The 288,358-nt window shown below is 45.6% G+C and overlaps 7 protein-coding genes and 1 non-coding gene across 24 annotated transcripts; 2 read left to right on the top strand and 6 right to left on the bottom strand.

The window, feature by feature from the left end:
• Positions 1–29,386: 29,386 nt before the first annotated feature.
• Positions 29,387–29,459, bottom strand: Trnar-ccu (transfer RNA arginine (anticodon CCU)). The gene has a single exon. It is a non-coding gene; the product is annotated as a tRNA-Arg (tRNA).
• Positions 29,460–81,643: 52,184 nt separating this feature from the next.
• On the bottom strand, positions 81,644–85,090 carry LOC119464408 (SET and MYND domain-containing protein 4-like). The gene has a single exon (XM_037725360.2). It carries the CDS (start codon positions 84,695–84,697, stop codon positions 82,379–82,381), a length of 2,319 nt encoding a protein of 772 aa, XP_037581288.1. The 5' UTR covers positions 84,698–85,090; the 3' UTR covers positions 81,644–82,378.
• Positions 85,091–108,346: 23,256 nt separating this feature from the next.
• LOC119464404 (zinc finger protein 318-like) lies at positions 108,347–182,961 on the bottom strand. 15 transcript variants are annotated; one of them, XM_049656239.1, is made up of 15 exons: positions 182,389–182,961; positions 175,889–176,136; positions 175,689–175,742; positions 175,427–175,480; positions 162,974–165,061; positions 154,213–154,384; positions 148,739–148,882; positions 143,940–144,033; positions 137,226–137,344; positions 129,195–129,864; positions 121,029–121,430; positions 116,586–119,665; positions 114,428–114,503; positions 114,193–114,252; positions 108,347–108,716 (listed from the first exon to the last, which is right to left on the bottom strand). In XM_049656239.1, exons 1-14 carry the CDS (start codon positions 182,752–182,754, stop codon positions 114,224–114,226), a joined length of 7,596 nt encoding a protein of 2,531 aa, XP_049512196.1. In that variant the 5' UTR covers positions 182,755–182,961; the 3' UTR covers positions 108,347–108,716; positions 114,193–114,223. The 15 variants fall into 15 exon arrangements, with proteins under 15 accessions (XP_049512196.1, XP_049512194.1, XP_049512199.1 ...); XM_049656237.1 differs by lacking the exon at positions 114,193–114,252 and having other exon boundaries at positions 116,586–118,400; positions 118,455–119,665; XM_049656242.1 differs by lacking the exon at positions 114,193–114,252 and having other exon boundaries at positions 116,586–118,508; positions 118,617–119,665.
• A 234-nt stretch (positions 182,962–183,195) lies between these two features.
• On the top strand, positions 183,196–191,883 carry LOC119464406 (acidic fibroblast growth factor intracellular-binding protein). Its single transcript, XM_037725359.2, has 9 exons — positions 183,196–183,372; positions 183,621–183,819; positions 184,394–184,520; positions 186,000–186,100; positions 187,634–187,767; positions 189,501–189,676; positions 190,871–190,957; positions 191,531–191,628; positions 191,707–191,883. Exons 1-9 carry the CDS (start codon positions 183,288–183,290, stop codon positions 191,783–191,785), a joined length of 1,086 nt encoding a protein of 361 aa, XP_037581287.1. The 5' UTR covers positions 183,196–183,287; the 3' UTR covers positions 191,786–191,883.
• A 3,045-nt stretch (positions 191,884–194,928) lies between these two features.
• Positions 194,929–195,563, bottom strand: LOC119464403 (gamma-secretase subunit PEN-2). Its single transcript, XM_037725351.2, has one exon. The coding sequence runs from the start codon at positions 195,409–195,411 to the stop codon at positions 195,106–195,108; it is 306 nt and encodes a 101-aa protein (XP_037581279.1). The 5' UTR covers positions 195,412–195,563; the 3' UTR covers positions 194,929–195,105.
• A 6,591-nt stretch (positions 195,564–202,154) lies between these two features.
• Positions 202,155–217,144, bottom strand: LOC119464402 (protein YIPF4-like). Its single transcript, XM_037725350.2, has 6 exons — positions 216,579–217,144; positions 212,640–212,808; positions 211,690–211,861; positions 209,741–209,818; positions 208,675–208,788; positions 202,155–203,305 (listed from the first exon to the last, which is right to left on the bottom strand). Exons 1-6 carry the CDS (start codon positions 216,829–216,831, stop codon positions 203,168–203,170), a joined length of 924 nt encoding a protein of 307 aa, XP_037581278.1. The 5' UTR covers positions 216,832–217,144; the 3' UTR covers positions 202,155–203,167.
• A 23-nt stretch (positions 217,145–217,167) lies between these two features.
• LOC119464401 (exonuclease 1) lies at positions 217,168–230,409 on the top strand. 2 transcript variants are annotated; one of them, XM_037725349.2, is made up of 11 exons: positions 217,168–217,742; positions 217,995–218,114; positions 218,229–218,352; positions 218,470–218,607; positions 219,289–219,504; positions 222,119–222,309; positions 223,377–223,473; positions 223,560–223,764; positions 225,207–225,354; positions 228,366–229,366; positions 230,208–230,409. In XM_037725349.2, the coding sequence occupies exons 1-11, from the start codon at positions 217,582–217,584 to the stop codon at positions 230,321–230,323; spliced, it is 2,517 nt and encodes an 838-aa protein (XP_037581277.1). In that variant the 5' UTR covers positions 217,168–217,581; the 3' UTR covers positions 230,324–230,409. The 2 variants fall into 2 exon arrangements, with proteins under 2 accessions (XP_037581277.1, XP_049512209.1); XM_049656252.1 differs by having other exon boundaries at positions 228,366–229,378.
• A 6,546-nt stretch (positions 230,410–236,955) lies between these two features.
• On the bottom strand, positions 236,956–266,410 carry LOC119464397 (uncharacterized). Of its 2 annotated transcripts, none has more exons than XM_037725344.2 (17): positions 265,505–266,410; positions 265,395–265,457; positions 262,688–263,167; positions 261,258–261,614; positions 260,156–260,304; positions 259,172–259,396; positions 258,455–258,602; positions 257,846–257,956; positions 255,167–255,330; positions 254,271–254,415; positions 252,932–253,201; positions 249,821–250,096; positions 247,730–247,918; positions 244,125–244,378; positions 240,396–240,555; positions 239,646–239,792; positions 236,956–237,246 (listed from the first exon to the last, which is right to left on the bottom strand). In XM_037725344.2, exons 1-17 carry the CDS (start codon positions 266,268–266,270, stop codon positions 237,209–237,211), a joined length of 3,942 nt encoding a protein of 1,313 aa, XP_037581272.1. In that variant the 5' UTR covers positions 266,271–266,410; the 3' UTR covers positions 236,956–237,208. The 2 variants fall into 2 exon arrangements, with proteins under 2 accessions (XP_037581272.1, XP_037581273.1); XM_037725345.2 differs by having other exon boundaries at positions 265,395–265,445.
• Between the last annotated feature and the right edge of the window lie 21,948 nt (positions 266,411–288,358).

Below are 288,358 nucleotides of genomic sequence, written 5' to 3'. Positions count from 1 at the left end.
CGTCGTACAGCAACCGCACCTCCATCGGTTGCTGCCTTTAGTTTCCCGGATAGGGGCTCACGGACCGGCCCCGGGCTGGGCCAGTGTATGGTCGGCGCTGCGGCGACAGGTAACGTCCTGGTGACGGCGAGCGTGAGGGTCGTCGTGGTTGCCACTGGGCTCCGGCGAGGTAGTCGGCGATGTCACGTGGCCGCTCGCCAAGCTGTGGACGCGGCGCGTTGACGGCGAACCCTCGTAGGCCCATCTCGCGGTATGGGCATCGGCGGTAGACATGACCAGCTTCCCCGCAGTGATAGCAGAGCGGGCGGTGGTCGGGGGCGCGCCAAATGTCCGTCTTTCTCGGGTAGCTGCGCTGGGTGACGGGCGGGCGTGCTGGCTGCGGCGGCGGCGGTGGGCGACGGAACTGCGGCGTTACTTGGCCCTGGTGCGAGCGTGAAGGAGGGCCTTGACGACGGGCAACGGCGGCGTAAGTCAGCGCTTCCGGCTGGGGTTGCGGCGATTGCGGCTGCACATCAGGAACTCCAAGTGAGCGCTGAACTTCTTCTTTGACGACGGCGGCGATAGATGCCACTTGAGGCTGCGACCTGGGTAAGAGCTTCTGCAGCTCCTCGCGAACGACTGCTCTGATGGTCTCGCGCAGGTCGTCGGCGCCTAGAGCTTGAGCACCGGCGTAGTTGGTCAGGGCACGGCGGTTGTATTGCCTGGCGCGCATTTCAAGCGTCTTCTCGATCGTTGTGGCCTCGGAAAGAAATTCGGCGACAGTCTTGGGCGGGTTGCGCATCAATCCGGTGAATAGTTGCTCTTTGACACCCCGCATCAAGAACCGAACTTTCTTTTCTTCAGACATGTCGGGGTCGGCGTGGCGGAAGAGGCGAGACATCTCCTCCGTGAAGATCGCGATGTTCTCGTTCGGCAATTGCACCCTGGTTTCTAAGAGAACCTCTGCCCTCTCCTTTCGTACGACACTCGTGAAGGTCCTCACGAAGTTTTCACGAAAAAGGTCCCACGTAACCAGGGTGGTCTCTCTGTTCTCAAACCAGGTCCGAGCAGCGTCATCCAACGAAAAATAGACATGGCGTAGCTTGTCGTCGTCGCTCCATTTGTTGAACGTCGCGATCCGCTCGTATGTCTCCAGCCAGGTTTCAGGGTCTTCAGCCGATGATCCACGGAAGGTCGGGGGCTCCCGAGGTTGTTGCAGCAGGATGGGGGACGCTGGGGCTGCCATTGGGGTCGTTGACTTGGCCTTGATCGCTGTGGTCTTCTCGGGAAGAAGTCCGTACTCCGGCAGAAGTCCTTGCTGCCTACGGCTAGCTCGCTGGTCCTTGGTGACGTTGGCGTTGTCCTCCGGTTTCGGGCTTGGATCGCGGCTTTGCGGGGGCGTTCGCTGCATGAACGCACTAGCACCTCCACCAGATGTCACGTAGTAGTGACGCTGAAGAAAACAGTCGTAAAACTGTGTACGACGAAACTGGTTGTTTATTGGGCGAACCTGTGCCCACAAAAGCAAGGTACACTCAAAGCACAACGATAGCGGCGAACACAGTCGGCGATCGTCGAAAATCTGATCAGCGGCGAAACGCGTCGGCTTTTATACCTGAGTCATCGAAGGTTCCAGATTAATCCCTGATTCCCGCGTGTCTTCCAGAAAGTTCTAGACAATTCGCGTCGCTCATACAATCAGATTACATGGGCGTCGGTGACCACAGACGACGGATAGAAGCATCGATAACGTCCGAGAAGCTTCCAATGCAGGCGCGTCCTGCGCCGAGCGATAACGTTTAACATTTGTCAGCCAATGTTGAAAGCGGCCACCAGTGAAAGATAAACATGTGTACGTGTCAATATCTTCATACAAATTTTGATGTGAAACAACAAATAAATATTAACTTGTAAACCTAACGTCACACACACAGAAATACGGGACTCCGATGTACACTTTATGCAGGAATCCCTGCAAATAATGGCGCGAAACAATACTTTACAAACTATAGTTTGGATAGAACCTTAACCAGATTGACATGCAAGGAAGCGCCCACGCTAACGGATAAGAATTGTTATGGAAACGAAAAAGAAACGAGACACCATTTGTCTACCATAACGGTGCACCAATCCTAGTCTGCCTGTACTAACTGGCCCGAAAAAATTATAACGCCTGATCGTCTCATAACTTCATGACCATATTCAATTTAGCCACTAAGATATCTCATACTTTCTAAAAGCGATGATGTGCCTTTTGAAATGCTGCTACGTTTAGGGGTGCACAGTTTAAAGAGAACTCACATGTTAGACTGGAATGCAGAACCCATAGCTTCTTCGGAATCACACATTATTAAATGATATTTCAATTGAAAGACTTACGATCATGTCAAATATTTTCATAGCATACCAAATATTTCTTACCAAATATTCTTGCACTCAATGTTTTATCTTTTTTTTAAATGATAAATACTGTCTGTGTTTCGTATGATTGAAATAAATCGACGTGCTCTGAATTTAGGCGTACATGTGTTTCTGTTTTTTAAATGATACTGTAGCTTTGTTTTGTTTATGTGCAACTGTTCCGTTACATGTGACTACTCTGCCACCATTGTTGTAATGCACGCTTGCCCTGTTGTCAGTGTATATGTGAGTTAGTCAAGCTCTGATTGCTTTTTTTCCTTGGCCCCTCTCAGCCTTGTGGTGAAATAAATCAAATCAATCAATCAATAAACGTAACCTCCCACCGGACTGCTATCATCTGTTGATCAATCGTTATTGCTTGCCTCGCTTTTAGAGAACTGTTCGCATTATTAATTGTCATGCGTAGTACTTGTTTTTGTGCTAGTAGGTTATGGCTGTTCTCACCAGTGTGTATACACTCCTCGCATGTTTGTTCTTTTCTATTCTTAATGCATAAAAAAGGAAAAAAAGCTAAAAAAACTAAAGCGGTTGTGGAGTAGTAGTAGACCACGCGTTTGAGAGCCTAGAGGTTCTCGGCTCATACCCACGTAAATTTGCGAACATTATTCTGACTTTCTTTTCGTTTGCGAAGCTTCGAACCTGAATGTTACAAAGAACTTATGTTAAAGTGATACCGCGACATCTAGGAAATAAATAAATAAATAAATAAATAAATAAATAAATAAATAAATAAATAAATAAATAAATAAATAAATAAATAAATAAATAAATAAATAAATAAATAGTAAGAGATTGCAGGAGCGATTTTATAATTCATTGTTGGAGGGACATGATCCAGTACAAAGTTTTCTGGAAACTTGGTGATTGTGGGCCACGCAAGAACATAGTTGACGCAACATAGTCGGATTGGTTGACGTCACACACAACTGGCTTCCAGCGGCTTGATTAAAGATGCACTAGGAGCGGTTACATAGTGACTCATCAGTACCTGTAAAGAATCGTCATGCGAAGTGATGGTGATCAAAAAATGCCACAGTTTCGCCCTAGGGGCTAAGCAATGAATGCGATAGCAACACAGCAATGTGACACGAAGTAAGGTGAGCGGCTTTGGTAGCAATATGAATTGTAGTAAACATGAGCTGATTAAGTAAGCAGGTGTGCTGCGGCGTAAGTAGACCGACATGAAGAGAGACTCGATGACCACGAGAAGGCGCGTGTGAAACGGTGGTGTAGATGAGAAGCGCTTCCCGTGGGCAGCGCGTGCGAAGGGACACACCTGTAGCGCTGCACTGCCGATCCGGGCAGCATTGCATGTGTAGCGTGCGTTGGAAAATGTGGCACGACTATTTACTAACTGAATGAACAAGCGTGGTGTGAGCGCGCACAAGCAAACATAAATAGATCACACTGAATAGACAGCTTTAGTTACACGCACGTAGATGCTTTGCGTACGTAGAGCTTCTATGTGTAAGCAGTGCGCATGCGCAGAACGTAGCGGCCGCGCGCTGGTCTCACGGACGTACGTGAGATTCGATTTTTTGCGTGCGTTTTTTGCGCACGTAGACAGATTCGTGCGGGGGTTTCGCGAGATCACGAACAAGCGATAGCGTGCTGAGCGCGCGCAGATGGCTTGCATGGAAACACGGCGACAGGATGACTGGTCATCTATTTCATTCCATGTCAACGATGACTTCAGATAACGCTTGCACAACACACTTTCGGGCATTGCGGATACGATGACCGGCACGCATCAATGCATATCACTGGCTTCGCTGAAATGCTCATCTTGAATTGAATTGTTCATATCTCCCGATATATGTAGCTACCTGGTGCGTCGCGTACGTGTAGCTAAAAGCGTTTCAGATGGCGTGCACGTAAGGTACGTAGACTGTTCACGTTTGCGTACGTGAAGTCTCCACGTACGTGTAACTAAATCTGTCTAATGACCGCAGACGACTGTCAAAACGCTGGCAGCAAGCGCATATACGTCGTAGCGGGCGAAGGTACGTGCGGTCTATCGCTTCAACGGAAACTGAGCGGCGAATGCACAGCGCATAGAAAAGGTCAGAGCCGTATGGAGATAAGAGACAGTGCGGCCGGCGAGCGACGAGCGCGGTTGTTGGCAGAGTAGAAGTGCGCCCCTCCCCCCCCCCCCCCCCCCCCCGCTCCCTCCGGCGCTGCCGTCCCGCTTCCTTGCTTGCGCGTGGGAGCTTGAGTGGGAAGTTCCCCTTGCGCCCGGTTGCAAGATAGGCCTTTGGTGCCGGAGCGCAGCGTCGTCCCGCCTCCCTCCCTCCCTCCCATACCCCCACGCGCGACGGTCGCGTTTGCTTTCCGCCGTGCGTTCGCTCTCCGTGATAGCGCGCGTCCCCCGCACGCTACCGCTCGGGCATACGGCGCGCGGCGATGATGTTATTTATACGGAACCTCACGGCGACGGCGACGCCGACGGCAGAAATCCAGTTTAAGTGTCCATATAATTGCTATCGCAATAAAAAAAAGCGCGCTGGCCATTAACGCACATGCTGAAGATCCGTCAACCTTTTATCCCTAATAACTTTTTGTTATTATTGATACTTTTATACCATCCATCCAGGACTGTAACCATCATGCGTCTTCTAATGCCGTCATCGCTTTCAGAAACGCCACGTAGGAAATGTCCTGATAAAGAAGCCCCCCCCCCCCCATCCCCCCACAACAGAAAGTCATCCGACCTTTAGAGAGACAGAAAAAGACGTTTATTAATGATATATATATATATATATATATATATATATATATATATATATATATGTGTGCTCTTATACCTTCAAAGTACTGTTATGAATTAATGAATAAATAAATCATACCTATAACGAATTTCGTATTTCGTGAAGATGTTTATGGAAGAAAAGAACGAGTACTTCCACATAAAGAGCCAGCACAAAACACGTTCCACAGCTGAGCACTTGTGAAGTAGATGGATGGGGTAAACATTAAGCCACTCAAAACAGGGCCCCGCCGTATGCATAAATTGGCCGAACCTGACAGAATCAAAGTCAACAGTTCACTGCTTTGCACATGCGCTTCCATCATTTTGTTTCCTTCTGTTTAAAGAGCAATACATGCGCGTGCTTTTTGTGACGCTTTCAGAGAAACAGGAGACGTTTCTTGATTTATCTCGGCCTAAAAATATACGCTTTTCTTGTTTTTATTTTGGTCGGGTTGTTCTGCCAGCGCATGTGCGTAAGCGTGTGCGCAAGCGTGTGTTTATACCAGGATGAATTCTCAGGACTAAACCGGTTTCGAGATGTTAATTTTCAAAGTATCCGACGAAATGCATGGGCGTTCCAGTTACCTTTGTGCTTCAATGCATAAAATAGTGTTTTCCTACAAAAGTTAACTGGAACGCCCGTGCATTTCGTCGGATACTTTGAAAATTAATATCTCGAAACCGGTTTAATCCTGAGAATTCATTCCAAGTGGATACGCCTTGCGAACTCAGCGGCTACTCGTATAATTCGTTGATTTAAATACGTGCCGTAAAATAATTAAATAAAAATTTAATTATCGTAATTATGTTAATTAATCAATTAGGCGTTTTGATTTCTCGTGGAAGTAATGACCGCCTCATCCAGTAGTTTATATCAAGGATTATAATTGTGTTATCTGCCACAGGCAATCTTTAAAAAATTCTGTGCAGCTAAATTGAAACACCCTTAATATACCCAAATAAGTTACACTACATATACTAATAAATCAGTAAGGTCAATGCAAAAAATTTTTCGCCAGAAATCAAGAACTCGCAGAAAGTTTATAAAAACATATTCACTGAAAAAAAATTTCGGGTGGAAATAAACATTGAACGTACGCCCTTGGAATTCCAGAAAAATAAAAACCGAAAATTGAATCGTATCAACATGATTCACAACGCGTAAATGTCTACTTCCCTTTATGCATAGAAGCTGTCTGATGGCGACAGCAATATTTTATTTCCTTTGGTGACAAGGCGTACGCACGTAAATTGTTTGTAACCTTTTCCTTATTCGTTGTCATAAGTGTAGGCGATCAGATTTTCACAGCATTTTAAGTATTCACAACTGTGCTGTGACGGAGTTGCTCAACTTGTCTGCCGAGCGCTTTATACGTCGGCATGAGTCACGGATGTCAAGTTCTGCGACATCATCATTTTGTATCAAAGTGTGTTTCGTGCTCACATTTCTTTTCTCGGAGCAAGCTTGAATGGTTTTTTAGCGAAACAGTGTGCTAAACGAAACACTGGTGGGTTGGCGCACGAATGAGCTAAAGGTCGACCTACTGCAGCGAAATTTCGGACCGCGTAAAAAGCGCAATTTCAGCTAGTGTAGATTTAGGTCAACCTCAATGCAGAATTTTACGTTTGAAATACGAATGGATGCACCAGGAAAAGCGTGCGAATATATGCGCCCTTGATACCAAAACTGGCAAACAACTCCGCAATTACCACTGGCACGAAGCGATACAGAACGCAGAACATTGCGAACGTGCTGCGTGGCTCCTCGACATGGCCTCAGAGGTTCAGTGACACCCGCGGGGCATGGGAATCTCGGAGGACATAGTCTGGGGTTTGCGCACGTCATACTCGCTAACCACCATGCAGAGGCACGCGTCGTCATCTTAGGTGCTATTTAAAGGATGTTAGTATGAAAATTAGACAATAAGTATCCCTGTAGCTTTGCAAAGACCACTTCAATGGTGTATACCTCTCTATGTTCTCATTCATAAGTATGCGACTACGGTGAAGCGCGGTAGACGGGGCAAAGGAAGGCTTATCTCGTCGGTCTCGCCTTCTATTGTCCCGTCTATCACGCTTCACTGTAGTCAAATATGCATCACCAATTGGCCAAACATTCTACTCTTGTAAAGTTAACTCATAACTTATATGAGTAAGTTGAACATTCGTCGCAGTTAGCCTTTAGAAGGAGAAAAAAAAATGAGAGCAATACATGTTTGTTTTATGGCCAGCGACAACATTTCTGAACGTTTATTCAACCGGGCCAGCGTATGAGGGCTTTCCATCAGACGTTGACATCGATTCTTCAAGTCGGGAAATGTATTTATTCGATATCATGCAGTTAATGTCAGGGGCACTTATAAAAATGCTAATAATGAAATAATGCATTGTTCCTTTGAATTCATCGATTGACTGTTTTAAGTTTTCCTATTTTCACGTACAATTGCGCTTTGGAATGGCCTTGAGGTGTCTTGCGCGAGTTATCGAGTGATAAATTTGCCAACCTGTTGCCTAATTATGTTCATTAATCAACTAGCTCTTCCTGATATTGCTTTTTCTATATTGTTTGGTTTCTTTTTTGCAACTAAAACGTATTCTTCAATTGATGGAAATATGTATGTACTCACTCCTGCAATATCTTGCTATGCAAGATGGCAGTATATGTTAAAAAGAAGGCATGTATTGGCTTTGCGTAATCTTCCAACGAGGCCTTTGCACGGTCCATACCTTTACGGACGACAACTTGGAAAGTGAGAGCTAAGCTCCATCTGGTGAAATTACGGCCGCTAAATGAGGTACGAGAAAGTACGACTATGAGTAGACTATTGGAGGGCTCCGGATTAAATTTTAACACCTGGAGTTTTTAACGTGCATACCTAAATCTAAGTACACAAACATTTTTGCATTCTGTTCTCACAAAGATGCGGCGGCCGTCACCCCGAGTCGAACCCGCGACCTCGAGAGAAAGAGAAAAATAAGAAAGTGGAAAGGCAGGAAGGTTAACCAGATGGGAAGATCCGGTTTGCTACCCTGAGCTGGGGAGGGAGGGGAAGGGGAGGTAAAGTGACAGGACCACGACCTCGAGCTCACTGCCATAGTCAATCAGCCATGCAGCGCGATGGGTGGGCGAGTTAGAACCGGTTAATTTTAGGAAGGACATGTACGACGAAAGACAAAATGTAATGAGTAAAGACAGGACACAAGCGCCGAGCAGGACACGGTGCACACGTCACGCCTTTCCATCCTTACGTTTGTACCGCGTTGTGCGCGCATTTTTCCAAAATTGAAAATACGGACGTGTGTGCAGATCTCAGCAACTGGTAGATGCAATCAAATGAAGAGCGGTTGTGATCACAGAGACGCCGCCGAGGTTTAGAATGGCCTAACAATGTTGACCATGTGCTGCGCGTACGGAGCGGGGGTCCACTCGCCTATGCGTCCGGGCGGCAACCACGTGTACCTTGTTTTGAGCGCTGAGAAAAGCCCGCGTGGTGTCGAGTGACAACTTGCAGTGCGCGTCGTAAAGGCACGGTGCGCATGCGAAGATCGCGTTCGGAGAACGTCGTCTTGAGAACACCGAGTCCGGGTGCCGCAGACGATCATTATTTTTCCGCGTGGAAAGACCTTGAGGGGGGACTGCGGTACGCGGTGTTGTGACACCAGCGCCCGATCCCCCTGCTATAGCTAGAAACGCCGCTGAGGTTCGAGATGGCCTCAATAAACCGTGCGTGCCTGGCCTGTTTACTGAAGCCGTCACTGACCACGTGGAAGTAGGAGAGGGAAACGAAGTTGTAGGAAGAAGGAAAACAAGGTTGTTTTCCAATACATTTATATACTTTTAAGAGTAAGCCCATCCCTTTGAGTTGTGGCTCAACAAACTTTCAACTCTCATTGGCAACTGCTTCTGTGGGATGGGCCAACAGTCCGACCGCCCTTTTTCTTTGTCTCTTTCACATATAACAATCCAGACGAGGTGCTGCTCCTCAGTCTAGGTTGTTCTCACTAAACCTGATAGACCAGTAAGACTCCGTAGGATGCAACGCTTGTCTGGGCCGTAACCACTCGGTGGTAGAACAGTGAGACTCGGTTGGTCGTATGTAGTGACAGTTGTCCTAGGCTTAAACTTAAGAAAAAGTAGAAGAGTAAGGCGCTGTTTATTTGTGTGTTTTGCATGAGTGTTCTTTTGCCAACTCTACATTTGACTGTGTAAATATTTTCGTTGCAATATATCTTCAAGTTTTGTTACCTCCAACCTGCCTCCTGCTTCATCAACGCCGATAATCTCCTTGAAGAGATTTTCATCGATTTCAAGGACAAAGAACAAACCTAATTCGATATATCAATAATTTGAAATATAAAATAAAAATTTTATGCGAACATTTTCATAGGAATTTTGCAGCTGTTCGTTATACACGATAATTCGTTATATCCGGATTCGACTGTATATGCCCTCGACCGAACTTTACGCTCAAAATGTTTTTCTTTCTTTTTTTTTCCCTGACCAGACTGCTCATCCTAATGCTACATTGGCTTGGCGCTGCATATTACACGCCAACACCTCACAGAGCGCCGACTCCGACAGCGTTCCATCGCTTCCGCCTTGGCAACGTGCTTATTGCGCGAACTTTCCGGGAATCGAAACAGCGAAAGACGTTCCACCCTCAGCATTGACGCTTCCTCTGCTTCGCGCGTACAAGCGCTCGTTCAAGTTCACGGCGGCACAGGCGAAAAATAAGCGCCGCGCCGATGCGCAATCCATAGGAAGCTTGCGTACTTAACATCTATTATTCCGTGCATCGTTATGGAGGCTACGGCGCAAAGCGGCGTCGTCAGCGTACACAGAAAGCAGCACTGAATGCGTGTTCTCGCTGTAGTCCTATTCAAGCATGTTGTTCAACTGGGGTTCTAGTAGCGAGGATAGTGAGGGGGATAGTAGGTGTTCTGTAACCCCACGAACATTCGTGGCTCGATAAATCGAACCTTCTGCGTTCGATAAAACAGGTTTAGACAGCTGGTTTTAGCGTCACATAATACTTCTTGCAACACCATATGCTCAGTGTCTGCTAATAACAGACGACAACGCCGGCGGGCGTGCGCGCGCAGTGACCGGTGATTGATTGATTGATGGATTGATTGATTTAACACCTTGATATCAAACACCGGAACGTTAAGATACTTCGCAGTAACGGACTCAGGATCAATTTCGGGGTGGTTCAACGCCAGAATCGCAAGCGCGCGGATATCTTTGCGTACCGGACGCGGCTTCCGCAGCAGAACGCCACAGCTCCGGCTTGCACAATACTGTACGGAATTCCAACGGGACGCCGTGTAGCCAAAGCGCGGTGGAGACAGCGCGGCTCGGCGCCGTCTACGACGTCAGGGGCGGTCCGCGTAAAACAGCAGCGTTCGCGGTAAAAGTAACGCGCGGCCGAAGCTGCCGCAGGGCGTTGTACTACGTCAACGTGCCGTCGTACTCGCGTTGCCGCCGGGCGCGTCGGCGTGCGCGTTCGCTTCCCGAAATAGACGGTGGCTCTTCCTTTCGCCTTCCGCAACACGGGGCGAAACAAGTCGTGCCAGGAACTGAGTGCATGCATCGGTGTCGCGTAGGCGGCCCAGATGCCATTGCGGCCCGGTTGGCAGCAGCGGTGCGCCGAAGCAGAAATACGGCTGCGGAATTCTCGCGCGCCGTACGCACTGTGTTGCGGGGGCTGTTGCGCCGTATTTCTCCTAGAAAACTGTTTCAGGTCTCTTATCTGGCGCTTGTATTCGGCAACATCAGTGTGGACCATGTTTCAGAGCAACGTGTCGCCAGCTTGCCAAACTTTCTTTGCGAACCCCCCAGGAGTTTGCTGACTTGTGGCTGCTGCTGTCTTTCCAAATAGCCGCGTGCGTCAGGACGCGTCTCACGTGTTCGAGAAAGCACGTGCTCCCGTGCTAGTTTTCATTACGCCACAGACGCAGAAATGAAACGCGCGAATAAGAGTCGACCTTACCACTGTCATTCGCGTCGTACTTCTCTCTGCTAGCGTCTCTGCGTATATACGCCTCTCCTCACAAGTCCTCTCTCTACAAACAACAAAAATCACCGCCCGAGCACTCCGTATAGATGGTTAACCAGCGAAGCTGAAACTTGCGGCCCCGGTGTTTATCACTGGGTTAATACCGACGGTTCATTGAAGCATTTCTCAATTATTGGTTACGTCCTTGTGTTCCTTAATGAGGTTACACACACATTCGACTGCGACGGAGAAAACGACGTCACTGACGGTATGTGCCAGCATTCCGCCGTTGTCGCACTGCCGCTTGTGATTCTTCCAAATTAAATTGGTTCAAAATTACATCTGCGCGTCACGTAAGACAATGAATGGCTCGTACCCCCTTAAGCAATGACTCATACCACCGTTAACGCGGCCTCCCCATAAGGACGTTGGAATGATGAGCGGCAACGGAGCCAGCTGCGGAAGAAGACGACGACGCTCGAGCCCTTGATGCACGATGATGATAGTTTTCGACAGGCGACAGACGGACGCTAGCCACATGCAGACAGCTTCGCTGTAAAAGGAAAAATCTTTGTCTTCTACATCACAGTGTGTGCACTCGCATGAACTGCTACTGTTGAGCTGTCTCCTCATCTGAAATGCAGTCTCCCCATTTCACAGTTTCACTCAAATTGCCTAACATATTAACGCGATAGCGTTAAGGGCCCCGTGTCGCAGAAAATCCGGTGTCGGCGTCCTGTAGGCGAAAATTCCCGTATATTTAGGTATATGTATATACCGGTCACGCCCAGCTATATGACGTGCGGTATATGCGGGTTCAACTACCACACAATTCTATCACTAAAGTTGCTCACACTTTGTCTTACCTGCTTTACAAAGTTATTTCTCGGAATTTTGGGAATGACAGCCCACAAACAAATGTCATGAAACAATACCCCGACAGCGCATGTCTTTTATATTAAATATTCTCAGACTGAAATATTAAAAGTGCGAAACAATAACAGAAACCTGAAAATGATGCAATTTTATTGGCGCGACTGCGCACACCTCCGGGATCGCGCCACGCAAGAGACCGCGTTTCTACCAGAAAGCTCGCCTTCGTGCATAGCGTTCCCCGCCAGCGTTTCCCGGTAAACATTAAGGTTACATAAGCTAGCTGCAGTTGCCGGGAAGCATGAATCTTTCAATGATATCACATTCCACTCTCCTCGAAATTTTTTAAACAATTACTTACATCATGTGGTTTAACGAATTCCCGAAGGTGCACAACGACGGACGCCGCAGTGCATGGGCTGCGGATGAATTTTGACCAGCAGGGGCTCTTTGACGTGCATGCATCCACAGCACGGAACACGAGCATATATTTTCTTTTTATTGTAGCCTCCGTCAGGATGCAGCTGCAGAAACCGGGAATCGAACCCGCTATACCTTGCGCTCAGCAGCGCAACGTCATAGCAACGGAGCCAGCGCACCGATTTACCCCACATATACAGCATTCAAAAGTAATTAAAGAAGCCGATATGTCATTGAAGCCGAGACAACATAAGAAAAAAATATTAAATTGTGGGGGACTCCGGATTAATTTTGACCACCTGGGGCTCTTTAAAACGCACCCAATGCACGGGCGTCGCTGCATTTCGTGGCCGTCGGAATGCGGCCGGCATTCGATCCCGCGACCTCGGGCTTATAGCAGCGCAACGCCAAAGACACCAGGGCGGGTGAAGTGAAGCGTCGTGCGAGGACACTGTTCTCTGTGCTTTTGTCTCGTATGGAGATGAAAGCCAAACAAAAGGCGACGCGACACTAGTGTCCACAGCAGTTTAGACTGCCGTGCCCATATGGTAGGAGACCACACACGCAACATGCGAATGTTACGGGTTCCCAAAGGTAACGTGTTCTTTCGCTCTATATCTCATTTGCAATCACTCTAACAAAGCACAAAATTACTCTTTCGACGCTTACACGTAAGTTCCAAAAACAACACGTTCGTCGCCCGTAATATGATCACGCATAGCAACGCAGAAGATTTGGAAACACCATATAAGGTACATTGATTTGGTACAAGAGTTGGCCTCGATATACCGGCCTGGCGTAATTCATATTATCGCCACGTCATGACACAGGACAAAATTGGCTGACGTAGTGTCGCAGTAATGTGGCTGGCTGCGATGAATTTGTTCATAAACATAGACACGAGTCCTGTGGCCATGCTGTTCACGCCACGCTCGCGTGTTTCAACATCCGCGGGGATCGCAGGGATGGAGCGAACCCATGTATCATGACTAATACACCTCTTGAATATCGAAACCGAAACCGGTTTGTAAAAGCAAGTATAAACGGCGCCTAAAACATGGCGACCGTGACGTGCTCCCGGCTCTAGCAATCGCTCCTGCCCCTGCTGTAGGCAAAAGCGTGGCCTTCGAGATTGGCTTTCGTTACTCAGAGGGAGCCGCCGCAGGATTTGGACTACTTTTATGACTTCCTGGCTTCAGTGACCTAGGGCATTTCCGGTAACTTATTCTGCTTTAAAAAAAACATAGCGGGAACTGAAACAATTAAAAAGAGACAGAAAGCACAAAAGGCATAACAACACAAACGGGGAAATAAGGGACAGACGGCACGAGCATTCGTGTCGCCTGTACCTTGTGTTGCCGTCTGTTTTTGCGCTACATGTAACCTTGCATCCGCGCCAAATAGCGTGATCACAGTGCATATATGTTGCCGGACTCGCAACTCAGAACAGTTCATTGGGAAACAAGGTATTTTATGCACACACATACAATTCACGTGAGTGTTCAGTGACATGGGTGCAGCAACCGAAAATGAAGCGTTGACCAAGTGCACGCGGAACTATCGGCGCAAAACGCAAAATAAACCACATTCCACCGCTGAAGGCGAGCGCAAACAATGCTAGAGCAGGCGTCATCGCCAGAATTGGAAAAACAGTCACAATTCTCGAATCAAAGTGTGTTGCTCTGAAGCTATGTTCAGGAATGTTAATTCTTTCTCAGACAATGACACCGACAAAGTTTCCCAAGTTGCGAGCTCACCGCTTGTGCCATCGCCTTTGTGTTTTCGTCTTTGCATCCGTTCGAGCTGTAGCTCCTTTCTTTCTTTCTTTCTTTCTTTCTTTCTTTCTTTCTTTCTTTCTTTCTTTCTTTCTTTCTTTCTTTCTTTCTTTCTTTCTTTCTTTCTTTCCTTCTTTCTTTCTCTTTCTTTCTTTCTTTCTTAGTTTTTTGAGTTTGGTGATAAAAGAAGATGTTGGCGCGCAGATATGCAGCTGGCTGCTCCTTGTCTCATGCACAGGTTGTTTAGCTACACACATGTTTTCGCATAGCTAATGTCCATAGAGAGAGACAGAAGAAAGGGGAAAGGCAGGGAGGTTAACCAGATGGGAAGATCCGATTTGCTAATAGCTAATATCCATTGTCTGTGTAGGAGAAAAGGAGGAGGAAAAAAAGAAGAACGGCAAGGCAGGGAGGTTAACCAGACGCACGTCCGGTTTGCTACCCTATACGGAGGAAGAGGTTTAAAGGCATGAAAAGAAAGAAAGGAGAGAGAGAGAGGAAAGTACTCTCAGTATGAACACGTGCGGTTGTCCAACACTTGACAATCGGTCACTGAGGCCAGTCGACTTCATGAACTGTAGCAACGACCGCGTCGCTTTGTAAGCCTGCGACGCGTGGGGCCATGACCCAAGAATCTTTGTCTCTGAAAACGATCTACTGTCTAAACGGTTCAACACACTCCGAAGAACGTCGCGCTCGATGTCATAAAGATTACAAAAACACAACACGTGCTCGATCGTCTCATCATAGTTGCACGAGTCACAGACTGGTGTGTCGGACATGCCCATAGGGAATGAGTAGGCTTTCGTAAAAGCCACGCCTAACCAGAGGCGGCAAACGAGTAGAAGAAGAGTTAAGTTGCGCACACAATGGCATCACAACTCATCAGTCTAAAACAGCACAGCGACATTACGAAGAAACTACCAAAGCAACATTGCGAACAATAACGGCAATATAACACAATATAGCTTTAGCAGGGTGCTAAGTTGTGCGAGTTGGTGCATAGTGAATAAAGGTATTGTTGTGCAATGTAAAATAACACACGGAAGAAAAAAATGGAAGAAAGAGCGCTCTTTATTTTTTATTTCACATTGCGCCACAATACCTTTATTCAGATAATGTAAAACGCGGCAATAGAACTAAATGTACTTGAAAATAACTTCTTCTTGGGCGAGTTGGTGTTTACTTAACATGATACTTCGTAGCGCAAGAACTCGAAATAAAAGATACCAGAGAGAGGAAAGAAAAGACAACTGTTTATTCCGAAGCAGGGCATCCTATGTAAGCAGTGCAGCTAGTTCACGTACGGTTTTGTTCTTGCTTCTGCCTAGGATTCTGACATTGTTTTTTAATGTCATGACCCTAGGCAGAAGCAAGAGCAAAACCGCACGTGAACTGTTAGAGGCCTACCACATCCAAATCAATGGTCTAGCTTGCGTGATTCAAACGACTGTTACGCTTTATGATTCGGAAATGAGATGGCTAAGCATTGAAAGGTGACAACACTGCCTTCGGCTGACTGGCACCTTTTGTGTGTTTTATGCGTTTGCGCATGTGTATGTATGTGTACATGCATATAGGATGCCCTGCTTCGGAATAAACAGTTGTGAGTGTAGTGCTTGTCTTTCCTTTCCTCTTGCCTCTTACTGTTATCTTTTATTTCGAGTTTTTGCGCTACTAAGTATCATGTTAAACAGAAATAAAGAACGCTCACATCAACATTTTTTTTTCATTTTCTAGCGTGAAACTAGTACTCCAACTAACCAAACTAACATATCTGTTAAATATATTTAACTGGATTCCCACGGTGCATCGATTTCAGCTAGAAGCAGCTATAACCAAACCCATGCGATCACAAGGACGAGTACACTGTTGTGTAACCCTTGTAAATGCGCTCTCCCGTACACATTTTCAAGTCAGTAAGTAGACCTCGCTTCATTGAAATGTAGAGGCTCGCCCCTGTAATGTGACCCATCTGTTAATTTTGGTCCGCAACGACAGCCCGTATGTGAAATTTATGCACAGTATAGGCCATTTTGCGCCCTAATTACGACTGTCCAATGGCTGTATACAGTGGGAACGTACACACACCTCGGTGATTCAGTGGATATATATGTTGTTCGTTCCGCTGCTGAGCGCGAAGTCACAGGTGCGATTCCCGCCCGCATTCCAATGGTATTGAAATCCAATATTACATGTATATATACATGTAATATTGTAATACACATATATATATATATATATATATATATATATATATAAAGATGCACTTTAAGTAACCTCAAAATTAATCAAGAGTACAAAGCTACCGCGTCCCTCATAACACACTATACAATTTTGTCACATTAAAACAATGTAATATTTGCGGTACGTTACAACGTGGAACCAGAGAAGGTGACAATAATGCGCGTCCGCTACGGTGCACATAAGTATACCAAAAAAAAAAAAGCAGGTACGTATATGGTTTGGTATGCATTGCTGTTTTCGATAAACAGTCAACCGTCAACGTGCCCAAATATGCAAAAGTCACTGTCGGCAAAAGATTAGCATCGCTCTGCGTCTTACGGATCAGTTCTGCAGAGATGCTTTGACGTACAAGCGTGACTCAGAGTTGGCCCGTTCGTTTGTCTCTCTTCCATCTCGGTTCGACTACATTCTAGAATGACTCAGAAATCATTCCCGTCATAACATGCGTGTGCTAACGCGTATGTCATGCACAGGTGTTGTCAGAAGCATTGAGTAAGCATACAGCAGTCAGCAATTTACGTATGCTTTGCGCATATGTAATCACGCTCGGTGTAACCACTCGCTGTAATCACATTCTTGATCCTCGATTGGAATAAAGTGTGGGGTTTAGCGTTCCGAAATCGCGCAGTGGATTATGATAAAAGTCGTAGTAGAGGGCGGCCGGGAATCGAAACCGCGTCCTGAGCAGCACAACTCCATAACTATTTATATTGCTGAGATGTTATGGTGGGGTAGCCGGTAGATTATTAACCATGACCTCCGCTTGCGCGCCACCTCAACTTAGAACGACGAGCTATCAGCGGCAATCTACAGGGTCCGAATTCACAGTCTGCTAAGATTATTGGTTCAAGCCTCACACATTTTATTACCACTCTTGTATTAGAGGAGGACGGGGAAGGTTACGAATGACGGCCAACGCTCCCTAATAACAAGCTACAACCATTCTCGTGTTGCCACGGTCTCTCTCTTCGAATGAGAATATAAAGAAATTCATTCGTGATGATTAGGTTGCTGCTAACACGTATGCGCTAGCATATAAGTTCTCTGTTCAGAGATAAGTGGTACACAATGGCTCATTAAAGCAGCCATATTATAGCAACTGTAATAAAACTATCGGATTTTGCAGGCGGCGCTGCAGCAGAAGCAATTGCGTGCAGCAAGCGACACTCCTCCCCCTCGTCTTACAGCAAAATTCTGCGCGCATTGGTCAAACGCCGCGTCGCAAGATATAGGTATACCAGGACTGCTGTACATGTCTTTATACTTCTACACGGGTACGTTTCTGCTATGCTAAATCTCCATTTGACATAAATGGTGACGTATTCTCACACCATCGCTCTAGGGCAACCAGCGAAGAAATCAGACGAGTACGAAAGGTGAAGCGCGAACAAGACCCACATGGCGCTTGTTTTCAACCCAATTTCCCGGTTCCGGCAAATTCCGGCCCTAGTCCCCCTTGCGTTGAAGAACAAACAAGCTAAACTTCCAACCTTGCCCGAGATCTATTGACGCCTTATTCGACCAAAGCGCTATTAGTTTTCGTTGTAGTGACTCAAGTCATTTGTTACATTCATCATAAATGACCACTGTCACTGGCTGCACTGACATATTCCAGTGGATTCCTATATACTGCGCCTGAAGGGCGAAGCGCTGACGGCGATAAGAAGTATCAGGACTTGTTGCTGGGCTAGTTGCTTCATCTTATTCCGTAGTGTTTAGACGCAACCAAGGACGCTCTTTCCTGTCCTGGTCGTTTTTTTTTTTTTTTTTTTCGTCCTTGGTTGCGTCTAAACACTACGGAATACCAGTGACAGTGGTCATTTATGATGAATGTAACAAATGACTTGAGTCACTACAACGAAAACTAATTGCGCTTTGGTCGAATAGGGCGTCAATAGATAGGCGATAGGAAGGTTTAGCGTTGCACTTGAAAATATCTGACGATGTTCTATATACGCGTGTGCGCCAACATTTCTGGCACACTTAAAAGCTTTAACACATCGTGTAAGGCACGTAACTCTGATGACATCACCCAGGCGTTTCGCTGTCCCCTCAGCACACAGGCACCACTAATGCCATCACATAGGCGCCACTATACGCTGCCCGTAAAGGGCTGCGCCAGTAAAATTACATCACTTTCAGGTTTGAGCACTGATACTGCTTATCACTTTGAATATTTAAGCCTGAGGAGATTTAAGATAAAAGGCACGCGCTGTCAATGTTATGTTTTATGAAATTTGTTTGTAGGCTGGCATTCTTAAAATTCTGAGAAATATTTTGTTAAGAACGTAAGACCTGGTATGAGCAACTTCAGTGATTGAATAGTGTAGCAATAGAAGCTGCATATATACGGCATGGATAAACATATAGCACACACATTCCTAAATATATACGGAGAGCCATGGCAACGCCGACGGCGAAAATTCGCTCGGAGTGTCCATATAACTGCTATCGCAATAAACAAGCGGAACTAGCTGCCCCGCAGAGGTATACATTTAAGAAACTCCAGGAGAATGTAATTCACAATAAATAAATACGGCCACGCGTAAAGGGCATCGCCTGTGGAGTCTGTCGCATCAGCAATATATACTGTTAGACACTCAAACGACTTCTACCGGTGCTGCCTTGGACTGACCACCAATTCCTAATGTTATAACTGCGGTGCGTTAGAAACCATGGAGCATGTTTCGCTGGAATGTCCAGCTTACAGAGAGTAAATGACTAGTAATATTTCAGTAAGATGGAGCCTTTCAAAAACTACACGAGCTGGGGGCATACTATAGGTCCTATGGTTTCTCCTTCGAAGCAATGTCAAGATTTACGTTTTATATTGTCACTCCTTTGGCTTAATTGACACACCATAACAATTTATTTTCTTGCCTATATTTACCGTTTTCGACCCTCCTCTTCCTCCTAAGGCGTTTCTCTATCCGATCCCTTTCCCTGTGGAGATAATTATGATGAAACACGAGGAACTTACCGGAAAGCCTATAGTAACGTTTATATTTATAAACACTCATTATACGCTGCAGTAGCTAGTTTTCAGCTGTGTATAGTTCAGCAAACTAGTTATTAATTAATTACCTATATTGTACTAATTAGATTATACCACAAATAACATTTCGTTGTTCTTACTACAATTGTACTCTTCATGACCAGAAATAAAGGTGGTTGTAATATTCTCGATGTGAAACCATGTTTGGGCATTACAGGATATCTTATCCAAATAAGTATAAGTTGAAGTTAGTGCTCGTGGCTGTTTAATCCTGTGTCCGTGTCAAGTTTGTGCTGTCTGCAATCATGGAATCGTGCGAAGAAGCTCGATCGCCTTGTTCGTTGCCTAAAATCATCGCTCTGCGCACTTTCAAGACTCCATAGTCGTGTGCAAGCCTCCCGTTCCTCCTTTCCCTCGCACGCGCACGCCACGCGCCGAAAACATTCGCGAATGTCAGCGTGCCGCTTTCGGTTCGTATACACCGGTCGAGACCAGCATATGCGTGCCTATAACATCGGACGATATCCGAGAGGCAGGTGTCTCACTACGAGAATGCATAGAGAGACGCTGACGTCAACTGTAATGTCACGAACCCTGAACGCAGCTCCCGGCGATGCTTTTAATTGCGCGCTTACGTCAGAACAAGATCGACGGTATACAGACGGCAGGTGGCATTAAACGGAGCGCACACACTTCGAGACGCGACCGCGCAGCTAGGTCGGGAGCGATGCAGGAAAGAAATATACAGCAAAGCCGAAGTGCGTCAGTAAAAATAAAGAAGTTGGCGGGGGGGTCTTCGATCGCTTTGGCCTCGGAGCCGGATTCACCGCGCGTTTCAGCGAACACGACCCGAGATTTGTAGTTTGACTACTCTTGTAAACTCGCGATTTCGTTTTAAAGCAAAGCTTTCTTCGCTTATCCATTAATACCTTGCATTTTTTGTATTGCCTTTATAAACATGTAGGCAAGATGTTCTTTAAAATTTGTAATCGTGTTCTTCATTGAGACATTTTGCCGCAGCACTTGCTCTACAATGCAAATTCTATTCGCTCCGCCACCCACCATAACTTGACATTGCCTATTATTCGTACTGATCATGGTGGATCCACGTTGCTTTTTTCCGCTCAATTTGATTTCGGAATAGTTTAAACGAGCATATGAAATCTGTAACTTCCGTGGAAGTGTTTAAGAGAAAATTGAAACGTTTTATCTTTTTTAACCATGTCTAATGCCGTCTACCTTAGAACATTTCCTTGTCTTATCTTATAGTAAACTATTTTGTTTTCATGCTGTTATACCATGCATTTTTTTTTTTTTTTTGTAATGCAACCTCTCTTTCGCTTGCTTTGTTTTATGCTCTGCGGCCGTCAACTGCGCTGCAATTCCTCTTTCGAGAGCCGACGCAGCGAAATGACATTGCGGGCTTGCGCGTAACCTAACACTGGATCAATGAAATTAATTCGACTTTACAAGCACGCACATTCGTACCCTGGACCCTAATTTACAGCTCCGTACTCCGTCCGACTTCCCACGACGTGACTGCGCACTTCTAGGTCGCCTGTATGGCTGAGTAGCATTTTCAAATGCGTACTCCTTAACCGGCCGTGGTAAAGCCACCTTTGTCTTTCTTGAGGGCGACTGATCTATGCGAACACCTTTGACTTGCTCAGGCGTGCGCGAGGCCTTGCTACGTTATTTGAGAGATATAACGGACAGTATGGCAAGTTGTGACTGCACTGTGTAACGTTGAATGTATTAGCGGGACGTTGACACCGTGTATGACCGTGCGGCGCCTTCGCAGACTGTGTGACAGCGCCCACAGAAACAGTTCTGTATTTTTTTTCCCTGCTATTCATCTCGTCTTTCTCACTCTTTTCCCCCGTCGCCTAAACAGGATCGCCAGCCAGAGATATGCTCTGGTTGACCTCCCTGTATTTGCTTTTAATTTAACTTTTTCTCTCCCTCTCTGCCCTGCATTCCACTTAATTTACTTGCATATGAGGTCCTGCCCGCGATGATTAAACCGCGGGACAACCTTCTGTATGTGCACACATTTATGTCGTTACTATTCATCATCATCATCAGCAGCCTATATTTATGTCCACTGCAGGACGAAGGCAGTGATCTCCAATTACCCCTATCTTGCGCTATAGCTGATTCCAACTTGCGCCTGCAAATTTCCTAACTTCATCACCCCGCCTAGTTTTCTACCGTTCTCGACTACGCTTCCCTTCTCTTGGAATCCATTCTGTAACTCTAATGGTCCACCGGTTATCCATCCTACACATTACATGGCGTGCCCAGCTCCATGCTTCTCTCATAATGTTAACTAGAACATCGGCTATCGCCGTTTGCTCTTATCCACACCGTTCTCTTCCTGTCCCTTAACGTTAGGCCTAACATTGTTCGTTCCATCGCTCTTTGTGCGGTTCTTAACTTGTTCTCGAGATTCTTTGTTAACCTCCAAGTTTCTGCGCCATATGTTAGCACCGGTAGAATGCAATGATTGTACACTATTCTTTTCAACGACAGTGGTAAGCTCCCAGTCAGGATTTGGTAATGCCTGCCGTATGTACTGCGACCCAATTTTATTCTTCTGTAAATTATCTTTCCATCGTTTATAGTATCTGCAGTTAATTTTAATTTGAATCCCCCAGGCCTTTCTCGTGGCTGCTAGCTGTGTCCATGTCTCGCGGAATGCTGCTCATAGAGCGCGAAGGCTTAACCGACCAAATCAATGAGCGCATCTATTCTCTGCGTATTAAAACATTCATTCATGGCATGAAACCTGCACTTATAGCCACATGTTATTTCTAAAGAATACGCACATCTGAATTGCATAAGACACGCTATTCGACGGCTTCGTTGGTGTTTCTTAAATTTATTATATTCGGACTACCCAAGTCTTGGGTCACCCAGCCACCGGCCATCTGACCATTATTGGCCAGTCCCACAGCATGAACATGTACCATTGAGACGTAAGAGGCATGACTGTCGTTAATTGTATTTAAATATGCGCCGCACTTCTCTGCGCATCCACCTTTCATTAACATTCTTCCCTCGACAAACGTCAAGCATCGCCTTCGTCCCCACGTCATCGCTGCGTTGACGTCCGCCAGAAATGGTACTTCGGCGCAGCTTAGTTGTGAACGTGCATAAAGGAAACGTTGGCATTAAACTACTGACGCATGACTTAGAGAACTGTACACGCTTCACATTTCATTTCATAGCTTTTGAATAACCGCTCCATGTTGGCTTCGCTTTACGGATTGTAACACGTCCGTGCGTTGAATCTGTATATTTTGTACCTGCGCAGGTCACTGTTGATTCTTCTTTGATTTTACGTCAGCTCTGCGCTTGTGCTTAGCATTTTATTGTGCGCATTTCTTGCATTGTTGTCTGTTCTGGTACGCACATATACTGTCATGCCCTTGGGAAAACGTTGGTACGTGCATAAAAATATCTGAACAATTTTTAAGGCGAAAGCCTTAGATGGCTCATGGGACGAAAATTTGACCATCCGGCATGATGGCACCAAAATTCAATGGCACCAAAATTGATGGTACCATGCCATGACTCGAACCCAGGACCATTAGTGAGAGTTGAACCCACAACCTTGGTGTTAATTAAAGCAAAGTTAATTAAGGCACTCGAACCCATGACCTTTGGCGGGAGTCCAACCCACGACCGCTAGTGTTAATTAGGCGAAGTTAATTAAGGGACAGTTAATTAAGATATAGTTAATTAAGGCACTCGCACCCACGACCCTTGGTGGGAGTCGAACCCACGACCTGTGGTGTTCAATAAGGCAATGACAATTAAGGCGCAGTTAATTAATATAGAGTTCATTGATCCACTCGTACCCACGAACAAGAATTCAGGATCGCCAATCAGCCTCTACAGTCCGTAAAGGAGTACGTTTGTCTTGGTCAATTACTCGTAGGGGACCCTGATCATGAGAAGGAAATTTGCAGAAGAATAAAATTGGGTTGGAGGGCATACGGCAGGCATTAACGAATCCTGACAGGGAGCTTACCACTGTCGTTGAAAAGAAAAGTGTACAATCATTGCATTCCACCGGTGCTAATATATGGGGCAGAAACTTGGAGGATAACAAAGAAGCTCGAGAACAAGTAGGGACTGCACAAAGAGCGATGGAACTAAAAATGTTAGGCCTAACGTTAAGAGACTGGAAGAGAGCGGTGTAGATCAGAGAACAAACGGGGATAGCCGATATTCTAGTTGACATTAAGAGGAAAAAATGGAGCTGGGCAGTACATGTAATGCGTAGAATGGATAACCGGTGGACCATTAGAGTTACAGAATAGATACCAAGAGAAGGGACGCGCAGTCGAGGACGGCAGAAAACTAGGTGCATGGCGCGATAACTTAGGAAATTTGCAGGCGCAAGTTGGAATCAGCTAGCGCAAAACAGGGGTAAATTAGAAATCGCAGGGAGAAGCCTTCGTCCTGCAGTGGACATAAATGCAGTCTGATGATTATGATGATGATGATGTATATTGCCAGTTATATTCTTTATTCTTGTATTTCTCGATATGTGTTTGTTCCTTTTTTGTCAACATTCACAAAGTTCCTCTGAGTCAAGGTTTTATCTTCAAGCTTTCTATAGGCTGAGGTAATGCATATGTGGGCAATATGTGGGCAAATTGCAATATACGCAAGAGAGCAATTTGTCGGAGATATAAAATGCTCCAGACTGATATCAGGGCCCCCTGAACCTTTTCGTTGTTTTGATGTACTTATAATGTATTTTCCAGCCAATGAGACACTAGCTGAAACGTCTGAGTCAAGGGCGCGCGTCGTCATTTGACTTGTGTCTGGAGCCTGCAAATCATTGCTTCTGCCACTTTTGCATCCTAAACTGCACCATCAGGCTGCTACGTTAACACAAAAGTTAATTTAATTATGACGCTGATCGAAAATGCATATTTGAAAAGGCAAGGCGTTGCTCCATGAGCGTCGGTACTCGTTAACTGTTAAAGTAAACAAAGGCATAAAATTATTGTGGTGCCCTTTAGTGAAAATTCAGAGCTATATAGAGTATCGATCAAAATATTGTGTTTTTCGAAATATAATAATGATGGGAAAAATAAATAATAGTAATTTGATACGTCACTAGCGTAAAGAAATTATGTTTATGATAACAGAAAAACAAAACTTCCAACTTTGGGTTCAGACAGCCCGACGGAGGCTACAAATTATTATGTAACATCTGAACGGAACAAGATATCAACATAATTCCTTTTGCAATAGATAGAAGAGTGCATGGGTCTATCTCCAGAACATAAAAATGACAAATGTTATTAAATAAAATCGTATTTCAAGAGTCCTCATGCCTCAAATTTACCTTTTTTCAAGTGCAAATAAAGTATCAAGAAATTGATCAATCAGTTAGTCTGTGTCTCAGTTTACGCCATTCTGGCTCCGCCACAAGTTATTGATCATGAATCCTGACAGTCTATTTTTTTTTCTGTTCTGCCGAAGATCGCGCGAACTCTTATAACCCCACGCAGTCAAAATGAATTCAGAGGCATTTACTTTATGTACGCTGTCTCTCATAATTCCATCGTTAAAACATATGCACCGCACACGGCGTAAAAAACACTGAACTATTTCGAGCTGTTTTCAGTACGCAGCCTAGTTAACTAGCCCACGTCAACGTCTTAGTAACCTCCCGTGTCGCGTCGGGACATATAAGCCTCAATAAACAATCAATCAAAACTTATGTTAATGTTCTTCGCTGTGTTGCGCTGTCGCAGAGGCTAAAGCGCACGTCCCCTTCAAAGCATATGCATCCGCGCTGTGCTAGTGAAGTCTCGGAATTCTTGCTATAAGCGAGCATGCATGGAGCACTGACCGTCCTTAAACCCCGCACTCGCAAGGACGCGTTCTAAATCGACTTCAACTGAAAAGTTAATAAGTCAGAATTACTTTTTATCTTTATTAGCGATTATCGCCCAAGATATGACGTCCGCTGCTTCCTTGTATTTTGATCAGCCGTGTCTTGAATCTCTTAACGTTAATAATTGCAGACCATCGTCGCCAAAACCCCTTAGGTACGTATACGCATTTATTGCAAACTTCTGGACGGAGCTTGCGCAAGTGCGGGGGGACCGAAGCCAGCTAGTGTTCGAGGCACGTAACGAATCTGTGGCAGATCTGAATACATCACGCAATCCGGCACTTGAAGATCCGTTACGTGAGAGCTTTGTAAGTATGTTCCTTCATGTCTTGAGTGAACGTTGTCATCCGCCGACCGCCAGTTCGCTAAAAAAACATGAATCAGCTTGTCTAATGATTTTACTAATCACGCAGTTTAAAGACTAATTTTATCCGTAAGTCAGATATTTGTACCCCTTTGATGTGTTAACCACATATGGAAATAAATGTCCAGTTTAAAAGCATATTTCAAGAATTTGCTTATGAAGCATAGTGTCGGTATGATAAGAACGCAATACGCGCGAAAACGGTATTGAAGAAAGCAAAACTGTAGTTACGTAACCAATCAAAAACCTGAGCAACTAGCTTAATGAAGCAGTTAATATGAACTGAAAAAAAAGGAAGCAATAAACGGTCGCATCCGCTCGCACAAAGAGAAAGGGCCAATGTCTTCTTTCGTGAACCTTACTCCATCTTGCGGCCTTCTATAGAACCAATTTGATTTGCTTCTGCAAAATTATTGGTTACATTTATTTGATATAAAACATCCTGACTATCGTTCACGTGTTTCGTTCGTGTCAGGCGCTCTGTGCTGACGCAACGTTTTCAAGGGCTCCCGTTATATTCGTCCTTTTGAAGTAGATTAGGCCCGATTTCAAGGTCGTTAGTCTGACGACCACCTACGCCGGTCGTGTCTCTCAGAGAAATTTAGAAGGGCAGATCGTCGGCATACTCAATGAGCCTTTGACATTCCAAAGTGCGTTTGTCCTTTTTATCCATTTTTGTCTCACTTTCTTAATTCTGGTCAGATTAGCATATTCACCTAATGCCGGAAACACGTAACGCTTTTTTTTTTGTTCCTAAACTATCCACTTAGCAAGCGAAGAAAAATTATTGAGGAATAGATTATTAAGGAATGCGGTTTAAAAAAAACTACAGGGAAGAAAATAAACCCCGATTCAATAATGCGGCTGATCCCGTCATAGAACGCTTCAATGGCTCACTAATGTATTCTATTAATGCGCCCTCACGAAAACATAGGCAGCAGCAAAAGGGCGCAATTCACGATTCACAATATCTGGTCGCCCCATGCTTACGAGCTAAAGTACGAAACTCCGATATCACGTTAATGGAGGCCGGCTTTTGAATACTAAAGAGGTCGTTCGTATACGTATATAGAGTTGACCTTCATAAAACTCTTTTCTTTTCTTCCGACAAGCGCATAAATGTTTTATGGCTAGGTTTCCCACTGACTTCCTGTCAAAGGTCCCTAGTTGCGCTCACGTCATCACTATGCATTTTGATCAGTCGCGATTATAGTTAAAGTGACACTAAAGAGCAACACTAAATCAGTTCGGACTTGTTATGTTATGTTGGAGTTATGTTGTTCCAAGCAAGCATTGAAGTTACCCACTGCCGATGATAGGCTTTTCACGATGCGATGTAAGAAGTCAAGAGACTTATTTGACAAGGATTCTCTTTATGATAAGGATCTTTATTTCTTATCGTCCATCCAGCCGATCGACCAATCCCGATAGAACCGGGGGCACGGCTTCGTGCACGCTAACTAATGACCAAGGGCAAAGAGAATGAAAAAGGAATAGAACCGTTACAAAATACCGCCCCGCGTTACCTAAATATCTATCTATCTATCTATCTATCTATCTATCTATCTATCTATCTATCTATCTATCTATCTATCTATCTATCTATCTATCTATCTATCTATCTATCTATCTATCTATTTATTGCTGGCACGTTAATCTGTGAAATAAGTTACCGTATTATTCTTGCCTGAGTAGTGTATTTGGGATTTTGGTAAAGGCCGCACTAAAGAAGCCTACCTCTCTTTCTTTTTTTATAACAAATAAAATAAAGATAAACGCGCGCGCAGCGTTCAGTGAAATTCCGTTGGAAGACAGCGCTTATCCTTGGCAGGGCATCCCTTTCGACCCTGTTAGTACACGTTAGCTTCGCGCTGGAATACACCATCACGAATTATACCACGTCGACCGAAACAACGCCTTGGCGAACCACATGGGCAAGAAACAACTTTTCGGGCGTCCGAAACAAATGCTGATTCAGGAAGGCGCAACGTAAGACTGGCTGCGTACGACGCGCGCATCGCGCTCACCGCAGAGGCGCGGTCTTCTCTGAAGAGCCCGTAATCCTCTCTCGGAAGCCGGCAGAGCCGCTGCCGGTGCGTTGTCGGCCGTCTGCGAAAGACCGCACTTGACGTCATCGGCGAAGCCCCTGCGCTTGCCTGTACCGCGGCTGAGCCGCCGGAGTTCAAGTAGGGATTCCGAGGAACCACACAATATCGACGTGTGCGTTGCGTGCACGGGTGCGCCGCCAGTGAGAATATATGGCAGCACCAGACGTTGAACCGATGTGACCTGTATGGCTCAGTCGCAGCAGGCTTGTGGGAAAATCTGTCAATATAGCTGCAGTTCATCACCATCAACGTTATTATTATTAATATTTCTTTTTTCTAAATGGTGCACCTTGAATGCTGCTAAGACCAAAGTCATGACTTTCACCCGCAAAACAGCAAGCATTTCTTTTTCTTATTCAGTAGTTCCTGTACCATTGTGTAGGGTCCGTGAGATCAATGATTTCGGTGTCCTTCTTGACACAACCTTACACTTTTCAGCTAAACACGATGCAATGCGGGGTATGCGCACTCTTGGCTCTGTTTGCAGACTATCGAGGAAATTCGAGTCTCCTACACCGTTCCGCAAGTTGTGCACAACAATCTGTCTTCCTCAACTGGAATACGCGTCGGTCGTCTGGAACGGCATTTCTAGATCCAACTGTGACATTATATAGATCGGGTCCAGAAAAAGGTTCTAAGCATATATCATCACCGCTTTGCTAACACGGGCGCTGGGCCTTGCTCTAGCACTGTTGGATTATTGTAATTGCCCTGATTTCGCTGCCGACGTAATCGCGCTGACCTCCTGTTTCTTTTGAAACTTCTTCACGGTATCCTCATGTACCCCGAACTCCTCAGTTGTATCATGTTTCATATTCCGCTTAAAATCACCAGAGAACGCAGACCTTTCCATGTTGCTGCCTCTCATCACCAACACTCAACCGTCCACAGAATACAGAGACTTTATAACACTTGCTTTCATGACCTTGATATTTTTCACAACTCTCTGTCCTTTCTTCTTTTCCGAGCTTTGCGTTGTTCTGTCATAGTTCATAGTTTGACATATTGTTCAACCACCCTTCTCCTCCTTCTTTCTTTATGTATTCATTTTGCGCCTTGTTGCATGTATACACTCTTCTTTTCAAGATTGTTACTTTTATTTATTGTTTTGTTTTACTAATATTCCCCTGCTGTTTTTTTATGTATACGTGCGCCAGCACTTATACCTCATGGTTGTTCCTGAGCACGGTAAATAAATGACTGATTGATTGATTGATTGATTGATTGATTGTTACATAACGCAAGAACAAATCTGTACGAAAAGTCACAATAAAAAAGTTATGTAAGAACATATTCTCGTTGCTATGCACGAATGCGCTTAGCATGCTTTGGGAGATGGTTTTTGTGGCAATATGTTGCACAATGGGTTATGGGTGGCGCTCCCTTTACCACTGTGTCTTACACGTATACACATATCAAAATAAGCCAAGAAACAACGACAGCAAGGCCAACATATGGGAAATTGTACTTACTTACTCAGTGATTTAACGAAATAATAAATTAAAGGAAATGAAAACGGATGAAAAAACAACTTGCCGCAGGTGGGGAACGATCCCACGTCTTCGCTTTAGGCGTGCGATGCTCTTACCGATTGAGCTACCGCGGCGCTGTTTCCCCATCCACTTTCTGGGGCATTTATGTTTCTAGACTACTTGAACAATGACATCGGTGCGTGGACGTGTCATAGCGTATTCTTTGCACCCCGGTGAGCATTAACTTCTATTACTTATGGTGCGGCTGCATATTGTTACGTGTGGAAGGACACAGACGAAAGAGGCCATTTACAGGCTATTTACACTGGAGCCCGACAGCCAGGCCCACACTCGCTCGCACCAAGAGCACAGACACACTTCATCGTCTTTCTCGCGGCGGCTCGTCTCTTGAACATCTGTCGATGATATCGTAATACTACCCCCCCCCCCCCCCCCCCCCCGGCGGCAAAAGCGCCGTCACGGTGCTGTTAAATATCCAAGGAGCTTGGAGAGCTGTAGGGTTTGAGTCGGGCGACGTGGACAACATCACTGGTGTCATAGCGGAGGACGTAGTGGGCGTGGCTAGAACGATTTCATAGGTGACATCGGTCACTTGGCGGAGCACGCGATATGGGCCTGTGTAACAGGAGAGCACTTTTTCACAAAGGCCAACTTTACGCGATGGTGACCAAAGCAACACCAGGGTGCCGGGCGCGAAATGCACATCACGGTGACGGAGGTCGTAGCGTTGTTTCTGTTTTTCTTGAGACACTTGCAGACGAGAAAGCGCAAGTTGGCGAGCATGGTCAGCACGGGCGATTGCATCACGGGCATAATCGCTAGTTGAAGCTGTTGTGGACGAACGCACAGTGTCTAGTGGTAGCGTCGGTTCTCTGCCATACAAGAGGTAAAACGGGGGAAAGCCAGCAGTTTCAAGACGGGTACGCAAAGGTAATGCAAGGTAGAGCCAGGTCCCAGTCACGGTGGTCTGCTGAAACGTATTTCGATAGCATGTCTGTAAGCGTGCGGCTCAAACGCTCAGTGAGGCCGTTCGTTTGTGGGTGGTAGGAGGTGGTAATTTTATGCTGTATTGAGCAGGCACACATGATGTCGTCAATGACTTTGGACAAGAACGTACGGCCACGGTCGGTGAGCATTTGACGCGGAGCACCATGCATGAAAATGATATCGTTTAGAAGGAAGTCCGCGACATCAATATGAAACGCACCCCCATATTGTATTATTTGCATTTCCATGCTCTTTTCCTTTTTTCTGATGTAATGGCATGGGAAGGTAGGCTAAGTTAAAGCCGGCTATGCCTAAATTGAAAATTCGTTACTAGAGCAACAATTAAAAAGGTAAAGCAAGAAAAAAAATCTACAAACACTATTGTAGATTGAGCATCTTGTTGGGTCTGTGGTATATGTCCGTGTGTGTTATACAGGGAAATAAATAGCCTTAACTGTGCCTTGGGTAACCTTCTCCTGATGTAGCCTACCTTCCCACCTGTCTGCTTTTAAACAACAACAACAACAAGCTGCAGTTCTGGAAAGCGACTTGGCCTGTGCGTGTAAACCTAGGTGTTAACACTGTAGCCTTGTGCGGCAACATAGTTGCCCATAGGTGGCTACATAGTTTTCTGCTTGCAACGTGTGACTGTGCAGGTCGAGATCAGTTTACTGGTTTCTTACTCAAAAGGAGAATTTACCTAATAAATCCAAAGCCGAGTACGCTATGACATTGTATTTGTGGCGTTTGCTTTATAATTTCCTGCGTCAATTCTTCTATCATCATAAGTTTTCTATTCTCGCGAGTTCACGGTTTCTTCGCAGTGAGTTTTTCTTTTACCTAGCTTCTACTGTAATTTATTCCTTTGTTTTGCAGTATTGGGACCTATTTCGAAGTAACTAGCAAAATATCCAGCAGGCTACATTGAGGGGCTTAATTTTTTTTATTGCGATAGCAATTATATGGACACTTCAACCGGATTTCTGCCGTCGGCGTCGTCGTCACCGTCGCCGTCGCCGTCAGGTTCCCTATAGATAAACTTAGGGTGCCTCGATGTCCTCCTCGCCCGCCGCTCCGTACAGGGTGGAGACATTCTTTGACGGCGTTGGTGCCGCCAGAACCGGTTCGTTCCAGCCGCCGCCGCCATGTTCATGCCCGCCGCGCACGCTGCCCGGTGCAGGTGGTAGGACATCGCTGCGACGAGTTCGCTGGGTGTCGTCGGTACAAAATGCCTGGTCTAAGATCTACGAAAGACCTGTGGCAATTGACACCTCCTGACAGCTGACATAATAAAAACCTGCATGGCGACTGAAACGTCATGACAGAAATCACGTGTCTACTCGTCACTTATTGACCTCTTTTCTTTAGCACCGGCATTTTTTATGTAATAGGAATTTCCAGGGCTGCATAAGAACATGCTGACAAGCAACACAGAAGAAGAAGTAGTTTAATGGTTTGAAAATGTAGAGAGGTCGGCCGGAAAATGGAACATCTGGCCTGCTACTCTACGTAAAGGAAGGGGAAGAGGGAAAGAAAGAGGGTCACATTGGGGGATGACAATGGGAGGAACGAGGTGAAAGGATACATTGCATAAATTTTATCACAATCGTGAGTCCAGGCCCGTGTCGCCTAAGAAACGTGAAATAGCACGCATTGTCTCTATCGTCTGCCAAGTCTGTGGCCGACAGTGGTCCATTGTATAAATGCCTCAAGGTAGCTGCCAGTGTCAGTCTTGCGCGCGCATACTCAGGGCACACCACGAGCACATGGTGTATAGTCTCTATAACACCACACACTGAACAGTCCGGGGAGTCTGTCCGTCCAATCCAATCCAATCCAGCCTTTTAAGGCGGACGTGACGATCGTCTAGCTGTGTCGTCGCACTCATTAATTTTGACAGGAGGCATGTGATGTCCGGTCTAGAGAACGGCACTACAGTTCGTAGGCCATTGCTGAGGGCGCGCTTTGCTTCAGCATCGGCCATCTCATTATCATTGAGCCCACAGTGTCCCGGGATCCATTGGAACACTATGCGGTGGTGTTTTTCTTGAGCGCATGAAAGTAGCTCGGTAATCTGTAGTGCCAGAACTTGATATGCGGTGTGGCGCAGGTAGCATCCCAAAATTTGCAGCGCGGGTTTTGAGTCCGTGAAATGCACCATTCTTGAGGTCTTTCTCCGCAGATGTGGCGAATCGCTTCCCGAATAGCCACAAGCTCTGCAGCGGTTGATGTTCAGTTGTGATCTATAATGAAGCCTCGAGTCATCTGCTGGGCTGGTATCACCACAGGTGCTGTCGATGCATTTGGTGACGCGGACCCGTCTGTGTAAACATGAACATAGGTCTGGTATTCTGACCAGGTGTATGCCAGAGCAAGTTGTTGTAGTCCGCTAACGGGAACTAATGATTTCTTTAGTATGCCGGGGACATGCACGCATACCGAAGGTTGAACCATCACCCACGGTGGTTGGACGGGGTGATATGGAAGGGCATAGCCTGTTGTTATGTGGGGTAGATGCCAGCGGAGTGCACTTGTGAAATTGCTGTCCGGCCGCAACACAACAACAACACAGCAACACAGGTTCACCGCGTAACTGCCCGAATAACAGCAATGCTGGCAACGTAGCAATTTTTGCATTCCTCTACGAACGCTTGTGTTAAAAGCATTATTTCCCACTCTGAAACAAAGTCAGTGATTGCCGCGCAACCTAATTTCTGTATTTACAGCTCGTAAACAAAACACGCCACGCTGATGAGCGGTTGCAACGCGTTTTACGAGGGTATTTCCAGACGACAGCATTAAAGCGCCACTAAACAGAAACTGGAAGTTCAGCTGGAATAAAAGAGGGGTCTTACGGAATGCGCACAGTTTTTGTTCGGTGCAAAACGATGTCTTATTAGTGGAGAAATTCGTAATCGAAGTCCAAATATCTCTTCCTCAATTTCTGTCGTCCCTGAATCGGTATTGTAGGATCCTTCAGTTTTTTGCTGTTTACTCGCTTATTAAAGCTCTGTTCGCAGTAAGAATGACACGACTGTAATCGTAACAGGACTGCAATCCACCAGTATACAGCTCAACTTCCAGTTTCTCGTAAGTGTCCCTTCAAATAACGTGATGAAGATTATTTAGCTGTTCCGTTAAATCGGATGCCATAAAATATATTGCTACTTTACTGTCATGACGCGTTAGTGCCTGTTTGAAGTGCTGTCGTCGACAGAAACAGCGCATTGCTTCCGTCAAACCGCTCATCACACGCGCGCCTACAACGCGCCGCTCGCAGCGGGCAAGAACATGGCGGACGCCGTAGCAGACGACGCAGTTGTCTCCACCCTGTACGGAGCGGCGGGCGAGGAGGACATCGAGGCACCCTAGATAAACTCTTCGCCGCGCGCCGTATGCCCGAGCGGAAGCGTGCGGGGACGCGCGCTATCACGGAGAGCGAACGCACTCAATCTCCCACGCGCAAGCAAGGAAGCGGGAAGCCAGCGCCGGAGGGAGCTGGGGGGCACTTCTACTTTGCCAGCAACCGCGCTCGTCGCTGGCTCGCACCGTCGCTTATCTCCACACGGCTCTGACCTTTATGCGCCGTGCATTCGCCGCTCAGTTTCCGTTGAAGCGATAGACCGCACGTACCTTCGCCCGCTGCTTGCTGCCAGCGTTTTGACAGTCGTTTTCTGCAGTCATTCAGTGTGATCTATCCATGTTTGTTTGTGCGCGCTCACACCACGCTTGTTCATTCAGTTAGTAATAGTCGGGCCACATTTTCCAACGCATGCTACACATGCAATGCTGCCCGGATCGGCAGTGTAGCGCTACAGGTGTGTCCCTTTGCACGCGCTGCCCACGGGAAGCGCTTCTCATGAACACCACCGTTTCGCAGGCGCCTTCTCGTGGTCATCGAGTCTCTCTTCATGTCGGTCTACTTACGGCGCAGCACACCTGCTTACTTAATCAGCTCATGTTTACTACAATTCATATTGCTACCAAAGCCGCTCACCTTGCTTCGTATGGCATTGCTGTGTTGCTATCGCATTCATTGCTTCGCCCTTAGGGCGAAACTGTGACATTTTTTAAATCATAAATGTTTGAAAATATAACTAAAATTTTCCGTGTCCATGTAGAAGCTTGCATCGTGTGGCGATTACTGGTTTGAAGCCCCCCATAGTGGTTTTCATTGTCAACCCTCTTGCCCTCCCCCCTGCCCTCTTTTTTTTCTCGGAATGGCAACAAAAATGCAATAAACGAATGCATTTGATAATTTTAAAGGAGTACTGGCATGGCCCCTTGTTATCTTTTGTGTGTGTTAAAAGAAGGCCGATACCCTTTCAACCTTAGAAAATAAATAACAGCCAGCGCCTGAGAGCCCTACATTACTCCAAGACTTGCTTCGACAAATCACTTTCAGTTCGGTATACCTAAAACATGGATGCATCAGGCGGTCACGATACATTAGAGAGTACTAGAATAGGGGCCGCAAACGTTTGGTGCAAAAAGATCTTTGCGGGTGGTAGCGTTGGGGTATGAAGGAGTGAAGAGTTCTAGAATAGGGCTTTGCGTTCGCGAATAGCGTGTTGCGCTTGCAGCGCCACTATCGGTGTCAAATAAAAACTATTATAAATATTAAAATAAACTATACCATTTTATGAAAAGAGTAATTTTGACTTTCGTGTTCTTGCGCTTAATTACAATTTAGAGGTTATTCTATTAGCAGCAAGCGATTTGTTGCGCCTGATATTGAGTAACCGACTTCACGTGCCTTCACCAGCCAAGCTAATCCACGTTAGGCCTAAGAGCCATGAAATCGACAATTGAATTCGGAATCAGCGGCGTCTAATGAATCAATCTTCATTACACACATTAGTAGAGAGAAAGCGATAACCTATGTCACTTCTCCTAGCTAACGAACTTCACGCGTTACCACCAATCAAGCCCAGTTTGGTGCTCGGTTAGAGCCGTCGCTTCGATGGGTGCCGCCATGTTTGTTGACGCAAAGCTTTTGGGGCAGCTTTTGGGGTTCCCGCTAAATCAGTGAAACAGTGCCCGACGCGAGACCCAAACTCAGTTTGCATCTCGCGCACACGCAGTGGCTTCGACGTTATTTCTTTGGGGCCCCAAAACGTTTGGGGCCCCTCTCTATTGGATCCCTCCTTTCTTGCGGTCGCTGCCACGCGCGGGCGAAGTCAGAAGAGACGCCACTCTTGCTTATCATTCATTCATTCTATTTTATTTTATTTTGCTCTGTGTCCTGACGTCACGACAATCTCAATGAGGCCAGTTCCGGCGTCTCGAGCCCAGCTTTGTTGCTGTATATTAAAATATACTAAAGTATACTAAAATGCTGTATAAGAAGTGTTTCCCAACCTTAATAGTTTCCATGTGTAATCATTTTAATTTCGGGAAGCGTGCGGCAGAGCTCCTACAGCTTTGTAAATAAGTGGCGGTGCTACGTTAACCCCCTAAAATGTGTACTTGCGCCTTACTTCCGTCAGAGCACGTTCACATCTTCACGCGAAGCCTTCGAAAGTGTTCCTCACGTAATGCTGGTGGGGCGCCACCATCATCAGCGCCAGCCACGTCTACGAACGGTGGCGGTAATTTCAGCGCCGGTCGTTCCGGAAACCCCACCGTAAAGCGGCAGCGGTGACCCGGCGCATTTGCTTTGCTCCGTGCACGTCTCCATTTTGCTGGTCAAAAAGTCACACGGCCGACCTCCCGTTCACAGCGCAGCGCGTCCAGCTTCACCAGTTGCGTGCAGTGGGCTGCAAGCACACGAGCGGCACGTGTCGTTGTTTTTTACAAAAGAACTTCTTCTTGGGCAAGTTGGTGCTGAGTTTTCTACCTTTTGCCGGTGTTCACTTTCACCAGATTATCTCTGTTATCAAGTTGTCAGCTCAGCGCAAGATGCGCCTACAGCATCCGTAATATCTTGAACGCCATAAGCAAAGGAGGCGTGTTTGGGGGTGGATCCGATTGTGCGCGCGTCGCGTATAGTGTTGCATACATTCTCGAATGTACACGGGCACCAACGGTTGTTCAGGAATGCACGATGAGTCATGCATGAAAAGCCGACGCACTCGGCTTCCGAGTCCAGATTTGTTCAGTTTAGTTTGTTCAGTTTGCGCGCCCGTCTTCAGAGACTTCACGGCAGAAGGCTGCAAAGTTTTGAGATAGATCCGTGTCTTCGTCTTTTCCGTTGTCCTGCGTTCGCGCTATACATCACGTGATGCAATACCAACTATAGCCTATCAGTCGGTTCTTTCGAACTTCGGTCATCGGGCTTTCTTAACTGTCTATGTCAATTCAAGTATCCTCATCTCACTTGCCATCGTCGCTATCTGCCGCTCCCGTTCGTTATCCTTCTCTGTCCGAAACGGCCTCGTGACGTGTAACTGCTGTTTTGTGGGTTTGTATCTTCGTTTGGTCACGGAAGACGGGCGTGCAAAGTCTTGAAGTGGTGCCTAATTGTCTTCGTCTTCGATGCCGTCCCGCGTGCCCCGTTCGGAACAATACTTCACCTTCTGTTTCTCGCTTTTCCTGGAGTTTTACTAACATTTTAATGTGATTAGCATTCTCGAGCTACTTCACGAAGATGTTGTTCCGCGACTATCTGTTTATTCAACCGTTTTCCCCGATGTTTCCAATAAAAAAGAATATTTTTGAAATTTCTAAGCACTCTTTATACGTGACGCGTTTCTCGGCATTCGCACGCACCGGCGCGCGCCGTGCATTTCGGAGGCCACGCGCGGACTTCGTGGCGGCGCCGCTAGATGGCGCAGCATGTCCAGAGAGAAGCGTGACGGAGAAGCCCCGGCTGCAGTACACGCCTCATACATGACGCGTTTCGGTGGTGACAGCACGTTGCGTGGCTGCATTGCTTCAATGCTAATCGCGTTACCGTGGGCAGTCATCGTTTTTGCATGACTTTTCGTACGACAGTCTTTCCCGTCATCTTACAGGAAAATATCGGGTAGGCAAAATATCAGGGACGCAGCTGGCAGTGGGGTATGCGAAACGTCTTGTGTGTGCTGCAGATGGTGCAAGGGCACTAGGGCGCAGAAATGACGTAACCAACAATACAACTTACATTTATTCACACATTAGAAAGCTTACATGCTTAACCTATGTTACAGCTTGGGGGGGGGGGGGGAGGGATCTTACGGCCTAATTTTATTGCGATAGCAATTATATGGAAACTCCAAGCGGATTTCTGCAGTCATCGTCGTCGTCGTCGCCGTGACGTTCCGTATAAAGTCCAAGGGCTATAATACCATCGCCGTGCGCCGTGTATGCTGTATGTGCGAGTGAAAGCGCGCGAGGGACGCGCGCTTTCACGGAGAGCGAACGCACGGCGGAGCTTCTTTCGGGCGAAACTATTACTTTTCTTCAATCGTGCTCGCTGCCTATTCGTACTGGTCTCGTTTGTTTTGAAGGGGGTGTTTGGGCACTATAGGTACAGAAACGACCCCCCCCCCCCCCCCCTTGCTATTGGCACCCGAGACGGCACCGCACCGCTCGAGCCCGCCGCATTCGTATATAGTTTGGGCTCATGTGCTTGCCTCCGCCGTGGCCAAAGGGCTCCCTCCGTTTTGCTAACCGAGTCCCTCCACGTCATTCTTGAACCCTTCCTGTCGAAAGCAGGGACGCCATAGTCGAGCAACCGTCAAATTTGCAACAAGTTGCACACTTGCAGGCCTTATAAATCCTCATGAGCACCGTTCCATTTCGACCATACCTAACATGGCCAGGGTGAGCTCTCTCAAACGGCGACCACTCCCGCTCGGATCGACCAAAACTGTACTGCCGAGCAACGCTTCGCGGCCGCCGACTTTCCTCCAGTTATAATATGCATGAAACTCTCTACAGGAAGAAGACGTTCTCGCTCGAGGCAATAGAGGAAACATTTTTTTTTTAATTTTTACTTTGAGGCAGCATGGCACGGACTATTTTTACTTTTTGTGCAGTTGCAAGAATTGGGCAGCGTGGCACGTATGTGCCCTCTTGCATGACTCGACGTGCAACACGCCTGCAGCCTTCGATAGCACTGCACCGAATTGGCTGGGCGCAGTTGCGTAGCACGGTGAAGCGTCTCTCTCTCTCTCGCCCTCAGTCGTCGCGAAACTGGACTCGCGACACGAATCCCACGCAATGAAAAATGCTCGTGGTTTCTATATTTTCTTTTTCTTTTCCATTTTTCCCTCGATCTTTTCCTTTTCTTTCTTTTTTTCTTCTTCTTCTATTGTTTCCTCATGGCGGCGCCACAGAGGCACGGCACGTAGCTGGTTTTCTTGAGCGTGGCAGAGCGCCACGGCACCAACAGCGAGGAGGTGGGGGTTGCCGAGATATTGCGGGACACGGCCGAGGAAACTGTCCGCGTCACGCTGCCTCAAAAAACGTTTCCTCAGCAAGCTCGAGCGAGAACGTCTTCTTCCCGTATAGAGTTCCGTGCATATTATAACTGGAGGAAAGTCGGCAGCAAAGCTGTCGCTTCTACTTTCATCTTCCATTTCCTTCATTAAAAACAAAATTCACGGGGTCTCTTATGTTATCCCTAAGACGACTTGAAGGCGAAAACCCAAGTGCCGATGCATTAAAGACAGATGCAATAATACACATCCCCCTTAATTCGCTTAGTCATCCCTCTTAAATCGCTTACGCATCCTGTTAATTCGCTTACTCGTTCCCCTAATTCACTTAGTGTATACGTCGCTTAGTCATCCCTCTTAATTCCAAAGGTCGAGGGTGGTTCGACTCCCACCTATGGTCGTGGGTTCGTAGCCATTATTAACACCAAAGGTCGTGGGTCCGACTCCCACTAAAGGTGGAAGGTTCGTAGCCTTTTTGTACCTTTCGTGTCGTATACGCTTTTGCGCTCAAGGTCGACTGACTGATGAGACACATAAGGCTTTCTCCTTAATAATATTGTGAGCAGCGCTTCTGCTCTAGCCGATCCGATCTATGGCGACGAAGGAGACGCGAAATGCGCTGATGATGATCCGTACAGATGAGGAAGATGATAAATTCAAGTTTTATGCTGGACGATGATATTGAGAGGCGTACATTATCATTTGTTCATCCTTTTTCCGAGGACCACTTTTCGCTTACTACTAGCAAATGTTAATGTTACCGCTCGGCGCAAGGCACGCCCGAATATTCTGTGTTGTTGTCGCCGAACCTTTTGTAATCAGACTGCAAAGCGCAACGCCAACAGTGTTGTACACTCTGTAAGGCACGCGAGCACCAGCGGAATCTCGACGAGTCGTGTATAAATAGTCCACGCGCTGGACGTGCAGAGGAAAATTTCGACAATCGCAGACTGTGCTCGCCGCTATCGTTGTGCTTTGAGGGCGACTCGTCTTTCTTGGCACAGGTTCACCCAATAAAGAGTTAGTTTAGCGACTCGCAGTTTTAGCTATAATGTCGGGTTCTTCACCGTCACGTCCACGAGACAATATGTACTATTCGCATAATTAAGTACAACTTCCCCGGCCTACGTACCGGTGAGCTAGTCACGTGATCTTCTGGTACAGGCGGGAGTGTGTGGTGGGCAAAAAAGTACGCTGCACGCGCGTTTGGATGCGCTGACAGCTTCGTGTATCGCGGGTGCTTTCTTTTTCGCACGAAAATAGTCGGCAGCATTGCCTGTGTTTTTTTTTTTTTTTTTTTTCGGTCCCCAGACGAGAAGCGGCGACAAACGTGGGTGCTGGCAATGAGCAGCGGCAAATGGTAGCCGTTAGACGCCGACAGAATCTGAGGAGTTCACTTGAGCTCTTCTGAAAAATTCAAACTATAGGCGGCTGCTGCTGCCTTGGCAGTGTGCCACTGCTTTTATGCTGCATGTTGTCTATTTAGCGCGCTAACACAGGAGGTAATTGGCGGGCCGAATGCGGTCACGTTCGCGTTTATACGTGATGAAGACAGCACATGACAAATCGGCAAGTCTCTACTTGACACAATGTATATTTAAAAAAAAATGCGAGGTTTTTACGTGCCAAAACCACGATCTGATTACGAGGCACGCCGTAGTGGGGGACTCCGGAATAATTTGGACCACCTGGGGTTCTTTAATGTGCATCTAAATCTAAGTACACGTGTGTTTTCGCATTTCGCCCCCATCGAAATGCGGCCGCCGTGGCCGGGATTTGATCATGCGACCTCGTGCTTAGCAGCCCAACACCATAGCCACTAAGCAACCACGGCGGGTGACGCAATGTATTGCTACTGTAGCTATCAAGCATTTAAACGTCCTGACGGATAAATTATTATCCACTGTTGCACGGGCACTTCTGATCGCTGCTTAGCCAGATCCGGATAGAGTGCTGCTACACGAGCATTCCGTATCGTGATTTCGCTCGATCCTGATCCATTCAATCGGGATCGAGCTTCTAGACGGCGATGTCGATCATCTGCACCCGCAATGCTCAGTGAGTCCAACCCAATATCCACACATGTCCCTCCATGGTAAGGTCCTTAAGCTGGATTCACACGACGGACTAAATTATGCGGACGAGCATGAAGTAGCTGACCCGCAGCGAATTGCGCCGCCAGCAGCCGATCCGCTTCGTGTGCGGCGAGCGACAGGCTGGCACCGAGCCACGTAATGCTTGTTCGCGGAGTTCGGTCCATCGTGGGAATCCAGCTTAAGCGAGTGCTACGATTTCGCTGCTGCTATACTGTAGTTTATGGTCCAGGAATGTTCACACGGTAAACAAACGCGTCGCAAAATCGCACGTTCGGCCAACACTTCGGATCGTTTTTCCAGCCAGCTATGAGGAAAGGATCAGGGAACTGCTCACCGCAGGCGAAAAGCTTTCCGACGCACCGCTGACGGATGGCTTCTGGAAGCCGCTCACTTACTCGGACAAATCCATCGCAGCAGATAACATGGTAGCCATGGAGCGATGGAAATGTTTTGCCCATCAGCTCTTACCACGTGTCTCGCACTTCGCTTTGCGCATGGACCGTGACGTCACGCTGTTTACGAAATAGAGAAGGCCCTTCAAATGCGAACAAATAGGAAGCGACTAGGGTGGTTTATTGGTTTTTCCAGCTTCATATGAATTTATAACAGTGGCTTAATTCAAGGTCCACCACGGTCCATACCATGCTTCAATACCGGCTACGGAACAATTTCGCATAGCGCTCCCTTGCGGTAGCAAGAAACCGCTGTTTCGATAGGATGATGTTTGACAGCGCAAACTTGGAGGACGGCGACAAGCGCTTGTCTCAGTTTGTCACCTCTGTCGCCGCCCTTTGTCTACGCTCGCGCTGTCAAGCATCATGGATCGACACCAACTGGCCCGGTCGCCTTCCTTACTACAGTTACGATAGGAAGTTTTTTCCGCATTTCAATTCATGTTGATAGTGCAATACTTTGTCACCTTTCGTAACTGCTGCTAGGTTCAGGAGGCGTGTAACTAATTACTCGATACTCTCTGGAACCATCAGTAACAAATTTATCGAAGCATATCGGTACCTCCTATTCCCTTGCAGTAGATATTTCTGCCGTGCTCGAAGAATTGAAGTTGTTTTCCCTAAGCTAGTAAATACACGATGCAGTCACGCTGTATAAATATTCATTCATTCATTCATTCATTCATTCATTCATTCATTCATTCATTCATTCATTCATTCATTCATTCATTCATTCATTCATTCAAGCTAGTAAATACACGATGCAGTCACGCTGTATAAATATTCATTCATTCATTCATTCATTCATTCATTCATTCATTCATTCATTCATTCATTCAATCGCAGCGCACTTTAAACACGGCCTGAGAAAGGACACGACAAATGCTCTAAAGCAGTATGTCGACACCTGCCCTTGCAATATGTCGTACCAACAACGCCGAATCCCCCCCACATTCTTATTTTCACTAAATCACGTTGTCGATCGGGTAGCTGCATTAAACTGAAAAATACCGGAATTCACCTCTCGTGCTATCAATAGATCAATGGAATTCATTGCCATCTAGCACTGACACTATCAACGATTCTCAATCTTTTCAGCCAGCGCGTCACTCCTTTTTCGGACGTCAAGGTATTTTACAATAGTTTTCCTTTTTGTATTCGCTACTGCATGAGGTGCCTGTTGCCGTTTTGTTAGAAACTAAATAAAGCGCAAAATATACCCACCTGATCATCTCATTGTTTTTTGAAGTGCTGCCTAGATTGTATTTCGAAAAAAATGTTTGTATGCAACTGTCCGTGTCAGTACTGTACCTCCCTGTCTTTTTTTTTTTTTTTTTAGTTTTCTCTCCATGCTATAATTGGCGTTGCATTCTCGTGTTTATTCAATTACCGCATTTGGCTGCATTGTGACAAATTTTGTTATTTCATTTTCAACCTCCTCCCCCCCCCCCCCCCCCTATGTAATGAATGCCCTTCCGGGCCTTTCATGATCATCATCAGCCTATATTTATGTCCACTGCAGGACGAAGGTCTCTCCCTGTCCAAAAAATACGTCTTGATTATTCTATAAAGTACTGGCCAAGAATGAGCACACACCTCGCGGCACCTACCGAATGGCTAAGTTAATAAAAGTCAAGTAAATCTGAGAATCCGTTGAATATAATCAGCTATTCCAATAACATCTTCGTCTGTTTTAAAGATACCTCTGAGCCGACATTAAACGCGTATGTCCAGGTTTTGTGTAACAATGATTTTTTTTTTTTTTTTTTACGCAGAAACCGAGGTGGCGCTTACAGGCAGTAAACTTTTCCGGTTAGCGTACAAGGGTTATTTAAGCCAGTTAGCTGGTACTTGCATTCTGCGCACATAAAACCTGCGTATATATATCCACAAATATATCCACCGAGATACCGATCGACCCAGCGGCAGACAGTAGCTAGCAGCAGCCAAATCAAACCCGGTAGGGTATGCAATGAAAGCTTCACTTTAACTCTACGAAATACAGTCGCCAAGTCAACGCGTCGGCGAAGGCAACTGCATGGCCATCCGGAGCACGCGACGCAGATCGCCGAGGCCAGTGATCAATCTTTCGTCCCATCGGCGCCTTCAACCAGGATGACCTAGTATACGTTTATGCATGCAACGCGATCGATGAATCAATACATCGGCAGCTTATTTCCAAAACAAGGTCGCGCGTTTCGGGACAAAATGCGCTTCTGGGCAACGCAAATGCAGTGCCCTGTAGTCGATATTTTTTCTTTTGCCTCAAGAAAGACATTCGAATTGCATTTGCAGGTAACTTTTACGTGAGGTTAGAACAACCGAAATTAGTCTCACGCCATTTGTTATGCCTGGCTGCAATTTGTGGGCTCGTTTCGAAAACAGCGACGCGATGCTAGCCCTAAACAACGCCGTAATATCGGCGCATTATTGCAGTGCTGAAATTCTGAGTTGCCAGCCTAACTGTCTCGCATCTTAAGGCCGCCTGTAAATCAGTGAGTATTTCAGAGATTAACAACTGGAAATTTTGCACCTGAATAAATGTAGCCGAGTGAGTTTGTTTGAGTATTCAACCTTAGTTGTAAACTCCGTGTGCAGACAACGCCTCGTGCATTGTGATTAACCTGCGCATGCGCGTATATTTATTCGTGGGTCTGCGCCCTAAGCACATCAGCTGGAAGTGCAGCCCGTGTCGTCGTTTATGCGTCTTAATTCCGTTCCGTTTGGGTCTTTCGGGAAATATCAACTAGGCCAAGAAGCAGTTCTCTTGATGCAGAGAACTGTTTTCGAATCATAGATGGTGACGCGTCGGCATGCTTTTGTCGGATTACTGCGCATGGTGTCAAAATCAGGCTTTGCTTCGCTTAATCATGCCGTTCAGATTTAGGAACTCGGGCCTGGTACGTCCCAAAAAAATGTTAAAATGAAAAAAAAAATGGGAAACAAGTGGCAAACACGTATACAGTATAGGCGCTCTGATATCATCAAGAAAGGACGCTATGATAAATACAAAGCTACATTTTAAAAAGCTTTCTTAAAATTCTTTTGTTAGGGCTACCCCATTTCTGTGCCACTGGGTATGTATACTACGCGAGCATTCTTGGCTAATTATGAAATAATTTGTATGCACTTTGAAAATGTGCGCGAAACTGTGCTCTTTCTATTTCATCTCTCTCTCTCTCTCTATTCATCCCTATACGCCCTTCCCTCAGTGCAAGGTAGCGAACCGGACGTGCGTCTGGTTAACCTCCCTGCCTTTTCTTTCTCTCTCTTTGACACAAGGGTCAATAGAATCCTCAAACGCAGCGACATACGGGTCGTACTCCTCCTTGCCGTCGGCGCCATACTTCTCTCGACAAGCATCCCACGTGGTCCGTTCTTCCTCGTGGAATCGCTGCGTTGACGCCCTGTGCATACGCATCATTCGAAGTGTGCATCTTGGGTTCGCTTGTGAACGGTGTGGCGCATAAACAGAAAAAAAATTGCACGACGCTAAAGTTGTGAGCTGTACGGTACATAAACGATAAGCACTGCAGGACGTCACATGTTGTATTGGCTGAAAGTGAAGACAATTGTGGCGCAACGCATTTCGTTTTATAGCATTTAACTACCGCCTCACGAGAGCTTCGCGTCACAAATTTTAAAATGTGCGTTGTATCCGCATCGTTTACTTTCGTTAACAGAGAGGCACTGTGCAAGCACAAATAGCAGACGACTACGTATACGCTTCTGTTAAACTCTGTATTAGAAAAAAGTGAACGAAAAAAAAAACGCTTCACTGCTTCCTCTTCTATTATTATTTTGCCGCACAAGTTATCCGGCAAGTAAATATATCGGCCATTTCATAATTTCTTTTTTTATATATTTTTTTCTTTCTAAATAATATACTCGGCGTCCCAGCTAACTTTAGCCAAGCTGTTCATCGAAAGAAAATATTAAAAAAAACATGGTGCAAGGCACAATTATAAAACAACTACGATATTTGGTCGTCAATGATCGGACGACTAAACACCGTAGGTCATAAGATCGTATTGTGCAACGTGTTTTGTTTATGTCCACTGCAGGCCTTCGTCCGGCAGTGGACATAAATATTCGCTGATGATGATGGCAATATATATTCCATGTCGCTGTTATAAGAGGACGTGTACTGCCACTTCAGCGCAAGACCTAAAGAAAGAACGCCACGTAACCGCCAACTGCGCAGCGAGCGACCTCTTTCCGGCGCGCGTCGTGCTTACGTCGTCGAGGAACTGCACGTCGCACAAACCAAGCGGCGCTGAGTCACACGTAATCTCTCGCGGCGGAGTGGCGCGGGAAGGACTCGACCGTGGTGGTGGGTCGCTGTCGCGCGTGACCCGAAGGCAAACAAGAAAGCAATGCGAAACGAACAACTGCGTGAGACGCCAAGGAAGAGCTCTCCAGCGAATATTATTTGACTTCCTCCGTGACCCTTAACGTGACCTGTCCCGTTTGCCGCGGCACTTATTGAAGAGATGGCCGCCATATAAGCGCCCGACTCGAAGTCGAGCACAATGTGACGGCCCGGGCGCCCTCTGCTGAGGCAAAAAGTTCTTCTTTCTTGGCGGCGCCCAAGTGAAATGGTGCAGCCAACTTTGTGGGACAGGTCAAGCGTCGGGCACTGTAAAGAGGTAAGAAAGAAAAAGAAGACTGCAAACTTTAGCGACACCTCCGACTGTGAACTCATTTTCTGGGAAATCAGCAGGCTGTCATAGCAATCTAAAGCCATCTTCTAAAGAACAAAGACTTCTTTGAGATGCGCACAATGTCGTCATCGTCCGCCGCAGTATTGCACGTGAGACGTTTCCAGTACACTCGAGGGAAATCGAAACATCTCGGAAGACCACGTAAAAAGACAGTGTCGCCTTTTCCGCCTAAGGTGTTTCTTCTTCTCCTAAGCGCTGTAGCCATGTCTCAGACATGTAATTAAATTGCAGCATTAAGTAAATTATTTCATTTTGCTGCCTCCAAAATGCATGCACAGACGCCGCTGCTCTCAGCCTGTGTGGAGCGCACAGCATAACTCAAATAACCAAGCGCCGAAACTGTATCGCAACGGCTGTGCGTCGAGATACCAACTGCACAAAGCCACAGAAGCACGAGTTAAAGCCCAGTGGATCAGTTTTGTTTTCCTTCATCACATGCCGAAGGTGACGCTTATTATGTTGGAGTGGCTACGATGACGATCGGACCGTGACGGATATAAACAGCTACCACTGCTTCTAGCTCCTAACTGCTGTAGCAGTGAATGTGCTGGGAAGTAATTAAAGAATATATTGAAATGCCGAGAAAGGGCGCATCGCATATTTCTTGATATATAAGCACTGCTGCTTCGACAACAGAAAAGCAATAGGCAGACGCTAACGCACACGCACTTTCCCGGGTATGTACATAAGTCCTCTCGTCTTGGTTTTTCTTTACTTTTTTCATTTGTCGGAGTCAAAAGTAACACACTGCGGCAGTGATAACGGTGAAATGCCAACTATAGGCCATGCTGAAGCCTTGTTGACCACGTCAGGCAAACGGGCCGGTTGTTGCATATGACACGGGTAAACGGCGCTAATCAATTTATGACGCATCTACATTATCCATTCACGAGGCGACACGTGTGTAACGCACGTCATCGACAAATGTATATCTGAAAACGAAATATATCCGTGACAGTGAACTACTGCTTGTCATGATGTCGGCGCCCTTTTTTTTTTTTTTCGATATTTCGGGTTTCGTTCGTTTTCTTGTTGTTTGCTAGAACCAGTATATACACGCGCCACGAGGTGGGTCTATTGTATATGGTCCTCGGGCAATAAAATCTAACGAGTTCAATTTATCAGCGTGTTGTCTTGTCACCCTTACTGCGCTCTGTATTTCTCCTGCCATGTTGACCATATATTTTTCGCGTTCACCTCTTTTCAAAGACGATGTCTTTCTTGGCGAGTTAACCCCGCTATCCGTATTGGTTATGTTTCTAGGCTCTTTTGTGGGCCGATTCCGGAGATAGTAAACATGTCTGAAAATGCGCGACGATCTCGATCTGGTGCCGATACGAAGTAAAACAAAAACACGCAGACATTCGGTTTGTATGTTTTATTGTTCCTCTAAACTTTAATCCGTCGATTGAAGCAAGCGATTAAACAAATAACTGATGTTGCCTTGAATAATTCTCTAAGTCACGTGTCACTGTAAGTGACGTCACAGCACTGATTTAGCCATTGACGTCGACTCTCTGGCTGGGAGCGCTGCGGGCAAACAGGGTTTGGGTTGAAATTTAAGCTCTTTCCGCGGCGCGCAGGGATGTAATTTAGCAGACACGATCGTTAGCGCACATTGTATCCACTGCGCTTGTCAGCTTAAAATGGCCAGACTTGGTGAGGGGCCCTTCAAAAAGCTGTCATATCGCTCAAGGCCCCTACCGTTCTTGCAGATAGAAAGAAGCCTATGGAAGATAAAAGCAAAAGAAAGGCAGCAAGGTTTCGCAAATAAGTTATACGTACGTGGCTAGGCGGATATTTCCAGCAACAAGTTTTCGCTAATTACCTAAAATGCATTATTAAGATTTAGTTACTAACTTTAATGTCCGTGTTGCAATTGCTAAATTGAAGCACAGCAGTAGTGAAGACCCATAGCTGTCTGCTTGAAAGAAATCAGTAAGACTAACGCTAATATTAAGATGTGCAACCGCAAAATGTGCTACGGATTACATTGGCGTTCAAGTTAACGGTTTCCCAAAAGCGTGCCTGTAACAGTTCGAGGTAATCTTAACTGGAATGCAATTTTTTTAGCAGGGGACGGATATCGGTGTTAATCTTAGGATTTCTGCTTAGGAGAGATGACTTCACTGTACTCCTCGGCTTAAATTTCGCAGTTACAACACATTCCCTAAAGTGAGCAATTAGGAGGGTAATTAGCACATTTTAGGTGATTAGCGAAACTATCGTTCAAATATTTATTGCTCCTAATATCCGCTAAGCCACGTAGCCTTTGCAAAAAACGGCAGGGACCAATGATATGAGAGTCTTATTTTCTTTCATGCGCCGCGCATTAAAAAGAGAGAAGAAACACAGAAATGGAAAAACACTTGATAACTTGACAAAATGAGTGAGGACGAGCTTGATACAAAATAAAAATTTAATTGTGGGGGACAGCGTTCCGGAACTGTACATTGCGTTATGAGGGGCAGGTTTCGAACATAAACGTTTAAAATTGTGGGGTTTTACGTGCCAAGACCACAATCTGATTTGGACCACCTGGAGTTATTTAATGTGCACCTAAATCTAACTATACGGGTGTTTTCTGGATTTCGCCCCCATCGAAATGCGGCCGCCGTGGCCGGAATTCGATCCCGCGACCTCGTGCTTAGCAGCCCAACACCATGGCCACTAAGCGACCACGGCGGGTGAACATAACGATATTACGTGTTGACACGTTTCCTTGACACTGGTGCGAACAAAACGATGCTTATCGAACGACGTGAACCAAGAAGCGATTCACGTCTAGAAGTCATAATGCCACGTATACGCGAAGGCTTAGCGTACAGCGCGACCGCTTCGCGGAGCAATTACGTCCACGAGGACCCGTCGGACAACCGGGTGACGCTGAGTCACACTTAATATAATCGCCCATCTCTCGCCGAGGAGTGCCGTGGGAAAGACTGGACCACGCGGTCATTGACGCACTTGAGAAGGGGGAAGTGGAGCGCAGAAAAAAGAAGCAAAAAAGTCACATGACTCACCTCTTTCCTTCTCGCCAAGGTCGGACACAAAGAAGGGTGATGCAAATCGCGTCTTTCTTTGCCACGGGCGCCGGGCGTCTTCTTCTGTAACCGGCCTTTCTAAATATAAGTTGCGGGCACATAGGTATACGTGCGACTCTGCCATGTGCGTAAGTGCCGAGAACGCCGCGCGCGCTATATCTGCCCACTTGGAAATTATAGAAAAGACCGATATAGTAAGACGTATCTATTATTCATAAAAGAAGATCACTAAAGAAACGCCGGATACCGGGACGTTGGCGCTAGACGAACTGACATTAGGGGAAAGAAAGCAAAGGAAAATGCCACCCACAAAAATGTTCTGCGCGTGCGCGAAACACTATCACTACAGCTTGGCTGACACATCTCAAGTTATACGTCACTATATAATCAAGCGACGTCAGAGCCCTTCCGCTTTTTGTGGTCAGGTGCATCGAGGCAACACTAACACACACTGTTTCTCTGTTAACAATGTGAACTGACTCAACGAGCTTTACTACCAACTTTAAGTTTCTATGGCCTAGTATGTTTGTGTCGCGAAAAGCCGGCTCACATCCATATTTTTTGTTGACTCGCGTATCGTTTTTATGCTTCCTGAGCCTGTCACTTACACATCCGCCCGATCATTCGGCATAAGCTTGCGACGGCACGAGGGGAATCAGATAAATCACTGCCGTGTCGCACACAATGAATCTCTTCAATGCTGCAACAGTTTTTTTTTTTTTACGTCTTTTGGCCCCTTTTTATGCCTCTTTTTTTTTTTTTTTTTTTTTTTTGCGCGTGTGCGTTTTTCTATGTCGTGTGTTTTTACGTGCTGTTTAACTTGCCTTTTTCCAAGGGGGAGCGCTGCAAGACGTGACCAGGCCCGTCGAGCCCTGCTAAGTTTTCTGAAGGACACTGACTTGGCCTTCCGTTTATAGACATTATTTGTATTTTTGTTTTGTTCTGTCTGTGTCTCCGTCATTTCTTTATTTCCTCTTTTCTTTTCTCATATTTTCATTTCCTCTATTCCCTCCTCCTATAGGAGTAGGCAGGCGTTGTGCCCCTCTCGGTGGCAGTTGTCAGCTTGCTCTCTCCTTAATCCATTTGTGTCATCATCATCATCATCATCATCATCATCATCATCATCATCATCATCATCATCATATATTTTATGTCCACTGCAGGACGAAGGCCTCTCCCTGCGATCTCCAATTACCCCTGTCTTGCGCTAGCGTATTCCAACTTGCGCCTGCAAATTTCCTACTTCATCATCCCATCTGGTTTTCTGCCGACCTCGACTGCGCTTCCCTTCTCTTGGTATCCATTCTGTAACCCTAATGGTCCACCGGTTATCCATCCTACGCATTACATGGCCTGCCCAGCTCCATTTCTTCCGCTTAATGTATACTAGAATATCGGCTATCCCCGTTTGTTCTCTGATCCACACCGCTCTCTTCCTGTCTCTTAACGTTAGTCCTAAGATTTTTCGTTCCATCGCTCTTTGTGCGGTCCTTAACTTGTTCTCGAGCTTCTTTGTTAACCTCCAAGTTTCTGCTCCATATGTTAGCACCGGTAGAATGCAATGATTGTAAACTTTTCTTTTCAACGACAGTGGTAAGCTCCCAGTCAGGATTTGGTAATGCCTGCCGTATGCACTCCAACCCAATTTTATTCTTCTGTAAATTTCTTTCTCGTGATCAGGGTCCCCTGTGAGTAATTGACCTAGATAAACGTACTCCTTTACAGACTCTAGAGGCTGACTGGCGATCCTGAATTCTTGTTCCCTTGCCAGGCTATTGAACATTATCTTTGTCTTCTGCATATTAATCTTCAACCCCACTCTTACACCTTCTCGGTTAAGGTCCTCAATCATTTGCTGTAATCCGTCCCCACTGTTGCTGAATAGGCGAATGTCATCTGCAAATCGAAGGTTGCTGAGATATTCGCCGTTGATCCTCACTCCTGAGCCTTCCCAGTCTAACAGCTTGAATACTTCTTCTAAGCATGCAGTGAATAGCATTGGAGAGATTGTGTCTCCTTGCCTGACCCCTTTCTTGATAGGTATCTTTCTACTTTTCTTGTGGAGAACCAAGGTAGCTGTGGAATCCTTGTAGATGCTTGCTAAGATATTCACGTATGCCTCCTGTACTCCTTGATTACGCAATGCCTCTATGACTGCTGGTATCTCTACTGAATCAAATGTCTTTTCATAATCTATGAAAGCCATGTAGAGAGGTTGATTGTACTCCGCAGATTTCTCGATTACCTGATTTATGACATGGATATGATCCATCGTAGAATATCCCTTCCTGAAGCCAGCCTGTTCTCTTGGTTGGCTGAAGTCAAGTGTTGCCCTGATTCTATTGGAAATTATCTTGGTGAATATTTTATACAATACTGAAAGCAAGCTAATGGGTCTATAATTCTTCAGTTCTTTAACGTCACCCTTCTTATGGATTAGTATAATGTTGGCGTTCTTCCAGCTCTCTGGTACACATGAAGTTGTGAGGCATTGCGTATAAAGGGCCGCAAGCTTTTCAAGCATGATATCTCCTGCTTGAAAAGCTTGCGGCCCTTTATACGCCCTTGCTTGCGGGCGTATAAGCTTGCGGCCCTTGTGTGTATATGTGTACAAATAAAATAATAATAATAATAATAATAATAATATAATAATAATAATAATAATAATAATAATAATAATAATAATAATAATAATAATAATAATAATAATAATAATAATAATAACTTGCAACACTACCGTCAAAAAGGCCGCAGACATCATTTTATACTACGATTTCGAATTATTGCACCCGCTTTCCATCAGGCTTCACCCCGCAACTAAGCCATCTATTCATCCATGGTTTTTGGCTCGACCTGCAGTGCACCTCACCGTACCAGCTAGAATCAGGAAAACATCTGAGCTGTCATCACCTGCCCTTAAACAACTAACTCTAGTCCTTTTGCACGAGAAGTACGCCGACCAAGTACATATTTATACTGATGAATCAGCAACTCTCCAGTGTTCCTCTGGAGCCGCGATCTTCCCAGCGAGAGCCGCCACCATCAGTTTCAAGACGCGTCACCCAACGACATCGACGGCTGCGGAACTTGCAGCCGTCGATGTCGTGCTGCACTTCGTCTCGTCAGCCAAGAACAACCTCGAAGATGGTCAATATTCAGTTACTCGAAGGCAGCACTGCAATCTTTACTATCAGCCCTGCGGCGTGGGCCACACGAAGAACTGGTCTTCGAGATTAGAGACCTAATCCATACTTTGACTGAGAAAGGACACCACGTGATATTTCAGTGGCTTCCAAGTCACTGCGACGTCATAGGAAACGAACACGCCGATAACGCTGCTAGGTCGGCTATTCAAGGCGACAAATAGGAGTCGATACCGTTATCAAGGACCGATGCTAGAAAACTTCGAATGGTCACTAGGGATATCGCATTATCCCTGTGGAACACAGAAAGTTTTCAAAACAACCCACTGCACCGCCTAGACTCTACGCTACGCCTTCGCATCCCAGCTGGACTCTGCCGACGCGAATATAGCCTGCTCTGTAGAATATGGCTAGGAGTGGCCTTTACGAAGTCTTTTGCATTCCGAATCGGATGGGCCGACGACGATTTGTGTGATGATTGTGGTAGCGAGTAGACATTTTAACACCTCCTCTGTGATTTTCCTCGCTACAATTTACAGAGACGATCGCTCGCAATTGCGACAGCGCGCTTTGACCAAAGACCTCTAATAGAGGAACTTATTTTGGAATGCCGCCATCACAAGCCATCGCGCAGCGGAGGGCGACGAGGGCGCTGTTGCAGTTTTTAAGGACAACAGACTTGGACAAACGGCTGTGCTTGACAAGTGCTACTTTGCTGTGCGGTGATAGTGCGCGGCGACAGTGACCGACTGTGATTTTGTATTTGTGCTCGCTTTCTTTCTCTCTCTCTCTGCTTTCCTGTCACTTTACCTCCCCCTCCCCTCTCTCCCCAGCGGAGGGTAGCAAACCGGATCTTTACCTCTGGTTAACCTCCCTGCCTTTCCCCTTTCTTCTGTTTCTCTCTCTGCACTGTAACACATGACGAACAAGAGTGTGTAAAAGGCACAACATTAATATATTGCTCGTATTAACAGAAGAGCCAAATTAGATCTCATATGTATACAGGGTGTTAAAAATTAAGCTTTACGGAATTTTTAGAAATCACCTGCGACAGGTAGCATAATTCTTATCATTGAGCTGGGTTATTAGAAGAGGCGGACATTAGTAGCACGAGTAATCGAAACACATATTCATCTAAATAACAAAAATTACTAATGAACTTCTTAGTTAATTACTTTACGACACATACTGCAATTTACAAATTGTAGCCGGTGAGCTTGCAAGACGCATCCACTTGAAATAAATTTCCATGATGACACCAGTTTCGAGATATTTCCCAAAGGGACGAATTACATAGACGTTCCGGTTACTTTTGTGCTTCCATGTATAAACAGCAGTTTGGTAAAAAAGCAAGTGGATACAACAGTGCATTTTTACGGCGAGTTGGATGGCGCATATCTCAAAACTGGTGTCATTCTGGAAATTCATTCCAAGTGGATACGCCTGACAAGCTCACCGGCTACAATTCGTAAATTGCAATATGTGTCGTAAGGTAATTAACTAAAAACTTAATTAGTTAATTTTCGTTAAGTAGTTGAATATGTGTTTCGATTTCTCATGCTACTAATTTCTGCCTCATCGAATAACCCAGCTCATTGATAAGAATTATGCTATCTGCCACAGGCGATTTCTAAAAATTCCGTAAAGCTTAATTTTGAACACCCGTTATATTTATAGTTTAGAATGTATATTTGCATAATGTTTGTATACTATAACCGGATAACTTGCACATTTTAATTTTTTTTATATTTTGTAAACGATGTATCGTCATTTGTACTATCCATGCTGTAAGCGAAACTACCGCGACACGTGCACGCAAATGCCCCAAATGGAACGCTTCCAAGCGTCTCTTGCCGCCTCCGCCTTCTTCGCGACACTTTGCATGACACTACCGCGCTCATCCATTTATAGTCGACAGCGTGCGGCCATCCTTTGAGTGTTTTCATGACTCAAGCTGCTCGCGTCATAACATTGGAAAAGCGGACACACCTAGCCACACGCGAGGGGTCATTCCGAGACTGTAGTACGAAATATGCTTTTCTTGTTATACCACATGAACGAAATAACAAAGCAAGCAGCTGAGTCACACGCTAGATTTCTTTTTAGTAGGCGGAAGCTTGGTTATATAATCTATGCATCAGACGAGGATAAGTCAGTCCCCCCTCATTGCTTTGTTTTCGGTAATTGATGCCGAGCACTGCGCCTTCTTCACGACTAGGTGGCCTGGAAAACACCCGACATGACGACCCATCAATAGTCTTCCAAGAAGGCACAACGCAAATCGCCTGCGAAAAAGCATTCATTTTTTTCCCTCCCGGATCCTCGTGGATACTTGCCACCACGTGTCTCGAGAAAAAGGCTTGAATATTGCGCCTTGCTTCCTCTTCGTCATCGTGGATTTCGAACCGCACGCTGACGTCCTCCATCACTGCTGACCAGCGGAAGCCAACGCCCCGCTGGGGAATTCCCGAAAACCATAGTTTTCTACAGAAATTGCTAGATGGAACTTCGGTGCCAGTGCCTACGGAAGCTGCAGGTACGGTGGTTTAGTCAGCGCAGGAAAAATGAATAGCAGATAGATTTGCGTAAGCTTGGTCCTTATGGCTTTAAACGATTTTGTGATTTTTCAAACTGATCATATCAAACAAAGTACTACGGTATACAAGTGGAACAATTCGTAACGATTTTACATGTGGGCTGTCTTGTTGCCTTCATTACTAAGGTATTAACTCGGAAGTTTAGGCCAATAAAGACAGAAAAGCCTAATAAGCAAAATCCACAAAAACCACTGAAGCCACAGCAAGCACAAAGATTAGACGAATTCATGCACTATACTCATCATTCTGGTGGTAACTGAACGGTTGCAGCATCACAGTTCACTCTAGTGACATTATTGCGAAACTATGTGGCGAAAACTCCGTGGCAAACAGCGGGAACTTCAAGTGATTTCGACGGAGCTGTCAATCAGACGCAGAACGAGGCATGGGCGACAAGCGTTAATCGCAGTTCGCAGTAAGCCAGATATTATTTGCACATCCAGAGAGACAGAGAGCGTTTAATGAAAGCTGAAGAGTGTCAACTCTGCTACATGCAGGGTTTGCTGCTTTAGCGAAGTCGTTGATGCTATACTAAAAATCATTCTACGAAAGCGTTGGAGTTACCCCATGGCAGTGTGTAAACTCGAGCGTTCTTATATAGCGGCAGCAGCCAAGCACGGTCCTATGAAGTCGATTAGCGTACAAGAAAGCGGTTAAATTAAGTTGAAATAAATTATGTGCTTTTACGTGCCAGAACCACGATATGATTACGAGGCACGCCAAAGTGGGGTACTTCGGATTAATTTTGACCTCTTGTGGTTCTTTAATGTGCACATAAACGTACGTTTAAGGAGCACCTAAATGTTCATTAACCCGCCGCCGTATAGTCCAGTCGCTCTGGCGTTGTGCTACTGAGGTCGCGGGTTCAATCCCGACCAAGGAAGCCGCATTCCGGTGGGGGCGATCTGCAAGAAAGCGCGTGTATACCGTGCATTGGGCGCACGTCAAAGGGTGGAAATTAAACCGGAGTCCCCTACGACGGCGTGCCTCGTAATCATATCGTGATTCTGGTACATAAAATCCCGGAACTGTTTTTACGTTTATTACAATCTTATTGCGTAGATCCAAAGTAATGTAGGATCTGCGTAAGAGATGGGAAAACAGATAGTGTTGGTGTAATCAACACGCCTTTCTTTAAGTCACCGCACTCAAGGGACTACACACTTGTATCGAAACGTCCTTTGTTAGCTTGTTGACGTATGTTCATCTAACGCCGTTTGGCACGTATACATGCAGAGATACGCTAGTCGACGGTGTCATTTGTGCTAGGTTGAGAAGACGAGTAGCAGCCTACGAAGACTAAAACAGGAGATGGAGCCTTGGGTCCTCATGTTGTGGAGTCTCCTTGCGAATCAGCGACATACTCTGTGCGTGCTGTTCGTATCATTTCCGTGTTTACGTACGAGGTAGAGTCGCAGTGCCTCCTTCACGAGCGCAGGAAACTATTAGTATGATCGGTTCAAAATGTCGACGTCAAAGTCACCGGTAACGACCGTGGACACGTTTTTATCTCGCACTCACAATTTACCTGTTCATTCGAATGCGAACGCACATAGATTTCTCTTGCATCATGTGTCGTGACGCTGTAACGTGTTTCGTGATGCTGTGCAGAGATGCTGTATTGTGACGCTGCACGTGCAAAGTATAGTAACTTTCTTGTGTAGTCTATAGGCCATCGCCTCCAAGGTGCTACTGAACAGTCAAACTTACGACTCGGTCTCTTATTGGAAAACTCTGTTGCTCCACGCGGGTCAGTGGACTCTCGTATCCAGAAGACAATCCGAAAGAAGAGGCCCTCCAGTTGTACATCCCAATCGTTATTAAACGTACCTATATACCATGAACTGTCGGTGCAAAGTTGTGAAACTTAAATCTGTAGCGTTATCAAGAGTCACGTGGTCGAACGTGAAATGTCCTTTGTTTGCACGTAAGAATTTTCCGTGATTCTACTACCTGTTTTCTGCAAAACAAAAGCTCTACTCACATTTATTTTCCTTTGAAGTAAAGGTGACCGCCAAAAAGAAAGCCACACGCCTGCACGCATTCAAGCGCACAACTTGCAAGCTTCTTTTCTGAAATGGCAACTTTTCTGTAAGCTTCCAGAAGAAGTGAGACATGTACTTTTCACGCTAAAATGTGTGCACTGAGAGAAAGTGACAACATAATTGCATTAATAATATTCGACGCCACTGTCAACTTGTAGCAAGCCCATAAATGTGACCCTGCGAGAGTTCGCAGTGGGTAAGTATTTCGTGGTGTTCTGAGAACACCAGCAACCACTTGTAGGTATAATCCAAATATCTTTCTTCAGAAAAAAAAGATATTAAAAAAGGGGAGGTTATAAGAGGTCAATGAATGAATTTCGCTTTGTGGATTCGGTGCTTTAAAGCTGACACCTTCCAAGACGCTGCGTGCATTTAACGAAAAGTACCAGCCGGCATCGACTTATACCTTTCCTTTTAGCAACCCTTGTGTGTCTTTGGATCGTTAATCCCAAGAAGGTCCATAGGCGCGCTTTCTTCGAATGAAACGTGCTGAGAGTTCGGCGACCCGAAGCCGTAGCCGAGCCAATTGCGAAGTCGAGAATACGCGAGAGATTTCAGCCGGTCAACGTGCATAACGGCCGATGAAGCAGGGTACCCCATGCTTGGCAGTTGGAATTTAACCGCACAAAGGATACCTTGCGACAACGAACGCTGCCTTTGTTGGGCGATTTTTTAACCACGCTGCATAGGTTTTTGGCCGGAATATTAAGTGAAAGAGCGACCGGCATCGAGGTGTAAACGGTGAAGCCTCTCAGAGGTGGCCGCATGCAAACGCATACCAAAGGTCTGTAGCTCGAAAGCGTTTCGCCACAAGAAACCGTGATCTTTCTAAGCGAATCTTTATAGGCTCACTTGTGTCGGGGTCGGTGTGCGCGGTATCATCATCAGCATTGGTTCGAGCGTCGTCGTCTTCTTCCGTAGCTGGCTCGTTGGCGTCTTATTGGCGCCACTCGGGTTGCGCTCGTGCTCGGTACGCGCTCGTGCCACTGCTCCCGCATTCGTCGTCGTCGTCTTCTTCCACAGCTGGCGCCCTTACCGCTCATCATTCCAGCGTTCACTTTTCTGTCGTCGTAATGGGGAGGCCGCGTTTGGGGGTATGAGCCATACATTGTCGTAGCGTGGCGGAGATATGTAATTTTGAAGCAATATAATTTCGAAGAATCGCAAACGGCAATGGCGGGCGAATGCTGCTAACCACGCCGCCGAGCAAACTCGAGACATCGAACGCAAGCGACAACAGCGACGAGCAGAGAATCGCACAACGCAACGGAAGGAAAAGTTGCCCGAAAGGGAAGGAAAAGTAGTAGGCCAGGTAGACACATACAAGCTTCGCTTGCCCCCATTTTCTCGACAGGGAAAGGGCTGGTGATTTGTTTTGTTTATTTATTCATTTATTTATTCTCAAGAGTGAGAGACGGTCGACTCTTTCAGTTTGCTTTTGTTTGGGCACCCGCAAGAAATCACTGCCGAGATATTTCAGTGGCTGACAAATTATTGGCATGTTATCGACCATAACAGGTGCAGTGCCACGCGTTTTAAAGTGGCGATGGTGTAAATGCGCTTAAAAGACGAGTACGATATACGTGAAGACGAGACACACATAGCGCATAGTAGGCTTTGTTGGCCAACCCTCCAGGGAGGGTTAGCGGGGAGGTTATTCTGTAAGTGTCCATCTAGTGGACATGTCAACTTCATCTGCTGCTGAAGTGCTGATTGGCTGGAGTGCCTGTCTCCTTCTGACGCCTACCCCAGCCCAGCCCATCGGAACTTCAGCAGCAGTCGAAATGGACATGTCCCCAAAGCGAACACTTAGTGCACATTACTACCGCTAGGTTCCATTGCTACTGTCTTGCCGAACAGCCCAGAACAGGACAGCACACACACAACGAGTCGGCTTATACGTACATATAGCCGGCTGTGCTACAAATGTGGCGGCGGCCGACTCTGTTCTCTACGGAATAACGCAATGAATACTCCAATTTCAACATATGTACGCCTTCAAGCGCATCATTCCTTTGTATAAGCGAACAGCTTTCTTCGGTTCTCTCCCGCTTTCGCAGTATAGGGGCCTCAGCCGTGAATGCACACCCGCCGCGGTATATCCCATGCAGTGGCCTTGCGCTGCTGAGGTCACGGGTTCGATCCAGGCCGCGGCAGCCCCGTTCCCACGGAGGCGGTATGCAAGAAGGCTCGACTGCTGTGCATTGGGTGCACGCGATTATGGGTGGTCGAGCTTGATCAAATATTGGAATGATGGGTAGTACACGGATTTGCCTAACCGTCATCTTTCTGGCTTCAAGCGGCTTTGTAAATTTATCGTATTCCAGAAAATATTGCGGTATAAGTGCAACAATTCGCAATGAGTATGCATGAAATACAATTTTTCTGAACATTTAAAAAGAGTAATAAATAATGCCACAAGAGCGCCTGAAGTCGCAAGCACAATAATTATAGAGAAATCTATGCATATCATGTGCCATCATTCCCGTGGTGGTTGAACGATCGCAGCGCCAAAGTGGCCTCCAGTTTCGCGCCCTAAGCTCGTCCTGCAGGACCTAAATAAAGTTTTCCCAGTCCAGTCCAGACGGAGGTTATCACTGCGGATTGCTGGTTACGCCACATACGCTTACATGCACCAGAACTCTGTTACCATCTTTTTTTTTTTTTTTCATCGGAAGCATGTCTCTTTTCCTAAATTGACCTTTAATTATTCTAGCGGGACAGATTTGGTGAGCATTATTGTCATTATACTTCGCTTTCATTCATAGTCATATCATTTATGTTATTGCTTCATGGGGTAATACTTATCATTGTCATCTTTCCTCTATTCAGCACATTCAAAATCAGGATATTCGCATTATAACCCGAAGCCATTTTTTCTCTAATGCCTCCTCTCAACTACGTACAAACCGCATTCTTCAAGTTACAGATTTGTTCAACTATCATTTAGCGATATTATTTTTCAAACTATTAACTAAACAAGTTTCTTACAACTTCGTTAGTTGTGATCTACTTCTTAATCGTAATAACACAAGGTTTGCAGCAGAAGGAAATTTCCTGTTACCTTTATGTCATACTAATTACGGAAAGATGGCTTCCTCTTTTTGCGCACTTAAACTTTGGAACAGTCTACCATACACCCTTAAATTGCCATCTACCTTGTACTCATTTAAATACCAACTTAAGAATTATTTGCTGTCTGATTAACTTTGTATAATGTTATGTTGCTAATTTGTATTTTTGCTTATTCCATTTTATTGTTTCTCTGCTCTGAATACCACTTTATTTTGTATATAACAATTAATCAAGGGTCCCGGTGCAGTCTCTGACTATGGGACCTTTGTCTGTATATCATTTCTTGTGTAAATAATTGTATGAGCGAATAATAAACTGAACTGAACTGAATGTCGTCAGAAACGCGGTGCATTACATAAAATGACCTTTACCGCGCAAGCTTATCAGGTTTAACCAGAAGTAGACATCTTTATATAAAACGGCATTACCTAATCTCGTGTGAAAAGTGTATTAGGCTCCAGCGGGAGCACACCTCTCTATACACACAGTAACCTTCAGCTAAATTTGGGTGACAGAATCGATTTCCCGAAACTAGTTATCGTAGTGTGTGGGGAAACTTTTTCCGAAACCGACTGTTCGGTTTGACGTCACCCAGCACGCTTGCAACGCCGTCTACCCGCGGTTGTTACTTGACTGCAGTCGACGTGAGCAGTAATGAGTTCGGCGCGGAGGAACAGATTGCTAAGGCGTATCGCTGTGGAAAGAGAGAGACAGAGAGGGGGGGGGGGGGGGGGGGCAGCGGTATTGTCAATTATAGAATTTGTCTAGTTGGTTACCCTACACGGGGGAAGGGGAGGGGGAGAAATCGTTTTTCTTGGCAATCACTGCACCAAATTTGATGAGGTTTGTTGCATTTAATAGAAAGATCTAACCATCTATAGTGACTACTGGTAGCGAATTTTTTGTTTAGGCCGTGAATGTTTTTATAAAAATTGTCGAAAATCGCCAACTTTCAGAAAACGAAACTGTCAAGTTTCCAACTCTGCAACATAGCAATGAAAAACGATATCACAGTTATGTAAACTGTACCTAATTGTACAACTGAAGCGGAGAAAATTGATGTATTATAAATGGCTCTCATATAAAGCACTAATATGGGAGTAGGACTTTTGCAAAACCCTTGTAAACAATGTAACAAATTTACATAATATGTAAACTGATATATCAAATTTGTCTGCTTTGGATAACGGATGCAGTATACAGAACTGCGATATCTGCTCTTAGTGCAGAGCTGCGAATTTGTAAACTTCGTGCATCCATTCTTTTTTTTTCAGTCTTACCAATTTTTGAAAGTTCTTTTTAAAAATTCGGGCCCTAAATCGAAATTCCGCGTCCACCAGTAACTAGAATTTAACTTTCTCTCTCAAGTGCAACAAACTTCATTAAAAATGGCCCAGCAGTTATCTCAGAACAACGTTTCTATACGTTTTACACGCATTTGAATAGGCGGCATCGGAGTTGGACCCAGGCTAAAGTTTCCTCTCAAGGTCTGCAAGTACCGCAGAGAGGGAGGGAGAGAAAGCAAGGATGGAAAAGGCAAGGTAGTCAGCCAGACGAGCGTCCGATTTACTACCCTACACTGAGGGTAAGGGAAGGGGGGTATAGAAAGAGGAAGACTGCCTGACTAGAGATGTAAGCGGTTGAAAAAGGACACATTGAAAATTTCGGGGGAGAATTTTTTTTCAACCAGGATAAAAATGAAAAAAAAAAACGTGTAACCTCACAGAATACGGAACCTGCAAGAGACTTTGGTCAAACGAAGCAGTTTGTGAGTCTGCGAAACACCTGGATCCATGCACGTGGTCGCAAGAACTTTGCTTCAACCAACCCTCGCCTGTCGCGTACTGAAGATTCCCCCTTCCTCTGCAGCATGTGAAAGAAACTCGTCCGAGTTTGGAAATGCGCACACAAGCTACGCAACAGGCTCGCAGGAAATCGCGTACAAGAACTTGTGTACGTGCACTCGAACCTCAATGTCCGGAAGGCTTCGTCCACTGTATACAGTGAAGCGTTGGCGTGTCAAGCGGAAATGAATCGGACAAAGATTGATACAAATGTCGGTCTTGACGCTTTGATGCGAAATCAATGCCTGGACGTGAAATCGTGCCTAGATTTTGAACCCGGAAGCTCTGCTGGGACTTTTGCGATGAAATGATGTAAGAATTTTATTATTTTCACTGATAAATGTGTCGCGTTTTCATAGCTTTGTGCGCAATCGTCTTTTTTTTTCAATTTTTCCTAATTTTCTGGAAAAAAGCCCATGAAAGAAACCAGTTTATTTCACGCCCCTCAGAATTTCATGAAATTTTACATCTCTATGCTTGACGCAGAAAGGCGCACAGGAGGACTATAAACTACCACTCAGACTGATGCACTTCAAGAACTGCGCTAGTAAGCGAAAATATTTTTGCGCCAGCGAAGGATGCGGCCACGGTCCCAATATTTTATTGCAATAGCGATTATATGTACACCCCAAGCGGATTTCTGCCATCAGCGTCGCCGTGGGGTTCCATATAAAGTCGAAGGGCGATAAGATCGTCGCCGCGCGCAGTATGCTGTATGTGCGAGTGAAAGCGAGCGAGAGACGCGCGCCTTCACGGAGAGCGAACGCACGGCGGAGAGCAAACGCGACGTATTCCGTCGTGCGAAAGGCTGTGGGGGGACGGGAGGGAGGGGAGGCGACGTTTAGCTGCGGCACTAAATACGTATATTTCGACCGGGCGCAAGGGGAACTGGCGACTCAATCTCCCACGCGAAAGCAGGAAAGCGGGAAGGCAGCGCGGGAGGGAGGGGGTGCGGATTCTACTCTGCCACCAACTGCGTACTTGTACTTTGCGCGGCTGCGGGCTGTCGCGCTCACCGTATCTTAAAAGCGATTTCCACATGCCTCTTACCTTTGTATGTGCTGTGCTATCGCCGCTCAGATTTCGTTGAAGAGATAGACCGCACGAACCTTTGCTCGCTGCTGCCTCGCTTGCTCACGCCAGCGTTTTGACAGTGGTTGTCTGCGGTCATCGAGTGTGATATATTCATGTTTGCTTGTGCACGCTGACACCATGTTTGTTAATGCAGTTAGTAAGCGAATGTGTCCAAGTTTATGCAGCCGATAAAACTACTATCCTTACTCCGTATAGCTCTCTACTAATTTGCTATCGCAATTGACGTTTCGCGTTCGGGCGAAACTGCAACATTTTTTAAACTCTGACAATGATCTGAAGTCCAGCCGGTTTAAAGCTAACCACTAATCGACTGAAATGAAGCAAAACTACTGTGGTGAGAAGATAAAAAAAGATAAAATGGTATCTATTTCTTGTAATCACCATGTTTCAACAGTTAAAGAACGGTATATAGTTAAAAGCGTTCAGATAAGCAGTTCATAAGAACCGTGCGTTCAGTTATCTCTGTGTACTTTCGTGCGTATATCCTGCACAATACTTCAGATTTCTTTTTTAAGTTACTGGTTAGCTGAGCTCCAGCTCTGGCCTAGGGATCATTGTACGGTGTTAGTGCGTCACAGGGTGCAGGCTTGTCAGTCGCGTAACTCGCGTTGCGTCGCATTCAAAGGAGCGAACCGCAGCAATACGCGAGCGACTTCGTAATGGTCGGTATTGAAAAGCGCATAATAGGGAGCGCGCCCACACCCCATACGCCGGAGCATTGAACGGGAGACGAGGCTATTCGGGAACAAAATGCGGTTTCACATATCACGAGTGTGCACAGTGTATCGAAGAGACGAGAAAATGTTAAAGCGAAGCTGCAAAAGAACCGACCAGCGGAACGGCGCGCTCATTTCGAAACACTTCAAAGGCAGCCCGTGGTTTTGAAAGCTCGTTCAAAGAACAGCCTTGACCCTTTCTCGGGGTTTGCAAAAAGAGCGTTTCCCTAGCATTGCCAGCGGAGACGATATGGCGTAGCTTCTGCTTAATGGTTGTCTAAACGTGCAGTTTTTGAAAACGCGGTTGGATAGCGGTCAGTGATTTTGCGCAAGACGTCCTTGTCAAGTACAGTGGCTCATCGATTTTTCAGAAGCCTCGGCTTAGGATTGAATCACGGCTTTGTGGTTGATCGATTAACTTTACGATTAATGGAGTCATCTGTCTGTGAAGGAAAATTTGTTATAATGACTGCATTTCCGTTGGGTAATACGGAAAATCATTTCTTGACGACAGTTTATAGCAGAAAGAACAGACGATGGCGAAGATGAACGCCGCAGTGCAAGCCAAAGAAAAAGGTGAAGAAGAAAGTGTAGACACTGGCCACATTTTAGCCTCGAAGGCTTATAAGAAAAATATCAAAAGAAATAGCACAGAGAGGTGAAGAAAGAGAAGGCGAAAAGGAAGAAACATTCAATTGATGAAATAAATAAATTCGAAGAACAAGCAGCAGGGAGTTCGCCGCACAGTGGCATGCACGGTCATCTGAGCACTGAAGGTGCTCAACAGAATGGCAAGCCTCAGCGGCGAAACGCCTAAAGAACAGGAGGACGCAAACCTGACGTCACTGTGGGAATGTGTGAGACCGGGTCTAGCTGGTAATCCAACATAAGAACAGTGCAACAGCGGACGGAGGACTGAGCACTGTGGGCACTGGCTTTGCACAGCTAACGTTGCCAGAGAATGCGCGACTGCTGTCGTGCGGTTAACAGCTGCACGAATCATAACGCAGTGTGTGTTCCTCCCAACAGCGATCGTGAGTCCTCATTCTCCGCAGCTTTAGCAAAAGGACCTTAGCAGTGATGGAAGCGACATTTTACTTTTTGGAGCAGATTTCGCAGCAGAAAGAATGCCACTTTGGAGCAGCTATTGGTGTTTTCGGAGAAGACGGCAAAATATGCCATACGACTCCTCAGTTGAGGAAAAATATGTCCTCGAACGGAATTTGAACCCAGGATCAATGCTTTTTCGGGGCGTTCGCTCTACCATCTCAGCTAATCAGGAGGCTACAGAGCGAGCTTTGTTTCTAAAGAATCTCTCTCTCTCTCTTTCAATACTACCGCTCTCGATCGAGGACATAACCATAACAGGTGGTGGGAAAATTGGGCGTAGCTTCGTTCTACATTCGGGTGGATAACAATTTTTCATTTCATGACACTTCCTCCACCTTGCGCGATTCCGCAAAACTGATTTACCACACAATTTCCTTATTTAAATGCATGTGCAGCGCAGAAATGCTGGCTCTCGCTAGAAAAACGCTGAAACTATCTAAACAAAATTTGTTTCACTTCGGGAAAAAAAGCTAAGTTCCGCCGACATTTAGAAGCATCATTTTCGCTTAGAACATAAAATTTCTACAAAAATGTACAAGAAATTATTTTTTAAGGATGCACAAAGTTTGCAACCGTGCAAGTATGCAACAAAAGCTGACACGAACAACATGTAAACTGTATCTGTAAGATCGTTTGAAGCCGTCAAATACGATGCAACAGCTTGTTGATTTTATTTATTTATTTGTCAGTACTGTCAGTCTCGTCAGGAACCGTATCAGGAAGGGCATCTTCGTGTGATAATCAATGCGTACAGGCATTATATTAAATTTAAAACAAAAATAAAATAAGATATATATAATGGAAACAATAAAAAAATTGGACAATCCACGTACGTGTAAGTTAAACAGTTTGCGTTAATGAAGGGCGAGAACAGTCAGAAAACTATAAATACAAATGATTTCCGAAAAAAAAAAAAACCCCAGCTGACGTGAAATAATTCCCGAAAGAAACGCTGGTTTGGCGCTTGTTGGTAAACCGTTACACGTAGAACTTATGGCAGAGAGCTGGGGCGGTATTCTGTAAGAGTCTACCTAGTGGACTGTCCATTTCGGCGACCGTTGATTCGCTGCAGCTTGACGTGCAGGAATGAGACTGGCTGGCACCTTCCTGCACATCAAGCTGCAGCCAATCAACGGTCGCCAAAATGGACAGTCCACTAGGTAGACTCTTACAGAATACCGCCCCTGGGCTAGTCGGCATTTCGACATTTGAGGAAAAACTGAGGAAAGAAAAGACAACAGGAGAAGAAGAACGATGGTCTTCAACGGATTTCACTGCCCGAAGAAGTTTACTCAGTTTTCCTGTTTCCCTTTAAGCGCCAAAAATGACTCAAACGTTACATGTAGATTTTTAGAGCAGAGTAAGGGCCCATTCACACTTGCGACTAGGCGAGGTCGCGAGACCAAGTTGGTCGCAAAGCGACGAGTCGCAAGTAGTCGCAAATGGTCGCTTTTCTCGAAATGCGACCGTTTCGGGCCAGTCGCTCACTGCTCGATTTTTCAGTCGCGCGACCACAGTCGCAGAACAGCTGAACCAATCAGATGCGAAGGAACAGGACGTCCGTATACGCTGACGCTTATTTTACGCGGCGATGACATTTCAAGCAGACGTGAACGGCATATCGTGATACATTTCGGTTTAGCGACTCGTCGGTCGCATTTGTACGTGTGAACATCGTTCGTCTTCAGTAGTTTTCTGGTCGCCAGTCGCAATTGGTCGCGCGACCTCGCCTAGTCGCAAGTGTGAATGAGCCCTAAGACCTGTAGGCAACGAAACGCAGAACGACACTGTAGAACAACGCTATGGTGCCTTTCGTTTGTCCTATTCTGCGCTGAAAAGTGTCATGTAATGATTAAATTGTTTACGCGAGTTCTACAAAAGTTCTATACTGACAAACTGGTGGGTAATTTAAGAACAGAGCGCTTTAAATGTCATAATGAAGGTAATAATTTACAGATTGCCATTGTAATATAGTTGTTTGTTGCTGTGTTACCTACATAGCGGTGGTAAACTTGATGCTTCGTTATTCTTTATTTTTACGAATTCCGGCGATGGAGTAGTAATTTCATTACTTCATTTAGAAAGTAATTAAATTGTTTATCTCATTGCACTAGAGTCGCTTTCAGAAAATAAACGATCAAGAAACGGCCGCCAGTGAGTGGGAGCACCGTATATACAGTATATAGCCGTTATGTAATGACGCACGCAGCGTTCAAGTTATGACGGATACAACAAAGCCATTTTACGCCTCCTACACCTGCGTCAAGGTAAGGTGCGGATCGCCCCCCCCCCCCCCCCCGCCCTTTTTTTTTAATTTTTGTACGTGAATGAGAATGTATGGATGCCGTCCAGCCTTTAATTTAAACGAAGTCTGCAGAGACCTCTCCACAGCAAGTTGTAGAACGTTAGGCAATGAAAGACGACGATTAATATGTCAAGAGTCACGCTATAGCGCTATGCCAGCTTCGCTTCTTTTTCATTTTATCCTCATTTGCATTTACATTGCTTGCCTGTTTTGTAATGTCCGTCTTTTCTTTATCCTTTCTAATCTCCTTTACATGTCCCCATTCCTTTCTCTCCTCACTCTGTAGATATCCATGCCGTGAAATAAGGAAAAGTTATTCAGTTATATGTTCAAATTCGACCAGTTTTGACAGCATATGCTTTAGCCCTCATGGTGTTCCATAACTGTATTGTTTGTTGTGGAGCTTTAGAGAGAATCAATTTTCGCTATCCATTGCAGACACGCAGTTTATCGTTGCGCGTACTGCGTTTATGTAACATTGTTTTCGCCAGAGAGCTCTCAGCTGTCTTCGTATGAGCCTGAAGAAGAATCGACAATTCGCAACAACGAAACGCGAGGCCAGACCAAAACAGCCTTCCCATTCCGCGATGCGTCTTCTCCGCGCACCTGTGGCCGAATCGACGCGTTCGCATATGGCGATCTCGTGTCGAAACCAGTGCGAAGCAAACAGCTTGGACGGCGCGCGGGCTGTCTCAACAAATGCGCGTAACGTTCTCGAAGCCAGGCCTAGCGGTCACCCAATGAGAACAGCAATACAATGACATACTTCTTACGTATTGGAAACGTTGGCATCAAGTGCAGTATGTATATCGCCGGCTTTTCGGCAACGGTAAATTGCTAAAAATTCAAGAGGACTACAGATGAAGTGAAATCTCCATCATATGACATATCGACTAATTAAAGGTGAAAATGAGACATCCACTTAATCGTAGCAATTGCTACAAAGGAAACTCATACGAGTTCCTCGAAAGAAAAGCCTCGCAGTTGACGAAAAATTCGTGACCACCTCCTTTCTGGGGCAGCCGCTGTACCATCTGAGCTAACCAGGCGACTAGCAGATGGCAGGGCGAAGTCGAATTTATCAACAACTCGAAGCAAAGGCAAGTGTTTGACGTAATAGTTCAGTGGAAACCCGCTAGGTAGAGAGAAGTAATTAAAGGGGAAAATGAGACATTTGCCCAATCGTAGCAAATGGCTACAAAGGACATATAGACTGTAGAAAACAGCCTTATATATTGTTCACAGGCATTTCACGAATACTTTCTGGACAGTCACTTTAGATAAAAGTACAAAGAAAAAAAAGTGTTTTCTCATAGTTTTGCAAAAACCTAGGAAAATACATGAAACATTATCAAAGCAAACACAAAATCGCGCTTTAATAACTTACAAAACTAAGGCGACTAGAATATAAGGAAATAACAAGAAATAAACGATCATATAAATAACGCTAAAACTAGCCGTCTATTAACAATTCCACACTACGTCACCACCTCCTAGGAAAGCCTTCAGCGCAGTTAGCGCGCTGTGTTTTTCCTAGAGTGCAGTTGCACTGTTAGGCAAAAGCAAGAGGTTTATTGGGTGTGTCACGAAAACTGACTTCGAGCCGTATGGTGGGTGTCGTGTGCAGGTGAAGCCATTAGGAAACTCGTACAGTACTGCCAAGGGACGAAAGTGGGCGGTGTGCGCTGACATACCACTATGTACGAGTCAACGTGTGGAACTATACCAGGTAAACGGAAGTCGCGAATGCGGCACATCATCACTCATGACACGAATGAAAGCAAAAAACGATGTTCAGTGGCCGTAAGGCTTAATCCGAACTATACTTAGTCACGTCTGCTATAGCGGCTCAATTTTTCAACAAACACGGGCTGTGAAGTGGAATTCATGAGTGCTTTGCAAGAAAAAGGCGAGCACATTCGAGGCACCGCGTACAGAAATCCCCAGCGCTTGTGCGCCGTCCCTTCTTGTCTTAGTACGCCCTTCAGTTGAAAAAACCTTATGTCTTCGTCTCGGGCGCCTTCTCTTTTCTATATGGAAACGGAATTAAAGGGAAAAAAATAAACGAAAGCATGACGATGACTAACTGTTACGTGATATCACATTTTATCTATTCTATGTCAACTTTTCTGCGCAATGACAAGTTTACAAAAATTGGAGGACGCTTAAGCTTGGTCTTTAACAGTAGAAGGCGATAGCATTCAAAGATCCCTAGTGACTGCTTCTCACGCGTCCCGGCAACTGCAGCTTATGTAACCGCTTCAAGGTAGGTTAACAGCCCAAGGCCACCAGAGGAGACAGAAGAGAGAACAGAGCGCTGAACTTCCTGCTGCGCATGTGGATGCAGGCCAAGATTTAAAAAAGATATAGTATCGTCACGAAACACAGAGACCGTGTTACACAGGAGATAATCGAAGCGGGAGAAATTCTACGTTCAGTACCCCCTCTGTCGCTCTCACTGACAAGGAGATCAGACACCTCGGGCTATCACCACGTTGAATTTTGTGTGGTTTTGTCGTGGCGTTCTGCGCATGGTTGGTGTGCTATTGTACAACTGTATAAATAGCGATGCTTTCTGGAAATAAACTGTTGGAAGTTCAGCGCTCTGTTCTCTCTTCTGTCCCCTCTGGTGGCCTTGCGCTGTTAACCCGCCTTGAAGCATGTTTTACCAACAAGCCTAATCTTACACCCTTCTTATGTAACCGTTTACCGGGAAAAGCCGGCGGCGAACGCTATAGGCACGAAGGCGAACTTTCTGGCAGAAACGTGGACTCTTGCGTGGGCCGATCTTCTGTTATCGTTCAGCACTTTTAATCTTTCAGTCGGAGAAAAGAGAGATGGATATACGGAAGGCAGTCGCAGAAGATTTAACATAAAATTCATACGCTGTGGGTGTTTTGTTTCATGACATTTGTTTGTGGACTGTCATTCTCAAAATTCCGAGGAACAACTTTGTAAAGAATGTAAGACAATGTATGGGCAACTTTAGTGATAGAAGAAGATTTTCGGTGACACTGGGCCCATAAGTGCTTTTCTTGTCCCATTTAGCCCTCGTTCAACGTCCTTTTGCTTTGCTTGCTTGCATGCTTGCTTTCCAAACCCTCTATATTTTAACAACATTAATGTACACCGTCCGCTCTCACACGATATACTCCAAATAGGTAACCGTGATCTCGTTGCAAAATTAGAGCGAGAACGAAGCAAAGGCAGGTGAAGAATCTTTTAAAGTGGTTAAAGAAAAGCGCAGAAAGGCAGTACAATGCACTACCGATCCCGAAGACATCGAGACGAGGCAGTAATAAGAAACACGCTGCTACTATAAGGCGCCTTCGCTGCTCTCTCTCTTTTTCCGTCTGTCAGCAGCAGCAGCAGTGCTTCCGTCTGCTGCACGCCTGTCGTGAGCAGCAGCAGTTGCAGCAGTAGCGACCGCACTTACGTAAACACGGCGCCTTCGCCGCTGGCGCATCTGCGCGATTTCGTGCGCGCGTTCTCGTTACGTCGTGCTCGGTCCGAGCTCGACACCCGACGCAGTGTACGTGGGCGCAGCGTGCGTCACGACCGAGAGATGGCCGGCCGTCACGCCGACCCCTTCTCCGCTGCCGATTCCGAGCAGTCATTTGCTCAGCCCCTGTGTTTTATTCTTTGCGGTAGCAGACGTGCACTCCTTCGTCTGCACAAGGTTGTAGGTGTCTTTCCCGCGCCAGCAGACGACGCATTCCGAGAGACCGTTCCGTTTACATAAGCACTGCAGTGGACGTACTACGACAAATGGGGGGACCTATTTAGCGCGCAAACGATGCTAAATTAGGCCACAAGGCCTCGTACTATCCGCTCCGTCATGACGCTGGCTGTAGTTGTAGGCGATGCGTTTTGTAACGACGCTCACCTTCCACCCACCCATGTGTTGTTGATGTGCGCTTGTTTGTGCAGAAAGGCAAGAAAAGGGACTACGGGAGGCGCTTCTACACTGCGTGTCGGACATACGTTATTTCTGCCATCGCGCTGCTGGATTGTGAGCAGTCTTATAAATACGTGAACTATTTACAGCCTCCGTCATGGAGCACTCTTCCCGCGTGTTCTCTCCCGTGAAAGGTGCTGGAGGTTTCTATAGTTCGGGTGACTTGAAAGTGCAAGCTTAATGCGCCTTCCTTCCAAAGTGTTTGATCTAACAGCGTACGTTGGTTAAAGTTGAGCCGCTATATATGTATTCATTGTTCGGGTTAAGTCTGATGGGAACTGTACATACAGGGTGCTTCGAAATGCGATACTATCGAGCCAGACTAACAGACCGGGTGTTATAAGCAACTCCTTATTCACCAATTCAATATTTCTTGTTTCGGGCCAAATCAACTTTCGCGTGGCCCACTAAGTTTACAAAAATAGAAGATATTCAGAACATGACATGAGACAAGGAATTAAAATTATTTGAAGTACCAATTAATCGAGGTTCGTGAAAAAAATAGCGAGAACTGCGGAAATGGCATCCTTGCGAAAACTGAGTCGTTAAGTACATTACTCGTCTTACTTGTATATTCATTGCCTAATTTGTCTTGTCGTGTGCAGCGCGAAACAACAGAGACGAAAGGAACGAAAACACGGACACCGACGCAGCGTGTTTTCTTTTCTTCAAGATGCTTTACCAACTCGCCCAGCAAACTACCCTTCTGAAGCGCATAATTTAATTTGCTCAAAGCCCGTGTAGTGGCATTATTGTCATTGTCACTAGTGCATGCTGAAAATTTTTTGTTCTATTTTTTTTTTCGTTATTCTTGCTTGAGTAGAGTAATTGAGATGTCGGGACAGCTGGCCCTGAAGACCTTCCCATGCTTCTATATTTAAATTTAATATATATATATATATATATATATATATATATATATATATATATAAGTTTTTTCGCTCCATGGTATTATTTTCAGGTCGGCGATTAAGCCCAGCTAGCTTTGGTATTGTTGTTGTGATTTCTTGCGAAAATTAGCCACCGAACGGCTGGTTATCCCAATCATTGAAAATCAACTGCAGTGACTAAGGAATGTCAAAAATATAACAAAGGAATTAGCGGTCACCTTCGTATTCTTGAAAGAAAGTAGACAATCGCGTGAACGCTTTTCGCAGCGTGTCGCAATAGCGGACGTCTTCTGATCACGTGGCAACCGAATATCTGACGCTGGTGCTATAATTATAGCCGTATCGGCAGTTCCAACAGAACTAAACCGGAAAACAAGCGGCCCATGCAGTCGCGCACGACGTCGCTAATTGTGCGTAATTTCCTGCAAGACCACTTTTAGCTGGCACACACAAGATAGCAAGCTTCCTGCAGGCACTGTTGTTCCAGCAGAGTTGCAGCATATACGTCACAGGTCACACAAGATGGCTTTTCTTTTTAGCCGAGTTTCGCTACGTAGCGTATACAAGAAAATATAAAGGTACTTTTATTCAGGGCTAAATATTGCCACAGAGCATTGTAGAATACGGTATTGCTGCAATTATTTGTGGCAGTCTGTTTACAAAGCTTGCTGCTATTGGTGCGCATTGAGCTTGCGACCTTGTGACTGTTGCAAGTTCCACATATATGAACTTGTCGAGCGAGCGTGGACTTTCGGCTTTGTTGGTGAGACATACTCAGGAACGGTTCAATCGCTACACTTGATATCACTCGAGTTCACGGTTCTCCCAGGGCAGCGGGATAAATTCGGTTTTGTTCGTAAAACTCATTCATAAAGTTCCGCATCGTTTGCTTGCGTAACTTACTGCAAATGTCATAATTAGCCCCTTGTCATTGAAGTTTGCCTGCCCATAACGTACCCTTTATCTTCGCCATATATAAATAGAGTGTCGTGTTTAGTTCCCCGATGACATCGCGGAAACCAATAGGATCGTCCTATGACGCACGAATTATTAATAATTATTTGCAACGTTTCTAACTGGACCAAGAAAGTAAAAGTTTTTGCACACATTTCACTTACCACAACCCCCCTCCCCTTTCCACGAAATATAAACCTGTTGTAACATTCAGCTATGTCGGGACACTGGGAAGCATAGCTGGTAGCGGCCATACCACACGCTCAAACATTGAATAGGTTTTTTTTATCTGCCCCGCTCGTTAGGCACGCTCACAACACGCTAGAGTGCCTTGCATACGTAATTTATTGCGAAAGCCGCAATTACCGATCTATTTTGAACTTCACCTACAAATAACCCATCACCTTGTCCTTAGTCACCAACCATAAAGAAGCTGCCTCCTTCAGTTCAGTGAGGACACCAGGCGAACCTAATATATCACGCATGAAAAAGAAAGAAAAAAAAAGATAAGGGTTCAATAATTATTTGTAAAGCTTCTAAATAAGCAAGAAACGTTAAATCTACGAGACACATTGCACTTAAAGTGGTGCATGTTCCTTCAAATTATAAAATATCTGAAACGCAGAGTTCTCTGTGGACATTGGTAAACTCTATATATAGCTCATAACCGCAGCGCGTGATACCTTTTACAATTTTTAAAAAATCTGTATTTGATCAAAACGCATATTTACCAGCGCACATAAACTTGGCGTATTGTTACCCCTATTTTCGCAGAATTTGACCTCAGTTGTATTTATGCCAGCGCAGCCGTCTAAGTTTCACACCGCTCGTTAAACAGGCTAATAGCTCTATGGACCACTTGCACACCTATTTTACTGGAAAAGACACATTTAACCCACCAATTTGTAACATTGCCTAAGCATTACCCATACCATTACCCTAATTTTCTCCAGATATAAACAAGATGCCGCGTTTAGCTCACAGACACCGGAGAAACAAACTACGAATCTCGTATGATGCACGAAAACACACTGGAAAACGAGGGTTTAGGAATTATCTGCAACACTTTCATTTAACGCAGGAAAGGAAAAGTTTAGCAATACATTGCGCATAAAATTCTCCATATTTTCACGGAATTTCAAGTCCGTATCTCGTGCTGTTGTTTCAGGAGTCTGGGAAACATTTCGACTAGCGGCAGTATGGCACCCTGGAACGCTTCAATTTGTAATTTGCTACAAAGGCTTTAATGAACCTACACATAATAAACATTTACCACTCAGAACACTGCTTCGTGCTTCTAATAAATCTAAACACCGTGCCCCGCATAATTTACCGAGGATACTAGGGGAAAGCAACTAAATGCCGTGCATAGCGCATAAAAATTGGGAAAAAGCGAGTATATATTCAGTAACCGTTGTCAGAGCACATAAACAACCTACACAGTTTAAATTTGCGGTACACGTCCCCAAAAAGGGACCTTTATTTCTTCGATATATGAAATATCGGCTGTTCTTGCTCCTGACGAGAAACAAGCAATAGTGTAGCTCTTAATTAGGAACAGCCGGAAAATGAAACTGACAAAGTCAGAAGTGACACATGCCTTTAGAAAAAAAAAATCAAGTCAGCGTTCTATTGGTATTGAAATGGCTCTGCACGTTCGACAAAGGTTTTCACGAACGATAAGTCGCGATTACACAATGAAGTTCGACAGTTAGACCTGTAAGAGGCATGATTAGATTTTTGATGATTATAAGATACTGAGATTACAACGCTATGTAGGCTATCTCTGGACGGAGATTCGATAGTCCCAGCATTTAATAAATCAACTATTTCATGCCTGTAAGGCGCACCGGCCAATCGTTAGACGCGCGGCTGATCATAATACCTTACCCGGACCTCCATCTTGCCCGCAGATTAAGTATAGCAAGCCGATTGTGTTTTCAAATAACGGGGCATGAAGCAAGTAGCGAAAGTTGACATTTGTTGGGGCGGGAACTGCCCAGCGGCAGGCCCTCTCCGCAACGCGAGCGTGTATGGCGAATCCCGCGCTTCGTCCGCTGCAGCGCGCCCCGAGGAGGCACAAAAGACAATCATTGCTACCCAAGCAGTAGCATTGCTTACGTGGCCACTTTATTAAGAACGAAAATTGAGCTTCAGCTATAGTTGTGTTGGGCTTCCAAACGTGCAGCCGAAGGTGCCGCTTTCAATTGAACTCTGGGGTTTTACGTGCCAAAACCACGATATGATTATGAGACACACTGTAGTGGGGACTCCGGATTAATGTAAACCACCTGGGATTCTTTAGCGTGCACTACAACGCAAGCACACGGGCGTTTTTGCATTTCGCCTCCACCGAAATGCGGCCGCCGCGCCCGGGATTCGATCCCGCGATCTCGTGCTCAGCAGCGCAACGCCCTAGCTAACTGAGCCACCGTGGCGGGTCCGCAGCAGCTTGCGCTACAGTAATATTTACCGGGAAACGTATGCGGGGAGCGCTACGTACATCGCATTGTTATCAGGAGCCCCTTATCATTAATTATGCGGTTCGGATGCTTGTTTGGAGCTTGTTCTTTATTGAAACGTAAGATGTTCTGTATCAGTGTTGTATGCGTGATTCCAAAGAATGTGTGCACTGTTCGCTTTACTTTGCCGAGTGCCTCTGATTTGGGGACATGAGCCATTGATGGTGATACGCCCCGAAGAAATTCCGGGATCCTATATATAGCCGTAGACAGCTTCGCTGTAAAACGGCAGCAAGCTATCGGCCATCTCTGCACGGACATGAATGACCACTGCGACAACTACGAACGTCGATCACGGAGGCCCTGTGTTGCAACTATATGATTCCGCTTGCCAGCAATGAATACAGACAGCATCGACAGTTGCAGTAGACCGGCGTGATCCAGCATCGCAAAAAGAGCCACGTTTTCGTCGCCGGACGACACACTGCGCTATTCCAGTACACCACGACACTATAGGTCTGTCGCGAAGGTGTTTGCGCCATCTCAAGCTATGGTGCGTCCAGATGCCTGCACGTGCTCCGCAAAGGCGTTTGTCCGCGTGTTTCCCTTTTTTGACATCATTTTGGTGGTTTTCGGTTCCGCTGATATATATATATATATATATATATATATATATATATATAGCTCCTCATGCAGTAAAATAGCAGCTTTCCGTGGATATATATATATATATATATATATATATATATATATATATATATATATATATATATATATATATATACTGCAACGTTAGTGTTCTGTGGGTCCACGGAGCTGTGTAGCTCACTTCCCAGTCTACTCATATGTCCATCAGCAGTCCTTTCTGAAAAGCACCCATATGATATATATATATATATATATATCAGCGGAACCGAAAACCACCAAAATGATGTCAAAAAAGGGAAACACGCGGACAAACGCCTTTGCGGAGCACGTGCAGGCATCTGGACGCACCATAGCTTGAGATGGCGCAAACACCTTCGCGACAGACCTATAGTGTCGTGGTGTACTGGAATAGCGCAGTGTGTCGTCCGGGACGCATGGTATATTGTAGACAACACTTGCACCGGGACAAAGCATCCTTCGCGTTGACCAAGTGTGTTCGGCTATGTGCAAGCTGTGTTTTCGGAATGCGCGTGCGAGCGTTTTTGTCATCTGTGCCAAATAAGGGACCACTGCCGCTTCAATGCAATGCCACTGCAGTCAAGATGCCACTGGTGTTTACTGCAGTCACATTCTCGGACTGGAATTATATATATATATCCACGGAAAGCTGCTATTTTACTGCATGAGGAGCTATATATACTGCAACGTTAGTGTTCTGTGGGTCCACGGAGCTGTGTAGCTCACTTCCCAGTCTACTCATATGTCCATCAGCAGTCCTTTCTGAAAAGCACCCATAGTTTCACGACTGCGGCTACTTTTTTAGGCAGGATATGAAAAAAAAATGGAAAAAATGGGATATACGTATTTAGCTCTGATTCACGGGCTGTGCCATCGTAGAAGTGCTGGTTTTCTTTTCTTTTCTTTCTTTTTTTTTTTTTGTTATAGCATGTAGAAATGTTCGGTTACTGCAACTAGATTATTGCTCAACCATACTTTTCCATGGAAAACGCAATATCAGCATTATATATATGTAACTGCAGCGCGAGCTGACGCCGTGGTTTATCGTGCGCAGTTGTGAAACGCAATTCAAACGTCTCCACGGCGTCCACGACTATTTTATTGCAATCCCGTACTCCACAACAGGGTGTCAACCGAACCGGAACTGAACCGTTATTTTTCCGCCATCTTGGAACTAAACCCTAACCTATTGGAGGAACCCTTCCGAACCGGTTCGATTAACGGTTCAGAAGCTGTTATAGGGCACGTCAGAGGGGAACGCTGGAACAAGGCTGAACGGCTTCCCGCAGTTGATCGGCAAACAATTCCAACGACTCGAGCAAGACTCGATACTCGAAATAACCTCAGCTAAGTCCTGACACTCTTCATTTCCTGTTAATTTTTGTGCAACGAAGGCTGCCCTTTGTGCGATGCAAAATGCGAGCGCTTTGCGCGTGCTCGCACACATTGCTGCAGCCAAGGCACCAAAACAATTCCGGTTCCGTTTTAAACCCTTAAGAGGAAGCTTTAGCTCGGGCCCAACTACGATGCGGCCTCTTCAAATACACGTAATTAAAACGAATACAGGCTTTTCTGAGATAACCCCTGGACCGATTTTAATTAAATGTGCTGCATTTGATAGATAAAGTTAAGTTCTAGTGACTGTTGGAAGCGGAATTTCGATTTAGGGCCTGAATATTGTTTCATGAATTTTCAAAAATTCGAAAAGAATAGGCACGAAGGTCACAAATTAATAGCTCTGCATCGAGAACAGATATCGCAGTTCTGTATACGGCATCCCTTAGATCATTCAAAGCGGACAAATTCAATATGTCAAATTATATCTTACGTGAACTCGTTACGTTGTGTACAAGGGTTCTGCAAAGGCTGTATTTCCATATTGCTAAATTCTTTGAGATTCATGTGTAACATATTAATTTTGTCCGCTTTAGATGTACATTAGATGCAATTGACAGAATTGTGATATCGCTTTTCAAAGCCGAGTTACAGAGTTGTAAACTTGATAGTTTCGTTTTCTGAACATTTGCGATTTTTTCAAATATTTAATAAAGAATTGACAACATAAATAAAAAATTCAAAACCAACAGTCACTAGATTTTAAGTTTTTCTTTTAAGTGCAACAAACCTCGTCAAATTCAGTGTTGTGGTTGGCGAGAAAAACGAATTCTCCTTTTACATGTATTTATAGATAGGAGCACCCGTGCTAAAGCTTCCTCTTAAGGCCCAAGAAATATCGATCGGCCAGATTTATCAATTTTTGGAACCCAATGACATTTTCACAATGTAACCGTATTGGTAACTTTCATGAATTGTGCTTTACTATTTCAGCAGCTACAATGGTTGATTTATAAAGTACGCTGGGCCTTTATGGAAGAAAAACCGTACCTGAAGTTTACTAGCAAGCAAGAAAACTATTTTGTCGCAATAGAGGTAAAAACCATCATATGAGTTTTGAAAACAACCAAGCCCTCCTAGCATAAACAAAAGCCCCGTGTACTTTATGAAGTATACCTATATTCATTTTCTTGAAACGCTATCAAAGTCTACAGTATATGCAATGTCATGTTTTCATCATTTGCGGCATTCTTTCTTAAACCAACATATTTGAATCAGCTACCAGAAGCAAGTACTAAAAATTAAAGACAGGCTGTGCACGCAGCAGCTAGTGCTTGCTGTGTTCATTACTTCTCCAAGTTTCGCGATGAGTATATCAAGGACATCAATATAAACAGAAAACTACAATGTGGTCATCTTGGCAAGGCCCTTAATAGCAAAATGTTGCATACTAAGTAAAACACGATGTTGTAATTCCTTGGTTCATTTAACAGTGAAGACGTTGCTGTAGTTTAGAAAGTACAGGGCGCTAATGGGTTAATTTTGTACACGGTCGGCCGGACTGCAATTGTAACCCAACTATGCACAAGAAATCTACGTTGAAACTCCTGACGTTCTTTCCTGTTCTGCTTGGCGTCGCGTGTGACGTCACAATGCTTCATGTGACAGTGAAACAAAGAGGTAGGTAAAGCACCCGCTGAACCTACACAACAGGGCTCATATTCACAAAATCGAATAGTTCGTAATAGAAAACTACAGCCAATCCTGACGCTGGACATACTATTATCGAAAGCGGCCGGCCAATGACTGGCCGCCTTGCCAGTCATTCCTTTCCAAGTGGTTACGTCTTGCGAACTCACCGGCTGCAATTCGTAAATGGCACTATGTGCCGCAAAATAATAATTAAAAAGATAATTAGTTAGTTTTTGTTGTTTATTCAATTATTCAATTTGATTTCTTGGGCAAGTAATGTTCGCCTCTAGAGTAATCCAGCTCAACGACTAGAATTACGCTATCTGCCGCAGTCAATTTTTAAAAAATTCTGTATGGTATAAAACAAAAAACCTCATCGAGCGAGGTGCACTCAGGTATAAGGCAGCTTACAGGCGCGTCTAAATTGAACACATTGATCACTGTAGTCTCTGAAAATGAATCGCACTACGCTTGCGCGCCTCCGATCACAGTGTATATAATGTCTTACGTAATATAAAGACAACAGAGATACATCGGTTCGGGTCACGTAAACGTTTCGCTGAGATAAATTCGCGGGTGAGGTTGAAAACGTCTTTCTAAATAATTTTCATTCTCTTTATTCCGAACCGTTATGAACCCATTTGAACGGTTGAAGCTGTTATATTTTTGCTCCGGAGCTGAACCTGAACCTAAAAATATACAGAAGCCTGAACCTAAATCCGAACCGAACTCGAAAACTTCGGTTCGACACCCTGGTCTACATGCACTTTCGCATTCACAGCGCAACATAGCGGCGTTTCTTACGTCATGAGGACGCCGAGTTCTGGCAAAAAGAAAGAAAGGATGGCTATGTTAGTTGTGTAATTTAATGCCAACGCTGGGTTCAGCATCCCACAGAGGAATTATCCTTTCGGCCCTGGATGCGGTTCGCTGAAGAGCAACAGTTTGCGATTGTGCGCAAAAAGCTGAGAGCGAGTCGCACAAAGCAATGGCGGCGTGTTCCTACTTTCTCTTTTTTTTTCGAAATCCAGCGCCGGTGCAGTGACTCGGCTGATTTACGACCGGGCCCGTGAGAATGAGATCACAGACACAGGAAAGGCGAGCGGCCCTCCGCAACGAACGCGACGCCCCGCGTACGCGAGACGAGAGATCGACCGCGCGGTTCGTTCTTTGTCCGCACTCGCGCGCCGTTTCTTCGCGGCCCCGCCTGCGCGCGACCCACATATCGGCCCACAGTAACGAGGCCGCTCGGTAGGCTACGACGGCAACAACGCTCACCGCCGTCTGGACCCCGACCTGTGAGGCACACAACACGCGTTGTTTCTGATGTGTGCGAACCATACACACTCTCAATCTCGTTCTACGCAAGTTCCACTAAGTCGAACATATGTTTGCAAATCTGTTCCACTTCACTCACTCCGTGAAACCTAGTGGCACGAGATTGAGAGAGTAGGCGTGCGCTGAGCTTTCCTATAATGAGGGGGGGAGTATCTTGCAGCCTCCCCCCCATCATATGCTATCCGCCAAAGACAGGACATTCTGCGAGAAATGAAATACCGAAATACCACCTAAATCATATTTACAATTTAAAATTAAATAAATGAACATTAATATTAAAACCATGACTGTTATAAAAAAGTACACTTGCTTGAGGGCAGGGGTGGCTGCTACAACCCAACCTCTCCAGATATGCCTGGCTATACTCCTGCTTTCTGGTTACGATTACAATGGTGCAAATAAGAACCTGTGGCAGGATACGCCACTGGATTGCTTCCCGATTCATATTCCATAACAGGAACTAAAATTGAGTACTTGACTTTCCCCACGCAGGTTATGGGCCACCAGAAAGTTAAAACAGAAATTAAAACTTTTTTGCTTTATGTTCCCATCATTCTAGTGGCTGTTCATCAGCTAGGAGATTTCCACTGTGCTTGAGATGCCTTTCTTCCCCTTGTACAGCTGATTCCTCCAGCTTATTTCAATTCTACGGGAAGGTACCTGCCACAGTATGGTCTCAAATAAGCCTGGCACCAATCAAGCACCCTGTGAAAAAATCATTTTGTTTCTCACAAAATTTTTCATGCATTAATTCAATGATGGTTAGCTCGTGAATGTGTGTACCATGAAAGCTGGGCAAGTTTAACATTAACGCTAAGCATAGGTAGTTCGTTTTTGACGTTCTGTGCAACATATACTTCACGATCTGGCAACAGCCAAATGAGAGAATGGCAACATTATTGGCACATAACCAAGTGGCAATGAAAAATAAGCTTAAACAATGTTGACTCAAACACAAAGTCATTCAAAGCAATGTCTACTGCAAACTATGCACTTGTCTATTTTTCATGATCATTAACCACTGTACTGATGGCTGACACAGTTATTAGTGCCAGACCCCTTTCCTTTATTTGAAATGCTGACACCTTAACACAACTGAATACTCGCCCAGAGTATGTGCAGGGATAGTTTACTGAGAAGGCAACGATCATCAAGACCACTGCTGTGGCACTGTAGTTTCGTTTACAATGACTATGCCATACACAAAGGTGCACACTGTATCCACCACACAAGTAGAGATAATTGACCAGTTGCATTGCACTTCTCTCTGACATAATTGAAATGATGCCTAGCATGCAGATGAGGCATGCTTCCAGTAAAATTAATGCTTTATGAAGAGGCAAAAATTTGTCAGAGAGTTAAATTCTGCACATTGTAGCTATAATCCATGAACTGGAAATGAAAAACACAGGTATGAACATTACTTTATTGCCTTTCAGTTAATGAAATTCACGCTTCCCTGATGCTTTTAACAACCTTGCACACTACTTGCAAAGAGACAATCGTGCTAACACAGAAACCTAATGTGATTAAAATAACACCACACAGGACTCAGAGCCTTTGAAAAGCAAAGTATACTCAACTAAGGACACACAAGGAACAAGTGATGAGCTGATGCTCGTATGCGAGTCACAGTGAAAAACACTTGAAACACTCTGGTCAGCCCTATGTGATATCAGAAATAGCCTACAGGCGGCACTTCCAGTGCAGTTGCTCTGAGCAGCAGTTAAATGTACTGTACATCTGCAGAAACACGTCACACACTTGCCCAAGTTCCTACTCTAAAATGTAAAGCTCTCCTCAGTTAAAGCCAGAGTTTGAGTTGCTGCATAATTCCTCCTATAACAACGTGCTGTACCCAATGGCACAAATGCATTGAACATCTTTTTGTGCTACCCTGTATGACCTGTGCCTGAAATGCATCTTTTTTTCCTTCATTATTATCCATGCAATACATCCCAATTTGTATTGTATTGCTAAAAAAAATATCCTACCATACTCACATTCACCAGCTGGTAAAGAAAGAAAAAAATACAAGGACAGCTCCACACAAGAACCGGATTAACACAGAAGGTTTCGGTGGCAATGTGTTCATAGTGCTCTTGTCATACAACATAGGAATAAGCTTCTAACATGCAACCCTACGACACAGTCGCCAGCATTCTTCTTTTTGCTTGCAAGTCCCGTGTCGTGTGGTGTCTCCTTCCGTAATGGAGGATGTAAATAGTCATTGCTTCATCAATCACAGAATCTGCATTCTTTATAAGGTGCTCAATCTCTTCTGCTGAAGCTTCTTGGCGGATTGCCTGAGGCACAGCGTTGACAAGTATGTCGGACATCTTCTGAAGCTCGTTGGCCAGCTCGATGCTGTTCTCACCGTATATCTCCCGGATTGCATCAACAGCAGGACTGAGCACTTCACATGCTGATCGAAAGTCGCCAATAGCACAAAAGCATTTTGCCACCATATCCTTGGCTTCCAGAAGTTTCAAATTGTGTTTATACATCAGCTTCTCCCGTGCCTTCAAGCACTTGTTGAGGCGCTGCAGAGCTTCCAAGTGATTTCCCTTCTCAGCAAGTTGCACGCCTTGTACATAGAGATCGTGCATTCGAAATGCCTTCTGCTCCCGTGCAAGGCACTCTTGAGTGGTGCCACAGTCTAAGCAGGCCGCCTTCCCGCTATCGTCAGGCATGTTCAGTGGCCCACCACAGTATTCGCACTTCAAGGCCTGCAGGCGTTGTTCAGCATCCTCCCCAGCACTGCAAGCAGTGCAGTTGCAAGTAAAGAAATACTGCTCCTGCAGTGTCTGGCGCCGTTCTGCAAAGGACATCCTTTGATAGTGCGGACCATAGCAGTTCAAAACTTCCTCCCCAGCTGCAATATTCCTTACAGCTCTCACCACAAGAGTTGAGCCACAAGGAAAGTTTGAAATAATGTTGGGGTTGCAAGCATGGTTCATAAGGCTTGCACTTGGGTAGATGGCTGTGGCTATACGAACTTGCTCAGTTGTGACCACAACATCATCTTCCTGCATTGTTCTCGACTCCAGTGACGTGATGGCATGGGCATTGCACACAAGCTGCTGAATGTGGCGCAGCAACAGACCTCCCGCAAATGTTTTCAAAGCTGCCATACTGTGTTCCTTTATAGGCAGGCCAGGGTGATGACTTGACCCATTTCTTCCAGTGAGGCTCAGCACTGAAGCCTTTGAAGTTACTTCTTCGAGGCTAAAAAACTGGACCTGATCCAGCAGCATGTAGAGCAATGCTGCTGTCAGGGAGTACTGCAGCATGTCATCAGCGTACATCTTGTCATCATGTGTAACCAGCTCATATACAGCATTATAGTTAAATTCATTGACTTCATCCCCCGCAGAGAGAGCTCGAGAAAACTGGACAAGGTTGGCCAGACCTGTTACAAAAATAATCCTGATAGCCAAATGTGCAATCCCTACCGAGTACAAAAGGTTCAGATTACCGCACTCCAAATGATGATACTGACTCCAGGACTCCTTCGCACAGCTGAAAGAACAGTACCGCACCTGGTTGCACTGTGAGCACGGAACAGCGTTTTGGAGCCTTTTGTGGCAGTGATGGCAGTGGGTTTTTGTGTGGCCTGGCAGCAGAACCGAAGCATACGGCTTCTCGACGAAGATTGCATCTCCAGTCCGCAGCCCTCGGTTGGCCACCACGAAGCGTCCTTTCTCTGTACTGTACAGAATGTCCACGGCATTGGTGCAGTTGGGTACGGAATCGTGAACGCCGTGAACGACACTGGGCACCTGTGATTCGTCATCGGGGTCATCTTCGTCACTCGGGACAGGTGGTGTCTTGTTACCGGTACACGCTTGTTTGAACATATCGATTTCCTTCGCCTGCTGTGCGTGTTTTCGGCTGTCTAAACCCGCGCGCCGTAGCGCCTTACTGGCCAAGTCAAAATTTTCCAGCGCTTCTCTGGGCTTTCCGAGGCGAAGGTAGCACTGACCTTTCCGCAGATACAACTTGTAGCGCAGGTGGTTGGGATAACCGAGCTCGAAAGCGTAGCGGACATCGCACAAGGAGCGTTTGTACTTGCCCGCGTGAAAGTAGGCGGCGGACCGATTCGCGAATCCTAGGGCCATCTCTTCAGTGTGTCCTTCGGCGTCTGGAGTATCCGGAAAAGGAGCAGAGAGGATACTTTGCGTGTAAAACTCGGCTGCTTTCGCATACTGCTTGCGGTTGAAGCAGATGTTTCCCTCGCTTCGCAGTTCAGAGGCCTTCTCCCAGAACTTGCGGTGCTTCGACGAGCAGAGAACTGTCAACCAGTGCTTGATGCGCGGATGGGCCACTTCGTGGCGGAGGCAGAACCTGACTCGCTCTTCATTTGTTCCAAGCGCGCTGAAGACGGCAAAACCATTTCCCTGACGTACGCGTTCCGTGGTGCTGTCGAGAACGTCTTGCCAGGTTTCGATCTTGGACATTGTGACAGGCAGCTCCCAGTCGCTAACCTAAGCGAGTGAACGGAGAACAATACTCATAGTCCGCGAACAGCACTAGCGAGGTGCCTGACCAAGCGGGCAGACGGTTCAGTCTTGTGACACAGACTCGCCGCACACTCGCGAACGTCTCTCACAAATGCCCGCGGCAGGCGAGCAAGGCTGTCAGCGACACGCACCCGCGCACGTGACTCCTGCGTTAAACGTTGTCCGTTGTTTTGGTCGCAACAATTTCGGTGCGGCCTGTGAGTGCTCGAATTGAGTGCGTCCTTCAAATCGCAGACGGAACGGGCAACGCAACAGGTTTGACTCGCCACGCTCGCCACACGACACGAGAACACGAACAGTGGGACGACTTCCGCGTTTTGGATTGGCTACGGCTCTTTGCGGCTAAGGTCGGCTAGCAGCTTGGCTCGTTGCCAGACGGCCACTTTTCACGGCCGCTGATAGCGAGAATTCTTCTCCCTTGTTTTTCTCCCTCCCCGCGAATGCGCTCGTCAGGTTCAGACGGCATTGTTGCGCAACCAATTTCAAGTGGAGCCAATCTCAGCACTAACCGCTGCGTTTAAGTGCGACCTAAATATTCTTTCTGTGACGCTGTGAGGAAATTATAGCGACTTAGGCATTGTTAACGGGCTTTGTGTTGTTCAGCGACTGCGGGCTCAGGAACGAGACGCGTTAACACAGAGTTGCAGGCAGTCGGCCGACTTGTTACTCAATATGAAATCTTGATTGCTTCAGCTTGGCCTCTGGAGGTAAAATTTTGTTATAATGAAGGAAAAAGAGTGCACTGATGTACAGCATAAGGTCTAATACGTACATTTGAACATCATTCTTGGGTTGTATTTCACTATGCCATGTCCTTCCCTAAATGGATCAGTGCACCGAGTCAAAAAGCAGTAGGTTCTTAGCTAGAAACAGCAGATCCTAACTCCAAGAGTGAATGTTCGGACTAGTTAGTTCGAGTCCAGACAAAACCACTGAGAGCATTTTTGGAACCAGTTCAAGCCAACTGAAAACCAGCAGGTTACTTGCTGGTTCCAGCAGCGTCCCAGGAGCAAACCAGTATACTGCTGTAACCAGTACTTAAAACTATATAAGCACTCTGTTGGAACCAGCAGCAAGCCTGCACGCAGCCTGTCAAGACCAACAGAAAACCAGTAATCACCCTGCTGGAACCAGCGCAACCAGCAGGTTACTTGCTGGTTCCATCAGAAACCAGTACAAACCAGCAGCTCCCGGCAGGAAACCAACAGGAAAATTTCACCTGGGGATCCCGATTATGATGGCATCTCTGTTATTATGCTACAATGTTTGGCGCATGACCTTGCAGGAGAGAAGCTCTAGCTCGGCCCCATGCAACTTCGACGCCGCCTATTCAAATGTAAAACGCAGAAATGCTTTTCTGAGATAACACATGGGCCGATTTTAATGAAATTTGGTACATTTGAGAGAAAAGATTTCATTTTAGTATCGTAAAACTATGAGCGGTTTAACGGCATGGGTGAAGAAAGACTTGACAGGACAGACGCTCAACACAGACAGGACAGAAGCGTCTGTCCTGTCAGTCTTTCTTCACCCCTGCCGTTAAACTGCTCATTCTTTTTTCTTGAAATGAAAATAAAATGAAAGAGATGTAGTCACCCTGTAATGGTGACGGCTACTCCTTTTCGCATAACTGAAGCAACAATATGAAAAATATAGGTAGTGAGAAAATGAAAAGAAACAACGTCATACTTTTACGGTTGTTACACCAACTGGCCCAGCAAACTACTATCATTAAATTTTAGTGACTGTTCGAAGCGGCATTTTTATTTATGGCTCCCATTTCTTTAACAAAAATTGTCGAAAATTTTAAGCTTGAAAAAAAAAAAGAATTGAAGGACGAAGTTCATAAATTCATAACTCCGCACCGAAAATAGATATTGCAGTTTTGTAAATTGCATCCGCCAAAATATCCAAAGCGGGCAAATTTCATATATTAATGTATGTATTACGTGAATTCGTTACAATGTTTACAAAGGTTTTGCAAAAGTCATACTCACATGTAGTGGTGTACTTAAGAGCCATGTCCATGTATAATGCATCAAATTTGTCCGCTTTAGGTGTGCTATTAGATTCAATTTACAGAATTGCGATATCGTCTTTCATTGCTGAGTTACAAAGTTGTTAACTTGATAGCTTCGTTTCCTGAAAATTTGTGATTTTCAACAATTTTCTTTAAACATTCACGGCTTAAATAAAGGATTTGCATAGCTAGACTTTAACGTTTTTTTTTTTAATGCAATAAATCTTATCAAATTTGGTGCAGTGGTTGCCGATAAAAACGATTTCTCCTTTTCCGCGTATTTATATAGGAGCCCCGAGCTAAACCTACCTCTTAATATTGTGAACACTTTCCCTGCAAAACAATGGCTTCCAAACAAGTGGAAGATGGAAGATAGCTAAAATTATCTTGCTTTCAAAGGACGCAGGGAAAAATCTATAGCTAGACTTGGATTAGACGGGGATCTAGACGGGGAAAATGTAGAAATCACGGCTTTCGCCGCGGCTGTTCGATTTGGAAAGCACACTTGTATTTGTAAAGCACCAGTGGTGCAGCCAGGGGGTGGCACACCGGGCACGTGCGCCCCCCCCCCCCCCCCCCCCTTGAAATTTATGTGTTAGTATGAGGCCTCTCCCCAGCGCCCTCTCTCCCTTCCTCCTAATTCCCGGGCAAGTTTACGCAGAGGTTCTAATTAGCAAAAGTAAAAGTTAACCTATAAGATAAATTCAACGTGTCAGTTCTTTTGAAGGTTGTGAGAACTGCAAGGTCAATTGATTCGCAAGAATCCTGTCAGACGCTAGATAGACCCTCGAATGACCATTTGCAAAGTTTTCTTTCACACGCGGTGGTGTCCACGAAAGCCTCTCAGAAAGATGAGAGATCGTCAATCGGCATTGACTATGAATAAGTATCATGGAGCTTTTATATCCGTATTCTCGGCTAGACTACCATTTTTGTGGCCATACATTCCTGGCCATTTGCCCAGTTCTATACACACAATTCTTAGCAATTCGTCGTGTATACAAATGTGGTCACCGACTGTCTCTCTGATTTTATGTCACTATAGAAATTGCAAATTGTCCAGTTCTGCATGTACTGGTCGCTACACTTTTTCATTCCTCCTTATGTTAAAAGAATTCGTTTTCTGTCGATTCCTGGGCACAATATAAGGGCCAGCGCAGATTGCAGACAGTTTGGCAAAAGTAGCGCTGAGTGGGCCCGTAGGTTTCTTTATACCGATCGGTTCAGCAGTACTGAACCGAACGATTCTCGATATTCTTTCGCGCTTGAGTGTGTCGTGTTCTCTATGCGGTGTTCAAGATTCAGAGATTTCCGTATAACTCCCCTCCTCGATAAAGAATTATGTAAATAAATAAATAAATAAATAAATAAATAAATAAATAAATAAATAAATAAATAAATAAATAAATAAATAAATAAATAAATAAATAAACCTTCAAACAAAACAAGTACGCCAACTTTTTTTTTCTTTTTAGAAGTTCGGTGTTATCTAGAGGTGGGCAAATATAAACTTTTTCGAATGCGAATAGAAAGTATAGAAGCATATATTTACAGCAAGAATATTTATTTTAGTGTAATGAGGTGCCACGCCTGTACTTATAAGTGTAAAAAAAAAAGAAACACCTAAATTCAAGGAAAAAAATCACTTTTTATTATAAGGTTCCTAATTGTCATTTAAAAAAAACTGCACGAATAGCCTCTCGACAACTTAGTAACTTGGTTGCGAACTAGCTCTCCCAGGAAGAATGGCTGCTGTATGCAGTGGCGCACCGACGGGGGGGGGGGGGGGGGGGGGGGTTGTAACCCCCCCCCCCTGAGGCCGACCTAACCCCCCCCCCCACCCCCTTTTTGTTTAACCCCTTTTCTTTCCTTGCGCATTTGAGTACTGCAACTACGATGTACGACACGCAATCATCTGCACACTCGCAAAAAGCGCATTTTCTGACAATTTCCCGTGAAGAAATTGAAATTAGTGCTGTTTAGATGGTATTGGCAAACTAATAGCTGTGCGGCAGTATATTGCGAAGGTATAATAGGTGAACACTTTTCATGTCACTTTTAAATCTCATTTAATCATTTCGATGTACAGTGATGGAACTCGAGACAATAAACGAACGTGTCTTCATAGGCTCAAGACTACAGGTCTAGTTATCTCAGAAATATATCCTATTCTAAAAGTATCCAGTCCGACCCAGCCGTGAAAGCTTCATATATAGCGCCTTCAATCAAGCCTAACAGGTAAAGATGTTCGCTGTCTTCCTCGGTTCGAAAAAGGCACATTAAATAAATTGCTAATCTGGATAAGTAAATCTAGCTTCTGGAATACATCATATGTCTTAGCCAACAAACCACACACCTCCTCAGGGTCTCCCCAAAAGGCTAGAATGTCCTTATACAGTCGGCGAAATCGTGGGTAGCCACAAAAGACGCGAAACGTCAAGTTATCATGCACGCTATAGCTTCTCGCGACGTCAGTATTTAGAAAGTGTCATCTCGAGGCTATAGTTAGTTTGTATTGCTAAACAAGAACCATACTGAACTTAAGAGTTTCTCATTTGAAATCCGTGATACCGCACTAACCGTACCGGTGTTGCGGTTATGGAACAAAATTCAAAACGAGACCTTCCCCTTAATTTCATTATCTGTAAAAAACGCTTTCTTCGCAATTAACATACCACCGAAGGTCGATTCTTGAAAGAATATGTCACACAAACATTCAAGTGCTCATTTAAGAAACACCGTGTTATGTAACACATTAACGGCATGCTAGGCGTATATGTCTCGTATTAGCTGCGGCCGCGACCTCGCCTGGCCGCTTCATGCTCGCTTGCCGGATGGAGGGCATGGGTGTCTGTTAAGAGCGTGACAACTATTATAGTAGCGCTCTTCGGCAGTTTATTTTCGTTTTCTGGATGAAAGTGGCCCGAATTACGCTGTATAAATTAGCAGCTTCAAATTTTGCATGTTTGGTAAACAACTATGGACTCCTTGGAGGACGTCTTCACCATCTAATCAACCATCTGACTGTTGCTGTTAAGATGTCCACATTTCCTAATTACAATATTTTTTTTACCAACTCATCATTTTAACATGACTCTGTGGTAAAAGCAACACCTAAAAATTGCTTCATTATCGCATCTTCTCTTCATTTTTAAGTTTTGAACGTGTTTTCGAAACACGCCGTATACGAAGCGGACAAAATTCAAAGATATATGGCCGATAATTATACAAGAAATTCGTGAATATAACTTATGCAATACTGATGTTAAGAGACAGGAAGAGAGCGGTGTGGATCAGAGAGCAAACGGGTATAGCCGATATTCTAATGGACATTAAAGGGGGGGGGGGGGGGGTTGGAGCTGGGCAGGCCATGTAATGCGTAGGATGGATAACCGGTGACCATTAGAGCTACAGAGTGGATACCAAGAAGCACAGTCGAGGACGGCAGAAAACTAGGTTAGCTGATGAAGTTACGAAATTCGCAGGTGCAAGTTGGAATCAGCTAGCACAAGACAGGGGTAATTGGAGGTCGCAGGAAGAGACCTTCGCCCTGCAGTGGACATAAATATAGGCTGATGATGGTGATACTGATGTAAGATATTTTACGTAAGCTGTACACTAATTGTACTTTTTAGACGACCCGATGTGCCGTTATTTTGAAAAATGCGAGGCCCTAAATCAAATTCTGCTCACAACAGTTGGCAGACATCATTATTTTAAATGTAGCAAATGCCATTCGACGCGGCGGCCTGCTTAACAAGATCATGCACGAGTGTCACGTTTAAATATATAGGGAACTCTGACTCGGCCCTATAGCTAGAGCTTTCCAATCTAGAACTAACACTTCTTGCAAACAGGGGCGGATCCAGGTTTTTTCTGAGGGGGAGGTCAGCTTCTGTCAATGATGATGATGATAGTAGCCTTTCTTATTTACCGAAATTTACCGTTATTCCTCACGATAAACCAGCGTTTTATACGGCTAAAGCAACACCTGTAGCCCTCCGTGGTGGCTCAGTCAGCTCAGGCGTTGAGCACGAGATCGCGGCATCAAATCCCGGCCGCGGCGGCCGCATTTCGATGGAGGCGAAATGCAAAAACGCCCGTGTTCTTGCGTTGTAGTGCAGGTTAAAACACCCGAGGTGGTCAAAATTAATCCGGAGCCTTCCACTACGGCGTGCCTCATAATCAGAACTGGTTTTGGCACGTAAAACCCCAGAACGAGGATGAAGACCTGTAGCGAAGCCAAGTATCGGTTTCTCCGAGCTTATAGGAAAAGGACGTTACCCAATACAGCCATGTGCTTGGCGGCTGCGCCTGATAATACAGGGTGTTCAAAACTAAGCTTTATAGCTTTCTTAAAGTTAGGCACTGGGAGGCACGCGAAGACCACCTGTACAAATAAGTTATGTGGCCAGGGGGGCACAAAGTGAAATAATTATCGCTGTGAGCAGCCCAATTAACTAAAATTGAACAATTATTTTTGTTGACTGTAGTTAGTGGATATGTTTGTATTGAAAACTTAGAGACAGTCGAGTTTCTACACAGTATCAGTCGGAAGAATTATTCTAGCGTGTCCGTGCTCCGAGATATCAGACTGCAAATTTCAATTGTCGTACTGCGCAGAATAATCGAGAATAAAGACGCGACAATTCTCATGAATTCCCGTGAATGATCATGAAGCTCAGTGACCACTTCTGTGGAGGGATGGCGGTGCCATCTTCTCTCTTGAGTCGTGGTGGTTTGTTGACTGGAGGAACGTTCTTGAAAACGGGCGTAACGCCCCGCTCCAACGCAGCAACCACAACGCTGGGTGTTTACGACATGCGAATCACCGCGTATGAAGACTCACCACGCCACCTACACGAAGAACGATGTGGTGTGTTAGCCGAGAGCGCGAGCCAGCGTCTTCATGTTTTGTTTCCCACTCGACGTCATCCTTTCCCACTCGCGCATCTGCTCCCGCTTCTCTAACCACGCGACGCCATCCTAGGCCCGCGCGCTGGCGTTGGCCGCTGACGTCACGCTCCCCCACTTCGCAGCCGCGGCTCGAGGCTTCGCCCCGCTCCGCGAGAACGCTCACTCAGATAAGCGGATCCTGCGGGCTTGAGCCTCCTATGCTTAATGTAGGACAATAAAAGTGCGAAGTTACAATGAAAAACTTGTAGCGTACGAACGGTACTGTGCTCGTACTGGATATTGTCAACGTGTAACTGTGATCACAATGAGTGCTACAGTTAAAAAAAGTTGCCTATGCGTAGTTCTTAGTTTAGCTGTTAGTTGTTATTATTTATATATGAACACTTCAGCAAGAGATCTCTTTCATTAAGCAAGTTGATCGCGGAACCGATGACAGCCAATGAGGCAACCGTTGACACCCCAAGGGGAAACTAAGTTAATCAGGCGCGAAGGCGCTCGAGCGGACCTCGGCGTGCTTGGCAAAAGGGACGTCCACTCGTTCATTCTACGCCACCGACGGGACGAGTAAGGCACGGCAGGCGCCAGGAGGTCCAAGGTGTTCATGAGAAAAAATAACTACGGCAACTTCGCGACACCACACTCCTACGGAATACAACTAAGCTTGTGAGCGAGCTAGCTTTACTGACTGATGCTGACTGACATGGCTGATACCACTGGTACTCGCGAAAAATACTTTTGAAGAATGCTGGTGGCCATATTTTTTTTTTTTTTTTTTTGCGACAGGGCCATCCCCCTGTCAGCGAGGGGGCGATGCAGAAATCTGAGGGGGGGGGTCAGGACATCCGGACATCCCCCCTGGACCCGCGCCTGCTTGCAAACATGCAGTAAAAACGAGCATATGTATCCCTGTCCGACACCCTCATTTTCTGGCATTTTCCCTCTATTGTGAAAGAGGGAATTGCTTACATTTCAAATATTTTGTCGCATGTGCCGCCTCCGCGCCTTTATTACACAATGACTGCAGGCGCCGGCCAGGAGGGCGCCTTTTTCTAATCTGTGAAAGCCACATCGATTTAGACAATACACTTCTGGATAATAATGTTCCTTTTCCGAGAACCAACTTGTTACCCGTGTTGGGTGTTGTCCCGGCCTTGTGCGCTGCTGTTTCGAATCGGACATGCAGCGCCAATGCGGCGAGTGCCGATGAAAAATCTGTGCTCCCTACTCGTCGCCACGCAAGGGTGAGAATGGCCACAAGCGACGCGAACCTGTGTGCACGGTGAAAAAAAAAGTCAACTTCTGTCTACTGTTGTGTGCATAAATGTCACAATGGCTATAAAAACACCACCTGGATGCTGGCGGTGATAAAATCCAAACGTGGGATTTTATCAATTTTCCTGGAAATCGTACGAGGCTCACTGCAGCCGAGCGGCGCGTGCAAGGTGAACAAACGCGTCTTTTCTTCGAACTTCAGAGGGGAATAGGTTTGGGCATGTTGGTTATTCATCGCAATACAAATAACATAGTACAGTTAGGACGAGGGACGAGCGCAAAACCCTGTCTCGACTTGTCCCTCGTCCTAACTGCGCTGTTATTAGAATTTTCTTCGCACGTTTAATTCTGCTTCCTTTCTAAGAAGAAAATCCGGTGTCGGCAGCGTTGTCCGGTAGTGAAAATTATATTTAGGTATATGTATATGCCACGCCTTGCTATATGGCATGAGGTATATGCGCGTCGCCATATACATACGAGAGCACGAAGCCTCCAACCTTAGCGAATAATCTGAACGCCCCGAGCTCTGCTGTTTCGAATCTAGTAGAGTTATCGCGCATGGGCGAAGCGGACGCACTGAGACGGTCATAAAACGTAGCTTCCTAAAACGTAAGCATTGCAAAACAAGTGTTGCAATAACCGGCATGCACAGCAAGACAATTCAGTTTGTTCACGTCTAAGCGCACGTCGTACCCCACGCTTTTATTGCGATAACAATTATATGGGCACTCCAGGCGCATTTTTGTCGTCGTCATGATGTTCCGCATAAAGTCCAAGGGCGATAACACCGTTGCCGCGCGCCGTATGCCAAGGGAGCTGATGATCACGGCTCAATCTCGCGCGCGCAAGGGAGGAAAGCGGGGACGAAGCTCGCAGTCTTCCGTCGCGAGCAAGGCACCGGGGAGAGGCAAGGGAGGTGGGCGGCGTTGTACTCCGGCAGCAACTGCGTGTTGCGCGGCCTCTTGAAAGCTGTCTGCTTTGGGGGCAGATTCTAGGTGCGCCGACGGCTCATACCTGTGTGAGTGCTGTGTTCTAGCCGCTCAGTTTGCGTTGAAGCGATAGACAGCACGAGGGTCCCTTTGCTCGCTGCTGCTGCTGCGCTTCCTCATGCCAGCGTTTTGACAGCGAGTGTTCGCGCTCATCGAGTGCGATGTGTTCATGATGACACCATGTTTGTTAATTTAGTTAGTAAACGAATGTTTACAAGTTTATACGGCCCATAAACTACTACAGTATAGACCACTTATAACGTAACCGCTTATAGTGCAGGACCGGATATAGTGCGGTCTTTTCAAACTCCCGTTAATTTTCCCATAGCACTCCATGTATACACGTGTCGCTTATAGTGCAGTTGCGGGAAACGAAATACCGGTTACAGTGCGGCTGCCTGGGAGTACGGAAGTCAGCGGAGACGGCGAACGCCCCCCTCAAACGGGCGCCCCAAGATGTGCTCGAGGAAGAAAGAGAGACGAAGTGGAGGAGAAGGGCACGTGGTGCGAACGAACAGCCAGTGAGGCTGAAACCAGAATCTTGAGTGCGAGTCGTTAAATATCACGGCACGCACGCATAGCGAGGGAGGGCCACGAAACTGCCAACGCCGGCCAACGCTTGCTTCATGATAACGGCTGTAAACGAAACTTCAGGGAGCGGGCGGCGCCGGGACGGCATGGCGAAGGGCGTACGCGCAAACCGTGGAATGTGAGGGAGGAGGGCGGCAGGAAAGCGGATTTCGCCTCGGCAACTCCGCCGCTTCGGTGGCTCCCCTCGCCCTCCCTCGTAGTTCCCTCTTCGAGTGTCACCGTGCGCGCTCGCCGCCGTGCAGGCGCCGCCGCTCCAGCTGGCCCAACGCCAGCTCCCCGAAGTTTCGTTTTCTGCCGTTATCGGGAAGCGGGCGTTTGCCGGCGTGGGCAGTTTCGTTGGCCGACCTGGGACAGCGCCGCTGCTTCCGTCTGCGCCGTAGCCGCAGCGTGCAAGGTCAACACGTGACTAGAAAGTAGAGGAAGCATAAAGGAGAAATAAGGTTTCACTGTCATTTTCTACGCGTGGCTACGGTAGCGTGGCTGAGACGTCGGCACGTGCACGCATGTTCCGGCGCAACGCAGAATCGGGACCTTGCCATTTGAGAGAGGGTGAAGTTTCCGCCGCGTTTTTTCTTTCTTTCTTTTTTTCTTTTTGTTCGCGCGCGACATTGAGGGGTCTCTCCAAAGCTTTTACTCTATGGCGGTGCCGGAGCAGTGCCGGTCGGAGGCGCCGCCGCGTGATTTGGTTCGAATTCACGAGATTCGATTGTAAGTTCAGTGCAAACGTTCTAGCCGCATTCCTCGACTGTCGCATACGCGTGGCGGCTCGGTGCACATGTTTGCATATGTGCGGGACTTGAAAACTGTTGCTTTGGTTATAGTGCGGATATTCGCGACTCCGGCGACTTACGTTATAAACGGTCCAAGTCGCTATCGCAATCGATGCTTTGCCTTTCGGGCGAAATTGCGACTTTATTTGTTCCACGATCTTTCCGTAGATTTTCGACGAACTGACAGCACTGCTGACTATAGTACTTTCCTCATGCAGTGATTTGCGGCGTACAAGCCAGCACTGTGAACCAAACTACATGCTCTCCACTTTACTATCGCACTCTCAACGGCTAGAAATTACCGCTTGCCCATCACGTGATGACGGCCTATTTCCCGTGAGCCTTTGCTTTATTTTTTATGACTGGGCTAAGTCGTCACCCGACGCTCCATTCTAGCCTTTACCCTTCCTCCATGCCAATCATACCCATGCTGTCTTAACTGCCGTACTCAATTGCATCTTTCAGACACTATAGTGCTAGAGTTCCTTCTAGTAATTCTTGCAGGAAACCTTCTGCCTGCTCTTTTGTACACCTAGGATCTCTATCTGGGTGCAGTTGAAATGTAGCTAAGAAATCAGTTCTCCGTGCGTGTGTGTATAAGCTCTTTTCTGCACACTCAACCAACGAAGGCAACTTTTCGGAGGATGAGGGGAGAGGAAGTTGGCCTCCGAAAAGGGGTTCTGTTCTCACCCCCTCCCCCGTACGTGCGCAACTGGTTCCTCAATAGCATTTCTCCAACCATGCGGTGCAAATCTCTACCAATTATGAATTTCCCACCGCCATCACATATGCACCACCACTTCAATGCTAATTGCATTTACATAGATGGTCATACCAAAATAATGCGTTCTGCCTGCTATTCCCGATATCGCCCAATTATATTACACCCCTTCCCATGTAATACCTTCCGAGTGCCGCTCGGGTTATGTTGAATGTAACTTGTGCAGTTAACTTGGCAGGAGGCGTTTGGAAATTGGAAAACATGCACAGAGTCGGATGTTTCAGCACACACTGTACTGCACGGGAGCAGGCTCGCATTCCCTGCAATTAACCAACTGGTTACCCAACCTACGCTTCAGCCAAGTCATCCTTCACGGGCCCCACTGTGGCTCAAGCTTTCCCCCAGCTTCATATTCTCGCCTTTCATACAATTCTTGTTACATACACAAATATAGAGCTTGAGATAGGGATAATTCAATCACACAAATTCAAGTCCGACCAGTGTTGGGATGCAGTGGCGACGCATTGTGTCATTCGCATTGAGGGGTCTTCTGTTGAGGAGGCCACATGCACCAATATGTGGCCATAGAAGAACTTAAGGATCAGTAGAGGCGGCAGCGCATCCTTTGCAGGATAAGTCCCGGAAAAGCTTTGGGGCAGGTCGAGGACATTCTTTCCATGCATCTTAGGCACTGTATTTAAATTGCAAACACAGCTTATGCCGAGGTCCTTGTGTGGCAACCACACGTCAAAAACATTTCAAAAAATCTATGTATTAGCTTAGCGTCATTCAAAACTCACAGTGGAGTAAATACAAAAAAAAGATAAGAACAAATGCTGCCAGACGGTGAAGAGGTTAGCACTGCATGGATACATTTCACATTACTGTTTGATAAAAAAAATGTTGCTTTAAAATTTATGCTTCAGCAAAAAACATGTCGTTAAAGTGCTGTGCCCGTGTGCATCTAATAAACTTCTGGTGAAAGAAGACAAGTAATGCGAATCTTGTCCGTAAAAATACTCGTCTATTTACCATTCCAATAAACTCAAACTTCAAACTCACTCTTAAGATTCTATAGCCCTGAAAATGCAAGCTACCTGCATCATTCACAGGAGTGGCTCATTGGGTTGCCACAGAGCATAACAGCAGGAATGAACTTATTTTAAAAAGCACGCTGGTGAACTACAAATGCAATGAAAATGTGAATACACAATCAAATGTGTGGAATGCCAGCAAATGAGAAAGAAATCAGAAAGGAACCACGAGGAAGAAACAGTGACAGGAAGGGGGTTGGACCCTTAATTCCTGTCCCTCTGTTTTTTCTTTTTTCTCGTCTTCCTTCTTATTTGCTGGCATTCCACCACGTAACTGCATTAGGCACCTTACGTTAAAATATTTGAATATGCCAAATGAAAATGCTAGTCTCTTTCCATGTACAAATGAGTTTGATTTAGAATGCAATTACACCTTCAGATTTCTTGCTTCCCTTCACACATACTGCACACCCATAGAATGTGCATTAATTTTATTTAGCACATAGTTCACAGTAAAGACGAGTAGAGGCATTTCAAATCTTCTTAGCTCAAAGTAACTTGTTCTTGGGCTATTTCCTCGATACTTGTTGAAGCCACAACAGCTCAATTGAAACGGGCACACACAAAGAACACAGAACCTGACACCACGGGTGCTAAAATTACAGTAGATTTATTAGTCTCCTCAGAACACCACAAGAAACCGCACAATAAACCGTACCAGGTTCAACACGGCAAAGGAAACAACTAAAAATAGCATCTCGTTTCCAAGTACACACACAAAAGTATCGCTGACGCTGGTTAATGAAGGGCCCGTAGTGCCCAGTCTTGCGTTCGTTGTTTTATTTGTGCTTGTGGCGTCCAGTCTTGTGCTCTTTGTGTCTTATTTGAGCTGCTATCGTTTTATCAATGGATATTACCAGGGCATCAAACACACAACTCTCACAACATGTACACATGCAACCATGCAGAAAAAAGAAAACAGGGTGCATGACTTCAGGCACTTTCATAAGCCAACCTCATCTGCAATCCTTCTCTCCTGCTTTCACTTACCAAATGTGCACACGGCGTGTTGAATCCTGGGAACAGCACTGTATGCTAGAATACTCTCTACCGAATGCTGTTTGTTTCAGTAGGATTTAGTACCACTGGCCACCGTAGTAACCGCCGCTTTCTCATGTCTGTGGTACACTTGGCTCTCAAGCCTGTGCCGCTTTCTTCTCGCCGCATTTGACTTGACATTTTTCGTTTTTGGCCTCGGTACATCGAAGCTGTTGCAACGGCAACATCTACTCCAGGACCTCTGCACGATTAGCCGCACGTTGGAACTTGACAAAGCCAGCACAGAGATCGAGATTTGTTGACAGAGAAGAAAGCCTGCTGACCACTCCATATAGCTATCTAGCATGCGGCTGACACCTGAACATTCAGCAGTGTGGCAAAGAAGACAGCGCAGAGATTGAGGTTGGTTGACAGAAAAGCTAGAAAGCCTGCTGACCGCAGTAGATATATCTAGCATGTGGCTTACACCTGAACATTCAGCACTGTGGCAAATGAGGAGAGACAAAACGATGACAGAGATAGGAAGAGAGTGCTCATAGCTGATAGATCTGCTGGCAGCCAGCGCAGCTGCCCCAGTGACTGTAAACCACTTATCACGTGCCTGGTCATGTGTTTGGATGCTCTTTACCAATTCCTCCAATTTTTCTTTATGACTAAGCTTCAAGATTGTCATCGGACGCTCCCTCCGAAGTTTCTTTTTAAAAGCTTTTCTTTGCAAACCTCGCCAGGTTTTTGTATGTAGCAGCAACTGTGTCTCTAGCCAAATAGGCCAACCAATCACAGCGGAGGACGCGCGCGACATCGCCACTGGGTTCCTTGCACCACCACCAGATAGCGCTCGGCTGTGCTGGGGTAACATGGCAACAAGGAATGTCAAACGCACTCAGAGAGGCTGAGACAATCTCATGGGTGGTGGCAATGGAAAAGAAACCTTCTATGGGTAACTACTCAAGAGGAAAAAACGAAATCAGGAAAGAAACAATTTACGATAACTCAAAGGGAAGCTCTTTTCAAAGCGAGATCAGGATGCCTTAAAACGCACACTTATAAAGTGAGGTACAATGAGGAAGAAGAAGCATGTGCTTGCTGCGGTAAAGCTAGGGAAACGATGAAGGATGTTCTATTAGAATGTGATGATATCTGCCCTGTGGTCGATTTAGTCACCTCTGGCCTCCTTGAAGCTCTTGGGTTCAGCGAGAGCAGAAGGGAAAGTAAACATGTCCACAAAAGAGATTAGTAAAAGGCGATTGGAAGATTGGTGGAAGTAGGGAAATGACAAACAAAAACACAGTTCGCATTAGGGGTTCAGAAAGTTTAGTGATGGAAATTCGTTGTTTTTGACAGGTAGGACATAAGGCAAAATAATGAGCATGGTGGCGCAACCCACCGGCCCGTTCCAAAGGGGACCCTCCTAGCATCCATCCATCCATCGAAAGAAAAGAAGAACCAGAAAGCTTGCCTTCGCACATTCACGTCAGCATTGCATTAGCCTCTCTCAATGCCTGAAAAAGCCTTCCGCATTACTTTGTGCAGACACTGAATAAACACAAACTTGTATTTCGACTCTTTATGCACTCACACAAAGCTTCACAGTATAAATTCCAGCTCGATCATTGGATCCATCTGCCTGCATTTTTTTTCTTTAATTCCTCATTGGTCACAACACCACCCCATCAACTCCGTACTCACAGCTGGGCCTCAAAATAAACTAGGAGAGCATTATGTCACGCAGCCAGCCTTGAGAAGCAAACTCTCAGAGAAGCCACTCCCTCGCTTTTTCTCTTGCAGTATCGGCCCAACCTATGACCTGAGGCTGCGCATTGGCAGGGAATGTTTGGTTCCCGGTAGTTTTCAATCAATGTGACCTTGTTTGACTGCCCTTCCTTAGCCAACTTAGGCTAGTTAGAACGGGGTGGTGTGATAAGCGCGGAACATTTCCCTTGCCAGGCGCTGATGCCACTAGGGGCCCTAGGAGCGCTGCTGCCGGGGCCCCGGAGTGCCGTGCGTACGCCGTTGTGTTAGATTACCTGCGGCACCGGCCGGGAAAGTAGCCGCGTCGTTTTCTTCATGAGAATCTGTACTGCATGAGTTATAGCGAGTACTGTATGAGAGTTAAATCTTGTTAACAAGTGTGGGCCCTTTTGCGCCAGACCCAATGGCACAAAAGGGCTCACACTTGTTTACAAGATTTGTGGCGCAGCAGAAGATCAGGGATGACAGATGAACAGGCCCCCAAAAAACGCACCAGATAGACTCAGCAATGTTTTATTGAGCCCACACTTGATTAGGTAGTGAAATTTTTGTATTTTTGGGATGAACTGCAAGTACTTGAGATCCTCAGCACGAGCACCTAGCTCAGTGGGTCTGCATGATTCAGTCACTTGTAAACAACCGATTATTTTTTTGTGCCACTTAGCTCCATGCTGAAGCTGTTTTATATGTAATAAGAATTAGGCGGGCCACTGCAAGTTGACTGCTCTCAACACGGCCGACACAATTAATTCTGTTGTGCACTTTCACTGCCCACACTTTTTTTTTGCGAGATGAGTTAGGGAGCTACTCAAAAAGAAAAAAAAAAAAAGGGAACAAAAAAGGCCAGGATGGAGTATGCCTTGTGCTCGGTAGTTGCAGCAGTACACATGCACTTCTCTGTTTGCTGTATGCAAGGTTCAAATGAACCTACTTTCTGCAATAATTGTTTCTTGTCCAGTACACGGGCTGGTACATTGTAGCCATCGACTGTGCACTAACCAACATTTCTATGTTTACTACTTCAGTCCACAGCACTAATATATCACTGACCCTGTCAAAATTGCCATACACCTTTCGCCGATAAAGGCCCTGTAACAACAGCACAAACTTCAAGTGGTTCCACGTACCATCTTTAACAAATTGATGGCTCTAGGGTGTATCAGCTTGAGCTTTTCATTTACGTAAGTATTTATCTGTGTACAAGCCAGGGGCGGATTCAGAGCAGGCACCATGGGGGAGGGGGCTCGCTGCATGGTTTGTATTGCGAGCGCTGATGTACTGGCATTCTCGGGGGGGGGGGGGGGGGGGGGGGGGCCCAGGTCCCGCCCTCTCGATCCACCAGTGATACAAGCAGGGGGCAACTTAAAATGCACTTCTCACACCTCCCCTTTCCAGCCACCCTAGCCAACCACACCTCTGCCTGCAGTGCAGCAACACTAAAATCTGCCACACTCCGACGTGGCAATCACCTGTTGGGTCAATACGTGTGGCTTCATTCTTGTTGTGCAACGCTCACTCCCAATTCTTTCCTTCTTCCATTCTCTACACGGATAAAAGAAAGAAAAATCTTCATGGGGCTTGAATCAAAGCTCCTCCCCTTCCATGCATGATAGGAGCTCTCCTTTTGAAACTGGGTAGTGGCAACTGCCACCACATTCGTTTTTACTTTTACGGCACAACAAATACTTATTTTAGACTATGCTACATTATTCATGATAGAAAGTTCGCTTTTTCGCACATTTTCCCTTCCTTTGCGCCACCAGTAATCTCTTAGGTCCAGTTTCCCCCATACTGTCTTTAAAAAGCAAGGTCTTGAGCAGGCATTCACTGCCGAATGGACACGAAGTTTAGTGATTAAAATACCAAGCGAAGCACAGCATCACCTTTTGACTGACGACGCCGATATCAATAATGGTCACTGGAGACTCCAACGAGAGATTCCTTGAGCTGCTTGTGAGACTTTTAAATTCAGCACACTCATGCACAATGCAACGCGCATTACTAAAGGGTAGTCTTTATTCTTCGCTGAAACCAGGTCTTTCGAGCACGACGTTCTACATCAGTGCCACATTTTTACGCTTTTAATGCACTGCTCCATTTCTCGGTACAAGATGACTGTTGCTTATTTACACCAGCTAATTGTTTTAAATGAAACAAATTGTCACCCCTATATCTAAAGTCTACCAGCAGATAATCAACGCGCCACAAGCACTCCCTATGCAACCAATTTTGGCAAAAACGGAGCCGTTTTTTTTTTTTCAACGCATAGCTTGTCTTCCAGATCTGTGAGCGAAGCTGGTAATTTTAATGAAGCCCTCCAACTGCATTTACCTTGCTTGTTTTGCTAGACTTGTTGCGAAAATTGCTATACTGTGTGCCATACAAGCCAATTATTTATGGCTTTTATTACATTTTGCCTAACATGTGCATGTCATTTTTCTTTTTATTCTGTCTCTCATTGTAATTCTACTCCTACTTGGGCTACATTGACTTGCAGTATTGTGAAATATAATTCCCATCCTACTGTTCAATTACACACCTTATTTTCTGCTCTTCGTTTCATTTATTGGGCTTTGTATTGCTTGTCCACTCAATCAATGCATTTTTTCCGGCATCACTTGACTATTGAGCAATCTGGGTATGTCCCATAATTTGAGGTAACCCTTTGGCGCTCAGCGCAATCAGCATGACACACTTTATACCTGGTGGAAAATCACATGTAGGCACAATTGGCTTTTTCATCCAGCCCTCACAAATACAAATGCCCACTTGTTCGTAAATTACAGCAAAAACAAGAAAAAGCTCAGTCCGCTGTCGTTTTTGACCAGCTAACGAATAGAAGATAGAAAGCAGTAAAAGTGATGAAGACAATGCAGGTTTCTTCAACATTTATTTCAAAACATTGTAAGCAGTGACAGTGTTTTAGACATGGAAAATAGAAACAAAACCCTTTTAGAGAACTGTACCTGAGAACTGCTTCTTACTCGTACAGGAGCAGAGTTGCGTACTCGCTTTCCACGAGCTGTTCGCACCACTTTTCACCAAACGCAGGCCGTTACGCAGCTCCAAAGCATATGCACAAGTGGAAAAGCCACAGCACTGCCAACCAGTCTTTTTGATGGCAGCACAGCCATCCCACCACCGCTTGATCATGTTTGCTGCCTGATGCCATAGTCAAGGGTTTATAAAGTTTGGGCCATCATTCAGTTGAAACTGTCTGTACGAGCCATAACATTTTCATGAGATTAATTTCGCCATGCTCTTCATGCAACTGCAAACCACTACTCTCTTAGTGGCTTCACTTATAAAGCTGCATCCAAGATGCTATCACTTCTCTTGAAATGTGAATTGCCTTGCTGAAACATACCAGCCAATCCCCTCAGCAATACCTACAACTCTACTAATCCTCATTAGCCTCATGTCTCTCCCAGAAACACTGGCCCATGCAACCGCACAAATTAAATGGTAACACAGCTGTTGACACTGTATAACATAGCGCTTGCCACCTTTTACGTGCGCTGCCTTGGACGTAAAAGATGGTCTAATAAAAATCCTTTTGAGAAAAATTACTCTAGAAGCACTTGTTTCCATGAAAATTGATTGGTATGAATTTAAAAGTGACTAGTGCGCATGAACCCAAGAGGACGGTGAAGACTAATTGTGCTGTAGATCAGAACATTCTGATTTGCACATTTTAACTTTGTTCACACTGCAGCACTTCGTGCACTTAGTAGAGAGAAAACTGGTGTTGCAGCTGTTCATTAGGTGGTAAATTGGTGTGGTGCCATCACACTATTTCAAAGCGTCAGTCACCATTTCCTTCACACTGTCGCAACATTCATTAAAGGAAAAAAAGTGCAGGAAAATATTTGGGCAAACCTCAAGTATACAAACAGCATTCTTTTGAGAGGAAAATGAACACAGAAAAATTTTAAATAGTTTTTTCATTTCACTGAAAAGTGCCAGAGGTTTAGCTAAAATTTTTAGACTGCACTGTCTTCGGGATTGGCCCACGAAAATGGTTAGATAGCAGGAAGGAAAACTGGCCTGACAATGCCAAGAATGCTATTCGTATTAGCAGGGCGCAGACGAGTTCCGAGAACAGCTCAATGGACACAAATTATTTCTAACTAGCCCATTGTCCATAATGTTGTCTCCGCTCACCATACTGAGCACACGAAGCCTTGATGTGCGTGACGATTTTTTCGAGAAAATCACGCTACAATCACAAATGCACACAACAGTTGCAAATACAACAAATTGAACACTAGCTCTGCACCCAGCAAGGATTCTACAATATGAAGTCTTCCCGCACAACATATAAAACGGGAAAACACATTGCAACACAGCTCCCAAAAAAGCACAGACCATGCTGTCCCTCTGTGCTCATTCTGATACTTACAACCTTTGCTTGAACGAGCAATGGGAGAGAGGGATAACTCATACATGAGGGTACAGCAAAAGAGGGTTCAGCTCTACGTCGCAACTGCACCAGTCCCACAAGTGCAGCCTGACAGTATCAAATTATTAGCTAGGAAGCACTTTCATTTCGTGCAACATTAATTGAGGAATGGTCTCTATAGCCACTACGGTCGGCATTTAGACGCTGTTATATGGTCCCTAGGCAAGCCGGGTGCGGATCACAAAAGTTGTCTGCATAGATAGTGAGGGCTACGGCATTCGCAAGAGGCGCACGCGAGATGTTCACGAGGGCGCTGCAGTTTTCGGAAATGGCGGCGAAACAATAAAATCCTGCGCCAACAAGCGCTCCAGCAGTCTTCGCCACATGGGCAGGACGGTCCAGTGTCTGCCTATCATCGCAGAGCTGTTTGCAGGCTGCGGAACAAGAGTGAGCGAGCGAGCAGAATTCTGGACACTTCAGCACAGTGCACCTACGCGGCCTGGCAATATCAAATTATTAGCTAGCAAACACTTTTGTTTGCAACGATCGGTTCCACAACAACTCTCTTTGATGAGTTGTCCAGAAGATGAAGATTAACAATACATGTATGTTTTGTAACCACAGTACAAATCAGCCCAATAGATCACAATATACTGGGTGACCTGCTTTAGTAGAAAGATTTAAAAAAAAAGTTTAACAGATGCAATAATTCTTTTTTTCCCCTGTTCATTCTTTTAAAACGGCAGATAATAGAAGGTCGAGCAGCCATTGCAGTCCAATTGATAATTAACAGAAAATTTGCTAACTTTTCAATTACTGGTTTTAGCACCAACATTACAAGGGTAGTATTGGAAGTGAATGCTGCAGAAAGTAAAATAAATTTAAGCCATTTTAAGTCTGTTAAGATATTCATGGACAAAAATTCACCTTTTCCCACTTCGATACCGAAACTGGGCGCACGAAGAGCACCCAGTTTCAGAGTGCCCCATGGAATAAGATAAACAGGAGTGCCGACTCCGCCGCCGCGCAACGCATTCGCTCGGGACAAACTGTGCAACGCAAATTATACATCGAGCAGCGCCATCTGTCGAGGCGCGTGGAAAACACTCAACAGCTTGCTTCTATGTGCGCATGCGCTGAGTGGCGGAAACCGGCGGCGACGTTGGCGGCGCAGAATGGGCAGTATGGCACCCGCAGAGCGTGTTGTCTGCTACAAACGTGGACCCTCGGCCGTCTCAATTTGACAGCTATCAAAAAAAAAAAAAAATGCGCACAAATTATAAAAGCGCAAATAAACACGCAGTAGCGCTTTTATGCACATATACGAAACATTTTAAGATGTCTTTAGAGGAAACAGACGATAAATGATGCTGTACAAGAAGACACAACAGAAGTACTTGTTTTTCACTCCTCAACGTCTGCGCGGAAGCGAAGGTGCGAAATTTTCGTCTTCCTTGCTTTGTTTACCATGTCTGCAGTATGTTTATTCATGCCAGACGGAACAAGGTATCTTGATACTTGTGCATGAAGAGACTGAGCAACAGGACAGCGTTTTGTTCCCAGCTGTAAATCTGGTTATGGCAAAGGACGCGAAAAGTTTTCGCTCTTTGCTTCGCCACCTGATCTTCTACTGCACCAGTGGCGTCAAAAAATTCCTGAAGGTAAGCGAGCGCTTAAAGCAATAGACAAAATATGTGCGCAACACTTCGAGAAGCAGCTTATTTTTGATGATTATTTCAGCAAAGACAAAGGCGATGTCCTACTAGATGTAAAGAAAGTGCCTCGACTTCGAAGCGGAGCCATTCCTTCAATTTGTTTAGGGAAGCCTGGCGTAGCTGAATGATGCTGAATACCAGGAGGAACCAGAAGACACCGATGCGGAAGGACGAGAGGAGCTCAATTTAAATTTCTCTACAACTACACACAGTGCAGGTGCCTTTCCTTGTAGAGACATGCCATAATTTAGAGAGAGAGAAAGGGAAAGAAAGACAAGGAGGTTAGCCAGTGTAAATATTGGCTGGCTACCCTGTAAATTCTCAGCCTTGCCTTCGAGATGATTCCCACAGTTATGCAGACACATAATCAGAGCTTCTCTTGGGAAATAATGAGCAGGAAACACTGGCAGGAATTCCCAATTATTATGTTTAATGAGAATGTGGCGATTACGCTCGCAAGAGAACTGGGCGACACGAAAAGCACTGCGAGAAACAAAGAAGCAAGCGAAGCATCTTAGCACTTTATGCATGCTAAGATAAAAAGAGTGATAAACGTCAGCTTTGCATTAAAGGCTTCTTTTCGCTGTCGTCTGTCATTGCTTGAGATCACCCAAACTGCCATTATATCACCTTACCATTTGCTATACTTTTTCTTTCCGTCTTTATTTATTTTCTGTTCCTGTGCCTTGTAAAAGTTCCATGTTGGCCACCTGACAAATTCCCTGCATTTGGCCTGTATAAAATAAATTAAATAAAGTGATACATGACTTGTTTCTCCTGCTAACGTCACTCCGTGAACCGCAAGAGCTATGCGCGCTACAAGCGTCAGGGCGTGCGCAGAGCAGCCGACAAGCAGGTGCCGCGAGACGAGTCCCCGTGCCTTTGCTCCTTCAGTTTGTTGGGCCTGCCTCTCCTCTGCAAACTTTTTCATCATTCGCAGCGCCGTCTGGCGAACACGCCGTGAAGTAGGAGCCGGCGTTACAGAATGTGTCCCTTCCAGACGAGCAGAGTCGGCGCTCCTGTCTTATCTTACGCCATGGAGTGGCCACAGCGAAGAATGCACCATCACATCGGTTAAATCCTATTTTTTTAAAAACATGCTTCCATTAAAATAGATCCGTCAGTATATTATGTATTGCTCGCAGGGTAGCTGGCTGCTGTCCCTAATGGAGACTAATAGCGTAACACAATTGCAATGGACAAGCGCTGATACTTCACATTCCAACAACAGTGGCACAACAGAGTAGCGAGTGGAGGATGCAGTTTCCATTAGCACATGCTGCAATTTCACGTAGAAAAATTTACTACTCATCTCGAAGCACATGAGCCCAGCTCCTGACCTAACTGGACGGAGCTTGGCTGCATGTATTGGGCTAAAGCAATGTTGATGCAGGCTAGTCTGTTACCGTTCAATATGCTGTGCAATTTTCATGGCCTGCCTACGTGACAGCATCACCGCACTTTATTTGCACTCAAACTGCCATAGTGATTCTTGGCCAGCGCTGGCTCCCCATAGATCATAGTTTTGGATGCAAGTGGAATCAAACGTATAAAAAATTCAAGCATATCCAAAATTTTTGCCCAGCCTTAAAATATACTCAACCCTGTATAACCAGCTTAAGTTCTACCCTTCGCACACACCTCACCTAACCCTGCTGCCAAGATTCAGATGCTTCACTGCTAATCACCCCCTCCCAATTTTCTGCTACACCATGAGTAATGAAATGAGCTTGCTTTACAGCAGCTTTTGCTTCTGCCAGCAAAATTTCAAAACTGAACTAGTGCCATATAAAAGCATTTAATTGCACTGAACTCCATGATGATCTTGGTCACACCCAGCACTCAAAACCCCTCAAAAAGCAGGAGAGATGACATCCTGAAGGTGCTGATGCTTCTTTCCAGGTCTTAACGAAGACAATGAACTTCTCTGTGGTGATGAAGGTGTCATAAGTTGTCTTGAAAACCTACCTGGTGACACCAGTTCTCTCTCTCTTTTTTTTTTTCGGAAAGGGCTGTCTGCCCGTTACTCTGTCACAAAAATGTAAGCAAGAAAAAACAAATGCTGAAAAATGCACTCCCAAATTTTTCAAAGGTCAAATAAATTCAAATCAGAGCTGACAAGTCATAAAGACATGTAGCTAAAAACACTTACACTCACAATCTTCTTTTTTTGCCTTGTTCTTGAACACACTGGCTTCTTCATGCAGGGCATCCCCTGCTATTCACATCCTACAAAAGTTATCCCTTGCAATGGCTCTCTGCAGTTCTCCAGACAGTGCCTGACAATCCAGAGCATCATCCCATAAATGCTATAATAGGCTTCCCAATTGGATACTTCAGATACGCTCTTAGTAGAATGTCTTTATTGAATGCATTAAAGGCATATTACACAATCAGGAGGGGATCACAAAAGGGAAAACTGGTTGTACAGAACTGCAATCACACATAGCTGACTGAAGGCAAGGAGTAATTCATGTGTTTACTAGCAAAGGAAATTAAAACAAATGCACCATGTATGCAGTAACAAATGACATAACAAAATAAATGTAAGAAATGCTTTAAAAAACAATGAAAAGAAAAAACAACAGAGAACAGTCTGTCCCCAATTCATGCTTGATCCATGACAACCATGCAGTCATCGTCGTCTTCATTAGGCGCCACGTCGTCCGAGCATTCATCCACCACCGCGAAGTCTCCATCCAGGACACATTCATCTGCGATTTTCATTTTAAGAAATAACACTTGTTAAACTTGTGTACAAATCTGAACAAAGAACTGCAAAGCTTTATGCTTAGTTTGCATTCACTATCAATGCCCGTTTCTGACTAAAAACAATAGCATATATAACAAGAATATGGAGCATGTGGTAGCAATCTTGTAAGCAATGCACTATATTCGTAACTAACCTATAGTAGCACAGTTCAATATTATAAGCCAGTACTGTATTACCAATAAACTGATAACACAATGTTGTGATCTACAGTCATTGGTGAAGCTGAGTTACACAAAGTTTTAGCCTACCAATCTATCGATGTGAAAGAACAGCGTAGTACTGCAGTCAAATTATTACTAGCTACCATATCAAAATGGGGGATATTCAAAATGTGTAGCGATCTGGCAACACTGGCCACGTCAGCCATCTTTCCAGAGCTGTAGTTGCGAAGTGCCTGTGTATTGTGCGTTCAAGTGTGGCTCGGTGAGTGTCAGTGTGTGGCTATTCAGGACTCTAAAATGAAACAGACTGCTTCTTTGTCCTACGATTACAGTAGAGGGAACTTCGTTTTCACATGACGCAACATTGCATATGATCTCTCACTCGTGTGCCGTGCACTGCTTAATTCTTGCCCTTCTTTTGTGCTTCAGGTATTCATAAGTATTGCGGAATTGTTTACAGGACACTGTTTACAGACACTATGGCTTCAAGCACCGCCACAACCATGAGCAAACCCTGCAAATACGCAGTTAGGCGCACTATATGGTGCAGCGTCTCAATATGACAGCCAGAAAATGCCGTACACAGTAATTAAATGCCATGTGGAAGTATCAGAAACAAGTGCCCACACTATTCAACTGTGCGGTTGGTGAAGCAGCGATAGCTAGAGGTTTGAGTACACAGGCCTTGTCTATCCCTATGCCTTTGGGGAACTGCTGTGAAGATGTGTAGAGCGATGTGCACCGACTTTGTACCCCCTCTTCCATTTTTTCTCATATATAGCAAACTGCTCTGATAAAGTTTGCAGAGCTTTCTTGACCTTTCAGTGAATAAATGGCGTTGTTAAATACTCCATCTGCATGCTTACGCTAATGTGTCAAAGCATTTTGCTCACATTTCTTTCCGTACAAATAAAAATAAAAATTCTGTTGCCTCATGCTGTCTTCTAAGAAGTTTCCTTTATTTTTAATTCACCTGGAAAATACTTAGACCAAAGTGTATGCCACAAAGTCCATCAGGTGTTTCTCATTCTGTTTCTGAAATTATTTTTTTAGCCGCTATAATGCTTAAATGTCTCCAAGTGTATAAAACAGCAGTTTATTATTGCTGTTTTATACACTTCTACACTATATACAAAAATAGTTGCGCTCATATAAACAAAACAGGTGTACGCATTTCTAAAAATTTATTGTACCGAAGCAAGTGTTGCCCAGTTTGAGCACTACCGTAAAATTACGTGCAAGCGCCCCCACCCGTGCAAGCGCCCCCCCCCGTGCAAGCGCCCCCCCCCCCCCCCCACTTCACTGCTAATTTCAAATTTCCGCGCCGTTCTGGGAAAGCGTCCCCCCCTTCCCCCCTCCCGCTCCGCAACAACATTGGCCTGCCGCATCCAGTCCACGAAAATAATGGCAAACTCGGCAAATCGCACTGGTGCGCCATTCCAACAAATCATGGTTGCACCCGGGTGCCCCAGTGGGCACACGTGCATCGGGGCGAACTGCAGCTGGCGGTCTGCAGTTCACGGACCGACGGCGAGATCTGCCTCTCACACGGCACAGAGGAGTGGTCGCGGCTATGCTCTGGCGTCGCCGGCAGCTTCACCGCTGCTAATCACTCGCCACCGATACTTTCGCTAGGCCTTTTCCATTTCACTTCGAATCTGTAGCAGAGGGCGCTTCAGAACGAACCGCCGATGCTCCCAAACAGCAATGTTTTGTTACCGTCGTTGCCGCTTTACCCTCTCCTCGCAATAATTTCACACGAAGAAAACATGCTGATATTTGCAGCGCCACCAGCTGCGATGCGAGCATGGCCGAGCCGCGGTTCGCTGTCCACCGCCGGTAGCCATGCACTGCAGCTGAGAGCTTGACTTGTATTGGAACTCTCATTAGTGCTAAACGTATCACTGTGGACATAGTTTTTAATAAAGTGAACATTACGCGTCACTTTACTCTAGCGCACATAATTTTGCCTGGAATAGAAACTGCATAACAAATGTTTGTGTCGCCGGTCGCGGCTACGCGTCGGTGCAGCGTCGATGCGCTCTTTCTGTAGTTCTTTCGGTGGTTTTGAGAGTGATAAACACCACTAACAAATGTTTGGCTTAATAAAGTTCATGTTCAATAAAATTTTAATGCCATTCCCACTGTGCTTTTTTAAAATTTTTTGCAGGAAAATTTTGTCGTTGCCATCTTGAATTTTGGTGCCATTCTGGGATAGCGCCCCCCCTAACTTTGCCGGTAATTTCGACTTGCTTGAGGGGGGACGCGCTTGCTTGGAATTTTAAGGTAATTGAAATGAAGCTGCCGTTGCAGAAAAAAATATAATAAATACTAAATAAATTTGGTAGGAGGGGGACGGCTTTTCTTTCATACAAGTCACAATAAACAAAAGAAAAGAGGGAACGAGATGGAAAATGTCTGCACTGACCACTGTCTAGCCGATTATATTTTATCCAATTTTCCTATGCCTACTGCCAAAATAAACAAGCCTAGCTTGTTGCCAGCATTCCCACAGACCCCTTGCTTTGCATATAGCAGCAAACAGCACTGGGAGTATACCACAGAACAATGGTGAAAGCAGCAGCTATGCATGTAGGTATGCTGTTGAGTAAGCGGTTTTGCTTTGTCGTGCCTTTGGCAAGATGGCGGATGGAGCTTTGCTACAAGTTGATAGATGGTGCTTGACATATTGAATATCCCCTATTACAAAGAGCTTCCACCAGAAAGCATTAAATAGTGACAGAACCTGAAATGGGTCTTAAAAATGAATCTCCCACATGTTCACAGTCAGACTAACTCAGAAACTTATTAAGCAGCATGTGGTGTGTACGTTTTGTAAAAGGAACACTAAAGCTAAACCCCAATCTGACAAAAAGCATGTAGAATTCCCAGAAATCATTATAGCACCTCAAAAATAAGAGTTAGAACTCGATGACCCTGTGTTGTCTAATGTTTCAACCAATTTCTGTTCCAGCAGATTACACAAAAGAAAACCAGGCACTGATGTTACCAGCAAACATACTTCACATCCTGGCATCTTTAAACATTCTACCTCAATTTTCCTTTTACAAGACTACATAAAGGACAACTAGACACATGTCTTCAGCAGATATACCTAGAGAGCAGTGGGCCAAATATGTATCTTTGGGACTGACAAGGAAAGAACTAAATGCTTGCACTAAAGATGACAAACAGGACACAAAATGTGCTTGGTGTGGACTTTCAGCTGATAGTGACATCCAAGGTAATTGCAATTTTGGATTACAGCAAATTACTTTTTTTGTTTGAGCAATGCATCACATAGGCACTCACATAATACAACGCTACGCCTCACTAACCATTTAGATGCTTCATTAAAATTTTTAAGAGGTCTATGAAACGAATCGGCACCCTTATTAACTTTACGTTTGAGTGATTACCCGCATACAGCTATTGCCCACTTCCAGCACTATTGTAGGCTAACTACAACAAAATTTCAGACAACGTAAAAAGCCTAGTTTTAGATAATGTCGATGTAGAACAACCAACATTCCAAACTTTACTTTTGAGTTACGAGCAGATGCGTCATGAAAAGCAAGCAAAAACAGACGCTTCTGACACTAAAATTCCAAAGAAACAAAGAAAAAGCACCATTGCCATTATGGTTTGCTGCAATTGACGCTGAAAAACAGTATGGCATGTGGGCATAACCTTCATAATCACGTAGTGCCTGTAGCGTGTTGAAAATCGGGGGTCATGTGCTGGGATTTTTATCATCCGATAACTACAAGGTATACAGGTGTCCTCTACTGTGGTGCTATTTAAAGGCTCTTAATAAGGAAATTCGACAATTATCAATGTAGCTGCTTCTTCCAAGATTGCTTCAGTAGGTTGTAATTTGTTTAAACTGATTATGACAAAATCAAATTTGTTGCAGGTGGCCTTTAAAGGGTTCCTGAAACAGTTCAGACAAATTTTGTAGACGCGTAGGGTACAACTACAGTAAAACATTAGTGCTCCAATTTAGGTGATGCATCTCATATTGAGAGAGCTACGAACGATTACAAGTTACCCTCCTCCCTGGCCATGCTTTTTCTCCACAACTCATTCGCCGAGTGATCGGGGCTAAGCTCCGCCATCACTGGCTCTGCGTCATGATGGGACGTCTACTTAACGTTGTCTTGGAGCCAGCGCACGAAGCCTTTCCAACCTCTCCGCTAGCCGCCTGGCCATCGATCCCCGCAAGAGCTATTTAAGCAGCGTAAGCAGCGTGCGTTGCGAGCGTTCTGTCGCAGTGCCGAGCGTGTCTGGTATACCGGTAACCAGACGCAAGCTGGACGTTTTGACGGATGGGCGGAGGTGTAAAGTATAGCCCCTCCATATTACTACCACTGTGATGAGGGGGCTTAAGCGTAAACTTGAACGGCCTGAGTAGCCTGCACGGTGCCAGCCACTTCGTGGCGCAGAGCTTAACCAGCCAAACGCTGAGCTGGTTACTTGGTTACTGCTATATTAGCTCTGTTTGTCTGGTTGAGCTCTGTGCCACCAGGTGGCTTGCACCGTGCAGGCTGTTGACGTTTGCGCCTCCGCTCATTTGGCAAAACAGCCCAGTCCGCTTGCGCTTGCGTTTACCCGAATACCGGACACGTCAAAACTGTCTATTGTGGCTGTAATCTTTCAGCGTGAAGTGATGGCCGCAAACACGTAGATGCTAGTGCCTATCAGCTACCGACAGCCCGATGCGCTGCAGCCACTACGCTCGTATGTTGCCTTGCAGAGGGACACGATGGCACAGCTTGACATGACGCCATGTGCTACATTTGCAGCCCACAAGGATGATCCATGCTTCTCGTGAAAAGAAAGCTCATGACTAACACTGACAGCGCAGCTTGCGTCAACACGGAAAACACTGTCACACAGGCAGACGACACTTGCTGTGTGCCAGAAGTGCTTGAGTGTAGTGATAAATTGCCGTGTACTGCCTTTACTTTTAAAAAAAATAGAAACAAGTTAACTAGCATTCCAACTATTACGAACAACATTTGTTCACCATAAAGTTGGAAAAGTTATCGATGACGCAACCTGGGTAGCCAGTCGGATAGCTCGCCCAACTGATGTTAATTGGGCTAACAATGTCAATTTGGAGGGGGCGGCTGAAAACTCAGGGAAGCGGCGCTGCTGCAATTGGTAGCAACGCACATTTTTAAAACCTTATAATAAATTGCATGCTTTACGTAGAGCGCTTAAATTCGTCACTTAATGATCAGAAGGACCTACCCTAATGACTCAGTACGCTTGTACAAAATCGTCAAAATTGTTTCAGGGTCCCTTTAAGAGCTGCAAGAAACATGAAAGCACCAAATAAACATGGCTTTCTTACACAGTGAACTGCACTTTTTCTACAAAAGCACTAGCAAAAAAAAGGTTCTAACAAAGCGCATGTATAGCATGACTGCATGTATAGCATGACTGCATTCGCCAACAAGGCAAATTGTGTTTGGTGATATCGCACCTTCAGTAGAAGCTTTGGCGTCATCAAGCACTGGCTCAGCAGCACCTAGTGACGCATCTTCGAGTGGCACTTCACCCTGTCGGTTTGATCGTCCCAAATGGTTTTGCAAGGACATGGGACGAAAGAAAGAGAGCAACAAAGATGCATTTCATGACAACTAAAAAATATCAATGTGGCAAATATAATGAGGCAGCAACTTATTTAGGCAAACACAATATATTTCACAAGAAGCAGGAAGTGCATCCACTTGAGGGAACAGAACGTGTTTGTTGTACCACAGTGGAGACCTCATTATGATGAACATCAATATATTTATTGCACAAAGTGAACTTAAAATTGGCATGCTAATATCAGTGCATATTGAACACATGCTTATAGCAAATATTTAATATGACAAAGGTATCTTCATGTCAGATGCAACTTTGTTATAATGCCCTTACAAAGTTGGCAGCGAGAAGAAAATGAACATGCTGTACCCTCAAAAAGGATGCTAGCAAAACAGACTTGACGAAAAGCCAAGTGGCAATAAAAACAAGCAAGTGACCGAAGAAGATACTTACGCTAGGCCATCACATCGAAACATATCGGATTTAGTGCAAAACAGCTACTTCACGATTCACCAGAACTGCTTTGATGGCAACTGCAGTCTTAACCATCCATTGGTGCTTTGCACGAAAACCATCGGACAACACGCCCCAGATCAGGTGACCTTGCCACATCTTTTTGATCGCTGTTCGCATTGTTTTCCCCGAGGACGTTGATAATAAAAACTTCGTTTTAGTAACGGCGAGCTAAACTTGTGATGAAATTCTCATGGCGTAGCTTTTTGGCAGCTTAGGCGAAGGCATTGTGGCTATGAGGACGATCATTAACGCAATCGTGCAGTGCAGACATCACTTCTGGTCGAGCAGGCGGCAAGGTGCCAACATAGACTGCCACCTTGAGCCTATTCGGCATGCATAGATTTTGAACAAACAGTCCAAAATTTGCTGAAAGAGAAACAAAGTTTATGCAACATTTTCAAGGCACTTCAAGCATGACACACCCAACTGCTAAAGTTCAAAACGCAACATACAAATGTAACTGGGCAAGTTAGTTTGTCACATACAACAATATACTGGTGGCTGAAAAATGAAAAGACTGGTTCAAAATTTGTGAAAGGCATATGTCTAACATACAAGATGGTGTGACCTCCAATTTATTGACTTCACTAGAAGAGGAAATAGATATTGCTGTTTCAAAAGATCACTTGAGTCCAATTCAGGTACATTTAACTTTTAACAAGCAACAAGTCGGGTCAATAAGTAAAATTATCTGTAACAGCCAGCCGATTCAGAAGTATACCACAAGCAAGAGCTGAACTCAAAACAAATACAATGTCACATGTTTCAGCAGTTACTGTTTAAGGAGAAGGCAGCTTTCTTTTGAACTGTGAGTGAACTTCAGACACATGGTTGCAGTCTACTTATGGCAGCATTCTACACAGCAACACAAACTACAAAAATCAACTCTAGCAGCTAATGAGTTTCTGCCTTGCACGATGAAATACTATCAGCAGCATGAGAACTGGATTATCACTGGCAGAGTGACAATAATGACCAAATAGTGTGTGCTTAGACAGCCCTTCCTATTGTGGCACAAGATGTAACTGCTCTGAAAAATTAAATGGTCTAAGATTTCTTCACTACATGCAGCATCATGGAAGTCCCCAGGCTGTAATCCCCATAAATGTCAACATTCTGCTTTATGACTTCAAACTACCCACTTAGTTATGAGGGATGCCGTAATGGAGGGTTCTAGATTAATTTTAGTGACCTCGGGTTCTTTAACATGCACCTAAACATATGTACATGAGCATTTTTTCCTTCCGCTCCTGCTGGAATGTGGCCACGGTGGCCGGGCATCAAACCTGTGATCCTGTGGTCAGCAGCAAAGTGCCATAGCCACTGAGCCGCCGCGGAAGTTCGAAGTGCCTTATCTACCTCTTCCCGTACCCGCTCCCTTGCTCCTTCCAAGATTCTTGGAAGGAGCAAGGGAGAACAATGACCATAAATACAGTAGCTTGACAGGTAACACACCCACCAGAAATGATTAATGGCAGAGAGTGGAAATAATGAAAGGTCAGAATGCTGAGATGCACAGTCCTGCTGGGACTCACCAAATCTGGCTGCAGCTGGCTGCTCGGCTCAAAGTCTCCGTCGCTGAGCTTGTTGTCTTCAGATCTTGCACTGTCTCGAACCACATCCCCCGCAGCCACCGCATTGGCCAGTGGCTCCGCTGAAACAGAGGCGCTGTTAAAGAGGCCCTCCCCAGGCATACTGTCGTCGAGGGTGTCAGTAGCGTCCAAAATGGCAGTTTTCCAGTCTGGGCAGTCGTCCAGAAGGCTGTCCAGGCCCAGTGTTGTCACTACAGGCACAGAGCAATCTCCTGCGGAGGACGGCTCGTCAAAGGACGCAAATGGGACCTCAGCATCAGCTTGGCAACCAAATGTCTCTCTTATGCTGCCAAACTCTAGGCAGCTTTCGCTTGCATCGGCCATGTGTTCTGCGTGTTCTGCTGCTTTGGCTACGCTGTTCAACACTTCCTCCTCTTCCATTACAGTGCTTGCTTCTTCTTCACATTCAACAAACTGTGCCGTAGTGATATCTTCCATAGCCAACTGTGTGCAGCTGGTGGCACTGGCTGCCTCTATATTTTGAACGAATTCTTCACTGCCTTCGACATTACCAACCGGTAGATCTGCATAAGTCTCACGCTCACTTGTACCATCTCCACATTTTAAAGCAACATTTTCGCTCATGACTACATCATTTTCTGATACATCTGCAACAATGAGCCCTTCAGTGTCCTTGTGTGGCGGCTCTTCCACTTTGGTAGCGAGCATTGTACTCTCTTCTTGAAGCATCTCATCCTCTCCAATGAAAGGTTCCTCACTGTCACCGTAGTTGACGTCCATTCCACTTGAAATATTGTCCTCAATCTCAGTGGCAGCACTTGAACATGAATCGCCCTCAAAATTCTGGACTTCTGGAATCAATGTCTCGCCCTTTAAAATACCTGAACTTTGTACAATGTTCTCTGCTTCATTTTTAACATTTGACATATCTTCAACAGTGTCAGTCTTGTCATCCAAGCTAAAGTCTGCAGTCACCTTCTTGCCTGCCGAGAGCTCCTCAGGTTGAGAACAAGTGCTTTTAGTTTCAGCAGATACAGCTTCCTGGCCTGTTCCTGTTGATGCTGGACCAGCCTGCAAGCTAAAATCACAACTTAACAGATCACTCTCTGACAAATTAGAGGCGACTTTTTCTGAGTCATAAGAGGGTGTTGTATGACACTGTCCCTCACTCCCTGTTCCTAAAATGTTTAGTAAACTTGAGCCGCTGCCTTCAGTTACGTCTACTTTGTTAGCTTCAATGGATACAACAGCTGCCATTTGCTGCCCTTGCAAAGCAGAACTACAACTGCTAGTTTCAGACTGCTCTGTAACTTGCATATTTCCTGCTTCGCTGGTTTCTCTGCTATGCAGCTGTTGCGTGTTCTCATTTGGTTCCAAGGCCTTCTCACCTGTGGAGCTAGCGGTGGCTTGTTCAGCATTAGCTTCTGGGGCTTCTGTCTGAACAGAAAAGCATGGCGCTGCCTCACTCTCATGACTAAGGGAAACATTGGCATAGACCTGCTGTTGGGAGATCACACAGACTTCAAACTTCTCTTCGGCCTTGCCACCTTCATTATCGGCGGCAGAGCTAGGAACATCAGCCATGGTTGCATCCACACAGCTTTTGCTTATGGCAAGTGAACTGTCTGAGGATATTGGTGCGACTCCTTCAGGCGATGTCACTTCATGAGGTTCATAATACTGCGAGGCTTCACCTTGTGATGACTCTGATGGCTTCGTTGCCACAGCTTTGTTGACCGGCTCTGCAACAGGCTGAGCGGCACTCTCCGAGGCAACATCAGCAGCAGTAGCAACAACCTTCACATCTGCAGCTTCTCCTTCTGGTTTCGCAACCTCAGCAGCAGTAGCAACATTCACGTCCACATCTTCTGCTTCTGGTTTCGCAACATCAGCGGCAGTAGCAACCTTCACGTTCACATCTTCTGCTCCTGGTTTCGCAACATTAGCAACAGTAGCAACATTCATGTCCGCATCTTCTGCTTGTGATTTGGCAACATCAGCAGCAGTAGCAACCTTCATGTTTGCATTTTCTGCTCCTGGTTTCGCAACATTCATGTCCACATCTTCTGCTTCTGGTTTCGCAACATCACCAGCAGTAGCAACCTTTACGTCCGCATCTTCTGCTTCTGGTTTCGCAACGTCAGCAGCAGTAGCAAACTTCACGTCCACATCTGCTTTTGGTTTCGCACCTTCAGTAGGTGGCTTGGTAGCCCTTGCATCAATCACTGCAGTTGCAGGCTTAACATCACCTGCAATGGCTTCCTGCAAGTTTGCAGCTGCTTCAGCAGTTGTGGCGCTCAACTTCACGTCCACATCTGCTTTTGGTTTCACACCTTCAGTAGGTGGCTCGGTAGCCCTTGCATCAATCACTGCAGTTGCAGGCTTAACATCACCTACAATGGCTTCCTGCAACTTTGCAGCTGCTTCAGCAGTTGTGGCGCTCAACTTCACGTCCACATCTGCTTTTGGTTTCACACCTTCAGTAGGTGCCTCGGTAGCCCTTGCATCAATCACAATAGTTGCAGGCTTAACATCACCTGCACTGGCTTCCTCCAACTTCGCAGCTGCTTCAGCAGTTGTGGCGCTTAACTTCACGTCCACATCTACTTTTGGTTTCACATTTTCAGTAGGTGGCTCAATGGCCTTTGCATCAATCACAATAGTTGCAGGCTTAACATCACCTGCACTGGCTTCCTCCAACTTTGCAGCTGCTTCGGTAGTTGTGGCACTCGTGTCTTTCCCATTGCTGGAGTCAATGGAACGTTCAGCAGCTTGCGTCGGCTCCTGGGGCTCTTTAGCAGTGGGTGTTGCACCACTGGTGGGTGCAGCCTTCTGGAAGGGAGTGAGGGTGGTGGGTGTCGGAACAGCTGCGTTTCCTGTTGGTGTCACTGGCACTGCTGGTGGCTCCGGCTCATCTGGTGGTGGCGGAGGCGGCAGCCGCAACACTTGCAGGGGCACCACTGTGTTACACGTAACCCTGTTGTTGTTGGGCTTGACGTAGCCAGCATTTTCCACAAAAGGTCTGCCATGGGTTAGTAAATGAGGCCTCACATGCAAGGTAGCTGAAATGAGTTTTAGAGGCACCTCATTAGGCCGCTGAAAAAACTTGTAGAATGAAAAAACGTTACTGAGTTCAGAGAAATGCACAATTACTCCAGCGGCACACAGTGTTACTTTTGCATAATTTCTCTACGTGATGTGCTTTGTTTTGACTCACTTTTCCAAATGTGTCTGACAAATTTGCAAAGACTAGCAGATATTAAAGTAGTAAGCCTCAACACCATGTGCTCATTACATGCAACTAACCTTGAAGACTTTCTATTCTGATGCTGAATAAAGTACAATTCGCAAGTTTAATGCATGTTACAATGCTGCATTTTGTGTCAGGACTACCTGGACTGTATTTTGACTAGGATAGCTTGTGTCCTGTGCCAACTTATGAGTCGGTTACATGTGCTGAATGTCAGATTGAATTCCTTACACATACAGTTATGCATGCCTCCCAAACTCACAAAAGAAGTCAAGTATAAATCTACCCCTGCAACCTAAGCTATTCAATTTTGTGTGTTCATCATGACTACAGCTATTTAGGTTCCAATGCAAGGCTGTAGATGACAAAGAGCTTTACAGCCTAACAGCAGATGTTGGGAGATGATTCTACTACTTTGAGATACAAGCGCAATATAATAATCATCAGGGAGGATGGAAAAAGAACTTGAAAGGTACATTAAAGAAAAATAGGTTGAGCTGTATTAGCAGGTACCTTTGAGAGGAGGCTTGATAAGCCACAACAAGCTCAAAAATGAATGACAGGTGGTGTCACCACCTTGAAATTCCCAAAGTAGCTTGCTGTGACACCATGGATTTTGACAGCATCTGCGCAGGCCTAGTTAATTTTTTATCTGGGCTACACCGAATTCCAAAGGAGCTAACCACTGCACTGAGCAAGATTCAAGTACTTTTACTTCACTACGACAGTCCAAATACGAAAAAATACTTCGAAATCAGCAATGTCACACTGACGTATCAGCACTGGTGTTTGGGTGCGAAAATCAAGAAAATGATCATTTTTCAAATTCTCTTTTAATAATCAACCTATGACTGTGAAATTAACAGGGTTCTGAAAGAATACTTTATTAGTCTGAACTGGTTCAGGTGTTTCTCCTCGTGTCCCTTTAAAGCACAGCATGACAGGTTCCATTGACCACCTCACTTAAAGAATAGAGTAATGGGCTTCCCCCACTTGTCTTTCTTAACCTCAAGGGAAAACCTGAAGCAAAATGCAGCATCTCTGGCCTCTAATGCTGACCTGTCCATGCAGCTTTTCATTCACTAGTTTAGCCTGGCAAAACAAAATGGCAAGGAATTCGTGCGATGGAACTAGCATGGCAGCCTGTATGTACAGCGTAAGAACTAGCGTCTCACCTGTGGGTGGCGGTACATTCAAGGGTGCCAGAGTTGGTGGTGGCACAGTGGCCAGGTACTGCGGTGGTGGCAACAAGGTCCGCTTCGGTGGCGGCACCGGGAACATGGGCGGTGGCACAGACAGGTTTGGCAGCTGTACCGGTGGGGGTGGCGCTGGACCATACGCTGGTGGCGGCTTCACTGGAGCGATTGGCTGAATATCATCCCGCTCAATGCCAAGAAGCTTCAGGTCCATGTCTTCCTCGGTCATGCTGGCCCCAGGCACGCTTGGCAGTGAAGTGACCTTGGCCACAACTCCAGACTTCAGGGCCTGCTTGCGTGGAGCTTGTGTAACAGATGGTGTCGGAGTCGAGGGCGGCTTGACTGTGGCCGCACTGGTCGTCGTGGGCACCTGGGCGGAAGCTGCACAGCAAGATAGAAACATAAGTCACCACCTATCGCAGTAATAAAAATACAGCTATTACGAAGTTATATCTGACATGAAGATACCTTTGTTATGTCTGATACACCTTCATTACATGCCAATATTGATGAAAAAAGCTTAAATTTGCTCCATTATATTTCAGTTCATTATAATGAAGTTTGACTGCAATATTTAAACAAAAGATTGCAACTGTTTGAAGGCATTGAGCATGCTCAGGACAATACTTCTGCCAGGGAATTGAGAATAAAGGTGACATGTCACCTGACTAGACCTCATTCCCATACATTGCAAATAGCAGCAAACAGCAGGGAGGAACATTCCAATCATGTTCACCAGAAGACATGACAAGACTGTTTAGATTACACCATCAAAACTCCTCATAAATTTAAGGTAGAAAAAGAAATACGGATCATACAATTGGAGCAATAAACAATACAAGCAGGTCTCATTTCCTTTCATGGAATGGCCTGAATGACACCTTTTAAAATGTACACTCTTTGTCCAATTTATGAACCAATTCTTTAATCTAAAGTCTCAGCTACCTTTTACATCCTTTAGGCTATCACTGCAGTTATTATACACATAAAAAAAAAATGTGCACTTTTTTGAAGCTTATCTTTTTCCCCCAAACAATCGTCAGCGCGCCTTTTCTTTAATGCTGCACTCTTGGTACCATGGTTTTGGACTGTTGCTTTTAATGCGCATTTGCATAGGTACTGTGGAGGAGGCTACCCCACAGCAGACAAATACTCTAGCATAAGCTCGCTCTTTATTTGAGTTTCGTGGCGCTGCGCCAAATATTGCACTCATGACTAGGAGGTCATCAGCTAAAATTTAGTGTTCGATAGAGGACATTCTTTTTAAAAAGATATTTCTGCCTTATTATACAACTTTCCCCTATGACTTCTGCCGTAGATGTTTCTTTTTCCTATGCTTCGTCACCAGGCCCGACACGGAAGGTTCCAGCCAAGGGGAGCAAAGCAACCACGCGTGAGGAACGCAGGGGCTGGTTAGGTAGATGCCACTTTAGCCGCCACAGACCGATGAATAATGGCATGTTCTTACTGCAAATTCATTTCATTGTAAAATATGCATTTCCATGTTATACTGGAGTTCTTGTTCATGGCTAAGAGGTGCATACACAGAGCATTCTTATGTGCCATGTGCTCCTCTTGTTGCCAACGGCCCTACCACTTGCAAAGTGCCAAAGGCGCACTGTGAAGCGGTAAACCTTATGTTATGTGTGCCCCAATGGCATGGGCCCAACCACCACCGACAAAAAAGAAACCACTTTCAATTTGCCGTTTAGGCTCTGTATCGGCCGCTAAATGGAGGTGAGGTTTAAGCAACGCATAAACATGCCAAAGCGCATCTTCTTCCGTAGTACCTAGGCAAACGCACATTAGAAGCAAGAGTCCCCAGCAAAAAGTCCCCAGATTGCTGCAGCAGAACTTCTTGTGTAGCGTCGTCTTGAATTAGGAATCACGCTGTCGTCTAACCTGGCCATTTCCAAGGCCTAAAGATTATTTCTGTCAGTTGGTTCCGGTGATGCTTAACAACCTCACATTGTTGCAGTCACGGAAATGAATGCCAAGGTGACAAGATGTTGCTGAGGATATGCTATAGGTATGTTCCCTTAACCACTCATTAGTTTCGAGTCAGTGCTGTGTCTTTCTTCGGCTAGTCTCTTGTTGTTTCGTGCTGTTTTAAAGTACAGCGGCCACTTGCAAGCGCAGCCTGAAAAAAATGCTCGCACCGCTCATTTACGTTTTTTTTTACAAGCAGCAATAGACAGCTTTATTTTAACGTTAGCGTAATAGCGGGGCGGGGTTAAGGAAAATAGCACTACCAAACCGCAAACAACTTTGCAGAATGTGAGTTTTAGCATAGCGTGATATCATAGTTTACGTGCGGGACGCTATTCCATTACACTTTGAATTTCGCATACATGGTGCACCTGAGTGATTCTACCTGTGTGTGCATCCGGAAAATGCGAGAGGCAGCACAATAGAAGCTAGGAGCGCGTTGTATTTGTACTTTCTCTGTCAGTCAATCTGCGGCGAAACACTACAAGCAGTACAAGCGGTCTACCATAGCCTCTGAAATTTTCCGATCTCAGAGGCCATATGCCATCGTTGCACCTTTCTCCGAACTTCACCGATAGGTGGCACTGGCATCTCGGAGATTTCCTTCGTTAGGCTTGGATGCTTTTGAAACGAGAAGCTATCTCAAAAACTCCTCAAGGTTATCCATAACATCTTGTCGTCAAAGCGGCCCGAGACTAAGCAAAAGCTTTACACAGTCATTACCTACGAACCAAGTGAATTCTACAAAAACAACGCCAATTTCCGTTCAAAGCGGGTGGCCGGGACCACCACCATGTTTTACGACTATGTAAACCACACAAAGATGGTAACGTTAAATCTGAGGAATTGCGTGCGTACATTTAACGGTATGGGTCGTTAGCATTCTGCGCATGCGCATTTCAATCCCGCTAAGCCCGTTAAACTAAAGCTGTCTATTATCGCACCTAGCCTCGTTGCTACACGAAATCAGTAAATTTTGCCCAGTCATGACATCTCGATAGTGTTGATGACATTAGGTCCGGCATTGTGAGACAACTTTGTTATCAACTTCAGCAATGCAACGAACGAGGCTAGTTTGTACTCGTTCTTAGTTTTTGCATTTTTGTACTTTCTTTCATGTCATCTCAGCCCAAAGGCACCAACACGAAGACGTTACAGACTCAGCTGCTAAAAGAGGATAACAATGCCACATGTTCATTTAGTGCTTCAGTTTTCAAAAACAAATGTCATTTATAGGCTAAATGTACAAGCGATGTTACTAAACATAATTACTTGGTATACTTCAGAAAGAAATGTTCCTTGAGAAAGAAAATATATTTTCCGGGGCTAGCTGGCACATTTCGCTCAGAATTAAAACAGAGGCACGAAAAGTGACATGGACACAATTGTAGTTGGCACTCATCTTGGTTGTACATATCCATGTTGCTTTAAGCAAATTATTCCGAGTTCAAGAAAAGATTGCTTTTGCATGAATTTTTTTTCATTTTTATTTGTGTGTGTGTGTGTGTAGGGGGGGGGTCTGGAAGCATTCTTGTCATCTGCTGTCATTTCTAAAGCCTAAGATGCTGAAGCAAAATGGTCCTTGCAGATAGGTTACTTTCTACAACAAAGCCAGAATTAAATTAATTTTGTAGCATATGTGTGCTTTGTCATACAAATAGTCTGCTTAGCACACTGGCAATAGGAATATGTATGCTACGGTATGTTCCTGACTCATAAGGTCTAATATCCCAAAGCAACATAGGTTCTGTGACACACACTATAGTGAAAGGCCCTAAATTAACTTTGACGACCCCTTTATAACGCAAGCAATGCTCGAAACCTATGGTCAATACTCAAGTTTTTTCTGCATTTCTCCAGAATAGAAATGTCGCTGCTGTGGCTGAAATTTGAATCCACAACCTCATACTTGGCAGCAAATCACCAGCGGTAATACATAGTATATTGTTAACATTCCGTTACGGTCATTAAATTTGTCCATGTTATGACAATGCCAGTATTAGAGAGAGTCCACAAGATCTGCATTGCTCCTAAGAAAGTGACTCCCTGCCTTGCTTTATGCTCATAACCCAGAATGACACACTATGGTCATCAATTCACAAGCAGCGAAACTTGCAATTCACAAGTGACTCGGGAAGCTTGCACTAGTACACCATTAGACAGTTGTATACAGAAATGCCACAAGGTCACGTAAGCATATAACAAATTTGTGTGATTATGGTGTGTGTACCAACCAGACAGAAAAACAAACTTATCAGCCTTCCTGGTAACAAATAACAAAAGTACATACAGTGAAGAAATTATGGCAGAAACCATCCTCAGTGATTACCTAAGCTAATATGAACCATTTTGCCCCAGCATGTGGCATAAAGCCTGTATGAACTCACGTCCTCACGGAGATATGCTCGCTCAAGGACCACCACATATGCGAGCCGCGACACCCTGACCAACACATGATCAGAACCAGAGGCAATCGCTACACGCCACACCAAATTCGTCTTCAACAAAGTGCTTTTGAAAGTACACGTCTGCACCCCACAAGTGGCGGTCCTCCAATCAGCACCACTTGGTCTCAGGGGCCTGTTCAGCAGCCGTCAGCTTGGCGTGCCCGTTCTTCGGCCGCACATCGATTCTCTCCTTGCTCGCACTCCACGACTGCGCATATCTCATCGACTCATCGCTTCGCCTCCTGCCTTGCTACTTCAGCACATATCGCGTACCTCTGTAGCCTCTGCAGAGCCTTTGCACTCTTATGCTCCTCTTCTGCTTGATACATTTGAGGGCTCGTATCTGCAAGTAGAGGCCTACGCACAACACAGCACAGCTAGCGCAACTGAGCCATGCCTATTTATGGCACGCAGACCCGTACGGGCGAGTGGAGCAAGGAGAAGAAGGAGGCGCCAAGCCAGTAGAGTTGTGCGAGCGGGCACATGTGCATGGAGCAAGGAGGGGCCAAGCCAATACTGGCCAGCGAGTGGGCGCATGGGGGTGACAAACTCTCTGACCTTAGACAGCCTCGCGTTTAAACTTGGCTTCAACAAGAAAAAAAAAAAAAAATGCTTCACATTTAAGCAACTTAGAATTATTCAGAAAAAGTTCCTTCAGAACCAGCATAAAAGCACCTCTAAAGACAAATATGACTTTCTTGAACAAGCTGTAGAATTCCGACACCTCTTCTTTTTGCTAGAAATTACCTGCAACAGCTTCTTTCCCAAATTACAGGCGCAAACATGCCCTCACATGTCAACACATGCATGCTGACAATTGAACAAGCTTGACTGGGTTCAAATGTAAGACATGCACTTTTAAAATGATGCTCACCTTGGCAAAGGTAGCTGACTGCATGTAGGTGACAACTATACAGTGTCGTCCATTCTTAGGCACAACACCTCATTAGCATTTGAAGTGCAAACATACGCTTAAATTAGGACTCAAGGCCTGCAGACCATCCCATTATTACATACTGCATATTGCATGAATAGGAGCACCAGGTATTCATAACTATGCCAGCTAAACCACTGGCTAATTTCAGCTCAAATTTCGCAATAAGTAGTCCTATTTTTCGGTAGGTTCAGTTTATTACTACATTTGCGAGTATTATTTGGCTGTTAATAAAGTTTGTGACATCTACACGGACTCTACTAAAAAAAAAATTAATCACTGTAACAGAATGGTGGTGTCACCTGTTGCCACTGCAATTTAAAAAAAAAAAAATCCACCACACCAAATGGCAGATGGCTCTACCATTCCATTGCAAGAAGATCGACATTATTTGAGTGGCATCACCGCAGACTACACGCATTTTAGCTTCATTGTGAACAGGACAGGCCAGCAATGCTTGCAAAATGGTATTAAACTGAACTTACTGCGAAATGCTACCTCAGGGCGAAATTTCGACTGAAGTTAAACAGCAGTTTAGCAGTGCTCCTATTTATGCAACACTCGGTAGTTATATGCATTAGGCCACCAGCAACTTTACCAAAAAGAAGAGATGAGGTTATATTGGATTGAATACAGATGAGGTGTTTTTCATAAGAGCGGACAGCCCTGTACAATGTAAGTGTTCTCTCTTGAACCAAATCCAAAAGTGTAAATTCTTTGTTTTCATGTCCTGCATGTTCTGTTTGCTGCCTTTTGCACTTATATGCATGGACAGCAGTATGAGCTGGGGAACACGGCATAGAGGAAAATACCCATGCCTGCCACAAATGCACATCAGGTCTCTCAATATTGTACTAAACCTATGCAGCCAAAAGAAAGGCGTAGCATCGCAACCTCAATGGAAATATCACTAAAAGGTGTCACTTCTAATGAACGTTTTTCGTCACTGCAAGAAAAATACAGTGTGCAACTATATTTCACAGAAATTCTTTAAAGGATTTACAACTTGGTCCACTGGCCATAAGTATCTTTACAATGCAAAATACGAGAAGCAGCTATGCAGCTCTCGTTGACCACCTCGTTTTTTGACTTTTTGCCAGGGTTCAACTGCGACATGATTTGCAAATGTGTCCGACATGGCCTATTTCAAGGCTGTACACAGCCTACGCAATCAAGCTACCGTCTCCTAAGGTTTGTTTGCACTAACGATGCCACTCCTCATGCCCAGGATGAACACTCCTCAGAGAAGTGGCAGCTTGCTGGAATGTACAAAAAATATGGAAAGTGCTTCTGGTGAGACTAGTAACGGTCGATGTATGATGAAAGATGCAGTACATGTACTGAATGTTGCTCAAACAGGAGTGTCATGTGTACATTACTCTTCCAGCAAAACCTCTTGCACTCATGCACTCAAATGTTTCCTTTTGCATGGGTTCATTTTGATAGCACATTTGCGACCACTACTTGCCTGTTTCATTCACAAGACTTAAGTGTACAGTCTGTTGCAATGCCACAAAAAAGATTATTTTGACACAACAAAACAGTGGCCCCATCTGTCGCCGTTATGACAGATGGCATTACTGTTCCACTGAAGCAAATTCAACATTTCTTTTGGAGGTGTTGCCGCAAACAATGCACACTATGTCTGTATCGTGAATGAAACAGGCAAGTAATGCGCGAAAATGTGAAGCTAAACTGAACCCACTGCAAAATGCTGTGTGTGAAATTTGAGCAGAAACCCACTAGGGGGTTAAGTGGAAGAGGCATGTATACCTGGCAATCGTATATAGAACACTCAGTATGTGTGTACGTACATAAAGCGGTCTTGGCAAACCACTGCATATGTAAACACAGCCATCTACAGGCCATGTTTTACAAGCAGCTCAAAAAACATATTTAGTAGTAGCATGAAGAGAGATGTTTCCTTACAGTGTCTTGAATATGTTCTATAGCATGTGTAGCTGTGAGCTTGTTACATAGTCGATCAGGGCCTAGAGGTGTTTGCCAGGGCAGGATGACCCACATAAGTAGTATGATTATCAGGATGTTGTCAAGTGCTTCACTTTCTAAAAAATTCATAGCAGAGGCTTACTGCTTTTCAATGCAGTTGAAAAGCACATGTCACTTATTGTTAATAATAACAATAAGTGTGCTGCGTCTGGAGCATGTTTAAAATTGTGCACAGCCCTAATCCACTTCGTGATCCAAAAGCATCGAGTACCCATTGAAATATATCTAAATAAGCTAGATGTAACGAAAAATATTTAAGATAGAGTTCAGAAAAAAAAAAGAAAAAAAAAGAGAAAAAAATATGTATGGCAGTACTCATCGTCTCAATGAAGCAACTGAGACACGATGATAGATATTTAGAGGTGCATAAAGTTCTGGCTTGCTCTAATAATTCACTCCTGGCAGTTTCCAGATGCAGCAAGACATGGTGCCGTGCTTTGAAATGTAATTTTCGGTGTGTCAGTGGATTGCGTAGGCTGTATACAGTAAGACAGAGGCCAAACAGCTGAGCATGGGCAAAAAGACAAAAACCAGGCGTTGTGTTTTAATTTATGTACAAACCAGCAGCTTTTATTCCTAAACCACATGAAGAATGGAATACAGATTGAAATGGGGTGGATCACACGGCTGCCTTTCTAATGAAAAACATATCAAAATACACCGAGTTTCTTCCTCAATAAAACAAGCAGACAGAACCTGACAGGTTTCTGACAGAACCCCATCAGAAAAAGACTTTAGTAAAAGACTTGTCAAGTTTCAACTGACCCTCTGAGGCAGAAGTGGGAAGCGGGATCTCCATGGCTGCTTCATTCTTCTTAGCCTCCTCCACGAGGTCTGCAGCTGAAGCCGAAGCCAAATTCGGTGGAAGAGCAGGACCATACGGCTTGCTTTCCTCTTGCTTTGTGGTTGTGTTAGAAGCCGATCCTACTTTAGACTTTCCAGATAGGAATGACGGCCGGAAGCACGGTGCCTTGCCAATTATCACAACTGGAGTCTGTTTAGCTGGTTGCTTCTGCATTTTCTGGCCCTTCAGAAGTTTAAGCTTGATGCCACTTCCGCCTGAAGTCAGCCTGGAAGGTGGCGGTGAGCTGGCCTTCGCGCCCTTCTTTGTACTCATTTCAGCGTCGTCCAATTCCTTAACTGAACGACTGTTCTCACGCTCTGCCTTTTGCAGCTCCTCATTCTTTCGTCGTATCTTCTCTTGCTCTTCTTTACGGTTTGACTTGTGCCGTTTTGAGGAACCAGATGGAGAGCGTGAGCGTGACCTCGACTTGTCCTTTTCGCGGTCTTTCTCCTGCTTCTCCTTGTCTTTCTCCTTATCTTTTTCCTTATCTTTTTCTTGTTTATCCTTTTCTTCCTTAACGGCAGCACCAACAGCAATGTCTTTTTCCATCTTCCACCGACGCTCGTAGACTGGATTCAGCAGAATGTATTTCTGGAAAGGGAAGCAACTCCAAGTGAAAAAAAAGTCCACAGCAGAAAGCATAGGATTTCCCCTTCAGGCACTGCAAATACAACTGTACATACGTACATTTTGAGGCACTTAGAAAGTGCCTCACAATAAGAAGCCGCAATAAAAGTAATGTCTTAAACATGTCAAGAAACTTCTGATTGGACCTGTGCTCTAATGTTGCTCCACATGTGCCAGTATTTTAGTCAAAAATTACAAGACAGACGACTGCATGTTTGCTACATCATTAATGATGCCATGTATCAGGCTATATTCTAGTTTTCTTATTTTTGACAATAATAATTTGTGCTAGGCAAATTTATGATGTGGCTTGCTTTTGCCCACACACTACAGTGGAACCCCGACTTTCAGGGAAACACACAAAACCGTCGTATAATCTAAAAACTAAGAATATAGGCAGTGACACTCAGTCTTGCCCTAAAAAACACGGGTACACACCACCTGAACAGTCCCGCGGCACGAACCTGCACTGCTCCAAGAAAGGTAGATTAAATTATAAAGAAATTACCGTATTTACTGAATGTAACACGCATATTTTTCATGATTTTCGTTGCTTGAACTCAACCCTCGCGTTACAGTTGAATAATAGCAAAATTGGCCATTTTAAAACAAATGCTCCAAATCTCGCAATTTTTAGCACTACGATGGCAACCTGTAACTTTACGTCTCGATCCAATCCATATACAAGTCGACCGAAGTTGGAACTTGTTTTTGATTGGAATCGACGCTGTTTTCGCTGTGCTTGTGCCTGGTTACGATGCCGCAATACACTACAGGCTTTTGCGGTTCGACTCCATTCATTCACAACGTTATGGCGACGCAGTGCATTCAGTATGACGGCCGCTTCGAGAGACGAGCAATTTTGATGGCCGAGGAGCTAGGAAAGTCTGCTGTGGCTCGGTCGCTCAGTGTTTCGACGTCAACAAGTCGACGATTTGCGGATGGTGGGACAAGCTGCAGGCCCTCTTTAAATGCAAAGCCAGTCGGAAAGGCTCTGTGGAAGCTGAAGAGGCCTGGTACTGACCCCGAATGAAATGTTTGTGCGGTCTTTTAAGAAGTACTTCAATCTCAAACAAGCTCGACGGCACGGAAGATGACTTGATTCTCGGGCAACCACTTCTGGAGTTAATAGTTTCGGTTTCGTGAGTCTCTGCTTGTCCCGGCACCGAACACCTCGAAGTATACAGCCAACAGTGTTCTTGGCGCTGATAGCGTGCTTAGGACAGCGCCAGAAACACTTGGTGGGGACGCTTTCAGTGCCGAGTCACACAAAATTTTGCGAAAGTGAAACTATCGTAGAAAGTGATCACCCGAGAATACCGCCCCAAGGAAAGCTCCATCTCCTCTTCAGACGACGATGATTTGAGAGAACAAGTTTCCGAATTGCGATTCCTTGAATAAAGGTACTATTTCTTTTTCCGTTCATCTCTCGTTACACTTGTGGTTTTATTTTTAGTATTTTGTGTGACTGGAAAGTTGCCCCTCGCGTTACAATCGGGGTCACGTTACATTCGGGTGAATACGGTACTGCACACCCTTTATTAGCTGGCTGCAGTGTGCTCACACGTCAGCCTGTGTCTGCTTAGGGCTTTTTTTTTCTTTTTTTTTCTCGGACGGTACCGAGAGGCGTCATACGAGGCGAGGTCAGCGTAAAATTGCGTCGTATAATCGAGGTTTTTAATACATTATTTCTATGGGTGTTTTGCCAGGACCAAACCAATCCGTCGTAAAATGCGGGTCGTCGCATGACTAGGGAACATATAATTGAGGTTCCACTGTATTTACTTTATGTTGAAACAGCAAATAATGTTTTGGAGTTCCAAGCATCTAGTCCATAATAGTGGATGCAACAAAACTCACTAAAAGCTTTAGGATCCCATAAATGATCTGCTGCTGCATGTCTTTAATAATGCTAAAGATGCAACACATGTATTAAAGCGATATTCTCAACCGACAGAATTAGGTTGTCTGAAGGGATTGGCGATGAAAAGTTAAACAGGTGTAAGACTTTGCAACTTCCCTAGTTCTGGCGTAAAATTTAGGTTCTACAGTATAGACCACTTATAACGTAACCGCTTATAGTGCAGGACCGGATATAGTGCGGTCTTTTCAGACTCCCGTTAATTTTCCCATAGCACTCCATGTATACACGTATCGCTTATAGTGCAGTTGCGGGAAACGAAATACCGGTTACAGTGCGGCTGCCTGGGAGTACGGAAGTCAGCGGAGACGGCGAACGCTCCCCTCAAACGGGCACCCCAAGGAGTGCTCGAGGTAGAGAAAGAGACGAAGTGGAGGAGAAGGGCACGTGGTGCAAACGAACAGACAGTGAGGCTGAAACCAGAATCTTGAGTGCGAGTCGTGAAATATCACTGCGCGCATAGCGAGTGAGGGCCACGAAACTGCCAACGCCGGCCAACGCTCGCGTCCCCGACAACGGTAGTAAACGAAACTTCAGGGAGCGGGCGGCGCCGGCACAGCACGGCGAAGGGCGCACGCGGAGACTGTGGAATGTGAGGGAGGAGGGCGGCAGGGAAGCGGATTTGGCTCGGCAACTCAGCCACTTCGGTGGCTCCCCTCGCCCTCCCTCGTAGCTCCCTCACTTTTGACTGTCACCGTGCGCGCCCGCCGCCGTGCAGGCGCCAGCTCCCCGAAGTTTCGTTTTCTGCCGTTATTGGGAAGCGGGCGTTTGCCGGCGTGGGCAGTTTCGTTGGCCGGCCTGGGACAGCGCCGCTGCTTCCCTCTGCGTCGTAGCCGCAGCGTGCAAGGTCAACACGTGACTAGAAAGTAGAGGAAGCATAAAGGAGAAAGAAGGGTTCACTGCCATTTTCTACGCGTGGCTACGGTAGCGTGGCTGAGACGTCGGCATGTACACGCATGTTCCGGCGCAACGCAGAATCGGCGACCTTGCCATTTGAGAGAGAGTGAAATTTCCGCCGTGTTTTTCTTTTTTTGTTCGCGCGCTACATTGAGGAGTCTTTCCTAATCTTTTACTCTATGGCGGTGTTGGAGCAATGCCGGTCGGAGGCGCCGCCGCGTGATTTGTTTCGAATTAACGAGATTCGACTGTAAATTGAATGCAAACGTTCTAGCCACATTCCTCGACTGTCGCATACGCGTGGCAGCTCTGTGCACATGTTTTGCATATGTACGGGCCTTGAAAATTGTTGCTTTTGTTATAGTGCGGTACCGCTTATAGTGCAGATATTCGCGACTCCGGCGACTTGCGTTATAAGCGGTCTACGCTGTAATGTGTCACTGCCATTGAGATAAAGAAACCAATATCCTTTGCTGCAAGCAACTATTTAGACCAAAAATTAGCAACGAAAAATTTTGACTTTTCCCTGACAACTACAGGATTTCTATGAGCCAGCTGCATTCAAGAAATTCAATCCAGATGAGGCTCAATAGCCATCAAAAGTGCCTCGTGTGACTAGGGTATTAAAAAATTGTGGTTTCCAGTTATCCTCAAGAAAACAGAAGGGCCTTCCCATCTTTATCGCAGGTGGCCTCTGCGGGTGATTGTCAGCTTCTCGTTAAGACCAATTAGCGTGACAGATGAAAGTGTGGACTGCGGATCAAGTGTTTTGACCTCGCCGCAACACGTAGGCATCATATGCGCATCTTCGGTCGACCGCGATCAGCACCGACCAGGTTTAGCGTCATTTGATACCTGGTGAAGGTTCTGAAATCGAAAGGGCCATCACAAGATTGCGCGATGGGACTTGCTCCATGTCTACCTGCAGTCTGTTGTCTCAGCTGGATGATCAGCATACTGGGACAGTCTTGTAATGGGTTGCCAAAAGATGCAAGAAAAGACCGATGTGCATCCACGAATGGCATCCAAAATGAGAGCCTGCCGCAGAGCACCGTGCGGTGTGTCATGAAGATGACGGCCGTAACGTGGTATGTGTAAACTGGTGTAAACTTTTGTTGGTGCTAGCTTTTGTTGATCAGGCGGTTTGTTGACTTTCCGAGTGTTGTGCAGCCGCTGCGAATAAATCAAAGTTGATTTGGCCCTAAACAACAACCTTAGTTGTTGGCATCCAACGAAGCAGTGCCAATTGGCCTAATGGCTTACAAAACATATCCATGACGAAAATTTGTTGATGACTGATGTGTTAATGGGTTGCTAGCCATTGCAGAAAGCTTGCCACCAATACGTTCACGTGGGAGGCTCAGCAGCGATCAGTCCTGATATCACGCGCAAGGGTTTGACGGCCATTGAAGCACCGCATGGGTCCGCGGGCGATGAACTGTCAACTACCACGAATGCACTTAGCAAGTTTGTCTGAGTGCTTACCGTATTTACTCAAATCTAACGCGAACTTTTTTTCCGATAAAACGGGTCCAAAAATTGCCTGCGTGTTAGAATTGAGTACGACCCTAAATTTGAGCTACCATATCGCATTTCAATATGGCCGCCTCCTACACACTTCGAGCCTAGCTCCCGTAGCTTCGACCATGTGCTGCAGTACGTGTGCTTAGGCATTAGTCTACCAATTTAGTTAAACAGTGAATATTTACAAGTTTATACGGACTACAGATAAAACTACAGCCGAATCTCGTTAATTAGAACATGGTTAATTCGAACTGACGCTGTGGTCCCGTCAAAGTTATGTGTATTCCAATGGGCGAAAACGCTCGGTAATTCGAATGCGAAAGCATTTGCGATGGTTAATTCGAACATAACCGCGCACCGACAATGCTCTCAGCAGCACGCCAAATCACGTGGCGGCACCTCCGACCGGCATTGCTCCGACACCGCCATAAAGCAAAAGCTTAGGAGAGACCCCTCAATGCCGCACGGAGAAATGAAAAAGAAAGAGAAAAAAAAATACTGCGGCGATTTCACTCACTCAAATGGCAAGGTCGCCGTTTCTGCGTCGCGCCGGAACACATGTGTACGTGCCGACGTCTCAGCCAATGCTGTGGCTGCGGCGCAGAGGGAAGCAACGCGGAGGCCCAGTCAGGCCAACGAAACTGCCCACCCTGATCAACGCTCGCTTCAACGACAGAAAACGAAACTTTGGGGAGCGGGCTAAGCTGGCGCCAGGCCGGCGGGCGCGCAAGGAGACAGTCGAAGGTGAGGGTGCTTTGAGGGAGTTGAGAGCGAGGGCGAGGGGAGCCACCGAAGCGACGGGGTTGCCAAGGCCAAATGCGCTTCCCTGCCGCCCTCCTCCCTCACCTTCGATGGTCTCAGCGCCCACGCGTCGCCGTGCCGGCACCGCCCGCTCCCTAAAGTTTCGTTCACTGCCGTTATCGGGATGCGAGATTGTAGTTGTGAGAAGCGCTATCGGGATGCGAGCGTTAGCCGGCGTGGGCAGTTTCAATATAGTGAACTAGAATACATTCTAGTTCACTGTAGTTTGCGCGCTGCGATATTTCATGACTCGCACCGTTTGTACGTACCGCTATGGTGCACAAATACGTCAAAAATAGGTCCTTCTTTTAATTCGAACAAATTTTCAGGCCCCTTCAAGTTCGAATTATCGAGATTCAATTACTTCGTATAGCTGTCTGCTAATTTGCTGTCGCAATCGATGCTTCACCTTTCGGGCAAAACTGGGACTTTTTTGTTCATCGCAACTTTAGTGTATTGCGAGTAAACCTTGAGCAATAGTTGTATTTCTGTATGAAAGCATGAGGTGATACCGGTACTGTAAAGGATTTTTTTCCCCCTCTCTTTTGGTTGCGCGGGTGCGCGTTACAATCGAGGGCGCGTTAGAATCGAGTAGATACGGTATGCTCGCATGTCGACAAAGCTCCGAACTGGATGCACAAATGCGTGAACCTGCATGCATAACATGCGATACGATACCACCCGAGAGCCTTCTGGTGGCTATAATAGGCCCAATCTTTGAACACCGAACACGTTATTGCATGTTAAACACCGTGTCTGGTGCAGTTCCTTTAGTTCGCATCCTGTATGGGAAAAAGTTTAGATCGGTTCAGACGACTTAGATGAACCTCGTATCGTCGAACCCATTTATAACGAACAGTTCCACAAAAAGTGCGAGTGCGGTTCATCCGTAGCTTGAGGACACACTCAAGGACTTCGTGCTGCTACGACACACTGTGGAAGGCGGCCAGTGACCAACGGTCGTCTTCCGAAGACAGTGCTGCCACTTCCGACGAATGAGACAACAGCTCCGATGGTGAGTGACCGGTGCCATTTTGAAAATAAATGCGTTTCGGCTACTTTTGGTTGTTTTCTTTTTTTTTTCCATTTTTTTTTTCACCTAAACTTAGGGTATCAACCTACATTCCCACTCAACCTATAATCCGGTTTATACCGCATACAGCCTCCTTGAAATTGTCTCGTTTAACCGAAGGGAGCATAGGCAACAGACTGAATGGCAACAGCTTTGTTAACGGCTGCCAAGTTAGCAACATTGTGCAAATCAATTAATAGCTGCAGGCATTACAAGAAAGAAAAATATCGGCGGAACCCATCTCACGATTACTGTCGACGGTAATGCGTTTAGCATTGAATAAATATAGCGACACAACATATCCACTGTCAAAACGAGTTTTATATGAGGCATGTACTGCAGTGGGATTCCTCTATCACGCTTCCATAAGAATGCTTGGCCGCATCTACCGCCGCCGATGCGAAGCCTGCGCGGGGCCTCCGAAATGTATGGTTCATCGAAGACCAGCACGGACCAAGTGGCACATACCAACCAAGTGCTCCAAGTTGGCGTCAGAGTTTCTTCGGAAAGTGGTACCTACCCAGTCCTGCATCTACAATGACCCATGTCGGCCTGAAAGAGGCTTGTAGAAGAGCAGCATGTACGTACACATTGCCACATACTCGGTGACCCAAGTTGGTCTGATAGTTGGTTTCGAACCGTTTCCTCAGCACAGCAGCTCGATGCACTACCCATTCAACCATGGACTACCCAGCGACCCAGGTGGGTGGGAAAACAGATACAAACATACATAGATTGCTAGCCCCCAGAAAGTGCGTGAAGTGCCCGAAGAATGCTAATGCATTGTAAATGCTATTCCTTTGCCATTAGTGATGCAACACAACTTGTCTGACATCCTGCCAAGCATGGTACTGCCATCAGCAGAGCGGTCCTGTGTAGCAACTCCCGACACATCAGAGTGAAATGCAGCCATAGTGAGTACAGAGGATTCAATTTACCCAAACCTCAATGCCCTCGACTTTTTTTTTTCTTGCCAGTACTGGCAAAAACAAGTTGCGCATACAAATGTAACCACTGCTGAAAGAAGAGAACAATTCATACAAATCTTCCTATATGACTAAGTACCAATGAGCGACAGCAACACTTTTTGCATAAACCCTGCCCACGCACCGTGTAGTTCTGGTTGTGCTCAAAGCTGTGCAAGTGGGTGCGGGCCATGGCCGAATCTCCACTCATCACCTTGCAGAGCTTGCAGTAATAGCCAGAGATGCCAACCAGGAACTGAACACCTGCAAAAGACAGATAGTGCGATGATGATGGTATTTGATAGAACTCAATGGATGCACAACAAATTTGCCTACAAATACCGTATTTACTCGTGTATTTTTTTTTACAGGGTACGGGAGTAACACAACGCAGGCATTGGCTATTCACTGAAGCCATGAATTGCACTCGGACTGCTATGCAGAATAATGCAACCATTAAGGGCCGACTACATGAACACTTCCTTCTATTCAGTTGTCCTTTGCAGCTTCTGTGGCACTCATTGTTTTACGAGCTCACTTCATCGGTGCTGTCCCAATGCTGGCCATCCTCCATGCCATCTATTACTGCTTGAGATACACAGCACGTTTAAGCTCTTGAAGGCAGTCTCTAACGAATCCATACGACAGGTGTCCAAAATACATGAGCACACTTTTTTAGCAATGCCCTCTTAAATGCATCCGAAAGCACACCGCAGATAAACACGCCTCGGAACAAACATTGACGCATGCTGGATTTATGTCATAGTGAGATCGCAATCCGGCAGGATACAGTGGCCATGACGATGCCATCATCAGGATGGATGGATGGATGGATGAGGCTGAACCCTTTAAATCGGGTGGTGGCACATGCCAGCTAGCCGTGACTATTAACATATTTTGTACTTTGTGGAGGGTGAAATTTCACCCTTGCCTTGATTTTAGCCGCCAATCAGATAACCTCCGTTTGGTTACTTCTACCCACTTTATAGTCTATTTTGCCTCCACTATCCCTAAACCCCAATGCTTTGAAAAAATCATCCCCGTTGGTTTGCACTGTAGGGTTAAGCCCTTTACAGAAAAGTATGAGGTGTTCGTCCGTTTCCTCTTCCTCTCCACATGCATCGTACAACGTGTCTATACCTTGGTACTTGACTCGGTACATCTTAGTCCGCAATACTCCCGTACTGGCTTCAAACAACCAAGAGCTTCCCCAAGAATTATCATAGATATTTTCTTTGGCTATTTCTTGCTTGAGATAAGAGAGAGAGATAATTTATTTGAAGGAAGGCAGAGAGGTCGGCCTGAGCTAGCATGCTCTAGCCTGCTACTCGGCACAGGGGGAGGGGGGAACGGGGACATAAAGGCTGGATGAGGGGATGAGGGGATGAGAACTTGCTTGAAAGTTCTGTATGTTCCCAGTGCTGATTTCGTCTGCATCCCTGTTTTACACAGACCCCTCTCTGTTTTTTTAACCTTTTTCTGAACCGCTGTTTCCTGGTTTGCACCCCTCCTGCAGTCCAAATATTTGACTGACAATTTTCTGGTCAGCTTCCTCCATTTTGTGTCAAAATTCCTCATGTACAAATAACTGAAAACTCTCCTTGCCCACCGCTTTTCCCCCATTTCTCTCAATCGCTCCTCAAATTCTATCTTGCTGCTAGCTTCCTTGCCCTCGAATGACGTCCATCCCATGTCACCCTGTACCCCCTGATTTGGCGTATTTCTGTGCTCAGCATAACGTGAACTAGTGCCATCTAGTAGCAGCTTGCGGAAATTAACCAACACGCATGTATGGCCTCGGAGATCAGAATGGCACACTTGTGTGATCTTGGAAGCGACACACACAGGTATGCCCATGACGTGTGAAAACCATTTTTCAAGATTTTGGCACTCTGAAGTGAGGTGTGGGCCTTACTAAAGTAACTAAGGTACTACCAACTCAGAAGGAAATGTGGCACTACCAGTACTACCACTTAAGACAGTAGCGACAAACATTTTAAAATAGCAGAACTACCCCAGGCTTCTTACACGTGCAAGGATTACATTTAGAAAATGCGAGAACTGGTAAACATAATTCATTGTTCTTGTGCTATGTACAGAACACCCTAGAGGAAAAGAAGAACATGGGCTAGGAAAGAAACTGACATAAGAAGCACACTGGCATAAAGCATAAGCACACTGACATAAACAGTCATTCTTTGCATTAGTGTTTTCCTTCCTAGTCTGTGTTCCTCTTTTTCCCCATTAGTGTGTGCAGGATGGTTGCTGGCGCAACCGTCCTTTAAACCTTTTTTTTTTTTCTTTTGTACCCTACCTTTCCTTCTTCCATTTCTTTCCCTCTCTATTGATACTTTGGATGTGCAAAAGTAGCCTCAAACCTTAGTTTTAAAGAAATTCAAGGAGCCCATTTATTTTCAAGGAGTTTGAGGGCCCTTCTATCTATTTTTCCAAAATCAAGGGTTTTCAAGTATTTTGAGATGTACGAACCCTGCAGTCGACTTCCATTAATTTGACCCTGTCGGGACCGACGAAGCTGATCGAATTACGTATGCACCAGGTCGAATTAATGCAGAAAAAAGCACCAAAACACACCGCTGATTTATTTGGCAGAATTTTTTCGACTCTAACATGCCCCCACATTGAATGCGTGCCCGCTTTATAAATGCCCAAAGTTAAAGACCAAAATAGAAATGACACTAAAGCTCCTAAACAAAGCAATAGAAGCTTAAAGCGCACCCAACTTTTAACAAAAAAAAAAATGGGCAGGTGTCAGCCGGTTTTCTAAAATCAGCTTCGCAGGTATACAGCCATGTGTGATAAAACATACAAACGCCACGAACCAGGTTTTGGTATTGTGTCCGATAGCACACACCCAAATTCTTGAAAAAAAAAAAAGAAGTGCCGCATGTAAGAATGAGTTTAATACAGTGACCAGTCACTGTGAGCTACCATTATTGCTTTAAAATGTTGCTAGGGCTGGCTGAAAATAGACGCTTTCAACAAGGTATTTTGCGTGTGAAATGCATTCATTGTCCACAAAGTTCAAATTAAATTCTGGGGTTTTATGTGCCAAAACCACGATATGATTATGAGGCACACCATAGTGGGGGACTCCAGATTAATTAATTTTGGCCTGTGTACTGCGCACTTAATGCACGGTACACATTCACCCCCACCGAGATGCGGCCGTCGCAACTGGGATTCGATCCCGCGCCTTTGGCCTCGGCAGTGCAATACCCAAGCCACAACGCCACCCTTGGCGGGTGCCCATTAAGTTTCACCAGGACACGCTGCCACTAAATGGGTCACTATTCAGGTCACTTGAGGGGTAACGCGTGTGCATGCTGATTGGTCAAGTTCAAACTATTCGGAGAAGGCCAATTTTAGGATCGAAATAAAGAAAGTTTTGGCCCATAGAAATGTAGAGGCACTGGTCAGGACCTTTGGTTGGGATTGAATTAACCGAAAGATCGAATTAACCGGAGTCGATTTAACAGAAGTCCACTGTATTACAGTAAACTATTTAGGGTGATCTGACATTTGCCAATATGTTTCTTAAAGTTTGAACAATTTGAACCTTCATTTAGCACAAGGAAAGGAAAAGAAAAATACAAGTTGAAAATGTATGTAAGTACGCCTCTAAGAGGAATTTAATGCAGCAATTTGGGCTAACTGAAATTTAGACAACAACATGTTCCAGTGCGTAAGGATAGAATGGGAGAGAGTGCAGAGAAAGTAAGACAAATGGACAGGTAGAATGCGCTTCAACTATTAAACTTTTGAAGAAAAGAATGGCATCAAGACATGTGGCGACAGAAAGGATACATCTTGGCGCTTGCCTACAGAGGAGGGCCAAATCTTGGCACATTTGATTAACACCACTATCAGCTGCGCAAAGCACGAAGCCGTTTGTCGAGATAGTCGGGTTCCTTTTTTGCCAAAGTGATAGGATGAGTGCTAACGCACATGTCAATCAATCTCTTAGATACACAGAACATTTCATGTATATTAGTATATATTTTTAAGCTTTATATTTCCTAAGAACATATGTGTTTTCAAATAAAGGTATGCAAGGACATCTTCTGTAGTGATTTTTAAGATGGCCTGATCTGGCTAGAGGTAGAAAACTACAGCAGAGGATGCCTTTGCAAGCCTTTATTTGACAGCACACATGTTCTCTGGAAATATAAAGCAAGACAGACTTTACATGTCTGCGTGGCATCTGTGCATGTAACCTCGACTCTCGTCGCTTGAAGAGCGGCGCCCTCAGGAGAGGCGCAGACCCTCTGTTTGAAATTTCAAGTTTTCCCGCCACGCAGCTGCTTCATCCTATGGTGGCTTGCAGCCAACTTTATCCTTTGCAGCTAGCTTTATCCTTTACAGTCATGAGCATTACCCACTTTGTAGTCATTCCAGTCAGGAACTATTTTGCAGAAAGTTTTGCAGTCAGAAAGATTTAGCTGCACTGAAAAAGCTTTCATGGTAACAAATGCAAGGCTCTTGTACGGTGTACAATGTTCAGCCAGAATCCTGCAGCAGGTGACGACAACAGCAATCATTTTCTCTAGAGTTCTAACTGTCACTATCTTCTTCAGTGCTCTCATCCAAGTATGTTTGCTGGTCATATGAGTGTGGAATGTATCCCTTCTTAGCACTAATATCATCTTCAGAGTGACTAAGCTCATGCGGATTCTTTCCACAAAAGCGCATGTGAAAAAAACATCACCATCCTCGGTGCTCCACTTCACAAAATAGAATTACAAATTCTTTAAAAAAAAAAAAAAAAAATCACTTTAGGTTCTTCCCTACACAAACATGTACCAATATTTTTGTGTGTCAAGAGTGGCCTGACACATTCCAGTGCAAAATTCCCTTAAGTTAGGAGAATAAAAATGTAGGTCCTTGTACTGGCGATCCTGCACCTATGTATCTGTTTCTAGATAACACTGAAAGGCAAGCTGCACATGGTGCAAGCAAATCAAAAGCGTGGTGATGTGATCAAGTACATCGATGCCTGCTCATTCTCAAGGGAACTCTTGAGTGCAGTGTTGAGCACAACAGCATGCTTGCTAGCTTCAGTTGCAGTGCCTTAACACAGCTTGTGTGCACCCGAGTGCAAGTTCATGTACAATGTGACACCTCAATGTTCCACATCCACTGCCGTCGCCACGAGTGGTGCTGGCTAACGCTCCCAGGGCTAATCTTGTGCACATAAATACAAAAAATCTTGATGGGAGGAAGGCCAACACGGATGCTTAAAGGAATACGGACAGACATTTTTTGTCTTCTTTTTATTTGTTTACTGGACAGCTATCAACTCAATCAATGCACCATGAAGCTTCAATTCTTCTGGAGCACAGCAAATAGTGATTTTACTTTTTAATTCAACAGTTCGAAAAGGCGCCAAGAACAGCACGGCTTTGGACCTGAAAAGGGAGACTACTGAATTTATTAATGTAAGGCCCGCACTTTTTTATTTTTTCATCGGTCCTCACCTGAGGCAGGCTTTGGCAACTCACCAATGCCTCGTACTGCGCTCAGACTGCTATGCAAAATAACGCAACTACTGGTGGCCGACTATGAACACATTTACAGCCGCTGACCTATTTTTGTGACATGGACAATGCTGTAAAAATGCAGACGTTAAGGCAGTTAGAAAAAAAGAATTGCGATAGTACTATATAGATTTTGTTGCTTTTTAGAGTGCCTGCAAAGTGGAAATTTCATTTAAAAGACTGTTCCTCAGTGTTGTGCTCCATTAAAATAAAACTGACATTGCAGGTGCTTTTCCCATTCATCCATTGCCGAGCCCGATGTGCGTTAAGGGAGGTCGTGATTAATAACAGATATCAAGCATGCAGCCTTGACTTGACAGCACTCAGTTCAGGTTGTGCTGCGCAAAATCAGTTTAAACGTTCATTGGCTATATATTGTATATATAGTCCACACGCAAACTTACACCATTCTGTTCAGTAAACACACACACGTACTTTGTATGCATTCGTGGCAGATGCCGAAAAATTGCCTGCGGAACTCTGCTTCACACAAGTGGCCATCAAACCAGCCCATGCGAGTGATCTCACGCCAGATTGTCGATGTGGTCTACTGGTATACAAACATTTCAAGGTGCACTTCCCGCAATGGCATGCCACCTGCCACAACTGCTGGCTAGGCCTGGCCTAATCAGCGACTAAAGTTGTAGTTTGGAGCAGAATGCGGAACACGGTGATGGCGACAATGCTATCGTTGGCGGGCCATCTCGTAGCGGCTTGTGGAAAATTACCAGCACGCATGTATGCGCTTGACACTGAGTGAAACTTTCTTTTCCCCCAAATTTTTACACTTCTAAGTGGGGGTGCAGGCATTACACAAGTAAATACAGTATTCACATCACCGAAACCCATTGTTGTGGTTTCGTGGTACCAGACACCACCGACACGTACACAATATGACCGTGCTGGCGAAAGCAGAGTCCATTCAGCACTCGACAGGGCAAGAAAGGAGAGCAGGTTCCCTGCATTTAACGCCCAGGGGCCAATTTGGCAGCTTTTGGTGATGTGGTCACTGACTGGTGCGCTTTTAAAGTGTGATACCACACGATAGCTACCTCCACTTTCCGTGATGCGAGTAGTCTACCTTTTCACGTCCAAAGCCACGCTGTCAAACACAAACGCTGTGGCCTTGTTAACCAGTAGGCCAGTACAATGCAATGTTAATGATTGAGCATGAAAAGTAACAGAATTGGAACATAGCCGCGTCATTCTGAACATGGGATAGGGAACTGCACGGAAACAGAAACTAATCACAAGCACTGTGGCTTTGCTTATAAGAAGACCAACATAAATGTGAAGGCACTCACCTTTGACAGTTGAGACAATCGTACGGTGGAATTTTTGGTTTGCGGGAACTGGCTTCTCAATCTCAGCCCACGGTCGATCATGAGATGGTGTGGCCTGAAGCAGTGTTGCAATAGCTTTTGTAAACCTCTCTCCAATCAAAACAAAAATAAATCAATGGATTACCATACAGTTTCGTACAATAATTACTAGGGGAAGCATTGGCGCTAGTCTCTATGGCTGCTACAAGCAAGGATGCTTCAGCCAGCGTGAGAATGATGGTTAGTACATGGATTTACTTCATCCTTCTGGCTTTAAACGGCTTCGTGACTTTGTAAACTGATAATTTTCAACAAGACGCTCCATTATAAATGAATAAACAAACATAAATAAAATTGTGCGATGGCCAGATTCGAACAGAGGACCTCCTAGCACAAAAGCACTTTACTGAAACCATTACACACTGGATGCATGTGTGGAGAATCAGCATAGAATACCCTTAAGAATTCCCAGTGGGCAAGAGAACGCATTGATACATTTGGTGCGTTTCGATTTGCCCACCTCAACAGGATGAAGTGTTGCAATTAGTAGTGATTATGAATATTGTCAGAGACTTATTACCTTCCGCATTTAGAAAAGTATAGATGGCTTTGAAATAATTGCAGATGAAGCACAGTAGACAAAGACACAAGGATCTCTGAAGCCACAAGCATGAAGATCACACCAATCCATGCAACACTAAGCATCATCTCCATGGTAGCTGAAGGACTGCACCACCTGCGTTCCCTCTAATAATTTTTGTAGGAAACTATAGTCTACACCACACAGAATATAGGAAACTCTTAAAGGGGTCCTGAACCACCCCTCGGGATTAGCAAACAAACACAGCCCGCGGATAGCATACGCTGCTGTGAACACCTGAGCCAAATTTTGCAGTTGCGTGGAGCTTGCAAGCGGAGCGGAAGTCGCCTTTTTCTCAACTGCTCTCTTTTCAACAGAAGCCTGCTCCTCACTCTTTTCTGGACACTTTATTTCGTAATATATAGCAGATTCCCATGTGCGGCTGCTATTGGACAATATCTGACATCACTCAAAAAGGGTGTTTGGACCAGTGCGCTTCTTCCTATTATTACTGCGTATATTTTTGATGCAGTTTAATAAACAGGCTGAATGAAGAGAAAATGTGCTTTTGAATTTCGATAATAACATACTTCTGAAAGAAGCTGACTATCGTCTAATCATGCTCCGCCATGGCCGACCGTGTAGGCATTAAACTTTGGCCACCCATCTTATTGATGTTACAGCTGTCGGGTCTAGCTAATTTTGACTTTTTTTCAACACTCAACTAGCCTTGAACCACGCAAAACTTTAAAAATCAGACCACATGCACGCTTGCCAGCACACGCTCACTTCTGGCCGCTCTTGGTTAGACGCCTTGGCAGACTTCGATTCATATTTAGCTATTGATGGCACCTCTAAAATGCACAAGTTGGATGTGGCTACTATTCGTTGGTCAAGCTGGTGCAGGACAAAGCCGGTCTGCACCACGTAGCATGGCCAGACTGGAGCATACGAGCGCAAGCATGCACTCAAGCCCTGTCGCGCACAAAGAAAACGCTGCGCATTACCCACTACAGTTGCATACAGCTGCGATTTACTAAGTAGACACCGCGACTTCCGCGACGTGCCGCAATGAGTCCGCTGGCTGAGCGCACTGCAGCTCGCTGAGAACCAACGCGTTTGGCACGTCGTAGGTGCCAAAATCGGTAGTGGCGCCTACGTGAACATCCAAAATCAAATTTGAACTGCATCCCTCAGTGACGTTCAGTAGACGGAGCGTTGTGGGCACGCCCTGCTCCGCTGTAGCCTTTGCAGTGCAAGTCATCAAAGATGGAGCGGAAGCAATGCGAATGGGATCATACGCTACCTTTGATTGCCAGTAACTCTGCTTCTGCTGAACGCATTGAAGTACCGTAAAAACCGGAATATAGGTCGAACTTTTTTTCAAAAAGCCATTGCGAAAACGAAAAGTCGACCCTCGTCTTATATACCGGACATTGGCGGAAAACCTATGGAAGTCTTGCAACAATGGGTAGATGAAGTAAACAGCCGCCTTCGCCATCGCATCCAGGCTGCTTTTTCACATTGTTTCAAAATGAGCGGAAGCCGACGGCAATTCACCGCCGCCTTCAAGAAAAAGGCGATTGAGTACGCGGAAGCCCACGGCAACCCGCCATGTTGCCGTGGGCTTCGTATCGTGCGACCATCGACCCGCGTGTTTTTCAGCACCTTATCATCACGGCACGGAGCAGCATTTAAATAAATACTGTCACCATTGTGCAACCGGCTGAGTCGCATTTGTTTAAAGGTAAGGGTGTCTTTCGGTACTTTTGGCATTGAAAAAGATTTTTTTCATTTTTAGAATTGGTTAGTTGGGGGGTTGACCTATATTCCGGTTCGACCTATAGTCCGGTTTTTACGGTACTTTTTGTGGCAAAGTATTTTCCAAATAGTCTATCTTAGCTGCAAATGCATTTCTTGACTTTGATAAAAAGTGGTTCAGGGCCCCTTTAAGGCTGCTTTTTTATGGTGTAAAAGATGGGAACAATATGAAGAAAGAATGGGAAAAAACACTTTTTCCTGTCCTGTTGTTTCTTGTGATCATTTTGCACCTTTACACCCTTACAAGTATGAACAAACTAGCCCAGCAACAAACAAAGCTGCTTTTCCCAGTTACAAGTCCAGCGCCAAGAGCAAGCTGTACGTCAAGTACAATCACAACTTTAATGCCCAAACACATGGTGGATATGCAAATTCCCTCATCAGGCAGCTGCTGAACAAATTTGGATATTTGAAGTTTTTTAAAAGGGCCCGACAGCAGGCCGAGTCAGGAATTTTGGTTGTACCATACAATGGTGATATGTAATCACACCGCTTTGAGTTAGGATAGTGACCTGTGCAAGCTATTTAGTGTTACCTTATTGTACTTAGCACACTTCCTATCTCTGCTTTACCTTGTAATGTTACCTATGACAATCCTGTCTCCATCCCTTCCCTGATATTTTTTCCAGCAACACTCCAAACGTATCTCGTTTATCTCGACCGCTGACCAGTTAACATTCCCCTCAGCTTTGAACCCCAGTGCCTCTAAGCTGTAACGCAGGAGGTTTAACAGCGCCCTCCAGAGAGCATTAACCGGAAAATTTTTTTAAGGGGTTTAGAAATAGCTCCGATAGAAGCAAATAAAGTTTTGTGAGGCACTGGTGCAAGGAGGCGAGCTGCCCTCCCCACAGCAGTAACTCTCTTAAACTACAGGAAGCACTGCTCTCTCCCACATTCTTGACCAATGGCCGCAGGCGACATTGCTCCCCGGCCTTTAGAGGGTTGAGGAACTGCGTGACATACACGCCAAGACACCTCCTTTCTTTTCTTTTTTCTGTCTCTCCCTCCTTTTTTATCATTGCGTGGTGCATTTCAGGAGGCAGTTTTGTTCACTCTGTGTTTCACACGAATCGCAATCTGCTGGCTATTTGTGCCCTGCAGTCAACATGCATGAGGCATGGAAGGCAACAACTATGATCTGGTCTTTGCTGGCAGGTAGAGTGGCTCTTTTGAGAAGAGCCAAACATGACAGAGGCTCAAAGTAAGACGGAGACAATGTGATTAACAGTGTTCAAACAAGTGATGTCTCAGACTAGAGCCAACATTTTTCTTTGCAAGTCTCCTGGTCAAAATGTTGGCTCCTCCCTGAGGCATCCCGTATTTAGCCACTTCTGATCACTTTTAATGCCAAATGTGTTATATGCAAGATGCAAGACAGAATGCAATATGTAACCTACATCATGCTAACAATCCTGCAACTACAGAATTCATGTTATTGAAGCAAATGCACTGACCCTGAATTAATTTCTCTCTGTTTCAATGACACACGAACGAAGCCGTGTGCAACTTAGGCCTGATGCACATCACCACAACGTACACAGAAAATTATGCCAGATGCAGTAAATGTACACCAATATCTAAACTGCTCTTACTACAAAGGGCCCGACTCATTTCAAGAGGCCCATGTGAATGCAACAAATTTATAGCGAACTAACTAATGAACAGTACACAATGGACACATGAATACATTCTGTACGTACCCACCTTTCTCCCTGAGCCCCACACACAAGCACACAATTTCCACACTAGTGTAACTTGCAGCTGATCTGATGTAGTGTTTAATTTAGTAAAAGCTGCTTTATCTTTACAGATTCCCTAAAGGCCTAACCTTTCTAGCTGCCATTAAAGCAATTGTATCTTTTCTTCTAAATATATTTTTGCCAGACTTCTCTTTTCTATTGTAATTCCCCACTACGTCTGAAAAACTGGTCAGCAATTAACTGAAAACACATTGCTTATGTCCTAGACCATTAAACATCCTTGTATGAGTGTCAAAACTGAGAAAGTTACAATGGCAGAGAGTCAACAAGAAAACTACACAAGTGCCAGCATGAAAGGTTACATCTAGTCACTATTCTTAACACTTATATTGTCCTTAATTTCTTCATAAAATCTTATTTTACTTTATTTGTACCACCCGCTTCTTCGCCAATCCTCCGAGGAAGGTATGTTCCCTTTGAAGGAAATAATCATCATCATCCTCACCAACACTCCACAGCAAGCGTTCCTCAAACCTGAACAATGCATTCCCCTTTGTACTGAACCCCACCATGTAGGTATGTTCCTCAGCACCTCAGCAATGAAATACATGTTTTCTGCAATAACTCATAACCAGAGTGAGCCAATGTAGTTCTTTGAAAAGTGGCCGATGCCTCCTTACCTCTTTATGCTTGGGCGAGTGCAAATGGCGAAACATATCGTTCATTGTTGGCACCACCACATTGCACTGCTGGCACCAATGGTCTCGTGGATCCTCATACACAAACTTGATGCCAGCCGTGTCCGGGCTCTCGGCAGCCAATGCCTGTCAGAGCCACATCCATCCGGTGATAGTTGCCAACAGTGTCGCAAAAAATCTCAATAGAGTCTCTGCAGTCACTTCAAACATTACACAAAACTGTGGCCAACACCTTTCCAAGTTTCCTGATGCCATTTAAAAGCCAACAGCAACAAAATTTCAGACCATGTAAAAAGCTTAGTTTCAGATTGTGTAGATATACAGCAGGCCTTCAAGCTTAAGTATTATTTTTGAAATAGAAGTGGATGCGTCAGAAAAAAGTTAGCAAAAATAGATATCCAAGAACAGGCAGCACCTGTGGTGCACTGTAAGTCTTGCAGCCAATGTGCTGAAATTTGTGTCATATCTGCTAACTACCACAAGCACAAGTCGTCTGCTTGGGTACTATTTAAATGCTGTTAAAAACAATTAGACAATTACCAGCTCTGAAGTTTGCCAAGAATGCTTCAATAATATATATACTACTCATGTGCAACCAATTTAGTCAAGGTGAATATTCGTTGCACTTGGCCTTTGAGGCACTTTGCATACAACTGCGTAAACTGTGTGTTTAACTGTTTCCGCACTTGCAAAGTTACAACAGTTTGGCTTACCTTAGCTTTTGTAAAACAACCAGTACCAATTTCAGCAGCACCTCTTGTGTTCTCTAAAGATAACCTAGCTAAAAAAGCTGGCAGATCCCGTCCCCTGTGAGAATCGATGTTATGCGAAGCAGTGTGCAGAGCCTACCAAGTTTTAACAAAACGACCATGGGAGTACCAAGACATAGGCGGCTGTTTCATGACCTACATGACACACATGTCATAGCATTCATGTCATAACCTATCATTTATGTTCGCCATACACTCTTGTCATACTACGCCAATTTTAGTACATACCAAAACAAAACGAACATGAGAGCACCAAGATGTAGGCGGCTAGACAGATAGACACATACTCTCAAAGTAGCAAATGTTCACCAAGAAATGCTTCGCATTTAGAAGGCTGCGGCAGTGCGAAGAACGGCTTAGACCAATAAGGCCTCTTAATTTTTTTTTTTTTTGATGACTGCTTTGCCCACACCAGACAAGTGCAAAGAATTCCATCTTCTCCTATAAAGTGCAGAAGAGTGCAAGCAAAACAAAGAGGTGAGACTGTTATCTTGTTCCTCATGGGTCCACTTTCAGCCACTACACTGATTTGTACATACTCATGTACTCGTTGCAAAAAATAAAGTTCCCATATATATTTCTTGGTAAAGAAAGGCAGGCATACATAACATGGCTACAAAAACGAGAAGGATGACACGGCGAGTGTCTGCGTTATCCCCATTCTTGTGTCCATGTTTTGCATGCCTGTCTTTTTGTACCATAAATTCCTCCCAACATGCACAGCTTTTTGTTATATTATATTGCTGTTCTAATGTTCGCTATTTCTGTTTGTTAGACCTATGTAGACACATTTTTCTTTCTTTTATAAATGAAAGAGGCAACCCCCCCTAAGAGTTTCACGAGGTCACAATATTGACAAAAAGAAAGATAAAAAGATTTAAAAAAAAAAAACGAAAAAAAACAAACACCAGTAATGCTTTGAAAGACCACACAAAGAGATGCACACAGTTTCTAGTATGCCAATGCACTTTCATGCTCATCCAGTGCCCCATGGCTTTATCATTTCTAAAGCAAAGCACAGTGCTAAAAGCTTCATATGATCCAAATGTTCAATGGATTAGCTATGTTGTTATGTAAGCGCATCCGAAACGACAGGTTGGATCGTTCAACTAAGCAATGCAAGTGAATTGCACTTAGGGAATTAAAAAAAAAGAAAAAAGAAAAAGAAAGGTCCCTGCTCCATATGGAACCCTACAGAGACAACCCAACATGTCAAATGTATAATTTATTTAAACTTGTTCAGAGAATCAACTTAACAGAACCAGAAGGCTGAATTTTGTGCCAACAGATACTGCCTGTGGTTGGATACCATTCCATGCCTTTCCTTGCTGCGGCTTTCATCGGTCTTTTTTTAATTTTTACAGAATTGTCGCACAGCAATAGACAAGGGACAACAGAACATGGACAGGCACCGCAGAGCACAAGTGTCACAAAAAAAAAAGAATCTTTACGCATGCCAGTAAAAACTTGTGTTCAATGTGGTAGTATACATAGTGATGTTTTTCCATGAAAACCCGGTCAGTAGTTCTTGCGACTTGCACATTAGTCTTCAATTCAGTTTGTTCCTAATTCGTCATCCATCAACTAGCTCAGTTCAACATCGTTTTACAGTTCATTTGCAGAATCATTCTTGTTGGTTTACTTTGTAAATTCATTATTAAAAAAGTGGCACTGTTTTAACCATATATATACTTACATTTTAAAAAATTTGTGCATTAGGCGAATGAATGTGTGGCATGAAGTGTATATGTAAAGCTAACTATGTCATTTATTTTATGTATTTGTGTGTCTTTTATTTTTATTTACACAATACTGCCATGTGCCAGTATATACTTTGCTAAACTCCCTTTGCAACTGTTTCTTTATATAGCTGCTTCTACATGCTTATAGAATACAGGCCTCCACTAGCCTTTGGCTAAAGAGTCCTCACCCAACACATTCTTTGTACAAGTTCACGATAAGGATGACAATTGAATGAATGAATGAATGAATGAATGAATGAATCATTTGATGAGTGCCCATATATGCCTACGCCAATGGCAAGTTTCTCCTCCGATGCAATATACTGGAACCTCGTTCATTCATATTAGCGAAAATACGCACTAACTGGGAAAACGTACGATCTGAAGTAACTAAAGAATCTGAGACTCAACTGTAGTTGACATCTATGAAATGCGAAGCATTGCACGAATCGTTGCAGCAAGAGGCAAGAGACGCCGAAGTGCTTTAAACGGGTGGTGCTCCAGCGGCCGGAGACGTGTTTTGTTGTTTTCCTATTGCCCAGTGTTTTAAGACGGCAATGGGAAACCGAAACAAGATCGAGCTGGTGGGCGACGCCAGATGCCACCAGAGCAAAACGTGGCGCTCACATCAGACCGCCTGCAGCAGGGAGCGGCGGCGCATTTGGGTTATCATCTACTAAAAGCATGAAGTATGCTTCTAACGGCAGTATGCCCCATGTGCTGTAAAACATAGGTGAAGATGCTTATCGCAATAGGGCGGGCGGCGATAGCTCTGAATGCGGTGTGCAACGACTTGGGAGATTTGCTGATACCGGAATAATAAACTGAGTGCGAGCTGGCGTTTTCACATTGAGACAGGCAGGCGAGTATTGAGGGGAGGCTGATGCGGCGGGCGGCTGGTGTTCCCGATTGCGTGCGCTTCTTGCTTACGTGGGGTCTAGCGGCCAGAAAACGTATACAGTAAAATCTTGGTGATACATAGAATCTCGCGGGGTCACGTGAAATATTCGTATCACTCTAAATTCGTATCATCAAAACATACACAAAATTTATTTATTTTTACCGCAAAAGATTTCTAATAGTGGAACTCCATTGATACCTTCCTCGCTGCTGCGTTTTCCCGGCTGCTATGTTGCGTTTTCGTGGTCCCGACCTAAGTCTCACCTAATTCCATGTATTAAGTTCCTCGTGAAACATCGCCAATCGGCAATGTTCCTGCATCTTCCGTCGCGTTTGAATGTGGCGGTCACGTAAATTTAGCGGTGCAGCCAGCTTGTACGTTGCAACAAGTGACCGATGCGTTGCAACAAGCGACCGGCACGTTGCAGATATGACGCAGCCGTGCCGGTGCCGTATCTTGAAAGCGATCTGCAACGTGCGCAAAGTCCGCGCCCGTGCGAGCCTCATCGTCAAAATGATCTGCGATGTTGACAAAGTGCGCCTAGTGCCGGTAGCTTCGTATGCGCTGTGCTTTTGACGTTTGGTTCGTGCTGAAGTGAGAGACAGCGCAAAGGTCAATTCGCTCGCTGCTGCTGTTGCTCTTCCTCACGCCAGCGTTTTGATAGCGAGTGTCCACGGTCATCAAGCGAGATGTGTTAATGTTTACCTGTGCGCACGTGACATCCTGCTTGTTAATTTAGTTAGTAAGTGAATGTTTAAAGTTTATGCGGCCGGTGCTACTATCCTTATTTACTTCGTACAGCTGTCTACTAATTTGCTATCGCAATCGTTGCTTCACCTTTCGGGCGAAACTGCAACTTCTTTTTCTTTTTCGCAGTTCTTAGAAAAACGTATGAACAGGGTTCTACTAACCGTGTACGTTTTCTTGCCCAAATCGTCAACAATCGCCTTCTGAAAGGTGTATAAGTGTGCGCACGTGATCTCGGGAATATTTTTGCACTCCACTGAATGCCTGAGCACTAGCGCAGGGAGCGTTTTGGTCGTCGGGGCTGCGCCGGGTCGTCATTGCTGCAGCAGTCCTCGTCTACTTACTCGCTAAGCATCGGCAAGGCTGTGATGTGGTCCGGTCCGCTCGACGTGGGGACCAATGAGAGATTGCGCAGCCACCTGATGTAGTCGGTTGCTTGGCGACAATGGATCTCGCTGTGCCGGCTTGTATGTGCCGGTCGCTCCGCTGGCTCGGCCGCTGTTGTTCACGCGATCGTATGATCCGCAGCGGCGCGGCAACGCTTTCGGAACAGCCGATTTCTTTCGTATTGCGAGCAATGTATTTCCGCCGGGGAATGCTACGAATTCGTTTCACACCGAAATTCGTACCAGCTGGGATCGTATCACTGGGGTTTTACTGTATGATCGCAGTCATCAGCAGGGAACGGCAGCACGTTTGGGTTATCGCCTATTAAAAGCGTGTAGTGCACTTCCAATGGCACTACACCCCATGCGCTGGGAAACAGATAGGTGAATATGCTTATCGCAATACGGTTGGTAACGATAGCTGTGAATGTGGCATGTGACGATCAGGGAAGAGATTTGCTGGTACCGGAATCGGAAACTGAGTGCACGCCGGCGTTCTCACGTAGCACGGGCGGGCGGCTACTACTCTTGAATGCACGCGCCTCGCGCATTTTCCTGTTTAGATGGGATCTAGCGGCCGGAAAATGTATCACACAATCGCAGTTTGGTGACGTACTGAACGTTAGTGCAGAAAGATCGTCTTTTCTGGGGACGTATGAACTGGTAAAGATTATGTGTAACTCTCTTCGGTCATTTTTTGTGTTCTCGATCGTGAAACGCTGGCACCGGGAAATCATAACAGGATCATATCAATGGGGTTCTACTCTATAAGTTCTCGCCTTTCTGCCACAAGCTATAACCTGCCATTGAAGAAAGCTTTTAACATTCACAAACAAACTCCCAAATGAGAAAACAAGTTTCACTAACGAAGAGACATAAGACAACGAGTTCACTGGTTGAATGAGCTCACCTCTTCCTCCTGCTGTTTCTTGTAGGCAATGGCCTCCATCTTCACACGTTGCGAGACCTTGAAGATCTTTCGCGACACATCTTCCATGTTGCTGTTCACCTCCATCACCTGCTTCTTGACATCTTCGTACATGCTGCTGCTCTCCAGCAACAAGGGATCCCTGTGGCCGTCCCTTCAACAGAGCACCAACAAACCAAAACCCCCCAGAAACTGTAGCGAGGCTAGGCACCCTGCCGGCAGCTGTTGGGCACTTTCAGGGTGAACTCTGGGGCAGCAAAGGTAAAATGCAACTACAGAAACTTCGGAATATGTTAAGGCAGCAGTTACTTCAGGTTGCAGGACTCGGGGGGCTCATCCTGTAACATGTTAGAGCTTAATTTGCCAATACACTCAGATATAACCTCACAAAAATCACTGAATCGAAAGTGACATTTGTCAAGTCACGGCACAGAGTAACACAGAATACCACGCAAATGAGTGAAAAGAAAGGCTAGTGCATTGATCAAATGGCCTGTTTTGTGATCAAGCAGATGTGTGGCAGCCCCAAGTACTTTAAAAGCGTTACAGCCGCAGCTGTTGAAAGATTCCAGAATCAAGAAAACTGCCCTTTGTGTTTGCACTGCAGCCACATTAATTTTCTTATTGAATTGTCTGCCATTAAACACACGGGGGTTTAGCAGTAACCCAAAGAATTTTAACATTTCTGTGCTCCTTGCTAAGGCAAAGCTTTCTTTGCTTCTTCCATTTTATACAGTGCACTGAGAGGTGGAAACAATAGAGCAAGTGTGTATCGACCGACTTGGCAACGCTGCCAGTTTTGCACGTTGTCAGATAGCCGACAGCTTGCGGGTGTTGTCAACAACTGATTCAGATGAGTTGCAAGCAGTGTTGTGTGCCAACAGATTTCGGCCTGATCGATGCAAAATTACCAGTAAATCTTTATTCTCGACTAAAAAACGGTTTGCTGTGTACATTGACATTACACTTTTGCTCTATTATAACAATATTTCAAATGCATGGGCTTCTATGGGAATTTCAAGGGAATCACAATTAGGTAAAATGTCGCAGTCTTGGCAGAAAGGCGAAGCATCGATTGCGATAGCAAATAAGTAGACAGCTATACAAAGTAAGGGTAGTCTTATTGGCCATATAAACATGTAGACATTCGCTTACTTACTAAATTAACAAGCATGGTGTCCCACGGGCATAAGCAAACATGAACACATTTCATTCGATGACCGCACACACTTGTTGTCAAAACGATGGAGTGAAAGAGCGCGGCAGCAGCAGCGAGCGAATCGACCTTCGTGCTGCCTCTCGCTTCAATGCCAACAAAGCAGCAAGAACACAGCGCACATGAAGCTGTCAGCACTCGGCACACTCTGTCCCCATCACTGATCGCTTCCAAGATAGGGCCCGCGCAGCTGCCACCAGAGTTGAACGCCTTCCTCCCTTGAGCGCCCGAGATTGAGCCACTATCGTTGGCTCAACATCGTCGGCTCACCCTCGCAAGCTTTCACTCGCACATACAGCATGCAGCGTGCGGTGACGTTATCGGGCTTGGACTTTATACAGAACATCACAGAGACGCCGTTGGCAGAAATGCACCTGGAGTGTCCACATAATTGCTATCGCAATAAAAAATTTAATTCTGGGGTTTTACGTGCCAAAACCAGGATATGATTATGAGACAACGTCGTAAAGGGGGACTCCGGAAATTTTGACCACCTGGGGATCTTTAACGTGCACCCAATGCAGGGCACACGGGCATTTTTGCATTTCGGTGGTGGCCAAATGCAGCCACCACTGAAATGCAGCTTCCGCGCTCGGGATCTGATCCCGGGACCTTGTGCTTAGCAGCAAAATGCCATAGCCGCTAAACCACCACGGCAGGTATCACAGTTAGGTACTTTGTCGCATTCATTATAGTTTGTTGTACGCTGTTTTGTTATAGAAACAACATTTGACTGTATGTCCTCACAACAGACGTGTATAGACGTTTTCACGAGGGCACTTCCGACGGTCTGGCGTCGAGAGTATGTGTCAGTGATGTCTGTTTGGTCTGGACTGTGAGCTTGCCTTGCGCTTGCATTGCAGAGCGGTAGCTTTCCTTCAATGTTTCCGTTTATTTTTGTCACGAATGACTTATGTTCGTAAATAATGGCATACACTCGTCAAAAGGCTACATACAGGCCAGCACTGTGCAGTTTATGGGTGCACAAAGAACCAGCGGAAAATAACGATTTTGGGGAGTATAGTGTGTCCACAACGCAGCACTCCGCGAGACCACTGCCGATGTGGTATGTTCACGCTTCACCCGTTTCCTGCATCACCTGAGGACTTAGCATTTCAGTCTAATATGAACCAATGCACACATCAGTTAAATAACGCATTTTGATAAGCCCTTTTCGGCACATTTCCCAATAGGTTGCGAGAATTGTCAGCTCTTCCATGCAATATTTTCTCGTATGTAGTTGCAGAGGCTACATTTGTTATTCTTTCAAACACGACTTCCTTCCAGTGCCTCATACGGGGGTCACACGGCGCTTCGTGATCGAGCCCGATCTGGATAGAATTTCTCGGTTGCGATTGGCTTCTTTGCTCAATCTGCGGAAGGGTGCCAATCTCAGTCGAACATTCCTATCCAGATCAGGCTCGATCGCTACCAAAAGTGGCCGTGTGACACCGTTATGAGATAAATTGAAGCATTCGGCAAGAGAACCTAGTCGGTAAATACACTTCACAACGATCTGGAAAAATTGTGTCCTATGGAAGATGCATGCAGCCCCCGTGTCCACTAAAACATTGTCTCTGCGTTCATGCGCCCCTGCGTGGCCCTGCACATAAAGGTAATTTCAAAATCTAGCACCTGGGCTGTATCAGTTGCGCTAGCATCTGTGATCACTGTCGCGCGTTGGTTCGATGCAGGTGCCGCGCTGCTCGAGCGCCACGCTTCTGCTTTGACCTTTGGTTATAGGCACGCTATGCTGCACCAGATCCAATAAATTGTGCATGACTGAGCTCTTGAGTTGCGTCGGAATTGTATGGAGTAACCACCGCAAATCTACCAACTGCTGACACGCGTCGGCGGGCCACCGGCACCTGGTGCTAAGCATTGCTCGACAGCTACGTATGCGCCTGCTTTCACTAATGAGGTAACCCTCGACCACAAAGCGTAATGGTGATCAGATTCAATTGACGATTACAGTCACATATGCCCAGCGATAACAATGAAAAATACCACTGATTAGCACGCCAGGTCTCGACGAAGCAGACGCGGCTGCTGCCGGTATACCGACGACGAAACGCCACATCCACTGGCTAGGCTTGCTGTTGCCACTGAGTGCTCACGCGAGCACATGAAACATGTAACAATTCAAGCGGCACAAGACAAGCGAAGCGGAAGAAAACAATTGAAATAATGTTTGGCGAAGATCACATAACCGAAGTGCGGCCGGCCTGCTCTCGCAAGGCTCACAGTCCAAAATGGCGACATAACATGTTCTGACGCTAGACGTCAACCGTGTCTGGAACGCCGGTTTGTGAAAAGGTCTATAGCTCGTACTATGGAGTATATATTCTCCCAAAAATATCACATGCATGCATGAGAAAACAAAACAAAGATAGCCACTGCCATAGTTCCATGGGCAGAGCATACAGTGCATCGTGTAGAATAGGTTGTGTGCCAAGTACATCTGGGAAGTATGCTATCTTACCTGTTTTGTCAAAGTGCTTAGCAAATTATTTCTACATTTCCAAAATCTCCCAAATCATAAAAAAATTTTGCAGATAAACACATTGCAAATGAAGTGATACAAGTGTGCAGTACAGATGAGTGCATGTGTCCCCCTGTGATGTGTGCCGACTTCCAATTATATGCTGCCCCTTCCATCCCCAAACTTCACTGTTCGTGTTTGGGCTCGTCCTCTCACAGGCAAGTGCTGCACAAAAATCAGCTGGAAACTCGCTTGCCGCGTGGTAAGCCATGTCAAAAAATGTGACAGAAGATGGTATCGGCAAGGCATTGGTTTTTTTTCTGCGCAAAAGAATGCCTCACTTTGCCCTACCCGATTATACGAAACACACACTGAAAGAACCAAGCAGATGTTGCGATGGTATTGTGGGACCGGAGTGCGTTCGACACACATCAAACGGAGTGTGTTCGACACACACATCTCGACGAGCTATATTTCGTTCACTTTTGCAGCTTGCTTGCTAGACTAAACCTGGACTGGACGCGGCAAGAAATGTGTGTGTCCGCGCTACGCTTCTACGTGCCTGCCGCAAGTTTCGTACACCACATGGCAACAAACCACACGTACACTTGCATTTGCAGGGCACTGACTACTAAGCTTCTGAGCCTTCATGGGATTTCCTTCCTTTAATGACAGCACATATAAATACCAGAAAAAGGTGTTTATTTTTCATCTAAACATACAAAACAGGTCGAGAATAAGCATAATCAACGAAAAGAAACAAAACTATATTGCGGAAACATTTTCCAGCAATAGGGAGGAAACACCAGGCAGAAGGCTGGAAGACCCAATGCCACCTACAGCTTCGTCAGGAATCTAATATGACAGCTCTCGTCATATGTGAACCATTAGTGTGCATTTCATTTGCCTTACATTGTGTGTGTGACACCACTACAGCCGGAGATCTTGCATTGGCCCGTCACCTCTGACCATAACATGTTTTCAAAAGAAAGCAAATCACGTGCAAAACTTCTGCTTTCTCGTCCTGTGCTCCTGCTCTAAAGCAACAAATGACGCTTGCTGCCTGTCATTCAGTGTTGGCCAAAGACATTCAGCCAGAAACTCGCTCAATACCTAAACTCGACAAGGAAAAAATTGTTTTTCTGATAAGTTGCCTGTATGCAACACTTGTCAATAAAGGATTAATGGGCTTGTGATTGCGATGCTTTGCTATGCACTTGTGTGACGCAAGTAGACCACGCTCCACCGCTGCGTCGACTTTGTTCATGCTTAGTTTGCACCGCCTGCGGTAGCAAAAAAGCAGCAGATTCATTCTGAACAGCTTTAAGCATATGAAGGCTAGCTATGAGAATACATATCTTTGAAAGGTCACCTGTGGCACTGTATATGCAGCCGCTACTGTGTGCAATTTTTTGGATGTCATTACAAACAGTATGTTACTTCACCCCCCCTATACGCAGTCCCGCCTATACACAATTTTTGAACTTCGTGATTGGATAGTGTGCTTCCCAACCGCTAGCAGTTTAAATGCATGCGACTGTATCGCATCACATTAATCAACCATATTAGAGAAATCTCATGTGGTGAACCTAAACGGCAGCTGAAGGGGCAGATACCCTCCGCTTAAAGTCGAATATGGAAACAAATGTGAGCTTGTGTTGGGCTCGAAAGTGCACAGGACGATGCACTGCATGTAAATGGTGCGGTGCTATCGTATGCAATGCATTCACATGCACTTTCATGTCAACACATGGTGTTGTGTACGCTTAAGCAGTGCTGTACAGTCGCGAGCAAGTTTGGAGACCGAGGTATCAGCGAAAAATTAAAATTTCTTCTAGCACAACCATGCAACCTCGAATTGTTCCAATGAATTGCACTGGTTGAACAGGCACCGGTAGACCATAGCACTCAATTTTCAGCCTGCCTGCCTAGGCTGTGATGGAAAACAAAACCAAACAAAAAAAAAACATTTTCTTGGCATCAGTGCTCCTCAGCCTTTTGCTCGTGACTGTACCTGCATCTTAGGTGCAGTGCTTACTGATGTCTTAGCACTGCTGTTGATCATGATGCCATAGCAGGCCTGTCCCCATCATCAGCAGACATGAAGCTCTACAGTTTGTACTTTGCATGCGCCTGAATGTTTTATTTATTGTAATGTTTATCATCTAACTCTGTTTATGGCAAAACCTCTAGAGGTATAAGTTTACTTGAGTCTGCTATATCTTCAGGTAGTGGTGCAAGCTTTATTCTCACTTTTATTTTTGATTCTGATTTCGCTCGAAGAAGTTGAAAGGTGCCTTAAAGGACTACTTACATTTTTGACGGGGCCTTTTTTCCACGGTAAATCTAGCTCCAAACCCTTTAAAGGGACACTAAGTCAAATACGAAGTCGACATGGACTAATAAAGTACCATTCTAGAAACCTCGAAGCGCTTGTTTCGTGTCAACAATAGACCTAGTTTACGAGAAAATTGTGTCTGAAGGATCCGCATGCCTTTAGCACAATTACCATCGCCCACCCCCGAGCTGGGAGTCAGGACATTGCATACACCATCGCCGCCCTTCGCTGCCCTCGGTGAATAAAACAGCGCCCAACAAACGGCGCTACGATTTTTCCGGTAACGTGCGGCCATGGAGAAACCAAACCAAGACAGAGCGTCAGATTCGCCAGTGCAGCTGCTCTAGGTCAAGTGGAGTGGACTATTCGGGAATCCCGCGACATCACATGGAAGTGGAATTCTCTGCTACTTGCAGTATGTGTGAGTTTTGTGAGCCAGCAAAACCAGCACAGCACTAAGTGATAACGAAAGCACGAGCGGCGCAGAGAGGAGAAAACGAACCTCAAGACGACCCACGTCGTTGTCAAGGGTAACGTCAATGAGTTCTTTTTTCTAAAAATTAAATAGAACTAGACAAGTAGCACTATCTTTTATCTTATAATTCAATACAATTATCATTTTCATGAACAGTGGTTAGGTTCTAGTGACAGAAATATAATGACGAGTGCCTTCGCTATCGGGCTAGTACTTGAATGTCCTGGGGGACTCTCTAATCGTGTACTGCATTTACCTCAATTTCTCAATAACTAAGGCTCGTGTTGCAATAATATTTACACCTTAGACGTTCTCAAGCACTAATCTATCACTTTATAGCTTGACTTAATATTTGCCTTTAGTGTCCCTTAAACCATAACAAAAAAGTACAGGCAAGTGCCGGCGTACACTAAATATTTTACCACAATATGCTTATATTTACAGACCATTTCTGAATAAACAAGGAACAGAACAGCGAGGACGCGTACACAACGAAAGAAGAGGAAAGAAACAACTTTTTTTTTTTTTTGAAGTTTCTTATAGTTTTAAAATCCAGTGCTCATCCTGTCGACTTCCTGTCCCTTCTATATGAATTTTTTTTTGCTGGTTTTGTTTATGTAGATGTGCCAACTTGCATGGGAAGAAACTTTGCTGAACTTTTACAATTCGATTCTCTTCAGAACACTGGTGCTGGATGCTTCCTGATGGCACAATACATCGGCTCGCTCCATTCCTGTGACCACTGCAGCCGTGGAGGAAGGAAAGTAACTCCATGCTTTCAACCTATGTCACAATCGTTACTCGCCGCCCGTTTTATGCTCCCTAATACTCTCCATGCATTATGCGACTCTCCCTCCCAGATTTTTCTTTCCTCCATGTCTGCAGCAGTCACACGCAAGCACAGCCAGAAGAAATGCATGCAAGGCTAGATTTTCTTTTCTATAATCATCGTCTTTTTTTTCCCGGAGTTTTTACGTGCCAAAACCAGTTCTGATCATGAGATCAACGTCATCATATCTAGTCTTATTGCTACATGACATCAAAATATTTTGCTTTGTGCTATGACGCCAGCTCCAGCATTTTGATACCAACTTTAGTATGAATTAAAACATCTTGTTTTCCAGTCTTCATACTTTCTAAGTCCAATATTGTTATGAGCAAGAAGACTGTGGGAAAGTTTCTACAATGTGAAAATATACGTCCATACACCTTTAACACAACCGCAAAGCAATTTGCACGCTGGCTAGACATATTCATCTTCATTTATCGACGTGCCGTGCAAAGTGTTTGAACTGGCCAGCCAACGTGGAGCTGGCTGCAAGGGCAAAAGTGTTGCTTTAACCCATTCTTTTTTCACTGACAGAAAAATATTGCTATTGTGCAGGAAGACTACAATATGTCGGCAGCCAGCGTCCGGAAAACAGCGGACAGCAAAGCACCGTGCCGCTAGTGTGTTTGATTACCGCGTAAATCCGGTTTTCTTCTTTCTGTTTGTTTTTTATTTTACTTCTTATATTCGTTTTTGCAGTCACCTCCGGGTTCCAATAATAAATCACTAGACATGGTATATTCCAAGTTCTGCCGTTTTCCAACATACCCACATATTTTATTTTAAGAAAGAGCAAACTTCAGACTGATTCAAGCCTGCTGTAATGAGTTTCGACTGTGACACACTTTCACCTACCAATATACGATGATCTACAGACATAACATTTTGTTCTTTGACTGCATGGAGCCTGAGGAAAAAGAAGTGAAAGCACAGACAGCTAAAAGGAAAAAGTCTTCATTTCAGAATTAGCTTTAATTTTATCTGCAAAATACGCTTCAGCATTTAACTAGATTTGCTTATCATGTTAACTCTAACACAACCTTGGCAAAAAAAAGTTGCAATAAATATTGCTCAATAACGAAGAAAAAAAAGCACTCCATCTCCCACTAAAGGGAACCATGTGTAGATGCGAAGCAACGGGGAGATGGTTAGCTTAAGCGGGAGATGGTTTCGCGACAGCAGCCCGAGCGCTCATCGCGGCGCTGGACAGGAGAGAGAATGAGGCGCACGCACTCCGTCATTTTCATACCGCGGAACTACCGTCGCGCCCCCAGCGGTACGAAACAGATGGCTGTCAGCATATTTACAAAATCACTGCACGGCACAGTGTCACCATTCCAGTGTGCCCAAATGCAGCGGCGATACAACTCAACATCGCGTCCAAATAAGGCTAACGAACTCACCGTTTGTGTTGACGTCGCCGCATTATCTCATTCTGGATCTTGCCGAGACGAACCAGCTCCTGCTTGAGGAGGTTGAGCTTATCCCTGTGGCTATCCTTGGTCTCTACAAGCCGCAGGTAGTTGTCGATCTCCTCCTGAGTGACTGGAGGCAGCTTGTTCGGCGTCAACTTCTCGTCCTGCTTGACATTAGCAGGCGAGAAACACCTATCATCTTTCGCAGAAGACACGGCTCCGTCCATGGCACTCTGGAGTGGCACGACACGAAGGTTGGAGCGCATCGTCTGCTGCTGCTGCTGCGCCTGCGGAGGGGGGTAAGAGTAGTCCGGTGGTGCCTGCGCAGGTGGAGGGTATCCTGCGAAGTACGGCGCTGCCTGGGGAGGCGGCGCGTTCATGGGAAAATTTGGTGGGGGCACAGACAAGTTTGGTGGTGGTACCAAGGGCGGCCCCGAGGGCTGGCCACTGTCATAGTACGGGGGCTGGGCAGGCTGTTGTGACGATCCCTGGTAGTATGGCGTCTGCGATGACGGGTGTTTGGGAGTTCGCTCTAGGCTGCTTCGCCGTGGCCGCAGCTGTGGACTTTCGGGACTCCATCGGCGACCCGGAGTCCGGCCCTCCTGCCTCCTGTGTCGCGGTGTCCTCGGTGGCGGGCTTGGCGACCAGCGCTTTCCCATGGACCTGTCCGAAGACGGTGAGAGACTGTTGACTGGCGACGGGGAGTACCGGCGGGCAGATGGTGTTGCAGCACCGCGGTAGTAGGGGCTCTCACGTCGCTCCCGGCGGTACGAAGGGGGCGACGGCCGCCGGTAGCTGTCGGCAGGGCTCCGCCCACGCCGCCGGTGGCTCGGGGAGTAACTGTCCCGACGGCGCTTGACGGGGCTCGGGCTGCGGCCTCCACGGCCGTAGGAGCCCGCGTCAGAGGGCGTCCTTGGCCTTTTGCGCTCGTAGCTTTCTTCCTTGGCTTCCTTCTCCCTGCTGAGCATCATCTTGAGTTCACGAAGCTCCTGCTTCATGGACTCTATGGAACTGTAGCCCAGCATTGACTGCTTTGATGACTGCTTTGATGTCCTCGATAAGGGTGGTGGACTCAGTTCAGGTGATGGCGTCCTATGCCGCTGCAACGACTTCCATGACTCCATGGGCGACCGGTCATCCGGAAAGCGATCTGCAGCACGTCGGCCACCTCTCTGGGGAGGCGGTTGCTCCAGATGTTGTTGCGGCCTGCTGTCCGGAAACGCCTTTCCAGCCCGTGCCGGCTCGGCAGTTTTGCGGCGATCAAAAGGAAGTTTCAAGTCTATGGTCAAGTCGGACTCCTCTGGTGGGGAAGGCCCTCCTCCGAACCGCTGGGGCGCTGACATCCACGAATCCTGCGTTAGGTGTTTCTTCCTCTCCTCCATGAAAGGCTGCATTTCCTGTGCAGAGCGCCTCTCCTCCATGAAAGGCTGTTTCTCCTGTGCAGGGCGCCTCTCTGGCACAGATGGTGGGCGCCCTGTGGTGAGAGCTTCGTCACCGTAAAGAAATGCGTCTTCATCATCGATGTTTTCATCAATGCCAAGACCTGGGATCAATGTGGATGACTGTCGTTGGCTTTTGCTGTCCTCTGAGTGAAATCTCGATTCACTTCGCAAACTGGCGTGGCTCTCTGACAGCAGGTCTCCGTACAAGTCTGAGCGTGAGTCGGGCCGATGTGAATCGGAATGCGAATCAGAACGGCGATCTAAACGTAGGCCACTGCCCTTACCATCCCTGCGGTCATCCCAGGCATCGCGCCGTGAGTCATATTCATCAACATCGGAGAAGATGTCATCAATGGGCTTCTTCCGTGTCTCCGAGGACGACCCTTGCTTGCTTCCTACTGCCTTCCACGCAGATTCTGTGCTACCTTTATTAGATATTGGAAACAGTGGCTTTGGCAAGTCATCATACAGGTCCTTTGCGACCGGCTCCTCTTCATGGTCAGACTCCTCTGGTGACCGTGCCCCAGAGTATCCCTGTATTGCCTTCAGTGCAGAACTGGAGCTGCGGGGTGAATCCAACTTGTCAAGACCCAGTTTCTGTTTCTCCTTCAAGGCTAGCTCCAGCAGCTGGGCCCTGGAACAGTGCCACAGAAGAACAAGTACTACTTAAACGTAAATACAAAATGACATATCAGCGTGACTATGGTTAAACATATAAGGTTTGCCTTGCTGTCATGCAGCAACTGACAGTTAAACACACAGTTTCTCGTACCCAATATCCAATCCTTCTTTTAGGCCATTAATTTATGTGTAACCCTTTGCAGTCATAAGCATGTTATAGTCTTCATGCGAGGTGCCACTTCAAGCACAAACTGTTTATCTGCGTGTTGCGACCTCGAAACCTGAATACACTATGGCACTAGCGATATAAGCGAAGGACAAAAAATAGTTTTTACTGCCCACTAATATGCATAGCAAATACAACAGAAATACAGTTGCAAGTCGCAGTCTGAAACAGTACCTCCAGTCAGCGGCAATAACAAAAGAGACGCAAATTATGTGGTTTTAAACAAAAAGGTAACAAAAATAAACTTCTTAGAAAACTAACATTTCAATTCCCACATGGAAGCCTTATTCATGAGCCTTGTTCCAAATGGGAGCCTTCTTGTTCACTGTGCTCTTTTTTTGCCAAGACTCTATCTGAACAGACAAGATTTCTTCAGACTCTCCACTTCAAGAATGTAACACACAGAAAAAAAAAAAAAAACATATACAGTAGAGACCACTTATAACGTAACCGCTTATAGTGCAGGAACGGATATAGTGCGGTCTTTTCAGACTCCTGTTAATTTTCCCATAGCACTCCATGTATACACGTATCGCTTATAGTGCAGTTGCGGGAAACGAAATACCGGTTACAGTGCGGCTGCCTGGGAGTACGGAAGGCAGTGGAGACGGCGAACGCTCCCCTCAAACGGGCACCCCAAGGAGTGCTCGAGGTAGAGAAAGAGACGAAGTGGAGGAGAAGGGCACGTGGTGCAAACGAACAGACAGTGAGGCTGTAACCAGAATTTTGAGTGCGAGTCGTGAAATATCACAGCGCGCATAGTGAGCGAGGGCCACAAAACTGCCAAGGCCGGACAACGCTCGCTTCACGATAACGGCAGTAAACAAAACTTGAGGGTGCAGGCGGCGCCGGCACGGCATGGGGAAGGGCGCACGCAGAGACCGTGGAATGTGAGGGAGGAGGGCGGCAGGAAAGCGGATTTCGCCTCGGCAACTCCACCGCTTCGGTGCCTCCCCTCGCCCTCCCTCGTACCTCCCTCACTTTCGATGGTCACCGTGTGCGCCCGCAGCCGTGCAGGCGCCGTCGCTGCAGCCAGCCCGGCGCCAGCTCCCCTAAGTTTCATTTTCTGCTGTTATCGGGAAGCAGGTGTTGGCCGGCCTGAGACAGCGCTGCTGCTTCCCTCTGTGCCGTAGCCGCAGCGTGCAAGGTCAACACGTGACTACAAAGTAGAGGAAGCATAAAGGAGAAAGAACGGTTCACTGCCATTTTCTACGCGCGGCTGAGACGTCGGCACGTAGACGCATGTTCTGGCGCAACGCAGAATCGGCAATCTGTCATTTGAAAGGGAGTGAAATTTCCGCTGCATTTTTTTTTCTTTTTTTTTTGTTTTGTTCGCAAGCGACATTGAGGAGTCTCTAAGCTTTTACTCTGTGGTGGTGCCGGCGCAATGCCGGTCGGAGGCACCGCCACGTGATTTGGTTCAAATTAACGAGATTCGACTGTAAATTGAATGCAAACGTTCTAGCCGCATTCCTCGACTGGCGCATACGCGTGGCGGCTCGGTGCACTCGGCGCCGAGTTGTTGCAACAAGTGAGAGATGCCTTAAGTTCAGCAAGGCTAAGTGGGCAATTGTAGGCCTCACTCGACGAGCCTTTACGATTTAGGGATCGCCGTTCTTCGCGTTCTTTGAACATCAGGAAAGTTTGTGTATAGTGTGATGCACTCGAGACATTTTCAAAGTGTTCTCCTAGACAATCCGCCTGGTCTTCCAGGCTATTGCCTTGGCTACTTACTAAGGGTAGGGGATGTGATTCCCGTCCTATTAATTTATTTACCCTATTCCAGACTTTGGTCTCGTCCGTGTAAGAATTAATACTGGAAATGTATCTTTCCCAACTCTCTCTACTTGCACGTCGACGTGTTGTTCTGCCCTGCGAATTTGCTTGTTTAAAATTTATCAGGTTTTCGGCTGTTGGGGAGTTGCGAAACAGTCCCCAGGCTTTGTTTTGATTTTTATGTGCTTTTTGGCATTCCTCGTTCCACCAAGGCAGGCGACGCTTATTAGCCAGTCTATTAGATTGTTGTATGCACCTTTCTGCAGCGTCAATGATAAAACCTGCTATATACGCCACAGCATCGTCTATGTTAAAAGAGGCAATGTCATCCCGGCCCAAATATGTTATTTCTCGGAAAAGTTCCCAGTTAGCCGAGTCAATCTTCCATCGGGGAGCATGTGGCGAGCATCCATCTTGTTTTGTTAAACTTAGCATAATTGGAAAGTGGTCGCTCCCAAAGGGGTTCTTGAGAACGAACCACTCCAGGTACGGAATTAAGTGTACTCGACACGATACTTAAATCTATGGAGGAGTATGTATTATGCGCCACGCTGTAGTACGTTGGCTCTTTCTTATTAAGTAAACATGCTCCTGAGGAAAAAAGAAAGTTTTCAATTAGGCGACCTCTTGCATCGCAACGCGAGTCTCCCCACAAAGTGTTATGTGCGTTTAAATCTCTGACAACTATGTATGGTGGCGAAAGTTCATTTATGTAGTTTTGGAATTCGGTTTTATGCAGTTGATAATTGGGAGGGATGTATATAGAGCTGATAGTGACCAGCTGTCAAACAACCCCCCTCGGACAGCAACTGCCTCTAGGGGGGTACGAAGTTTTCATTCCCGGCAGGCAACACCTCTGTCGACTATAACAGCCACACCACCAAAAGACACGACTGTGTCATCGCGGTCTTTGCGAAAAATAGCATATTGTTGGAGAAAATTTGTTTGCATGTGTTTGAGGTGTGTTTCTTGGACACACAGCACCTTTGGATTATATTTATGTAGGAGTTCTTTGATATCATCGAGGTTGTGGAGGAGTCCTCGGACATTCCACTATAATATTTGTGTATCCATGTTGAATGTGGAAAGCAGTTACTTCACAGAGCCTTGTCGGGCCCTGTGATGCGGGGTTTCTCTTTTTTGGAGGGGTCGAGATATTCTCGCCGCTCCTTTGGCGCTGGCTGCACCGTCTGGCTGAAAGATGTGTCTATCGGCTCTTGCGGAGCGGAGCGCTAGACACCCGCTCTTGAGAGCGGTTTGTTCGCGGTGAAGGCCTTGTCTCGAGGGACAAGACCTTGGAGGCCACCAGCCCGGAGGTGGATGGCCCTTTCTGCTGGGGTGGCGGAGCAGCACTAACTGCAGCCGCCGAGGGGGCAGATGGCGTCACAGCTGGCTCACTACGCGTGTGCCAGACAGCCGCCGGGGGCCGTTGTGGCGCTGCCCCCTGACGTGCCACTTCGGCAAAGCTGGTTTTCGGCAGGTACGCTACCCGCCTGCGTGCCTCCTTGAAAGTTATGTTTTCCTTTACCTTAATTGTCACTATTTCCTTTTCTTTTTTTCCAGGATGGGCACGACCGCGAGTATGCGATGTGCTCCCCATCACAGTTAACACAATGTAGAGAACTTTCACAAGACTCAGAGGAGTGTTCATAAGCACTGCATTTCGCACAAGTTTGGCGGCCTTGGCAGTTCTGCGAACTATGGCCGAACCGTTGGCATTTGAAACATCGAAGAGGATTTGGCACGTATTGCCTAACACGAAGCTTGATGTACCCGGCCTCGATCGACTCGGGCAGAACACTTGAGTTGAAAGTAAGTATTAGGTGCTTGGTTTGGATTTCCTTGCCGTCACGCCTCATCTTAATCCGTTTAACATTGATTACATTCTGGTCACTGAAACCCTCCAGGAGTTCAGCCTCACTCAGCTGCAACAGATCATCATCTGAGATAACGCCACGAGAGGTATTCATAGTACAGTGAGGAGTTACTGTTACTTGGGCATCTCCAAATGACACTAGATTAGGCAGTTTCTCGTGTTGCTTCACATCACGGAGTTCTAAGAGAAGATCCCCGCTTGCCATCCTGGATGCTTTATAGCTTGGTCCAAAAATATCAGTCAAAGTCTTTGACACAAGGAAAGGTGAGATTGTTCGTACTGATTTGTCTGTTTTTTTCTGAGTGAATTACATGGAATCGGGGAAAAGTTTCTCTTTGGCGGCCAAAAAACTGGAACACTTCATCGGTGCGCCCTCGTTTCAGACGGCGATCAGGGAGTGGGGGGAATGAACTTGCCATAAGTATATATGGATTTTCGGCGGCAACGCCAGCCACCATGGAGCCCAACAAGGGGACGCTGCAAGGCCTGTAAACACAAGACCTGCAGACGCCAGCCGTACGTCACCACTATAACCAAATATGCAATATCCAAGGTTGGCTACCCACACAAGGTTAACCCAAGCTGCCTGGGAAATTGGAAGTAAAAGGAAGTGATAAGAAGACAGGATAGATTGAAAGTGAGAGAGAAAGACGAAGATTTAAGAGGAGGACAGGAAAAGGCAACTGCCGATTTCCCCTGGGTGGGTCAGCCCAGGGGTGCCGTCTATGTGAAGCAGAGGCCGAAGAGGTGTGTTGCCTCAGCCGGGGGGCCTTAAAGGTCCGAACACCCGGCATCGGCTCAACGCGGGAGGGTCCAACCCTCATGTGCTCGGGTCCATGGTGTCGCAACACACCAAACGCCTGCTGACGGAGACGCCCCTGCGGGGAATCGGCGACCTGATCAAAGCTCCAGTAGGTTGAGCGGGGAGTCGGAGGACCGAATAGCACACTCCACCACTTGTGACGCAGCAGTTATCCCGGCGTTAATTGCGCGTCGGAGATGCGGCGAACAGACCACGCCCAAAGCACAGCTCACACACAAGAGAGAGCCCCACAAGCAATGATAAAGAAGAACCCCATGTGAACCCCACGTGATAATGATCATGTACAGATGACAATGAATAGCATAATATATGCCCACAATACAGTGGAATCACGATGATACGAATCTCATGGGGTCACAAAAAATATTCGTATTAGCTGAAATTCGTATCATCGAAACACAATTAAAACTAGCTAAATTAAGGGGGGACGCGGGGATCAGATCGCGAAATCGCGAGAAAAATCGGTTTTTGAAAACCACGCGTTTGGGTATCTGCAACGCCTAATCTACTCTGCATCAAAATGGTTTGGCTGAAAACGCACTGAAAGTGCCCGAAAAAGTTTAATTCGTCAGTGCGCACGGCGAGAAAACAGCTTTAAATCGCGCAAAATCACCGCAGTTCACGGAGCCATATCTCGTATTTCCCGCCACCGAGCGCCGCCATCTTGGTATCGTTCGAAAGCTCAAAGTTTTGCCTTTCCACTTCTCAATTCGTCCGTCGTCGCCAACTTGTAAAAAACGCACAAACACCAAAGAAGCGCGGGTTTGCGATAGGTAGTCACACGGGCCCTCTGATAAAAGCGGGCCTCCGATTGGCCGCCGTGCTGAAAGGAGTCTCTCCATTGGTTGCTGCTGTGGCAGGGGCAAGATGGCAACCGCAGTTGTCTGCTTCGTAAACCACGCCGGTGTCTTCACTTGACACACAGAATTCGGATTACTGAGAACTCCCAGGTTAGTGATGGATCGCCGCTCGTTGGTGAATAAACTTTGGACGAAGCACGCCTTCGGAATACGGAAGCGCTCCTACGGCAAGAAAAATACGGCGATTAGCGGGAGAAGCAGAGGAGCACCCGACTGAACGAGCGCAACCTTGCACCGTGGATTACGTGCCGCGCTATCTTGCACCGTGTGACTCCAGCAGTGAAACCCACAATCGCCCTGTGCCATCGGCACCGATAACGCAGTCGACGGAAGACGCGCCAACGGAGGCTCCCGCGCCTCGGTGTACGGCCGCGCGAATCAGCTGAGATCGTATCTCGGTAGACATAGCTCGCTGCGACTAGGCAAAATGGCGCAAAAAAAGAATGCGGCCAGAAGCACGGCAGTCACTCCGCCCGATGGCACGCGGAAAAAGAGGAAAAGCACAAAAGCAACAAAAGCGCCACCGCTTCAAACTCTTCGCGCCCATTCGTGGCCTCCGCGCTGTCCGGCGTCGCGTCCGCGCCTCCGCACCAAAAGAGAAAGGGAGAAAGCGCGTGACTGCGCCCTGTTCTCTTTCGCAACTGTCGGTGGGGCGGCATTTATTCGTATCAACCGATGCGGGTCGAAAATCGATTCGTAACAACCGTTTTCTAGCACGTTGCAAAGTAATGGGGCTCGGCCGGGACCGCAGAAAAATTCGTATCATCCGGAAATTCGTATTAGCCGTGATCGTATCATCGAGGTTCCACTGTATATACATATACACATCTGATAACAAAACTAGTAGCTTTAATTATATTAAAAAGAAGCAAATGTATAAAAAATCAGGCACAGCATCACATGCATGAACAAGACAGAAAATAATTTCAGTTTCCTTATGATAAAAGAACTGCTGTTAATGTTCATTTAACCCTCTCAGTGGCAGTGGCTACGCACACGTATGCAAACTTGAATCACCTGCCAGTGCAAGTGAAATGCGAGTTGGGGTATTAAAGCGCTCTCGGCCATTTCGTAGACGCATCGCAAGTGAACCACTAGCGCCATCTCGCTTTAGGACTGCAAAGCTCGAGCACAAACGTTTAAAATAGATGCCTCTGCGTTCTACGGGTCGGCAGGTGAGTACCCCCCCCCCCCCCCTTAGATCTCTTAAAGGGGCCCTGAACCACTTTTTATTCAAGTGGAGAAATATATGTGAAGTGAAAAGAGGCTATTTCAGAAATACATTGCTGATAAAAAAGTACTTCAATGCGTTCAGCAGAAGCGGAGTTATTGGCAATCAAACACGGCCTCCGCTGTGCTACCCTTCCTCCTTCAATGCCTTGCACTGCGAAGGCTACGGCCTCCGCAGTGCAAAGGCTACTCCGCCTTTGTAATTACCACGAAAATGTCAGAAAAATCGGGCAGTCGGAAGAAATGAATGCATGCCTTTTAGTGCCCTCAAGAGCTCAAAGCGCCACAGGCACGTCCGAAACAGCCCTAAAGGCCTGCCAGTACACTTATTAGGCGTATCGTAGCTCGTACTGTAATAGGAGACGGCGGGTGCACGTGCGTATAAGGAATACATACCGTGTCCTGTAACAAGTGCCCCTCCCCACTCTTGATATGCTTCACCGCAATACTTCACATGAATAGCCTATTCACATAATAGCACTTGTGCCATGTTTTTCCACTTCAATAAATAAATATGCTTCACTGCATAACACTTCTGTTTTGAGGCGAAGCTGACTTTCGGGGACCGGCATTATGCATTGCACCGTGCTTTCTGAGCTTCCAAGACATTGGCGAGGATTACAAAGGCCGAGTCAGCTCTATCGCTAACAGCGGCGAATTGTTTCAATGAAAAACACGGCGCTGAACAGAAAGAAGCTTGGCAGTGAACGTTGAAGTAACTAGGCGTAGTGCTGCCACAGTAGTGGCTACGGCTGCCAGCGGATCTGCGTGGAAGAGCGCCGGTTTGAGAAGGAGAGATCATCAAAATGGCGGCGATGGTGGCTACGATTAATGCCGTTTCGGACTTGCAGTCATGGCAAACAAAACGTCCGGAAAATCGGACAGCGCAAGTTCTTTGCGTGTGAAATTTCAGACGTCTTTATATACAGTCAAAACTCATTAATTCCACCCCCGTTAATTCAGAAATTCAGATAATTCGGCCTGCTAATTCCCTCCCTTCAAAAATGTACATATGTCTATAGCAGCGAACTCTGGTTAAATCAGCACAAAATTACGCAAACACCACTTAATTCCGACTGGAGAGAGGCCAAGGCTGGCGCTGAAGTGAGGTTTTGGAGCGCAGAAATCAGTACCAGATCAAAAACCACCCTCCACTCCGAAACAGAAAACGTACGAGGAGTCGCTGCTAGTTCAAGGTGAATTTTTGGAGCACGCATCGATACTGTCATCACTTCGCGAGAGAACGAGTGAGAACAAGAATGACGCACATGCGCATTCTTCGACGTCCTTTCTACCTTGTGTGCACGCGCGTCAGGGCAGCCATTTCGCTTTTTTTCTTCGTGCGGATTAGGCCTGCTGGTGCTGTTGTGTTGGGCCCCCCTGTGATGGCAACGCCTGCCAAGCGGGCTAAGTACGTGGCCAAGGACTTGGGGACTAAGGTAGAGATTCTGAAGGCGCCGAATGAAGAGAAGCACCCTGGGAACTTACGTAAAAAATAAGATGCAAATCTTGGAAGCTTTCCAGAATGAAAAGTTTCATGCAGCTCGCAAGCGTACGCAAACCGCAGCACACCCTCAGTTGGAAGATGCATTGTTGCAATGGATTGGTGCCGCATGGGATGCGCAGCGCCCACTAAGTGGACCATTGATCTGCGCGCAAGCAGAAAGCTATGCCCTCCGCATGAACATTATTAATACCTCCAAAGCGTACGAGGGCTGGCTTGCGCGCTGTAAGAAAAGACATGGCTTGGTATTCAAGACCGTGTGCGGAGAGAGAGGTGCAGTGGATGAAAAAGTCGTCACAGACTGGCAGAACGGCGAACTTCAGGAACACAACGCAGCCTACAACCCAAACGATGTTTTAAACGCAGACGAGACAGCTTTATTTTTTAAAGCGCTGCCAGACAAGACCATTACTTTGAAGGGGGACCCTTGCATCGGTGGAAAGAGGTAAGGAGTGTGTCACCGTGCTTTTAGGCGCAAACATGACGGGCACGGAGTGCCTTCGTCTTCTCATCATCGGAAAGGCGCGCAAACCAAGATGTTTTTCCAACATCAAACACCTGCCAGTCGACTACCATTCAAATAGGAAGGCCTGGATGACTTCAGAAGTATTTCGCTCCTGGCTGCAAGGGCTCGACTGCCAGTTCAGCGCCAAGAAACGTAAGGTGCTGCTAGTTATAGACAACTGCAGCGTGCACTGCAGCGTTTCTGATCTCCAGGCGATCAGAATTGTGTTCCTGCCGCCAAACACGACCGCCGCCCTACAGCCTATGGATCAAGGAATCATCCAGTACGTGAAGAAAAAATACAGAGAACAAGTTTTGGAGCGTGTGCTTCTGTGCCTGGATACAAAAGTGCCCTACAATGTGATGCTCCTGAGCGCAATCCACATTTTGGCACAAAAATGGACTAACACGCCGGCAGCAGTAGTGGCGAACTGCTTCAGACACAGTGGATTTGGGCAACCAGAGCCGTCTGAAAGCCCAGAGGTTGCAGCGCCTGACGAGGATGAAGAAGATAGGGCACCCGTAGCCCTGCTTCCCACCGAAGTACAGCTTGCCGACTAAGAACTTCTGGCACGGCGAACCACCAAAGAAGCTGCGGATGCCTACACTGTTTTGGAGGAATTTTGCCTCGATGCTCCATGTAACACGCTTGCACTAGAGGAATTGGCACTTGTGCGAAAAGTCGTCCTTGCCGCCCAGCTTTCGACGAAAAAACAAACAACCATCACAAACTTCTTTAGGAAGTGAAGGTATGGAATAAAAGCCTTGTTTATATGCAGCTTTTGTTGTCCATTCGATAATTCGGCATTCGGATAATTCTGACATTTTTTTTACTCCCTTGAGATCCGAATTAACGAGGTTTGACTGTATTGACGTTATGTGGTAACATGGCAGTGCTACACAGGCGTCCGAATTATTGGGCACGTCCGAAAAATCGGGCATCTGGAAAATCGGTCATTGACTGTTATACACACTGTTATGTTGATGTTCAAAATACACTATAGACAAGTTAAAAACGTAAAACTTTGTTATATCGAAAACTTCGTTATATTAAGGTTTAACAGTATATCAAATTATTGCGCGATCCCCTTCGATAAATGGGTAGGTTATCTCTAAAGTGTACTATTATTGCACCAGAAAACTGCTGCTGATCGCTCATGTTTGTGATGAATAAATCTGATGAGGTCATCTTATTTCGCTGCATTCATGTGGGATGTTTTTATGATGCCATATTCACTCACGTCTAGTTTATGCAGCACCGAAACCACAGCGTCAGTATGTCAGAGTGGGACAATTCCAAACTATTACTTTCCATTTAGGGCAGTGAGCCTAGTAAAAGCTTTCGAAACTCTATAAGAATCCAATGTAGGCAATCTTTGCCGATAAAATATTAACTAAACCCAAGTAGACACTGTCAAAACCCATAAGGTCATGGCTAGTCTTTCGTCTTTACGGAATTGTTAAATTTCCTCTCGTGTTAAGAGTGGCTTTACTGGTATTGTAGAAGGCTAACTTACTAATACAGATCAACTTATTTTTCTCTTTAATGTCCCTTTAAGAGCAAGGCATTCACACCAACCTGAAGCCTCCATCCCCCGATGAATCCTTCGGTTTGAGCGATGGGGTCTTGGGCCTGGACACAGGGTAGTAAAATCCATGAAGTCATAGCAAGTCTTTTGTTTATGCATCTTTACTGACTCATCAAGCCTTTCCTTACTGACTTATCAAGCCTCCTCTCGTGATAAGAGTGGCTTTATTGCTATTTGTAGAAACTATAGCTAATACAGATCAACTTATTTCTCTCTTTATTGTTCCTTTAAGAACATGGCATTCACACTAACCTGAAGCCTGCATCCTCCGACGAATCCTTCTGTTTGAACGACGGGGTCTTGGGCCTGGACACAAGGTAGTAAAATCCATGAACTCATAAGCAAGTAGTGATAAGAGTGGCTTTTGGGCTATTTTTAGAAGGCTATGTTACTAATACAGATCAATTTATTTTTCTCTTCAATGTCCCTTTAAGCAAGGGGTTCACACCAACCTGAAGCCTGCATCCCCTGACAAATCCTTCTGTTTGAACGACGGGGTCTTGGGCCTGGACACCGGGTAGTCCCTTGAAGAGGAGTACGGACTGTTTCCACCATCTCCTCTGATGGGGCTCAAGCTTCGGCGCGTGCTGGCCAATGCTGGTGGTGAATCCGCATAGCCAGACCGCGTCCTCACAGGTGTCTTTGACCTTATCCGCTGATCTTTCTCCTGCACTATCGACTTTGTGACAGCTGCGGCAATCTGCACGCAGGGTGAAAAACACCAACACAGCACAACACAACCGTGAGTCAACTACATAAGCATTATCAACAGTTGTGCAACTACTCAAGGAACTCGTCAAAACATGCGAGTCACAAAGAGTCAGACTTTCCCTTGCCTCTTCTCTCATATGCACAGAAGAATACCGATGTCAATACATTCAGAGCCTATGCACAGCAGCCCTGCCGGCAACACCACAGTAGCCATCACAATTTTCTCACTGCACTTGGGCTCAAGGCAATATTGAGGGGAAACCGAGACTGTCTCTCTCCAACCCGACTCCTACGGTGGGATCTATCCTTTCTCAATTCCCTGCCTTTTGATCTAGTCGTGGAAAACAGCTCTAGAAACAAGGAATGGGATACAACGAGTGCTGACTATCAACTAGGAATTTATTGGACAAATGGAAATATACAAATGAAAGAAAGGCAGGAAAAAGATAGCGAAGTAAAAAAAAAAAAAATGCTGTGACATTATCAGGCACCAAGAGCTACGGCCAGCAGGCAACTAATGCAAACATGATGCTGGCATACTAGAAGCCCTTCCAAACCATAAGCAAGAAAAACTAAAAACAAAAGAACAAAAAACAAACAAAAAAAAAAACAAGAAGGCAAGGATAACAGGCAACAAACACATGTAAACAACTAAAAACCAAGAAGATAAAAGCAAATGTAAAGATGATAATGGGAAAAGAAGCGTGGTGCATAAAAATGTGCGTAACATGGAAAAAAATATTCGAAAATTTCAGAAAACGTGCTCTTTTAAAGTGCCAGCGGCACAGTCAAGTTGACAAGGCATTCTAAGGACTGCTAAGATATTAAATTTCTTTTCTGGTAAGGCCTTTCTGGTCACAAGGATGACGCAGACAACAGCTGCGTCATCACGTAGACAGTGCGATGACACAGTTATCGCCTCATCAAAGAGTTTCATGTGCTTGCATGAGGGTCCATAAATGGCTTTACCACTGTACAGTTTTTAAAATCCAGTGTGCACCCACAGGCCTTGCAGTGGATGGCCATCGTGCTCCCACTCTTGATTCGCCTCGACGAGGTGCACATTACTTGCACAAGAAATTGAAATGTACGACTGACTAATTAACACAATTTCACAAGCGAGCTTTCCAATTAATTACTTAAGGGCCCGTAATGCAATTTACAGATTCAAGCCAGTGAGTTCTCAAGGCACAGCACATCTACATGGAATTAATTTTGTAGCAATGACTTTCTTAAACTCAACAAAGCTGAAAACACGCTTATAGGCACCCTGTGTCTGCTACAATGCACTTGAGCTCTCTCGCCTTTCACGTGTTAAACAGCAGGAGTGTCAAAGTGGAAGTGTATGTGCGTGAAATGAGGGAAGCAACGTCACATGGTAGAGCTTAGGAGTGTGCGTGCGTGTGCATGTGTGTATGTATATATAGTGCAACTGAGAGTGGTCTACTTCGGACCACTGTCAGCTACACTTCTCTCCTTCAAAAGGCAGGATATATGTTGAGTGAATTAATGAACAACGCTTTGCAATGTAGTGAACATGGTTTAAATCATGGATCCGGGTCCTCAAAGAAGTGTGATGTAATGCTAACCCATTTGTCTCGCATTTACCGCTAAATCCCCCTCCACTGAATTCCTTTTTTTTCTTTCTTTCAATTCTTCATTCACTTTTACCACTGCAAGGTGGCCAACCAGACGCCCATCTGGTTAACCTCCCAGCCTTTCCTTGTTCTCTCTTTTGAAACCAGCACTAGTTTTGAGATGAGCGTCGCCAAACATTCGGTAAAATTCTACTGTTCCACTTACTTTCTTAAGAACAGCTTACAAATTGCAGGACAAAAATAACTGAAACACGAATGCATTTCTTTGTACGGTTTGGGAACGCATATCTCTAAACTGGTGCCATTCTAAGAATTCTTGTAAAAGGATATCCTTGCAAACTCAAGACTACAATTTGTAAATTGTAATATGTGCCTACATTAACTAGTTTAAAAGTTGATTATTCAATTATGCATTTTGATTTCCTGTGCAAGTAATTTTTCCACTCTTTAAGCAATCCAGATCAAGCATTAGAATTGTGCTATCTGCCACAGACAATTTAAAAAATCCATGCGATTTTATTGACAGAATTTACTTATTAATAGTATTTTAATACAATAATAGTACTTTCTTCCTTGATGAAAGGAAAAAAATTGTCATCCACCAGACTATAGCACGAAACTACAAAGGAAACCCATACGGGCTTCTGAGAAAGGAAGATTCGCAGTGCCTGAGACTAAAACCTGGCATCCGTTCCTTTCCAAGGTGGTTGCTCTACCATCGGAGCTAGCTAGGACACACATGATCCCACAATCCTGGTTAGCTCAGAAGGTAGAGCGACTACCCCGCAGAAGATGTTGGTCTTGGGTTCGAGTCCCACACCAGGACAAATTTTTATTTATCTGCAAAGCTTTCCTACTGAAAAACTGTATGTCAGGTGGAAGTCGGGCGGATGACAATTTCTCCCTTTCATGAAGCTCCCTCCACCTTGCGGGCTTGCACCAGAACTGATTTGCCAACTTCAGTCCTTCTGTTTGCTGCTGAAGCAATCTTGTTGGTTAAATTAAATTGGGGGCTTAGGATTCAGAAGCTGCACAGCATGCTGTGGGAGATGCCAATATGAAAGGCTCCTGGATTAATTTTGACTACCAGAATTTCTTTCACATGCAACCAAAGCATGACATCTCCTTCCTTTGCATTTCTCCCCCGTTCAGAATGTGGGTGCCGCAGCTGCAGTGGAATGCCACAGCCACCATCGCGAGTCTGTTTCTAAAAATTTGATTATTGGGTTTAACCACCCAAGGCAATGCATGGGCTATGAGAGACGTGGTGAAGGGCACTGAATTAATCTGGACCACCTGGATTTTTCTGGGTTTATTTTACGTGCCAGCAAAGCCCAGTACGTGAGCATTTTTTTCATTCTGCCCCCCTCAGAACATCGTCACGACGACTGGGGATTAAACCCATTACATAGCGGATATATCGAACCCACATATAACAAATTATAGTGTATAACGAACAGCTGTAAAAGATTCAAGATTTGTTTATTTCGGCCATATTTTACAATATGCCTCCGAGGAGAGGCTAAAGGAGGCAGATAAATCATGCCTCCTGACAAGGCCCTCTCCCCGGGTTATCCCCTTTAAAATTTTTGTGTAAATTTGTATTTTATATATCAAATTACCTATATATCGAACTTTATTTTTATCTCCTTTAGATTTGATATATCCGGATTCGACTATATTCCATAAAGCATGTTTTGGAGAAAAAAAAACAGCGCTGGGTAGACAAGGACACAAGGAAGAACACGACACTGGCGCTCACCCAAAACATGAATTCCCACCAACTCGCCCAAGTTTCTCTTCTAGTCCATAATGCATTTTTGAAAAGAACCCAATAATGGAGACCTAAAGAGTGCAATGTTCCAACTGCAAAGATGACCATGAGAGAGGCACAGGCCACTCACAACTCTCAACGGCTAATCTTAAGATCTTCAAAAGCATCACTGACGCTCCATCATCGTAAATGACCGCACTGGTTGCCCTCTCCTATATGCGTGTTGCAGTTGGTAAATCTCCACAAGTGCTAACTAACAAAATATGCAGATTCAACACATACGTTGGAATCTGCGTGATTCCTCCTTAACATGTTTTCATTCAGCTGGGGCAGCACTGATGGTGGTGCCCTGCTTATTGCTCCCTTCTTTTTCTTCTTTACGTGGTGCACTTATAGTAACCCTTCAAGGTAAGCTCATGACAAAAGTGCTGCACAGCCACAAAGGAGCAGTGACACTACGGCACATGTCAGCAATAGCAAACAACCACCACTTCCCCACTTGCTAGAATATTGGAAGGGTGCTTGCACCAATTGCACAATTGCTGTCTATGGGCAATCTTGCAGTCTATCACATCACAGACCATGGCATAATAAACGGGCCTCAAAAACCACACAAGAGAGCAAGCCAGAGAGCAAGCCATGATTAAGGCACTTGTGGTGTCTGTCATCCTCTATTATTTATTTTTGTGCTACCCTCATTTTGCCATGGATCTATACCAACTCACCCAAATGTCGGCCTTGCTATATTAAGGTGGGATTGCGGGATCACAGCTCCATGTAGCGGAATAATATTTGGCTTGCATATTCATGACCGCCATGACTGCAGATTGCAAAGGTTTTCTTACCGTTGCCAGTCATAAGGTGTTGCACTGCCTCTTTATCTCACAAGCATAGCTATTAAAAGCCGAATCAGTGATATTGTGTGTGGTCTGTTAAACCAAACCATACATTGCTTCTAAAGGCTCATTCACACTAGGCCAGCAAGACACCGATTGTGGTCTGCTGACTGTTGGTGACAGCAGTTTACAGGATGGAAAACTCTGTGGTCAAGAGTCGGCAAGCCAAAATCGGTGTCAGGTCGGCCTATTGTGAATGAGCCTTAAGAGGTAAATAGCAACACAACACAGCAGACAAACCACTGAACAAAGTGACAACACACAGCTTAGTTAAACATGAAGATACAACAGTTAAATTTTGCAAGTTTATGCCCGAGAGGGTTTACGACGAAAAAATATATATATTTCTAGCAACTGGTGGCTCACTGGATATGGCCACAATAGTGAAAGCAATGGATTCACAGTTCTCTGCAAGTGGTAGTAAGAAGTAATAACCAATTTCTTTTTTAAGAATCATTTCTAAATTCTTAAAAAACCAGTCAGGCGCAAACCACCCTAAAGATGGCCCGAGGAAATTGAATTCCTATACCTTCTGTCATGCCCACTAAATGAGTCGTTCCTGAGTCCTTTCCGAATTTCAAGAAACAGTTGCAAATTTTGCCAGAAGTATTACTGGAGCATTCGAGTATTTGCTTCCAAGCACTCCTACAAGGCTTCGAGGGTCATTAAGAAAATCAACTACGCTTCATCGCAACAAAGCCAGAATAATGCCAGTAAAAAGCCCTCTGTCAGTGTAGTACAGCTTCGCTGTTCTTTTATACGACCATCAGAGCCCTTTGAAATGACCAGCCGAATATATCATAAATAGCGTACTTAATCGTCAGTCATTACGAGAATAATTAAACAAGAAACATCTTAGCATTTGGAGCACTTTGAAATGACCAGTCGAATGTCATAAATAACGTACTTAATGGTAAGTCATTATGAAAACAATTAAACAAGAAACACCTTAGCATTCGTAAAGAGGTCATTCGGCACTTTCCTCAAAAGTTGTTGCATGTTTCTGTCTTGAACATGTCTTGGCTTCCAGTCAGGGAGACTAATGCGTTGCCTCATTGCAGAGACAATGTTGGCCAGTGCAAGCCACGTCGTACGAACGTAATCTCTTTATGGATATAGACTTATATTTGCCTGAGGTAGGTCTGCTAGCTAAATATTTCAGTTTCTGGAAGGTAAAATACACCCTGACGGATTGAGACACCACATGAGACACGAGCTGCTTTATTTTTGCCATTCTGACAATGCAGCTTTTGCAGGTGGCCAAGAAAAATGGCCCTTTTCGTTGAGGCTTTTGTACAACAGATTTATGGCAGCACAGTTCTGGGCAGGCTCCGTGGATATTTTATAGTTTCAGATATGAAACAACTATAATGATAAGTAAATGGTGCTGCTGGGGATAAAAATTAATTGCTTGGAATCTTCGGACGGTAAACTAAAACCTCATCTTTGTAAGCAATCGACAGTATAACAATTGCTAGGAAGCTTTCATTATAAAATGTGCTAGATAAACAATAGCTATGCTTTCAGGAAACAGTTATAGGGCCAATTATTGTACGGCGGCATTTACATCAATTTTTTTTAAGGTTAATCATATACAATCCGCTTGGAGTGCAGATGGCCAAATGTCGATTATGCCATGTAGCAACGAAGCAAACGATATCGCAGCAGTACCTCACCCGTACACGCAGCACATAGAGGAGGTGCGCCTAAAGCCGTAAAACTAGACTAACGCTCTTCATAATAGATTATATTACACATGCAGAAAGCGACTGCTTCGACAACAGACACCATCGCTAAGTCCTTGTGTCGCGCGCTATGGACCGTACAACACGACTGCTGCGGCCAACGCTCAGCATTAGACTAAATGACATTTCCAAAGAGTGAGCAATCAATCAAACACAACTGTAGCTCTTGGTGAAGGAAAAGCGTGACAACAAATGGCAGTGGAAGCCAAAAATGAGCGGGCCACTCACTTCCTGCAGTTCCTTCTTGGTGGGGATCTTTCGCGCCCTGGACTCTCTCTGCGTTGGCGGTGTCTTGGAGCGAGAGCGGGAGCGGGACCGCGACCTGGAGTAAGATCTCGAGCGAGACCGCGACCGAGAACGCGATCTAGACCGGGAGCGCGACCTCGAATAATAGCGATCCCGGCTGTACCTGTCTCGGTCCCGGTCTCGATCATCGTCGTAACGTTTGTTGTACCCGTAGCTGCCTCTACCTCGACCACGACCACGTCCCTCGTACGATCCCCCTCCCCTAAAACCCCGGCCCCGACCGCGGTACGGGGCCCTTGGAAAGAATCCGCCACCTCGCCGGCCGCCGCGGAACGGGCGCCCAGACATGGTCTATCGGGGCGCTCTGTTCTTTTCCTTTCAGACAGTTCCGTGACAAGGTCCGCAAGGACCGCGTCTAGTCAAGCGTGAGCTCGGATCCAGGCTACATAGGGAATCACTGTATCAAGCACGTCTCGAACCGCAACAAACCGAGAGAGAACACGCACCACGCACATCAACAATGGCGTCGCTATCAACTACAGTGTTTTCGGCATGTGAGGAGCGGTTGCTTTAGCGAGAATCTCGAGCGAAAATCAACGCTTTGCAGTACAACAGCCTGTAGCCTCCATGTAGACAAGCTATTTTAAAGTGTCCGGAAAAATATGCATTAGTCAAGCAGTGCATAAAGCAGGAGCAAAACATAAGTTTGGTTTTTGTCGCAACGACGATATCCGACGTGCCAGATCCGGCGGGCTACGCGGGAGAAAGTTGTAACCACGGCAACATCAACAATCCAATTTGGTTTCGCTTTCGCCGAAGTGCGGTCGCTGCAGTGTCGTGTGGACTTGCGTTCGGTGTCGTGTCTTCATCACGCCTCATACATGTTGGCCGAGGTCGACGTCTTTGTGGGGAACAATACATTGATTGACCCAGAAGTATTTCAACTATGGCTCCAAGGCTACTCAGGTGCGATCGCATTTGCGTTGATCAACATTTGTGCTACTCGTAGCAGCTGCCATTTGTAGCATTGTCGGGCATCTACGAATGGATTTCTGAGTACTACCCGCACTATTTGTGCGCGAAAGATACGTTCGCCGAGGAATTGCACGACGTATCGTTACAAGGTTGCGCTTTTATAGTGTCGACAAACAAGTGCCTCTCTCTTTTCTAGTTAAAGGAGCAAAAAGTAAAACACCTTTTACGTGTCGTTTCAGCGCAAGATGCGGCTGTCACGCTGCACCACAATGAACGCATGAAGGAAACTGATATACCTCTGGACTTGCTCAAGAGTGATGTCTTAGATCACTACCGGACACTCCAAATGCTTGAAAGACTCCTACACAGTCCTGTTCACCTCGCCGAGCAATGGACGTTTCAGCTAGCGCCTCAGACTCAACGAATGCTCATTGCCAGGTACCGTTTGCCAGAAGCGCGCGATGCATCAAGAGCGACTTCGAACGGGGATTCTGTTGGAGAATAGAGTGGGCTTGTCGCTTACTTAATGAAAAGATAAAGAATCATGTTCATGTGAGTACTTCTATAGGTATAAGGACAGCATTCAGATTCAAGTATATATATAGATAGATTAGCACAGCATTCTACATAGTCATAAAATGTTTCTTATTTCCCCTGTTTATAATGAGTCCTAGTCTCCCCTCGCTCGGACGAGAAAAAAGTGCATTCATTCATTCATTCATTCACATTCATTCATTCATTCATTCACATTCATTCATTCATTCATTCATTCATTCATTCATTCATTCATTCATTCATTCATATAGTTTGTTTTCATACGTTCTTGAATACATTGGTGAAGTTTCCAACTTAGGCATCCCTCGTTTTGCATCACGCATTTCGTCCTGCTGTCAGATCACTGTAGCACATTGCTACATGTATTCGACCAGAATTCGCCTCAGTGCGTTTCTTTTTGCATCCAACTTGCATTCGGTTAATGTCGGAGTGCCATTGATGTAGAATTACGTTTCAGGTACTATGACTTTGACCAAAACGTTGTAAGAGAGTTCCTAGGAAAGAAACTGTCTTCACGAAACCGTAAGGACCTGGACGAAGTCAGTGAGAAGACTGGGGTCGACATCAAAAGCTGCAGACGTCAGGTATGTGATGTTGTATTGGCCTGCATGGTATGAATGAATGTAGCAATGCATAGCTAGTTTTGATAGCACAACATGATGATAAAGAAGATTTATTGACATAAAATGCGCTGTCTTACATCTTCTATGTTGTGTTGTCATGCTACCCAAGCCAGCTATGAATCCACCCCAGCTTTCATTAAGTACATGCTGATTTCAACCTTTCGCTTTCAACATGCTGATCTTTCCAACCTTTTGGGTTGTGATGCTCTACCTACTTTGCACAACACCATTTTTGGTAGCCGCAGTGACATTATAACTTGTAGTGTTAGAAAAGAAAATTATATTTTCAATTTTATTCATGCAGCAAGAGTACCATATCTTCCTGTGTATAAGACGCATGTTTCTAAAATTTTCGTCAGTGCGTATTATATATGCACAAAAACAAGTGTGCTGGCACAACCAATATACAAGTATTTTTTCACGAGTACAAGAAACCAAGCGCGGCAGCATTTTGAAAGAAATCTAATCTTGTTTTATCAGTGGAGAGACCGTGGCAACAATTTGCCAGCTCCAGGGGCTTGCCGTGTTGGCAGTGAGGCTACCGTAGTGACTGTGCTAAAATAAGTACATCTTATACACAAGTGCATCTTATATACCAATATTTTCTTCGAAAGTGGCAAAAAGTAGGGGGTACATCTTATACAAAGGTGCGACAGACAAATCTCAATCATTGAAAAAAAAGGAAAAACAATGCCCTTTATTGGAAAATATATGCACCTTGCTACTGAATAGTCTCAGTCATTGATCTACCATCCTTTATACCTGTGTACCGTCTAAACTGAAAAGTACTTGCAGCGCTATCCTAAGGATGAATGGGGGCCATATGCATGGACTCCAATGTAGAATCTTCTTCAAGCTGGTAATTGGTGTGCCCTGTTACATATCATTATCTGCCAACAGTCATATTATGTTTTATTACAACAGGAACAATAACCAAATTGCAGAAAGGGGTTAACTGCATTGCCACATTCATGTTGTAGTTTTTGAAAGGAATTTTGGTTGGCACGAGCCGCTAGTCATGACCATTATTTTTGCATGTTACAATTTGGTGTGTTAGCTAGCTGCAACCTGTTGCAGCTGTTGCTGCTCTTCATTAGTGAAGAACAGAACTCCAGTGCTGTTGAAGCCTGTAATTAAAGGAGTAGCAGCACATATTTTTTAAGTTGTAGAAACTCTATACTACATGCTTCTTGCTCATTAAATGATCACACTTGTCAAATATTAACGCTGGGAAACACTTATAAGACATTCTGACTTCATACTGAAGCTGTTTTGAAATGCCGTAGCTGGCATCATTGACATTATTGTGAAATCATGACACAGATCAAAATTTTCTGACGTGATGTAGCATAAGGCTCGGTATGATGATGTTGTTCGTTACGAATCAACAGGAGTACTGCACGCAATTCTTATGGCTGTTCTCTGTACTTATTGTTCCAGTTTGACAACATCAAACGCGTCTATAAATCTGTTGAAGAGCTACCAGGGCCCCTGACCAAGAACATACAGATTCATTTCCTGCTTCCTGAAGAACTGGCAAGGTGATTGCTTACATATTGAAACCCTTTCTCGGGGCGTACAGCATATGAGTCCCTATATAAATCTACATGAAATGCTTAAGTGAGAAGAAAGCTTGATTTCAATACATGTGTACACTCTAAAAAAAAGTTTACACCTTTTGGACCGTATCTTGTCCCCAAACAATAATTGTCATCTGCCTTGCTTGCGTTTCCTTTCTTGAAAACTCAGCGCTCGCTACTTTCCTACTGAGAATGGTGTAGGAAATGCGGACAAGAAAGATGACAATTATTGTTTGAGGAGAAGATACAACCCAAAGGGTTGTATCTTGTGTATTTTTTAGAGTGTAAATTTAGAGTGTAGTCATCTAACAATGTCAACATATCACCATTTCTAACTAAAAAAAATTCTCGCAGAGCCCTTCTCAATATGAATGTTGACGATAATGCGAATAGCATTGAAGCAATGTCGCAACACACTGTATAGCCACCACCAAAACACGCTATGTATGAGGCATGTATGCAGCTGTGCTCCTCTCTCGCGCATCCCTCTGGACACCTTGCACCATCTAGCGGCACGACCGCAAAGTCTGTGTGTGGTGCGTGTTCTACGTAACGTGTGCTAAAATTTAAAAATGTGCGAGTGCCACGTAGCTGGACAGAAGTAAGGTAATGTTGTTTGCCGTCGCTTGCAGCAAGTCAGACTATCTTTTGTATTTTGCCTAATTACATAATTAGCGATGATTAATTAACTTCTCAAATATTATATTCAGAGCAAAATTGTCAACAATAACATTGTAGGCCATCATCAAAACTTCCTATCTATTTTTTTTGTTGCTCAATACGTGCTACATAAAAGGCTTTTTTCCCAGCATTAAAGAAAGCCCGTAAAAGATGCAAAATTGCCGTCCGAGTAATCGTGCAGCACTTTCTGCGAGCTTTTGTGGGCTTATTTCAGGCTTGGAAAAAGCTTCTATGTAGTACGTAAGGCGCAGTAATCAAATCAATAGAACAATAGTCAAATCAATAATCACCAACAATGCTAAATGTTTAACGAACATATATGACACTAGGAAAAAACTATGCAAGACTGTTTATTTTTTGTTATTGGTCTTTACCAATATAAACTGTCGAACGAACCTCGACATAACAAAGTAAATGAAATGTGTTTCTCACGTCGATGTTAGTGTGTAATGAATGTATTCTTGTAATGAATATTGAATATAATGAAGGTATTTTCATTCTTGGTGTGACTTCATTATCACCAGGTTTGACTACATTACCTATCAAATAACTATTCCAACAGCATTATAATGTCTTTCTTCGTCTTCCTCCAAACATCAAGCTGTGCAGACATACAAAAATAAAATCAAGGTAGTAGCTAAACATAGACATAAACCAGACTAGCATAAACTTAGTTTCTTCTGTAGCATGCTGTTGCACATGTGTATCTCAATGCATGCAGTGCCCAAGTTTATTTATGTGTTCCAGGTATTTCACATGTTATAAATATGTATTGACAACATCTGGCTGTCCACTTGGTGCCTCTTTTTGCAGAAAGTATGCAGCTATTGTGTACATTACTCACAACCGATTTGAAACTGGAAAAAAGAAGCTTGGTTACCTGCGTCTTGAGGACTTCATCTTCTGTGCTGATCACATGATTCACTCATGGAGCTGCAGAAACCCAAGTAATCATGTTTCTTTAGTTGTGGTTGTCCTCAACTTCTGTGATGATCCACTTGTGGAGCTGAGGAAACCTAAGTAATCATGTCCCTTTTTTTTTTTTGCCACTTTTTCACTTCTAATGAAATTCGTTTGCTTAATTAAACATACACCATATTTCACACCTGTAAACCTCAGCAAAGATGCAAAAAGTGCATAGCGAGGGTGCTACTTTACGGCAATATGTATTTGATTGCCATGAAGCCACATCTAAAGGAATCACAGTGAATCTATGCCATAACACAAAACTGGTGTAAGAATGCTCTCCTTATTGCTTTAAAGTCACACCGCGCTTCAACAAAAGAGCGACAGATAAAGTGTTTTTGACAGAACGTACAAAATAAGATCACTTCTGCGACTGTCCTTTATGCCCCAAGTGGCACCTCATTGCTTTTCTAAAGACTTGAACATTGTTGCATGCCATTATATAGGTTTTCTTCATTTTCGAAGGGAAACATTTCAGGGGTAGGCTATATGTACAAAAATACGCCGCATGTGGCTAAAGTATCTGACTGACGAAAACATGACAAGCTTGCAGATTCACCACCTGCGTCTACTTGTAGAAGACTTTTATCAATCTTGACAATTTTTATTTGCTTGTGAAATTCACCATTCCCAGAATTCAAGTGGCTAACCAGTGGCCAGAGTGGCAGCACAAAATAGTATCTTCAGCCTTTGCTGCATAAGGTTGAATGTGTGTCTGTTGGGCATGCCTGTGAAAATCTTCTCTACCTGTGGCATTTTAGAAAATCAAGAAGTTAACACAAACTATTTTTGTCTCAAGGTAGCACTGATGAATTTCTCTGAGGTGTTTAATAGCCAGTTTCTTGGCATCACACAGGGTGTGTCTTTAAACTATTAATTTAATGCCTGTCGCTTACAAAAAAATTGTGGCAGGACCCATCTCAATATTGCGATATCAATGAAGCAATATTGCGACCCACCGTGGAGACCTGTCATGTATGATGCATGTGTGCAACTGGGCTCCTCTCTCGTACTTCCTCTGGACATGCCGCGTCATTCAGCGACGCGGCCGCAAAATTTCGCACATGGCGCTTGTGTGAATATGCATTCAGTCAAGTTTGTCTGATTATGTCAGATGCAGGTTCAATTCCGCGCAACACTGAAGGAATTTGATTTTTTTTTTTTTTTGACATTCAAGAACGGCACATACTAAGTGGCACATAGTTACCCAAGTTGGCATCAAAGAGCTACATTGAAAAGCAGCAAATACCCAATGACCCAAGTTGGCTGGAAAACAGAGAAATGCATAGATGGGCAGCCAGTCCCCAGAAAATGCATGAAGTACTCTAAGAAGGCTCATAAAAATATGTACAATTCGTCGAAGTTAAGGTCAACTCAAAAGGTTTTCCTACTCGTTTTTGGACTAGTTGGCTCATGCTTGGTTATGGTGTATAAAAAACACAATGTGAAGACACAATAGGACAGGAAGGGGGCATCCTGTCCTGTTGTTTCTTCACTTCATTTCAAGTCTTTTACACCATAATCAAAAGGCCTTCTCTTTACTGCCCATCAGTTGTTAGGGCACATGCTAGAGACAGTGCAAAAGTTCCCATATGATGTGCGCTTGTGTTTAGGCAAGCACAGTTTTACCTGTCAAAGCCATAAAACATGGAAAGCCACATCTCTGTGGTTGACACCCAGCTGTTAAGTCACTTGATCGCATAAAATGTTGCAGACTGCAAGTACGAAGAATCTGGCATGGAGATGGATCGCGAGTTTCTTCAGCACCTCCGCGAGATGAAGTTGCTTCTGGACAAGGACCATATAGACAGACTCAAAGATTCCGTTCTCTTCTCACTGCGCAGTCAGATCTCCAAGCACACCTTGCAGGATGTTGAATCCAATTTTAAGGTGGGCAGTAGACAGCACCTGTTTTATGCAAAATGAGTGTGGTGTATTTGTGTGTCCTCTGTTAAATGGCTGATGTTTAAGAATGCCACACCGCAATTTGACCATACAGGTAGGAGAGTGCTTAACTAAGAGGAGCCTTTCACTCGGAGCCAACACCCTGATTTCCCTTTTCAAATTCGTGTAAAATGCAGAAATGCTCCCATGAGACAACCGCCAGACGAATTTGAAGTAAATTTGTTGCATTTGGGAGAGAAAGCCGCTGGGAGAGAAAGCCGATTTCCATAGACTGGAGCAAGCAGAATTTGGTCTAGGACCTTAACAGAAATGGCTTAAATCGCTTAAGGTTAAAAATAATTGAAGCTTGAAGTTTACAAATTCGTAACTCTGCACCAAAAACATATCACAGTTCTGTAAACTGTATCTCAAGTGGGCAAATTTCCTATACAGTTTTACTGCTTACGTGAAATTGTTACAATACTTATGAGCATCTTGCAACACACCTATTCACAAATTAGTGGAATAGTATTTCAGAGCGATGTACGATATATAAATTTTGTCCAATTTGGATGTATTATTAGGTGCAATGGACAGAATTGTGATATCATATTCTACTGCTAAGTTAAGCATGACAAGCTTTTTTTTCAAATTTTTGTAAATTTTGTAAAGAACAATGGCCTAAATTAAATGTCTGCTTCCTACAGTCACTAGATTTCAACTTTTTCTTTTAAATACAACAAACCTAATAAATTCTGTGCATTGGTTGTTAAAAAAATTGTCTTCATTCCTATGTATTTGGGAAGCACCGAGCTAAAGCTTTCTCTTAAAGCCTGTGGGAACAGGTGAATGTTCTGCCCAAGCTATTCAGTGTGCAATATCCGCTCTGAGTAGTGGTTCACTGGTGCTGAAAAGAAAAAAAATACTTTACATGTATAACTCTTGTAGGGACACCCATGTCAGGCTTTGTTCTCAATGCATAATCATAAACTGTGCATGAAACTGCTAGTACCTAGTGCCCAGTACTCTGCTGTTTCCCAGCATATAGAAATTACATGGGATACCTTTTGTGGTAACCTGTTATCAGCTATTAAGTGCATCTTAAACTATGGTTACTATGTGGTTATAGAGGCACCCAAGCTCTTACACCTCACAGCCATTGCCGGTCTGTTGTTTCACAACTCCTTACTGGTTTTTCAGTCGCTGACACGAACGCTTGTCAACATTGCATACGGGCTGAACCACAGTAAAGATCTCAGAGATTTCTTCATCGACATTGTCGAGAAAGTAAGTGCACCTACAGCAGAACCTTGTTACTGGAGCTTTGCACATAGTAAAGATGCAATTAGTGTACATGAATGCACCTGTCTTTTATTTATTGCTTGTGCTCTTTCCGGCAAAACCCCAATGTAGTGAACAGCCATATTCAATGAATCAACTGTCATAAACACCAGCATGCCTGGAAGTAGTCTCACTTTATAAATGTATGCATGTTAATCAACTAATGGGTAATGGTGTCTGCTGACGGTTTCATCAAGAATGTTTAGTGCCATTCCTAACTACTTTCCAGTTTACACACTTCCCGTTGGTGTCAGTGCACCCACGTATGCTGGTAATCTAGGCAGCATGTCCATGCTATCATTCAGGCATGAATAGTTGCAGCAGACTAATTGAGTGCCTAATGAACTACTCGCATAGTTTTGATGAAATCATGTTTGCTGGTATAAGGCTTGCAACAAGCATGCCTATTGGTAAATTGCCATTATTATTATTGCCTTGGTTTAGTTGTTTTCTATAACATGCTCTTACAGTGTTGTCTAGGTGTGATTGCATGTCAGTTCTGAAGCTTTTGCCTTGCAGATCATAGAACCCTGTCGAGGTGCCCACTGGACATCGGACGAAATGCAATTAGTCATGGATGCCTTTGTGAAGAGCCCACAGAGTGTCACTTTTGCACAGTAGGGAAACATTTCATTCTTGTTCCCTTCATTGCTTCTTTAAATTATTTCTACAGGAGCTTAACTTGCTTTTTGCAGTGACCTTCACCTCCATGAAGTCTGGGTTCGCTATGCAGAGACAATGGCCAAATGTGTCTACAAGCTCTACTCAGCATAGAAACTCCTGAATATGTGTGCCACATCAACACAGCACTCGAGATGAGACATTGAAGTGCTTTGAAAATAAACTATGCAATAAATACCTTATAGGTTGGATAGGCAGGCTAGTTGATATTGCATTACTGTACTGAAACTTGTAATCATCAGTCGTCTTCTGCTGTGCTCCAAGTTTCGATACAGTGATATGTGTCATAGGGTAAATTGTGGCTGTGTGCCATATTTAAATTTCTTTCACCCCAGTCACACTGAAGATCAGTAGCTTTAATAACTTACTATTTAATCTATTTGATGATGAATGTGTACAAGTACTGCATGACCAAGGCTGTATATCTCTTGTTCCTTTTCTTAATTGCATGATAGTTTAAACTGATCATTAAGGTTAGCGGAACAATATATATATATACGTAATGTATATACAGGGTGTGAAATATATATGCTGAGGGTGAAAGAAGCCCTCGAATACACGCAAAATTGCCACGTGACTAGCCGCTCGGGGCACTTTGCGTGTAGTCACGGGTATCTTTCACGCTCAGAAAAAAACTTTTATGTTGCACGTATTGAGCAACAGGAATCTGTATCGGGAGTATTTCCTGTTGCTCTACAATTTTCTCATTGACACTTTTCATCTAATTATAATATTTGAGAAGTTGATTAATTAATTATGACTAATTACATAATTAGGCAGAATGCAAAAAATAATCCGAATATCTCCAAGCGACAGCAAACAACATTACCTCGGTTCTGTCCAGCTATGTAGCATTTGCATATTTTAAAAGTTTGGCCCAAGTTTACTGGAACACCCTATATATATATATATTGCTACGCCATGGTCAGGGAAAGGAGAAGAGGGCAAAGAAGACGAAAGTTAGTGGCAGTCTCTTGATGCCATCATTGCCTCGCCTGTAAATAAACCACATTTACCTGTTTCAGTTTGTGGTGGAAGCGCGGGGTATCTGCCAATAACTTGACCGCAAATCAAGTGATGAAAAAAAAGGCAGCGGAATGTAGACAGTCAATTACTTCGTAACTTCAAGGAAGAGGATCCACATACTTTATGGTGACTGTGTTTAGTCGTCTACATTTGACACAAAACCTCCATAGTCCATCCCTCTTGACGAGGATCAGTGGCACTGCCCAGGGACTGGAAGACTCTTGAATAACACCTTTCCGTAGCATGGCTTTCGCTTCCTCAAGTATAACTGTCCTCTGTTGATGACACATAATAAGGCTTTTGTTGAATCGGGTGTGCAGATCCACTGTCAATTCTGTGACGAGCACAGGAGTGAAGCCTGCTTGTCACCTTGCTTGAAATCAAACACGGAAATATATGCCAGGAGAACTTCTGCGAGAATTTGGCACTCATTTGAGGACAGAGACTTTCTAATCATTCTTATAATTTGACCTTAGAAGTGTTTCAGTGGGTAGGAGAGCTAGGATCAAACTGCACCTCCTCACTTAGTGTCGTAATGGAACTATAAATGATTTTGTCCAATTCATCAAGTTTCATGTCACGTGGAAGAACAGTTAAATGCCCACAAGTACAAGGCACCATTCTTCACTGTCATGACAGAATGCAGCACAAGTATGTCCTACTTCACGCAATTTACCGCAAGTGGTTAACGGTTGTGTCAAATGATGAAAGGTTGGCAGCAGTAGCAAAAACAGATACATGTGACAGGGACTATGGTGGCAGCAGCAAATAATCCGAAATGAAATTATCTTTGATGATGGCATGTCAGCAAGGGCAGAAAGGAGCATGCTATTCACAGTAATTGCACCTTTGCTGCAGTTAACAGAAGCCTCACAATCCTGAAGAAAGTCAATCTCCAAAATGACCTCATGGGTACAGCACTGTAGTACAAGGAATTCTGTTTTAAAAACTTCACCCAATAAAACGCTTGCTACACAAATACCAAGGGGAACAAGGCACCTCCACTGCCACCACAAAATGGGACACCACCATTCCAAAAAAACCTAAATTTGCGAACAAGCCGATCTGTGAAGGCCATACCCATGACGGAAAGTGTAGCACCGGTGTCCACTAATGCATTTGTAGGTGTACCATCAATGAACACATGCACTTTATTCATAATTACGACAAGTAGATGAATCTTTGGCAAAAACGACTGTCCAGCTATGTTAGCTCTATCAGCGGCGCCGATATACAGTGAACTCTCGTTAAGACGAATTCTCGCATATAACGAACATGGGAACATTTGTTTGGTTTTCCATAAACTCGATGAAAAAAAATCTGCTTATGACGAACCGCCTCACACATACTCTTCAGTTAATACGAACATTTGGAGTGAACGCTAACGGATGAGGCAAGCTTGCTATCTCCGCTTGGCAATAAAGGTGTACATGAGCACCTACGTCAATGTCGACGAAGATGTGCCAACATGCAGAGAGGACATGGTAGACACTCTCATTGAAGAGGTCCTTGAGGTGCCTTTAGAGGATAATTCCGACAACGCGAGCTCGGAGCCTGCACCGATAGCCTGTGAGGTGGCAGATTCCTGCTTGAACTCCCTAGTGAACTTGTTCCAGCAGCATGAAGGCACAGAAGGATTTTTGAGGTTTTTAGGTGAGATGTCGTTTGTAGCTGCTCGCCGATTTGCTAAGTGACAAACATCAATCACAGACTGGATGAAACCAAGCAATAGTACCATTTGAAGACAGTTTTCTATTAAATTCGGCTAAATAAATGCTCTTTGTCATTTTTCCCCCGTTGTAAGTCTACGTCATTTACCATTTGAAATAAGATGAGTTAGTCTGTTAAGACAAACTTCTCAAAAGACGAACGAATATTCATGGTCCCTTCGAGTTAGTCTTAAAGGGAGTCTACTTTATATATGTATAAGTGAATGGCATTGACAGATTCTAAAATTTAAGTAAAGAGCCTTTGTTCTTGCATGACAGTAGGTTTTCACCACTGTCTTTTAAGTGTTCTGCTTCTGAGCCTCAATACAGCCCTATTTCTAAGTTTATGGAAGCCTTGACGTAAGTGAAAAGCGGTGTACAATTCAAGTCGCTGCAAACAACCACAAACAGAAGAAAAACGAAACAACCACAAACGTGCGCGAGACTGCACAATAGCCCCAACGAGACCAATATGAGACCTGCAGTTTAAAAGAAACTATGTGGTTAAGATCAATTTTTAATGCACCCGGCTACAGCGTAAAGTTCACGGCGGTGCTCGCACACCCGCGCACAACACAACGTCGCAGAAAACAGCGAGTTCGCGGGCGCGACTCCGAGCTGTTCGGAATTTGGAACGGACGACGCATGCGCGTTCAGTCTTTCAACTGTTGCCGGGCATTACGGTATCCCCGTGGGAGTGATGAACGATATGGCATCACCGAAGGCTCCCCACTGGACGCGGTTGAGCTGGAAGTACGTCACCCAGGCGACCAGCACAACGGTCCACAGGGAGGCGCCGATCGCCGACCTGATCACGTACGCCTTGATCATCTTCTGCTCCTCGAACGGCTGCCGGATGAATGCTTCTCGAAAGAACCAGACCGCATTCACCAGCCAAAGAAACGGCAGCGCGAAGAAACCGCCCCGGTAGTACCACCGACACAGCCGCAGCTTCTCGTCGTCCTTGACTTTTCGCAGGTCCATTTTCGCGGTCCTTCCTGGCCTTTCTGAACCAGAGGGTGTAAGAAAGCGTTCGTCACGCGCAATGGAAGCTTCGAAATATGACAGAAGCGACTGATTATTATGATTAAACAACGGCTGGAACGGGCGTAGTACGGGCCGCAGCTTCCCTGGATTATGTTGGCTTATCTTTGGCTCATAAGACCAAAATTACGACCAATGGCTGCTAAGTGATGTTTTTAGCGATGTCGACGAGTCGGGTTTTACAGTTTCGTTTCGCATTCATAAACGGCTGCGCTTTCTTCCTTCTTTACATTTTTAAAATCTTTTCGGCACCAGTCCAGCAGAAAAAAAAAATTAAAATATGGGGTTTTACTTGCCAAAACCACGATCTGATTAAGAGGCACGCCGTAGTGGGAGACGGTGGGGGACTCCGGAATAATTTCGACCTCCTGGGGTTCTTTAACGTGCACCTAAATCTAAGCACACGGGTGCTTTCGCATTTCGCCCCCATCGAAATGCGGCCGCCGTGGCCGGGAGCCTGTCCAGCAGATCGAATGTATTCGCACCTGTATAAATTTAAAGATACAACTGTCGCGGTCGGCATTAAAATAAAGGCAAATAAAAGTGCTTCAGAACTCCTTCCTGGCCTAGTCAGTATCTTAATCATTGTGCGAGCTCTTTTCGGCAAAACATATGCCTTTCGATGTACAGATAGGATTTTAAACACACACACGCACACACCATTCCTAGGGCACTGAAATACGTTTTGCCAACACCCAACCAGGCCGAAGTTGACAGGAAGTTGGAGACTTGAAGTGATGAGCAGTGGTCAAACCACCGATCTCCACTATAATCAGATCAGTGGGTTAAAACGGAATGTTGCTGAAGGGGACTAGTGTTCATTACTTTTCTTAGCAGCATCTCCCCCAATCTCAACTCGACAAGTCTCCTTGTCGAAACGCTGCATGGTTCCAGCGCCATTCCTTGTTTGACCACTGCTCATCATTTTGCCAACATGCCAAGTGACACGTGAGTTATTCAAGGCAACATCAGTTTGTTTATTCTGTACAGCAGATGCAGCTTGTATTTGCCAAACTAGGACAGATGGAATGCACCATCAGCGACATAAGTCAGATGCAGAATCCTCGCAAGAGACCTAGTCAAAGCCCAGGTGCTGCCACCAGACAATCCAAAGAAGCCGGAACAGATTCTGAGAACGCCAGTCATGGCTAGACACAGCAATAGTAAACAGACCGAACAAGCGGAAATTTGGCAGTGGAATTGCTGTTCACTGCGGAAAAAACTCGCCAATTTCACACAATTAATTGAATCGTCTCCAGTCACTCCCGATATTATATGCATACAGGAGGTAGGCAAACACCAGGCAAATCTGAAGGGCTACGTGTGCCATAAGAACCCGGAGTACCCACAAATAGCGACTTTGGCAAAGAAGGATGTGGCGCTGAGCATCAGCTATGCAGGCAACGAACCCATTCAACATCACATAATCATGGTCTGGCCTCGAAAACGCAGCTGACCGAAAACGGTGAGAGGCAATTTGTATAGCCCGCCCAGAGAGAAACACGACGGCTTTGAGAATATACTAGTGCACGCATTGAGCCTTCTAAAAGGAAAGGACCAACTTATATTTCTGGGAGACTTTAACGCACAGCACGCTAACTGGGGCTATAGCAAAGAGAACCCCAAAGGAATCATGCTAGCGGACCTAGTGGAAAGATACGGCCTATACCAACTTACATAGCCAGATCTCCCCACACGCATCGGCATCGGTAATAGTGTATCAAAAGACACGTCGCCAGATCTGACATTCACAAACATCGCAAGGAAGATGACATGGACAAATATAGGAGAGAATCTTGGCAGCGACCAGTATTTTGAGTATATCGCTCAGTGCGGCCAGGATAAGGAGGATGATCGGAAAAGCTAAAATCTCGGACGAGGTGAAATTCCGCGAAAAGCTAGATATTCACGGAGAACTGAGCGACGTCAGCACATGGACAGCACAAATCTAAAGGGCACACGCGAGGGTAACTAAGGAAATTGAAACAAACGCTGACACTCCGGTGGTCGATCGACACCTACTTCATTTGTGGGATGCCAGAAGGAGCCTCACCAAACGTTGGAGGAGACAAAAGCTTAACCAAAAACTGAAAATACGTATAGCCCAGCTAGCATAGCAAGCTACTGAGTATGTGCAACGTTTGAGTGATGCCAACTGGAGACAGTTTACTGACTCGCTCAGAGGAACACTGAGCACTAAGAGGACATGGCACATTTTGCGAAGCATGATTGACCCCAGAGGTACAAAAACAGTGACAAACAGGCCACTCAAGACCCTTGAGAGGGAGTTTAAAGGTCACGATATCACGCTACCAAACATGATCAAGGAGATTTATGTCGGGCATAACCTTACCACACAGCTGCTACACACCAAATACAAATGAATACAGCAACCCGACTTAGACACACCCATAATCTTGGAAGAAGTATACGCGGCGGCCCAATCATTTCGGCAAAACACTGCTCCAGGAAAAGATCAGTTAGCAATGCCATGATCAGAAACCTGAGTGACGCAGCCCTAACACAAATCGTGGACTTCTTTAACAAGAAAGTCTGGAGTGAGGGCGGAGAACTCCCAACAGAATGGAAAGAATCTAATATCACCCTAATACCCAAGCCGAGTAATCCCAGGGGTATCCATAACCTAAGACCAATTTCGCTGACGTCATGCGTGGGCAAGTTGTTTGAAGAAGTGATCTTAACCAGACTATCCAACTATTTAGAGACAAAGAACCTCCTACCCAGCAACATGTTCGGCTTCAGGCCACACATATCACCTCAGGACGTGTTCCTCCTTCTGAAGCACCCTACATACCATGCCGGTAGAAGACGAGCATGAGCTGTTACTCTACGGAATCGTTTTGGGAAAGGTTCGACCGCGTACTACACAGACGTCAGCAGAGCCAGTAGAGAGACTCGCACGCTAGCGGTTACCAAACAACAACACATCATAATGGCCACAGTCGTAACTCGATCCACATGCGTGGCCGAAGCAGCTGCGATAACCATGGCTATTGCAGACGCGGAACACTGAAATGAGTCGGCAGTCATACTGTCCGACTCGCAAACGGCATGTCGGCTGTTTCTCAATGGGACGGTACCCAAAATGGTACGCAGAATTCTGGCACAAACCTTGAAAGAACACCACGACATTATCTGGTGTCCAGCTCACGAGGGCTTGGAAGGTAACGTTGCGGCAGACCGTATAGCTCGAGGATTCAACAACCGAGCTGCAGCCAGGCCTTGCGCGGAACTTCTTCCAAGCACTCATGATATTCTTCTACAACAACGAGAGGAGCGCAGAGTCTACAGTCATCCACACAAGGCCTTTAACAGACAGCAGAGTAGGGACTGGCGACGCATTCAAACAAACAGCTTCCCCAACCTGCATCAACTCAGTAAAATAAGCTTAACAAGATTTCTGGACGTCTGTCCATGGTGTTCCAACAAACCCACACTACAACATATCACATGGGAGTGCCTGGAAAGGCCTTCACATATTACTAGCCCATACATAACATCACAACCACTCGTGTTAAATAGGCAGTGGGAGGCATGGCTTGCGGACGAGGGAAAGGAGAGCCAAGTGGCTCTCCTGGACCAAGCCTAGCGAGCCGCTCGTGCCAGTGGAGCCCTGGACTAAGGGTCCAACCACGCTCGCCTAATTTTTCTTTTTGAAATAAAGTTTCTTCTTTCCTTCCTGTTGCTTCAGTAGACGAATTATAGTTTAGAGAAATAATAAAACACACAAATCGAATGTCTGCGTGTTTTTTTTTTGTTTGTTTGTTTTTTTGGTTTTTTTTTTTTCACTTCGTACCGTAGCAAGAGAGATGTAATTCCATTTCGTCTGCTTGTTCCCATGTCGCGTAGACGCCGCGTGCAGAGAGAACGAAACTGTCATTCTCTACCGCGTTACAGCGCGCGATCATGCTCTGTGATCCGCTTGCGTCTGCCTCAGTGCTCGTGTAGCACTGACTTATAACGCTAGTCAGGTGTTCTCGTGCACAGTGCATAAAATTGTGCGCTGCGCGAAATGATATAAATGCAACAGCTCGCGCGCGAGACCGTCAGCGGAAGTGCGCCGTGCAGATTTAAAAAAAAAAAAAAAAAAAACGGGCCCCATCACGTATGTGACACGCCATCCTCCAGCTCCGGTATGGGAGACCGCAGGGAAGGAATTACGCTTGCAGAGGCAGGTGGAGAAAGTGTCTATGTTGGCGGTGCTGCTCGCCTCCTGAAATAATGGGTTTGCAGTACTGAAATATTTCTAACTCGGCTATTATAGAACAAATTTGGAAAATTCTTGCGGTAGAACGCTCCCTAGAGGGCATGTAACAACTTCCAGCGCATAATAACCAAAATTTGCTGTGTGGCCTGGTAAGGAGCCCTTTAAGAGCCTGGAGTCCATGTCTCCATACAGGAATTCCTACACCCTTTTACTGGAATCATCCAATGACCATGCACACCACCTCTTTATTTAACCATTTTCTTTATTTCTGTACTAGCCAGTTCAATTGCAACTTGGCCATAAATGCTGCAAGTACCCAAAAGCTGCCTTGACTGGTTCAGTCAAAGTATTATATTTGCATTCATAAAGAAAGTGTTCTCTAGGTCTCAGCCCAGAAATGGTTGTTCTTCTTATATCCGTGTGCAAGATATAAATATGCCTCTTTTATTTTTAATGCAACGAATTTTATGATGCAGTATCCCAGCTAACAAAAAAGGACTACAGACTACAATATATTTCATCAGCAGGCATTAACACACTTCAGGGATGCAACATATTGCCCTATAATTTTGTTTCAATGCAATGCCCTAGTGCAATGAGGAGCAGCTTTGCAAGCACAATTAGATATGCAGCAACAGCTTATTAATATGAATTTTGTTAATTAAAAAAAATAATGACTTGTCTGCTGCCAGAAAGCATACACATTATTCTAAGACTTAGAGACTTCGATAAGACTTAATCAGTTTTCCCTACCAGACAGGTAATTCTGTCGAAATGTTTAGCTTCAATGTTATTCTAAGGCATCAAAACCTCACTAATCTGATGGTATTTGGCCATACGTTGGTTCAATCAGACAAGCTCTAAAATATGGTAACTGCAGATTACAGTGAACGTATGACACAAAAGCAATGTTAATAGTACAAACAAGGCAGAGGCTCACAGGAAAAAGAGACTCGAAGTGATAAAACCGTGGTCAAACAAGGGATGTTTCCGGAGATGATGTTTTGACAAGAGGACTTGTCTTTGTGAGGAAGACCGAGCTATATAGAAGCTGCCAAGTTCAAAGGCGACAAGACTTGTAAACACATTGACTTCAGAAACATCCCTTGTTTGATCAAAAGCAGTGCTAGTGTGAAACTGAAACAAAACACCTCAACAATCATCACTCGGTCAATAGTAAATGCAGTATGGCAAATCAGTTCTGTGGAAGCCCACAAGATGCGTGCAAGCTTGCAGGCTTCTGCAGAACTGATGTGCCATATTTAGTGTCCCTGCACATCGAGTTTTCGATTAATTCGCCCTCACTCTGTGATCTGCTAGCCTCCTGGTTAGTCCAGATGGTAGAGCAACAGCCCCAAAAAGCCACTGGTCCTGAGTTCAATCACCGAACCAGGACAAATTTATCTGCAACTACTAAGCTTTCTTAATGAGAAATCCATATTGGGTTCCGTTTGTAGCTTTGTGCTACGGTCGAGTGGATGACAATTTCACCTTTCAGTAAACATAGTAGGTCATAGGAATGTAGTGGAGGTTAGTTTCTTGCTGCATTTTGCATCATGGGCAAATGGGTCTTGCACAAAATATTGAGTATGGCAAGCAAGTGCTTAAATTTTATTTGGTGCAAGGCATGCACAATGAGTGGCCTGCATTATTCCCTTAAAGATTTAAAATAAAAAGGAAGATCTTGCACTATGTTGATTTTATTTACAACTTTGTTAGAATGCAGTTGCATCCTACATGAACATATTTTTGTTATACTCAACATTCCTCATAAACATATATTTGTAACATGCCAATTTCAGTGAGAAACATTTTATATTAGCTTCATTATACTCAATAATTTGTGTTCATTGTACTGAAGCTTGACTGTATCTGTACACACTGCAGCCCTATTAGGACTATAGCACGAGTGGAATAATGTAGAGACAACAGCAAAATCAGCAAAAGGACAATACAAACAGAAGCAAATATTTGGAGCAACTGACTTGAGAGTAAACAGAAGCAAATAAAAAAATAATACAGGTAAAGCAGCCTACATATTTGAAAAGTTCTTGTGTATGGTGACTAAAAACTCATGTAATGGCAAGAAATGAACAGTTTTGGGTAGTGAATTCATCAACTGTAGTGTACACAAAAACAAAACTGTATTTAAATATGTTAGTATAAGGAAGAAAAGGCATTATGTTCAAATTTTGAGAATTTTGAGTACAACTTTTGTTTTGCCTTTGTCTAAGTCTCTCTTTTAAGTGGTGTCCTAAACATGGCGGTTATGATGTCACTTGATCACTTCCGCAGTCTGCTACATGACATAACATGGCCTTTGAGATCGGCATTCATTATTTGTTGAAGGCAGGGTGTGATGCAGACATCACAACAGGCGCAGACCAAAGGCAAATTTGCATTTTTTTCTTGATAAACCGGGCAAGTAACAGTGCTAAAAGTTACACTGAACGATCCAGACCATAAATGCAATCTTAATTTGAGCAAAAGCAAAGCAGTGGTAAGTGCAAGACCTTTCTTTATGTTTTTAAGGGAATGACATAGGTCCTCATAATATGAGAGAATTCACTGAACTGTCCACAAATAGAATGAAAGTACTTTAACAGTGATGGACCACAGATGCTGAACGTGCTTGGTGATCATGAAGGACAATTATGTTGCAGGCCGGCTCACTGGTGACAAAATAATCAAGAGACTTGCTCAGCTGTTATGTAAAGCACACTTATTTGGATAAAGACATCTACAGCCATCACCAAACCGGGAAATTCATCACATTGCAAGGCCATCTGAGTGAGCTGTAGAAGATATAATTTCAGCACACCGGTGTCAAGCAAAATTCAAATGACAGTAATAGGTATTTTCTCGCTACACAAAAGCAACAAACATCAGCTGACTATTTTCTCTGTCCAATAATTCGACATTTCGATAAGCGAGATAATTCTTCTGGTCCCACTAAATTCAAATTAATTAGGTTTTACGGTACAGGATCAACAGCTCACAGGCACCAACTGTACAAGTATTTGTGCATGTCATTTTCATCTTTCCAAGCCTTTGGCTGTACAGTCGAACCTCATTACAATGAAGGAACATTCAACATGGAAACACATTTGCTATATCCTATATTCATTACACGCTGATACCAGTGAGAAATGTTTATTTACTTTGTTATATACAATAACTTCTTACATCCATGTGCATTATATTGAGGTTTGACTGCAGCAGATATATGTGACACTAGGTCAAGTTGCACCCATAACAATTTATTTTTTTCTTAATCTGAGATGTCATAAACTCAGCTCCCATTATTATATTAGCGCAAACACGTAGCTTCAAAAAAGAAAAGAAAAAAAGCACAGCTCTTCAGGAAGTATTTACACGCAGTGAACCACACATCTGGGTTATAAAATCGCCGACCGTCCCGTTCCAATGCACAATCAGGAAGCAGATGCACCACAGCAAATGGCCAGGTCAAACACCGGAATAGAGTGAAAAAAAGTAAACGTAGAGGAGAAACACGGGATACAAGAGCAGTGGCCTCTTGTTCTGCAGTTCCTGTACACAGAGCAGTGAGCCAGCACTGTACGTTGCCCACAGAACGCCAAGCAGCTATGGTGAGAAAGGGAGAGAGAAAAGATGAGAACTAGACTCAATCTAGTTTAACTTTAACAGTAGCACAAGCTAAAGAACGTATAGATTGACAGAGGCTTCTGCTTCTACAATGCAACGTCCAGTTTCATAACGACTCGTTGGTGGTCTAGTCTCTAGTTGGTTTTATATGGTGAATGCCTTGCAGCATGATAAAACAAGGGACAAAGAGAGAATGCGACACTCACGAGTGCTGAACTTTAAAATAGACTACTTTTGCAGGCACACGATAGATGCACAGCACATTAAACATACAAACAACTACCACAAATATGTGGTCACCACATAGTCGCAACTGCGATATCGCGTTAAAGAGGAACATGAAAAGGTTTCAGCTCTTTCAGATTGAAAAGAGATGAAATTTCAGCAGCTAAATTTCTTTATGTTCCTGTTTAACGCGATATCGACATCGATATTACGTAATGTATGACAACGCAGTTATCACTATATGGTAGTCACATGTGTGTAAGAGTTGTTCACATGTCTGATGTACCGTGTAGACCGGGTGTTTCTGAGAATACTTTATGTAATTAAAAAAAATCATCTGGGGCAGATAGCACAATGATAATCCTTGAGCTGGATTGCCCAAACTGGCGGACAATACTGGGACGAGAAGCAGAAATGCATAATTGACTAATTAACATAAATTAACTAAGCTTTTAACTAATTACTTTACAGCACATGTGGCAATTCATACATTGTAGCCTGGGAGTCCTCAAGGTAGATCCGATTGGAACAAATTCTCAGGATGACACCAGTTTAGAGATATTAATTCTCCTCGAACTTTGAAAATACATTGGAGGTCCAGTTACTTCTGTGCTTCAATGCATAAAACGGCATTTTGTTAAAAAATTAAGGGGAACAACAGTACATTTTTACAGCAAGTTTGATGTAGCATATCTAGAAAATGATGACATCCATAGAAATATTTTTAAGTGGATATGCCTTGCAGCCTCATGAGCTACTATTTCTAAATTTCAATATGTGGCAAAAGGTAATTAGTGAAAACCTTAATTAGTAATATTATGCTAATTAGTATGTTATGCCTTTTGATTTCTTGTGCAAATAATATCCACCTCTTCGAGTTGACCAGCTCAAAGACTAGAGTTGTGCTATCTGCCACAGGTGATTAAAAATTACTTAAAGTCTTTGCAGAAACACCTGGTATGTCATGTAGTGTACTTGCGAAAGTAATGTCTAGTTAGTGCTACACTCTTATCTTCTCCTTCGATTCATTACGCTGCAAGACGCTCACCATAACACACAGGTTGTGTCCAGTACACAAATCACATAAACTAGTGCTGAGTAAGTGTCGCGGTGAAGAGCTATTAGATACAAATATGTGTACAACAACACAGAATACACTCAAAGTGCACTTTGTTACAAAATGCAACTGTAACACAAGAAAGAAGACAAAACAAAACTGCCCATTCACAATATGGTTTCATTCAAACAAATTCAATGTTCGCTATGAGAAAATATTCACTTGAACCTGCAATAATGTCAGCTTTATAAAGTCAGGTAGGCTGTTTAACAATGAAGGTACCTGGCAATTGGCTAATTGTTTGCTGTAATTGGTTCTAACTTTGGACATATTGTTCTGCTCAAGTATGAATATTTTGCACACATACCAATACTGACTATGGTAAGTTAGTGCAAATTAGCTGATAGACACAAACAAAAAACGGATAAGGACTTGTTTTGTTTGTGTCTGCTACATTGCCTGCTAAGTTACCACACTCAGAATACAAGACCAACAAACCCAACAGTCAGTCCTTTTTTTGCTATAGAATTGGCGACAACATAAGAGAAATTTCTAATACAGCCATTTTTTTAATCGAAGTTGAGAAATGCATTTGAAGTTAAAACAGATTATTTGAGAAACACTTTGCCGCAAAAAGTACTTCAATGCGTTCAGCAGAAGCAGAGTTATCGGCAATCAAAGGTCGCGTACGATCCCCATTGCAGTGCTCTCATTCCTTCTTCAATGCAGTGTACTGTGAAGGCTACGGAGGAGCAGGGTGCACCCACTGCATTCCACCTACAGGAGTAGCCAGGAGTGAGCGCGTGCTGGCAAGTGTGCGTGTGGTCTGACCTTAAGTTTCGCGTTGTTTGAGGCTAGTTGAGTGTTCAAAACAAGTCGAAATTAGCGAGACTCGATACCTACAACACCGATAAGCAGGGAGGCCAAAGTTTATTTCGTACGTGGTCGGCCGTGGCCAAGCGTGAGCAGACGATAGTTGGCTTTTTCCGGAAGTATGTAATCATTATCGAAATTAGAAAGCAGATTTTCGTTTACTTCAGCCTGGTTTATTAAACGGCATCAATAAACAGTAGGAAGAAGTGCACTAATACAAAGACCCTTCTTGATTGATGTCAGCTATTGGACAATAGCAGCCGTGTATGGGAATCTGCTATATTATGAAATAAAGCAGCCCGAAAAAGAGTGGGGAGCAGGCTTCTGTTGAAAAGAGAGCATTTGAAAGAAAGGTGACTTCGCGCTCCCACTTCCGAGCTCCCCACGCCACGCACGACTGCAACATTTGGCTCAGATGTCGACAGCAACGTATGCTACCCGCGGACTGGGTTTTTTCACCAAGCCCAAAGGGTGGTTCAGGACGCCTTTAACTAAAATGCTGCACTAAACTAAATGCTGCGGTAGAAAATAAAAAGTAATGAAATGATTCAACCCTATCTGTGCATGTTCTAGTGAAAGCAACACTTAATTTCTCAATAAAGGACACACTTGCTTGAATCAATATCTTCTCCTTAGATTGAATGTGTGGATTCGAGATTGTCAAATTTGTGCTGCCTTTGCTGGAAGATACAGAGTCAGGTGCTTTTCTGTCACAGTGCTACATTTAGGTCGACAGTCTGTGCTTGCAGTGCTCTCCGCATCTCCCTTGTGCCCATGTCTTTTGATCCTGCCTTTAAAATAAGGACTGATACTATCGAACTGTGGACCGTGAAAGAACTGCACTATTTCAGGGGTAACAAATGTGTGGCCCACGAAGATCTTGTGTATGTGGAACTGTACAGCTCACTAAAATAACTTCTTCAATACAGATCTGCCAACAATAAATGTGAGAAATACTACAGTCAAAGCAAAAAAGAAAAATTGTTGAAAAAAATACTAAAAATGTTTCATTACTCAAGATGTTGACTCTCTATGAAAATACATTTGGAAACTATGTTCTATAGAAACTCTGTGAACAGACACTCCGCCCTATCTCATATGGTCACAGCTAGGATGAACTGCACCATAGACAAACGAAAATATTCATGAAATATTCTTGCACAGGCGGCCAATATTTCAGTTGCTCTCATACAGTTGTTTTGTGAAGTCGAAATCCTGCAGGTATTTTTCCCGAATAATCAATCAGATTTGAAAAATCTGCCAGCTATTACACCCATATTTCTTTTAATAAACTGCCATAAACTCAACGCGAATAAAAAAAACTAAAATTACTGATGCTGTTAAGACAACCATAAATAAGTTCTAAATAATGGGCAAATTAAGATGTTCTCAGTTGTCATAGCTCTGATTTTTGTGTCCTTGCAGATATGAATAGCTTTGTAATGTGCAACATTTTAAATTGCACCGTGTATCTTTTGTCATTACTGAAAGTCAGCATGGTAAAAATGTCTGAGCACTGCTGCTTGCTAGACCATGTACAATGATTTTGTACCAAGCCTTTTGCTAAGCCTTGATTGCCTTACACATATTTCTCTGTAGCTTTTCATACAAAGTCCATTCCCCAATTTTGTTCAAAGGAGGAAAACTATTCATTCACTGTCCCTGTGCCATGGCATCTACAACACTTCATTAGAAACGTCGCCCTTTTACACCTAGAGGATGTACGAGATCCCACAGCACTGGAACCTGAGGAGCTAGAAGAAATGTGTCTCCTCCTTAGGGCACGAGAGAGATAAGTAACTTGAGCTGTGTTATAAATTACCCACCTACAACAGCAGAAAGAGCACCTACTACTGTCAGAGTCACCTACTACTGTCAGACCATAACTGCCAACCTATGAGCTTTAAAATTTGTAATTTGTAAAAGTCCCGCAGACGTAACCCCGCTGGCAAAAGAGAGAGAGAGAGAGCGAGGGGGCATATATGATATCTTTCTTTCTTTAGTTTGCCAGAGCACATAGTTTTGTGGGATAGATACACATTTTATTAATGATGCTTTACCTTTAGATGCAGCACACAAGTATCGACAAACTTGGAGGAGCAGAGATCGACAAGAGCACATTGTTTTGAGACTAACAGTGAATTTAATTGAATTTCGGGGTTTTATGTGCCAAAACCACGATTTGATTATGAGGAACGCTGTAGTGGGGGACTCCGGATTAATTTTAACCACCAGGGGATCTTAACGTGCCCCCAATGCACAGGACAGGGGCGTTGTTGCGTTTTGCCCTCATCAAAATGCGGCTGCGGCGGCTGGGATTTGATCCCACGACCTCATGCTTAGCAGCGCAACACCATAGCCACTAAGCCAGTATGGCAGCTGAGGCTAAAAGTGACCTTTGCATGACTTTGCTACAAACGTCACTGTTAATTTTTGCCTGCAGGAGTGTGCCTGAATAAGCTTGCTCGAAGCAATTATCCCTCTGGTGTTCTTTTCCCATCAGCAAATTTCTAAAAAATATATTTGGAGACCAATGACCGAATTTTTTTTTTTTGTGAGCATAATTTTTTGTAACTTTTGGCGCAACGTTTGTAAAATCATAGAATGAGCTCAAATTCGAACACCTTACGGAAAATTTGGGTGATTTGGCAGGTATGAATAAGCCAGATAAGATACAAAAACGAAAGGAGGGTTGAAGTTCCCACACCAGTTCTCTGTGACAGCATGAGCTTGGACAGCATCTGCTCGGGCCTGGTTAATTTTTAATCATTAAAGATGGAGTACATTCTAAAAGAGCCTCGAACTTTAGCAAGTTTCAAGACCATTTACTAAGCGACACCAGCTCATATGTGAAAAGATACTCAAAAGATACATTAAACGTGACGTACCAGTGATAAAGTTTTGGCAAAAAAAAAAAAAAAAAAAAAACAATGACCTTCATTTTTGCCTTTTAATAATCAGCCTATTAGCAGAAAATTAATTAAAATAGAGCTTTGAGGAAATGCTTTGTATGTCTAAACTGATTTAGTGTCCTTTTAAAAGCAATTCGTAACAATACCCAGAATTCCTCTTATCCCAATGTAAAAAATATGATAGTTCAGTAGGAGCCACGACTCCCACTCAAAAAACGACAAGCAGCGTGCAATGAAGATGTTTGCTTAAACAAGACTTGCAGACGGTGCCAGCTATTCACCTTGAATGTCAATTCCACGTAGTGGAAAGGTCTGACCAGAGGAAGAGTGGTCGCAGTGACTACAAGGGGCAGGACAGAGTAGCCAATCACTCCGAGACACTGGGAGTAGCTCACCTGGAAAGAGAAGAAATGGATGAAAAGCTCGAGTTTGTTGCAATCACAAATTTGGCTACAGCCGGAGGAAGGAACGGCAGGACACATTAACAACTGCCACGTCCTTATTTGCTAGAAGATTGGATGGGTGTGCACAGTGTGTGCAAGCTTTCCAATTGTCCTGAACAATCACCCAATGGCTAGTGGTTTATTAAAATTTTAAACTAAATTATGGTGTTTTACATGCCAAAACCACGATCTGATTATGAGGAACGCCAGCTAGTGGTTTATGACGTCATAGACGGTGCATAATAGAGGGAGTTTCGAAAGCCAACGAGTGATCTTTTATGCGAGATTGTGGGTTCCCCAGTGCATGCAAAAGAATAGTATTTGGTTCGCATTTTCATGGTGGCATTGCCACCACGAATTGGGAATGTTTTCTTACCGTGTTTAAAAAGTAGCACAGTGTACCTCTGAATAGGCACGTACAAAGATGCTATGCAATTTCAATTGCAGAGCACAGCTAAGTACCTAGAGTCACAGCAGCTAGCAAAATATTTGCAGTTGAACACTGAAAGTCTCTTTATTCAGCTTTAATTAAGTTTTAATAATGGTTGTACCAGCCAGCCTTTGAGCATTACATTTTTTAGAAATCCTGCGGACATGAAAAGGGAAAGGCGGGATAGCACCCATTTTTTTAGAACTTTGCTCTGAACATGCACTAGTGGAATACATGCACACTTTATTTAGGATAACATTTAAATTTAGACACAATGTGTAAGCAGCAGCAAACTTGGAAAGCAAGGACTGAAGACCAATAGAGAGCTTCAAATCACAGAGACTTTTCCAGCGACTTTCCTGTTGCTAATCTTGCCTGATTCAGGAACTTGTCTGAATGACACTTTTCATTTTATGTGAGGTTCAGGATCATGCACTTCCCAGATGCGACATGACATCAGGTGACATATCTCACCTCTCCACCCAGAACTCGGGCCAGAAGAAAAATGACTAGTGATCCAAAGATCCACATGGTGACAATCCATGAGACCACCTGCAAATGACAAGAGTAGTGAGTACGGGCCCATGACGGTGCTTGTACTCTAAGCTGCAACAGGATAATCAAGCAAAACTTTCATTGGCTTTTCTTGCGTGGACGGCTGTCTGGCCAAGTAAATTGGGCTGATCCTGAAGACAGTGTAATCAAAGATGGTGCCTTGGCAGGTCAGTCACAATACTAGTGCATGACGCGTGTCCTCAGAGGGTTTTTAATGTGGTTTGTAATGTGAGCCAACCCTGGATGCAAAGCAATGTCAAAGCACCCACACGCCTCACAGCATTAACCAATAGAGCTAACCGATAAGTGTCACCATCAGCATATCACAGGAGGTCTGCAGGCATTGACTTTGACAATTATCATCAGATAGTTTCTGGCCAATTCTTTCCTAGATCATATGACACAATGCAACAATCGTAAAAGCCCAGGACCACAATGCAACCATTATGGAAGCCCAGGCACCAAGCATCATGGCAGAGTCCTATTGAAGGTGCTATGCTGTATGCAAAAGGCAATTTAACAATTTTCACAAACTACCATTAGCATAGACACTGTATCAAAGATAACACAATGAAGCCTGTTTTACTACGCATAAGCAGGAGTATTCAAGGTATTATGAGATTCTTGATGCAGGGCACTGAGTTACATACAAATAATGTCCTCTACAAAATCATGTGAGGGAACCAACAGTTCACAAAATGTATGTGAAGACCACAAAAGACAAAACTTCTCAGTAATGTGTGACCTCGCCAAATGAGCATCTGAAATGCCCCCGGCTACAAAATTACAATAAGAAAAGCTCAGACCACTGTCTGACAGAGTATTACTGGAGTAATCTTGCCAGCTATACTTATGAGGTGCTACAACTCTGCAGTAATCACTCCTTTCATATACACTCTTATTAATTACAGTCAGGCACATTACCTGGGACATGAACTCTCTTCTTTGTGTGTAACTATTAGTCTGACGTGTATTTATTATTATGCACAAAGTGCATCTGTACTTATGCAAGAAGTGTATGTATAATTATTTTTCTTTAATTTATTTTCATGTGAATTCTTTGTCATATGCATTCCTTGCTATTTTTTCACATTGTTTCTTTTTTCAAATTGTCATCTGCCTGACAGAAGCACACAAACGTATGGGTTTTCTTTGCATGTTCGTGCTACTTTCAAGTGGATCACAATTTGTCCATTTCATCTATTAGTATGTTTTTATAACATTCATATAATATAATTTTGAATGTAGTTCATGCAATGAGTGAGAGAAAAGCTCTGCATTTTTTGTTCGTATTACCTGCTTTTATGTATAATAATTTCAGCTCCCTAATTGGTCTCTGGCTATGTGTCTTATGAAATGGCTATTTTACATCTGAAACCCGTTTAATATTATGAGTATTGCCAATTCCAACCCAAACAGGCTCTCTTCCAACAACAACTTTCTTTTACCATCTATACATATTAACTATTGCCGCGAACGAGTTCTGGAAAAGGATGCCATTAGGTATTAAGCAATCACTATCATTATGACTGTTCAGACAAGAGCTTTTTTCCTATGTGTTAATACCTTAAAAGATTTCATAGCCAAATTGTATCTTTGCTTTTTGATGTGCTCACTATTACACTTGCACGCTTGGTTACTTGATTACTTGCATAACATTACTCTTACTGGCATTTTTTATGTATTCCTTTCATTGCAACTTTAACTGATATACTATGCTGTACTGCTGCACCCTATTCTTGCACAGAGTTTTCGTATTCAGCGACAGGAGGTCCCATTACAGCTTTGTGTTATGGGACCTCCCGTACACTCACAGACCCATGCATTTGTATGAATAAACGATTGAATGATTGGCTGAGACTACTCACTGAGAACTGGCCATAGATGGAGACAAGGGAGAAGAGAATGACGACCAGCAGAGGTCCCCAGAAGTCGGGGCTGTCCCTGACCAGCTGCCGCTTGTAGCCCATAAAAGGAAAGGGAAGCAACACGCAGCATACTTTGTAGTAGATGTCCTTCAGGTCAATGTCCAGCTCCTCCCTGCAAGGAAGGCATCATGGCACGTACTTCAACTGATGTCCCCTTCTCCTCTGTAAGTGGATATTAGGGCTTGCTGGTAAAACAACAGATTTAACATAGAACCAGAGACATACAAAGCACTGACTTCTGGTTCTTTTATTTATCAGAGGGCGCACTGCACAAAGAACACAGTTCACACTGTGCACAAAAATAGCTTTTCGTTGAAAAGAAGAAAGGTAGGAAAGGGTGCTCACAAATTTCTCAGTAAGTAAGTCTGTCAATCAATCAATCAATCAATCAATCTGACAGATAAGAGAAATTATAGAAGCATATTTGATTGTCAGACTCCGTGAGCAATGCCAGAGCATCAATGTTATTCTTTAGTAAATATGCATTAGATTTAAAAAATATGGCAAATTAGGTGATAGTCAACCACATACAGTGCAAATTTTTGGTAAATACCAGTCACTGCTAGTCCGTGTGTTATGGTTGTTTGCACTGCAGGTTAGCCAAAGAATCAGTGTGTGCTTATAAAGCTGTGGCAAGGAAATTATGTCCAAGTGTTTTAAAAGCCTGCATAGTGTGGGTTGGGAAGGACCCATTCATGATGTGGTACACAGTGCACTCCAATGTTCATTTCAATTTGATGAGCACACATTGGCTGCTTAGAAAACCTTTCACAGAGGGGGTATATACAATTGCACTGCAAGTTTGAAAGCAACTAAAGCAGAAGACCAACTTGTTTATGTATAATAAGTGCGGGACAAAAGAAGAAGAGGTTGCAAGCTCAGATACTTACAGGAGAGGTGCTTTGTCATCGTCATCTGCATCATCCACCTCAAGCAACCAGCCAAGGCCTTTCTGATGCAGGAACGATGAACCAGGTATGGAAGACGCAAACGAGGTATCTCCTTTGCCACTGTGCGGGGAGGACCAAGGGTCCATCGTGCCGGTCAGGCGGCTGTAGTCTGTTGAAGTGTGTGACGCCAACGTGAACTTTTGCCGCACAATGCCTTTTGTCAGTTATCATGTAAGTGATATGAAACTGCTGCATCATAATTATTTATGGACAAGGAGAGAGCTACTAAATGGGTCCTCAGCACTTTATATGAAAAGCGGAGAATATGGCTTAGGTTATAACTAACAGCATGATGAACCAATTCTTTTACTGCGCGAGCGTTGAATGGCCAGCCGGTCAGCGCTTTCTAACGGTGCAAAGTGACGAGATCAGCAAGAGTAGCGCATGTGCATAAAGTTCACTCCAAGCGCAAGTTTCGTCTGCTAGGCTCTTCCCAATTAAAGGCATGGCACCACCCTTGTTGCGATTAACTCAGTGGAAGCTTCCCTCCTTATCGGAGACAGCAAGTGCGCGTGAACACAGATGCGTCTTCTTTATAACATATGCTGCTGTAGTTCGCATGCACCATAAGATAAAGAACAAAGCACTCAAAAAAGAAGAAACAGTTGATGCACCACGTTTGAAACTTGATTGCAAAGTTCATAATCCCCTCTTGTGCTACTCTTTCGTTCCTCTATCATACAGTTGCATTGCAGCTTTGCACGTTTTGTTCATTATTTTTCTGTGAATGCACACTAGAGCAGCACACGCTAATAAACGATGAAAAAAAAAAAAAGGAACCAAGCTGGGGGCACACGCTCTTGCTTCCTCCAACAAGCCAGAAAGCTTGTGCTGAATTAATTGTGCCAGGGGCTGTGTCGTGCTGGTAGCAAAAGCCTATCAGACGAAACTTGCGCTTTGAGTGAACTTGGCGCGCATGTGCTACTCCTGCTGATCTCGTTGCTTCGCGCCGGTAGAAGGCGCTGGTTGGTTGGCCAGTCGATGCTAGCACGGCATTGTTAAAGAATCGGTCGACTGTACCAGCATGCCATCCGTTACGTTACCAGGGAAGTGCGTGCTTCCTATCGGGATCTGGCACAAACATGCCATAGTTTCTTGGTTTACCTTTGTGCTCTTGTGCTGATGTGTGTCTTTGGCCTATTGCTTGTTAATCAGCATTTATTTTGTATTGACCCTTCTCGCGGCGATCCCGTGGGCGCTGCCATATTTGAACACGTGGTGACGCGTCCATTGCTTGCCTCAACTGCCTCCGTTGCCTCCTTGTTTACAATGGAAGTGTATGACGCCCGCGCGGCTTAGAAAACCTCTGTTTTCGGAGATATCGTAGACGGTGAGTACGTGGACGACACGAAGCTTTGATCACAGCTTCATAGAACATGGAAAAGCACTTTCGGGGCTGATTAAGCTATGTCCAAACGGCCCAAGCAGCGTTTATTGTGCTTGTTCTAAAAGCGGGGCTAAATATCTATTCCAAGCTATCCAAACATTCCGCTCATGAATTCAGTCAGGATTAGTGTGTTTTGCTTTTTGTTCTTTATTCGGCAAGTATTTTGAAGCAGTGGCTTGTCATTTTCTGACTCAGTGAAGTTCCTCGGTGCGGCCACTATCTGATTATTTTCTGCATAACCGCTCGCGGGTGTGCTCAGTTCCGATAGATTTACCTTGCTGCGCACAAGGCTTGAAACGTAGCTGTTTTGTACATTGTAATGCCTTGTAGCAAATATATGTTACAGCTAGTAACTCGCTTACTCTTGTGGAGCGTCACGAAACATTCAGCTTCGACCATTCGTGCGCCATAGGTGTAGTCCGTCAATTACTGTGCGTATACAGTGCGTATATATTCAAGTGTGCGCCCATTCACTTATTCTTGATACGTCGGCGACAGAGTCGGCATAAGTTTTCCTGCCATTTGGGACAGATGTGTATAGAATAACGTGCGCGAAACTTACTATGACAGGAAGCGGCGCTACTCTCTTTGTCATTGTTTAACGAGTGGTACTCACTCTTGCCGACATTCTGGGGATGAAGCCCTTTCTTTGAAGGTTAGCGATACAAGGCTGGCGGATGAGCAAATTTCTGTATCCTCGAGGAAAGCCGTACATCACGAAGTGCCAGTAACACGTTCGGAGAGTTGCAGCAGCGGTCCGCGAACTTGGCCACACAGATTCATTCTATTCTTTAACATGCCAGTAACTATTTTTGCAGCCAACTACTGCACACGTCTTCAATCCACATGGTTCAATCTAGCATGATTGGAGCACAGTGTGTTAGCGAAAACTCAGTTGCATTTCCGACAGCTGATCGCACAGAAGCAAGGAAGAAGCGGTAATGGTTTCATATTCGTGCGCGGTCGCTGAGGAGAGGTATGGGGCGCCGCCGTGAGCGCCATCTCGTTTCTCTAAAACAAACTGCTCCGCGAAAAGGGTCAATAACGAAGCAGTACACCTTCAGTTGTTAGTGCACCTTATGATTGTTCTGACTTATCCTTGTTTGTCCTTCATGTTCAGAAATGTACTTTTTAATCCAAAACGTTAGTGATGACGAGGATGCTTACATTGCACTTCAATTTCACATGTCATTTCTGACTACTATCGAAGTTATGGAAAGCCCTATTATGTTTAACACCATTAAATGTGGTTGTAGACAGTGAAAACTAATGGCATTGACAAGCTTAAGGCATCATGACATTAGGGCTCAGCTTCACAACATACCTCTTATGTTAGGACCGTTTTTCATATACCAATGCACTAGCACTGCGAATCACTGGCCGTTACGACTCGTCTGCAGTTGTCAAAAAGGTGGTGCTTTTACGCGAGGAGTTAAGCCCAAATGCATTTTGTGCGCGACAGCGACGGCTTCGAGCAAGGAAATGGGCCGTCGCGCGAACAGATCGCTCGTTCTGGTCGCTCAATTGCTCGGTTCCGGAAATCTAGAATTCGTCTCTCGTCGCCTGCAAGTGCTATGAGCGACTAGCCAATAACGCAAAGCCGGAACTGGATATACATCAATGAAGTTCTACCGATTATCGCACGGAACGAGCAAACGACTAAATTTTGATATGTGCTAGAATAAGAACGTAGTGCAAGACCTTTAGAAATATTTATGCTGCTCTTTACACTAAACACATCAATGTAAATTAATAAAGCACGTGTCACGCCAGTTTCGGCGAGTATTTGCTGCCCTCATACCGGCAACACGTCGCCCGTCTCGTCGCTCGCATGCGGTACGACTTGTGTAGGCGACGAGCGAACGCGACAGCTCTCTCCATGGGCCGTATTCTGAAACGTTCCCCCTAGGCGAAATTTCTTTTTTCGCTTTCAGGCGTGCGCTGATTGGCTGTTTTAGCAAAATTGGATGAGCTGATTGGGTGGTTGAGCCCGACGTCATTCAATTTCGCTCAACCAGCCAATCAGCGCGCACGCCTGAAAGCGAAAAAAGAAATTTCGCCTAGGGCGAACGTTTCAGAATACGGCCCCATCACGTTGCTTGTCGCTGTCGCGCGCAATATCGCGTGCATGCGGTTTATACTTTATGGGGATATGACCAACGAAGACTGCATTAAAAAAGCGCGCTTTGAAAAAAAAAAAAGAAGGAAAAGAAAGAGAGAAATATATGCGTGGGAGGTGTAGGCCGCCTCAAATAGTATGGGCACTCGGCCTTCCAAAAGTAACGTCACGACTCAAAGCGCGCAGACCTTCTGTCATCTAATGTGTGTTCGTCTGGCCCGAGGTTTCATCTGCTTCGGTAATCGAACTGTTTGCAGAGGGCCTTGTCAGCCTCCGCAAGGCTAAGAACGATTTCCAACGCGTCAACGGATACCCTGCACGATCGACGGTTACACCACACTACTGACAGGAGCTTCTGCACAAACTGCCGTACCAGGACTCGAGGTCGACATGAAGACGAACTCGTCCAGAGGCTTGGCCGGTGCCTGCGACGAAACGGTCGGTACAGCAGCTGTCGCCGTAGCTGCGGCTGCTGCTTGAACGATGGGCGAGTCGGCATCATAGCTGTTTGGTTCGTCAGTGTCCATGGAGATTTTGACGTAGCTGCCAGAGCCCGTAGAACTCGAGTCAGAGCTCTGTCCGTTGTCGCTGTTGCTGCCGTGAACGGGAATATCCATCATGCTCATCGCCAACGTAAGACGTATTTAAACTAAACAGTTACTCGTGCTTTCAGTTTCTGCGGAAACGCTCCTCACACGGCGGGAGCTTACAGAAAGATCACCGAAATCGTGGCTCATTCATGTTGCGTCGACACGTACTGCAGGCACTGCCACGAGGCACCTTTGGTATTTTTCCGACGCGACTTGTGAGCAGTGTCTGTATTATGATGCCATCGTGAGCATTCGCTTATGTATGTCCACGTCGTCACTGTCGTGAGAGTACCAGGTGGCCACGGTGAACTTGCACGGTAGTAAACAAACGACGTCTAATACACCGACACACCTTTTCATGGACAACAAAAACAAAAAAAAAACAACAATTGTGTAAGTTGCCAGGCGCCGTTATATGAGACTCGATCGCCGCCAATTTTAGCCTAATTTAAGCAAACGCACTTTAGTGTTTTCAAAAACACTATGACTATATACCCAATTTCACAACAAAACACACACGTTAAATAGCTTACTTTATTGATTGTACCTAATAAAAGCCGTTGAAAGTATCTCAATGACGTTGGTGTCGTCACACTTAACGTCACAAGAAAGTGCGGGAAAAAGAACGCGCGAATTGGGTCGTGCAATTTAGCGCGCTTTTGACAGCTACTAAAACCACCGCAACAGCCACTATGTGCTTTGATAACTACTTGAGCAAATGCTTTGAGAATAGCTGAATTATTTTAAATAGATATAGGAAAACGCGCTTGGGCATCTAACAAAACCATGGGAATCACAGGCTTGTTGCCGTTCGTCCAAAAGTCGACGAGGCCGGCGAACGTGAAGGAATTTAGTGGGAAAACTGCAGCCGTGGATACTTACTGCTGGCTTCACAAAGGCGCATTTTCGTGCGCCGAGAGGCTTGTCAAGGGCGAAAAGACCGATGCGTGAGTACCTATAATTCAAATTGCGATATTTGTCTTCCTGGATTTGGTGGTCACTACGTTTGCAGATCACAGACGCCGGCGATTATATGCTCAGACGCCGGGCTACAAAAAAGCCCAGCATGCCGTCGCTTGTTTGTTTTTTCTCTATATTGAAGAAGTAATTGCCAGAGACCACGCGTGCTGTTTACGTTAATTTCGAAGAAAAGTTTATGGACGTGATTAGCGCTGTTTGTTTACTGAATCTCTACTTAGATACGTGAACTACTGCATGAAGATGGCAGACTTGCTTATCCAGTCTGGCGTCCGGCCGATTTTGGTTTTCGACGGACGGCACTTGCCATCGAAGAAAGTGACGGAGAAAAAGCGCAGGGAGTGAGTGACAATTTACTCTATATTTCTTTCATATCTTTCTTGTTGTGTCCTTTCCGTCACGCGTACTTTGTCTCTTATCCACTCGAAAACAACTGATGCACCATACTTTTACAGACAGCGGGAAATCAACCGACAGAAAGCAAAGCAGTTCCTCATTGAAGGAAAGATTCAGGAAGCACGCGAATGTTACCAGAGAGCTGTTGACGTTACGTCTGCCATGGCTCATGAAGTGATCAAGGTGCATATGAGCTGTCATTTTTCTTATCTAATTCGGATGGACAGAACTTTCGAGATACGCGTTTTCTTTTTATTTATTATTATTATTATTTTTTTGATAACGCGCGTTCCCTTCCAGGAGTGCAGAAGAAGAGGCATTGACTACATAGTAGCGCCGTACGAGGCAGATGCACAGCTTGCTTACCTGACACAATGCAAACTGGCGGACGTCGTCATCACTGAGGATTCTGACCTTATCCTCTTTGGATGCGAAAAGGCAAGGAGTGCAGTAGAGACTTGTTTTCACAAATATCAATTTCGACCTGTGAAAGAGCGTAGTTGTCCATTTTGTTTTATTTCCCAACAATGGTTCTTACCCACTACTATTGGGCAAGAAGCAGTACCCTGTTGCTGGTCCCTGCAATTTGACACTTAACAGTACAGCACTACATTTTTCTCCCAGCTTCTTTTGTTGAGGAAATGTTGATGGTGCTGCGTTCAAAAAAGGAAGTACACTCCAGACATTTATTGCTTGGAAATGCCAAACATTAAGGAGAAACGAGAATGTGAAATTTCTTCGAAAATCTTTGAGTCTTAGGAGTAAGGTCTAAGTGATTGCCATTTTAGAGCAAACTGAATTGGCAGTTTATGTGACTTACTGTACAAACATTGTAATAGCCTCCTCTAGGACTTCAAAAATTCAACAATTAAGAACATGGTATATAGTGTTTACCTGAGGCTATAGAAAATTATGTTTTTCATCTGCTCTTGTACTCCCTCCTACCGCCTATTTATTGAAGCGACTCTGCTCACTTTGATATATAGCACCTTGTCATGTCAACTTATTATGTAGCACATGACTGAAGAGAATAGAACAGACACTTTATTTTTCTTGAAATATTGCATCTGCTGTTAGTAGCAGAGTGTCATGCAGATTTGTATGTTTTACTTCTTCCAGGTGCTGTTCAAGATGGACCGAGCCGGCTTTGGCAACTTGTATGAGAAGTCGAGACTAGGTGAATGTTTTGGACACCTTGCAGACCGGTTCACTCATGAGAAGTTTCGGCAGATGTGCATCCTTTCTGGTTGCGACTACCTCCCTTCCCTGCCAGGCATTGGCTTAGGAAAAGCCAGCAAGTTTTTCAAGCTCATCTCTAATCCTGACCTCCGTGCTGTAAGTGGTACTCTGGGGACATGGTTTGATGCACTTGAGTCAACGTCTGACAGAGCACAGCATAATTGAGCAGCTTCTTCCATGAAAAAAAAAAAAAAATACTGGATAGTTAAATGCATGTCTAGTTTTTAACAGTGCAGTATTCAAGAACAATTCTTCTGTCAAATGGTTGGGTTTAAAGGCTAACTGCACCAAAATTAAGCTTTGGCTAAAATGATTATAGACAAGTAGTACATGCTATCTGACAAAGCTGCAGGGCTGTTCATTAATTTTCTTATTAACAGCCTTTACCACCTTAACTGCTATGACAAATTCTGAAACAAATTGTAGAAGTGCGGAATTTTTTTCAGGACCTGCATATTTTGCAGCATCTTTTTCTAACTTATTTTGTAAATTCTTTGTAAATCTTTTGTGAAAATTGCCAAAAATTCACGAGTTAACTCGTCATTGGCACCAGAGGACACTCGTGATGTCGAGTTATTCCTGAACAGTTAAGGGTTTAACCCCTTAAGGCATCTAAGTAGAGGATGTATGCTCCTGGTGATTAGCGGATATGATTCATGCAAATATACCAGCACATTACCTCCGAGATTTTCAATGTGCCATGAGCACCGCCCAATCTCGGAGGTCTTGCCGGGTTGTTCCGGCTTTCAGTGTTATAAGTGCTGCGTCATTTCCAGCTCGCAGTAACGGCATGATTTTTTCTGGACTTCCTTTTTTTGAAGTTTTTTTTTTCTTTATACAAAAATGTTTTCTGCAAGCTTTTCGTGATTCATCCACTCTTATTACGAACGTAAAATGTTGCACTGACGCTGCTCTAATGTACATTATCTGAAACTAAGATTGAAACTAAATCAAAACTTTTGTTGCAGTGGGTGTTTACCAATTAATAGTAAGCTAACTGAGATCCATATATTTACTGTATATGTGCATAGGCATTTAAAAAACTATGCTTCTTCATAGAAAAGTCAAGAATTCTCTTTCAAGTGTTAAATGCATGGCATATCGCATGTTGTTTCACCCAGTACTAGAGTATGCAGCTATTTTGTGAGGTGTGCATTATATTAAAGTTATTGCAATGACTTGCAGCTAGATTCCCTTTTATCAAACTACTTAGCTACGTAGTCGGTCTCTATAAACCTAATTAAGCTTCACTTTGAACCTCTGTACCTGTGACAACCGAAGGCACCGTTAGTTTTTCTGTGTGTCCCATCACAACAAAATAGGTCTGCAATATGCTAAGTATTTGTTTCTTCTGTCAAAAAGATTGTCGAACTATGAATGTGAGAAATTTGCATGTCCGTCCAGAAATCGTTCTTTCTAGGAACGATTAAGTGCATAAATGACGACATGAAAGACATTGCTTTTTCTTTCACGCCCTCTTGATCTATGTGCTTAACTGTTCCTAAGTATGTCGTATCAACGAGGCTGAGTGTCCACCCTCAGTTAAGTTAATTTTTAAGCAATCTTGCACAGCGGAATTGCCTACCCAGGCCTGCTGTCCAATGTGTTAGCGTACCAATGTTTGAGATTTTTTTACTGATGTATGCTAAGCAACCTCTCCTCTTGGGCAATGCAGCTTGCCTGCAGTAGTGTGAAATACAAAATAAAATGACTGCAATCATGTGCCACTTGCAGTGCACTGCAGGGACCGTGTTTCATTTTTGCTTGACGGTACGGTATGATCCACTTCTAAAGGGAACACCTTACAGCTACTCCAATGCTGATCAGTGATCACATTTTGCATGACTGCCTGCAAAATATTATTTCGTCAATGGGTACAGTGTCTAAGGCTTCATATCAGCCACTTTATTCCACAAGGGTTGAAAATACTCTTAAGTTTTATTTTGTTCAGTACCACCTCAGCGGCCAACTCCGATATATTCCCTACTCAAACACATGTTAGAGCATTTAGAAATGCTCTCATGAGACAACCCATATGAACCGATTTGAATGGAGTTTGCTGCCTTTAAGAGAGAACGCTTAACCCTACTGATTGGCACAAATCCTAAAGAAATGGTAAGCTTGAAGAAAATTGAAGCACGGAGTTTACACATTCATAACTGCACCAAAAGCAAATATTTGTTTTTTAAACTGTGTCTGTTAGAGTGTGTGCCGCAGACAAAGGTTATTTGCAAGTTCGCAGCTTACGTGGGATTGTCAGTGTTTACAAGGGTTTTGCAAATGTCCTACGTGATGTAATAGCATATTTTAGAGCACTTTAGAATCAGTTTCTTCCGCTTTAGATGTCTCGATAGTTTCAGGTTACATAGTGATAATTTTTTATTCCTTTGTTACAGAGCTGTAAACTTGATGCTTCAGTTCTTGTAAATTTATCAATTTTTGGCAGTTAAAGAAAACAATGGCCTAAATAAGTAATCTGCTTCCTACGGTCGGCATATTTGAACTTCTTCTATATGCTGCAAACCTAATCAAATTCAGTGCACTGGATGTGGAGCAAAACAAATTCTGTTCCGATGCATTTGGATAGGTGCTCCTGCGGTGCTCACCTTCCTCTTAACAGTGGACTGTACTGTATAGATTTGAGCACAAAAGCAGGGCTCTTCTTGAAAACATTCACACAGTGAAGAAAATGATCTTTTCTTTCTTCCAGACGTTGCCCAAGCTGCCGTCATACCTTAAAATGCCGGCACTCAGCGTGAGCAGTCAATACATTGAAGATTTCCTTAAGGCTGAGAACACATTCCGCCATCAACTTGTGTTCTGTCCCATCCGGAACGAGCTTGTGCCACTGAATCCTTACGACCCCAGTGTTGACCCCGCAGACATGACCTACGCCGGACAGTATCCTTTCCTGAAATGCTATTTTGAGTTCCTTCTTAGCTTTCATATAATGCAGAGCCTTCTTGAAGTAGAATACCTAAGTTTATTGTGACTACAGAACAACTGCCCTGGAAAAAAGCCGGTTTCCTTTAGATATTAACCAAGAGAAAGCAATGATTGTGTCTTCAGTGTCGATGTGTCAAATTGAAAAACCTGCCTTTGTTTTTGCAACTTGCATATAATACATCGAACTAATAAGAGTATTGCTTTGCAAGATGCTTTTTAACCCCTGCAATTACTGAAGCATTACTGCTGCAGGGAAATAAGCCCATAATACCTTGGAAAAAGTTAATAGATTTGTAAATGAGAGATGTTAAGTATTTGTGTTGTTACTTAATGAAGTTGGCAATAATGTCAAAAACTGATGTAGTCGTGGATGTGGCATGATAAAAACAATGGAGAAATGTGAGCCCTCAGCTCCCACATGGGACTGAAACATAAACTTCCTTTTTTGTCGCCACTTTCGTCACTATGTGACCTGCTTCGTTACATATGTAATATAAGAAACTTAAGTTAAACTTGATAGCTGCAAGGCTCCCCACTTTGAGCTTACAGTTCAACTAGCTTCTGCTGCAGGCTTTCTTCTTTTGCTTGTTTCCAATGGTTTCAACAGGTTATAAATAGCTATTACATGAGTTAGGCTTAGGCCAGTCAAACATTTCACCTGAGACTTGACAGATCCCACTGTGCTCTCTACAAAGGTGCATATAGCAGATGTACTTGTATCTGTTGTAACTATCTCATGGAGTCTGCAAGACAATTTAAAACTCTGTAAAGGATACATTACATAAAATTACTGTTAGAATGGCTGTATCAGATGCATAATCTGTTCCTGTGTTTGAGCAGCTCTCTCAGTGAAAAGCATTCTTTCATCTAAAAAAATTTCACCACTAAAGATAAACTGGCATCCGCAGATCTACTATGGTTGCTGGTTTCATATGCGACTGCTCAGGGAGTGTTTTCAAAAGTGTGACCTGCACCTGAGATGGCTTTCAAATGTAACCCTTGACTGCTCTTGCCTGTACAAGACAGCTTCCAAGGGAGCAGGCTTTTGACATAGCAGTAGGGAATATCGATGTCAACACTGGGCAGAAGATTGACAGCTATTATCCAAAAGACGGAAAGGTAAAGAACTTCCTTGTTTACTTTTGCTCCCGTCTCTTTTGTCGAGTCTTTCAAGGTAACCTTGTCTCATTCATTGCTTTGCTCAGATACTGAGAGAGAGAGCTTCCTCGGGAAACAAACAGGACCAGAAAGTAAAGCCAAAGAATGAGGAAGTAGTAAAGGACAACACTCCAAAAAGACTGGGCGCATTCGAAGTTTCTGAGCGAAGATTAGCGCAGCCTAAAACTCCAAGGACTCCAGCCAGACTGCCACAGCGTCCCTCGAGGCCTCTGACTTCAGTGGAAAACATTGGTGAGCTGTTTCCCCATCTTATGAGTTGTTAAGCAGCCAGTGAGCAATAATGGAAACACTGTCAGTGCGTATTTAAAAAGACACAAAAGAGAACCACTAAGTGCAACTTAGAATCACTAAGTTTATTTATTACATATAGTACAAGTGCATTTTAGGTGTGCAGTATATACAGAAGGAGGTCTCGAAGTCAAGGACTCTTGGACTTTACTTTTATTAGTTCAGTTATTAGTAATTTTTTAGCACATCTTCGTGTTTTTATTAGTAAATATATTAGTCTTGGGAAGTGTACTTAAAGGCCCTCCACCAGGTTTTTGTGTTGAACACAAACACGTGTTTGTGTTCCATGTGGTGGCGATCGTGTCTACAAAGTATGAAATATATGCATGGTGGGAAAATGATCTAAATTTTAAACAGGAAGCTGCATGGCCTTTTTCTCGAGGGAGCTGCGTTTCAAGCGAGAGAGTCAAGGTAACACGCACAGCTGCCTCTACGCAAGACATATACTTTGAACGTCACCGACCATGGCACTAACTTTGGTTAATCATCCAATGTGGAAGGCACAACACTGCCACCGGAAATGTGCCACACATTTGTGCCGCAAACCCAATGTGGTCCCTCAGCTCCGGCATGGGAGAAGGCAGGGAAGGTATGTCACTTGCGGACACTACTCGAGGCAAAAGGTAGTGTCTTTTTTCACAGGGACACTTGACCTCCTGGCTGCATGGTTATAGGAACTTCAATTTCTTCTAGTTCCTCCAATGACGAACCAATTTAAAACATTCTTTTGATAAAACGCTCCTTAGGTTTACTAAAGCCAGTTTACTAAACCAAATTTTACAATGCGACCTTTATTATTTTATTTTTTTATTTTGTTTTAGCTAGCTGGCTTTGTTGTAAATATGAAAATAGTTCTCCTTTTACTCTATCCTCTTGCTATCCTCTCTCCCTGTTCTTTTACAGTGAAGCTGTACAGAATTCCACAATGAATTTTTTGTGCTGACACAGCTTCTATCTAGGAGTTGCAGGCATTGTACAAGTAGAGCTGGCACAGGAAAAGCAGCATGCAGAGAGTATAGAAGTTGTAAACTTGGATATACTAGTGAAGTGTTTGCAAAGTCTTGGGTAAATTTCGGGCAGCGGAAGGGATTTCTGAAAGGTGTGAAAACTCCCTTATAGAGCTTCATTGTTTTGCTTTACGAGTTGCTTGGATTTGCATATAGTTGAGAATTTTTTTATGCAGCTGTTTCAGCTAATGCAACAAATCTGTTCAGCTGCAATTTAGTCAAACTGAGAGTTGGCCATGTTGAATTCCATCTATTGCAGATGAACATCACGACAGAAAAAATGGCAAAGTCGTCCTGCTTACTAATCCTTCAATCTTCATCTGTTCTCTGTTGCGCTGCTTAACAACAGTGATCTGCAATTTCTTTTTCATGCTCCAGATGCAGAATATGACAAGCAAGAAAGCCCCCGGCAACACCTGGAGGGAAACTTGTCGGGAAGCAATGGGCCATCAGATGACAGTAAAGCAATGGATACCTCTCCCGACAACCAGAATGAAGTGACGCCTAAGCGAGTGGTTCGCAGCAGGTACACGTGGATTTCCTTTCATTCATTTCTTGTTTATAGTTTGAGAGCCATGCTCAGTGTCTTGGACATTCATAAAAATTATATATGAACTCTGTTTTATATAGAGCACTGCCTTTTGTTATATGGAGCAACATTTTTCTTCTGCTACTGAATGAATATTAGCATTTGCTAAATAAATAAGTAAAAATTCATGCTGCAGCAGGTTAAGAATTTAACTTCTTATTGGGCGAATTGGAGTCCAAAAAGGCAAGCAACGCTATCATGGCTGTGACTACGGTTTTTAGTCATCAAATCTAATTTCACAGTTCAAGTCGATGTGTTAGTTAAACAGCAAAAGCTTGTTAATTCAATCCTCGTTAACTTGGAAAATCCGATAATTCAGACTCATCCTCTGGTCCCGGCAGGCGTGTTGCATTATTTAATGGACTCAAACTCTCATTAATTCGGACATATTTGTACACATGCCGGTTAATTCAGACAACTCTTGAAGCACGGCGAGCACAGACCGCCCCAAATATGCGCCAAGAAAACGCTGTGCAAAGCGGCACTAGCGTCCAACTGAATGCATCACCAGAGTCTGTATCACCATAGTCATCAGCGGAAATCGCACATGAACGACAGGAACGCTTTGTGCCTCTATACCCTTGCTATTATAGGTGTTCTGTGGCATTGATTTTTGCATTTACCGCCGCTCCTAACGCCATGTTAGCTGCGCGCCTTCAAAACTGCACGGTCGCATCAATAGCGGCCTATGTTTCATCTGCAGCGGTTTTGGCCAAGAGTAATTTCGTTTTGACTTGGTGAGTGTGTCGGTCACATGCTTTCAAAACTACGTGGTCACCGTCCATGACTGCGCTGAAAGTGACCCTGGTTTTGGTCACAGCGGTTTCAGCAAACAGTACTATACAGTGAAATCTCGATGATACGATCACGGCTAATACGAATTTTTCTGAGGTCCCGGCTGAGCCCCAATACTTTGCAACGTGCTAGAGAACGGTTGTTACGAATCGATTTTCGACCCGCGTCGGTTGATAGAATAAGCGCCGCCCCACTGACGGCCGCGAAAAAGAACAGCGCGCGGTCACACGGACGCGACACCGGACAGCGTGGAAGCCGCGACTTGGCGCGAAGAGTTTGAAGCGGTGGCGCTTTTGTTGCTTTTGTGCTTTTCTTTTTGTCTCTTCGCTCACTGCAGCGGCCGCGCTTCCCCACGCACGGCCGCCACAGCAAGCAAAGGTTCGTGCGGTCTATCGCATCAACGGAAACTGAGCGGCGTAAGCACAGCGCATACAAAGGTCAGAGCCGCGTGGAGATCGCTTTCAAGATACTGTGCGCGCGACAACACCGACAGCCGGCACAGGCGCAAAGTACAAGAACGCATTTGCTGGCAGAGTAGGAGCCCCCCCCCCCCCCCCTACTCCCTCCCTCCCGCGCTACCTTCCTGCTTTGCTTCTTTCGCATGGTGAGATTGCGTCGCCAGTTACCCTTGCGCTCCTCGGTTGCAAGATACGCATTTGGCGCCGCAGCGCAGCGTCGCCCCCCCTCCCTCCCTCCCTCCCCCCATACCTCCATGGCCTTTCGCGCAACGAAATTGCTCTCCGCTGTGCGTTCGCTGTCCGTGAAGGCGTGCGTCCTTTCATTCGCGCATACGGCGCGCAGTGACGACTTTATCGCCCTTGGACTCGTGCTCCACGTCATGCTCCTCCTCCACATCGCATTCGTTGATGTCCTCTCCCATTGGTGGGCGCACCTCGTGCTCGCTACCGCCCTTGTCGGCGAGATTTTCCCGCGGACGCCGCAATTTTGTCTCGCGCGGCTGCACTGTAAGCGGTATGCGTATACATGGAGTTCTATGGGAGGGTAAACGGGAGTCGGAAAAGGCCACGTTGTAGCCAGTTCTGCACTATAAACGATTACGTTATAAGTGGTCTATACTGTAAATGCTTTTTACGTATGTGTGCCTGAGTGAGTTCACCTCTCGACTCTTTAATTTAGCTAGTTTTAATTGTGTTTCGATGATACGAATTTCGGCTAATACGAATTTTTTTCGTGACCCCGTGAGATTCGTATCATCGAGATTCCACTGTAGTTGCATTTTGACTTGGTGCAATATGACTGCACGCACAATGTCATGAATATGGTGACAACTGTCGAGGAAGAAGAGCACGAGCTACATCGTGATGGACGGACGATCTGTTTGTGACCAGTGCACTGGCGAAAAAATAATTGGGATGTGCCCGCAGTAGTAAAATTCTGCGCGTCTCACATGAAGGCATGCTCCGCGGCTGCATTGCGAAGGGAGTCGTGAGGCCTTTGCCACTTCGAGCGCTAGTCTTTCACGAGATGACGAGAATGGCAGCTTCTGCACTGCAAAATAAAAACGGGATTTGCTTATTTTTAAGTAAATAAAAGTGTCAACGTAGTAAGGATTTGCTTATTGTTTTCTTGATACCCTCGATAATTCAACAGTCGATTAATTCGCACATTATTTTCGGTTTCGTGAAATCTGAATGAATGAGGTTTTACTGTACACACATAACTGTACATTTTAGAGCAATTGCTAGTGCTCAGGTTAATTCAAGGATGTGCAACACTGTTTGCACAGGCAATCTAATTAAACACGCTTTTTCACCATTGAATTTGTGACGATGTTCAGTGTTTCGAATGCAGGAAGCCTTCTTAAGTTCTTATGCATGAAAGTGTTAGCCCAATACAGCAACAGTTCGATAAAGTGGTCATCTTCTAAAAGTAATACAATGATGCATGTCACTAATTCCTGCCATTTCTTGAAAGGTAAATTAAACTTTCATTCAGTGCTGAATGAATTTGGTCAATCTCGTCAGTAACTACGTCTCGAGGTAAAAAGCTTCTCTCATGGTTAACATACATTTGGGCCTAACTGGTTTACTGGAAAGAGGTTCTCATGTACCATTCCTACAGATTAGAGTGCTAGGTAGTAAACTACTCAAGATGATAGCTTTTAAACCTGTTATTTTTATTTCAATTTACAGGTTTTTCTCATCGCCAGCAGCTTCTGTTTCACCAAAGAAAAAGCTTACAGAGTGGCAAATACAGCTTTCAAAGCCTGTTTGTGACATTGGCCAAGTTTCTTTGAGCAAAATCCCACAGAACAGTGCGTCAGAGGGGAAATTTCAATGGGGTTCAAGGCTTGCACCACAGGATGCTGCAGCAACACCAGTTTCGAAGCAAGTGTCAACACCCTTCAAGCGACTGAGGCTGAGCATGTCTGCGTTAGAAAGTACCAAAAAAGCTTCATGTGTCCTTGGCCCGGCACTTGGAGAACATGAAAAAAGTGTTCAAATGTTGGAAGGAGATGGCAGTGCTAGACGGTGTAACAGCTTTAGCCAGCCAGAGGTCTCAAGTTTGCCTGAAAACAGCTTCAGCAAGTCACCAACATCTAATGATGGCTCAGTTTTGAAGAATGCAGATGACTCACAAGCTGTGCAGCGCCGTAAGTCATTTTTTGAGGTTTTAGAAGAAAAACACCAATCTGCACAGACACCAATCTCTAGTTTTTCTTCTGCCAAGTTCAAAAACCCCTTCGCAAAAGCATCAGAAAGCCCTCCTACAAATGACCTTATAGTTCCAGAATCAGATGAAGAAGACCCAATGCCTCCGGGTATTCGAGAATCATCAAAACTAAAAGATGAATTTTCTTCAACAGAAAGATGGCAGGTCTCTGCTGCCATGGCAGATGAGCTGGAAGAAAGTGAAGAGTCTCCAATTCCCAGGTTGAAAGCCAGCTGCAATTACTCCGAAGTGCAAGGGAACTCGTCACAAGACTTGGATTACCCAAACTCGCTGGAAGATGATGAGTCACCGTGGCCTTCGAGACCGACAATCAAGCAGGATCCCAGTGCAACAGAAGTGATTGAAGAGAGTGATGATGATGACTTAATGGTTACGGGCACTGTCATTGTAAAAAGACCCCTTGAGACACCCAAGCACCTCGTCGTCAAGCCACGAATACCACCTAAACCCACTAAGAAAGGCAAGTTGCGATGTTGTATTTCACTGTACAGCATTTTACCGATACATTTAGTTCTGCACTCATATTTAGCACTAAAAGTGCATCTTGTAAACTACTTCTATTTCATTGTGTCGATTGTGTTTCGTTACTTTGCTGCTTGCTAAATCACTGCGCTATAGTATAATATGAGCACGTTTTGGTGGTTGGTGATGATCATAGCGACAGTCTAGAGCTTTTTAGAGCGCAGAGTGCAGCTCCTAGGTGCCTGTTCCTGCGTCAAGCGCCGGCACCCTCAGCGTAACCGAGCGAACTAGCACAGCGAAGGATGAAAGAGCGAACGGGTAGCGCAGCGGGCGTTGAAAGACGGCGATAGCGAAGAGAGCGCGAGGAGGAAAGCGGAGGAGGGTATGGTGAAAGTGTTAGAAGAAAAGCACAGTGCCGCTTAAGACGGGCTCTGCAGCGACGATGGCTACTAGATGGCGCCAGAGTAGTGCGTGCCGTCTGTATGGAAACAAAGCGCTGCGTAGAGCGGAGGTCTGTCTGCGGCAGCTGCTGTGAATCGTGCCCACGCACTGCCTCTCGCGATCTCCCGATTAGTGAGGCACTTCACTTCGTTTGCAACGTGCCGCATGAGCCATATTGTCCACTTCAGCCAATATATCGGGAAATGAAAACACGTATAGAGGATGCGCTCAAATTAGTGCGTGAATATAAATTAACACTGCACCGGTAAAACCTGTATTGAAAGGCACTGCATTACCTTGTGTGGTGATATCCCACATCAAAGGTGTTTGAATTTTATACTTGCTGTATGCCTGTATGCATTAATCATAGTTTTTTTTTTTTTTTTTTGCCGCAGCAGCATTGTCAAGGCAACGGCGCCTTGGTCTTTCAAAGTCTGTAATGAAGAAGGACTCCAAACAACAAAGTTTGTTAGAAAGCCTTGCCAAGTTCCAGTTCAAGAAATCTTGTATGTAAAGTACAAACTTTGTAATGTATATGTGATATAGACTTTTCACTGGGGAGAACCTATAAAGTGAGCTTTTAAACATCACGGCAAGTTGTGCGAGTGCTTTGATTTGCATGTGTTTTTGAAACCCATTCTGTTTGTAATGAAGGAAAAAAGCTTGCAGAAGTACAAAACTATATAAATTCACAGATATTGTCATGCTCGTCTTTGTGAGAGTTTTCATGTTAACACTATTTAGAAAACATTTCATGTCAAGGATGCTTCGTCGCGCTGATTGTTTGTGCCATTCGCGACGTGGAATTACCGGGCGCGCAGCGTTGAAGATAGAAGAGGCACGCAAGATTGGTGGCGATTATTGTTTGGGGATAAGCTTTCTAAGCCCCAAAGAGTACAATCTTTTCTTAGAGTGTAGTCCTGAGTCTAATGATCTAGCTTTCGCACCGCGGTTAAAAGATACCGTTGTCTGTAGCGATCGTCCATCTCGGCTATGAAGATGCGTGTCTTGACACCACGTCTCACAAACAACGACGCTAGCATCGAGCTGCGTGTCCTGCGTGTCCTGCATGCCACGAACTGTGTCGTCGCTCACCTCGCGGAGCAAGATCGCTCGTGGAATATTAGCTTAGGTACAAACGGCTGGCGGCATGCAAAATCGTGCAAGCTTGCTCGAAAGCTGCACATACTGACACTGATTCGCGCAAATCATCATCAAACAACGCCACAAATTTGATTACAATCTACTTAGGTCACGGCCATGGGCGTCTGCAGGTGGGTGCAAAAGGGCACTCGCCCCTCACCCCGAAGACAAGATCCTGCCGACGTCCATGCTCACAGCAACTGTTGTTTACACCACACAAGACTAAGGGCCCATATCTAGTGTATCAACATGTCTTTCGAAAAGGAATCAATTAGTAGTCCACACAAAATCCGCGAGAAACTAACTGCTTGCAAATAAAAAATGGTGTGGGTCACCGTGGTCGCTGCCATGTTGGGTGAACTGATACAAAACTGCCATGGAGGAAGGAAAGAACTAGGAGAGAGCACCATGGAGCACTGCGCAACACGATCGTAACGAAACGTGTCGGCCCAACGCGTGATCCTGACGTCAGATGGCATGGTAGGTTTTAGCATAGTTTCCTACCTACATAGTACCCCCTTCTAGCCACCGTATATATGGTTTGTGCTCCCGCTCAGCAGGCAAAGTGCGGCTGATTGGCAACATGCGAACGATTGAGTTTTTAAAGCCAACTACAGCTGAAACTAACAAATTGATGAACACTCTCGAATTGTTTCGTTAAATCAGGAAGTTCGTAAAATTGAGAAGGAGATTTTTCGGTCCTTCAAAATCTAAAATTGGAACATAGCGACACCCAAAAGCTACCAAGGCATGTATTTGCCGCAAACCCATGCATGCGCGAGTAAAAAGTCCACGAGGGCGGCCCGAATCGCTTGTGCGATGTGCGATGCCGGCCGCGTAGACGGTCACGTGAAGCAATGACATGCTGCCGACATGCAAAGACGCGGACGCAAAGACCGTGACTAGGGCACCTACATGTTTTAACGCGATAGCACAGAGCGCACGCTCAAAGAAAATTTATCTGGCAAAATTATAAAGAAATCGTCGCCTTTTTCACTCATTTATTTCAGGAAAAACTTCGTTAAATCGGGTTTGGTGGCCATTATCTTCGTTAATTAGGGTTAATGGCAACATTGAACCCTGTGGGTACCTGCCGGGGAATGGAAATTTCTTCGTTAGATCGGGAACTTCGTAAAATCGGGTTTTGTTAGATAGAGTTAACTGTACTGCGACAGTCATTTTACGCTAGCACACAGGCAGAATTCGAAGTGCCTTTCACTTGGCGTGCGAATAGCTTTTGCGGCGTCTGTGCGCCTCGTATCTGTGAGTTCGTTTAATTTTATTCTACCCCTCGCATTGAATGAAAACGAAACGGGAGACGCCATCGTCCGATGGTGGTATTCGGGACTGTCAGATTCCGTCATAAGGTCAAATTCAGCAATGGCGGCTTTTTGAGCCAATCAGAGAGGCTGTAGCAGCAACTCCCTGGGCCAATCACAGCTAACAAGATGGCAGATTTGACTGTCCAGAATACCACCCCGACGAGTATATCAGCCACAAAGCAAGACTGGAATAAAAAAAAAAAAAAACCCGCAAGCCATCTCTTGACATTTTCTTTTTTCTGCGATGCTGAAGGTAGTTTTTTTTTTTTTTTTGCTTGTTATTGGCTGGATGATAGGTGAGCTTTTGAGTTGCACCTTTACGCTTTGCAGCGATCCCCGATTGCACGGCTTAACTTGATTAACCAGTGCGGAACCAAATACTGCCAAACCAACTGTTTATGTCATGGAATAATGGGGACGTGAGAATACGGGGAGTCTGAATTATTCCTTTTACTGTGTCAATTTTTCAGCTTGTGCACGCTGGGAATGTGTATTTGGAAAGTGAATTTTGCTAGGCTTGTGCAAATATCAATTTGGTTCGAAGCGAGGTCAAGGCAAATATTAGTGTCGAATAATTTCGAAGCGAATAGTGCGAATAGTTGTGGGATCCGCATAGAACTTTAACACGTACAAGTGCCAGATGTTGACAACTAAAACACAAAAATGTTTGTTCTTGCAAAAAAGGAAACAGGTTCATCTCTGGAGTAAGTTTATTTTCAAAGTGTCATTATTCACACATTTTCATTCAACAACACAAGTTAAACATTTATTACAGCTACAGCAGCACAGAACATTTGTTTACAGGCTCTTGTTCAATGTTGTGCTTCAGTCTACTTTAAATTTTGTATTAGTAGAGGCCGCAGGAGCGTTTCGCGTTCGTCCATCTTGCGTTGTCGCGATGCTGTGAAGTGCGACCTTGACTGCACGACGCCGACTGTTTATACAGTGTTGCGCAAATTCAGCTTCTTTAGGCACACATACGAACTTGGCAGGCACGCTTGCCGCTTTTGCGGTCCTCAGTATTGCCCGCATGTATCTGAAGCTCGATCACCGATTGAGCGGCAAACTTACCGCGATGGTTTGCCGTCCACCCCTGCCTTGGCTGTGAGGCCTAACCAGTGCCGTGTGTTGGCCAAAAAAAGTTCGGCATAGCGCCACGACTTTCTCACCAAAACCGACGCTATTATGTTTTAAAATTTACCATTAACAGGTACCAAAGATTTTAGCAGTAAAATTTGGGTGCGGATTGTACTCGAATTTCGGCGTGAGGTGTGGCTTCATGGCATCGCAGATTTCGCCTTGAAGCGCGATTTCACGGCAGCGCAGTATCCACGAATAGAGACTGTTCTTGCAGAGATTCGGGTGTTGCATCCACTTATTTTCGCTGATTATACGCGTGTTTTTTTTTTTTTTTTCCCAGGAGTGTTGTAATTGGGGGTATACAGCTTATACGCGGCAAAAAATATGTATATTCGTTTGTTTCGAATGCTTCGAGAACTTTGAAGATATTCGAAAATATTGAATATTCGTACAAGCCTAAAGTTGTCATTGAAAAAAAAGCAAATCTTATAAGGAGGAAGGAAAAAAAGAATACTTAATATAATTGCAGGTTTTTCAACGTGGAAGTTATTAAATTTGTGGTTTAATTGTAATATGATTGAGCAGTAGGTTGATGTAGCCAAATGTGCCCCCCCCCCTTTTTTTTTACAACAAAAATATTCAAAATGACCTGTTATATGCGAGATGTGTTATATTATAGACAGAGGGGGGGGGATTAAGAATCTCACCCGTAGCATAGTGCCTGCGGAATTGTTATATGAGGGGAGCGTGGGATCGAATCTCGGCTGCGGCAACTATGCAGGACCTAGCGGGTGTGGAACGCAAGAAAAATGCTTGCGCTAGCAAGGCTAAAGAAACAGCGGGCTGATCGGCACCTAGCTGGTCCTGGCCTTACGGGTTATGCTTTTCTGGAAATTGATTGATCGATTATCGACTACCTATTGATTGGCTATCGCAAGGTATTGGCCATGTATTTGGGCTAGGCTAAGCACATGTTTGCTTGTGCGCGCGTGACACCATGCTTGTTAATTTAGTTATTGTGCCTATGTTTACAAGTTTATACGGCCCGTAAAACTACTATCCTTACTTTGTATAGCTGTCCAATTCAATTTGCTACCGCAATCGAAGTTTCGCCTTTCGGGCAAAACTGCGACTTTTTATCGCCCGTGGACTTTATACAGAACCTACGGTGACGGCGGAAATTCGCCTAAGATGTCCATATAATTGCTATCGCATAAAAAATGGAGCATGCCTCCGATTCTGGCACCAATAAGCTGAAACATGTGGAGTTTACATACTTCACAGAAAGCAAATTTATTTGCATTCATCGACCACAAATCGCATTTTATGGCTGTATACAGACCATAACATGCATCCAATGTGCCGTCCTTGTGGTACACTTGGACTGCGCAAGCATCGTGAACGGGATGGTGGCCTAACCACGTTGAAAGTTCATTGTGGTGGACTCGGGCCGCACCGCAGATGACGAACGCAGCCGAACGCAGCCTCCCATCTTTTAGCATCGCTGAATGTTGTCGCGTTGTACGCGGGTGCCATACTGAGCTGCCGAGGTTTCAAAGACACTGAAACCTAATCAGTTGCTTGCGCGTCTTCTCCAGCCGCGTTCGCGTCCTGCGGCACACACGAGTCTCGGTAGCGCCGAGAACACATGACACGATCCTGTAACGCATCTATTGAATAAGCTTTCATAATTAAATCATGAACGAGGCGCATTGTTTTCACCATCTTACGCAGGCTTTTGCCGCCATCTTCTGTTGACGCTGGCTTGACGGTAGGCGGTTGCTAATGCCACGAATGCGGTTTTGACTTCGTATCCTACTTTAACGCATGGACAGATTACAACATTTGTTATTTTATTATTATCTTTTTTGTAAAGACAGGCACGCATCAGAATCGGGTAAACAGTCACCCATGAGTAATCGGAACAGGTAATCATTTTCATTGAGCTTTGAAATATGCCGAAGGCAGGTTGAAAACCATCGGCGTCACGATTGGTGTAATACCCGCTGGGGTCAGGCACGTGCGCGCTGCATATAGTTCAAGTTAACCATGAAAGCAAATTTCAGTATCGAAATAACGAAAGCTTTGGCCCATGGATCCCGGCACACACTGGACTGAGTACCCCCGCGGAGGAAGAGCCCCCGCGGGGTACTGCAAACGTGTGGGAGGATCGTTTGACCAGGGTCCACGACATCACAACACACTACCAGTTACAGAGACTCTAATACCCATTCCCTCACGCTAGGTTAGACAGGGCGCAAGCAGTACACTACAGGCAATTACAAACATTCTTGCATAAACCCCAGACTCATGCACGTCATGTATCCAGACATGTACACTACAAACAGATGCACATCCTGTGGCGAGATTGCCACACTTAATCACATGTTATGGGAATGTCAGGACATTCCCATAACATGTGATTCCCAAACAATTCGGGCAGTGCCGACACCTCCGTCTCTTCCACCGCCAGCCTCCGCTCGCGTTGGAAGACCGCACTGCTCAGCTCGAACCCGACAGTACAACTCTGGGCCGTCCAGCGAGCTGAGAAAGCCGCTTCGAGACAAGGTCTCGGAACCGCGTCCGCGGCGGGTGCCCAGACCCACTAAAAAGACGCCGGACTCAAATCCGATTGATTTGATAATAAAGTTTACGTTCTTGGCCCACAGAAATGTATTGGCGCCTGCCGATTCCTTCAGTAGGGATCGAATTAACCGAAGTAGACTTGTCTACATGGAGATATCGGCGATAAATATTTCGTTATGTCCGATCATTTTATTCGTGTTCGTTATATCGAGGTTCGACTAATCCATCGATCAGTGATTTGCAACAGATTGACAACGTTAGCAGGGGAAAGTGATGCTGGTGACATAAAGCTGTGTTCAACCTGGTGTGTTAGGAAGTTTCTTGCACTGCACAACTTTCCGCTGAGAGAAATGTATTAATAGTCGCCTAATTACGTTACGAGAAATACAAGTCGCAGCTTTGAAATTGGCGACATTCTTTATTGGCCTTTTACAATTCTTTGTGGAGTGTTTTAGTCAACAGCCTTCACGCGAGGTTTTTGATCGAGTTCTACTTACACGCGGAACATCACATCTCAAAGCGTGCAAGCAGCCTAGGTGGTGCTTGCTCGGCTGGCCGACGCGTGGCCTGTAGAACGCACCTCGCGAAAGCGGTGCCAGAGATACACATTGCATTGCTTTTATATTCTACTAGCTACGATTTTGCGCTTACACTGCTCTTCGCTCAAATCTCACAAGACCGCATGTTTTTACACACTGTAAACCTTAATATCGCTTAACAGCTATTATATCCTCTGGATAGCTCTGCTTCTATTGATACATTTTCTTTTGCCGTCTGCCTGCGCAAGCGCTCTACAAAGCGAGTCGATGTGTGTATTCTGACGCGAAGCATACATTACGCTCATTTGGGAGAAATTTGCACTTGCCGTGTCCACGTTTCATTGTGTGGCTTGCGTATATGCGCAGTCAACCACGCCATATACAGCGGGGTAACAAGCTAAGTTGGAACATTGTTGCTGCACAATATACACCAAGGAGTGATGCTTCGCTAGCGCCAAAGGCCCATGAGAAAACAATCAGGATGTGGAATTTATTGCGGAGTGAGTATAACGCACTTTATGTACATACATGCCTGTTGACACTTTCAGCGTTAACGAGGCCCATGGCCCAGCATTCCTCACCTACATGGGTTACAAAGGCTAAGCAGTGTAAAAGTAACAAATAGCGATGCCTCAGAGGCAGTTATGCGGTAACAGTAAACGATTATATAATACCCAGGAGTGTGAAGGGCGTAAAATCTAAAATCTAGCGGTGCTCGGCTCCGCAGTGTCACGTCGCCGGAAGACGCCGGAACGTTGCTGTTGCGCCTGCAATAAGAACGAAGAATTACAGTTGGTTCTGTGTTCTTAAACAAAAAATTGGTACATTAAACGGCACACTTCTCTATCACTAATTAAAGGGGGAAATGAGACATCCACCCATTCGTAGCAATTGCTACAAAGGAAACCCATACGGGTTCCTCGAAAGAAAAGCTTTGCAGTTAAAAAAAAAATCCTATCACTAATGTACACCCGTGAGCAAAAGTATACGGACCACAGGTTCGTCGAAAAAAGTTTAATCGTAACTGAAATGGGCGATAGAACAGGGCAGTAGCCTACCCAGGATCTCTGCCGGGGGGGGGGGGGGTTGACAGTCTGCCAATACCATCTAAATAGCACTAATTTCAATTTCTTCACGGGAAATTGTCAAAAAATGCGCTTTTTGTGAATGTGCAGACGATTGCGCGTCTTATATCTTAGTTGCAGTACTCAAATGCACAAGGAAAGAAAAGGGGTTAAACAAAAGAGGGGGGTTAAGTTGGCCTCAGGGGGGGGGGGGGTGTTACAACCCCCGAAACCCCCTTGTCGGTGCGCCACTGGAATAGGGAAGTATCGCCATGCCAAGTTGCCACTGGAGACCTGAATTTTAAGTTACGTGCAAATAGGCAGCGTAGAAAACCTGATCGCGGAATCCCTGGTCCGTTTACTCACGAGCGTATGTTACCTCACTTCATCCCCTCAACCCCCATACGTGTAACGGTACAACTCACGTCTTGTAATTAACGAGGGCACGCAAACTAAACGGTGTGGGCGGAAATGATCCGCTGTACGCGCCAGCTGTGCACGAAGACGACGACGCTCGAACGCAATCATATGATTCGCATAAATGCATGCTCTGCAAGCTTGGCTGTATAGCCTGGTGGTTACGATGCTCACCTGGGGGCACGCGGGTTCGAATCCCGCTTCGGCAAGAAATTTTATTTTCTTTCTTGGTAGTTTCTTGATACGCACCACAAATTACGGCTGGCTTAAACAGCTTGGCTGTTAAAAGCTATACAGTCCGACTTCGCACTAACGTACAGGCGCTGGATTTCTAGCGCGAAATAAAATGGAAGCTTAATAATGAATACATTACCACAAAATTAATGAAAATAGGCTTATGGTAGAATACTTTATCATTGTTAACTGATTAAGTATCTTAAGTTTCGCTTTAGCTCGCGAGCTCCCGTATACACATGGGAACAGAAATCGTTTCTCAGCAACCACGGCACCGATTTTGATGACGTTTACTGCATTCAAAAGAAAAAGTTCAATTCTAGTGACTTTAGGAAGCATGTTTCTTTACGTAGGCACTTTTTTAACAAATATTGTTGAAAATCGCAAGTCGAGAAAACTGAAGTATGTTAGGTTCGCAACTACAGTGGACATAAATATAGGCTGATGAAATTCGCAGCTCGGCAATAAGGAGCGATATCTGAATTCTGTGAACTGCATCTAATACATCTAAAGCGGACATAATTTATATACTGTGCAGCACTCAGATATACCCTTAACTTGCGAGTAGGACTTTTGGAGAACCCTCATGAACGTAATTTCACACAAACTGTAAATTCATAAATCGAACTTATCCGCTTTAGATGCTCTAACAGATGCAGTTTATAGAACTGCGATATCTTTCTGGTGGTGAGTTATGGATTTGTCAACATGTTTCAGTTTTTTTAAGGCTCGCAAAATTTCGGGAACTTTTGTGTTCCAGGCGCGAAATCAAAATTCTGCTTCCTACTGTCACTAGAATTTAACTTTCAAATGCAGCATATTTTACTCGAATCGGCCCAGCGGTTGTCTCAAAAGCGTTTCTGCGTTTTACATGTATTTTAATGGAAGGAATCGGAGTTGGCTCCGGGCTAAAGCTTCGTTTTAACGCTATGCACTCGCCAGTTTCCAGTTTCACATCAGGAACGCTATGGCCCACTAACAGACGTACAAGTTCAAAAGCGGAAAAGTCGAAATCGACTACATAGAGAGTATTGTTGAGTTTCCAGGTTCACCTGCATTTGTGACCATGGCTTAATTTAAGCTCCTAAACATACGTCCTGGACTAAATGTTTAGAAACTGATTCTGGAGTGATTGCAGGCCCATGACATTACACGCAACAGATGAGATCAGTTTTTCCTTGTTCAGGTTTAAATTGATGCTGATGGTGCGTGTCGTTCCCGATTGGAAAGTGCCGGGTGCGCAGTATTGGAAACAACTCAAAAGTCGTGACGATGGTTGTGTGACAAATTGCATAATTTTGCAAGGATATACGCACCTATGTCAGCGCTGCGCAGCGCGTAACCTTAACGCGAGTCGTCTTACGCTATCCTAAAGGCGTTTTCGAAGCTGAGCGGCCGGGATAGCCACAGCAAAGAGTTGTGAAGCAGAATTCGAGGACGCAAAGTATCACCTTGCGTAACAGCCTTGTAGACGAGGCTTTTTCCGGTGCTGTGTCCTTGAGCGACGACGAGGTAGAGGGAGCCTCCAAGCACCGTCATCTTGATGTCGGTCACCAACCTGACGGCGATGGCCGAGTGGAACTGGAAGCCGCTCTCACCTACAAATTGCAAGTGTCACTGGGCCTCATTGGAATTTACAAGCTGCGCGATTAAAAAGAGGTATTAATACCGGTTCCGTGAGATTTTCTGATCCCAGTTGGTGCAACATAAAATGAGTTTTCACACGCGCCTTGCCAACGCGGCCAGCAGAGATCAGAATCCAGCATGCAACCGCAGCAGCTTACAGCGGTCAAAAGCAGCTTATCGACCAGCTTTTTTTTTTTAATGCGTTCTGCAGTTCACTCATGTCGCAGTGTCATCTCTGTGCGCACGAGTATGATGGAGTTTGTGCGACAGAATTGCCCACCTATAGCTATAGGTATGTATACATTGTTCGTTTTGTTTAATTGTCATATGTTCACTTGGTAACACATTCGGTATCTTTAATGAGGGACCCAGCACCGCATGGAATAACACCCAGGTCACCTAGTAAGCCAGCACATGTATACCCCCGGGCGACACGAAAAGTGAAAGGTGGTGTTATGAAGGGCACCCGGGCCGCGTGATTGCATGAAGTTGGATGCTTTAGAGCACGGGTTTGTATACCAAAAAATAGCAGGCGTACAATTTGATAGCTGAAATTACACAGAAAGAAATACTACCGTTGAAGGTGTAGATTTGAATTGAAGTTGTGTTTGCGGCAGCCATGAAGACGTCCAGCTGCGCGCCGTACTGAACGAGCTCCACTTTGGAGACCGAAACCATGGAGATGGTCTGGAACAGCTCGAAGGTAGATCCCACTCTGCTGCAGGTTCGATAAACCTGCGAGAGCATCGCACGGCACGTTTATTCGGCGAGGTAAAATAACAGTTGAAATTAACACAACATATTTACTCCTTTATGGGCGTATAAAGGGTGTTTGGTTTTCCCATGGCTAACATCCTCACGCCTAAGGGGTAAGATCATAATTGAGGACCAATGTAGTTTTCTTGTTTGCCAACTTTTTGTGACAAATAAAAATTCTGATAGCTGCAACAGGCAACGAGAAGAGTGCATTAAACTTTCCAAGCTGTTGCTGTCAAGTTCTGTCAGATGTTTCTCTGCGCCCAAGGTTGATCAGAATTACAGTTTGCAACTACGTTTTTTTTCATCGCGCGTGTAGTTATACCTCACTGTCGTGTACAATGATTTTTTTTTTTCAGTTTGTTATCTGAAAGGCCGCACCGCACAGAAACACCTCTTAGCGCCTCTCTGCTGGTCACGTGACCTGCCCTCCCACGGCGCGGCTCTTCCTCTCCTGGTCACGTAACCTGCGTGACGCCCGACAGACGGCGAAGGGTCGACTAACAGCTTCGCTGTAAAAAAAAAAAAAAAAACCCTGTGCTTTACAAAAGGTTACCTGACAAAGCACAACCTGTACCTGCATAAAGGCTGCGGGCCTCCATCTGCTGCATTAAGACGGTGCGTGCGTGCAAGCATCCGAAGGACCGGGTATTTATCGCTACACACGAAAGATCTTGTGTAGTACAGCGAGAGCAGAGCTATTCTTGCGTCACTTTTCGCAACTTGTGCGCGCATTCCTGTATAATTGCGCAATATCTTCGCGGCATACTTACACCCACTAGCAGAGACGCTCGCTGGGGCTAGAGAAAAAGATCGCATCGGTGGCATGGCTCGTCCATAGCATGAAGTGGCATGTTTTAACTCCTTCCAGTACTAACGGCGAGTACATGCACTCGTAACCTCCGTGCCTACATATAGTCACTGAAGACACGTAGTACACATTGTAATAATAATAATAATAATAATAATACTAAAGCGCATTAACTTTGTGCCAGTGTACGGATTCTTAAGCTTCACGCCTTGCTCGATCCATTAACGATGAACAATTACGTAGAGGTGAGGACAAAATACGGGATCTCTGAACGCGTGCCAAACTGCATTCTTGCGTCTTCTGTCAAGGCATGTCATGTTCGCATGCGCGTCCTTTCTCGTGCGTTATTGCTTACGAAAAAAAAAAAAAACTAATGTATGCTGAAGTGTGGCGGCCTATATTTGCAATAGGATGACTGATTTAAGTGAAAAGACACCTTTTTACGCGCTTTGAGCAATGCGTGTCGCGATAAGGGATGAAAGTAATTAATGGAGAAGACAGAGGCGCTATATTATGGGGCGAGATGCGAGAGTTGGGAGGGCCATGCAATATTTTCTCCTCACCTGTACATAACGATTTCTCAGACGTCAAATGCATTGATATAGCTCTGACACTGGCGTAGCTAGCTGTGCTCGCGTGCAGACTGAGCTCTACAAATAACCCCAGAAAGAAGCGAAAGAGATGAACACGCGGAGCAATTACCGGCCCAGACCGCCACGCTTGTAATATACATTGCTTGTAATAAACACCGTAACCAAACAACCAGGGGCCCTACTTGTACAGTACAATTGGGATATATTGATTAATCCACGGATAAGACAAACGCGCCAGGTCAGGCTGATCAGGACAAATCTAGCGCGCGAGCAGCTCGGAAAACAGCGCCAAAGAGAACCATACTTTATTACATGTGCAGTGCTCTGCGACTTGAACTCGATAACCGGCCCGCATGGCGGTCGGCACTTTTTGCGCCACGGGTGAGCTCTGGAGCGTGATCACTGGAGGGCCAAATGCAGTCGCAAAGGCTCGCGCTTTTATTGTGTGCCACAATTCCCAGCACCCACCGGAGCCATGCACTCGGAGTATCAAGTTTGAATTGATCAGCAGTGTACGTCGCGAGGCGAATTAAAACGCGAAAGGTCAAGGAGACTTAAATAGCGGAAATAACCAAAGGGCACAATATACATTGTATGTCGCACACGTCGTCGACTATACGCGTGTACAATGCGTCTTCTGCCCTTATTTTTCGCAATGCAACTCGTCTTGACACTATGAACCAACTAGCCCACGTGATAACCCTGGTTAAAATGAAAACACATGACACAGGCAGTTTGATTAGGTATACCGCGTTATTACGGAGAATTAACACATCGTGCGCGACATACGCCTCTCCAACTCAGCTCCTGACGGAAAGTCAGGAAGCATGCTCACGGGCAGGTTTGTGCGACGTGCATTAGGCCAACTTCAATATTACCAACAAATTGGCAATTACATTCTATGTGCATCATTCGCCTTCGCATTTCGGCCCAGCTGCCGTCATTTTTGAAAACTACAGGACTGAGTGACCATCTGTGATCCGGACTGATTGATCGTCAGTGATAGAGCAGAGATCTATTCTTTCTATTCTCTTAATCTCTCTTCCCTTAGTGTAGGGTAGCCAACCGGGCTCAGTCCTGGTTAACCTCCCTGCCTTTCATTAAATCATTTTCTCTCTTCGAAACTCTGCTCTTACCGCCGCCGTACGACAGCTCTGTGCCCGGCAGTTCTAAGCAAAAGACCACTCGTGGCAGTGATCACGTGATCGAATATGGACCCACCGGCCACGCTACAGCACTACAAAGCTTTTGTAAGTGTTTCAATTGAAGAGTTCAACGAGCATTCACTTGTGCACTTTGCGGTCGATCGCATCATGGACCGGTATAGCGTAACTATTCCAATCTGTATTCCAAATCGGCCATTATCCCTCCGTGATATAGGCCAAACGGCTCCAGCTCTGCCCACATGGGCGCCCATGTGGGCAGAGCTGGAGCCGTTGTGGGCAGAGCTGGAGCCGTTGTGGGCAGAGCTGGAAGCCGTTGAGCTGGAGCGTTGTGGGCAGAGCTGGAGCCGTTGTGGGCAGAGCTGGAGCCGTTGTGGGCAGAGCTGAGCCGTTGTGGGCAGAGCTGAGCCGTTGTGGGCAGAGCTGGAGCCGTTGTGGCAGAGCTGGAGCCGTTGTGGGCAGAGCTGGAGCCGTTGTGGGCAGAGCTGGAGCCGTTGTGGGCAGAGCGGGAGCCGTTGTGGGCAGAGCTGGAGCCGTTGTGGGCAGAGCTGGAGCCGTTGTGGGCAGAGCGGGAGCCGTTGTGGGCAGAGCGGGAGCCGTTGTGGGCAGAGCGGGAGCCGTTGTGGGCAGAGCGGGAGCCGTTGTGGGCAGAGCTGAGCCGTTGTGTGGCAGAGCGGGAGCCGTTGTGGGCAGAGCTGGAGCCGTTGTGGGCAGAGCTGGAGCCGTTGTGGGCAGAGCTGGAGCCGTTGTGGGCAGAGCTGGAGCCGTTGTGGGCAGAGCTGGAGCCGTTGTGGGCAGAGCTGGAGCCGTTGTGGGCAGAGCTGGAGCCGTTGTGGGCAGAGCTGGAGCCGTTGTGGGCAGAGCTGGAGCCGTTTGGCTTATCACGGAAGGCTAATGGCCGATTTGGAATAAAGACAGATTGGAATAGTTGCGTTATACCGGTCATGGTTTCAAAATCTACGACCCCATTTCGTGGCTTACCTTGACCAGGCTGGGCTCAGCGCAGCGGCTGCGTGTGTCGGCGCCGGTGAACAGGGCGTAGAGAAAGCCATGGCGAGAGAAGGAGTTGGTCACCGCTCCACCGTGGAGTGTCTGCACGAGGTGCCACCTGTGCGCTCCCTCCATGGCGTACACCTTGGAGTGGTGGTGCTCGGTAATGCAGGCTCGGTGGTCATACACGGAGGCGATCACGTACAACGAGCCGTCGAGGGAGAGGAGCTTTACCGCGGTCGCTCCTGGAAGTACACGTGAGAGAGCGCACGGTATTTGCGATGCTTACATTGGCAGGACAATCCACAGCCCACGATTGACATTGCGCAACTAAGGGGCTAAATGACGTTTAGCGCGTGGACCTTGGAAGTATTATGTCCTGTTCGCAATGAAGTCTGGCGTGCCTTCGCAGCAAACTTTCAGGAGTTTAGTAATAGCGGATATAGGAGCAAATGAAATATTGCGAGGCGATGTTAGAAGCTGGCAAGCTACCCTCCCCCAGTGAACATTCTTCCCCCGCCTTACCTCATATCGGAGCCGAGAGCACATGGCCATGCTTATGGTATATGAGCGCCGCCTCATGCTGCGCACTAAATCGCCGGTGGCTGTTTAAGATCTTTGACGTTTTACTGTGTTCACATTGTTCACATTAGCTAACCAGCGCAGAAATTCAAGCGCTCTGACATTTTCTGTCCTCGTGTGAATGAATTTCTGCGCTGGTTAGCTAATATAGGATAGACTGATGCTTCTGCTGCCGGGAAGGCTAGCGGCTCTGGGAATATTGGTGCGCAGGCTTTCCTCTGAACTTTCAGCTGTTTTCATGGCATACATCGATGCAATGTTCTGCAGACACGATGATTATCCCATTTGTTGCAATATCCAATACTAAGTTAAACCTGGATATAACGAAATTGACAAATTCCCGAAAAACTTCGTTATAAAGAGGATTTCGTTATATGCAGGTTCAGCACGAAAATTTGAAATATAAGCGTTTACCGTATTTACTCGATTCTAACGCGCCTTCAATTGTAACGCGCACCCGTTTTCCCTTTTCGTCGAAGCACTCATCCTCGGAATGTCACACCAGGTACCGGATGCGTGGACGCGTGTCGTTTCGCACAAGCGCGAGGCATCGAAAACGAAGAGCGAGCGTCATGATGGCGTCGTAGCGTCGTATAGTGTTACAGTAGAACCTCGCTGTTACGTTCCCGGGGGCTGCGTTTTCCCGGCTGTTACGTCGCTTTCGACCGGTCCCGGCACAGCTCCCTTAGAACTCAATACATTGGCAACCCCGCTGTTACGTCGCAACTGTGGGACCGTTCCCGCCTCATACGTTGCGAACTGCCGGCCCGAGCGGCCATTTTGACTTTTCTTGTCGCTTGGCTTGGTGGCTTGACGATGGCATTGGCCGCCCAAAGTGCCGGGGGCGACAACTATAACGTATTTTCGGTTTCCGCCAGCAAAAGTATGGCCCTTGAGATCCGTATTTGCTATATAAAGATGGTGTCCATGACGCGTTGTGGCCTTAAAATTGGTTTTGGCTCATAGATATTCCGTATATAAGGGTACGGCCACGATAGTGGCAAAAAACGCGCGCGTCATGCAGCGAGCGGCAAGTTGCCGCGCGTCAGCGCCTTGCCGCGAGGCCTCCGTGGCACGCGCGTCTCGCCTCGCGGCAGCGCGATAAGATCTCCCGCGCTCTCCGAACGGGCGAGCAACACCGCGAGCGCTCGTTGTTTCATGCGAGAGACGACGATCGTCGATTGAAAACCCGGCGCGGACCGGCGGCGTCGGTTGTGATGGCTCCGTGACGTCACCCTCGTCGCTCTTGATTGGTTCATCTCGCGGCACGCGGCATTTGCCGCAGAACCCATCTCGCGCGGCACGCCGCAAGACCCCCGTTTCCTGCCGCTTTTGCCGCGCGCGGCATGAGCGTGGCCGTACCCTGAAAATCCAAGGGCGATAACGCAGCCGCCGCGCGCCGTATGCTGTGTGTGCGAGTGAAAACGTGCGAGGGGAGCCGACGACCGCGTCTAAATCTCGCGCGCTGCAAGAAAAGCAGGGAGGAAGCGCGCCTTCTTCCGTTGCGCTCGAGGCATCGGCGAGGCAGCGAGGGGGGAGGGATAGCGGGCGGCGTTGTGCTGTATTCTGGCATCAACTGCGTACTGCGCGGGCCGTACGTATCTTGAAAGCGATCTGCGTTGGGGCAAAGTCTAGGCAGTGTAGGTGCGTCGGCGGCTCGTAGCTTTCTGCGTGCTGTGTGTTCTCGGCGCTCAGTTTGTGTTGAAACTTGAAGCGATAGACAACAGCACGAAGGTCAACGCTCGCTTCTCCAGCGGCGCTTCCACACGCCGCCAGCGTTTGACAGCGCGTGTCCGCGCTCATCGAGTCTGATGTGCCACAGCGTGTACCAGCGCGTCGGCAACATCAGCTGGAAAAGGAGAGAGTGCCGGCTTGGCGGGCTAGGCCAGCTGCAGCAAGCGGCAAGATCAGGTTTGAATGAAGGGAGGGGGAAAGGTCACGCCCGCGGCGGCAAGATCGCCGGGTCGAGGGATGCTGGGCACGCACGCACACGTGCGCTCGTTTCGCATTCCATCGCGGCGGAGCAGGTGCTTCCGGTTGCAGCTCGCGCAAGAATGACAAAATTTGGGGCGAAATCTCTAGGTGGTCGGAGGGGAAAATTCGTTATATCGAGGGGGTCTCCCACTGCCACTTCATTACGTAGAGGTCTCAAATACATGTGCTTCTATGGAGTAACGGCGGGGAATCGAAAAACTTCATTATATCCAGGAATTCGTTATATGGAGGTTCGTTATAAGCAGGTTTAACTGTACAGCGAAGTGTCCTTAAAAGCGATCAAAGCTGTTAAAGAATGTACCTGGGCGTTCCGGACACTAGATTAACTTCGAGACCGAAACAATACTTCTATGTAAATTAACGACCAAAGCAATAGTATACGAGCCCAATGAACGATCGTGGAAAGGAAACCGCGCTGGACAATACAGTGAAAGTGAAAACGCTGCTACATTGGCCAAACAGGCCGATGTTGAATGATCGGCTGAGAGAGCATGCGTACGTAATGAAAGGGTCCCAGCCATTTAGCCCAGCACTGCAAAGAATGCGGCTGGAAACCTCTGAAGATTAAGATTGCACAGTACTAGGTAGGTATAAAGATCAAAGAGCACGCAAGATTTGGGAAGCGTTTTGCATTCAGTCGCACGGAAACTCGTGCGTCAGCGTACCCTCGGTTTCTCTGCATAGCTGCGAGATTAACTATTTGTTAAAAACAACCTGCTATGACGACGCGCGTGATGCGATGATTTCATTCCCTTCCCGGCTCAGAAACCGTGTTTTTCTGGCCTTCGGTGCTGAACCCGTGTATTGTATATATTGCTTTCCCAGCAATAAAGTGGTGTTTGTTATTTCAGCGCCTTGTCTGTCTACTCACTTCGTCCCGTCCTAATGATGTACCAACCAGCCCAGACCAGAACACTCCAGTTTACTGTATTGCACCATTTTATCATTGACAATGCTACAACTGACTTGCGCTCTTCTGCACTTATATATGCACTTCAGCTAAATATCCATGCGAGTACCTTCGCCGGGGCTGATCGTGCCGATGAGAGTGGGCTCGAAGCTCTGCAGGGTGTATGCGAAGAGGTCCAGGACGCCATGCTTGGTGAGGCTAGCCAGTATCGCGGTGTTGCCGGTCGTGGCAACAGCGGACATAACCAGCACGTCACCGAAGTTGAAGAGCACCGTCAAGCCGTCGGTCAAAATTGCCCCTGTGAAATACGAATAATGACATTCCTTGTTATTCTAAGTAATAATTACGACATTTATGCTACAGCTAAAACCCGTCTACTTTCTAACGAGTGGTTTTGATGCGAAGCATTATTGGGATCGATCCCTTGGAATCCTTTGTCAGTCCGGGTAGTGTGGTGGGAATTTGACCGACAAAGTGCCAGTGAGCGCAACTGTTTGCGTCAAACAAATCAACACCTGTACATACGTCAGTTTATAAGTATGTCTATAAAGTACAAGCATTAATGGAATAGCGTGTGAATAGCTGAAGCGATGGGGTGACTCAGCACATGGGCTCTGTGTGCTGCTCATTTATCAGACCGCTTCATACGTCCACTGCAAAACGAAGGCCTCAACCTGCGATAGCCAGTTATCCGTCTTGGGGCGGCTCACTCCATGCCACGCCTCCAAGTTCTCGTCACACTATTTAATTCTTCGCCGTCTTCGACTGCGTACCCCTCATTTGCCGACATCCGTTTTCGTAATCTGATAGACCACCAGTTGTCTAATCCGTACTAACCTTTCTAACTCCACTTCCTCTTATAATCTTATGTAGATTAAGTGTTACACAATTTTGCTCTGAATGTGCCAAATTAGTCCTGCGGACCAAGGTTCATCAAATCTAAAACCCCTTATTGGTGTTTTAGCTTCGTCTTACACTGGAGGGCATGACTATTTCTCCGCTACACCATTTTGCTATTCAATTTGTACTATTGTTACTTATTTAATAGGCACAGCGCCCATTCAGGCATTACAGTGGGTGGGGGGGTACAGAAGAAAAACAAGCATAAAAATAAAAATAAACTGCAGTCTTAAATTGTTAGGTACAGTCAACCACAAAATATTACGGACCATGAAATTTGAGAAGCTGCATATATCCACAGCCTCACAACGCAGCCTGGTATTAGCATATTCTAGTCTAGGCCAGAAATGCAAACACTGTCGTACAGTTTTACTGGCTACTGCGACAGGCTGCTCGGAAATTGAGCATTCCGAAATCCCGTGGTCCGTAAAGTTTTGTGGTTGACTCTACATTGCATACATTACGTTGTACATTTTCTGTTCTGCTGCTGGCTGCACTGTCAGTTCATTTTCATGCTTCGGTGTTATTCTTCAAGGTTCAGCATCATGGCTTAATACTGATAGAAGGCATTGATTCTACACTTTCCTCTTCGATATCAGTAAGCTGCCATTCGCGCCGAAACTTGCTTTTGTTCGCCTGCAGACTCACGATCCAGATCCCCTGCGATTTCTTGGCTCCTTTCAAAGCTTCTAGAGGCATTCTACCAATCGCGAACTCCCGTTCCTTTTTTCAGTTTATCGAATATTACCACAGTTCAGGAATAATGTGCAAAAGAGTAAGTCCTCAATAATTTGTTTCAAGTCACCTCCAGTGTTTCCGAAGAGGACAATGTCATCTGCTGCTCTTTTACTGAAACCTAAACGCTTGGCATCTCAATGGGCCGGGAGAGGGCTAAAATTCCCTGGTGTCCTTAGCTATCACCGATAAGAGACTCACAGGTGAAACAGTCTACTGTCATGTTACAGTCTACTGTAATCCACTTTAATCCACACCCTAATCCACCCTAATCCAATCACTAATCAATCATTAGCTTTGCTAATCATTGCTCATCTTTTACACGGCTGCACATGCTTTGGTTCGCTTCTGGCCTTCCTTGGGTCATGTGACTTTCTGTACCTCACAACACGACTTTGAAACAGATCTAAGGCTGTTGCCTTAAACATATTTGTCTGTTATGAAAGATTGTAAGGAGCGCCTACCCTTAGTCATGGCTTTATACAGACTGTCTGCGCCCCTAACGTCCCTGAGTGCACTGCAATGGTATTCTAGTTTCGGCAGCGCTGCATCAGACGGTACGTACGGCCCGTGTTGCTGTCCGGAAGAGGCAGCTCGAGCCAGAGGAGTCTCCCTTCGAGCGCGAAGTAGACTCGCTCGCCTTCGTCGGCGGATACAACGCCCTGCATGCGCCACGCGGCTTCGTGCTGGCTCCAGGCGAAGTGGAACGCCTGCGCCACGGCGTCGCCCCCGTGGTTGTCTACCAGGCGCAGGAACCCCACGCCGGGTGCAGTGTCCACGGTCGTGGCCTCCACGTCCAGGTACTGGTGCAGGACGAAGTAGTCCACGGCCGAGTAGGAATCTGAAACCGAGGAGGACGTTGATGCGATGCTCCGATGTAAATATATGGCAGGGTATGAATGAGAGTTGTTAATTTGTAGTAAACGTGCAAAAGCCTCTTACGAACGAGACAAAGCAAGAGGTACAGCAAACATGTTCCATGTTTTGTTCGTAACGCGCTTTGTAAGTATACAGGAGGCCACGAATGGCCGGCTGGATTTGGTACATGCCGAAATAACGTTGTAAACGAGTATGTATAACTAAAGTCGTCACAAAGTCTCGTCTGACATTAAAATACATTCGTTATATGGGATATTCGTTACAAGCCCGTATTCTGTACACATTGATATCGGCGACGAAACATTTTAAATTTACTTCATATCCAATAATTTGTTATGTCTGATAATTCGTTATATCTGTTATCGAAGTTCGATTATACCAGCAGTGTTCATGTGACCTCAGCAGTTCAGGTGGAATTGCGACTTTGTTATGCAAGTTTTTGCATTGAAAGCATCGGTATTGCACCGGCGCCTCTGCTGAAGAAAGACCTATAACGTACACAACAACGTTCATGCATTAGTGCGATGAGTGACTACTTGTATCGATAGGAACTGCGATGTTTACTTTAAATTTAGCCAGATATGAGCACTTCGTAGTAATAAGCTGTTTTAAGAGTGGATGAACTTGGACATCAGATCAACCGCCAGAGATGTTTACGGGAGGATCATGTGAAATGCTGATCTGCGTGAAACGAGCCTACGTGCTTATTTAGTTTCATTCTGAAGTTTGTGGGGGTACACTGCGAGGCTAGGGTTGAAGGCAAGCTCTGGATCTAGCCACACACAGTCGTTCTGTAGTAAAGATGGGTGCCTGTGCTCCCCACAAGTTTTGCCGCGCGTAAACCCAAGCGAATAAAAAAAAATGTTGCGGGTCTTGGTGCAGTTGCAACAATCGCGACGTGGCAAGAATACGATACAATAAGCGCACCTATAGTGCGAGCGAAATATTTGGCCACAGAGCCACGTTGCCACAGGCCACGTTAACATCTACGTGTTGACATCTACGTAAAGCGAAGCATCCTTTGTGTGAATGGCTCATGAACCAAGTGTGTGTGCATATGAAGTGTGGTTTTCGAGGTATTATTAAAGGACAGAATGTTGGAAAGGAATTTTATTTACAGTGAATTACAGACAGGCTGGATATCTTATATACAGATTTACCTGCAGTACATCATACATATATTTGTTTAGATTTTCAGTGGTCATAATGTGTTTCAGTTGTGCTTCTGATGCGTCGGTTTTGTCTAGTGCAGCAACGTCAAACCGGTTTTGCGGAAAAATCGGTTATCCGATTCACCGATTATTGGAATTTCAAAACCTGATAGCCGGAGTGTTCGGTTATTCAGTTATTCGGTTAATAGTATCCGGATATTTGTTCTGTACTTCTGCCGAAATTACCTGTTTCTCCCTTGTATTCTTATACTTGTTATTTTTGCGGCCGCTCGTGCAAACCCGATATCCTGAATATCCGTTTCTTGAAATCCGGATAGCTGGTTTTCGAGACTGGATTCACTGTCCTCTGGTTAAACCGGATAGCCGGTATGGCGGATATTTGCAAGCATAGTTTCGTCTAGTGCAACTGCGGATCGAAACGCGCTGGCTTGCCCGCGAGAAAGGGTGTTCTATGCCACTTGTCGGAGCATGCGTCCGGGGCATTTGGCGTTAGAGGCCAGATACGTACGAAAAAGTGCCTGGAACTCGGCAAGGAAGCTTCGCTTTAGAATACTGCCACGTTAAATTACTTTTTGCCATTGACAATCACTATCACCAAGTTGCACTGTCGTTTCAATACGCGACGCGCTTCCTGGACCGGAGGTTGGTCCCGTCTAATCAGATTACCGCGAATGATACGTTTTATAGAACCGACACGAGCACCATCGACGGCTGTGGGAACTTACGATGGCGCGTGTTCTTATGTGCCAAAACCAGGATTTGATTATGAGACGCGCCATAGTGGGAGAATCGGGATTAATTTTGACCACCGTGCGCCTTTACCGTGGGCCTAATATTTCGCCCAATCGAAATGCGGCCGCCGTGGCTGGGATTTGATCCCGCGACCTCTTGCTTAGCAGCGCAACACCATAGCAGCTAAGCCACCGCCGTGTATAGCGGGTAGACTTGCGCAGGGCCAAGTGGATCAGCCGATTGCACTGCAATATCACCATTAACTGCATAGGTTATTTTGCGGGCACAAGCAGTTTTAATTCGTCTGCCTGTATGCCACGAGCCGCCTATAGTACGTGGCAATACACTGTTCGGATTTATCCTGACCCTTAATGAAGCGCCGAGCACTGATATAGGGCCGTATTCTGAAACGTTCCACTAGGCTAAATTTCTGTTTTCGCTTTCAGGCGCGTGCGCTGATTGGCTGGTTGAGCAAAATTGAATGACGTCGGGCTCAACCACCCAATCAGCTCATCCAATTTTGCTAAAACATCCAATAAACGCGCGCCTGAAGGCGAAAAAAGAAATTTCGCCTAGTGGAACGTTTCAGAATACGGCCCATATATAGCATCATATAGCTTCAGCAAAACCGCGTGCTCACTCTTGCGTGCTGAGGGACATCGAAGCTTAGAGAAGGAGCGCAAGTTAATAAATCAAACCGGTGTATGTGTGTCGAGTTTGCATACATTTAAAAAGGTGCAGAAGCGAAAGCTAATAATTAAGCACAGACAGGAAGAGCATATGTGTGTTAATTTGCGCCTTTCGGATCGAACCACTATGTTGAGACATCGAAGGTATGAATACATGTATGAAGTATACATGGATTCATGTATGCAAGCATGCATGACACGTACCCGTGAGGAAGCAGGACAGCTCGTTGAGAAGGCCTTCGTGCTTGGCTATCCGCTGGCCCAAGCTGCGTCCCAACTGCGCGGCAGCGTGCTCGAAGCGAGACACTTTTCGAGCGAGCAGACCGAGGTGGACGTCGTTGAGCGTGCCCACGTGACGGATGTTGTGCCGAACCACGACGTTGTTCAGTGCTAGCGGAGCGGCTATGATCTGGGGCACGTTCAGCAGCACCGTGCTTCGCACAAGGCTCGCAAAGTTGACATTGTTGATCAGACCTAAAGGTTACAGAAATCCAGTGAGAAAGATAACGACACTTGAAGTGCGAGCGAATCAGGGGCACAAGAGCTCTTGAGTATGAACCACAACGTTCATAGACTAATATTGGTATGTAACTAAACTATTTTAGAAAGGGAACAATCAAGCTAGACAAATAGATTATTCTTACAGAGTGCCGGTTTAGTCTGTCGGTTGCGGCCAGGAGTGGCTTTTGCCAAACCGAGTGGAATTGCTGACAGTGTTGCACGCGATGTATAATGTATTCGGACTACTGCAAGACTGACAACGGACCGTTGTGTTCACGGAACACGGGCATGGAGAACAATTTGCCAGTGTAAGCCCGTTCCCCTCTTGCATTCTGGTGCAGTCAACGCTCTTGGAAACATTCTCGTGACGCATTTATTCTTTTTGAGTACTGCGATTGTTCCGTGCAACTACTAGTAACATGAATTCCGGACCTTTAGTTTCTAGTTCAAACCGATGTGGTGATTGATTCTGCGTGGAGTCGCTAACCTTGCGGCATTTCGATCATCAGGATTCTTTCTGCACGCATCAAGTGTACCGAGAGCGAAGTTCGAATGCAAACGACGCGTGTTTGAAAATGCACTGTCTGCGGTCAAAGGTTGCCATGATCTAGTGTAAAGGGAAGCTGCTGCCTGTTAACTTGAAGGCGGCAGCACCACTCGTCTTCCGTATGAGTGGTCTCTTGGAAGATCGCGCATGGATGCTTTAGGTTAAAAGCTGTTTACACTACAAATGTAATGAGTAAAGCTCGGCCAGTTTGATATTTTTCATTAGTGTTACCTGAAATAACATCGAACCAATTCGAAGAACGAAGATTAGTGAAATCGGTCGGTATATATTTCAAGCCACTCCCTGAGCATATTCCAAGCTACGATACACCACTAATCATGACGTCGCATATGAAATGCTGTACACTCATAGGCAGGGATTTTACTTGCAGCTAGATATAACGAGTCATAGGTAGATACCGTCATAGAACATAAAGCAGCAATTGTAAATAGCATGACGACGCATGGCTCGTTTTAAGCGATTAAAGTGGCTAACCTTTGACGACCACGTTCGGTGTGACAACGTGGCGGTAGGAGAGCTTTCCGTGCAAAGTCTGCGCCGTGTGCAGAGTGACAACGTCGTGACGGAAACTCTTCCCGTTTACACGATCAGGCAGCACATTCTGTTCGAACGTCACAACCTGCACGAGACGAAAACACCGAGTGAACAGATTCAAATGCAGCGACCGTGACAGCTGTAACCTTGATATTTTAATTGCAAAGGAGGAATGTGTATAATACTAAAACAAGCTGTACATGATCTGTCGTGCACAGGTGCCGTGATGGGCCGGGTAGCTGACTGTGCAAAATTATAGATGGCAGTTATAAACCGCAGTTTAATGTCCTAAAGCAACACTGAATACGCAACAGTGGAAAGCTACCCCGATTTATTTCGACCACAGCTCGTATACCCAAATGATTTTGACGAAGTGATGTACCGTGGTGCTGTTCACGCAGGTCCACACATTCGCCGCACTCCTGCCTGCCTTTGTATTCCCATTTTCCCTTCCCTAGTGTAGGGTAGTCAACCAGACTTTTGGTTAACATCTCCGCCTTCGCTCTTTTACCTGTAGAGAGAGATTACCCGAAGCACGGTTCTAGGAACTTTTTGCATTCTGCCTGAATGCGGCCGAGAACTGAACCTTCGATCTCGTGCCTCGCAGTACAAGCTGCGCGTTGTCATTGGCGCGCAGATTTCTTAGTGACAGGGAAATAGGCGTACGTACTACAGAGGTTTTATCGATTTGCTTTTCGGCTGGAAACATAGCTCAGCCTGCGCTCACGCTAGTCTTGAATACTGGGTGTCACTTCTGCCGCGAGTTGACGTCGATAGGACCGTGCATGCTTCCGCGGATACTTGTGCTTCAGCGTGACGGAGTGCAGGTGACGTACCTCGAAGTACTTGGTTCCGCGCACGGTCTGGTTCGTGGTGACGAACAGGGTATCTTCGAGCATGTGAGGGAGGGAGTGTCCATTGACTGAGCCAGAGACGGGCAGATGACCCGGAACCTGGACGTTCTCGAACACTGGACTGTCCAGGTATTGTTCCGGGCAGGCTGGGAATAAATTGGAGTAAGTACGTTTCAGTAATGTGGACTGCATTGAGCAATTGTCAGTTGTTGCTCAGCTCTAAAGTGACATTGTGCTTTTTCTTCATGACTGAAACCGCATGCTATGTCTCGAATTGTAGCTGCAACCAATCTGCAGCACATACTATAACACAACTTTATCAGGAAGATTACAAGCAACAAAAATGTCAGTAACAAGGCGCCCCTAGAATTTCTTTTTGCCTCTTGCACCGATTGCGTTAGTAGTGACACGTATACTGTTTATCTTTCACCGGTGACCGCTTTTCACCGACTAACAAATGTTAAACGTTATCGCTAGGCACAGGACGCGCCTGCATCTATCCAAAAATTCTCGAACGTTATCGAGGCTTCTATTCATTGTCGTCACCAGCGCTCAGGTAATCTGATTATATGAGCGACGCGAATTGTCTAGAACTTTCTGGAAGACACGTGGGTACCAGGGATTAATCTGGAACCTTCGATGACTCATGTATAAAAGCCCACGCGTTTCGCCGCTGATCAGATTTCGACGGTCGCCGACTATGTTCGCCGCTTTCGTTGTGCTTTGAGTGTAGCTTGCTTTTGTGGGCACAGGTTCGCCCAATAAACAACCAGTTTCGTCATACACAGTTTTACGACTGTTTACTTCAGCCTCACTACGTGACATCTGGTGGAGGTGCTCTTGTGTTCATGCACCGAACGCCCCCGCAAAGCCGCGACCCAAGCCCGATACCGGAGGACGAGACCAACGTCGCAAAGGACCAGCGAGCTAGCCGTAGGCAGCAAGGACTTTTACCAGAATGCGGACTTCTTCCCGAGAAGACCACAGGGATCAAGGCCAAGTCGACGACCCCAATGGCAGCCCCAGCATCCCCCATCCTGCTGCAACAACCTCGGGAGCCACCGACGTTCCGTGGATCACCGGCTTAAGACCCCAAAACCTGGCTGGAGACATACGAGAGGACCGCGACGTTCAACAAATGGAGCGACGAAGACAAGCTGCGCCATGTCTATTTTTCGTTGGAGGACGCTGCTCGAACCTGGTTTGAGAAGATCCTCCTGCGTCACAGTGCCCCAGAAGTCCTCATCACCGACAGAGGTACGGCCTTTACGGCAGAACTAACTCAAGCCATCCTGCGATACAGCCAGACAAGACATCGACGGACCACCGCCTACCACCCGCAGACGAATGGCCTCACCTAAATAAGACCATCGCCGACATGCTGGCAATGTATGTAGTACGTCGACGTCGAACACAAGACGTGGGATGCCATCCTTCCATACGTGACCTTCGCATACAACGTGGTCGTGCAAGAAACGACGCACTTGGCGCCGTTCAACCTGGTCTACGGTAGGAACCCGGCAACGACGCTTGACGCCATGCTACCGGACGTCACCGACGAAGAAAATCTCGACGTTGCCACCTATCTGCAGCGTGCCGAAGAAGGTCGACAGCTCGCCCGCTTGCGCATGAAGAACCAGCAGAGGACCGACAGCCGACACTACAATCCTCGACGACGCTACGTCGAGTACCAGCCCGGCGACCGTGTTTGGGTCTGGACTCCAATACGCCGACGAGGACTTAGCGAGAAACTGTTACGTCGCCATTTCGGACTATATAAGATCATCCGACGTATTGGCGCACTGGACTATGAGGTCGTGCCGGACGGTATTTCGCAATCACAGCGGCACCGCGCACGACCTGAAGTCATCCATACGCCCGCTGACGAACTTAGGTACTTTATTGTTTTGTTATTGTCCTTTTTTTTTTCTTTCTTTACGCGTGATTGTTTTCGCTTTCGTGTTTGTAGTATCGGGACGATGTTTTTTTAAGGGGAGTGTATTGAGACGTATACTGTATCTTTCACCGGTGAGCGCTTTTTACCGACTAACAAATGTTACACGTTATCGCTAGGCACAGGACGCGCCTGCATCTGTCGGAAGATTCTCGAACGCTATCGATGCTTCTATCCGTTGTCTGTTGTCACCAACGCTCAGGTAATCTGTATGAGTGACGCGAATTGTCTAGAACTTTCTGGAAGACACGTGGGTACCAAGGATTAATCTGGAACCTTCGATGACTCGTGCATAAAGGTTACTGTAGCGACCTAAAAATTAAATTATGGGGTTTTACGTGCCAAAACTACGATCTGATTATGAGGCACGCCGTAGTGGGGGAGTCCGGAATAATTTCGACCACCTGGGGTTCTTTAACGTGCACCTGAATCGAAGTACACGGGTGTTTTCGCATTTTGCGCCCATCGAAATGCGGCCACCGTAGCTACCGCAACTGTAGCGACTTGATTTCTTCGTATCGACCTATTTGTGAACCTGTCTTGTTGGAAACAGGTGCTCTAGAGAGATGCCAGTACGGTCCCGCGAGACCTTGGGGGTTAGAATTCGAGGCATTGAGCCTAATAACAGGATTTACGAAGTGCGTTAACGTCAGTTAAATGGCGGTGCCGCCGCATGTATTCAGAAAAAGAAAACGCTGAACTGGTACCTTTGTTGTGACAAAGCTGAAGTAGATCGTCAGGGATACTAAGTCCATTTAAACGGCCGAGAACAGTTAGATCCTTTGTCACGGTAAAGGGGTCACTGAAGACATTCTCTCCTGAAAAAAAAAAAAGACAATAAAAGTGACTATAGTTGAAGTTGGAATTCATATGCAAGTCTGCTGAAACATTTCAGGAGTCCACAAATGAATTTCTCAAAGAATTTAGAAAGTTTGAAAGATATTGTATGGGCAACACGAGATGCAATGTTCCTGCTTGAAGTTTTTTTTTTCTTTTTTTTTCAGCTGTCTGTAGAGACGTACAACGATATGTAAAATATACTTCCGTTTAAATTGTCTATCCTGAATTCGCAAGTTGCCTCAAATTACCAAAAGCATCGAATTAGCAGTGCGGCTGGGGTGATTGATGCAGGAACTTAAGTATCCCATTGCTCTATTATACTGTAAGAAAATGAAATCAGTTGGCACGTACAATGCAGATCGATTTCATTTAGCGGTATGAATCTGAAATAAGCCACACCGAGTTACCTGAAGTTCACATTCCATCTTAATGCTCAGCAGTTTTTAGACGTGATTTAGCAAGATAAAAATAATTACCCAGGAGTTCGCATTTCCCGTTTCCCCAGACAGCGTCCGATAGCACCGTATTGATGGGGATGCCGTTGACGAGCTGCTCAAAGTGTGCATTGTTCGTTTTGACGCTTCCTTCCATGAGCACGTTAGTGAATATCTTTGGTGCAGTCATCTGCGAGAAGAATGGTCACAGCACAAGCGTAAGCATGAGAAGGGACTTGACAAGAGCATGCTCGAAATTGCGAACACCACACGAATTTGTGTTTACTCTTACCCATAGTATACACTAATGGAAAATTCACTGCCATATTCATAGCTCTAACCATATGGAACTCGCTTTTAATTATCGAATCGTGATTACCTAACTTCATTTTACGATTACCTGAAGTTATATTTAGTTAAAGCTGTTTAGGGCTACATGCATTTCGTTTTACAATGCATTGTGCATTTTACTCTTCTGAATGTATCGCTGTTTTTGTAATCGTAGCGTTGTATCGAATTGTTTATTGACCATTTGCCAATAACACTATCACGTATGTTGTATGCTAGTTTTACAAAAGGTCTCTCGTCAGTTCTCGATGAACAAACTTGAAAGCAACGGATCGATGGCACTAGAAATAAGCGTACCACGCTATTGTTCAGCAGCAGTTTGATTAATCCTGCGTTGGTTTTCTTGAAGCCATATCAAAGCTCGAAAGCGACTGCGGCACTATCTTTCCAAAGATTATCAGGATAACTTACGAAGTTTCCATCGACGAAGACGATGTCCTCCAGTAAAGCAGTAAGAGTCCTGTTATCAAAGTGGCGAACCTCGATGGAATTGAACAAGTTAACCGGACCTCGGATGATCTTGGTGGCAGTGAGTTCGTGATGTCTGGCGGTGCATATCGCCTGATCCCTGAGATGCCGGAGTTTGTGACCGTTGAGAAGGCCTTCGACGTTCAGGTCTGTGCCAACTTCAGTCACCTGCGTGAGGATAAAGGCAGTCGACATATAGGCGGATTTATTAACCGATTGTGACTACGTAGTAAACAGTATTGTAACATCAGGGATTGAGATGTGGATCGCATGGACAATAAAGCGACGAAGTGGTACTTTATAAAAAATTAAATTATGGGGCTTTACGTGCCAAGCCACGATCTTATTGCGAGGCTCGCTGTAGTGCGGGACTCCGGAACAATTTGGACAACCTGGGGTTATTTAACGGGCACCTAAATTAAGTACATGCGATCTATAATATGCGGCGAATCTCGTGAAATTAGCTAAGCTAGCGGTCAGCGCTTGTACGATGGTTGAACCCTGCCCTGTTGAAAGCATGAAAAGCCAAGTCATCGAAAAGGTGTTTGCAAATGGACAGATAGTACCGAAATATGCTCTCAGCGCACCCCCTGCCACATGCCTATATAGTGCCATACGACAATATAGTGCTTAAGGTGTCGTGATCCAGAAGGAATTTTCACTTATCTCGCCATGCTACTTTTGGTTGTCTTAGATACTCGACGCATATATGCAATATTGACAAGCGGGCGCCTCAGTGTATTCCAGTCTCGTGCATCGACCCGAACTCTATACCTCCAAAAGGCCCTGTGACATTGTCTATGTAGGCAGCGTCGTTGAGTAAAGCAAATACCAGCATCAATATGAACACTTCATCCTTCTGAATGGAACTCCACTGTTCTGCTGCAGTTTCCCAATAAGAACAGCAACAGCCGCTGCCAAACATACGTCGTGAAACTCCAGGTCAGACTGAATGACGTTCTCTCGGTCCAACTTTGCGATCAGCGTGTCGAGTACGGACAGATCCACGCCGTTGATGTGCCCCAAGTGAGGCAGATCTCCCAGCACCTTCATATCACGAACAAAGTGATAATGACCTGAAAACGAAATAGTCGTTAAGCATCAATTTTCGCTCTGTCGGTAGAACATGTGGAACTATGTAGAACTACCGTAAATACACGAAACCAGGGAAACTGAAGAATAGTTCAATATTAACTGCATTACATCACCTGCAGAGACTAAATATTGAAGGTTTTCGCGGACTAGGCAATGATACTATTTCAAAGGGTTCATACGCGGACAATGCCGTACACTGAAGCGATGACCCAATAGGAAACCGTCACACCATGAGCTCAGATTAGCCATGACTGACTGCGAAAGCCCGTAGAAAAATGGCCATGGACACGATGGTTCACAAGTACGCTCTTCGGAAGTACCATACGAAATTTGAGTTGGATGCTGTTCTAGAGTAGAACCTTCAGGCGTCATTGAAAACGCTGAAGAGGGACGGCTTACGAAAGCTACGCATTAAATGTACCTTAATATGACAAATTATGGGACGCATTCTCGCAGGGTCACTTTCGAAGATATCACTTTCAGTGCTGGTTGAGCATAACCGCTAGAATCGTACAACGCGCCATGTACTACGTCACGCGAACGTTATAGTATTGCCGGAAGTGGTCGTCCGAGAATACGTCACCAGTTCTGCGAAAGCCCACAAAGTGGATGAGGGTTTAAGAGGAAAAACTGATCCATCCGAGTGTCTAGTACGAGAGAAAACCATACGGGTTTCTAAAAAAAAAAATGGTTTCCCTCAGAAATACCTTAGCAAGAGAAGTGATCGATGGCGTTCTACCTCATTGCAACTCTGCACATATCGACTGCGGGTTCTCGTATTTTATCCGCCTGTTTTCAACGTACACAAAACTCGGTACAATGGATTTACCGTATTATAAAAATGCTGGAGACACGGCTGGGAATTAAAACTGCCACCTCACTGGAACGCCACACCGAGTCGACGCGAAACAGCGAAGAGCAGATGGGAACTTACCCTTGATGCTCTGGTCCGCGTTCTTAAGAAGCACGTCGTAGGAGAACATGAGGTCGTTGACCGTGTCGGCGGCGATGTTGCCACGCACGGAGAAGCCACGGTAGAAGACGCAGTTGCCGGTGACGGAGACCCACCCGCGCTTGGGCACAGCGTCGGCGTCGAAGGCGCGAAGGTCCCGGCCGTCCAGTGTGCCGTGGATGCTCAGGTGACCCATGACCTCGAACGGGTCTCGTAGAGCGACAGGGGCGCTGACCACGGACTGACCGCGCAGTGTGACCGCATTAGAGTTGACCTCTCCCAGGTTGACACCGTTCACTCCTTGCACAGTCGTTACGGGAGAAACCGCCTTCAGGACCGCTAGAACGACAAAACACCGCGATTACCTCGCGATTGCACGTAGAGGCGGGATTGTGCTTAGCTATGGTGACAAAACGACTTCGGCGATTCCTTCGGCAGCAACGACGACGGCGTCTCGTTGATTGACACAAGGCAATACCTGTCTACTAAAGGTATGCTATGTGCCACGTACCAGCTATGGTACTCCATAAGCATTGATACCCTTACAGCGTATAAATTATATTTGGTCTCCAGACCATATAGATGAGAGATGTTTGAGAGATGTTTTCTCTCAACTCCCTGTACTGTACAAGCCCAGGAAATCTTCCAATAGTGATAGAGTAGGTTGAAAGTGGCCACAAAGGCAACAGATTGGCTGTGAGCGACGGCAGTAGGGTGACACCCGAGGCGTGTCATTACAATTGAGTTTGTTGTGGTAGAACGAGTGTAGCTATTGTAAAAAGAAACAGCCACGTAAAGTAATAAATCTACTGACACGCAAAAATATTCTGGATTATGATTTGTAATAGAAACTAGTTATTCCTAAAAAATCTAATCAGCGAGCTGCTTCATTGAATAAGAAATCATGCATCAGTCGACGAAAATATACCAGTGCTTCAGGAATCACAAAATACGCTGGTTACGCTTCAAATCTTTCCTGAATAGCCTTATGGCTGCAAGCACATGTTTCCGCAATAGCGAACGCTATAGGCGTAAGCACCCTTCTTTGGTGCATACAAACACCCTGTATATGAAATGCTTAAGAGTGCAACAATAAGTGGGTTCAAAAACGCCCATTTTACTCCTTAATGAATGTTAATCCGTTACCGTGTATTTCAGTTTGCCCTCCAATTGTTTAGTTGAGATTGAGCAGTAGATGCAGTAGCGTTTTGCGGAGAACAAAAGTCACATGACACTTTTCTTCCAATATTTGTCCTCGTTCGAAACGCGTTATAAGTATACTGCTCGTAATGAATAGCCAACAATACCACCTTAGTGAAGTATACTGATATTTCATTAGGCTTATTAGCTTAATGTCATTCCCTTTCTCGTGACAGTGAATGTACACAAAGGCTAAGCCAAACACATCTCACCGGAAAACGTCTTCGAAGCAGCCACTACTTGAGGCTTCGTCTTGGACATGACGTTCCTCAGGAATGGCTGAACTGGCCGCCCGTTCAACCATGCGGCGTTGAGGAATGGCGTCGTCACGTTGCCAATGGCGAACTCTCCGGTCAGCAGTTGGCCAGTGGACAGTGGGATACGGCGCCTGTTAATGTCCACTATGTCGACGCCACCGAACAAACCTCGGACGGTCGCGTGTATGCGCGAGTCGACGAGAGCGGCGGACATGCCCCGAGCCATGTGTTTCAGGCCGTAGATCTTTTGCGGAACGGACTTGAGGACGAAGTCCCTGGGCACGGAGAGCCCTTGAACTGACCCCGACACATAGAGGTGTCGCACTCGCACGGTGCTGAGGAACAGCGGCTCGGCTGTGATGTTCTGCTCGCTGTTAAGTGTTATTCTGCCGGCGAACAGCTTGAAGAGCTGAACTCCGTCGATGATGCCAGGGTCTGAAACAAAGATGAAGCAGCCAATTACCCAGAGTTAAATTCTAGGGCTCTACGTGCGAACACCAAATATGATTACGAGGCACGCTATAGTGGCGGACTGCGGATTAATTTTGACCATCTGAGATTTAACGTGCACCTAAACCTAAGTGTATACACGCGCGGTTTTGCATTTCGCTCCCATCTAAATTTGGCTGTCGAAAACCCAGGGTCCCTTCGCGGCTGCTCAAGGCGAAGATCTCGTCATGGTCAAAATTTTGCCGGTCTACAGCTTGTTCCTGCTGCTGGACCGTGTGGCGTGTGATTTCGGCCATGGTTATTGCGAAAAAGCTAAATTTGGGCACAGCCTCGAATTCAAAGTTTAATATGTAGTGTAGTGTAACCTAAACAGTGATCACTAAATTAGGAACACCAAGGCTAAGTGGAGCTGAAATTCACATTGTAGATCTCATGTTCTGGAAACTTTTCTGGGCGACTGTACTGACGATAGAGAAAATAAGTGTTTGAACATTTTATACGTTCTCCCAGTTTGGCCAAGAGCTCGCTGGTGAGGGAGCGACAAGACATCCGTGGCGAATTAGCTTCCCGCGCCTTCTCTCTCGACTCGCCCGGACTTATTTCTTAAAAAAGGAATAGTCATGGACAGTTGACAGCTTAAACCGCGTCACGAGTAGTTTTGTACGGTGGCAACACTGCTGCTGCTGAAACCCCTGTTGTGCAAAAGAGAAATAGAAAAGAGGAAAGGCAGGGAGGTTAACCAGACGCACGTCCGGTTTGCTACCCTGCACTAGGGGAAGGTGGTATAGGGATGAAAAGAGAAGGAAATAGAGCACAGTTTCGCGCACATTTGAAACTTCGCACGAAGTCTACAGACGGTCGCCAAGACCTGTCGATTTGAGGTAATGCAACAAGGCTTTCGTGGCTTTCTGTGCCATCGACGCATACGGCCATGGTCCAAGGATCTTCATTTCCGAAAATCGTCGAGAGTCCAGCCGGTTCAATGCTGTCCGGAGAGCTTCACGCTCGATGTCGAACCGGGGACAGACATAAGATGTGTTCAATTGTTTCTCTGGTTCCACAAAAGTCGCACATGGGCGTATCCCCCCCCCCATTCCAATGCGGAACAAGTAGGCCTTTGTAAATGCCACCCCGAGCCAGAGGCGGCACAATACTGTCGCCTCAGCTGAAGTGGGAAATGTTTGATGGCACTTGTAGCTTCAAGGATTGGCCAATTTTGTGGAGAGGACACTTCGTGAGGTTAAGAGAAGACCAATATTTGTGTGTCATAGCTTTAGCCACGATGTAAAGCTTTCCTGCAGCGTCGGTCCTGGATAAGGGGATTGGGACTGGTCGGCTTCGTCGGTGAGGTCATTACCAGCAATGCTGGTATGTCCAGGTAGCCACTGAAATATAATTTAATGCCCTTGAGCGATAGCTTGGTGATGGTCTTCTCTTATCTCATACCAGCTGCTCATGAGTCCTGATAAAGGGCAAAATGCAGACTTTGAAGTGCTGCCTTAGAATCGCAAAACATGACCCATTTATGAGGTGTCTCTTGTTGGAGGCATTTTAAAGCAGCACGCAGGGCAGCAAGCTCTGCCGCCGTTGATGTCACGTGTGACAGTATGAAGTTGATTGTGGTTGTCGTAGCCGGAATGAAAACGACACCTGAAGAGCTGGTAGAAGAGACCGAACGATCGGTATAGATGTGTATTCGGTCCCCGTAGACCTTATTCATTATTAGCAGCGTCATCTGTTTCAGAGATTCATGGGTGATTGGCCTTTACTCCCGGAATACTTAGGCAGACATGAGGCTGTTGCAGGCACCACAGGGGGAATGAAGGCCTTGCTGCTGGGGTGTATATGATATGTATAATGATGGAAGACAATCTGGATTGGTGACGATAACTTCAGAAAACGTGGAACTTCTAAGATAAGCACATATCCTGAAAATGAGCCGTTCGCAAATCAGTGGAACTTGGGTTTCCGACTTCGTGCAAATGACGCAGACGAGATGGTTGCCGATACCTTGGCCCTCAAATTTAGACTGCATCTTTGCGGTAGCAGATTGGCAAAGAGTTATTGAAGACAACGCGAGATTCTATTGCATGCAATGAAATTGCGGATAAACGCATTTCTTCATAAATGAGTAAAAAAATCGGACTGAGCCCTGTGATCTTAACTGTATGAGCACGATACAGCATAAGTTGAGCATGCAATGACCACTCACTTGAGATGACGTCCTTCTCGAACACGACCGGTCCGGTGAACGTTTTTATTCCTGAAATCAAAACTGTAGATTATTATTAGGTTGCGGTACTTAAGTTCAGGGGACCTTACCATGAACGTCTTGGTGGTCCTCCGTGGCCACAAAGTCCTCCAACAAGTTGTAACCGTTCACACTGCCTTTGACAGTCATTCCTACTATTTTGGCTCCTTCGTGGAAGGTCTTCTGGCCAGTCATAACCAACGTAGACTCGTTGGTAGGAAAAATGGCGTCCTTGTAAAGGGCATCAAGCAATACGCTGTTGACCTTGGCGAGGACCTTGACGGACTTTTTAACAAAAACGGGCGCCTTGAACACTACGTTGTTCTTTACAACTTTTTCGGGTTGCTTGGCGGCGTAGGCAGCGAACTCTGAAATGTCTACGTTGTCGACCGTGCCAGCAACGACTACGTCTCGCTGCGCCTGGATGCCATTGACGAAGGCAAGGGGTACGTCAATGGGGCTGTCATCCGTGAGGTGGTAGACGTCTCCCGGCAGTGATACTCCGCTGACTTTGCCTTCGACGTTGGTCACGGTGGTAATTAGCTTGTTGAACCGTTTAGGCGCCCGCACGAATTGCTCTGCATCATTTAGCAGAAGATCGTCAGGTATGGCGAGTTGGTTGAGCCTACCCCGAAGGTGAATGTTTTGGAGTGCGTCGAAGGTACCGACAAAGTGTTTGGCACCGGTGATGGTTGCAGGCACGTTGATCCTGACGAATCGCTCACCGATGTCAGCAACTTTGATGCCATTGACGAGTTGCGCTGAGACGGATGCGATGCGCAAATTTCGGGCAAACGTCAAGGAGCCCTCTGCCGTCTGCTCATCGATCGCGTTCATAGTTGTCGCTGCAACTCTCGTCAAGTCGACGCCAGTCTATCATTTGAGCCGACACTTCTTGGAGGACCCTGACAGAGGTCAAGTTTTTGGGAGCGGTGATGTAGTGCGTTCCAGTCAATGTCACGAGGTCACTCAATTTCAGGCCGTTCAACCTTCCTTCCATAAGAGAGTCCTTGGAGATCACTAGAGGACTTGCAAAAGTTGTAGGCCCTGAAGAAGGAAAAACCCTTTTTAGCTTTTGACGTACTTCATAAGCGAAAGCATGCAGACACCGAATTTACCGCTTATCGTGTGATGTCTATCTGTTGTGACTGCGTTGGCGAGATTGATGCCGTTTATTGATGGAGACTGGAGTGACGACCTTACTTTGGCAGGCCTCGTCAAAGTTATTTTTCCTGTTATGGTCGTCGGCTTGTTCATCCTACAAAAAGCATAGAAGGCGTGCGCCGTTGTAGTCGCCATGTCTGCTGCCATGTCTGTTGCGAAGCTAGGAAGCAATGTTCTTACCAAAGGGGCAAGGCTTATAGTGTGGCGATGTGGGCTTGGTTGTACATCTTGAAACGAGCGAGTTGTAGCACGGACAGGGAACAAGGACACGAGAAGTACGTGTGCCTTCTTTTGTGTGGTGATGGTGAATTGTAGCACCAGGCGGGTTTAGCCTGGTGCATCAAAACCGGCAATTGCTCCGCCCGAGCGTCGCTTGCAATATCCTTTGTGCTTTCTCATGTCCCTGTTCCTTGTCCGCGCTACACTGCGCTCGTTTCGAGAGGTAAGACAGTTCTACTGTTGCCCCGAATTAAACGCAATAAATTTTGAAGCTTGACAAAATGTGCTGCAAGAGACACAGGACAGGCGCCTGTCCTGTGTCTGTCTTCCCGTTTCGTTTGAAGTTGGCACTTTCCTTTATTCCATTAAGATGTAAAGAGAAGAAAAACTACCATTGTACAGAGAAAATTGAAAGATTGTTCATAACAACGCTTCAAAGAGAAGTCACGAATTACACAGAGTGCTGTCTGCGCTGCTTCGTCAAGTCTGTTCAGTGGGATATTGAATCGACCTTATGCAGCTTGGAACACGGTCTGTGGAGGTCAACGTAAGAAAAAGTGACACATGGTCGAACAGAAACTAGTATCCTCGTTCTTATAGGATGATGGTGCGAGACGTACCAGTAAAGGTTCCTGAACAGGTCAGCGACAGGTACGCCGTGGAAGGAGCCGATGTTCGCTTCAGCTGATTTGAGGAGTGGTGCCGACAAGTGACCTTGCAACACCTTTGGTGCGGTGACAGCGGCCGGCTTATTCTTGAACACGGCATCTGTGAAAACGAAGAAGCAGGCAAGTCAAACATGAACTATTCAGCAAATAACTTCAAGCTTGCGGTCCTCATGCCTGTCAGTAAGGCTGACGTATTTGGACTGTTGCGATATTGTGATGGGAACAACAAATGCGTTTAAATGAAGATCTGCGTGGCTGTCTACAAGTCAACTATCGTGCGATTGTATAAACATGTACAGCACGGTAGATGCAAGCTGAGACGTTGTCAGCGAAATGTAATCTATGTAGTAGCAGTAGTAACCGGTCGTTTGATAAAGTGAAGACCGGCAGTCAAGAGTGGGGTTGGCAGGAAGGGACAGGGAGAGAGGATAGATTAGGATGAAGGGAACTACTCACATAATGTACAATGGAAATTATTATATATCAGGTGTGCAGGCCATTTCGAGCGCGGCCTAATTTCCGCGAAATGAACTTCGGCAGCGCTTCTGTGACATGATAAACGTTTAGAGGTAGATGCGGATAGCTCGTGCGTTTTTTTTTTTTTAGGAAATAGGTAGGGTTTGAATACTAAATATAAAGGCGATTTTGCAGATAGACAAGGACACCAAAAATAATGCACTCGCTTCTCCATCGGTATGTTTTGCGGGCGCTTGCCACTTTCACGTAGCTTTCATCACAAAGGCGTTTAGAGACTGAAAGCCCAGTAATATGACCACCTGGAATTTAAGCCAGGCTCGGTCGGACTCTGTCGTCAGAAAGCAGGATTACTTCTTTGCCTTGAAAGTTTCTAAGGACACTTTCCTTGTCGCTAATCCACTGTTGATCTCTTAGTAGAATCGTTGCAAAGTCAAGAGATACAAGGACCACGTTCGGCGGAAAGCGATGTTAAATTGGAATGCCTGAAAATTGCCATGTATGATGGGTCAAGTGGTCGAATTATATAGCATAGCAACCGAAACCTGGGCAAGTTCTGAAAGGTAATAGGCAGGTTTTGAAGGTGAAAATATATGAAGCAGCTAATGCGACAAGAAACCTGCTCCCTCGTGCGCCCCGTGGTTATATTTTCACGGCGGGGGAGAGGAGTAACAAGTGCATTCACATGTGCAGACTACTGTCTAGAGGAGACGCCGCTAGAGCAAGGCATCTTGTCCTCTCTAGTCCTTGCTCACTATTGCAACGCATGGAGCTTCGTCCCGGAAAACGAAAGGTCAAGAAGGTATGACTTGAGCCAAGCAACGTGAATTTGGCAGTCCGTCAGGGTGGAAGAGTACGTAAAAAACACTTTAAATCAAATTATGCTGCACTGTCAATAAATGTCACTTACATAATCTTAAATCAAAGTGCACACTACACTGAAGTAAAGTCGAAATGGTGAGAGTCCTTTGTGCATTTTCTAGCGAGTCCTCATAATTAGAGTAATTAAATTGATTTAATTTAGTCAGTTGTTCGCATTTCTTCATAATGAATGAATTAATTAATTAACTTTTATTTCCCTTTTTAAGAAAGGGGAGGGGCTGGGGACGGGGAAGAGGGAGGCCTGTGTGCTCCAGTCTCGGCACCTTATGTTGCCAGACGTCCGCCTACCAGTCGCGGTAGGCCTCCGCTACCTCCTCAGCCCACCTCAGGACTCGGTCCTGCAGGGTGGGATTGGAGCTGCGCAGGGCAGTCTCCCACAGCTCCTCGCTACTAATTAATGGTTTGAGGTTGCGGGGGGGGGGGGGGGGGGGGATATCTGATGGGGCATTTCCACATATGAGAGAGATCTGTCTGGACAGGGCAGAAGCGACACTTGGGTGTCGGGTATGTGTCGGGAAAGAATAAGTGCAAAGTGCGTGGGGTAAGAAAAATCACAGCATATCCACGGGGTGAATGATGATGAGTGGGCGAAGCTCCGGAGGGAATCATCGGATCTCCCGCTTAAGGGGACGCTAGCACAAACGCGTTAGAAACGTGCAGTACTCTCTAGTAAGGGGGAGCGGCCACAGCGTCTTACGCAGCCATTTACACATGCCGGAACGTGCACCGCGTTTGCCGACGCCATCACATGACTGCTGAGAGAGTATACCCCCCGTATTCATAAACGATCCTCGACTTGAACTTGACATGCCACCGCGATGGGCAGCGCGTTTGAAACGCGTTGAAGGTGAGGCGGAGAGGCCACAGCGTCTTACACCAGCTTCTTACACGTGCCGTAATGCGCTAGCACAAACGCGTTAGAAACGCGGCCTTTCGTTAATGTTGGGTATTTATTGCCATCGTGGTGCGTGTGTCCATGTCCGTTTGCAGTCTGGCGTTCTCTGTTGGCATATAGACACTGTGATGTTAAAGGCCGATCTGTGCATGATTATTTTGCTGAAATGGTTGTGAAAGTACGTGCATGTGTACAAAACGACTGACTGTCATGAAGATGTGATATCAATGTGGGATGCTTTAGCACTTATAAAACGAGTGTGATCTGACAAACTCCTGTTCAGGCTTGTAGCCAAGCTGGAAATAAAAAAAAAAAAAAAAAAAAGCTTCGTGGCGTAGTGGGCTAACGCCGCGCGCTCGGAAGCGAGGGGTCCCTGGTTCGATTCCGCGCTACGGACACAACTTCGGAATTTTTTTTCTCATTTTTCTCAGACTGGTTACACACTACTACTACGACGACGGGGACGGAACGGGTGCCGCTATAAGGAGCTTCGCTCCTAAAAGTGAGTTTGTAGTTGGCGCCACAATATTTCTCTCTGGCGCGTGCTCGACACAGAGAGAGGTGGATACGTTAGGCGGTGTTTCTAATGTGTGCAAATTTCATGGATCGTGATGAGTGCATCTTTATTGGCGTGTTGTTGGGAATCATTGGGTTCTAGAGTAAGGCCCACATTTACATCCATTCGGTCCGTGAATCCTCGAGCAGCGGCATGAGCCATTTCGTTGCCAAGTAGACCTTGATGTGCTGGAGTCCAGATGAGAGCGATGTAGTTTTTCGGCGGGTGAGCGACAAGTCCATAAAGAAGAGTTGAGCCACCAGGCCAGACAACATGCACACGTTAATTATTAGTTGTAGGCATTGTCAGAAAAGAAAGACTATTCCTTCACCATTGCCGACTCACTTAGCAATTTGAACACCCCGTCAAGCATGGTACTGCGTTTCGTAAATTAAGTGGTCGTGCGTAGCAATACTCTGCAGTCTAAAGTGAACACAGTGGGTAAGCAGATTTATCAATTAAACCGCATCTCAATGCGCGATATTTTTCCCTTGTCACTACTGGAACGAACTGGCAAAGACAAATCCCCTATCCAAATGTGTATACCGTGATTTAAGGGGTTAAATTGCGGGTAATTCACCTTTGAGAGCCGAAATGAGCTTGCGGATTCGGAACCCGATGTCGCTCATCGCCTTCTGAAGCTCGGGCATCCTGCTGTGTAGCTCATTCATGGAGACCTTCGAGCCCTCCATGGTCAAGCCCTGCGGTAGCTTCGCGAACCCCATGGAAACTGGGCCATTGACGAGGACGGATCTAATGACTTGCTTGACCTGGACCACGTTCACTGTGGCCTTAGTAGATATGGCATGCCGTAGGGTGTTGGATGCTTGTCCGAGGAGAGCCTGCTGCTTGTCCAATTGATCCTGGTCGGTGGGAGAAGGCCTAGTGAGAATTTACCCGTGTTTCGAACTATCAACAATGGGCGGATACTAGTTTTGCGATATGCAAGTGGGTTGGTCAGCGCGGTTTCTGTCATAGCATAGAGTTACACCTAAGAAAAAGCCTGCGCATGTGCATTCAAGAGTAACAGAGCGGGAAACCACGCGAACGAGCCCACACAAAGCTTTAACAGGAAACAAGGGTTAGCTATGCACAACACTGACCTTGAGCATTGTCATGCGAAGAACCAGTTCCGAGCCTTTTTCTTGAACCGGGTTTGACAAGAGTATGACCTTCGTGGACACCATGATTGATTTGGGAGTGCCCTTGGTGGCATCGGTGAAAAACATCCAAGCGTTATCCTTGACGCTAAAGGATGATAGACTGTCCTTGAGAATGACAAAGCCACCGAGGGGGACTGTACCTGCAAACACAGATTATGGAAGATCGTCACTAGTTCTTGCCGATATTTCGCGAGAGCACATTGTTACTTATTGAGGCAAGTGTCCGAAATTTAGTAGCGCATCGATGCCTACAAAGCAGGCTATGTAGATTGTTAGGTTCTTGAGCAGCTTGTACTTTCTTTCCCTTTTCCCATTCCCCCAGCGCTGAGTAGCTGTAAAGGAATGTACCTCAGGCCGAGCTCTGCATTTCATATCATTAAACTTTTCTCGCTCTCTGCACCATGTTGCAGAAAAATCAACAGCCTGTTCACTTACGCTGCTCGTCTGTATTTCCAAAATTGCAGCTTTGAACCACAGCACAAACGCTTAGTAGTTAGGATTGCGCAGCGAGCGATGAAAGTAAGACTAAACCGTAAGATACCGAAAGAGTAAGCATGTGTCAGAAAATGAGGGCAAACGCTTTCATTACGGGGAAGAAATGCAGTTCGCATTGTTTGGCATGTAGATATAACATGCAGTCTGCTGTAGCCACGGAATATAAAGGGAATAGTAGCAGTTGCGAACGACGGAATACGTGATGTCAGGATGTTCGCATGCTTAAACAAGTAAAGCTTGTGACAGGCACACGTTATTTGAGAGCGTTGACGGGAGACCGACCTAATTCAGCCGTAACAACAACTGCGAAGCGAGACGTAGCGCCAAACACTTGAGGTCACACAAATGAAGTCCAGTAGAAAGTGTTAATTGTTGCCGGCTGCAATTCAGCCGTGTCCTATAAGCCCTGCAAATGTACACTGGAGACTGCTGGCTACCATCCTACAGCACCGACACCTCTACTCAAGCACTCCTAACTGAAGTGGTCATTACGCTCCGTCGACGCTGCATAACGATTCCCGAGCGACGTTTGGAACCGCGTGCCGTTGGCGCCTGTTGAAATCCACTGTAACGAAAGTCTATTACGAGCTGTGGACGTATAGTTGCGGACAAGAACAGGACAAAGAACGGTAACGCTTGGAGTTGTGTAGTGCCAAGTCGCTTCTTGTGTCCTTGTTCGATGCGCGCTACGCCTACTGGTCGTCGTTGATCAAGCAAGCCCAAACTACTCCCGTGGCCAGGGGGGCTATTCTGTAAGTGTTCATTGAATGGACGTGTCCACTTCGTCTGCTGCTGAAGTGCTGATTGGCTGAAGGCGCCTGTCTCCTGACGCATACCCTATAGCCCCGGCCAATCACAACTTGAGCTGCAGACGAAATGGACATGTCCACTAAGTGAACCTTTACAGAATATCCCCCAGGTCTAGTACGCGGACAAATGCGCAGGAAGGGTGGCCTTGGGAGGATGACCGCCGCAGGGTCTTAATTGGTAAAGCACCGCACTCGCAGATACGAGCTCGCGCCAAAATGTCAATTGTTAACCTTGTACATTCTACATTGCAATTTAACATTACAGGTAAGCTCCCCCATGCTTCCCCTGGATCCACTGTTTACTCCAGTGGTTGTAAATAAAATTCAGAGCCCTTCCCCTGTCAAGAAAATGGGGGTAAGCGAAGCTTGTGGCAAGACCAGACTGTCGCAGGCGTGCCGCTTCGTTTGCCCTAAATTCAGGGTCGGCGGCTCTTCGCTGACGTTTCACCTGGGCTTCGGAAGCCCTCACGCTATAATCGGACAACGAGCTTCGCTTAGCCCCATCTTCTCGACAGGGGAAGGGCTGGCGATTTTGTCTTTGGGTCCCTCGTGTGACAAGGGTAGTTCAAGGGCGCGTTACAGGTCGCCGAGCCCACAGGGGTATGCCATTGAGCCTGGACCCTTCCTGCACCATCAGCAGGATCGGCCCACACGACAGGGATGTGCCATTGAGCTTGGACCCTTTCAGGAGGTGCTTAGCAGTGCCTGAACTGGCGGGTAATGGCGGGCTCGAGGCGAGCGAACACATTATTGCACTCTTTCCCTCCTGCGGAGGGAGTGGACGGCAGTGATTGGGTGGGCGTATGGTGTGATCGCGCGCGCCAGCTGTGGGCGACGGGCCAGACCTGTCAGGCATGTGGAGTCAGAGGTGTTTGTTTGCCGAGCGTGAACTGAAAAGCGTGCATGTGTTACGGGCGCGCGCCTTGCGCTGCGTCTACTTCATGCATTTAAAACCCCGCTTTTAAGGGAGCGTATGATGAACAGACAGTGGCTGTTCTTTTGGTGAAATGTGTGTTAAAGCCAGGCAATGAGGAAAAAAACGACAGTGGCTGATTCAGCGTGGTCTCGCAACCAGGAGGTCGGTGGTTCCAATCAGCAGCCCGACGAGCAATTTTTACAGCGAAGCTGTATACCTTTACCGGCCAATGAAATTTTCGTGTCGTTAGCGTAAGCAAAAATAAGCAACTATAACATGAAATAAATGTCGCAGTTTCGCCCGAAAGGCGAAGCGTCAATTGCGATAGCAAATTAGTAGAGAGCTATTCGGAGTAGAGATAGTAGTTTTATCAGCTGCATAAACTTGGACACATTCACTTACTAACTGAATTAACAAGCGTGGTGTCAGCGCGCACAAGCACACATGAATAGATCGCACTCGATGACCGCAGACAACCGCTGTGAAAACGCTGGCAGCAAGCGCAGCCACCGCAGCGGGCGAAGGCTCGCGCGGTCTATCGCTTCAACGGAAACTAAGCGGCCGAATGCACAGCGCATACAAAGGTCAGAGCCGTGTGGAGATCGCTTGCAAGATACGGCGCGCGCGACAACACCGGCAGCCCGTACCGGCGCAAACATAATAAAGAACCATTGCAAGCGCAAAGCGCAAAGTACATGAACGCTTTTGTTGGCAGAGTAGAAGCCGCCCCCCCCCCCCCCCCCAACCACTCTCCCTCCCGCGCTGCCTTCCCGCTTTGCTCCTTTCGCATGGGAGATTGCGTCGCCAGTTCCCCTTGCGCCCGGTTGCAAGATACGCATTTGGTGCCGCAGCAAAGCGTCGCCCCCCCCCCCCCCCGCCCTCCGTCCCTCACTCCCATACCACCACGGCGTTTCGCGTCCAGGAAGTCGCGTTTGCTTTCCGCCGTGCGTTTGCTGTCTGTGATAGCGCGCGTCCCACGCGCGCTTTCACTGCGCTTTAATTCGCAAATACGGCGCGCGGCGACGATACAGGAACTTATGGACTTTATACGGAACCTCACGGCGACGCCGACGGCAGAAATCTGCTTGAAGTGTCCATATAATTGCTATAAAACGTCACGGTAAGCAAGCGGCTCATGCTCACGCTGGGCACGTGCTCGTGCGAATGGGAACACCCTCCGACGCGTTCCGGTAAAGATTGGGTTTGCAGCTGCTTCGAAAGGGGTTGACGTCATTCAAAACCTTCGTGAAGTGCGAACCGTACAACGTATGCTAATGACGTCTGCGAATAATGCGAAGCACGTTCCTTCTCCCGCGTGTGTTTCCTGGTAAATGTTACGGTTGCGTAAGCTACTCGGAGCGGAAAAGTACCAAACAGCATACAAATCACGTAGTGACGTCACCACGGTCTAGCAACTCATTCAGTTCATTCCAGGCTAGCATGGGTAGACCACGGAAAGTAAAGACGCCAGAAGAACAGCGTGAATATAATGTTGCTGTGAAGTAATAACGGGTGTGGTTAAGTACATTTCACTTAATTGTCTCTGGTTTCACTCTTTGTAGAGTGTGTTAAACATGTGTTAATTCAAGTGACGCAGTGGCGCACCGACGGGGGGGGGGGGGGGGGTTCGGGTGTTGTAACCTCCCCCGAGGCCGAGTTAACCCCCCCCCCCCCGCCCTCACGCGTCCAGCCCCACCAGTCCAACGTGTACCTTCAGTGCTCTGTTTACATTGTCATTACAATTCAGGAGGTGGCTTGAGGTCGAATTTGCCTAACAAAAACACTTCAGCACTGTCTTCTATTTATTCATTCACTCTTAAATTACTTTGAGTAAAATGCTAAAGAAATAAACATCGTCATCGTCCTTGGTGTCATTATAATTATAGGCATTTTATTTGCTGTTGGATTCCTCTGGCTACAGCAAGGAAATTGCATATTATGCGAAGTGCTTGCTCCCCCCCCCCCCCTTCCTCAGAAGTTTAACCCCCCGGTCTGGCAGAGATCCTGGGTGCGCTACTGAAGTGACGTCACAATGGGTAATCTTTGTGGATGTTCACAGCTTCGCTGTCCGACCACCTTCACAGCGTGAATTGGAGCCATAGTATTTTTTTTTTGGCGGATTCGGTTTTTTCGTACGCCAATACCAACAACATCGACGCCGATACGAGTGAGGCAATACAAGCTTCGCTTGAAGAACAGTCCCTCGATTCACCGTACTTGTCGCGCTCATTACTTCGGGAGAAAGTACGTTCGAGTCCCAAACAACTCCTAAGGTAGGAATAACCGAAAACGTGTTGCAGGTCAGTGCCCACAGCCTATTAGTAGCAGTGAGTTAAGTGGCATTCAACTGTGACTAAGAAGAGCTTCGAGTCGAGCGCGGGTTTCGCTAAGCTGTCGACTTGCCTCTGTCCACCTCCTGAAACCGCCTGAGCCTCGAGGACCAGGTGTGAAGGCGCACAGGGTACGAGGCGTCCATGGTGGCGAGAGCGAGGATGACGTCATCGCGACAAGAGTCCACGCCCACGGGGTGCCACTGGAAGGCGCGCGGGACCTTGAGCACCTGGCGCAGGAAGAAGCCGCCGCCGCGCCACACGTAGAGGAACTGATCCCGGAGGCCAGCCACGGCCAGCACGTTGTCGAAGCCCACGCGGAACAGGGACACGTCCGTCAGCTCGGCACCATGCAACCTGCGGCAGGTCGCGCGAAAGGTAACACGCCGGTGGGCATCCATCACAAGGATGTGCTGCGCTTTTCAGAATGAAGGACGAAAACTGACAAGGCGCACAGTAACTGGGCAACGCACAATTAAGTAGCTGGAGAAATACTTGTTCATTCTGTTCAGCATAGCGGTGCGGCCAAATGAAGTGCTTACCACAGTAGATACTGAGAGCACTAATGGGAACGTGCAAAACTACACGAACGACACAAACAGCACTGTTCCCTTGGTTCATCCAGCCATATAGGTATACCGAAACCCTCGCGGAATACGCAGGAATTCGCCGCGCTGCCTCAGCAGCCGCGGAACTGCGCTACCATTTAGTAGCGCAGTTCCGTGGCTTGCGGGATCGATTGTAAACCGTGCCGACCGTATTTCGATGGGGATAAGAAACGAACTGCGTTCGATAAATTCTGATGCACTTAATGATAGCCGTGGTGGCGAAAATTACCGCGTAGCCACCCTCGCCAAGCAGAGCAAAAAATACGGCAGGAAGGAAACCACCCTTAAAGTCTTTTGTAGCCTGCGCCGAGTGACTTGAAACCTTTACGAAAAGGGCATACTTGAAAAAAAAACAGCGCAAAAGAGACGAGGACTAAAAGAAGACGCGAACAGACAGGCGCTAACAGATATATAGCGCCTGTCTGTTGTACCCGTCTTTTCGTCCTCGTCTCTTTTGCGCTGTTTTTTTCTTCAAGTATGGTACACCAACTTGCCCACACCAAGTTCCTTCTGCTTCAAAAGGGCATACTCACACGTCGAAAACCTTCAAGTTGCTGGCAAGGTCATCGGAGCGGTAGACGAGCACGGTCGTTGCGTTGCTGACCGCGACGTAGCCGTAACCAGAGATGGTGGTGGTCTCCATGTCCACGGCCATCGGAACGTGAATTTTCACTACGTGGCTGAGCACGGTGCCGCCTGCGTTGCGGCGGGAATGACTCGAGCTATCGACGGCGGAGTGAAAGATTGACAAAACCAAGGCATGGCCAAGGTTTCGGTAGTTGTCTTAAAAGGAGGGAAGGGGCGGGCAACCGAACGAAGGAACCCCGACCCTTACACAGTACTTACTGCATGTGAAGGCATAGCTTCCTCACTCCCCAGCCATTTTCCCAAAAGCTACACGCACGTAAACTTCACGTACCACGGTTACGTATAAATACCCAAGTGAAAGTCATGCGCCGCATTAGTTGTCGCAATACGACTTAGATGCAACAAGTTTCGTTCACAGCAGTTTGAAGGCTGCGGAATTAGAGCAGTTTGATTACGTTGCTGGATAATCAAACGCAGGTCAGAGACGGCTGCGTCTGAGCTAAAGCACTGCATCGCTAAGACGTTGGGAAAGTGAGCGTCACCTTGGCGTACATCCGTGAAACCGACGTCCGCGTATACGGAAGGAAACAGAAGGACCAGAGCTCCTTCCTGCTGGGATTGGAGCCATCGCACCTTGATGGGGACTTCGGTCAGCTGCAGCGAGTAGAGCTACACGCAGATGCGAGCGGACACGACATTACACGAAGCACAGAATTAAAGCACACACACGCACGCGCAAGCACACCGAGGTTTTTCAACAGACGCAATGAAACAAAACTCATTTACGTGTACAAATATAACGCAACTACGAGCATAATGCGAGGTGACGACCGAAACCTAAAGGTAGCTTTGCAATTACAACTAGAAACAACGATCCCGTAACGCGATTGTAGGCCGCGAGCTTAAAATGAAAAAAAAAAAAAAAAAAAAAAAAAAAAAAACTGAACAAATCGCGCTACATAAGAAAATACGAAGGACAGGTACTTTTGTGTGATCTCGCTTTTAGTTTTAGTGCAGCGTGCACTAACTAGAATATCTTAATCAGAACGTCTTAAAATTAAAAATTAAATTATGGGGTTTAAGGTGCCAAAACCAGTTCTGATTATGCGGCACGCCGTAGTGGGGGACTCCGGAAATTTTGACCACCTGGGGTTCTTTAACGTGCACCTAAATCTAAGTACACGGGTGTTTTCGCATTTCGCCCCCATCGAAATGCGGCCACCGTGGCCGGGATTCGATCCCGCGACCTCGTGCTCAGCAGCCCAACACCATAGCCACTGAGCAACCACGGCGGGTAACAGACCGTCTTGCGCGAAACGTTGCAGCCATGCGCTCCCGCGCAGACCCAGCCGAGAGGCTCCGCTAGTAACGGTGTGGCGCATCGCGGTAAGGCCGTTAGACAGCTTTGTCCTGCCGCCCCTTTTACCGTCGTGTGTCACGCTCCCAAGCAGGCCCGCCCACCATCCCGCGCATGTACTATCGACCAAAAAGTTTACGGACCAAGGGATCTGACAAAAAGCTGAATATCTCCGCAGCCTGAAAACGCAGCCTGGTATTTCCATTTCCAGCCTCTACTGTTATTTGCGAACAATATTGTGATGTACGGTTTTACTGGTTACTTTTAAAGGCTGCTCGGTTATTTAGCGTTTACTGAGATCCCGTAGTCCGTAAACTTTTTTTGGCCGATAGTACATCGCAGCCTCCCAAGAACAGGCCGGCTTTTTCGCAAAACGCAGTAGTGTGGCGGTTGAGCTTATTCACCAGGCGGCAGAGAAACAAACCGCTGGACAATAGAGCAACGACCAGGCTATATAAAAACTCCCAGGATGGAGAACAGCCACAGATAATCAGTCACTCGTTCGATTGCTCGCGTAGATGCACATATTCACATTCAGGTCACGTATATTAAAAAAAAAAAGTATCTGCGGAATTTGGCAGTACAAAATTAAAGCTTGCCTATTTTCAAGCCTGAAATTCGAAAATATCGTTTAATATTATAACGTAAGTAAGCATGTCACGTAAGTATGCAACGGGGCTCGGTGATCAAACTAGCCCGATTTCAAACGGAGAACTGAAACAGCGCTATAGTCGCGGAAATACGGCAATATTGTTGGTTTTATCACATCGAAGCACAGGCAAGGTATGTCGCGTGCGTGATATAGCACGTGTTTATCGTAGGACGTTCGTGATTACAACATAAATCGCAGTTCACACCCAACTCGAAACTACAAGGACATTCTATCAAGAGGACAGTGACTAAACGCGTGTTTTCGGTACATGTAGCAAAGCGCTCACAGGCGCAGGGCGTGCTTTGAGCCTGTTTAGGGACTGACCAACGATTCTCCAGCGGCGTCCACTTCGTAGACGACCAGCTTCGCAGTCAGACCAGTGCGGATGATGAGCACCAGGAACATGCTCTGGAAGTTCCTTTCGTTGCGGAGGAACACTGTAGCATCAACGATGTCGTCTGCAAAGCGTGCCCCAGAGGATGCAACATTTGTATATCCGGCTCTTGGCCAACATGTCCACGTTATTAGTAGTTAACAGCATGCATATTCACGTCACCGGCTTTAACCGAGAACATGATCGGCATGTTTGGCAGATAGCACGATCGAGACAAAAATGCGCAATTCTTAATTGCAGCATAGTTTGCTAAATATTCGATGTATAAATGTATGTAATGTAGCACCATATGCTACCGGTACTAACATATTGGGAAGAAACTTGGAGGTGAACAAAGAAGCTCGAGAACAAGTACCGCACAAAGAGCGATTGAACGAACAATGTTAGGCCTAACGTTAAGAGACAGGAAGAGAGCGGTGTGGATCAGAACAAACGGGGATAACCGATATTCTAGTAGACATTAAACGGAAAAAATGGATCTGGGCAGGCCATGTAATGCGTAGGATGGATAACCGGTGGACCATTAGAGTTAGGATGGATACCAAGAGAAGGGAAGCGCAGTCGAGGACGGCAGAAAACTAAGTGGGGTGATGAAGTTGGGAAATTTGCAGGCGCAAGCTGGAATCAGCTAGCGCAAGACAGGGGTAATTGGAGATCACAGGGAGAGGCCTTCGTCCTGCAGTGGACATAAATATAAGCCGATGATGAAATGTATGTGAAACATCTGGGCCGGTATTTTGTAGCGATGCGTTATGCCTTATTCTATACCAGTCTTATCCACCGCTCACGGCCGGCTGATCCCGTTGATAACCTGAGTGGACCGTCGGTCTGACCCCTGACCAAGCGCGAAAAGGCATTAGCATCGGAAAGGCATCGCTACAAAATACCGGCCCTATTTGAAGCCCCTGACCTCGTTGATATTTTTTCGTGTTATTGTGATAGACAACCGCTTCAAAATCCAGTTCGCGAATCAGCAAATCGAGGTTCTGAGTCACGGAACTTTGAGCAGCCTAAGTGTGCGCCGTGCGATGAACGTTGAGCGTGTGCTGCATTATCCACAAGACTCCTGGACATTTATGTGCAACTTTCAAGGGAATGTTTCCACTGTTGGACAGACATTTTCAAATATATTGATGGAATGATGAAAGAAACACGGGCGAGGTAAAAAACAAATATGCACCACCTCCTACACAAGTGAATTGATTTCACCTCACAACGAAAGTGCGATTCCTTGTCACCACCGTGAGCAAATTCACTGTATAGGGCAAACTGATCAGCTATAAATACCGCCACGAGGATTTGCATGCATATTTAGTCCCTTTGAATTCTGTCGACCGTGACTGCGCTACGCGACGTGTATACACTAAAGGTAGATTGATACGCAACAGTTTAGTGTGAATGTTTTCTATGCATATCGCGCTGTCGAATAACGCCTGCTCACCGGATCCGGAGCTGAAGCGGAACATGGCATTCCCAGTTAGTAGCTCCACGTTCGGGTTAGTGAATCGCCAGAGGTGGACGTTGTTTCGGGCCACAGCCATGACGTGATCCGAGTGGTTGTGATGCAGGTGCGTCCAGCGAACGGCACCATACACGTCGGTCTTCACTCCGGAAAGCATCAACTTCGTCACTTGCAGCTCTGAACGAAAAAAAAAAAAAAAAAAAGCAGGGCATTCAACAAAGGGAAGCGACCACTAGCATATTTAACGCACTACTGAATATAGATGACGTAATCAGCTCTGTTGCAGCAGTCACGAACGGTTTCTTAAAAGGACCCTAAAATAACCACAATCACTTTAGTCTGATCAAGTAGTCATTAAAAACTATTGTTAATTTCGCGGTAATATATGTTAGTGGAAAGAGAAAATGTAGGTCGAAGTTCCATTTCCTGAATTTCGTGCCGGAATCACAGCGCAGGTATACGTCAGTGACGTCAAGGATTTTTTTTTTTTCTTATTTGGGTCGTTGCGGCTAAAAAAAAAAAAAGGTTCTTTAAACTTGCTAAGGTCAGTTGGTTTATTTAGCAAGCAAATTATTCCATTTTTACCGATAAACAGTAAACTAGGTTCGAGTAGACGACGTCAAAATCAATGACGTCAGGGCAAGCTAGTGCGATAACTTCGAGGCGGCGTCGCCAGCAGTCTCGTTTTTGCGTCTTCTAGAAGCAAGAGTGACTTTTCTTTAGAATTATAGAAAGTTATCTTGTTCATATACTACAGCTCAAATTATTTCTCTTTAATGCCTCTTCAACAGACCTCGACCTTGTATGTCCCGCTCGCACGTTGCTGGATTCACACGACGTACGTGATTGCGGACCAATCAGTCACGCGACATGTGACGTGTATCGAATGACTCCGCAGAAGGCATTCACGCGACAGAGGCTCACAGCGCGGATGGAGCAAGTGTATCCTTGCTCCGGCGGCGTCGAAAATCCCAAGTACGGCTAACAATACGGGCCGCTTTCCGCCGTATCGCTAAGCGCTTCGCGCGGACTGAAAGAGCACTGCAGGAACGGTCGACGTATGATCATGTGATAAGCAAACTGCAAGCTCAAATCGCGATTTGCTCCGTCGTGTGGCTGAATCAACGACTTGGAGGCGCCGGCGGCCTGGTCGCGACCTGCCTGCGGTGACCGCCCCGTTTCCGACAACGCCCATGCCCAGAGCACCATGATCCAGCCACAAGCAACGAGTTTTGAACGGCGACATGACAGACAGCCTCGACGTGGGTCGTCGACCGTCTACAATACGCCTTGGAGGTTTGTACCCAACATCAATGAAAATCGCAGCCCACCTGTGTGCTACAGCTGCAGGGCTCAGGGACACATCGCGAGGTATTGCCGCCGTCGCCCGCAGCGTGCTCCGCGAGATCGCGCGTATACGCCTCGCATGCAAGACGCTACATCCTGGCAACCATTTGTCCCTTTCCGCCAGCCACATCGAGACTACACGTACATGCCAAGGAATGACTCCCCCGTGTCCGACCGCAGCCTGACTCCATCGTCGACTCGGACACGTCGATCGCCATCTCCACGTCGCCGCTCGCCTACGCCGTCCCAGTTGGGAAACTAGCTCGTGCGACCAATGGAGGTGAGGTCGCGGGACGGTCACCTTTTCAAATGCCTCCTTCTGTCGTCATGGTGAAGAACAATGTGTGTGTTTGTGTCGATGGTGTTAATACTGTGGCTTTAGTAGATACTGGTGCTTCTGTGTCTGCGATGCGTCTTGCGTTCAAGAATCGCCTTGGACCGAAAGTGATGTTTGCTTGGGATGGAAATACCACGTTTCGCGGAGTTGGCGGTGAACTGTTACGTCCTGTGGGAGTATGTTCCGTTATGATATCCGTTGGTGGAAAAGCATTTCGAACGGAATTTATTGTACTAGCACGCGCCACGTATGACATAATTCTTGGTATTGAATTTTTACGGGAGTGTGGAGCAACATTAGACTGCAGGGCTGGTGAAATTTCACTCAGCAGCGATACCAGACCACCTTCGCTAGAGGACATTCCATCCGATCGTCAAGAAATATTTTCCGTGTCCACTGATGTACTTTTGCCTGCGCAGACGGCAATGTTCATCCCTGTGACCTCGTAGCGCGTCCGTACTGGTTCCTGCTGTGGATTAATTGAAGCTGAATACGTCAACACTCTAAAAAAGAATGTACTTGTCCCTCGGTCACTGATCGAAGTCAGAGAAGGTTGTGCTCACGTTTGGACGGTGAATGTGTCCTCCGAGTCAGGTTTGCCTGCTGGACTGAAGGTAGCACGCTTTGAAGATAGTGTTGCGAGCATTCGTGCGGTTGCTACTTCTATAGACGCAAGCTCGCCACTCAGTGACCACTCTTCAAAATTTAGGAGCATGATTAATAAATCGCTCCCCTCTTCCCACCAACAGGCGCTCCAAGAGCTCCTTGCCCGCTATGCGTCAGTGTTCGACTTGGCTCAAGAGCATCTGCAGTCTCCACCGCACTCCCGCGTACACCACCGCATCAATACTGGAACAGTATCGCCAATACGACAGAAACCATACCGCGTCTCTCCTGCCGAGCGCAAAGTGATCGCCGAGCAAGTTACAGACATGCTACAGAAAGGCGTCATCCAGGAGTCCAATAGTCCCTGGGCGGCTCCAGTCATATTGGTCAAGAAGACGATTCGTGGCGATTCTGCGTCGACTACAGACGCCTAAACGCAGTAACGAAGAAGGATGTGTATCCTCTGCCACGTATAGAAGACGCCATTGACTGTTTACATTCTGCCTCGTACTTCTCTGTCGATCTGCGCTCAGGCTACTGGCAAATACCGATGCATCCGCCAGACAAGGAGAAGACTGCCTTCGTAACGCCGGACGGACTCTTCGAGTTTAACGCAATGCCTTTCGGTTTGTGTACTGCTCGGGGGACATTCGAGCGATTCATGGACACCATCCTGCGGGGACTTCGATGGGAAATCTATGTGTTACCTGGTCGACGTCATTTACGGCAAGACATTCCACGAGCACAACCAACGACTCGAAGTTGTGCTTGACTGCATACGGCGAGCGGGACTGATCTGAAACTCCAAAAAGTGCCACTTTGGCGAACGTCAAACGCTTGTTTTGGGTTTCCTCGTCGACAAAGGCATCCGCCCAGACCCCCCAGAAGCTTGCGGCAGTTCGTGGCTTCAAACAGCCGAAGACGGTGAAAGACCTCCGCAGCTTCCTGGGACTATGTTCGTACTTTCGCCGTTTCATTAAGGACTTTGCACGCCTAGCTCATCCGCTCACGTCACTCCTTCACAAGGACTCACCGTTTAGATGGACTATACTGAATGCGAGTCTGCATTCAGTCAACTAAAATTTCTGCTCACCTCAGCTCCAATTTTGCGCCACTTTGACCCAGAGGCCCCAACTGAGCTTCATACCGATGCTAGTGGTCTAGGTGTTGGAGCTGTACTCGTAGAGATACATAGCGGACACCAACAAGTCATCGCCTACGCAAGCCGTCCTCTTACCACAGCTGAGCGGAATTACACCGTAACAGAAATGGAATGCCTCGCTGTAGTCTTCGCCACCTACAAGTTTCGACCATACTTGTACGGCCGCCACTTCACGATTGTGACAGACCGCCATTCTCTTTGCTGGTTGGTGGGCCTACGCGATCCATCTAGCCGATTAGCTCGGTGGTCATTACAGCTTCAGGAATACGACTTTTTTTTCACTTACAAGAGTAAGTGAAACCGATGCTGACTGTTTACCTCGCCTTCCGTCAGCAAGCACGCGAGATACGGACGATGACTTAGATGAATACCTCCTTGCCATCTCCGCCGAGTTGCCTGATGCCACCGCCTTCAAGCGTGAGCAACAGCATATGACCCTTCTATTCGAGCTATTCTTGACGCCGCTCGGTCACCTGCACGCGGCTTACCTTTCATTATTTTTGAAGATTTATTGTATAAGAAGAATTATTCTGCTGAAGACGCTCCACTTCTGCTCGTGGTTCCCCAGACGTTGAGGCCTATGATACTTCACGCCATGCACGATGACATCACGTCAGGCCACCTTGGCTTTGCTCGGACGCTTCACCGACTGCGCCAGCATTTCTATTGGCCCAAGCTCTGGAAGACGGTGCAACAGTACGTTTCCAGCTGTGCCACTCGCTCGGAGAAATTCGTCTGCCCCCGGAGAAATTGTCACGCTGCACGGCGCAGCCGAAGAAAGAGGAAGTAGAAGGATGCGCGAGGAGCTGGCCGTTGCCTATTGGGCTTGGAAGACCGTCCTGTCCCTTGCGCTACGCTAACCATCCATCATTCTTGTAAATAAATCCAACCCATCCGTTACAATTTTGTTTTGGATGCTACATAATGACTTACATTGCAGAAATGTATTTTACTTTCGCACATGTTAGCTTTGTATTTGTTATTACGCGTGACATGAAACAAGTTTGAATTCCACTTAGTGACCTTGTAAACATAGTGTAACATTTTGTAAAAATAATGCTGCTACCGCATGTGTTTGAACTACCGAAGAGAGGCTGGGCCTTTAATTGTCAGGTGTTGCAAAACACCTTTAGCCCATTCTTCCTCGGTCTGCAGTGTATACTGTTAACCGAATTAAAAGAGTTTCGTTGTTTTGTGCGAGTACAGCTTAAAATCTACTTAACCAACCACACTTGTCTTTTCGTCCACTTTCATTTCCCTGTTCCCTAATTCTACATTTAAATTACATATGGCAGTTCGGTTACCCTGCGTTTTCTCTGGCTTCGTCGTCTGTTCCACATATCGTAAGTGTTCCACAATCTATAGCGCTGAACTGAAGGCTACGAGGCGTTCTCTTGAGACTGAGCAGACGACGCTATGATAGGCGCGTGGATGTGTGCGTTCGCACGATCTCAGTCAGCGTGCCGTCAGTTGCAGTCTCCACTTCAGTCTCACTGCTCTGTGTAACGTAAGATGACCCAAACCGCGTCCTTCCGACGGGGGCAGTGATACCAACGTACCAATTAACGTTATTCGACGAAGCATATTGGCGTTGTGTGAAACAACGCGCTTTTGCAGACTGCACGCATTGGAGGTGTGTTGCGTATATGTCAGCAACTCGGTTTCCCAAGCGAATTACAGTAACAGCAAAAGCAGAGCGACGGGCAGATTGTCGACGGCCATTGTGATGCGTAAGCAAATGCGGTTACGCACCTCAAGAGACAACATTGATAAAATCAAGACCACCGTACATCAAAAACAAAGGGAGCGCCGGCGATTTGGGCTGCGTGATTACCTTTTGTTCAACTGATTTTGAAATTCCTCATCCTACCCAACGGATATTCGCTGCCCGGACACCAGCTGAATAAAATGCTCGCATAAAAAGGAGCATTAAAAAAAATTAACGTGCAGCTACACAACGATGCTATAAGCAAGTTACCAGCACTCTTCATCTTGCACAAGTTCCTCACATTGCTACCAAAGTTTAATATTACTCGTAATCGGAACAGACGCAATACAGGCGAGCCGGTGGAAAGCAGAAACTCCCGAACTCATGCGTGCGAGAACTGACAAAGTGATGTCAATATAAATCACTGCGAATCCATTGCAGTGGCGGACCTACCTTCGCGATCTCCGATGCTGGACTTTGTCCTGAAGTTGGAGTGCATGAGCCGTTCGTCACTGACGAACTGCGGAACGACGCTGGAGCTCGGATAGGCCGCAGGCGCCGTGTGGCTGCGAATTACTTGCAGCGCAGCCTGGGACAGCCGGGACTCCATCGCAGCAGGCAATTCCGTCTGAGAAACGAGAGATGAGAAAACGTGGCAGTAGCGCGGATCGAACGTGTTGCTAGGGATTTTAGACTGCCAGTTCAAACGCGAAGTTGACCGATTGCGTTTAACCTTGTTATATGCCTAGTGTATCATACCGGGCGTTTCAGCGAACACTTTCAAAAATGTTTAAAGGTTGCCCGTGGTAGATAGCGTAATTCTAGTTCATGAGCTGCTCTACTCGTAGAGGCTGGCATTACTTTCACAAAAAAAAAAAAATTTGAAATTTCTTTACAAAACGTTTTATGCATTGAAGAACAAAAGTAACTGGAACCCCCAATGCATTTCTCCGCAAAGTTCGGGAATTAATATCTCGAAACTGGTGTCATCCTGACAGTTCGTTCCGAGTGGATCCGCCTTGCCAACTCCACGGATAGAATTTGTAAATTGTAATATGGGCCCATAAGGTAATTAGTTCAAAACTTAATTCATGAATCTTTGTTAGTCGATTATGCAATTCAATTTTTTTGCAAGTAATGCCCGCCCCTTCGAGTAGACAAGCAGAACTTTTTGTTGGGATAGTTGGTGCATGTTACTGAAGTATTCTTTCTTCTTTCTGGGGTTTTATGTGCCAAAACCAGTTCCGATTATGAGGCACACCGTAGTGGAGGGCTCCGGATTAATTTTGACCACCTGGGGTTCTTTAACGTGCACTACAACGCAAGCACACGGGCGTTTTTGCATTTCGCCTCCATCGAAATGCAGCCGCCGGGGCCGGGATCCGATCCCGCGACCTCGTGCTCAGCAGCGCAACGCCTTATTAAAGCGCCAAACAGACGACACAAGAAGAGACACGGACGAGCGCTTTCCGTGTCTCTTCGAGTGGAGCAGCTCATGAAATAGAGTTGTGCTATCTGCCACAGGCAACCTTTAAACATTTGTGAAAGTGTTCGCTGAAACTTCCCTGCATATCTATGGTACGCTGTTTTGATACCTAAAAATTCTGATTTAAGCACGGGAATATTAACACATTGTGTTTTTATACGCTGGAGCAAGCTTTCAGTTAGTTCAGCAGACTAATTACCAAACTAACTAAGGTATCACTCAAATTACATTTCCTTTCTTTCCTATCAATGTACTCTCCATGGCCAGAAACAAAGGTGAACAATTAGTTCTAATTTTCCTTAGTGTGGAACTGTGGCATTGCCTGTGTCATGAGAGACTAGTGGAGGGGTACAAATCAATTTTGACCACCTGGGCTTGTTTGGCGTGAAGCCAAAGCAAATTGGACGAGTGTTTTTTGCATCCTATCTCCAAAATGCGGTATAGACGCGGCGTGGAAAAGAGCCCGCGACCCTGTGTTCGGCGGCATTGAAAGTATCTGGAACCACCTGACCGCTGGTCGATCACCTTTTCCACAGCATTGCTACGCACAAACGTTACACCCACTTTCGTCCAAGGGCAGCCCTTGAAAAGCAATCAAGGCGGTTCACAAGAGCCACGCTCATGGTGCACACCTAATGTCCTCGGAT

Source organism: Dermacentor silvarum, chromosome 9 (assembly GCF_013339745.2).
Source record: "Dermacentor silvarum isolate Dsil-2018 chromosome 9, BIME_Dsil_1.4, whole genome shotgun sequence".
NCBI lineage: Eukaryota > Metazoa > Arthropoda > Arachnida > Ixodida > Ixodidae > Dermacentor > Dermacentor silvarum.
This window is presented reverse-complemented; position numbering and strand designations above follow the sequence as displayed.

What these genes read in the sequence shown, in the direction of transcription:
- LOC119464404 (XM_049656236.1), bottom strand. Translation starts at nt 182,754, where the DNA reads ATGTCTGGGCGCCCGTTCCGCGGCGGCCGGCGAGGTGGCGGATTCTTT. An exon ending in AGAAACAGCAGGAGGAAGAG is followed by an intron (nt 148,883 to 154,212) that starts GTGAGCTCATTC and finishes TGGCTCTGACAG; the next exon opens with GCATTGGCTGCCGAGAGCCC. An exon ending in ACTCGCCCAAGCATAAAGAG is followed by an intron (nt 144,034 to 148,738) that starts GTAAGGAGGCAT and finishes ACACTGCTTCAG; the next exon opens with GCCACACCATCTCATGATCG.
- LOC119464406 (XM_037725359.2), top strand. Translation starts at nt 183,288, where the DNA reads ATGTTGGCCGAGGTCGACGTCTTTGTGGGGAACAATACATTGATTGAC. An exon ending in ATGGAGCTGCAGAAACCCAA is followed by an intron (nt 187,768 to 189,500) that starts GTAATCATGTTT and finishes AAAATGTTGCAG; the next exon opens with ACTGCAAGTACGAAGAATCT. An exon ending in ATGTTGAATCCAATTTTAAG is followed by an intron (nt 189,677 to 190,870) that starts GTGGGCAGTAGA and finishes CTGGTTTTTCAG; the next exon opens with TCGCTGACACGAACGCTTGT.
- LOC119464403 (XM_037725351.2), bottom strand. Translation starts at nt 195,411, where the DNA reads ATGGACCTGCGAAAAGTCAAGGACGACGAGAAGCTGCGGCTGTGTCGG.
- LOC119464402 (XM_037725350.2), bottom strand. Translation starts at nt 216,831, where the DNA reads ATGAGCATGATGGATATTCCCGTTCACGGCAGCAACAGCGACAACGGA. An exon ending in CATGTCGACCTCGAGTCCTG is followed by an intron (nt 212,809 to 216,578) that starts GTACGGCAGTTT and finishes ACACTTCAACAG; the next exon opens with ACTACAGCCGCCTGACCGGC. An exon ending in ACGTGGAATTGACATTCAAG is followed by an intron (nt 203,306 to 208,674) that starts GTGAATAGCTGG and finishes TTCTCACCATAG; the next exon opens with CTGCTTGGCGTTCTGTGGGC.
- LOC119464397 (XM_037725344.2), bottom strand. Translation starts at nt 266,270, where the DNA reads ATGAACGCGATCGATGAGCAGACGGCAGAGGGCTCCTTGACGTTTGCC. An exon ending in CGAGAAGGACGTCATCTCAA is followed by an intron (nt 263,168 to 265,394) that starts GTGAGTGGTCAT and finishes TCTTTGTTTCAG; the next exon opens with ACCCTGGCATCATCGACGGA. An exon ending in TCAGCTTTGTCACAACAAAG is followed by an intron (nt 255,331 to 257,845) that starts GTACCAGTTCAG and finishes ATTTATTCCCAG; the next exon opens with CCTGCCCGGAACAATACCTG.
- LOC119464401 (XM_049656252.1), top strand. Translation starts at nt 217,582, where the DNA reads ATGGGAATCACAGGCTTGTTGCCGTTCGTCCAAAAGTCGACGAGGCCG. An exon ending in ATTATCCAAAAGACGGAAAG is followed by an intron (nt 223,474 to 223,559) that starts GTAAAGAACTTC and finishes TGCTTTGCTCAG; the next exon opens with ATACTGAGAGAGAGAGCTTC. An exon ending in AAGCGAGTGGTTCGCAGCAG is followed by an intron (nt 225,355 to 228,365) that starts GTACACGTGGAT and finishes TTCAATTTACAG; the next exon opens with GTTTTTCTCATCGCCAGCAG.
- LOC119464408 (XM_037725360.2), bottom strand. Translation starts at nt 84,697, where the DNA reads ATGTCCAAGATCGAAACCTGGCAAGACGTTCTCGACAGCACCACGGAA.